At 40.0% G+C, this 288,358-nt stretch overlaps 3 protein-coding genes and 2 long non-coding RNA genes across 5 annotated transcripts; 2 read left to right on the top strand and 3 right to left on the bottom strand.

The window, feature by feature from the left end:
- Positions 1-32,245: 32,245 nt before the first annotated feature.
- tmem163a (transmembrane protein 163a) lies at positions 32,246-235,286 on the bottom strand. Its single transcript, XM_030125558.1, has 8 exons — positions 234,683-235,286; positions 220,399-220,518; positions 76,866-76,909; positions 75,406-75,497; positions 60,347-60,443; positions 37,177-37,288; positions 35,423-35,564; positions 32,246-33,543 (listed from the first exon to the last, which is right to left on the bottom strand). Exons 1-8 carry the CDS (start codon positions 234,885-234,887, stop codon positions 33,483-33,485), a joined length of 873 nt encoding a protein of 290 aa, XP_029981418.1. The 5' UTR covers positions 234,888-235,286; the 3' UTR covers positions 32,246-33,482.
- Positions 45,648-46,957, bottom strand: LOC115412889 (uncharacterized). Its single transcript, XR_003934397.1, has 3 exons — positions 46,885-46,957; positions 46,670-46,774; positions 45,648-45,822 (listed from the first exon to the last, which is right to left on the bottom strand). It is a non-coding gene; the product is annotated as an uncharacterized LOC115412889 (long non-coding RNA).
- On the top strand, positions 72,568-91,555 carry LOC115412888 (uncharacterized). The gene is made up of 3 exons (XR_003934396.1): positions 72,568-72,896; positions 86,163-86,315; positions 90,609-91,555. It is a non-coding gene; the product is annotated as an uncharacterized LOC115412888 (long non-coding RNA).
- A 17,782-nt stretch (positions 235,287-253,068) lies between the features above and the next one.
- Positions 253,069-253,913, bottom strand: LOC115412061 (neuromodulin-like). The gene has a single exon (XM_030124358.1). It carries the CDS (start codon positions 253,911-253,913, stop codon positions 253,161-253,163), a length of 753 nt encoding a protein of 250 aa, XP_029980218.1. The 3' UTR covers positions 253,069-253,160.
- A 14,008-nt stretch (positions 253,914-267,921) lies between these two features.
- On the top strand, positions 267,922-283,497 carry acmsd (aminocarboxymuconate semialdehyde decarboxylase). The gene is made up of 10 exons (XM_030125090.1): positions 267,922-267,978; positions 270,606-270,650; positions 273,613-273,709; positions 273,812-273,861; positions 278,863-279,099; positions 279,211-279,304; positions 279,732-279,827; positions 279,980-280,152; positions 282,858-282,956; positions 283,241-283,497. Exons 1-10 carry the CDS (start codon positions 267,922-267,924, stop codon positions 283,301-283,303), a joined length of 1,011 nt encoding a protein of 336 aa, XP_029980950.1. The 3' UTR covers positions 283,304-283,497.
- The last annotated feature ends 4,861 nt before the right edge of the window (positions 283,498-288,358 follow it).

The raw sequence follows: 288,358 nt of genomic DNA on the forward strand, positions 1-288,358 counted from the left end.
TATGGATACAAGGTATGCAAAATGCATGTCTTTTTTCTGATTACGATTATGATTACAATTTCACAGTCAATCAGACTGAAAATGAAAGATTTGATGTATATGAAAACGTATTTTCCTTTTTGTCCCCCCAGAAAACTAGCAAATCCAAAAAGCTGGAGGATGTTGACAAGGAACCTTCATTACAGGTTCTTAAAAACATGCTGAAAAAGATCATTACTGATGACCAAATATCCAAATGATTTGTGCTTGTACTTCATCAATATTTGAATTCTGAACTGTTTCTTTTCAAGAAGGAAGCAGACACATCTGCTTCTCCTCTGCTGCCCCAAGATGGTGACATTGTTGCTAAGGACCAGGGCTAAAGAGCTGGAGAACAAGTTAGTTGTCACACAGCGTATGTTAAAAGTTGATTTTTTTTGTGGACCCTAAATGTGGTGTGTCTGAATTGTTTGGTTTTTTTATTTGCTAGAAGGAAGCAGACACATCTGCCTCTCCTATGCTGCCCCAAGATGGTGACATTGTTACTACAGACCATGACCAGAATACATCAGACCAAGTGTGTAATAAATAACTGTTGTTTGTTTGTGTAATGAACATCGGCCACTTAGCCTAATTTTTGTTAGGTATTCTATGGAGGTTCAATTATGAAATACAAATAATTTTTTATTTATCCATTAGTTAATGACCTATTAAAGGGTCATCAAACACAACCACCCTAATTCAGCCTGCGATGAGACACCATCCTACCTTCTGCACTTGATTTTCTTCAAAACAGCTTCTGCTCCAGAGTTCCCCTTTAACATAATTTCCATATGTACTATACCATTTAATTATTATCATTATTTTCTTTACAATTATTGTACATCGGTAAGATATGGTTCATAATTTTTGTTATAATTAAGTACAGGAAGCCCGTGCAAGCGGTATATATCCAATTTTTTTTCCCAATATTTGTAAATGTATAACAATTGAGTAATATTCATTTTTTATTTTTATAGGACATCACGACTGACACACCAGATGAAGGTGGCTTTGTCAAAATCAAACTTCCTGTCAAGCCAACTTTTTTTTTTTTATTGATCGAAAAGACTGGGAGCATATTAAAATAAAAAGAAACGAGAACATTTAAGGGCCTGCAGTGGACCAACGTTATCGCAAAAGGCTTAAGGGACCTTCATCCCTATTGCTCCTTTGCGTTTAAATGGCACCGACTTAGGGTTGAGGGATCGCAAAGTGAATGTCCAGTTTTTTCTTGTTTGGGGTACTGTCGTTTTGATGACTGCCCAGTATCTGTGTCTGTCTCTGTTAAAGATGAAAATATTCTGAAAGCTGATGTAGATTTTCATGGTGTGGAATGCATTCACAATAGAACCAAAATTAAGAGACGTCCAGTGAGAGCCGATGAAAGAGAACAGCTAGGCAAAGAGTTGAAGTCAGTGCTCCCCAGAACACTTTTCCTAGAGAGACTCAATTCCATAAAAGAGGACATCTTAGAATCTGGCTGCCGGGATGAGGCTCCTACGCCACAAGTGATGCGCAGCATATCAAAGGAAGCAAAGCAAAAAAGTAGAGAGCACAATAATGAAATTATCAGCCTTCAAATAATGCTGAAAAAGAAAAAAAAAAAAAACACTACAGACGAAATACTGCAAAAAGTGTTTTTGCACCAAAAAGCTGCTGTGGTCTGTCAGGAGCATCCAAATATATCGGGAGTGCTGCCAGGAGGACATGGTCTACTTGGATGCAACTGGAAGCATTAAAAAAATCGAAGAAGGTTCACCTCCTTTTTACATATATGAACTGGTCATACGAAATCCACGACAGGGACGCTCTCCATTGCCAGTTGCCACATATCTAACATGTGATCACACAACAGCATCAGTCATCTATCTTCTTGAAGCATTTCAATCTGACGTTTCAAGATTTTATGGAAAGAAAGGCATGCAGGGACCCATTTTGCTCATGTGTGATGGTTCAATGGTTCTTATGCAGGCCATTTGTCTGTCATTTGTACGGAAAAATCTGAATGACACAATTAATCTGTATTACAAAATTGCCACTGGAAAAGCAAACAGGGCTGACTTTGATGTCCCAGTTCTCCACCGCTGCCTGAACCATATTATGAAGAACGCTAAGGACATGTGCACAAAATAGTAAGAATTATCCTTTGTTACTGTAGTGTCTGTACTGTACTGTTTTCCTTATGCAAGTAAAACTACGTAATTTATTGAAGTAAGAATGGATGTACATAAATAATAACTACACATAAAAATATACTTCAGAAGTGCATATTAAACATTTCCTTCATTTTTACGCCCACAGTGCTCCCAGACACTACAGCCTTGCGATGCATGCAATTGGACTGATGACAACAGCAAGCTCATTGACACAACTGGATGACATGGTCATCAGTGCTGCAGTTGTTTTTTCAAGTCCAGCCATGGGAGCAAATGTGGAAAAGCATTTCCAGAACGTTCAGATATGGCTCCAACAGCAAAAAAAGGATGCTGATGACAACATCCATTCTGGACATTTGGAGGACATGACATTAAATATGTTTTTTTTAACTACAATAAAATGTAGTTTGTGACTTACACATTTTGTGGGCAAGGCAAAATACTGTGCTACTTATTTGAAAAATATGGATAAAAGCTCTGCAAAGAAAATATTTATTTGTCCTTGATTACACTAATCAAATTTCATTCTCAGTAATGCTTCATGTAAAGAACATGCATCTCTCAAAAGTGACATTTCTCATATTTTAGTAGCATTTCAGTCATAAAAAAATGCAATTGCAATGCAGATTCAAAGTGTACCAGTGATTGTGATTCCTTGTATTGTCATTCATTTATTTGTAGGAAATTGGAGGTAAAAACAAATTTTGGAGAAGGTACAAAGATGTGGTCGGAAAAGTTCCTCTCGACAAAGATGGAGAGCCAAACAAATATTACAGCAAAGGGCTTTTGGAACATCTCGTGAAGTACCTTCTCCCATTTGCTGGATTATGGAGTGAAATCATGCTAGGTTGATAATTTGAATTACTACAAGCGTTTTTTGTGTGTGTGTGAATTTCATGTTCTGTGTCCAATGCAAAATTTTGAAAAAATGACCATTATTCCGCCCCAATAGGTGACCTTGGCAAAATTTTGAAAAAATGACCATTATTCCACCCCAATAGGTGACCTTGGCAAGGGCAAAGTGTACGAGGACTACACCAAAAAATACAATCTCCTGCGAAAACTACCGAGACAAGTAGGTGAAATTAGCATTCATCACACATTTGCGGAAATTAGCATTTTCCAAATGTACTTAATAATTGATTATCTTTTTTTTTTTAAATGTTTGATTGTTTTCAGAACATCACAGAGGACAACAAAACGCAGGGAGTCATGGAGAAGAGTCAGTGGGATTTAAAACACATTCGTTTCAATTCAAGCAAATTGAAACGACTTGATGATTTTGTTGTCCAGTATCAACACACCCACTGTGCTCTTCTCAAAGAGTATGAAGACTACAAAAGAACTGCCCCCAAAAAGGTTAGCATTTTTGGACAACAAACTTCAGGAGCAAACTGATCAACTCTAAATTGTCACTTGTTTTTCAGCATGTACAAATGATTGTTCTATCTTGTTGCCCTTACCAACAAGATAGATTATGATTGATGAACTTAATGAATATAAAGCTTGTGTCATACAAATTTACAATCAGATATTTTTCTGATCATCTGTATGTAGTTCAGAATTGAGTTGGAAAGGTGGAAGGAACGCTGGCAGCGGAAGAGGGGGAGATATGTATTAAGAGTGAATCGGCCATTTGCCTTCAAAGGATCCACCGTGAAGGTAAACCCTAAATGAAATATTGTAAGTAGTCATTTTTGTACACATTGAACAACTTTGTCGGACAGAAACCAAAAATTTGACATGAAGAAAAGATAAATGTTTTGGCTTTTTGAAGCTTTTTTTCTCCTGTGAGCTTTATTTGGCTTCACGATTTAGGGGAAAAAAATCCATATAATACTATGACATGATAATATGATTCAAACTGCAAGCAGTATTAGACTGGACCTCACACAAGTTGGACCAAATCTGGAACATGAGCTGCCCTGTGATCTGATGCTGCAAAGTGGTCTTGTTCTGTCATCTCATGTGGAGCTGAATAATGAGTGTCAGACCCATGTGACCTTCTCATTGTTTGATGAATTTTCATTGTAAATTCTGTGTCAAAAGTTCTTGAGAATTTGTATATGTTCAGAGGGCATAATTGAGCTTCAAAGCGGGGAAGGAGAGAGAATAACAGAACAGTGGACATACCGCCTCTTTGAGCTGTATGGTTTCTACAAAAGGAATAATATTTCTGTTTGTATCCACACTGTCAACAGGCTGATTCATCTTTGAGTGAGTCACAGACAGAGCCACAGATCCTGCGTGAGGACTCCGAAGGAACCAAACAACAGCAAGCACAAAAGAGGTTGTCCGTCAGCTTTATTAACAATATTGAAGTGTCTGTATGGAGGGCCGACCTGACTAATTTTGCGGTAGATGCAGTTGTTAATGCTGCAAATGGCCTCCTTCAGCACTCAGGTGGTCTTGCGCTGCACTGTGTAAAGCTGGAGGACCAGAAATCCAGGAAGAGAGCAACGATTACATTCAAAAGTTTGGTCGTCGTAAAACTGGTTAGGCCACCATCACAACTGCAGGTGGACTCCCATGTAAAAAAGTTATCCACGCAGTGGGTCCAAGCCTTAAAAAAACCCCGACCCAAAAAACAATAAACACAGCAAAGGGCCAACTTCAGAAAGTCATACAAAACGTTTTAACCGCTGCAGTAAACAACAAATTCCAGTCTCTTGCCATCCCTGCAATAAGTTCTGGAATTTTTAACTTCCCACCGAGTTCCTGCTGTGAAACAATTGTCAAAACAATCAAAGACTTCTGCAGTCATCAGCCATCACAAAGGGTAATAAAGCAAATCCACCTGGTTTCCATGGATGAAGCAACAGTGACAGAAATGCGGATAACAACTGCAAGGATTTTGGGCAAGGGCAAGACAGAGTCCTCATTATCAAAGACAACACCTGAAGCAGAAGAAGAACAGGTATGTCTGGGACTCATTTCCCATCACCAACAACACACAAGTCTCGAATATCTAAACATTTCTTGTGGATACAATTTTAAATCTACAGGTCACGTCCATGTGGAAAAGGACAGACTCAGAGGTTATTGTGTCTGCGATCCCTACTCAAAGTGCGGGAAATCCAATCCATGTCCATCACTCAGAGTTGAATATGCTGAAACCTCACCGGTGGCTTGTAGGCGAGGTAAATATATAGTCTAATTATATATAGTGCACTTTGTGATTTTTCATAGAAGAGTTAGTTTGTGTTTTTAATTTTTTTTTTTTCTAAATGTGTTGAAGGTCATTGAAGGCCTGTTTCACATCTTCTACAAAGAGCTAGGCAAGAAAAGCATCTACATCATGAACCACTACACTGCAGGTGTCATTCTCTATGGAGAAAGATCACAGGTTGCCTGATCTTGTCTGTCTAAGGTAAGCTGACTACTGTGTGATTATTGTCATTGCTTTGGACATGTAACAATATGCAATAATTTCAATCCAAGCACATTTCTAAATAATTAATCATTTTGAATATTTTGCAGGTGAACTTTGAAAAGTACCAGGCCATAATCTCATTTGTTAACCTGAACAATGTCCACTGGAAGTTTATGATTAGTATGTGAATTTGTAGGGTCTGATCATCCTGAATATTGGTTTAACATTGGTTTTAATTAACATATTTTTATTATATCAAAATTTCCAGTACATTAATGCTGTGAACAACACGGTATATCTAATGGATCCAGCACCAAGTTCTTCCGAAAAAACGGACTCTGAACTTGCAGCGAAAAAAATCAGGTATAAATTATTTTTAAATACATTTGAATTGCATGACTGTTCATTTATATAATACTGATTTTTTTTTTTTTTTTTTTTTGGTCACAACCATTTTCATGAGGTCGTCACCGAAAATGGTTTCCACTTCACAGCTGTGCCTTGTCAAGGTTACTGAGTGGAATTTCTTGCCTTATTAATGTGGTTGGGACCATTAGTTGTGTTGCAGAAGTCAGGTTGACAACAGCTGACAGCTCTATTAGACAACAGTTCATATTATGGCAAGAACCAACCAGCTAAGTAAAGAGAAACAAGTGGCCATCATTATTTTAAGAAATGAAGGTCAGTCAGTGAGGAAAAGTTCAAAACCATAAAAAAACCATGAAGTGGAAACCATTTCAGCTGACGACCACATGAAGATCACTGATAGAACAGCAAAAGTCTAAGAAGCAAAGGGTGGCTACTTTGAGGAATCTAAAATATAAGGAATATTTAGAGTAATTTACCCTTTTTTGTTAAGTACATAATTTCACACGTGTTCGTTCATTGTTATGAAGCCTTCAGTTAGAATCCACTATGTAAATAGTCATGAAAATAAAGAAAATGCACTGAATGAGGTGTATCCAAACTTTTGGGAGTGTATTGTGTATATGTAATATCGATTGTAACTCATTGTATATTTTTTAAATGTGTAGTGAATGTTATTTCTAAAAATTTCATACATTTTGTACATTTTAAAATTCTGGATATGAATTATCATAAAGCGACTACTGGAAAATAAGAAGAACGTGCCATGGGAAAACAGACTGGATTGAGAAAAAATGGAAAGGAGGAGTTCTGGACCATCCCACTCAGCAAGATGGCAGTAGCTGTGGTGTCATTGTCACCATGGTAAGTAAAAGTGATGAATAAAGAATGCATCAAATGCAATGCAACAATGATCATACTCTATAGCTCATACAGAAACACTCCCTGCTATGATCATTTTGTTAATTGTTCAGATGGCAAGAGCGGTGATTGAAGCCTTTCCAAATCTACCTGCCTTTAACTTTGGGATATCAAAAAAAGAAATGTCAAGTGAGAGGAGAAAGATGGCTGTCCAAATACTGCAAGCATCAGGTCTGTATCGAAAAGTGGTGTTGCGTAATATCTGACCACATACATTTCTAGAATCATCATTGGAATTAAACAGATAGAAGAAAGTTGTTGAAGCAAAGCCATGTCATAGAAGACACCCTCACAAAGACTAATACTTCAGAAAGATATTTATTACTTTTAAAATATAACAAAAACAACCACATGTTCATGTTGTGATATATATAAAATTTAAATGTATTACGGAAATGTTGTAAAACGTTCAGAATAAAAAAAGTTGATTAAAAAAAAGGATATTTAAGGGTTAATAGTAATTGAATCGTTTTATGTGAACATCAAGTAATATGTACATATTTGTCTTTTAAATATCATAACATTCAGCATTTGTGTATTGCCATTCAGCATTTTTATATTAATCATTACATGATTACAATAAAGTAATAATGGTCTAAAGACTCTGCATATTATAAGTTTCGATTATTTTATTGGATATTTTTAATGTCTTTTTTTTTTTTTTTTTAATTCAGTTCTGGATATAGCCAACAACTGTGCAATGTGCTCTTTGGTGAAGCCTCCAGGAGCTGGGCCCCCAGTAACTAATTGGGTGCATTTTCCTCAGAAATACATTTTGAATGTATGATTTCACTATTTGACATGACAAGCAGTAACTGAGATGTAAAAAAAGACACATAATGCAACAAAGTGCTATAACCATAATATTTAATTAATGAATAGACTAGTATGGAAGTGACTATCATCAGGTCATTGTAGAACCTCATGCATTTTTAAGTGAAAAGGAGATGATATATGATCTAATTTCATTTACTAACCTTATTTCATAGATCCAGTGTGACGCATGTGAAAGGTGGTTCCATGAACAATGCTTGAGCATGGACATGGAGAGTCTGCAACAGGCCAGAGTAGGCAACTGGATGTGTGCCTTGTGCTGTTAATCATGTCATCAAGTCTCTGTATCTTTTTAATGTGAACTGTATTAATATTTCATTATAGATGCACATCCTAATTTATGGAAGTGTTTTACATTTTACGTTGTATTTATTGTAATTACATTTTATTAACATTTTAATTATTTATGTTAATCATCATTGAAAAGAATAAGACTCTAAGAAGTCACTGGAAACCGACTGAAGATAGCACATTGAAGATATTGAAGATTTTATTTATTTTTGATGAAAGGACTAAGCAAGAAATAGAACCAGTAAAAGTTATGGCTATTATTATAGTATTATTATTGAAGTATTTCATTATGGATGCACATCCTAATGTATGTAAGTATTTCACATTTTATTTACATTGTTATTGTTTTTGTTAATCATTATTGAAAAGAATAAGACTCTAATAAGTCACTGGAAACCGACTGAACATAGCACATTGAAGATATTGAAGATTTTATTTATTTTTGATGAAAGGACTAAGCAAGAAATAGAACCAGTAAAAGTTATGGCTATTATAGTATTATCATTGTAGTATTTCATTATGGATGCACATCCTAATTTATGAGTGTTTTACACTTTATTTACATTGTAATTATTTTTGTTAATCATTATTGAAAAGAATAAGACTCTAAGAAGTCACTGGAAACTGGCTGAACATAGCACATTGAAGATATTGAAGATTTTATTTATTTATGATGTAAGGACTGAGCAAAAAATAAAACTAGTAAAAGTTATGGCTTAATGGTTTATTTGACTTAGAAATGATTCTTCAACAAATCTGAAATCCAACTGACCCCAAATTGAGTTGGGGTCTTCCTGGGGTGGTCTACTACAAGACTGAGGTGGTATGAGTCTGTGTAAACTAGCAGATTTACTGTAATATTACTCATAATTTTGAAACAATATTATCTAAAAATAAAGATTTGAGAGGCCTTTTATTTTTGAAATACAACATCAGAATGACCCCAAATTGAGTGGGGGTCTCCTGAAGTGGTCTTCTACGAGACTGAGGTGGAATGAGTCTGTGGAAACTAGCATATGTCCTGAAATATTAATCATAATTATGCTATAATATACTATAGATATGAAGATTTTAGAGGGGTTTTATTTTGAAATCTCACATCAGATTGACCCCAAATTGAGTGGGGGTCTTCCTGGGGTGGCCTAGCATAAGAATGAAGTGGAATGAGTCTGTGGAAACTAGCAGTTTTCCTGTAATATTACTCATAATTTTGCTATAATATACTATAGATATGAAGATTTTAGAGGGGTTTTATTTTGAAATGCTACTTCAAATTGACCCCAAATTGGGTGGGGGTCTTCCTTGGGTGGTCTAGTACAAGACTGATGTGGAATGAGTCTGTGGAAACTAGCAGATATCCTGTAATATGAATCATTATTTTGCCATAATAAACTCCATATATGAGGATTTTATAGGCCTTTTATTTTGAAATGCCACATCAGATTGACCCAAAATTGGGTGGGGGTCTTCCTGGAGTGGTCTTCTACAAGACTGAGGTGGAATGAGTCTGTGGAAACTAGCAGATTTCCTGTAATACTCATAATTATGCTATAATATACTATAGATATGAAGATTTTAGAGGGGTTTTATTTTGAAATGCCACATCAGATTGACCCCAAATTGAGTGGGGGTCTTCCTGGGGTGGTCTAGCATAAGACTGACATGGAATGAGTCTGTGGAAACTTGCAGATTTCCTGAAATATTACTCAAAATTTTGTTATAATATACTATAGATATGAAGATTTAAGAAGGGTTTATTTTGAAATGCTACATCATATTGACCCCAAACTGAGTGGGGGTCTTCCTTGGGTGGTCTAGTACAAGACTGAAGTGGAATGAGTCTGTGGAAACAAGCAGATATCCTGTAATATGAATCATTATTTTGCCATAATAAACTCCATATATGAGGATTTTATAGGCCTTTTATTTTGAAATGTTACATCAGATTGACCCCAAATTGAGTGGGGGTGTTCCTGGAGTGGTCTAGTACAAGAATGAAGTGGAATGAGTCTGTGGAAACTAGTAGATATCCTGTAATATGAATCATTATTTTGCCATAATAAACTCCATATATGAGGATTTTATAGGCCTTTTATTTTGAAATGTTACATCAGATTGACCCCAAATTGGGTGGGGGTCTTCCTGGGGTGGTCTTCTACAAGACTGAGGTGGAATGAGTCTGTGGAAACTCGCAGATTTCCTGAAATTTTACTCATAACTATGCTATAATATACTATAGATTTGAAGATTTTAGAGGGGTTTTATTTTGAAATGCCACATCAGATTGACCCCAAATTGGGTGGGGGTCTTCCTGGGGTGGTCTAGCATAAGACTGAGGTGGAATGAGTCTGTGGAAACCAGCAGATTTCCTGAAATAGTACTCATAATTTTGCTATAATATACTATAGATATGAAGATTTTAGAGGGGTTTTATTTTGAAATGCCACATCAGATTGACCCCAAATTGGGTGGGGGTCTTCCTGGGGTGGTCTTCTACAAGACTGAGGTGGAATGAGTCTGTGGAAACTCGCAGATTTCCTGAAATATTACTCATAATTATGCTATAATATACTATAGATTTGAAGATTTTAGAGGGGTTTTATTTTGAAATGCCACATCAGATTGACCCCAAATTGAGTGGGGGTCTTCCTGGGGTGGTCTAGCATAAGACTGAGGTGGAATGAGTCTGTGGAAACTCGAGTTTTCCTTCAGTTCTATATTACCGTAATGTCAAGTATACACAGGCTCCCCTAAATACGAGCGCTTGCTCACTTCACACCTTTCTCCACAGTGCTGGATTGCTTCACACCAGTGTTCCTTTTAAGAAAATGCTCAGTGACCTATCGAACCAAGTAGGCGTCTTTTCCAGGGACTGGACCAGTGTCTCTCAATGTCCAGCAGAGCTAGGCTGCTTAGATTGCCTTGGCCCATTGTGTTGTGGGTGTAAGACTTCAGCCTTTTTAAACAAGAGATGCTACTTTCACTCCGACCTAGCCGACAGTTTGATTGATTTAACTATCTACAAAAACGATATTAAACTCGAACAAGAAATGATTAAATTACGTAACTGAAACAAGAAAACGTTGAAATTATGTTAAATTGAAACAAGGAAGTCCAATGAGTGTGTTTTATTTACAGTGCAAGAAATGAACAAGTAATTTCATAGTGGTTTCTCTGATTTCACAGCAGAATGTGCGACGGTATTAAACTGAACTGTGTCAGTGAAGGAGTAGATCTCAAAACAGCTGTCAATCAAATGGGATTCAGCCTTTCCACTGATCCTCCAATCAACACGTGGGATTCTGGCGTCCAGCCCGGCCGAGCTCCGCCCACAGCTCCATTCACCCCCAGAGACTCCCGGCGTTCAGGGGCAGGACAACATCGTGGCATTTATCCAATTACCGTCCAGTTTTGAGGCAATGAAAAAAACTGTTCCACTCAGTCCCATCGAAGCCCATAGACGCCCGCAGTCTACGGGCAAATGCACTGAGCAGAGATCGAATGAGAAAACAGCGCAACGGGAATGTATGAGAAGTGAACAACATCGCGTTTGTTGATTTGTGATAAAGCCGATTCTGAACAAACTCATCTTTGAGATGAACGTGTTCTAACACATTTGTAGTCAATAAAATGTCAACACAACCGTACATATTTAACCATTTAATTTTCGTAATTTTAGGGGAAGCCAGGCTTCCCTTGCAGCCTATGAGAAATCGCCACTGCTACTGTCATAGTGAGATCAAACCTCATGCATCACTCAGACAACTCTGAGATGTGCATCAACCTGAGTTGAGCCAATGCCCAAACTCCACATGCACCGATATTTTACTCACACAACAAGAACACCAAAGCCACAAAACATGTAATACAAACATTTATCACAGCCATGGCACAACAACAACAATAGAGCTCTTAAACGACTACAATAACATATATGTATCAGTTAAAAAATGTTTTTTTTATCACAATTAGACCTTTTTAACTCCGTCTCTGATTTGGAGTTTCAACAAGCCACCAATTTTTCGGTGAATCAACTACTTCACTCAATGTACTAGTACCATACTTATACAGCCAAGATACTAGAGTCACAAAGCCAGGCAACAGGCAAAATAAATCTGAAATACCAGCCGGGTATTACCTAGAAGGTTTTTGTTTTATTTTTAACACCACTTCTAGATCTATAACTTCACTTCTGTTTTTTTTTTTTTTTTTCCACACACACACACACACACACACACTCAGCGATCGCTGGCGCCTGCACACAGACACTCATTCACACAGGCAAAGAAGCAGAGAATACTGGCTTCAACCATATAGTACAATATAGTACCATTCACCTAGGTCCCCTCTTTAACGTGCTGCACAGAGTTATTCTTTTTCCTGTAGTCTTCTCACATCGACTATGGACTGAACCAGGCTGCTGGAATATCCTTCACAGAACCCCTAAATTTACCCCTAATAAATTTGAAAGAAGACTAAGATGAAATTGTCTAAGATGTCATTTCTGAGCGTTTCACACGAAAAGAAGCTTTTTTGGTCACTTTTAGACAAGGATGTTTTTTTTACTGCAGAACTTCATGAATTGATAAGACTTTGACAAAAGAGTGAAAAACCTCTTGTTTTTTGAGTTGTTTCTTGTGTTTTCTTACTTTTCTGACTAGATTGGTAAAAATGTCCTTTTTGAGCGGTCACAAGAGAAGAAGCTGTTTTTGTCACTTTGAGACTAGAATGTTTTTTTCTCAAGCAGAACTTCATGATCTGATACAATTTTGACAAAACAGCCATAAATCACATTTTTCTGACTTGTTTTTAGTATTTTCTTACTTTTCTTACTAGATTGGTAAAGATGTCCTTTTTGAACGGTCATAAGAGAAGAAGCTGTTTTGGTCACTTTGAGACAAGGATGTTTTTTCTACTGCAGAACTTCTTGAATTTATAAGACTTTGACAAAAGAGTGAAGAACGTCTTATTTTTGACTTGTTTCTTGTGTTTTCTTGCTTTTCTGACTAGATTTTTAAAAATGTCATTTTTGAGTGCTTCACACGAAAAGACGTTGTTTTGGTCACTTTGACACAAGGACGTTTTTTCTCAAGCAGAACTTCATGATATTCATATTCATGTTACATACTTCATATTACAACTTTGACAAAACAGCCATAAACCACATATTTCTGACTTGTTTTTAATATTTTTCTGCTTTTCTGAGTAGAGCCGGTAAAAAAGTCATTTTTGAGCATTTCACTTCAGGAGATGATGTGGGACTTTTCCATTTTTCCAGCCTGTGTTTGCCTTTGTTATTTTTTTCAAAGACATAACCCCAGTAAGCCTAACCCCTTTTTTTAAACTCCGGTGTTTTTCCTCATCTGGAACCAGAAACCTAACCTCCTGGCCTGGTCTGACTCTTTTTTTTCCTGACTCTCTCCCCTTCTCTTCTTTCCAGCATCCTTAAAGCTGTGCAAGGAGTTCTGGCATTTTTCAAACTGCCCCAGTGGAGATGGAATCCTGCCCCACATTGCAGCAACACACCGTAGGAAGAACTCTGTCCATGGTTCTGATTCTCTCTCTCTCTCTCTCTCTCTCTCTCTCTCTCCTCCATCCCCCTTGAAGATGCACACTGGTGTGCGCTGAGGAGGAGAAAAGCTGGGAAATATTGCTTTGGGTTAGGGCTCAGTTCCTAGGTTAGGGTTAGGGCTGAGGCCAGGGTAAGGGCTCCGGGCTGGGTCTCAGCTCCAAGGCGAGGGTAAGGGCTCTGGATTCAGGCTCAGTTCCAGGGTTAGGGTTAGGGCTCAGTTCCAGGGCAAGGGTTAGGGCTACGGGCTCGGGCTCAGTTCCAGGTTTAGAGTTAGGACTGATGCCAGGGCCAGGGTTTGGGGTCCGGGCTCGGGCTGAGTTCCAGGACAAGGGTAAAGGCTCGGGCTCAGATCCAGGGTTAGGGCTTAGGCTAGGGCCAGGGTTAGGGCTCCGGGCTCCGGGCTCCGGGCTTGGGCTCAGTTCCAGGGTTAGGGTTAGGGCTGAGGCCAGGGCCAGGGTTAGGGCTCTGGGCTGGGGCTCAGTACCAGGGCAAGGATTAGTGCTCCAGGCTCAGGCTCAGTTCCCGGGTTAGGGTTGAGGCCAGGGTTAGGACTCCAGGCTTGTGCTCAGTTCCAGGGCCAAGGTTAGGGCTTCCGGCTTGGGCTCAGTTCTAGGGCAGGGTTAGGGCCCAGGTAAGAGCCCCAGTAAGGGTTAGGGCCCAGGCCAGTGCCCCAGTTTGGGTTAGGGCGCAGGCCAGAACCCCGGTTAGTGTTAGGGCCCAGGCATGAGCCCCGGTTAGGGTTAGGGCGCTGGTCAGAACCCCGGTAAGGGTTAGGGTGTAGGCCAGAACCCCGGTTAGGGTTAGGTCCCAGGCCAGGTCCCGGTTAGGGTTTGAGCCAAGGCAATAACCCGAGCCCGGGGTCTGGGCTCGGGTTATTGTTAGGGCTCCAGGCTCCGGTTAGGGTTAAGGCTCCAGGCTCTTGGGTCCTGGCTTGTGTTAGCGTTAGGGTTGGGGCTCCAAGCTACTTGCTCCTTTTAGGGTTTGGGATGTTTTTTGGGCTCCAGGCTCTGGGCTCCGGTTAGGGTTAGGGCTCCATACTCCGGGCTCTGGTTAGGGTTAGGATTATTGTTAGTGTAAGGGTTTGGGCTTCAGGCTCCATGTTCCAGGCTCAGTTCCCGGGTTAGGGTTAGGGCTTTGGCCAGGGTATGGGCTCCGGGCTCGGGCTATGTTCCAGGGCCAAGGTTAGGGCTCCATGCTTGGGCTTTGTTCTAGGGTTAGGGTCAGGGTTAGGGCTCAATTCCAGGGCCAGGGTTCGGGCTCAGTTCAAAGGCCAGGGTTAGGGATCCGATCTCAGGCTTTGTACCAGGGTAATGGTTAGGGCTCAGTTCCAGGGCCAGGGTTTGTGCACTGGATTTGGGCTCAGTTCCTCGGTTAGAGTTAGGATTTAGGCCACTGTTAGGGATCCAGGCTTGGGCTCAGTTCCATGGCCAGGGTTAGGGCTCCATCCTCGGGCTAGGTTCCAGGGTTAGGGTTAATGTTATAGGGCTCCGGGCTCTAGGGTCAGGATCAGTTCCAGGGTTAGGGTTATTTTCCAGTGCCAGGGTTAGGGCTCTGGGCTCAGGTTCAGTTCTAGGGTTAGGGTTAGGTCTCAGTTCTAGGGCCAGGGTTTGTGCTCCGGGCTTGGGCTCGGTTCCAGTGTTAGGGTTAGGACTGAGGCCAGGGCAAGCGTTAGGGCTCCAGGCTCGGGCTCAGTTCCGGGGTTAGGGTTGGGGCTCAGTTCCAGGGCTAGGGTTAGGGCTCCGGGCTCCGGGCTCAGTTCCAGGGTTTAGGGTTAGGGCTGAGGCCAGGGCAAGCGTTAGGGCTCCAGGCTCGGGCTCAGTTCCGGGGTTAGGGTTGGGGCTCAGTTCCAGGGCTAGGGTTAGGGCTTGGGCTCAGTTCCGGGGCTAGGGTTAGGGCTCCGGGCTTGGGCTCAGTTCCAGGGTTTAGGGTTAGGGCTGAGGCCAGGGCAAGCGTTAGGGCTCCAGGCTCGGGCTCAGTTCCAGGGTTAGGGTTGGGGCTCAGTTCCATGGCCAGGGTTAGAGCTCCATCCTCGGGCTAGGTTCCAGGGTTAGGGTTAATGTTATAGGGCTCCGGGCTCTAGGGTCGGGATCAGTTCCAGGGTTAGGGTTAGGGCTATTTTCCAGTGCCAGGGTTAGGGCTCTGGGCTCGGGTTCAGTTCTAGGGTTAGGGTTAGGTCTCAGTTCTAGGGCCAGGGTTTGTGCTCCGGGCTTGGGCTCGGTTCCAGTGTTAGGGTTAGGGCTGAGGCCAGGGTTAGGGCTTGGGCTCGGGCTCAGTTCCGGGGCTAGGGTTAGGGCTCCGGGCTTGGGCTCAGTTCCAGGGTTTAGGGTTAGGGCTGAGGCCAGGGCAAGCGTTAGGGCTCCAGGCTCGGGCTCAGTTCCGGGGTTAGGGTTGGGGCTCAGTTCCAGGGCTAGGGTTAGGGCTCCGGGCTCCGGGCTCAGTTCCAGGTTTAGGTTTAGGGCTGAGGCCAGGGCAAGGGTTAGGCCTCTGGGCTTGGGCTCAGTTCCATGGCCAGGGATAGTTCTCCGGGCTCCGGGCTCAGGCTGAGTTCCAGGGCAAGGGTCAGGGCTCTGGGCTCAGATCCATGTCCAGGGTTAGAGTTTAGGCCAGAGCCAGGGTCAGGGTTAGGGCTCGGGCTCAGTTCCCGAGTTAGGGTTAGGGCTCAGTTCCAGAGCCAGGGTTAGGGCTCCGGGCTTGGGCTCAGTTCCAGGGTTAGGAATAGATCTGAGGCCAGGTTAGGCCTCCGGGCTCTGGCTAAGTTCCAGGGCTAGGGTCGGCCCTGGAACTGAGCCCTACTCAGTTCCAGGAAAAGGGTTTGGACTACGGGCACGGGCTCAGTTCCCGGGTTAGAGTTAGGGCTGAGGCCAGGACCTGGGTCAGGGTTAGTGCTGAGGCCAGGGCCAGGGTTAGGGCTCTGGGCTCGGGCTCAGTTACAGGGTTAGGGTTAGGTCTGAGGCCAGATCCAGGGTTAGGGCTGAGGCCAGGGCCCCGGTTATGGTTAGGGCCCAGGCCAGGGCCCCGGTTAGGGTTAGGGCCCAGGCCAGGGCCCCGTTTTACTTTAGGGCTGAGGCCAGGGCACTGGTTTGGGTTAGGGCCCAGGCCAGGGCCCCGGTTAGTGTTAGGGCTGAGGCCAGGGATCTGGTTAGGGTTAGGGCTCCAGGCTCCGGCCTCAGTTCCAGGCTCCAGGCTCTGGGCTCGGGCTCAGTTTCCAGGTCAGGGCTCTGTGCTCGTGGTCACTTCCAGGCTCCAGGCTCCAGGCTTCGGGCTCCGGCCTCAGTTCTAGGAACCGGGCTCTGTGCTCCTGGCTCCGGGGACACCTGAATGCCTGGACCGCCCAGCGAACCCGGGGACCCCACACTTAAAAGTACTGCTTGCGGGGGAACCGAGGACGGTGAAATCCCCGCCACTGGAAGAACTGCGACCTTGGTATAAGCATGGGAAAAAATAAATAAATTTTAAAAAAGACTAAGATAAAATCGACTAAGCATTTCACATTAAAATAAGCTGTTTTGGTCACTTTGAGACAAGGATGTTTTTTTCTCAAGCAGAACTTCATGACCTGATAAGACTTTGACAAAAATGCCATAAACCACTTATTTCTGATTTCTTTATACTGTACTTACTTTTCTAACTAGATTGGTAAATATGTCATTTTTGAGCGTTTCACACGAAAAGAAGCTGTTTTGGTCACTTTGAAACAAGGATTTTTTTTCTCAAGCAGAACTTCATGACTTGATAAGACTTTGACAAAGAGTCATAAACCTCTTATTTCTGACTTGCTTTTAGTATTTTCTTGAGCCTTTCACGCGAAAAGAAGCTTTCGTCAATTTAAGCCCAGGATGTTTTTCTCGAACAGAACTTCACAAACTGATAAGAGTTGGACGAAACAGCCATAAAACACTTTCTTCTGACTTGTTCTCAGTTTTTTTCTGCTTTTCACAGTAGCGCAGGTAAAAATGTCATTTTTCAGCATTTCACACCAAGAGAAGCTATTTTTTTCACTTCAGCCCTTTTGCAGGCAGCAAAGACCCCCCTCGGTTCTGTATATTACCGCACTGTAGCTCTGTCTTTGTGGGGTCAGTCAGACCCCTCCTCTGGTTCCCCCACTTTTTTTTTGTGTATAAACCTCTTCGTCTGGTCGAATGGACCCTTTCGAGCCTAAGTTTTAGTATAAAAAAAAAAAAGCTCTCCCACTGCCCCTTGTCGGGGTTGGTCCTACCCCTTAGAATCCCAACTTTGTGTATGAACTGCAATCCCACTTCCATCGTTGGGATGAAAGGGACCTCTCAGGATCCCAACGTTGAGTATAAAAACCACATCTCCCCGCTGACCTTAGTGTTTTTTTGGTCAGACCCCTCAGGATCCCAACATTGCATGTAAACCACTCTTTTGCTGTCTTCATCTGGTCAGTCGGACAGACCCTATCAAAGCCTAACTTTGAGTTATAACAAGTCTTGTGGAGTCCTGTCCTGAAATACCACACACACACACACACCAATGAAAATCGGCCCTTTCATTTAACACCACTCTTGTTTTTGCTCAACAGTCAAGGGTGGCCTGCTTGTGTGTGCGCTCAAGCTGGAGTCCTGTCCATGTCCTTGACATTGTCCAAAGTCCACATCCTTGACATTTGTCTACAGTCATGTCTGGCTGGTTGGTCAAGTTCTGTACATGACAGCCCTAAGCCACCCCTTCGCTGTGCTGTGTTAGCCCTACTAGCTTGATAGATTAACAAGAACAACAGACTGCAGTAGCGGCAGTGGCAGCGGCGGTAGTGGCAGCGGCAGTGGCAGCAGCGAAAGCAGCGACCACAATCTCACGACACAGGAGCACGAGGTAGAGATGAACACAACAAGTCAGGAGCGGTGAAGCCAAAGGAAAGGCACCCCCCACCACCACCACCAAGCTGCCTAAGCCGCCTACATCAGGACCTGGACCAGAAGAAAAAAAGAATAATGTACAAATCAGCTGGCTGGGCTGGCTGAGCTGGCTGGCTCACAAAATTTTCAACAAACCCAACGTTGCATACAAAGCATTCCCCCACCACCACCCAAGCTGTCTTTAGTGTGAGTCAAAGAGGCCCTATCAAGCCCAAACTTGACGTATAAACTAGAGATGTCCGATATTGGCTTTTTTGCCAAAAACCGATATGCCGATATTGTCCAACGCTTAATTTCCGATTCCGATATCTACTGATATCGCTGCCAATATATGTGGGATATTAAACTAATTTTAGGTAACATCACATATCTCCTGTCATGGAATTAACACATCATGCCTAATTTTATTGTGATGCCCCATTGGATGCATTCTCAAATGCAACAAGGCTTTTAAAATGTAAACACTGTCTGCGCAAAGAATACATACTTCAACTTAACGCTTTCCCCGCCAGAGCATTTTCCAGCGAGTTGGTAGCCAGCGCCAGCCTTTTTGGTCATTTTCACTAATCTTTGGAGGATGATTGAAAATGTGTTAGGAGTATGTGAACACTGAATACATCAAAAGAAAGAACAGAACTTCCAACTTTTAAACACAAGAAAAGATTTTATTCTATTTTCATTCGTTCGTGAGATATGAACATTTGAATATTGGTCATTTTCAGGAAAAACTGAATTTTGAGCAAAAAACTGAGAAAACTGAATTTTTTTCCAAAGATATTGATTTTCAAGATAAAATTGATTTCCTATTTACATTTTTGACTCTTTCTCATTTACCAACAGTAACACTGTATTCCAAATCACAAAATAAAATAATAATAACAACAATAATAATAACAGCTCTAAGATATCCCATCATTCCACAAAATATTAGAGGAATCTACACCAAACTTTAGACCAAACATCTTCTAAAGCACCAGGTTCCTTCTAAACTTATCACATTTACATACATCAGTTATAAGTCTTCCACATAGTAGTTTAGTTTTTTGATATAAACACTTCAATATTCCTCATTTTCAAGAAAAAAAGAAACAAATGCACTAAATACTGTAGATTTCTGGCCTTTCCTTGGCTGTACCACATCTTCCTGTTGGACCAGCTGCTGTGTTTGATCTGTAAATAATTATATGGATAGTTATATGGAATTATATGGATAGTTATTTATCTATGTATGAATTTATGTATTTATTTATTTATTTCATACAAAAGCCAAATCAAACGTGTCTTACCTGTGTCCCAGCTGACATTATACAGCTGAATCTGTTCTGTGTCCTCAGTCTGAATCTGAACTCACTCTAACAGATGAACACTAGCTGTCCTTTGTCTTGTCCCATGTCTGTGTGTCTGTCTTCTCCTTGAATGTCCATTACAAATGTCTCTTTTCTCTTCCTCCTGTCTGTCATTTTCTCCATGTCGCTCCGTGCCCCCCCCCCAAAAAACACACACACACTTCGTGTCGACCTGAGCCACTCTGTGTTTCCCGTGTTCCGTGTCCGTCTCCCTCACCTTCTATTTCTCCGTTCCTGTGTCTAAATGGTTCTTCTGTAGCTCCATCATATACTGAATTGTCGGACTCTTTCTCCATAATCATCTTTAAGGCTTTTGAAACTGCGCACGGTTCCTGCACAGTCTGCATTTCCTCATTCAGTGACTGATGCTGGATGCGTTGCCATGGGATACAGAGACTCCAGTGCGAAAACGCTGAACCCGGTCCTTCATTTTTCCGAAAAAGCTGCTTAATTGTGTTCGTTTTTTGGACTAAGGAAAGTAATTCACACGATCCGCAACAGCTTTAACTACAGTATAACAGTGAAAACACGGAGTGACGGAAAATCTGGCGAAGAAAGAGTTAAGTTTTGGAAAAAATGCCATATTTATTTATTTTCTCTCCCTCCCTCCATGAGTCTATTACAGTGTGGCAACTCCACTGTACAATTTTGAAAACTGCACATTTCTTTCAGCTACAAACAATGCTTCATTTACGCGTCGGTAAATGCCGGTGAAATCAAGGCATTATTTTATCGGTTTTAATAATAGGCAAAAAAAAAAGATACCGATATTCACTGACATTACATTTTTATGCCAATATCGGGCTGATAATATCGGTGGGCCGATATTATCGGACATCCCTATTCGTCATGTATTGTTTAACAACTTCTGAGGATTGGTCATGTCTGATATTTCCAGTGGGACTCAGCCTGTCAACTCCTGGGTCCAGAACTGTGTTGAAGTCCCCTTCGATAATCAATGTGCAATCTGAGTGATCATAGAGTGATGTGAAAAAGGAGTGAAAAGAGGAGGGGTCGTCAACATTTGGTCCATATAAGTTTGCAATACATAACTTAACATTTTGAATTGATAATTTAACTATAATAAATCTGCCCTCTGGATCTGTGATTATGCTGTCACTGTCAAAGTTTAGTCTTCTGTTGATGAGGGCTGCCACGCCTCTCTGCCTCGAATTGAAACATGCTGAGTATACATGTGGAAATTGTGCTGTATGAAGTGTGTCTATAGATGTCTGTGATAAGTGAGTTTCCTGTAGTAAGACAATATCTGCCTTTAAATCCTGAAGTTGATTGAAAATCTTGGTTCTCTTCACCCTGACACCAGCTCCATGCACATTCCAGGAGACAAACTTCAGTGTACCCATGATCTGATTTGCGTTAGTTATATTTGATGCATGCAGATGTGTTGAAATCCCACATACGATAAGTGTGTGTGTTGTGTGAGTTGTGGAGACATGAAATTGTGCATCCATCTATTTCCTAACATCAATCTACCTCTGTTCTGGTTAATACATGCATATAACGTGAGGTTGTCCTTACACATGAAAATGTGACGGAAAGAAAAAGTGAAAGGAAAGGGGAGTGAGAGTGAGAGAGATACACTACCAGTCAAAAGTTTGGACTCACCTGTTTTTTCTTGATTTTCATGACTATTTGCTTTGTAGATTCTCGCTGAAGGCATCAAAACTATGAATGAACACATATGGAATTACGTAGTTAAAAAAAGTGTGATATAACTCAAAGCATGTTTTATATTTTAGATTCTTCAAAATAGCTTCATTTTGCTTTTATTACTGATTTGCACATTCTTGGCTTTCTCTCAATGAGCTTCATGAGGTAGTCACCTGAAATGTTTTCCAAAAGTCTTAAAGGAGTTCCCAGTGATCCTGAACACTTGTTGGCCATCAGTGGTCCATCTAATGCCATTTAAATAAGAAGGTGAGTCCAAACTTTTGACTGGTAGTGTACATAAAATAAAAAGAGAAAAAAACACATCACCGTCATGCGCGTGTGACGTGGAGACAGGCAGTGCATTAGTGACATGTCATTGATTTACACTGGCATTAATGTTAGTTCAGTACCTTATTGCCTTAAGTCTGTGTATATGTGGGTAAACTTGTACTTCACCTGATTAGTAGAGCCAAGTGGTGGTGTTCTGGTCCCGGTATAACTGACCGTTTACAAATAGTTTATCCATAGCGATGACTGCTCTGCAGCCTTCCATCATGAATTTGCGGCGGATTGGAAACAAAACCCGGCATCGGTCCAAGATCTCCTTTGGAAACTGATCGTTGACGCTGAAATCTTTTCCTCTCAGCTCTTGGCCCTGAGACCTCACCTGCTCTTTCTGTTTGTAATTGACGAACTTTGCAACAATCGGTCGGGGCCGGCGAGCACCGGGTCGTTTCCCTCCTATGCGGTGAACGCGGTGAAAGGAGATGTTCTTCACGGCTTCCTCCGGTAGCTTCAGGTGGACTTTCATGAATCTTTTCACGGTGGCCTCGGGGTGTTCTTCCTCCTCTTCTGGTATTCCCGCGAACACAAGGTTATCCCTCATACTGCGTGCCTGAAGGTCGAGGACAGTCTCCCTGTTTTTTTTATTCTCCTCAGAAAGCCAGGTCATTCCCTCCGTGAGGGATTTCACTGTCTTCCTGAGCGAAGCATTCTCTTCTGCTAAGGACTGCACCTGTTGCTGGCTGAACTCCACTGACTCCCACAGTGCTTGGAACTCCTTATGCATGAGTTCCAGTAGACACAAAAAGGCGTCGAGGCTGGACAGCTTGCTGGCGATGGAAATCAGGATGTCTGCCGAATCTTTTTCAGGTGCTGAAGCTGCTTCTGGTGAGTCCTCCTTCCAAGATCTTTTCGCCGCCGCTTTGGGAGTCGTGGTGTTGGTTTTTCCCATCACGATGTTGTCTTAGCGCCAGTCAACATACTCCATCAGGCTGGCCAGGTCTTCCTCACTGTGCTCTAGAGCAGGGGTCACCAATCCTCGTCCTTGAGGGCCGGTATCCTGCATGTTTTAGATGTTTCCCTCTTCCAGCTCAGGTGACAGTCATTATCAGGTTTCTGCAGAGCTTGATGATAGGCTTAGTATTTGAATCAAGTGTGTTGGAAGAGGGATACAATGAAAACATGCAGGATTCCGGCCCTCGAGGACTAGGATTGGTGACCCCTGCTCTAGAGTGATGAGTTAGATACTCTATTTCTCTACTTTCTCTACTTTTAGGTGTGATTTAGCAAAAGAATTGGCAAAAGAAAGCGGTTAAATAGGTCAATATATTAAATATTTGTAAGTGCGCCTTTTTAATCTGCCGCCTCGCCATTTCTCAGATTCTACGTCACCACCATGTCCTACGTCACGTCCTATGTCCAAAGTGTTTTGAAATCTTAATCAGTTTGAGACAAGCAGAGTATAACACTGTTCATTTATTACATTGGTGTTGATGCTGTCGTGTGGTGACAGTGGAACAGCATGTGTTTTGTCATATATCCATGTGCTTTTTAAAATATCAGGATATTTAAATCTAGAAACTCAAGTACAGAACTTTCAAGAAAGGTTTCTGCTCTTCATACTCAAGTACAGAACTTTCAGAAAGGTTTCTACTCTTCATTCCACTGTACAACCTGATAGTTGTCTATAGCTTTCAGATCAGTATTGAATTTTATTTCCTGTGTATAATATCACATCAGCCAACACGTACAGAACTAGATCGAATTAAACAAACCTTTGCTGGTTCTGACTCATTTTTGGGATGTTCAACAGAGCACCAGTCTGCTTTTTGTGAACATTCAAGTCGTCAGTAAAGTATAAGTCCTGTTTTTCTGCCTGTTCTGATAGCCTTTCAACCACTTCCAACTGCAACTGCAAAAATAACACGTACGTAAACTTCCTTTGATTCAAACCATTCAGTCAAACTTCCATGTACTTTTATGCCTGCTTTTATACATGGCTTTTTAAATGGCTGAGAAACCTCCCACCTTTGACTCCCACATATGGCTCTGAGCCTTCACACTCCTGAAGTGCTGTCTCTTCTGTTTAACCTGTTACTCAGAGTTAGCAGTTGTTAGCTCAATAATATTAGTTGATGTAACTATTCACTGTATTCATTGTGTTCTTTCATAACTGAAACCAAAGGTAACATGTATATTGTCTTTACTCACTGGCTTTAAATCATAAATCAGATCAGGCAGTGACAGGTGCTATGATGGAAGATGGTGTTTAATTTTTCACATCTGTCAATGAAAGAAAAACACAGTAGACAATTTATTTACTTCCCCAAAGAGTGAACAAGAGTAAAACACAGATCTGTGTCTTCAGTCTGTCTACAGAGATGAAGATAATGGTCAATATGTGCACAACTGTGGAACCTGTGTTTAAATAATCTGTTTTTATGACTTAAAACATAATTTACATGTGTACAAGAAGCCCAAACACAGTGAAAATTTTCAGTTTTAAAAATATTCCCATTAGTGTGGACACAGCATAAGTTTATCAGAGTCACAAGACAGCTATCTGACACCTTTAGCTTCAAATAGTGATGAGTGGATTGAAATTTAATGAAACTTTTCATCAAATATGCATTTATTTATGCATTTTCCTTTACCTTTCCTTGTAGACACAACAGCCGAAGAATCAAACTGATCCACTGACTAGACTCAGTCCTTTTTCTGGACATTCTACATGACACAAACAGTGGCATGATATCAAATGATACAAAAGGAAAACAAAAAAAAGATTTCTCCACATTGTTGATGAATAAGCAGGATAAAACTTTATTTATCAATAAAACAGCTCTTTGACAGAGACCTTTTTATTCTTTTCCATAAATAAATTGTGTCTTTACATCAGTATAATCACTTACACTGATCTGTTACTCCAGCAGATTTATTGGATTTTTTCCTCATGTTCGTGTGGATTTGTCTGTAACCACTGAAGCTGTGAAGATGTTGCAAGCCCATGCAAAGCCTAAAGCAGAAGTGGTTGGTTTTGCGTTCATAACTTTGTACAATCACATAGAACTGTAGGTTTCATGTCAGTTAAAAAGTACAACTCAAAGATTCATTAATTTATGTACGAAGAGCAGACAAATGGTCCAGATTTGGCACATTTTCTGGAGCAGCAGAACGTATGATATGAAGGACATGTTCAGAAGTACTAAAATGCTGCAGACGACAAATATGGAAGCAAGTACAGTAGTAGTACCATAGTATGAGAAATTTTCTTTACGAGCCGTGGCTCCTGAGAATTTTTGCCTTGAAGTACAAGTGGAAATCCGCAGTACAAGCATGTGCAGCATTTAAAATGCAGAACAAAGCAGATTTCTCTTGCCCTGGCCCATTATAAGTAAAGGCAAATGTTTAATTCAAAAATTTGTCAAAATTAAACAATCTGAATTTCTCAAAAGTAAGAACAAACTTTATAGATATTGTCCTAAGGAAGCTACATAAAAATATTTAAATGAATTCGACTAGTTTCGGATTAAGATATTTGAAGAAATTGATAACGAAGACAATGAAGATGACAACACTGGACACAACGCCTTCACAATAGCTTATGGTCTATTGGCCGGTGAGCTAAGGTAATCATGTGAAATCACATTACACATTGAAGGCCAAGTTGTGTTGATGCTGAAACCATGGTGTAGTGTGTTAATAGGCGATTATTAGATTTAAAAAATCATAAATATGGCTTTCATTTGTGAAGATTGTTTTGCTAAACCAAAATATCCAAGTGTCATGAACTGCTGTTTGCCACTGAATTTATCAAGTCAGGGGAAATATCCCATTTGTTTGTGGTGGAACCGAACTGGGTGATGTTGCATCCATGTTAACTTTGAACATCTGTCATCTCTGCAGCACTCTTCTACAGTGTAGGAAAGATCTACATATTTCAGTAGCTTCAAAAAATCCCAGTCTAGGTATATGAAATGCAGTCACAGCAGTGGTAAAGGCTGGATGTTTGTGCTTTTTTTCTATTCAGTTGTTCCAGATTTTACCATGAAATGTAAAACAGGTGGAGCCTTGGTTTTACTGAAGACTCTGTAGCATCACTGTGTCTCACAGAAATGAAAACACCATAATACAAAATGCAAAGAGGAGAGGTAGTACATATTTTGCCATAAGGAATAAAATACTCTGCACATTACCCATCACAATCATTGATAACATCAGGGCTAACTAGCAATGAGCCGAGTAAACACTTACTTAAACCAAAATAATTATTATTGTTTGTTCTGTGCTGTATTTGGTGTGTTTTTCAGCATGTAAACAGTGTGCTTTTGCCAGTAAAAGTCATTGTAGAGATTGTCTTCTATGCACCACAGAGGGAAGAAACATTACAAATCAGTGCGCTGTTGGTGAGTTGAAGAGGTGTGAGCCACTTCACACCCTCAGTTTACAGCTAGTCCCAAATATTCAACCATGGAACTCAAGATAACACCCATCACCCATTTGCACCTTGTCCAGTTTATCGCCCGTAATCGAGTAGATTGGATATACGGTGAGTTAGGATCCCTGTCCAAGGCTTTGGAGCTGATTTCAGTTGGTCCAGGACACTGAACGGTCATGAAAGAATAATTCTACAGTTGAGCCTCACTTAATGATCATTAACGTTAAGGATACATTCTACTACTATTTTCTTCAATAATATTTTTCAACAATTAAGTAAAAGTATATCACAAAACCAGACAAACATAATTCTGATTATGTCTCTAAAGTCAACACTTTTCATATCCATTTTTCAACTGATAATGATTAAATCTTTTTAAGTTAGATATGAAGATATAAATTATGTTATGAATAAAAAATTAGAATATCCACTTTAGCTGACTGTTTTGTCAATATCGTAAGATGCACAAACAAGCTAATCTTTCTTTGTCTTATATTTATATTTAGTTCATTGTGTCAAAGCAACACTTACTGTAAACTGTGTTTGATGTCGAAAAGTCTTTTTGTTTATTTTTGGTACACTGCCTCATATGCACACACCAGACGTCAGACCATACAAAATGGCAATTATAGGCAAAAAAAATTATTGTAATTTTAACCCATAAAGACCCAAACATCCACCGTTGACCAACACCTTCTACTGATAATGTTTAATACCTGTTGATCCACCAATCCTATCAATACATGCAAATAAATGGTGTAACATGCATTTTTTCATCTTTTCATGGTCATCAGATATGACCTGTTTGGATATGCAGAGGCTCTGTAGTGAATGTAGAAACACAGTCATCTTCACCAGTTGGTTTATGTTCAGTTATACGGTGCCATATATATTTTCTGAAAAAGTAACTTTTTCCTGATTTTTTTTCTGATTTGAACTAATAACCTTTGAATTAACTCTGAGCTTTCATGAACATCCCCATGATGAGTGAATTAAATATAGGAAAATACCCGATTTACATAGAAAATATGCAAATACAGAGTATATTATTTTCATAAATGGTGATAATAGTGGTGGGGGTGGACGTGGCACAGGAGGTTGAGTGAGTCGTCCAGTAACCAGAGGATTCGAATCCCACTCTGTCCTGGTCATGTGCTGTTGTGTCCTTGGACAAGCCACTTCACCCACCTTGCCTCCAGTACTGCTACTCACACTTGTGTACGAATGCATATGAATGTGTGGTGGTGGTCAGAGGGGCTGTTGGCGCAGATTGGCAGCCACGCTTCTGTCTGCCTGCCCTAGAGCAGCTGTGGCTACAAACGTAGCTTACCTCCACCAGAGACTGAATGTGTGAGTGAATGAATAATGGATCCAATGTATGTGGTTTGAGTATGCGTTAATAGATAAATATAAATAAATACAAATAAATATAAATATGGAAGCATTTAGTTCCTAAATTAAAATGGATTTGCAGAAATGCTTTTTCATTTTAAGAATATGGCTGCATTATTTGACTCATAAAATTATTAATTAACAATCCAATCTGCATTTTCTTATTCAAGACTGCTCATTCTTTCACTTATTTAAAAAGAACATGTATACATTTGACGCTGGATCTCGGAACCAGTTTCATTCAAGGATCTCGGAATCAGTTCCATTTAAGGATCATAGAACCAGCTCTGTTTAACTAGTTTTGTTTACAGAACTCAGAACCTAGCCGTGCTCTGACCTCCAAGCCCCGCTTCGCCCACCTCAAGCCCTCCAAGCCCAGGTCCTTTGGGGCTCGAAGGTGTTCTAAACCACAGTGAACCAGGAGACCAAGCCGCCACTCCACGAATTGGATCTAGTTCTGAGTAATGCTCCTCATGAGGTTTGAGGAATAAATTAATACACATTTGCACTCTTCTGCTGTTTATATTTTCTTTAATGCTGGTGAATGTAATTTTGTTTGACTTCATTAATGTCAACCTCATCTCCCACATCACTGTGTCATGCCCTGCAGGAAGCCCTGCTCCAGGCTCCAACCGTCGGCTCCTGTGGGCTTGCAGAGCATTATTCGGAACTAGATCCAAAGCCCGTGGAGGTGCAGCTTGGTCTCCCACTTTACTGCAGTTTAGAGCACCTCCAAGCCCCACAGGAGGCAGGGCTTTGAGGGCACTAAGTGGGGTTTGAAGGTCAGAGCATGGCTTGGGTCTGAGGTCTATAAACAAAACTAGTTCCATGATCTTTAAATGGAGCTGGTTCCGAGATCCTTAAACAGAACTGGTTCGGAGATCCAGCATCAAATGTACACATTACACAGCGCCCCTCCGTACCACCATACCCACCACAATCGGCACGGAGGTGAGGAGCGGCTGCTGACGTCACTTTCCTGTGCTGCTTACTTTGCAAATTCATTTTCGAATTATGGTAGCTTTTTTGCAGGGCAGACCACGAAAATGAAAAAGCAATGTCCTCTGGTTCTTTTTGATTGTGTCATAAAATGTGCAAGATGAATAAGAAAATGAAAATGCAGACTGGATTATTTATTACTCATTTAATTTATGAGTCAAATAATGCAGCCACATTCTTAAAATGAAAAAGCATTTTTGCTAATGCATTTGAATTTTCTAATTTTAGATTTCCAATTGAATTTTGGTAATTATTTGCTGGGGCAGATTTTTAAAAATAAATCTCAAATGTCTTTTTCATTTTAATTAAGTTAAAGAATGAGCAGTCTTGAAAAAGAAAATGAAAATGCAGACTGGATGATTGATTACTCATTTTATTTATGAGTCAAATAATGCAGCCATATTCTTAAAATGAAAAAGCATTTCTTCAAATGCATTTTAATTTAGATTATGGAAACTAATTGCTTCCATTTATACATTTAATTTATTGTTATTATTATCATTATCATTATTATTATATTATTATTATTATTATTATTATTATTATTATTATTATTATTATTATTATTATTAATCACTTGGAAAAGACACATTTGGAAATTGTGATAAATATAGTTTAAGGGTTAAAGGTTAAAGAGTTAGGCCTAAGTTTTGGAATGACTCCAATGCCGTACCACTTTCATTCAACAGAGGGCAGTAAACTACTGTGGATCCATAAAACCAGCCTGAAATCTGTTCATCTGGTAAGAATTACCGTACTTTCCGGACTATAAGCAGCTACTTTTTTCTCATACTTTGAACCCTTATACAACGATGCGGCTCAAGTATAGATTTTTACAGGCTAACGGCCTCCAGGGGGTGCTCTAACAGGAAGCGTAAAAGTGAGACAGTGGTGGAAGAGGTGATGCAAAGAGGAGAAGTTTTAAGCTTAACTCATTTTGCGTATCATGCACAAACCCTCATGAAAAACACACGAAGAAATGCATATGATGCAGGTTTTAAGTTAAAAGCAATGGATCTAGCTGTTCAAGAAGGAAACAGAGCTGCTGCACGTAAGTGCCATTTAGAGCAACGACGAGAGAGACTGAGAAACTGTGACGGAGGCTTTCTGAGGCTGTTCAACTCCGACACTGAAGAAGATGACTTCAGTGGTTTCAGTGTGCAGAGGGAAGATATGAAGATTGCGATCAATGACTTTTCTGGGTTTTTTAACCAGCTGGTTACTGCCATTTTACTGCCGTGTTACAGGCACTGTTTGGAAAAAAGCAGTTAAGGTATGCAAATAAATATTTAAATAATCTTTCTGTTTACCATCTTTCTGTGTAAATATGTCATGTTACAATGTAGACACCTGTGGCTTATAGTCAGGTGCGGCCTATGTATGTACAAATATTTTTTTCTTTCAAAATTTAGTGGGTGAGGCTTATATTCAGGTGCGGCTTATAGTCAGGTGCACTCTATAGCCCAGAAAATATGGTATTAGCACAGGTAAACTAAGAACGAAAGTGCTCATTCTTTGTCTGTGACTCCAACTTCAGGAGGTTTTTTTTGTTTCTTTTGATTCTTCTAACATATATTAGCATATTGACTAAAATCAGCTGAGCCTTTGGATGGCACTCACAAAGTCACACATACATCCAATCTTGCATTTCCACTTAAGTGCAAAATAATGACAGTAAGACTTTTCATTTCACTTCACCATAATCCACAGTAATACAATATGTAAAACATTTACAGTATGACCACTATAGGTTTACCATTATAATTCTATGCAACATTGATCTTCCTGTGCTTTTACTACAAGAGTTCTACTCCAAAAAGCCTGGTATGTCTGCATTAAATTACTATGACTAATTGTGACTCTTGTTTACTATTGCACCCAAACAGTGTATTCATCATATTTACATCTTGTTATTATGGTTTGTATGTACACATTGTTCATTGCAGATCTTCATCACTGATGAGAATGGGGTCATTCACAACAAATGAGTAACAAACTGGTACCAAGAAAACACCATCCCATCACCTGCCAATGACACACAGTGGAATTACATGTTCATGTTCTTTTGCTTCTGTCTTTTTTTTTACCCACTCAAAAATGCACATATTTGGCAGGATCTTCAAGTTTCTGTATTCAGCATGTGGCTAAAACAACCTAATTCACAAATAATATGGGTGCAAAATAAAGGCTGATTCTAAAATGCATCTCCAGTGACCTGGTGGATGTTTGGAGATTAATTCATCATATTGTACTAAGTTTCAAATTTAGGCGTCAATTTGGATTTTAAACTTTTACTAATGTCAGATAGGAAGATCTCAGTCAACATAAGAAGCAAAGAAAATTACAGAAATCCTACACAAATAAGAATAAATACCACAAGTACAAGTTCACCAGTCCTGAGCAAGCAATGAATAAAAGGGATTTTATCAAACATACAAAGAACCTTTCAGTACAGTGCATCTACTAATCATCCACAGGACTGCAAGAAGAATTTGTGCAAAAAAAAAAAGACAAATATCAAGGGTGTTGAATTTGTTTTAGTTCAGGGGCCTGATGTGATCTCAGGTAAAATAATATAAGAACTTATAAGTAATGACAACTCAAAATTTTCTCTTAATGTGAAAAATGTAAAATTACATTATGAAAAGATTTATATATTTCACAATAAAACGTGAATAACCTGAACAAATATGAAGAACCTGAATTTTGTAAAGAAAAGTCAATGTAGTTTTAACAATATTCTGCCTGTTAATAAATGCTTTATGCATTTGTGGCTCTATGATGATCTCTAGGTTGTGTTAATAGTAAGCTGAGACATAATATTGTTGAAATTGCACTTATTTTTTGGAATACATTTCAGGTTGTACATGGCAGTTCAGGTTATTCACATTTTCATAATGTAATTTAACTTGTTTCCACTAAAACAGTTATTATTTATTGGTTATTGTGTTATTATTTTACTGGTTCAGTCCACTTGAAATCAAATTGGGCTGTATGTGGCCCCTGAAATAAAATGAGTTTGACACCCCTGTGTTAGGGTAATTTAAATTTTTTTTTAAAAGCGACATGTTTCTGATTTATTGAAAAACAATTAGATTAAAGTTAAGCAACTAATCTATTTGTGTCATTCCTAAACCTTCTGGCCACAATTGTAGCCCTAACATTAATGCTTTTACTCAGGAGTCATGACGGTATTTTTGACAATTAAACTGATGAATAAAATGTGTTTAAAGGCAATGCTAACTTCTGCATTAACCTAGGCCCAATCCCAATTCATCCCTTAGCCCTCCACCCTTACCTCTGCCCCTTGGCCCTTGCACTTGGCACTACCCCTTGAAATGAAGCTGCAAGTGGTAGGAGTTGAAATATTCCCCTATGAAATGGGACAACCCTTTGTGACCTGTTACGTCATCAGCAGTCATCAATGCAGCTATAAACAGATGCAACAACTTTGTTACCGAAAGTATTTACCATGCCGTCAGCAGCTGTAACCATCTCTGTTGCATGGACTTTGGTCATCTTTTTGTGGCTATCAACTACAAACCGCAGATATGTGGTCTATAACACATTGAAATGGCAAATCAAATGATTAAGTTGTTTACGAAGAAAATACATACATTTATGTGTTTCTTTCATCACACTGCTGCACTTTTTTTGCTGTGTTTACCTCCATCTGGCCAATAACTTGAACAGTATTATGGGAAATTTCTCCTACCCCTCCGTTCGTAGTGTGGTCCTGAAAAATCTCCATTTCAAGGGCTATACAGCCCTCCACCTTAGCCCTTCCCCTCCGTCTAATTGAGAATTGGGAGAACACTACCCCTTCAAGTGTACGCGCAAAATGGAGGAGAAGGGGTAAGAGTGCCAAGGGGTGAATTGGGATACAGCACTCTATAGATATGACTCTAAACTCTCCACTAGAATCACCAGTGACTGAAGGAGATGTTGCTGGTTTGTCCTTGGTCACATCACATACAGTACAGGAGGTGCCTGTGATATAAACAGGTCCAATGACTTCAGCTTCATTGAAGGACAAAAATGTGCCTTTAGTATCTCCTCTCTTTAGTTAATTTGAGTTGTAGTTTTCAAACCAAAGCTGACCTGGCTGTGCTTGCTAAAGCTTTTCACCTTTGTGTTCGGCCAGTGAATGCAGCATTTGCTGATTCAGCACTGTCTACTTCCTCTGACTGAGCCTCTTTCTCCCCTTCCAGGTCTGTGCAACAAATTAGGATGAATAGTGAATGCACTGATGTAGGAGGGCTGGTGTTTAGACAAATTCTCTGTGCTTTAGGTAAAACATGTAGGTGACAACTCATACAAATTAATAATAATAGAAATATAGATGACTGGGCTGATCTGTCAGTGGGGTTTTATATTTTTCAATATGGATGGGATTAATGGGCAAACACAAAATTTTTAAAGGTCATAGCAGTAGGTGATGCATTCTGACTGCAGTTTTTTTTATATCAAGAGTCGCCAACTTTCCTCATTTTGAACCAAATTTAATCCTTTTAACATAACCTCATCTGAAAGTTTGTGTGTGTAAATACAACCTAAGCTACATCATTTAAAGCACTGCACTAGTGTGACCCAAACTCCACTTCTCCCTATGAGCCTTAAATGGATCACAGAGGGATGGGTGAATTTTTAACCAGAGGTTTCATGAACAAAAGACAAAAAGTAAAGAATACTTGTAAATGTAAGCACTTAGTTTCTGTATCCAGTCAAGTCTGACATATGTGTATAGTATGTATGCATGTAATTTATACAGTATATACAGTACACGTGTATTCATGACCATGAAAGTGTGTATTTATGTACTTGTGAATGTGCAAGTCACATATGCATGTACATGTGTATAAAACACAGAGAGAAGAAGACGAAGGGATGGAGGTGTGTGTGAGAGACAGAGTGAACTTCTCTTCAGGTTGATGAACAGGTTGTCATTCAAAGCGTTCGTAGTTCCTTGTCTGTCGAACACGCGGAACCATGTCCTTCAGAAGTCTAAAGACACAGACAGGACGGAGAAGACATTATGCAAAGGTAGAATTTATAAGATTAAGATTCAAACATTAACTCCTACTCTTAACAGAAGGAGGCAGCATTTTAGAACTAGCACTTGACTTCAGAAAATCAACATGGAACTGCAGCCGTGACGCTTTCTGCAAAGATACCAGACTGTGTTTCCAACTCCTCAGTGTGGAAAGTATTTATTGTTTGTCCTTAAAGTCACTAGAAGTTAATAAATGACATTATCACCTAATTTGCATAATTGGAAATGTGTCTGTATTGTAAGAGAAGAATGACATTGTAGGAGAGATGAAACGTGAGTGTAAAAACACCCTAAATATGTTTAAAACTACAAATGAATTATATTCTGTCAATTCTCCTCCTTTATCTGGGCTTGGGGACTGGCTAAAGTGACAAAAGAGACATTCTGGAGGAGTTATTTAGGTTAGTTATTTATAGGTTTGCTTGTATAGTTTTTAGCTTCATGTTCTTCAGTTTGCTTTGGTTTTTGGCCTTATAAGACCAACAACTACAACAAGTCACAGTAAAACGTGAACATTTTAACCAGAGCATTTTTAATTTTCAGTCTACATTAACAATCTAAATGGACCAAAAACAGACAATAGAGAAAACTGTCAATGGCTGTGGGAGTGATTTATATTCAGTGCAGTGATTTGTTTTAGATAAAGAATGATATGTGCTTTCACAGTCAGCAAAAGTCTCCAATAACATTTTTTGGGAAAAAATTGCTAGGGTAGTCAGAAAACTTGATAAATCTAGGAACTAAGGTGCTAAATTGGCATCAATGTGTACAAGTCTTTGCTGGGATGTTTTTAAGCTCTTCTGTGATTCTGTTTGATGTTTTGACATTTGACTTTGTTTCAGGTCCTATAGAAGCTGGACTGAGTTCAGATCAGGCGACATGCTAAACCACTCAGAAAGGAAGTGGTCTGATCACTACTTTTGTTTCATGCTACGCTGCCGTGTCTTCTTGTCTGACGAAATAAAGACCATCTTGTCTGGATCTGATATTACAGTTTGTCTGGGGATGATTGTGTGAAAGAAGCAGGTGTTGTGCTGAAAGTCAAACATGCGGTGGTGTGTTGTGGTTTTTGGGTTTGCATGATGCTGTCTGAATTGGACAGGTCAAATTTACTTTCATCACTGTGCACTGAAGCATTTTAAAGGCGAAGATTTTTCCTTCCTATGAAAACTTGGTCAAGGGGCCATTTTTCAGATCACTGGCTTTTTGATGGAATGACCTTAAGATGTCACATCTGAACCCAATCCAGCTTCCAGCTCCAGTGGGAGAGTTTCAGAAGTGTACAGGGTGTATGCACTTTTGAGAGCTCTGTATGCGCAGTTAATGAACTAATAACAGTGGTCAAAATGTTTCCTTGGTATGTCTGACGCTGAACCACCTGAATTTTTTTTATTGGTGCAAAATCTTTTATTCAGTGGGAGTGACACTTAAATCACTGATTCACTTTATATCACTGCTACACTTTATATCACTGTTTCACTTTATATTACTGCCCTGTAATGTGTAATTACAACCAGAAGTCTTTATTAACAATATTGTACAGGACGCTCTTTTAGAGGTAGTTGTTTAGTTCTTTAGCAAATGTCTTTTAGAGTATATATACTAACCTTAATGTCAACCTGGCTACTAACCCACTGTTGTGTTGTGTTTTGGTCTGTCTGTTTTTTGTCTTCTTGTGCGGTATGTAAAGCTGCTGAATACTTGAATTTCCCTCGGGATTAATACAGTATCTATCTATCTATCTATCTATCTATCTGAATGTTTCTGGTGTAAAACAGCTGTAATGCTGTCGCTTTCACTGCTATGACAAGGCCCATGTCTATGTCTTACTTGACCCCATATGCCAAAATGATGAGTCCAATGAGAACTCCAATGGTTCCATCCAGAAACCAGACGTCAGGATGCTGCTTGAAAACCTCGGCACTGATCAGGATGGAAAACCCCATGACAGCACCGACCAAAGAGTTAAACCCTGAAACACACGCAAAGCCTTGGATCAGTACTTTTTTTTCTGTATCTTTTCTATCTTCTGGCTTTTATAAACAATTGCAAAATTCTATAAAGTTGCTGTGTGTACTGTTATAATGTTGTATGCTCAGATTCACACATCAACAACAACATACATACATACTGGAGGTAATGATTCACTAACATTTACAATACTACCTTTACTTCAATTTAAAGCCTTAAATAAGAATAGTTGTCCATTAGACAATTTTTGAACAAACTGTTCTGTATAGATATCATTCTGCATAATAGTTGATGTATATTGTATTTTCTATATGTGCAGGCCTGCAGACAATGTTATTGTCTCACCTGCAGTAAGTACATAGTGTTGTGGGAAATAAATCCAAGGTCTGAGAACGGCAACCTCAGGTTTATTGGATTGATGCTCTGTGTGTTCTGAGACCTGTGTGTGTGTGTGTGTGTGTGTGGGGGGGGGGGGGGGGGGCAGCAACTGGGTGCAGACTGGGTGTGTGCATGGCCTTTTATCCTCTATCCTGGCGGGGACTTTGACCTGAATATAAACCATGGGGACTCCTGACTGAAGTGTCCATAGGTAAAGCCTGCTTTCTGGGGATTCTGGGTTAGAATAAGGAGTTGGGGATTGCATGATAATGAGTGTCCTCACTGCAATGATGTAATAAATGTTTGACCAGGGGTCTCAAACTTGCAGCCCGGGGACCAATTGAGGCCAGTGGGGTGATATTGCTTGGCCCCCATCTATCAAAGTTTAGTGCTAGTGCTGCCCGCTCATAGTTCTCAAATGCACCTTTTTGCACTTGAGTCTTGCCACGCTTTTATTTTATTTATTTTTATTACTTGGGCTACCGAAGATAGTCTTGTGACAGCTTTCGGTGGCGTTTTTTTTTTTTCAACAGTTGTCAAGCTGGCCAACCATTGAATAACCTGGGGAAGTATGAACGTTAGTCATTTATTCACTCATTCATTTTATGGTCCCACTTTATCCTCACTAGGATAGTGACCTACATATTGGCAAAGGTAGGGTACACCCTGGACATGTTGCCAGTTCATCGCAGGGCTGACATATAGAGACAAACCATCACTCTCACATTCACACCTATGGGCAATTTAGATTAACCGATTAACCTATTAGTGCATGTCTTTGGATGGTGGGACGAAGCTAGGGCTGAAAAGCCATTAAAAGAAGGTGAGCTCATCAAAAAGTACATATTATGAACTGCGAGTAAATTAAAGAAGCCCTTTTTTTGTGGAATACTTAATGTGGCCCAGCCTGAACCAGACTCTACCTCCAGTGGCCCCCAGGTAAGTTGAGTTTGATACCCCTGGTGTAGCTGTGTTTCCATTAACAAGCTCATATGCCTATAAGAGACCAGCCAGGCCATACTGTGGCTCATTAAAAGGAATGTTTCTCACTTTAATTTTATCAGTAACTTCCTCATAGTAACATATACATGTTAGAAATCTTTGGATTCTGCTGAATTAGATTTTTAACTATGAGTGGCATACAGCAGGTATGGCCAATGTTGGGATACATCTCAGGGAAATTAAGTAATTTCCTCTGAAGATATGGAAACACAATGTTTATGTGTGTGCCTTACCATCAGTGATGAGTGCCCGACTAGTCAGTACTCGTCCCAGCATAAACTTCAGCACAGCCAGGACAGCACATGTTAGCCCACTGACTATGGACACACTGAACAGGAAGTCATCCTAAAGTAGGACAACACAGAAAGAGCAGTGGTTTATATACATACAAATTTAGAATATTTCCAGTACTTAACTTCAGAAGGCAGATCTTCATGACAAAAGTAAAGCCTTTATACAGTGCGTCTCAAAAGAAATAAAATAAAAGTTTTCAGGGAACTATTTCCAATTTTACATATTTATCACTGGTTCTGTTCATAATTTTTATGGACAGAATTTCTAGACACAGCCAGGGGCCGGAGGGGGTCCGGTTTCGGGACCACAGGATTTCGTCTCTGCTTTTTGCAGATGACGTTGTCCTATTGGCCTCATTGAACCTGGACCTTCAGCGTGCCCTGGGGTGGTTTGCAGCCGAGTGTGAAGCAAGTGGGATGAGGATCAGCACCTCCAAATCCGAGGCCATGGTTCTCAACCGGAAAAAGGTGGTCTGCCCTCTCTGGGTCGGCAGAGAGTCTTTGCCCCAAGTGGAGGAGTTTAAGTATCTTGGAGTCTTATTCACGAGTGAAGGAAGGATGGAGCATGAGATTGACAGATGGATCGGTGTAGCGTCTGCAGTGATGCAGTTGTTGTATCGGTCGGTTGTGGTAAAGAAGGAGCTGAGCCAAGAGGCAAAGCTCTCGATTTACCGGTCAATCTACGTTCCTACCCTCATCTATGGTCATGAGCTTTGGGTCATGACTGAAAAGACAAGATCCCGGATACAAGCGGTCGAAATGAGTTTCCTCAGCAGGGTGGCTGGGCGCACCCTTAGGGATAGGGTGAGGAGCTCAGCCACCAGGGAGGAGGCTCGGGCATCTGTTTCGGATGCCTCCTGGACGCCTCCCTGGGGAGGTGTTTCGGGCATGTCCCGCCAGGAGGAGGACTCGGGGAAGACCTAGGACACGTTGGAGAGACTATAGGCCCTTTCCCACCGCAGGAACTTTTGCAGGAACTTTCTGTATTACCCTGAACTTTCAAAGTTCCTGGTGCGTTTCCACCAAAAATTACCCTGGTAACTGACCCTCCCCCAGCCCCGAATTTACCCCGAAGAAGTTCCTGGTAGAGAGGTAGTACTTTCCAAATTACCAGGAACTTTAAGGGGCAGAGCTATGTGCTGGAGAAGGCTGAGTGGTGGAATAGGCTCGCAGCATTTCCACATTCTGTTCACCGCCAATATTTAACTCATTTAATTTCCACAAGCTTTGTATTTTGATAATTCGGAAAATGGACCAAAAGAGAAGCTACAACAAGTGGATTGACGATGAGGAAATTCAGACGGACTTTGAATCGCCGACACGAAACAAGCGAGTAAAAGCTGTCAGAGCCAAATGTAAGACACAAGCCTAAAGAAATACAAGAAAAGAAGAAGAAACTTATGCAGCATTAAAAGAAACTAAAGGACCACAACGGTCGCAGTGGATTTGACTGTCGAACAAACCAATGGTATGTATATGACAGAAATATTCACTGTTTAGTTGGTTCCCATGCTGTAACGGTAGTCAGCGGAACATCAGCTTTTTAGTCAAAAGTGAAGTCCAGTTAACCTAATGCTAACTGGTCAACAGTCTGACACTAAACCTAAATCAGAGAACTGGATGTATTCGTGTTGTCGCCGTGAGCTGAACACTGATTTATTCTGTATGTTTTGTGATTTCCACCTGAAATGGACCGGACAGACTCGCCTCTTTTTCTGAACCTGCGGCTCATTTGTGTCCTGGTCCATCGTCTACTGCTGTTTACAGTGGCCCAGGTCAGACATGTCACATGTCACACCACACTGGTAGGAATCTGTCATCATGTGTTCTGTTATTCATTTTAGCATTTTTATTACTTTTCCCGTAGGAAAGCGAAAAAGGGACCAGGACCATGGAGTTCCAGACCGGCTGTCCTGGACTAGCTGGACCAGACCCTGGTCCAAAAGCCTGAACCTTTCACACGTTTATTTCCCTTTTAATCTCAAGGCACCTTTGTTTTGTTTCAATTTTTAATAAAAAAAACTAACCTAATACTGTCTGTTCATTTACAAGGCATCAAAATATGAGTACAAGTACTTTTATAAGTAATATGCAGTTGAATTAACTGCAGGCATTTGAGTAAATGTGTGTGACTTTAGGGTTGAACCTGGACTATATCTGTAAAACAATAGAAATGAAACAGAACCATCCATCACACTTAAAGTTAGATGTGATTTAGTTTAGGGAATGAGAAGTTGAAAATACATGTTCTACCATTTTTATATACAAATTAAGGACATGTAATGATGGTTAACTTCATTTAAAATGTATTCCAGATGGATTAAATGATTCAACAACCAGTAAAATGTTAAACCCAACAACCCGTCCACTTAAAGTAATGTGTCATTTTATTGAACTAGAGGTTAGTTTGTGAATGTACATGAACTGGACTACAGTTTCTATTACTGCTCCCTCATACATCATCAACCTAATTTGAATAAATTACCCTGAACTTCCGGGTGTGGTGAAAACGCAGTTACCAGGAACTCTTTTACCCCAAAAAGTTACTGGTAAATAAGTTCCTGGGCCTTTTGGTGGGAAAGGGCCTTATGTCTCTCGGCTGGCCTGGGAATGCCTCGGGGTCCCCACGGAAGAACTGGAGGAGGTGTCTGGGGAGAGGGAAGTCTGGGCATCCCTGCTTAGACTGTTGCCCCCATGACCCGGCCCCGGATAAATGGTGGATAATGAATGAATGGATGGATGGATGGATGGATGGATGGATGAATGGATGGATGGATAGCATATCCCAGAGGCCTGGGTGAACCAGTGCAGGGAGGGGTTAAGAAAGACCAATCAAGCAAAAAGTGCTGATCACATTTGTACAAATTAAAGTTTGCACTGGTGATGAGCATAACCTTTCCATGACAGAAAAGTGCTCTATCATAACCAGGGACGTGCACAGGTAGACCTGAGGTGTCCCTCAAGATCTGCCCCTCTGGCCTCGGTGCCCTTCTGGCCATGTTTTTTTTTTTTTTTAATGTAATTATTTATTTTTTTCCTCATTCAAAGAAGACAATAGAGTCCGCATCGACATGACAGTATAATCATATTTTAATATTAAGTTAAATCCAAATAATTCCCAGTGCCTCCTGTCCTTCCCTGAGTCCTCCTCCTCTCACTGCCTCTCTCTCCTGCTCCGCTCGGGTTCGACTAATGCGATCGGAGCTCCGCTGTTGCTGATCACACATCGCATGGCCTCCACTTTTTGCAAGAGACAAACTGGTAAGAACAGTGGTGCCTTTGACTTACAACTGTTTAAGCAACTCTGTGTCCCGTTCCCCACAAGTTTGGCTGGTTAGTGTAGCCAGTAGCCCAATACTAGCATGTGTCGGGTGATTAGCTGTAGCAAGCGGAGAGGTCACGGAGAGGTCACGGCCCACGGCCTGGTGATGCTAATTCAGTGCATTTGATAATGTGAGGAGGGGCGAACCAGCAAATCAACAAAAATTCTCTGCTACTTATTTGCGTGAAAAGTTGTGAGTACCTGGTATATTTCCAGAGTCACAAATCTATAATAGCCTATGAATCCAAACTGTGTCTAAAAGTGTGTGTTGCTGTGGTGTCAGGCTGAACAGAGGCAGTCGAGTTTGTAGTTTCTGGGGAGTGGACAACAGGAGCAGATCAGAGGTGAGCACCCAGACGCTAGGCTTCATGTTACATTCGCATTGATTGGAGTATCACACATAATATTAAAGTTAAATCAAATCCCCTTTTTAGGAAATTATTGGGATGTGCAGTTTCAGATTATTAAATTATTGTCAGAGTCATTGTTTGTCATTATAATAAGTTACACAAGCATGAAAAAAAATCTGTATGTCTACAATGCAGGTGTCCAACATGTGGCCCAGGGGCCAAATCTAGCCCGCCAAAGGGTTCAATCCAGCCTCTGGGATGAATTTGTGAAATGCAAAAATTACACTGAAGATATTAATAATCAAAGATTTTCAAATCATTTTAGGTCATTTCAGTCTAAAGTGGATCAGACCAGTAAAATACTATAATAATAACCTATAAATAATGAAAACTGTAAATTTGTCTCTTTGTTTTAGCATAAAAAAAGTAAAATTACACAAAAATGTTTACATCTACAGACAAGCTTTTTACAAAAATGTGAATATCTGAAATTTCTTAAGAGAAGTATGTGGAATTTTAATAATATTCTCCCTATTAATTACCTCTGCCAAGGAGGTTATGTTTTTGCCAGGGTTTGTTTGTTTGTTTGTCTGTCTGTTTGTTTGTCTGTCCGTTAGTGTGCAACATAACTCAAAAAGTTATGGACAGATTTGGATGAAATTTTCAGGGTTTGTTGGAAATGGGATAAGGAAGAAATGATTAAATTTTGGTGGTGATCGGGGGTGGGGGGGCCCACGGGGGGGGGCCACTGATCGTTAGTGTGCAACATAACTCAAAAAGTTATGGACAGATTTGGATGAAATTTTCAGGGTTTGTTGGAAATGGGATGAGGAAGAAATGATTAAATTTTGGTGGTGATCGGGGGTGGGGGGGCCCACGGGGGGGGCCACTGATCGTTAGTGTGCAACATAACTCAAAAAGTTATGGACAGATTTGGATGAAATTTTCAGGGTTTGTTGGAAATGGGATAAGGAAGAAATGATTACATTTTGGTGGTGATCGGGGGTGGGGGGGCCCACGGGGGGGGCCACTGATCAGCCTTGGCGGAGGTCTGCGCTCTCCGAGTGCTTCTAGTTATTAATGTTTTGTGTATTTGTAGATCCACTGTGATCTCTAAGTTGTGATTCACAACAAATGATAAACTGAGGTGTAATATTGTTACCTCTGCCAAGGAGGTTATGTTTTTGCCAGGGTTTGTTTGTTTGTTTGTTTGTCTGTCTGTCTGTTGTCTTAGTGTGCAACATAACTCAAAAAGTTATGGACAGATTTGGATGAAATTTTCAGGGTTTGTTGGAAATGGGATAAGGAAGAAATGATTAAATTTTGGTGGTGATCGGGGGTGGGTGGGCCCACGAGGGGGGGCACTGATCGTTAGTGTGCAACATAACTCAAAAAGTTATGGACAGATTTGGATGAAATTTTCAGGGTTTGTTGGAAATGGGATAAGGAAGAAATGATTAAATTTTGGTGGTGATCGGGGGTGGGGGGGCCCACGGGGGGGGGCCACTGATCAGCCTTGGTGGAGGTCTGCGCTCTCCGAGTGCTTCTAGTTAACATTGCACTTATTTTACTAACAAATTTTCAGGTTTTTCATATTTGTTCATGTTATGTTCAAGTACAATTTGTAGATGTAAACATTTTCAGTACAGAATTTACTTTTTTCACTCAAAAGTTCTTATCCTATTATTTATATTATTTTAGTGGTCCGGCCCACTTTAGATCATATTAAGGGTATGCGGCCCCTGAACTAAAATGAGTTTGACACCCCTGGTCTACAATGTTCATTGTAGTGCACAATTTGATGTTTCTTATTCCTCAATTGCAGCAAAATGCCAAGAAAGGAAAGAGTAAAGAAACAGAGGAAAAGAGACTTGCAGCAGGCGGCCCAGAGTACCAGCTCTCTTCTGTCCTCGATCAAGCCAAATGTCAGTCCTTATGCACAGTTGTGTCAAGTGTGCAGTCCAAGATTGGTTCTATGATACTGGTTTGTTCAGGTTGATAGAGGTTGTTCAGTAAATTAGTGATTGTCATGGTTATGTGACTCAGTTTTGGCTTTGTAGATTTTTACATGGTTGGGTGGTTCATAATCCTCCTCTAGTCATTTTTTTGCTCCTGGACTCTTAAGGCCTATGCTCATTGTACTTTGCAAGTAGAATGTTTTTTGTTTGTTTTTTTTCTAGTTATTTGGTGTGAAAAGTGTAAGGCCATTGCAGTAGCAGTATTTTGTTTTGTAGAATGCTAACATATGTGTAATACTGAATAAACAGTGATGGCAAGTTATTGCGGACCAATATTTATAAAAACACTGCAGATCAGGATTGGCAGACTCGGGAGAGTCTTTTTCATTGGCTGAGGACCTACCCCTCTAAATGTCTGTGCACGCCACTGATCATAACCCCTACCATAACACTACAATGTTAATTAGACCACTGTTTTCCAACCTTTTTGAGCCACTGCACATATTTTACATTAGAAAAATCACAATGCACACCACCAAACAAAAATTTCACAACAAATATATTTATTGAAATATAATGCAAATATAGTCTCTATTTACTTCCTCAGTATGAAACCTGGGCCTGTTTAGTTTAACACAAAGCTGATATTCTAGGAGGAATTGAAGAAAGACACACATGAGTCTTTCTCAACAGCTTTTGGGGACACACACACACACATCAAGGGTGGATGGGCAACATTGCCATGGGGTGTTTGGAACAAGAAAGCTAAGAGGGGTGCGTCAGAGACCCCTTGGATGGACCCCTGGATTGAGGGCCGTTGTATGGGAGGCATATCTCTCCTGGCCCAACCCGATTTGCGGGGTTCACGCTTAAAGGTGGGGTCTGAGATGTTAGAAAAATGGCTCGAGCAGCTACATTTTGAAAAGACACAATTCAAAAGTCCCAACCCCTTTCTTCAGACTCCCCCCCGAAGCCACGCCCCCAGATACCAGAACGCGCAATGCTTGTTCCCGAAGGTTGACATTCACAAGCGCTGCGCAGCATCAATACGCTAACCTTCACTAACTTTTTTCCATGGCTCATTCACAGGTAAGAAAATGCTTGAAAACATCATAATGAACCTAAACAATAAATATGATTATTGTTTTAAGTTATATTTATCAGTATATGACATTAGAAGTTAGACTTTACACTTGTTATGTTGATACGTGTTCCAAGTAATCTCGGGCTAGTAAGAACAGCTGATTGCCGTAAGACAGATGTCAGGCTAGCAACCCACTAAAGTTTGCTTTGAACGCTGTAATCTATGTATTTCTCTATTATGTTTGTCGGCGGAACAGCCCCAATCCATACCTAGCTGGCTGATTTTACATTATCGTGACTTATGTTTGTGACAAAACAGCTTGCCGGTGAACTTTGTGTCCTAATTAATGTTAGCATAGCTTGACGATTTATTCGAGTTTGGAATCTGTAAATGATCACTGAAAGTTTGAATCGTTTGATTTTTAGCTGGATTATATACATTGTTTATTTATGTAGAACTTCCATGATGAGAGCCTTGCTGGTTCAGATTTTGAATACACTCCGGAGCCATCCACATCTACCAGACAACCACGGCGAAAGGTGGGCGGAGCGCTGCAGGGCCGAGGAGGAAGAGGTCGGGCATGCAGAGATCCGAGTCTAGGCGAAGAAGACATTCAAAGAGTCGAACAGCTACAAGCCCAAAGGATTGCGGATGAGCAGGTATTTATTATCACATTACATTTTAAATGTATCTTGCATCTGACAAAGTACAAACTTTTTGTCTGAATAGGGTGGTCAGTGGTTTGTATGCTGACCTGGCATGTACATATGCACATAATACTTCAAGGACAGTAGAGCTGTTCTTTAGTGTTTGTTACCTATTGCTTTACAGGCTAGGATTCAGTCACTGAATTTAGAACAATGTCATCAGCTGCTGGAGCTCAGCCTGACCCGTGACCCCAGTCTGATGTTCGACCTGTTACATCTAACATTCGGTTCTCCTCCATCAAACCCCCCTGGGTTGTAGGAGCAGGGACACCAGATAGAACTCCCAGTCTTCTGGGATCCTCTGGTCTTGAGGGTTTGCGCTGCACGATCCCTCTTGAAGCAGCAAATCTTCAACGGAGGATGGTGCTCTGGAGGTCTGGGATATAACTGTAGTGTTTCTCCACCTTAAGTGTGTACAGCCACCATGTCCTGGACCTCTTGTTGTAGAGCTTCCCATACCTAGCAGTAGAAATGAGTTACACCTTGGTAACAGGTTCAAATTACTGTTTTGCACAAAATAAAGTTTTGTAAAAAGCAACAGTTTTCATTTTTATCTTACAAAAAAAAAATAAATGTAAATGCATTCACTTTTATCAGTGTGGCTGTCAAGACTCTTTCAAGTACATTTACTGAACTACATAGGGATGCTTATAATACTACATACTGAATTGAGCCATCCTCCTTTCTCATGGCTGGTCTGTAGAGGTGGTGATTGTAGTCCAGGCCAGCCGACATGGTCCGGGCTTCATAAACAGCTGGGAAGAAGCTGAAGCGCTTGCTGGCATATATCAGTACATGACTGTGGAAAGACTCCAAATCTGCGGTTGACGTGATGATGAAATGTAAACAATATTCATTATTTGTTTACATGAAACACAGAAATACTGAAACCCCCCCACCCCCACCCCCCAAATTTAGAATGCCAAGTGTCATTGGTATAGAAGAAGTCATGGCAACATTTACAGGTGTACCTGAAACGTAGATATTTGTGCACGTCCTTCAGCCAGCGTGTTTCAAGAATTATTTCTCTCAGCCTCTGATGTGCCAAAGAACCCTGTTTTATCCAGTGTCTGTCTCTGCTGTCTTCCAAAGGTCCATGGTGACAGGTACCAAGGGCCCAAGCACGTTCTCTTGTGACATGGTGCAGGAGTCCCATCCACATGTCCTGAGGAGAAATAGTTATAAAATTATTATAAAAAAACGGATCTTACAAATGCACAGTGTGCATAATAACATGTCTGACACAGGGTCCATGCTGTTGGCCAAAGTAGAGATGGTTTAAGAAATATAAAATGAAAGTTGATCCGTAGCATGCTTGTGTAACCTATGTTACTGGTCATAATACTCACCATTCCAAAACAACAGGCAAAGTACATCGACATTTACACTGCTCAATAAATTATTTATAGGATAACATCTATGAGCTGAAATATGTGCTATCAGAAACTGAATTTGAATTACATAATTTTAATTATCAATGTTTAATTTGAATCATCGCACTGAAAAACAGAATTTTAAAAGTAAAATGTGAAATGGAATTTATTAACTTTGAACTGAAGTCCAATAAACTAGAAACTGAATGTAAGATTTAGTTTCTCTGAAACTATATTTGATACTCATTGAAAATTCAACTCTATATATTATCACATTCAGTTCTCACATTTAAAATTCAATTCTCAAATTTCAATTTCCTGCAACAGACATTCGTGTAGTTAAGGAAGAGCAATTGAGCGCAGATACACAGGACTCCTCCTTGGCCAATCAGTACCTACGTTTTTGAGTAAGTAAAAAAGTAGTCCTTTGTGGGACTCACTATAAACCAAACGTTTCACCCGGAGTGGTAAATAATACAAATTCAAATTATTTAACTCAAATTCTGTTTCTCACGGCACATAGTTCAGCCCATAAACATTAATCACTGATATAATGACAAGGATTTTACCGCTATTTACCTACATTGCCTAGACAATGAAGACAGCCATTACAAAAGATAAAATTTCTCTAATATTTACCATGAAGTCTTCATAGGAGGTTGCCATCTTACAACAATACCAGAAGTGGTTGCAGACATCTTTGCTCCACGTCAAAAGTTCAGAGCATCCCTTTTGCTGCCCTGCCTGGACATTGAACAACAAAGGTTTTGATAGGATGTCAACAAGGTTCACAACAAAAGGTTGATATAGGTAATGTACAAAGCATACAATTGGAATGGACATCCAGAACATACCACAACAAGTATTTTGCTCAAATTCTTTGAGCCATGCCAGATGTCCAAAGAATGGTGTATGCCACTGTTTTTGTATGGTCCTTTAGCTAAAGGCCAAAAAACAATCATGCTAAACAAAACAATGTCCAGTCATACTGATATGGTGACACATGTAGTGTTGTTGAAATGTATTGGAGCAGTGAAGTCCTACAGAAATTATAATAAACCCACTTACTGAATAGGGCTGCTATTTGAGTGTGAGCATCTGTGCAAACTTCGGCCAGATTCAGCTCCTTACGAAGTGCCTCCAAGGTACGCACAAAGCCCTCCTTCTCCATTATTATGGCGTTTCTTTGTGTCTCTTGCTTGTCAATGCTTACCATGGATATTATTTGTTTTGATGTGTTTTCCATGGCCGTGTATGTGCAGAATTGTGCACAGAACCCTGGACAATCCATTTGAGCATCACCTTTGAATAAAAAGAAGAGAAATACTTACTCTGTATGTATTCATGCATGTGTTTATGTGTGTGTGTCTGTGTTAAACTCACCAAGAACCACAACAGGCCGTTTCGGCTGAAGCTGGGTGATCACTTTCACTCTCTTCTCATTCCAGAACACCCTCATACTATCAACACAGAAAGAATCCTGGATCCGGAAGAAACTGGACCTCACAACCATCCCCATAAATTCAAAAAGGAGCAATATTTTGGCATAATTATTGCCTGAAAGCAGTATATTGCTTGCCAGCATAAAATCTCCAACCAACATCCCATACTTAAAAATGGGCTGTGAGCACCATCTCCATACTGAGTGACCCTGAGGACACATCTAAATAACACAAAGAAAAATACAGTTTACGAAATTTCTGAAAGCAGTCACTTTACCATATGCCAGAAATAGAAAGCAGTCTTAATAAATGCCAACTTACCCATTCAGCAACAGCTGCAGTGCCTCTGGATTTGATATTAATTTCAAAAGGTGCTTGTGCATGGCACTGTTGCTTAGTCACTGGGTCTTTTTCTGTACACTTGGTCATTGGCAGGACAATGTACTCCGCAAGCTGCCTCAGGCAATCATGGTAGACAATTGATGCAGGATGGCCAATAACATCATCTTCCCCAAGAACTTTTATTGCCTCTGGCAATGGTGGCTCTTTGCTCGCCAAATCATGGGAGTGGTCAACAGCATCATGCACTGTCTCCTCCATGCTGACATTTGGCAGTGACTCCAAATGAATGTTTGTTGTCAGAGCACCACCTGTCCTGTAGTAGAAAAAAGAAATACAGAAAATAAATTGAAAAACAGAAGACAACAACAAATGTAGAGAAAGTTGAGATACAGAATACTGCATACCGCACATAAACATGGGGAACATAATCGTTGTCATCACTATCATCATAATCTGTGTCTACTTCCTTTGTTGTATCTTCTTCCAAGGATGACACAAACTCGATCTCATTGTCAGGATACCAGGTCTCATCATTCCAATCAATTCCACAGAACAATGCATATTATTTGCACAACAACTAATTTTACAGAATAATTTACCTGTAAAGCAAGGGAACTTTCTGCATCAAATTAATGTGAAAAGTTGACTTACGTAGAATTTTGAATGTTGTTGAACTCATCCTCATCAACGACATCAACATTCAGATCCAATGAAGACATACTAAATAGAGACAAAGAAAAGAAAACAAAAAAGTCATGACCTTATGTCACTAATTTACAGTAGGGACCAATTACAAACTTTATTGAATTGTGGCTAAAAACTGTTGATCAAAACATTTCTAAAAACAAATACCTTGTATCCAACTGCTCAACTGCAGCCTCCTGATTTCTGCTGTCCAACTTCTCGATCCCTTCTACTGACAAGTCATCATCTCTGTACAACAGATAGTAATCACAAAAGTACTTGTCAATATGTTTCCCAGGTATGAAAGTGTTCCTCTTACTGTCCCAGAAACCAAATCTAGATTTACATTGTTAATGTTAGTTTTTTCATGTGGACCACGAGTCTGTAATAAAGCTTGTCTCTCTGTCTGTCTGTCTGTCTGTCGTTGTGAACAGAAAGCTATTTCTGGAGACACTATGTTGTATACAACCTGGACATGGACAACGGACAGCATTTCCATATTCTACAAGATGAAAGGTTATAAACTGCCCTATAATCAGACATTGCAGTCAAAAATCTGGATGTGGTGTCTAGAGCTGGCATTGTCAGGTAGTAATTTCACTAGCAGTTGTTTCTCATGTGCAGCTGTAGCCCTGGTCTAAGAATGAATTTTAATAACAGAATGAAACAGTACACAAAACCCATATCAGCTACACTGCAACATCCTTCTTAGATGCAAGCAAGCAAACAAACATTTGAACACCTCCTACAAAGCAATCATGCATGTAATATTGGAGAAACATGAGTTTGCGAACAACGGCAAAGGGTAAAACTAGTGTTCAACAAGCCCATTTGACCAGAGTACAAGATGTAGTAATCCAAACGAAGTGATACCCGAAGCAAAACATAACCTGACCAACACATTTTTCAAATCAATGTTTGCCGACATTGCCGATCGAAGATCATGTTCACATGCTCCTGTCAACATAAAGTTCAGCTACTCACCAGTCAGAGGGGGATTCTGAGAGAATGGTAGATACAGGGGGAGGAGGGGGTCTCAGGAAACCTTGCTTCATTGGTGTGGAACTTGATTTTATGTCCTTCTTCTCATAACTAACAAAAACATAAATAAAGTTAGATTCATCGTTCATGCCACAGAAAGCTAGTAATACCGTTCAAGCAGCATTGTCAAGTCTGCCACCAGATGTTAGTCTGGTTTTGTCTGTCTTTCATGTTTGTCTGTCACTTCCTGTTTTATTTTGTTAATTTTCCCTCATGTGTTTTGTCTGTCGTCTTTACTTCCCTTCCTTGATCATGTTCACCTTTTCCCTGATTACCTGACTCCGCCCTGATTTGTGCCACCTGTGTCTCATTGTCTTCCCTCCCTTTTGTGTATTTAAGCCCTGTCTTTCCTCCAGGTCAGTCGCCAGTTCGTATTCTCTTGTAGTCTACTTACCAGCGTTCTGATCCTGTCTGTCTGTCTGTCTGCTTACCTGTTTTTGACCCGTTTTGCCTGTTTGCCTGCTCCCTGTCAGTTTTTGTCTGCCTCCATCTGTCTTCCTGGTTTTGACCTCTTCGCCTGATTTTTATGGTACGTGAGCTTTGTCTAATCCTTATGTCCTGTTGCCTGGTTGATAGCTTACCCGTGCATGACCTGTTTCCGTTACTGACCTCCCTCTGCTTCTCCCTAGTCGGGGTACCGACTCAAACCGCTGAACCATACAGAGGGTTTGCGTCCTCAGTTTGGAGGACTAAACCGAAGAGGATCTCCCCAACCACTGTCCTCAAGATTTTGTTAATTATCCTTATTCTTTACCTGTCAGTACTATCAGTGACAAATAAACTCTGTGAACTTTTATATCTGTCTCTGGGTTCTGCATTTGGGTTCAGTGTCCGTACTAACAGCATCACAGTATGAACTGGCCAAGAAATGAACCCAGCAGACCTTAACCAGGTCTGGGAAACTATCCAGTTGCAGGGGCAACGCCTGGGAGGACATGAAAAGACACTACACACCCTGGTGGATAGGATGACTCTGTTAGCCACTCAGGTCTCCCAGCTCACCCGTACCCAGGCCACCGTCTCCTCCCGGTCGGTCGAACCTGTTACACCTGTGAGGGGTTTGGACGAACCGAACATTCCACCCCCATCCATATACTCAGGTAACCCAGATACCTGTCGTAATTTTTTCACCCAGGTCCAGCTAATTTTTGAGTCCCAACCACTCCGTTTTTCCAAAGACTCAGTTAAAATAGCCTATGTGGCTAGTTTATTGGAGGGACCCTCCTTGAGCTATTTTAACGCTCTTTTTGAACAGGAATCCTCTGCAGTTAAGTCATTCAGTAGTCTTGTGGCTGAACTTAAAAGGGTCTACGACCATCCTGTTCGGGATCAGTTAGCTGGACAGGAACTGATGAGGTTGAGACAGGGAGAATGGTCTATCAGGCAGTACGTCAGTGATTTTCGGTCCCTGGCGGTTGAGTCAGGGTGGAACAATCAGGCCCTGATCACCGCGTTCCAAAATGGCCTCCGTCGCTCTGTGGGCCGTGAGATGGTGTTCCGTCAGGAGCTTCATTCCCTAGATGACGTCATCGCCGCAGCTATCCGGGTCGCTGATCAGGAGTCTGTCTGGCAGACAGATGATTCTGGGGTACGTTCATCATCAACGTCTGGTGCTTGTGCTACTCATGAGAATTTTCAGTATCCTGTGGCCGAGTCTGGCAGAGCCTTAAAGGAGGAGCCCATGCAGTTGGGACACACCCATCTCTCTGCGGAGGAACACCAACGCCACCTGACTGTGGGGCTCTGCTTGTACTGTGGACAGGGGGGTCACAGAGTCTCCAACTGTCCTCTAAAGGCTGGAAGCAGGTCTGGTGAGGAATCATTGTTAAGTAGAACTGTTTGTTTGTCTACATCCTCACATCAATTTCCTGTGGTTTTCCTCTGCTCTGAGTCTCTCTCTCTCTCCAGCACCCAGTACTAATCGATTCCGGCTCGGATGCCAATTTAATGGACATAAACCTGGCTCAGAAGCTGAACCTCGACCTGATCCCCGTCCAGTGTCCGTTGGAGGCCCGGGCCCTGGACGACCACATTCTGTCGGGTAACCCACTGTACCCAGCCTGTCACTGTTCAGTTCTCAGATGGACACACCGAGGGCCTCAGTTTCCATGTGTACAAATCAGAGTCTCAACCACTTATTTTGGGTTTCCCCTGGCTTCAATTACACGAGCCATATATCGATTGGAACACTGGGGAGGTTCAATCCTGGGGAAAAAGATGTGAGTCTCATTGTGGTCCTGTTAAAATACCTGTGTCAGTGTCTGAAGTTCCGCAGATCTCCGTGGCTCCGGTCTGTGTTCCTGAAGAGAGGGAGAAGGATTTTCCGGCCTTAGAGAAGGTTCCTCCGTGTTACCATGACCTCAAGGAGGTATTTAGTAAATCGAAGGCTACTGCCGTACATCCGCATCGTCCTTATGATTGTGCCATTGAGCTACGCCCCGGTACCTGTCCCCCTAAGGGGAGATTGTATTCTCTGTCTGGTCCTGAAACAGTGGCCATAAAAAAGTACATAGATGAGTCCCTGGCAGCCGGTCTGATTAGACCCTCCTCGTCTCCTGCGGGGGCTGGTTTCTTTTTTGTGGACAAGAAGGATAAGACCCTGAGACCATGTATTGATTACCGGGGTCTTAATGACATCACAGTCCGAAATAGATACCCATTACCACTGATGTCTTCTGCTTTTGAACTTCTGCATGGGGCTAAAGTGTTCACTAAATTGGATCTCCGCAATGCCTATCATTTAGTGAGAATTAGAGAGGGGGATGAATGGAAGACGGCATTTAACACCCCTAGTGGCCACTACGAGTATCTTGTTATGCCTTTTGGTCTGACCAGTGCTCCCGCAGTTTTTCAAGCCCTTGTGAATGACGTGCTCAGGGACATGTTAAATGTTTTTGTCTTTGTCTATCTGGACGATATTCTGATATTCTCCCCAGATGAGGGCTCTCATGTTCAGCACGTGTCAGGTACTCCAGAGGCTCCTCAGTAACCAACTGTATGTCAAAGCTGAAAAGTGTGAATTCCACCGTTTGACTGTCTCGTTTCTGGGATTCATCATCTCTGAGGGGAGTGTCCAAATGGATCCGGAGAAGGTTAGTGCTGTTAAGAATTGGCCTACGCCCTCGTCACGGAGAGGCGTTCAAAGATTTCTGGGCTTTGCCAATTTCTATAGAAAGTTCATCCGGGGGTTCAGCAGTGTGGCTGCCCCCCTGCATAGTCTCACGTCTCCTAAGTCTGTGTTCAGGTGGAGCCCAGAGGCCGACAGGGCGTTTACCCGCCTTAAAGGGGCCTTTTCTTCAGCCCCCATCCTGTCCGTTCCTGACCCGTCTCTGCAGTTTGTGGTGGAGGTCGACGCTTCTGATCTGGGGGTGGGGGCAGTTATCTCCCAGCGCTCACCAAGTGACAATAAGCTCCACCCTTGCACCTTCCTGTCCAGGAGACTGTCTCAGGTGGAGAGGAACTATGACATCGGCAATCGAGAACTGTTAGCCATTAAGGTGGCTTTGGAGGAATGGCGACACTGGTTGGAGGGGACGGAGGTTCCGTTCCTGATTTGGACTGACCACAAGAACCTCGAGTACCTACGGTCAGCGAAACGACTTAATTCCCGTCAGGCCAGGTGGGCTCTGTTTTTCACTTGATTCATCTTCACCCTGTCATACCGGCCCGGCTCTAAAAATGGTAAGCCGGATGCCCTGTCTAGGGTTTTCCTTCCTGATAAACCTGTTAATGATCCTGAACCCATTTTACTTGGCTCGTGTGTGGTGGGGGCTTTTCAATGGGACACTGAGAAGGCTGTCACTGATGGACTTATTAATTATGCTGTCCCGGATGGTGTACCACCAGACCGGTTGTTTGTTCCTCCTAGCCTCCGTTCTCAGGTGATACATTGGGCCCACACCGCTAAGATGGCATGTCATCCCGGGGTGAAGAGGACCCTTTTTCTGATTGGACAGCGGTTCTGGTGGGCGGGCATGGAGAAGGAGGTGAGGGAGTATGTGGCTGCTTGTCCTGTCTGTGCTTCCTGTAAGGTCTCGAGCAGAGCTCCGTCTGGTTTGTTACGTCCACTACCAACCCCTAGGAGACCCTGGTCGGACATCGCCCTGGATTTTGTGACGGGCCTTCCTCCATCTGATGGTAATACTACTGTGTTGACTGTGGTGGATAGATTCTCTAAGATGGCTCACTTTATCCTTATGCCCAAACTTCCGTCGGCTAAAGAAACAGCGGAGGCGCTGTTGCTACATGTGTGTCGTCTACATGGGTTCCCTAAAGACATTTTTTCTGATAGAGGCCCTCAGTTCATTGCTAGATTCTGGCGTGCTTTCTGCTCCCTCATTGGTGCTTCTGTCAGTCTCTCTTCTGGTTTCCACCCACAGACTAATGGGCAGTCGGAGAGATTGAACCAGGTCTTGGAGGAGGGACTTCGGGTGTTGGCCTCTCAGAACCCCGCCTCTTGGAGTCGTCAGCTGCTGTGGGTGGAATATGCTCACAACTCGCTGCCCTGCGCTTTGTCGGGGCTGTCGCCATTTCATGTGGTTTATGGTTATCAGCCTCCTCTGTTTCCCTCACTGGAGAGGGAGGTCTGTGTCCCTTCTGCTTTGGCTCTAATTCAGAGGTGCAAGAGGACTTGGATCCGGGCCAGACAGACCCTGCTGAAGGCTTCGGCCCGTTACAAGTCGGCTACTGACCACCATAGGACCCCGGCTCTGGTCTATCACCCTGACCAGCGGGTGTGGCTATCTACTCGGCATTTTCCCCTGAGAGTGGAGAACCGCAAGCTGGCACCCAGGTTCGTTGGTCCTTTTCCCATATCTAAAGTGATTAATCCTGTTTCTGTGCGTTTGGAATTACCAAGGTCTATGAGAATCCATCCCACTTTTCATGTGAGTCAAGTGAAGCCGGCTAAGGAAAGCCGTCTGGTCCCGCCCACCCAACCACCGCCACCGCCACGCCTCATCGATGGAGACCCGGCCTACTCTGTTCGTCACCTGATGGCGGCTCGTCGCCGTGGGAGGGCCTTCCAGTATTTAGTGGATTGGGAGGGGTACGGCCCTGAAGAACGATCCTGGGTGCCGGCCTCCTTCATCCTGGACCCGGACCTGAGCCGGGATTTCCATCAACGCCATCCTGATGTTCCTGGTCTATCTGGTGCCGTCCCTAGAGGGGGGGGTACTGTCAAGTCTGCCACCAGACGTTAGTCTGGTTTTGTCTGTCTTTCATGTTTGTCTGTCACTTCCTGTTTTATTTTGTTAATTTTCCCTCATGTGTCTTGACCGTCGTCTTTACCTCCCTTCCTTGATCGTGTTCACCTTTTCCCTGATTGCCTGACTCTGCCCTGATTTGTGCCACCTGTGTCTCATTGTCTTCCCTCCCTTTTGTGTATTTAAGCCCTGTCTTTCCTTCAGGTCAGTCGCCAGTTCGTATTCTCTTGTAGTCTACTTACCAGCGTTCTGATCCTGTCTGTCTGTCTGCTTACCTGTTTTTGACCCGTTTTGCCTGTTTGCCTGCTCCCTGTCAGTTTTTGTCTGCCTCCATCTGTCTTCCTGGTTTTGACCTCTTCGCCTGATTTTTATGGTACGTGAGCTTTGTCTAATCCTTATGTCCTGTTGCCTGGTTGATAGCTTCCCTGTGCATGACCTGTTTCTGTCACTGACCTCCCTCTGCTTCTCCCTAGTCGGGGTACCGACTCAAACCGCTGAACCATACAGAGGGTTTGCGTCCTCAGTTTGGAGGACTAAACCGAAGAGGATCTCCCCAACCACTGTCCTCAAGATTTTGTTAATTATCCTTATTCTTTACCTGTCAGTACTATCAGTGACAATTAAACTCTGTGAACTTTTATATCTGTCTCTGGGTTCTGCTTTTGGGTTCAGTGTCCGTACTAAAAGCATCACAAGCATAAAATGAATGGCATGAAAAAAAGGTCACAAATGTAATACAACTAATGTTGTTCAGTGATTGACAGCAGTAACATACTTAGTTGTTAGCTAACTTTGCAAACTTATTCAGCATTCTACCCATAACCCATGTTTTTCCAACCTTCTACCGGTGAAACTTGACTGGAATGCCAGTCAAACCCCTAACTTCCCACCCATGAACTTGTACTAGATCGATGTACTCCCAGTTCCCAGCTCTGACGTTACATAGTCCGCGAATAAACAATCGTGGCCCTCATGGATTCAGTGTTTATAAAAATAGTTTATTAAAACAAGGTATTGCTGTAACATTAATTATAAACCGATGTTATGCATAATCAGCAGGTATTATAGTGTAACATAGATTTCAGTCCATTGAGTCTGCAAGTATAAAACAAGAAAAGCACTCGGAGAGTGCGGACCTCCGCCAAGACAGATGCCCCCCCCCAACCCTAACCCCTTTATCGTTTTCATAAAAAGTGCTTGGTAAACACAGAGTCTCCTCAGGAAATATTCGCATCCCCACGACATACTGCATTAGCCCAGCACAAAATTGCTACAGCATTACTAGCATAGCAGTTCGTCCAATTCATTTTATCCTCTAACTGGTTGGATACTTGTTATAATGACAACATAATGCCAGAAAACAAAGAATAGTCTCAAAAAATCATAAAGACATAATGTTATCTTACCTATCAAGTAGAAATAGGGCCACCATGGCATCACTTTGCAGCCCTTTGTGGTCCTTCAGTTGACGCCACCACTCATACGCCACACCGATGTTCACTCTCCTCCGCTCTTCCAAAGCCTTTTTCTTGGCAGTAGCCTTCCCTAACAGTTTTGCATTTACGACCCGTTGTTGCCACCTTTGCTGCCATAATGTTCTTAATTTCCAAGTGTCTACCTATTTTAACCTTGTATGCTAGCGAATATAGCTATTCTAGCTCTGGCTCAGTTTCTAAGGTAGGAGCTCTAAGCTTATGAGGACGTGCAATACGTGCCAGAATAGGGGTACACGTGGAGGGGGAAGGGGGCAGGGACAAATGACAGTTGACTTTGATAGACATATCACTGTCCAGTCATTTCAAGTGGGCACTCAAAATGATTGGATGGTGTTTTTTCAGTCCTGTCCCTTCCACAGGTGACTAAAATTTTTCATTTTTGTGTCAGAGCTTTTAATTAGGGGCTCAGGCATCGACACGAGCACCTATTGTTCTTCCGTGCATTTATTATTAGGGGCTCGGGCATCGACACGAGCACCTCTCCCCCATTGCAAAGCAATGGGAGAGAGGTGCTCGTGGCGAAGCCACGAGCACCTATTGTTCTTCCGCGCGTTTATTATTATTTTTCTTCATCTTCCGGACAAAATTTCGTCCGTTAATGCGGCCCGAACCGCTGGAAATAGACCAACACATGTTATTACAAAAATGTGCGTCCTGCTCGTGAATCGTGTGCTATGTTATAGGCGTGCCATTCCGATGCACGGATTTCGTTAAAATGCGAAAAAACCAGTCAAATTTCTCCATCCGAAATGAATGGGGCCATTTTCAAGTGGCTACCATTCCCAAACGATTTGTCCTAAAAATATTCTGTCAACGCAGAAATGTTCGGCGTCGCCCAAAGATTATCTGTGTTGTGACGTGGTAATGATATCACTTACGGTTTTCGCACAAATATGCGAAGAAAAACCCCATTCATTTTTAATGGGAGTGACAAAAAACTTGCCTTTTTTCCAACCACTACTACTTCGCCATACTTTCACCTAGAGACTTCATTTAAACTTTAAAACGCAGGCATTTTTGTCCTCTCCACACAAATGTACTTGGTATGAGGATGGGGTTTACAGTTTTCAATAGGTGAGTCTTCAAAAACCCCTGGGTTGAGTGAAAATTGTCCAAATTTCCTGAGTTAGTGTGTGATGTAATCACGCTAGAGTGTGAGAGCAGCGAAAATTCAACTGAAAATTCTCTGAATAACTCGCTCTCCCGGACAAACGATACATCGCAGACAAATGATATTTTCCAAAAATGTAGCCATGGCTCCTGGGCTTCATATGAACCCATATTTGAAGACCTAGCTCTTTTTAAAGTGAAATGACAGGCACTAGTTTGGAGGCTCATCCCTTCTTTCTCCCATTAACTCTCCATTGTAGCGGATTCCTTCTTGTCTTGGTCAGTTGACTGTTTTTACACTGCTCTAACTCAGTCATTTTTCACAGTATGGGAAAAAAACCTGTATTTGTGTGTTCCCCACGTCTCTCTGGCGCTCATGGTCATTTCGGTTTTCACCTATCTATTACGGTTTTCCTGTAATTAGCAGTTTCTCGGGACCTGTTCTGATCCAGTCTCAGCCTATTCCTGCTGCTCTGTGTGTCAGTTTCATTCTCTGTGTGTGTCAGTGCAGCGCCGTTGCTGCGGTAACAGCCCCTCTGCTCTGTGTCCCAGGTGTGTCCAATAAACCCAATCAATCTGACATGTTTCTGCTCCCATAGCAACCCTGGAGAGTCTATAGCAACGCTGTGTGTGTGAGACAGTACTGATACTACTACTACTAATACTACTGTTACTACTACAACTACAACTACTACTACTAGTATTACTTCTACTAATAATAATATTACTAATACTATTAATACGACTACTACTTCTACTACTACTGCTCAAAATACTACTACCACTACTTCTACACACACAACCTAGCGCAAAACCTACATCTGTGTGTTCCACAGGTCCTTCTGACGCTCATGGTCATTTCGGTTTTCACCTATCTATTACGGTTTTCCTGTAATTAGCAGTTTCTTGGGACCTGTTCTGAGTGACTCACTCAGCCTATTCATGCTGCTCTGTGTGTCAGTTTCATTCTCTGTGTGTGTCAGTGCAGCGCCGTTGCTGCAGTAACGGCCCCTCTGCTCTGTGTCCCAGGTATGTCCAATAAACCCAATCAGTCTGACATGTTTCTGCTCCCATAGCAACCCTGGAGAGTCCATAGCAACGCTGGGTGTGTGAGACAGTACTACTACTATTATTAAAAATACTACTACTACTACCACTGCTAAAAATACTACTACTACTACTGCTAAAAATACTACTACTACTAAAAACACTACTACTACTACTACCACTACAAAAAATACTACTACTACTAAAAATACTACTACTACTATTAAAAATACTACTTCTACTACTACTACTATTAAGAATACTACTACTACTTCTACTACTACAATTACTACTACTACTTCTATTACTACTACTAATGTTGATGTCCGTCAGCCGCCAGACTTTGACACACAGATTGTCCATATAAAGTGACTGGGAGTTCAGAACACAGAATTCCCCTCCAACCATGAAGTCTTTGGCAACGTCGAATCCACATGCCCCCCCGACCCCTGAGCCCCTCTCACGATCCACGTGTGGAAATTGTCTAGTTAATTGTTTGCAATCAGGGTGTCAAGGGGATTTTTTAGCATTATAGTAAAAAATCCTCCAGGAAAACATCTCAGACCCCATCTTTAACCTGCTGATCCACACATCAGTAGCCAAGGGGGGGGGGGGGGGGGGGTTATCAACAGAATGCACTGCATCAGGGCAAGTTCACTTTCACTTTTATTCTGAAAAGGGAAACAGGAGACTGTTGTAGTGCCAGGTGAAATTGGATAAATTTCCATGGCACAACTGATGACTTCTCACGACACACTTATGTGCTGCAGGTTGGGAAACATACATACATACGTACATACATACACACATACATACATTGAACATAGATAGATAGATAGATAGATAGATAGATAGATAGATAGATAGATAGATAGATAGATAGATAGATAGATAGATAGATAGATAGATAGATAGATAGATAGATAGATAGATAGATAGAAAAAAGATTTTTAAAAAAAAGTTGAATAAAAGAAAGGAGGGCTGTGGCTAGCTGCTTAGCATTCTAATTGGTGTAATATACACCTTTTATGTCTGATTACTAAAGTAAATACTAGTCATGTTCTCATAACAATCAGCACCATTTGCTGGAAAGACATCACATGACAAAAGATGCATTTAAGAACAATCCTGATTAAAGCAGGAATATATATCATACAAAAACGTCTTTGAATACCTAGAAAAGTGCTATATAAAACTGATGTACTGTTGTTATTATTATTATTATTATTATTATTATTATTATTATTATTATTATTATTATTATATTAAATGGTTATTGTACACAAATAATCACCAATTATTATTGTACCTCTAGCAACACTGCTTTACAGCAACTTCACAGTGTTGGAGTTAAAAGACTGGCTGTCCTCTGTGTCTTGGGCTCAGTAGTGAGTGAAATAGGCAGATGGTGAGGGTTAAATCATTTAAAAAGCAAATCAGAGGGTTCAAAGCACAGTGTAAGTGATGGGATGTGCATACCCATGAACAGTGGAATGATGGAAGAGTTAGGTTGTGACCCAGCAACAGAAAGATGAGACTATTTTAGAAACGTATTCATCATCTTAACACCTCAAGAGAGGAGCAGGGGGATCAGGCAGGAGAGTGGTGGATGATGCTGATGCCAAAAAGAACAGGTGTGTATGTGTGTTGAAGTTGAGCAGAGTGAAAAAAAAAGGGAGTCTAAGAATCTGACGTCAGAGGATTAACAGTAGAGGGCTATAAAAAGACAGATCACCCAACAACAAGTATAGTCTCAAACTGAACTCATAAGGAACACCAAACACTATTGATGACTGTTAAAACACCTTTGGATCAGTTTACATGGATGTGTTTTCATAGACCTCAGAAACTTTCATAAACTCTTAGTAACTGTACTTAGAGTTACTTAGTTGTGAATGTCTCTGGTACCGCTCATGCATACTGGATATATGTCTTTATGTGTGGCCTTACCACTTCTGGAGGCATCCGAGTCGCCAGATCATGAATGGCTTTTCCCAGGATGCACATGGAGGAGAGAACAAACACAATGCCAAGGACCACACATGCTCTGCAGATAAATACATGAGAGAAAACATTAGGAGACTGGACAAATTCTGTTTTTTTGGAGCCTCCACAAATTTGTCACGCTAAATTACACAACAACAATATATTCTATTCTATTCTATATTGGAAATCAAGGTGGTTAAAAGATAAATATAATTTAATGTATTTGATATGTAATACAAATTTGTTGGGATGTTTTGTAAAATGTAATAAAAACTGAATGCAATAATACTGTTAAAACAAATATTTTATTCACAATAAAACATTAACAATCAAATGTTTAAGCTATAATGTGCCAATTTAAGAAAAACATACTGTCAGTTTTAATTTGATGGCAGTATAAATGAAATTAAATGAAATTAAATAAATAAAATAAATAAATAAACAAACAAACAAACAAACAAACAAACTTGATGGCAGTAACATGTTTCTAAAAAAGTTGGTATGGCAGCAACAAAAAGCTGGAAAAGTGAGTTGTGCTGAACAGAAACAGTTGGATATTGCAACTAATTAGAGGAATTTAGAACAAGTCAGTAACATAACTGGGCATAAAAAAGAGGATCTTAGGGAGGCAGAGTCTGTCAGAAGTTAAGAGATTTACTTTAAAAAAAAAATCAGCTAAGCTGTATAATGTAGAGAAGAATCCTTAAGTGAACATAATTCAGAAACGCTATTGTCGTCTCTAGGAATGAAATTTGTTAACCGTGGTCCATGTGACCCCCAGACTAAAAAGCACCTGTTATCAGCCTGTTTCTGTGATGGTATTCTGTGATGGAAAGTGCATTAATGCACTTTCAACATCTTGGCAGCTTGGTTTTGGAGCAACAAGAGCTCCCATTCAAATGAATTTTTTTCAGTGATGGCCAATAAGACAATGCTAAAACAAATACACACAATTATTAGAACTGCACTGTTATAACAGCACTCTTGTCTTAGGGTGCAATCTCCTCTGATGTCTGACATACTGCAGTAAGCTTCTTGCAATATTTCCTGTTGTGTGTTTGTTGCGGTAACAGATTGCTTCGTAGTTGTAGTAGAATCACTGCTTATATCTGGTGCCGTTCTAGATTAATTGTCTTTGAAAGTCACCAGTTATTAGAGATTTAATTAAATAGCAAAAGCTATCACACAAACGGCATCCTCTTACAATCTGTCAGTTTAGTCTCAGTTGCTAATCTACAGCATCTTAGTGGCTAATATGGCTACTCTTTCTTCCTCCCGTTCTCCTCATTCTCCCCCTTTTTTGTCTCACTCAGTGTGTCAGATGCTTAGTTTTTCACCTGCTTCCTTTAGTGAAAATTGTACATATAATAAATGTAGTATATTTGCAGCCATGGAAGTGAGGCTTAGCCAGTTGGAAGCACAGGTCCACTCCATGAATGAATCGATAGCTGCGACAGCTAGCAAGCCCCCTTTACCCCTCCCCAGCAGCTCCCGAGCAGCCGGGAGAAAAGGAACAGTGGGTGACTGTTCAAAGGAAGCATAGTGGCAGGCGAAAGCCTCAGGTACACTACCAACCACTCCACATTTCTAACAAGTTTTCCCCACTCAGTGTCACAGCCGCTGAGAACGAAACTCTTACCATTGGCAGCTCTATAGTGAAGTTAGAGACACCAGTGACCATGGTGAAATGCATTCTGGGGGCCAGAGCAGGCAACATAGAATCCTTTTTAAAACTGCTGTCTAAAGATAAACGTAAATACCATAAGACTGTAATTCACTTTGGCGGTAATGACACCTGATTACACCAATCGAAGGTGACCAAAATTAATATTGAATCAGCGTGTACCTACGCTAAAAGTATGCCGGACTCCATAATTTTCTCTGGTCCCCTGCCTGATCTGACCAGTGATGACATGTTCAGTCGCATGTTATCACTCATTTGCTGGCTGTCTAGGTGGTGTCCTGCCAACGACACAGTTTGTGGACAACTGGCGGGCATTTTGGGGAAAACCCAGTCTTATTAGGAGAGACGGCATACATCCCACTTGGAATGGCCCTGCTCTCATTAGTAAAAACCTGGCCAGGTTTATTACTGACCCCAAACCTTGACCCAGAGTTGAGACCGAGATGCAGAGTCAGAGTCTTACATACTTCTCTGCGCTTCCAGAGCAGACACAGTTTCTATAGGGTCTACAGTACCCACTGTATATATAGTTTCTATAGGGTCTACAGTGGGTACTGTAGACCCTATAGAAACTGTGTCTGTCCCCCGCATGTAAAGTTAGAGAAAAACAGCTGTACATCAAAACCTAATAACAATCAACACCAATACTTCAACAGCTCCAAAGCATAAGAAAGTAAAATGTGGCCTCCTGAATATTTGATCTCTGTCTTCCAAAGCTGTATTAATAAATTATATTATATCAGATTATCATACAGATTTATTCGGTCTGACAGAAACCTGGCTTTGAGAGGAGGAGTATGTGTCCTTAAATGAAGCTACTTCTCCTCATCACCGTAATAATCCAATTCCTCAAGACTCAGGCCGTGGAGGAGGAGTTGCAGTTATTTTTAATTAATGTCTACAATTAAATAAGAAACCTAAACCATCTTTAACTCATTTGAAAGTCTTAGTCTTAGCCTATCTGGCCCAATCCATAAACCACACCAGTCTATGATATTTACTATAGTGTATTGTCCTCCTGGTTCATACACTGAATTTAATCACACGCTTGACTTTGTCCTGATTTATGGTGGGGCTGTGCTTGCACTAGGAAAATGAAAGATACAGCCACTATGGCTACATTAGTAGAAATAAGTGTAGCCACAAAAAGCCACAGCCAGTCTGGGTCCCTGCAGCGGGGCCTGTAGCGAACTGCAGTGACAAGCATAGCTCCCCCGGGAAATTTTGGGAAAAATGAAGTCTTTTTCCTGCATTCTGGTGCATTTTGAGCTTAAAAATATGTTCAATCTGGCTTCAGTTCCATACAAAAAACAAACAAAAAAAAATCATAAAAAATTAACTTAAGTCAACGTTTTCATCTAAACTATGTTTATTTCTAATCTAATGTATAACAAAACAATAAATGATAGACTTATAAATACAATTATTCTGACCACTGATGTTCATGAGATTCAATATGAGATTCAATATAAAATAAATTTACCAGTGAGACATGATTTATCATAAAGTCATTTGGTAATTAAATATGGACAGATAAGGACTCTTGAAATTATTTTATTTAGGCTAGAAAGTACTCCTGCCCAGACTAGAATGTACATGGACTGATTACTAATTTAAACCTAGATATCTCAGATAATTGACTTCTTTTCAACTATTTGACAATGGACAGATCCATAGGTAGATCATCACAGGTGTTAATCCCATTCTAGTTCTTAGTTCCTTTTGCAAATGTGCTTTATTGTCGTTGTCATTAGTCTGACTGGAAAAAAGTGCTGCTACTGACATTAAATGTATTGGAATGAGCGTTTCTCAATTACCAGCAGGGGGCGCCGCTCTTAATTAACCATACTGAACAAATACCACGAAGAAGAGTAAAGTTTTATGAGAAGAAAGTCAGTAATAACAAACATGGAGACGACAGAGGCAACACTAATGTATTACTAATATTGCAGCGTTTTCGCTGGTAAGGTTTAAAAGCGAAGCTTCAGCAGGTAGAGAAAAGATAAATGAGCCGTAAGTTTCATTTTCACTTCCGCTGGTAGCAGTCTGAACCTTTGCTTCACCAGCTCCTTAGCTTTCAATAGATGTTGTACATGATGAAATGAACGGGCGGTAACTTCCCACAAGTAACGTGTGCAGTGTGAATTCATAAAAAATCGGAAACGTTCGGGTGAGTTCGATCGCTCTTGGCAGTACTCTTCCGTAGTGGAGACCACATTTGTTATTTTGCTTGGTTATGGCTTGGACATTTTCGATCAGAGATGTAAGTTCGTTGATTTTACTAAAAAATACCTTCGCCACTGTGGCTACATGGGTTGAAAACAACTTCGCCAACCAGGAAAATGCATCGCCAATGGCAATGTGGCGATAGGCTAGCGCATGCCTAGTGTGGAACTTGAATATTCTTTCCAATAAATCCCCTCCTCTCCGACCACTGCTTAATAACCTTTGAATTTTTGCTGCCAAAAATGTTAATACTAGATATTTATCAGATCATACCATATCTAAATTTAAGGAGGAAATCCCAACAGTGCTTAATCTAATTCCACATCTGAATTACACTGCAGATTCTTCCCCCAACTCAGTCAATTTTAATCCATCTCAACTTGATGAGATTGTTGCTAATACAGCAGACTCTTGGTGAAAAACATTAGATCTTATTGCTCCACTAAAAATAAGATTATAAAACAAGGGAAGTGTGCTCCCTGGTTAAATTCTCATACTTGGCAATTAAAGCAGCATACCTGAAAATTCAAGAGAAAGCGGTGTTCTACTAAACTAACAGAACATTATTCAGCCTGGCAGGACAGTCGAAATAAACACAGGAAGGCACTTCCTTCTTCTAGAGTAGCTTATTTTTCATCATTATAGAGGAAAATAAGAACAGTCACAGGTTTCTTTTCATTACTGTAGCCAGACTGACAAAGAACGACAGTGCATATGAATCTAGTATTCCTGCAACCCTCCATAGCAACGATTTTATGAATTTCTCAATATTAAGGTTTTGCTCATCAGAGATCAAATTAATTGCCTCTTGTCCTCCACAAATTCTAGTCCACCTTTAAATCCTTCAGACCCAGAAACAACAGGGTTGACAATTGAACCATTTTGTTTTATGGATTGCTTTTCTGTCATAGAGATCAGTCAGATAATTTTGATAGTCTCTTCATCTAAATCATCTACCTGTCTCTTAGTCCCAGTTCCAACAAAGCTCATCAGTGATACTTAATCTTAAACTTTTTCTCTCCACCTTTGTTTCTCTCCCCTTGTTCCGTATTTTTTTTTTTTTTGACACCCATTGGATTAAACTCATTTGGAATTACCCCTCCATACACCACTACTAGATTACTGCTTTTCACTCGTCACACTGGAAGAACTTGAGGATTTTATCAACTCACGCTACAACCAACTCACCACACTGCAGGAACTTGTGGACTTTACTGATCAAAACATGCTAGGATACACAAAAATGCCAAAAAGATCATGCAGGGAATGACCCGGTTCAGAATCACCACCATCCAAATCCTGTACCAAAAACAAGGAAATTCTACTCTCCATAAAAACACAACTCACCGGATTTGACGTCAGACTCTCACTACTAGAAGTAGTTCATGAAGAAATCCAAGCACTTCGCCATAGCCTTGAATTCAGCCAGGAACAAATAGACATTCTCAAATAAGAAAACAAATCACTAACCCTATCCGTGCAGTCACTCACCACACAACTGAGTTGAAGACTGTGCTCCCTAAATTCCACCAGCATGTGCGGTGTGCTACCAGAGGAGGCAACACACTGGACAGGGTCTATTCGAACATCAAAATGGGCTTCAGGGCTAAGCAGCTACCACATCTGGGCCAGTCAGACATATCATTATACCAGCATACCCCCCTCAGGAAGAGTACCCCAATCACATTCAAAACAGTTCAAACCTGGCCTGATAATGCCTCCCAATAACTACATGACTGTTTTGAATTAACCAACTGGGACGTTTTCTACCACCACGACCTGGAGCAACACACCACAGCTGTTCCTGGGATACATCAGGTTATGCACAGACCTTGTCACCATGGAGAAGCACATCCGGGTTTCTTTCAAGACGTCTTCTTCTTTCAAGGCGGAGTCCACTGCTGCTCACCCTTTATACTCAGGACTGTGCTCCCCTTCACCACAGTAACAGCATAATAAAATTTGCAGATGACACCACTGTGGTGGGGCTCATCTCTGGGGGGGATGAGACAGCATACAGAGACGAGGTGGAGCGACTGTCTGTGTGGTGTCAACAGAACAACCTTATCATCAACACAACCAAAACAAAGGAGATCGTGGTAGTTGTCGTAGAAAGAAAAAGACAGACATTCAGCCACTGTTCATCTGTGGGGACTTGGTGGAGAGAGTCTCTGATGTTCGTTTCCTGGGGGTTGTAATGGCTAAATTACTTATATCCATGTATATCCATATATATTTGAATGTATTTTATATATCATATAGGCTTCTAACTCTATTCCAGATATTTTCACATGCATACACATGTCACTGTGTATTAAAGAGCAGTTTTGACCTCTTCTGTGTTGTGTCCAGAGTAGAAGGCCAGGCCAACACCTGGGTAAGGATAGAGGTGATTTCTCACAGGGGTCTTATCTCTAAGTTCCTGGCACTAACCAAAACACTTTCGACACACCACAATTCTCTCATGGGTGACAGAAGACTACACTGTGACTTGTATTCTGTTGTGTTGTGCCATGGCTGTGATAAATGTTTATAAATGTTTGTGTTGTATGTTTGTGGCTTTAGTGTTCTTGTTGTGTGAGTATGGTACCGGTACAAGTGTTTGTGTGGATTTTGGGTGCTGGCTCAACCTGGGGTGATATTCAGAGTTGCCAGATTGATGCTTGAGGTTTTTGATCTCACTGTGAAAATAGTGTTTGTGAATGTAAAGTAACATCAACTTATCAGTTGTTTCTTTTAAGTGTACTTTATATTTGATAGAGCAACTATATACGAAAGGATACAGTATAGAAAAACGTGAATCTGACTTTTGCTGAGAAAGTGTAAAGATACCGATGGGCCTAAATGTTTATAAGGGTTAAATTTCCTTAATATTTTCTTACTTAACATTTGTGTTTTGCTACTGTGACAACTGCTTAGATGTGAATAATTGTGTTTTGGGTATAACACTACCATGACATGATGAACTTCCTCCACAGATCCCGTGTCTCTCAGAAGAGGCAAGGGCCACAAAGAACACCTGTCACTCCTCCTCTCCCTTCCTCTCAGTCTCAGTCTCATACACACACTGCTCACACACCACTCACAACCCCTCCTCTCTCAACTCTCTCTCTTGTCTCTCCAATTTTTTTTTTTCCTCCTTCTAACAGATCAGCCTGAAAAGCTGTTTGTGAAATTGACCCATGGGCGTGACCAAGTGTCAAACGGGGGATGGTTAAAGCACTAAAACCACACTGGTGCACTGTAGGGTATGTGTATGCGAACCTGTGACAGACATAGCCTCAGCCACTTTGAGATTCTGCTCCAAAGCTCCAAACCCTTTCCTGCTTCTCATTTCGAACATGATATGCTCTCTTGTGCTACTTTCTCTCCCAACCTCAAAAAGATTTGTCAACAGGTAGCTGTGGCCCTCTCCATTCCAGCCTCAGGTCCACTTCGCAGCCTTCAACCAGGTGACTTCATGCTGGTCAAAGACTTCAGAAGGCCGAACAAGCCATGTGGGTTCACACCAGGCACTGCAAAAAGGTCATTTCTGCATCAACCGCCTAAAAGGTGCATGTGTCATGCCAAGTCAACACCCAGCGAGGTAGACAAGGACGAGAAGTGGATGACATCTGTGGTAAGGCCAAAACCAACCATGAACAGATGGTGAATTAAAACGCTCTGTTCCACCTATAAAGCTGACGACATCACCCAACGCCTTCCTACGTGGGAGTGACCCCCCAGCGAGATCAAGAACGTAAACTTTTCCTCTCACTTTCTGCTTTTATACATGCAGCTAAAACAACCCTGAGTGCAAGCCTAGCGCTGCTCATGGGTCACATGGTTCACATCACACAACCACTGCACAGTACATCTTTTAGGCCTGTGTCAGACTAGGTCAAACAGAGGTGATAACACAAACCTCTGGTTCGCGGAAACCCTACGGTGTCAACTAAAGCGAACCCTAGTAAGACACAGGGGTGGTTCAAAAACTGACTCTGTTAATGAACTCTGAAAGACAGTTAAGAGACATCACTCCTTCTACATCCTCACCTGAAGAAAGGGCCTGGACCCAGCTGATGGTCACTGCACACACCAACCAACGATCTCAAGCAGCGACCCTTACTGTATTGATCATTTTCTTGTCTCTCCTTGTTGTTGTTATAATAGTTATCCTTGTATTCTGTAAGGTTCAATGTAAATATTAAGTGTAATTATGATATAGACCTAGACCACGGCACCCATTCAGGCGGCCTGGATTTAGTGACCTCAGAGCATCCTGTGTTGCCTTGCTCTCCTGTTTATTTTCGTAGTCATTCCATCTTTATTCTGCCCATACTCCCACTCCTGAAAATGCCACTACAGCAGTGAAGACAACACATAGGAAGCCACAATCAGAGAATTGGGTAAATCTTCCTCAACACAGATAATCTGTCACTAACTTGTGTTGTAAAAAGTGTGTCCACTAAAGTTTGTCTTCTCAGATTTATTTAACAAAATACAAAAAATAGAGAATAAAATACATATGAACTTAACCACACAGTCCGAGCACATTCAGAAAAACTGTGAGCTCCTCTGGGCTCTAATGTCATATACCCCCCAGGCTCGTAGCACTCCCCAGCTCACCTGAGCATCTTAAAGCTACAAGGTCTTATATTTATCCTTAGCAACTTGTCTATACATTGACATGAAGTAACTAAAATGCCATGAGTGTGCAAATTATAAAGCAAATATTATATTACAATCATGTAACACCTTTTTAAATGCAATTCAATTATGAACTTTCGAATCACTAATTAATAACAGAACTGAAATGAAAATCTGTGAAAATCTTTATATTACAACACTGTAACTCTTAAACCTTTGCTCTGAACACACCATAAGAGCTAGGAAGGAAATAAAAAAACAAAGATATTACTTTAACATTCTATCCCTTTGAAACTTAACATATTCGAATAACATTTGATCACAAAGGAATACATTTTACTATTAAGGCTTAAGTCTGAAAATGAATTAACTTTACTATTCAAATAAAGTTATGAAATGACCCTTTTTAACCATTTTTAACAGTGACAATCTCCAGTAGAGTGCTTTAATAAGAGGCCTACAACATAAATCCCACAAAAAGGTGCAAATTGTACATAAACTACAGGTTTGAAAGCTTTTGCTCACATTCACATTTACTGCAGTTATTGCAAAAGAAATCTTCCAGCTTAAACACAAATTTCCTCTTAGCTATTTTACTTGTACCTCAGTGGGTATGACAATGTTGGTAACCTACACATACAAGCCTACTCAAGACAAACTCTGAAGACTTCTAAAAGTAAATTCTAATGTGACTCAGTGTCGCACACAAATGACATACACACTGACAATCCTTGTGCTTTTTCAACTAGGTGCAATGGGTAAAAGCACAACTGGCTCTTATTTATATTTATTGCAGTGATAAAACACATTTTCTTTCCTTTAATGGGAACACTTCTTGCACAACAATTTGAATTCTTACAGTTTGTTAAACAAATATTCAATTCAGTATTCAAAATTCAAAACATATTGCAGCAGCAATGAAATCTTTTTTTTTCCCCCTTTCCTCATACAAACCCAGACAACAACCAGTGACCAAAACCATCTACTGATCTAACCTGTTTAATACCTGTTGATCCACTAATCCTATCAATAATAAAATACAGTTCTTCATCTTTTCATGGTCATCAGATATGACCATATTTGGATGTTCAGATGCTCCGTAGTTACCGTGGAAACACTATCATCTTCTCACCAGTAAAACCCATGGAGTTGGATCAGTGACAGTGGATGGACACACTGGGTTCTGGGTTTATGTTCAGTTATTTATATCTTTTTCTTCAGTTTTCTCTGTTTAGATACAATAGCCTTTGAATTTACTGTGAATATTCATGAAGATTTAAATTAAAAATAGGAAATTAAATACAGGAAAATACATGATTTATGGTGAAAATGCAAAATACAGAGGATAATATTACAGTTAATGCTGCTACATCACTTAAGAAAGGTTAAATAGCGAGAAACATTTATTTGGGAACTGGCACATTCATACTACTGGGTCTTTATGGGTTAAACAAAAGTGCATTTTGTGCTTAACAATTACAGTGTCTGACAAAGTTTAAACAAACAACTAAATACTCAAGAGTTACATAACTTTTCTTTATACAAAAGTGTATAATGTCACTAGAGACCTGTCGATAGGCAAATTAATTTTGATTATTTATGTTATTTGTCAGATAGTCATTTCAGCCCTAATTATTTTTCTTGATGTGCAGAACTTCAAGCTGCTCCTTTGAACTATATCAGACTACACTTGTCAAGATCTGTTTGTTTTTTTAATGGCGGTCACAAAGGTTTAGTTGATCTCACTGATTGCAATAATCTGGTTTCATACTCGGCTCAAAACACAAGGGATTAGTTTGAGATGAGGCTATATTTCTTCATCCAGAAGCAACACTTGTTCATATTTACCATCTTTTTACTTCCTACCGCCTTCAAAATAAAAGTGTCTTTAAAATAAAAGCACCCCTTTTAATAATTTAACCTAATGAAACAAAATCAACAGAGACCACAAGAAAACCTTAATAAATTGAACAAACGTCGTATTTCAGATCCTTTACGGTGAACCTCACCGAATCCCAACTCATATTGCACTTCGGTCCCGCTGGAGACTTAGTTTACCTTTAGGTCCCTTTTACTGTCTATATATACAATGACCCCTGTCAAATTGGGCAACACAAACACAGGAAGTGCACATAAGTGTTTGCAGGTACTGTCTGGGTTCACATATTCCTTAAACAACTTCTTTTTTTTTTTTTTTTTTTCAGGTGATGAGTCTGTTTATCATGGTACCTGGTAAACCTGTTAACATGTAAATATGAAAATCTCTCTGTTTTCTATGCCTTTACTTATTACTTAGGGGTCTGTCCTTGGGGAAAAAAAAGCATTCCTCTATGATGGTTTTTGAAGTCTCTACTTAAACCTTGACGGGGGTGTAGGGATGGATGTGTGTCATCAATCTTTCTGTTATGGTATATTCTTAGTGATCAATGACTGATCAAAAGGGGGGAGTTTGTAATGGCTAAATTACTTATATCCGTGTATATCCATATATATTTTCATGTATTTTATATATCATATAGGCTTCTAACTCTATTCCAGATGTTTTCACATGCATACACATGTCATTGTGTATTAAAGAGCAGTTTTGACCTCTTCTGTGTTGTGTCCAGAGTAGAAGGCCACGCCAATACCTGGGTAGGATAGAGATGATTTCTCACAGGGGTCTTATCTCTCAGTTCCTGGCACTAACCAAAACACTTTTGACACACCACAATTTTGTCATGGGAGACAGAAGACTACATTGTGACTTATATTTTTGGGTTCAGACAGCCTCAGCCTTTGTCTGAGGTGTATCTCTTTCTTGGAACTCCAATAAAGTGATTACTCTTGACACCGAACGCTTGAACTGACCCTTCTTTATTGAAGACGAATTAGTAGAGTATTATTTTTCCATAACAGGGTGCACATCAAGGACGACCTGAGTTGGAGCACAAACACAGCCCTCACTGTGAAGAGGGCTCAGCAGAGACTGCACCTCCTGAGGGTCTTCAGGAGGAACAACCTGCCGCAGAGACTGCTGGTGGCCATTTACCGCTGCTCCATTGAGAGCATCTTGTAATACTGTATATGTTAATTTTCTGGTAATATTTGTTCATTTTATTGCAAATTTTGTTCACTTTTCATTTAATGTTGTGAAAGCACTACATTGCATTTTTTTTTAATGAACACATTATGGTGGTGTGTGTTTCACAGCAGTGAGTCAAAATAATGTGATTTCAACTTTGTTTATCCTTTTATTTTCAGCAGCATTTTCAGGAGGAGAAAGTATGTGAAGATCCTGCATGTACTGGTGTTTTTGATCTGTGACATTATGTACTGGATAGTGTGTGTGTGTGTGTGTGTGTGTGTGTGTGTGTGTGTGCCACATCTAAAATAATGTGACCCCATTTTGTGTGTTTTTTTTTTTAAAGTCTATATTCTTATTTTATTACTTTCATTTTATTAATGTTTACATTTTACTGTGAGGTGGAATGCTTAACCTTGTCCAGTAATTGTGCTGTGAATTGTTATGACACTGGCAGTATGGATAACAAGGGTTTACAGTAGGAGTTATGAGGTAGGAACTATTCTTCTAGCCCAGTTTCCTCCGGGGTACTATAGCAAAGCACCGCCCCCCATCCTCAGATGCATTCTGGAAAGAAGAACAGCGAGTCACGTTTCCTCATTTCTCCATTTGTTTTATTCCATTCAGATCCGGTCCACATCAGGACCAAACAGTAATTATTATTGTGGCCCTCAGCCCTCTGGGACCTCTGAGACATGCGTTTACAGAGGCATGTTTTAGTTCTCTGGTGTTTGTGTGTCTGTTCCTCTTCCTATTGAATGATGAGTGGAAGTAGAATCTTTCATCACCTCTGTGACGAAGCCTGTTATTGGATGAACAGTCTGACTTAATGAAACAGATCGAGTTGCTGCAGCTGTGGAAGCTGATGGATTAACTGGGTGGTGGTTGGCGCAGACATATTCTTGCAAACAGTAAGTGACATATTGCTCAATTATGTGTCCTTCCATGTCCTCATACCCTCAAATAACCTCATATTTAGGGACCGAGCCGAAAGGTAAGGCCCTCTCACACAGTGAGAGGCCTTGCCTGCAAGCAAGGCCCTATTGTTTTTCGTTCGTTTTTATATTATTAGGGACCGAGCCGAAAGGTAAGGCCCTCTCACACAGTGAGAGGCCTTGCCTGCAAGCAAGGCCCTATTGTTATTCGTTCGTTTTTTATTATTATTATACTATCGTCACTTTAAACTGGATTTTGACCCCCTAAACATGCTCAAAAACTCACCAAATTTGGCACACATGTCAGGCCTGGCGAAAAATTTGATAAAATGAAAAAATTAACCCCATAGGTACCAAAATGGGCTCTGTAGCGCCACCTATGTGAGAAAAATGGCAAACGCCCTAGTGGCCAGTAGGAACGTTGTAGAGAAATGAAACCAGTGCCAAAATTCTTGTTGGATGAAGCACTACAAATCATCCACTGACACTTATGACCTAACTCCAACAGGAAGTTCGCAATATGCCTTTCAAATTAAAATTTCTAAAACTAACTCCGATGACACCGTTTGTCATATTGACTTCTAAATAGCATCAAAAGATAGAGTGAAACCTCCTCAAAAAAGTGATCTCTCACTTTTTCCGGAACTGTCTTAGTTTTTTTTTTTACAAGCCCGCAAAGTTGTGATGTTTGGAACTCATTTTTCACTTTGCAGTTTTTCCTGACATGTGACATATCTACACGTTCATGGGACTCAGCACAATGCTCACATGCAAAAATTTTTGAGATAGGATGTACGGTTGTTGATTTATAACAATTCTTTTATTTTCATACTTTTTCCACTTTAGACTGCCATTTGACCCCCTTAACATGCTCCAAAACTCACCAAATTTGCCATGTATGTCATGGCTGGTGAACACTTTCATACAATATCAAAAATTAACCCCTTGGGTGCCAAAATGGACTCTGTAGCGCCACCTATGTACTAAAAAAACACACAAAATCTGCCCTAGCAGCCAGTAGGAATGTCACAGAAACATGAAACAAATGGCAAAATGTTGGTCTGATTGAGCCCGACAAATCATACACTGACACTCATGAGCTAACTCCAACAGGAAGTTGGCAATCTGCCTTTGAAAGTTACTCTACGTTTCTGCAATTACTGCTTATTCATTTCAGAGTTTTGACATAAAAGTTATACCTCATTGAATTCCCACGAGTCTGCAGAATCCAAAAGTGAAAGAATTTTTCAGATACGACCTACGGTTATGGAATTATGGCGATTTTTTGAAGACTATGTTTAGTTTCACTTTTCCAAATGGCAAAATCCCTATAAAAGTCTTGGTGGTGCACATTTTCACATGTCTCTCTGTAGTGCAGTGGTTCATGTAGCTGCCTATGGAGCTGAAGGACCCCGGTTCAAGTCCCAAGTAATCCAAAATTTTTTTTTTTTTTTAATTTTATTTTAAAACAGGTTTTACTGCATTGTATTGTGGATATTGGAAATTTTGCACACATTCAAAAGTACACGGAGTACATTTTTTCAAAATAAAACCAAAATTAAGAATAATACAAAATGTCTATTACATAACTTCTTTTCATTTTTATGACCAAACACTCAACTGTTTGTACAATGTTTCTTCATTCAAAAGTACTCTTTCTCACAGACACACATCCTCACACAATAGGGTTTTTCCAAAATAAAAGCCTTAAATGTGGTAAATCATCACTTTTATACTCACTTATTCATACAATTTCAATTAATTTTTCAAACTGATTCTTTCTCTCACATTAAAAACAAATGCACATACACACAGTAGGGTTTCCAAAATAAAAGTCTCATTTTAAAGGTGATGGTGGTTTCAGCAGAGGGTCACTGGTGTTCTGTACAGATGTAAGGAGGACAGACACTAAAGGGTGGGAACTGGTATGAGGACGGAGAGGTGTGAGTGGAGCTGAGGCGTCGACAGTCACGGGTGGCGGATCGCGGGGGAGGCGGATCGCCCGGTGCGAGGTCCCGCCCAATGCTGCTTGCAGCTTTAATTTTTTTCTATGTTTGCTTTCCAGAGGTGCATACCCAGTGTGACTCAAAACATCAAAATTAAAACTAATACATCATATGACTTGTAAAATAATTGAAAGTACAGCTTAAATAAATGAAGATATTTATCTTGAGATTGTGTATTGTTATAAATATCATGTTATTAATTTGTTATGTCATGAAAGTCAAGTTTTATGCTTCTTGGCATGTGTTTGTCATGTGACAGAAGACGTTAAATTGAGTATGCATCTTTTAGATTACCTGTCAATACTCCATACAGAATATGAAAAAATAAGCAGTAAATCATGAAATCAGAGACTAATGGTGTGTTTTTGACTTACTTTGTCTTGTTGAACAAACACACAGAAAAGACAACTGAACAGCAAATGCATCACAACACATTCAAATGTAAATGACACTCATTAAATACTAGTACAGCTACTCACATATACTCTCTGTGTGCAGAATGTACAGCGGCTGCATTGCTGTAGCGCCAGAGGACAATGACTGATGACAGCACATCCAGTGTGGCATCAAACTACACCAGAGAAAGAACCGGAAGAGAAAGAAAAACAATGTGGAATATGAAATCATTGTAGTGTAGTAAATTTTTTGTGGTTTGGTTTGTTTGTTTGTTTACACTTTAGCAGCAAAACTATTGGTTCAATTTGAATTCATACCAAATTTGGTTTATAGATTGCCAGTGACCCACAATAGATTTCATTACATTTTGGGAAAGGGAGGTCAAAGTTAAAATTTCGTATGACTTTTTAAAAATCTTCCCATTTACTTATAATGGGAATAATAAATATGTGCGAGGGGCAGGGTTTGTTGTGCCTGGCACCACTTGTTTGATAAGTGTATTGGAATGGAAATGTGTTGTGCAGAAAATGTGTAGTTAATCAGGTTTAGTATTTGCAAACAAATTTCAGCAGAGGATGAGCTTCACACATTGTAATGATTTGCAATGGTTTGCATAATAATAATAATAGTAATAATAATAATTAAAATAAATTAATAAATAATAATAATAATAATAATAATAATAATAATAATAATAATAATAATGATCATAATAATAATAATAATAATAATAATAATAATAATAATAATGATAATACATTTTACATTTAATATACCAGATTAATGTGTAATAGTTTAGAGAGATCACTATTATATGAACTGTATATGAACACATTCTGCTGAAATGCTTCCAAAGATACTACAACATTCAAACATATCTGTTTAACAAACTTACTATATATATGGAATGTACTCAGTGTAATAACATATTTAATTTGGAAACAGTCACACATTACCACAGTAACAGCCTGGTGTAAATTGATTTGGATTATAATATGTAGTGATGCGCTCCGAATAATACAAATAGAATATCCTGATATTTGAACAGAAGAGGATAAAAAAGCAGTGCTGATAAGATGTTTCAGTAGTTTAAAAGATTCAGTTACTTCTCACTTACTTTATAAAATCAGTCACAGGCAGTGAACACCTGAAAATTACAACCCGGTATTTCATCAAGAGATAATAAAAAAATGCTACGTCTCCTGATTAGGGCTTATTCCACTTTAATCACATCATGATAATCTACTTTTCTCTCACCGACCGGGGCTGGATTGGATTAAATTTTTACCTTATTAAATTTGAAATAGTTATGTATTGAGAAACTCCATTTCAGTGAAGGCCACACACCTGTTTAACAAACACAATGGCCTTTGTGATATTCAACCTCAGCTCTTTTCCCACTTTCCTCCTCTCTGCCTTGTTACCGTGGTGACAGAGGGTCCAATGATGTTTTCGAACCAGGAATCATTAATAAATCACTGAGAGTGATGTTATGACTAATTGATACAATGCAAATGGAAGGAAGTAGGTAGGCGGTACTCACAGCAAATCCAAAGGCTGACGCACTGTGTCTCATGAATGAAACAGCTGTGGATACAGACAGACACATATAGACAGACATAGACAAATAGATAGAGAGACAGAGGGAGAGGTTAGTTTTAACAGTTCACTTCACACAAACAGCACATATCTAGAACAAATAATGTAAAATAAAGAGTGATAGGTAATTCTAAAAGAGGGTTATGAGGTTATTATTTTACTTTGATGCTCTTTAAGAGGGTTTGTCTGCCAACCCAGACTGCATTATAGATATCACAGCAACAACTTCAGTGTCCTAAATATGTTTAGGAAAAACTTACTACATTCTTGAAAAACATTAAAATCCATGAAAATAGCCTACTTTCTATAAAACTTCCAGTACTGCTGTCTATATTTAGTTTTATTGTTCATGATTACTACTATACTATTACTTAGGTACATTACTTATTCATTTCTGTTTCTTTTATTTCTAGTTCCTTCCTAGTTCTACCATAAATGTGTAAGATCTTGCAATGTGCAGTCTTGTGCAGTCTTGTGCAGTGTTTTGAATTGGCTAGTTTTGTCAGTCATGTCAAAGCTACATCTCATCTGTTTATACATACATATATACATACATACATACATACATACATACATACATATTACAATAAAGTATGATGATTTTGATTCTGATACATAAATACATGGGTCAAAATATAGATGTACAGGGTGGGGAAGCAAAATTTACAATATTTTATTATTGAAAGACAGTGTATGACCAATTAGTTTATTGAAAGTCATGAGAATTTATTTGCCACAAGAAAATTTACATAATAGAAAATGTTTTTATTCTATGTGTCCTCCTTCTTTCTCAGTAACTGCCTTCACACGCTTCCTGAAACTTGTGCAAGTGTTCCTCAAATATTTGGGTGACAACTGATCCCATTCTTCTTTAATAGTATCTTCCAGACTTTCTCGTAATAGTTTTGCTCATAGTCATTCTCTTCTTTACATTATAAACAGTCCTTATGGACACTCCAACTATTTTTGAAATCTCCTTTGGTGTGACGAGTGCATTCAGCAAATCACACACTCTTTGACGTTTGCTTTCCTGATTACTCATATGGGCAAAAGTTTCTGAAAAGGTATGGATAATAGTGTTAGGTATGATTATGACATCAATATATGTTTGGTTTCAAAACAATTGACGTAGTGCCTGCTGAGAAAAAACAACTAAATGTTCATTGTAAATTTTGCTTCCCCACCCTGCATATAAAGGAATTAGGTCAAGAACAAAGGTAGCATGTGTGGAAAACAAAAGAGCAAGACAGACTGTTGCAAAAAAAAAAAAAAAAAAAAAGCATAATCAGTGGTCAAAAATTATAGTTAAAAAGTGTTTGTGTGTGTGTGTGTGTGTGTGTGTGTGTGTGTGTGTGTATACACACTGAGGAAGAAAATTTGTGATTTGAGACAGACAGCATCCTTTTGTTTGAGAGCACAGAAGGCACCCTTTTGTTTCATGTTCCCTGCCGAGCTAACCTGTTTAGCATTAACCAGTGATGTTTTGATAATATGTTAAGATGCCTCCACCAGGTCTGAGAGACTTACCCTCCCTTTCCCTTGGTGTGAACCCCCTTCCTGGAGTGTGACCCCCTTCCCCTTTCCCTTGAATGTAAATTCTCTTGGCTCCTTCCTGAAGTACAACCTCCTGTTTTATTCTTTATTTCTTTGTTTGTCTTTTGTTTTTCTATTGACTGCTTTGAAGTGTAGCAAGAATAGGATACGAATTTATTGATTAATTGAGCGTTGATTTATTGATTAATTTAATTATAGATATATAACTAAATTTAAACGTAAATCAACCCAAAACAATAATTTGGAAATCTTGCAAAGGTGATAGTTCGTGGACTGCACAGATGAACCCGAGTGTGAATACAGTACACAAGCACAACTGAGGCAATGGATTTATACGGATATAAATAATTTATTAACTAAACTAAGACACACAAATAACATAAAGACAAGAGACAAATACAACAAAAGGAGCAGGAGATTATGGACAGGAGAATATGTAGATTAAGTTGGCAGATAGCTATATCCAAGATATTCTAACGTTAGTGAGGTTACGTTGAGGTACCTACTTAAATTGGAATAACACCAACTCAGATAAATCAGGAGCAAGTTTTCTTACAAGTTAGAGGCCTTCTGAAGGATGCAGGCTGGAGAGGCCTTGACGGAGAACGGATGAAGTCTTCTGACGTAGTTCGAAGCAGGAACAGGCTGTGAAGCGACGTGCTTGCGCTGGAGGCCTGAAGGTCTGGAGGTCTGAAGTTCTGCTGGTCTGAAGTTCTGGTGGCTGGAGGAGGTTCACAGCTGGCTCTGGCGGCTGGTTCTGGATAGCTCGCCAGGAGAAGTGGAGAACAGCGAAGATGGTACAGCTCTTGGAGAGTTTAGAAGGTGGAACAGCTCTTTGCTGAAGTTGAGAGCAGCGAGGGTGGAAAAAGCTCTGGAGAAAAGTTGGTTTCATTTACTTTTATAGTTCTGTCCAAAAACCGACTCGGCCCGCCTTCCTCGTGCATATTGATGAGTCATCGATGCCTTGGGGCGTTGCCTTCTTTGTCTGTTTTCGGCGGGAAACCGCCTCCTCGTGAATATTTAACGAGTCGTTTGCATATCTCAGTATCACGTTTCTCTTCCCTCTTGGGAAGACAGAGGGGGAGAGGACTGTGGGCAGCCTTGTAAGAAAACTTTGCATCCTTAAATAAGATCCTTAAATAAGATCACTCAAACTTTATACATCACCTGTAACCTCACTTAAGCATCAGTAAAATTATAGCATGATTATTCAGACATGCTATAAGCAGTGATACTCTTACTGTCACATAATTCACCGAGAACATGATCAGGACACACATATGTGAAACCACAGGTCAGGCAAATGGCTTAAGTCTTACGTGCATAAAAGAGTTAACATGCTGAGTTAATCAACATTAACACATAATGTAATACATTATTAACATGGCACATATAGTGAATTTGTCATTCAGTCCTTTGTTCATCTCTGGGTTCATCTTCACCTCTGGATAAGCAACATAATGAAACACAGATGTTGAGAGGACAAAGTCGACTAGGTGTAAACACCAAATCCATTAGGCTCATTCCTTAAGATCATCTGTCTTCGTAAATGTCATTTGCAGAGGATGTCCGTGCACTGACCTGCTAACCAACCAATCAGCATGGTTGTTCAGGAATTTGGTTTGACACGGAGAGGAAGATAATATAATTTATAATTCTGTTTTCAACTCTGTTCACTCACTCCACCGTCATGAGACTACAAAGTAACTGTATAAATACCAGCTGAAAACATAGATTCGGGGTCAGACTACTTGAAACAGACTCTGTCTGCATCTGTAATCTCACAGTGCTCCAGAACACTAAATAAAGCTACACTCATCGCAGCAAACTTTGAACCAGGTTTTGTGATTTTTCTTCAACAACACATATATACATACACACATATTCATTTGCATTTTTTCATACATCATATATTTATGATGCAATAATATTTAAAATCCAGTGCAAATTCTCAGTTTTGCAAAAGAAGAGCTCTTAAGTCTGAGTTTAATATCACTACAGATTACACTGAAATAGAATTGCAGCACTGATTCATGGTTATTACACATAAACTAGTGTTTCCATGGAACACATCTCCCCTAGGGTGGTCCTTAAGTAGGGCCAAAAGTTCACAATTTTCTGGCTCTGACCCCTAAAATTTGTTCCATTTGACATAAGATGCAGACAGACCAACTTTCATACATTTTAAATATTGTTCAGTGGTTGCTCAAGGAGTGTGAATTTTGGCCTCACAACAATTAAAATGTTATATTTCAAACAAGCTGCTTTTATTCTTCCTCATAAAGTTTTACAAGTTTGACAAATTGATAATGTTAAAACTCTTCCTCACTTCTTGTGACACTAAAAATATGTGATTATTATTATTGTATGATTTGACTGTGAAGAAACAATGATGAAGCAACAATGTAACATGATCCTGATGTGAATCAGAACTAAAGCTACTTTGTGATAGGATCAGATGATGGATTCAGAGCTGCTTGAGCAATAATAGTATGTTTTCTAAGACAATGCACATGTTCAAAAATGTCAAAGCAATAAAATCAGCAAGTGACTTCTGATGGACAGATTTGAGAACAAGTGGCCCATCTAGGGTGGTGGCTAAGGAGGTAGAGCGGGCCATCCAGTAACCGAAGGATTGCCGGTTTTAATCCCGCTCCGTCCTGGTCATGCAAGACACTTCACCCACCTTTCCTCCAGTGTCACTCACACTGGTGAATGAATGAGTGTAAATGTTTGGTGGTGGGCAGAGGGGCTGTTGGTGCACATGTAGTTTAGTGTAGTGAGAGCAAATGAAAGAATAATGAATCCACTCTATGTGTTAATAGAAAAGCACTAATCCAAATAGTAATGTTTTCAACAGATGACAAGTAACACTTTAGTGATGCTGATGTCTGTCCTTGTGTTTGTGTGTCTCTCTCACTCCCCTTGTTTTTAGGACTCAGGGGAGTCTCAGGGGACTCCGTATCGTCAGATAAATCACCACGGTAACAGGGCATTTGAGGGAAAGATGGGAGTTGGTTTGACTCACCGGGGCTTTCATCCGCTTTCCTTTGCTCTTTCTGGTTCAGTGTCTCTTGTCACATGATTGACTGGTTTTCTATAGCCTTTCTGAATATTTTATATCTGATTTATTAATTACACCATACTGTAACCAGTCAAGATAGAGTTTTCATCAGACTCATATATGTAGGGAAAGATTTTAACAAATTAAGTACTGAGTCTATCCTGTTGAAGACTAGGATCACCTGCTCATCATAGGTCTAACATACAGACGCAAACAATCATTCACTCATACATTTACCTCTACAGATAATTTAGATTTAGACCAGTTTAAGTGTACCTGTACTGGTCATGTCTGTGAAGCGAACCAAACACTCTCTCAGTTACTGTATCCACACCAAACAGTAAAGTCCTCGTGACTGTGTGATTTCTGCAGCAGTAATTCTACTGGTTTTCAAACAACACAGCTTCATGTCCCTCTACCGAGACCACAGGCACCAGGTACTTCCTGGTCTATTCAGCACTGATAACACAGCCCCCAAATAGAAATTAACCAATAGGAGAAGAGCTGACCTAAGGACACGTCTTTAAAGACCACCCCCCTCATTTGCTAATGAGGCATAAATGCACACAGAAATAAAAAAAAAAGGACTCCTGGGGCTCATTTCTGTGCTAGTTCGATAAATCATTAAGCCCAGTGCAACGCAAAATGGTCCATTTAACGCATTTTGCCCAGTTTCTGGGCTCACTCTTTGTTCATTAACAACTAATGCAATGCAAAATGCATTCGTGCACTAGTTCATTAACCCCAACACAACGCAAAATGCGCTATCCCATTTCTGGGCTAGTTGGTTAAGAGTGTGCGCTCACCCAGTTCCCTGTTCCAGGGCTGATTTTAACGTGGACCTCGGAGGTCTGCGTTAAAAGGAGGATGTATTCTTGTAGCTTCATTTCACTTCACTTCTGTCATGTATTTCCTTTGAAATACTATTTACATTTGAAAAAGAAGTTTGACACTATTTTTAATGATATCAGATTTTTCCCATGGACATTTTGCACTGATAAAAACAAATTTATGGAGTGAGCACTGGTCTGCTCACTGAATTTTATTCTCGATTGATTTATGGATAAATATAGATTAGTTCAGGACAATGTGTGTGTGGCTTTGAGAGATGAATGAATGAATGAATGAATGAATGAATGAATGAATGAGAACCGTATGGGGGCAGAGCCAGTGAACTGGTGCCACACACACCAGCGGGTGTGTGTCTGTGCGTGCGCGTAATGAGATATGAGGGTGAGGATGAGAGGAACGGAACAGCGTTCAGCTTCTCTATACAGTCTGTTTGTTGTTTGGCATGGTTAGGACCAACAGTGACTGTTTAGAGTTCTGTTAATAAAGTCACCAGTGCAGAATAACTGGGGTAATCCTTAGATGTCCAGCCAGACGCACGATATATATGAGTAAATTATTCAGTTCAATGTGTGTGTATGGGGGGGGGGGGGGGGGGGGCACATGCAGACAGCTGAGGGGGTCCATCTATAGTCAGATGAGGGTGAGGAGGTCCATACAGACAGGTGAGGGTAAGGAAGGAGGTCACAGATCTGGGGTCCCAGATATCCCATAATAATTCTTCATTCTATAATGCTGTCAGATGACTGGAAACAGCGGTAGCGGAGGCATTGTTCTGGGTTAAATAGTGAACGCACCTGTTTAGCGCAAGCTTGAATGCAAATAGTGAGCAAACGATGGCTTAGCGAACGCAACGAGTGCAGAAACTGATTTTGCATTCGTTAAGCCTCTCCATTCGCCGACCCATCGTTCGCTCACTATTTGCGCTGAAGGGTGTGCAAACGGCTGCGTTCGCTATTTAACCCAGAAACGAGTCCCTGACATGTAAAAAGGACAAGCAAAAATAAATAGGCGACGCAGAAATAAATAGGCGAAGCAGAAATAAATAGAGGAAGAAAATGCAAAAGGGGAATACTCAATAGGTAAATATGACTATGAATAAAAAAAATAATAAATTAATAAGATGTCATATGAAATAAATATTAGAAATAAATAAGGAGAGATAAAGAAAATGTAAATAGAGAGCAATGCAGAAATAAATAGCCAAAGCAGAAATAAATAGAGGAAGAAAATGCAAAAGGGGGAATATCGAAAAAAATGTAAATAGAAAGCAACACAGAAATAAATAGGTGATGCAGAAATAAATAGAGGAAGAAAATGCAAATGGGAAGAAAATGAAGAAAATGTAAATAGAAAGCAACGCAGAAATAAATAGGCGATGAAGAAAAAAATAGAGGAAGAAAATGTGAATAGAAAGCAATGAAGAAATAAATAGGCAACACAAACATAAATAGGCTTGGAGAAATAGAGGAAGAAAATGCAAAAGGGGGAATACTGAAGAGGTAAATATGACTATGAATAAAAAAACGCCAATAAATTAAAAAATGTCACATGAAAATAACATATAGAAATAAATAAGAAAAGAGATGAAGAAAATGTACATGTAAATAGAAAGCAACATAGAAATAAATAGAGGCAGAAAATGCAAAAGGGGGAATACTGAAGAAAATGTAAATAGAAAGCAACACAGAAATAAATGGAGGGATAAAAATTAAACAAGGAAAAATATAAATAAGGACAAAAAATAAATAGATAAATCGATAAATAAATGGTATGGAAATGAATTTATCAAGCCATTTTTATATGTCTGTATATATTTTTTAACATGGCAGATTCAGTCCTCCATAAATGATGGCCACATAAGAAACACTGGCCCTGTTCAGACTTCAAGCTTCAAAAGACATTTTCAGATAAGACACATCAACATTATATATTAACATGTGCACAGTATGTTCATCTGATTGTTGTTATGCCAGTCTTTAGCCAGACATCCACCAGATTATTTTCACACTGGCTTTTGTCTGACAATTTAAGCAACATCCCACCCTCAGCACTTAGATTGGCTAAATGTCAGAAGTACAAGACTGTCAATACTGAAACGGATGGGCGGACGGATGGACGGACGGGTAGGTAGGTAGGTAGGTAGGTAGGTACGTAGATAGATAGATAGATAGATAGATAGATAGATAGATAGATAGATAGATAGATAGACTCGTCAAAAGTTTTAGAACACCCCAATTTTTCCAGTTTTGTAGTGAAATTCAAGCAATTCAAGTCCAATGAACAGCTTTAGATGGTACAAAGGTAAGCGGTGAACTGCCAGAGATAAAAAAAAAAAAAAAAAAAAAGGTAAGGTTAAACAAAACTGAAAAATAATGTACAATACAGAATTATACAAAAAGGGGAACAAAAAATGGGTTAACAACTTAAAGCTGTTCTGCAGCAATGGAGGTTGATCAAGTCTCGAAAGTTGGTGCTACCAATTCCTATAGGTGTCCCGACGTTTCTTAATTACTTACAACCCCCTCTGTCTGCATAAAAGTAGTGTTGGAATACACTTTGGTACCATACTATTGTGAGCATTATTTAAACAGTATTGTACTGCAGAAAGGAGTGTATTACTATAAAAATGGAAAAGAGGAAAAGGCAATTAATAATAGAAGAGAGACAGACCATCATAACACTTAAAAATGTAGGTCTTTCCTACAGAGAAATTGCCAAGAAAGTCAAGGTGTCAGTAAGTACAGTTTCCTTCACCATCAAAAGGCACTCTCAAACTGGGGGAAATGCTGACAGGAAGAGGTCTGGCAGACCCAAAGCCACAACGGAATCAGAAGACAAGTTTCTGAGAGTCAACAGCTTGCATGATAGGCGACTCACAGGACAACAGCTTCAAGCACAGCTCAACAGTGGTCGTAGTAAGCAAGTCTCAGTTTCAACTGTGAAGAGAAGACTTTGAGTTGCAGGTTTGATGGGTCGAGTTGCAGCAAGAAAGCCATTGCTGAGACTTCAGAATAAGAAAAAGAGGCTTGCCTGGGCCATGAAACACAACCAATGGACTACTGAAGACTGGAAGAAGGTGTTATGGACTGATCATTCAGTCACTGTTCCCATTAGTGCTGGTGCATCCCAGAGCAGTTTTTACAGCGTATTGTCTCCAGTAGCGCACGCAAAACCCTCCAAGACTTTGTACCAAACCGTGGTCACACCCCACACGCAAAATTCTAGATTGCGCAAGCAAATTACTACACGCAAATTGGGATCTTAGTAGATCCAGCCCAGAGGGTGTTGATTTGGAAAGAGTGCACGAAATCAAATTCCTTGGGGTGATAATAAATGACAAGATTTGCTGGAAGTCTCACAGTAAATACATCTATATGTTAGCATTTGCTTCTTTGATTGCCCATAGATGTATCCTCCTACATTGGAAGTAAGTTTGCGCAGATGGCAGACTCTAATATATTGTGTGACAGAAGTGTAGTAGGAGTAAGCGACCGGTCATAAGAATTGAGCTTTGCACCGACGTGTCCGGCGACCGTCTGCTTTAGGTACACTTCAAGTCCGCCGGTTAGAATTGGGCACCAAAAACCGGTTCCAAATTCGTACCTATTTCAAAATTCCGATTCCAAAGGAATCGTTAAGAAAGGCAAATTTCAAAATTTTATCAGAATTGTATTAAAGAGTGATATTGCAGTCTAGGTTGTTGCATAAAAAGATTACATCATGGTGTCAAGTCATTTGAACTTGAACATGTTTTCTTTTGACATGTTTCAGGTGTGTCTGGAGTTCAGCAGGGTGGCTGGTATGAGCCTGAGACACGCATTCTACAAGGCCCTTGACCGTCACAGTCCCAGGCTCATGGAAATCTTCAAGGCAAAGAGAGGGCTCACAGGGCAGGTGTTGGCTGACCTGATGCGACAAACAAAGGTTGGTTGATTTTAAATCTATATTTATGTCTTAGAAAACAGTCTGATATTTAATTGAGCTGGAAAGAACACGCATGTGGTGTAAATAAATGTACTGGTAATGTGAGCTATCCTGTTTGTAGATGCTTTCTTTTCCTTGACATTGAGTAGCCTATGTGTAATGGAGTTGAACTGACTAAACTAACTCCTCAGTCCTCAGAGTAATTAATTACCATGCATTACATTAGTTTGCCAGGTTTTACTAGTTGATCTGTAGATGACGTATGCAAATAACTACCTGTATGCATAATCTGGAGAACACTGTGTGTGAGTTAACAGGTGGGTCCCCCTTGAACTGCCATCTTATCGTGGTGGGGAGTTTGAGTGCCCGAATGATCCCAGGAGCTATGTTGTCGGGGGCTTTATGCCCCTGGTAGGGTCTCCCAAGGCAAACAGGTCCTGGGTGACGGGCCAGACTAAGAGCAGTTCAGAAGCCCCTATGAAAAACAAACATCCAAAGAACGTGACGTCGCCCGGTATGGCGCAGCCTGGGCCCCACCCTGGAGCCAGACCTGGGGTTGGGGCTCGAATGCGAGCGCCTGGTGGTCGGGCCTATGCCCACGGGGTCCGGCCGGGCCCAGGCTGAAGGAGCGACGTGGGCCCACCCTCCGGTGGACTCACCACCCACCGAGGGAATTGTAGGGGCCGGGTGCATTGTGGATTGGGTGGCAGTCAACGGCAGGGAGCCTGACAACCCGATCCCCGGACACAGAGTCTAGCTCTTGGGACATGGAATGTCACCTTGCTGGGAGGGAAGGAGCCGGAGCTTGTGAGGGAGGTTGAGAGATACCGTCTAGATATAATTGGGCTCACCTCCACACACAGCTTGGGCTCTGGAACCCAACCCCTCGAAAGGGGCTGGACTCTCCACTTCTCTGGCATTGCCAGTGGTGAGAGGCGGGGGGCTGGTGTGGGCTTGCTCATAGCCCCTCAGCTCAGCCGCCATGTATTGGAGTTCACCCAGGTGAACGAGAGGGTCGCGTCCCTACGCCTTCGGGTCGGGGACAGGTGCCTCACTGTTGTCTCGGCCTACGGGCCGAACAGCAGTGCAGAGTACCCGGCCTTCTTGGAGACCCTGGGAGGGGTGCTGGATGGTGCTCTGACTGGGGACTCCATTGTTCTCCTGGGTGACTTCAATGCCCACGTGGGCAATGACAGTGAGACCTGGAGGGGGGTGATGGGGAGGAGCAGCCTCCCTGATCTGAACCCGAGTGGTGTTTTGTTATTGGACTTCTGTGCTAGTCACAGTTTGTCCATAACGAACACCATGTTCGAACACAGGGATATCCATAAGTGCACTTGGCACCAGGACGCCCTAGGCCGGAGGTCGATGATCGACTTCATTGTCATATCATCAGACCTCCGACTGCATGTTTTGGATGCTCGGGTGAAGAGAGGGGCAGAGCTGTCAACTGATCACCACCTGGTGGTGAGTTGGATCCACTGGTGAGGGAGGAAACCGGACCGACTCGGCAGGCCCAAACGTGTTGTGAGGGTCTATTGGGATCGTCTGGCAGAGCCCGACGTCAGTGCGGTCTTCAACTCCCACCTCCGGGAGAGCTTCTCCCAGATCCCGGGGGAGGCTGGGGACATTGAGTCCGAGTGGACCATGTTCTCCACCTCCATTGTTGAAGCGGCTGCTCGGAGCTGTGGTCACAATGTCTCCGGTGCCTGTTGTGGCGGCAATCCCCGAACCCGGTGGTGGACCCCGGAAGTAAGGGATGCCGTCAAGCTGAAGAAGGAGTCTTATCAAGCCTTGTTGGCCTGTGAGACTCCCAAGGCAGCTGATGGGTACCGGAAGGCCAAGCGTGCTGCAGCCTGAGCAGTTGTGGAGACAAAAACTCGGGTCTGGGTGGAGTTTGAGGAGACCATGGAGGAGGACTATCGGTCGGCCTCGAGGAAATTCTGGCAAACCGTCCGGCGCCTCAGAAGGGGAAAGCAGTGCACCACCAACACTGTTTACAGTGGAAGTGGGGAGCTGCTGACCTCAACTGGGGATGTTGTCGGACAGTGGAAGGAATACTTCGAGGATCTCCTCATTCCCACTGTCACGTCTTCCATGGAGGAAGCAGAGGCTGAGGTCTCAGAGGTGGACTCGTCCATCACCCAAGCTGAAGTCACCGAGGTGGTTGGCAAGCTCCTCGGTGGCAGGGCACCGGGGATGGATGAGATTCGCCCTGAGTACCTTAAGTCTCTGGATGTGCAGGGACTGTCTTGGTTGACACGTCTCTGTAACATCGCGTGGCAGTCGGGGACAGTACCTCTGGATTGGCAGACCGGGGTGGTGGTCCCCCTTTTTAAGAAGGGGGACCGGAGGATGTGCTCCAACTACAGGGGCATCACACTCCTCAGCCTCCTGGGGAAAGTCTATTCCAGGGTACTGGAGAGGAGGATCCAACCGATAGTCGAACCTCGGATCCAGGAGGAACAATGCAGTTTTCGTCCCGGTCGCGGAACACTGGACCAGCTCTATACTCTCCATCGGGTGCTCAAGGGTTCATGGGAGTTCGTCCAACCAGTCCACATGTGCTTTGTGGATCTGGAGAAGGCGTTCGACCGTGTCCCTCATGGTATCCTGTGGGGGGTGCTTCGGGAGTATGGGGTCCGGGGCCCTTTGCTAAGGACAGTTCGGTCCTTGTATGACGGAAGCAGGAGCCTGGTTTGCATTGCCGGCAGTAAGTCAGACCTGTTCCAGGTGCACGTTGGACTCCGGCAGGGCTGCCTTTTGTCACCGGTTCTGTTCATAACTTTTATGGACAGAATTTCTAGGCGCAGCCAGGGGCCGGAGGGGTTCCGGTTTGGGGACCACAGGATTTCATCTCTGCTTTTCACAGATGACGTTGTCCTGTTGGCCTCATCGAACCTGGACCTTGAACATGCCCTGGGGCGGTTTGCAGCTGAGTGTGAAGTGAGCGGGATGAGGATCAGCACCTCCAAATCCGAGGCCATGGTTCTCGACCGGAAAAAGGTGGTTTGCCCTCTCCGGGTCGGTGGGGAGTCTTTGCCCCAAGTGGAGGAATTTAAGCATCTTGGGGTCTTGTTCACGAGCGAGGGAAGGATGGAGCGTGAGATTGACAGACAGATCGGTGCAGCGTCTGCAGTGATGCAGTCGCTGTACCAGTCAGTTGTGGTGAAGAAGGAGCTGAGCCGAGAGGCAAAGCTCTCGATTTACCAGTCAATCTACGTTCCTACCCTCATCTATGATCATGAGCTTTGGGTCATGACCGAAAGGACCGAAAGATCCCGGATACAAGCGGTTGAAATGAGTTTCCTCCGCAGGGTGGCTTGGCACACCCTTAGGGATAGGGTGAGGAGCTCAGTCACCAGGGAGGAGCTCGGAGTAGAGCCGCTGCTTCTCCGCGTTGAGAGGGGCCAGCTGAGGTGGCTCGGGCATCTGTTTCAGATGCCTCCTGGACGCCTCCCTGGGGAAGTGTTCCGGGCATGTCCACCGGGAGGAGACCTCGGGGAAGACCCAGGATACGTTGGAGAGACTATGTCTCTCGGCTGGCCTGGGAACGCCTCAGGGTCCCCCCGGAAGAGCTGTAGGAGGTGTCTGGGGAAAGGGAAGTCTGGGCATCCCTGCTCAGACTGTTGCCCCTGCGACCCGGCCCCGGATAAACAGAAGAAAACGGATGGATGGATGGATGGATGGTCCAGTACGTAAATGGCTGTGCCGTGTATTATTGATTATGTGTGTGCACATCATTTTCAGGGTAGCATATGGACCCTATTTTAAGTGTGCGATGTCCTCTATGCTTTCTGAATCCACCAGGCTTTGAATGTGAAAGAAGTCAGTTGCCTTGTCTTCAGGGGGCTTCCTGTCATTCTCGGCGATGATCCATCCTCATTCTTCAAGGCCTCCTTGTTAAGCAACTTTGATTTTTCAATACCTCCTCTGCTCCTTCCCCCCTCCCTTGCTCCCCCCATTCTCTACCTCCCCTCCTCTCTCCCTACCCTACATATTATTTTAGGGTGTGCATGTGTTAAGTTTCTTTTTTTTATTGTTTTTGTTGTTTGAAAAAAAAAAAAAAAAAACTTCTCTGGAGGAGGCAAACTCCAAAATTGTGAGCTGTGTTCACTCCAGATCATTTGTGGATGCCTCTTGCACCTGTCCTGAGTTATTTTCTGTAGTGGTTGCTGCACTGGGCAGTGTTCGGACACTGGACAGGCAGACATTTGGGCTGTGTACCTATTGAGGCTGTCTGTAGCACTATGTTGTCATGGTGACATGATCATGCCCTGTTCCTTCTTTCAGGATGTTGATGATGAAGGAGGTTCGTACAATGATGTGCCAGTGGGTATCGTCTGCCATGAACAGGAAAACATCACACCACACACGCAGTCTCTTCACCACAATGCATCCTCAGTGGGAATCATCTTGGAGGGAAACATTGTGATGGATGTTGAGAGCCTACCATGTACATTGTCTTCGGACTTACCTGTGCACTTCATCTCAACTACCCAAAGTACATGAAGAACACTTTTGATTTTTTTCAACAGGTACTTCTGAACTTAGGTGAGACAGATCTGAAACCTAAACTTCAAACACTCAAGAATCAGCTTGCAATGTAAGATCCAGAATCTCATCTTCACAAGTCAAATGTGAGGGATTTTTTTGTTTGTTTTATAAATTGGCAGAAAAGAAAAAGGAAAGTAATAATTCTGGCCTTCAACATTTGTTAGTTACAACTTTGAAGGGAATGTATGGATGTGAAGAGAGAGGGTAAGGAGAGAAGGACAGATTTAAAAAATAAAAAAATGTTACGTGGGGGTTAGAGAAAGCATGGGGGGTTGTGAGGAGGGGAGAGTGTGAACTCTAGATAGGTAACTACTGTCCGTTTTATTTAGGAATCTGCTGTTATTTTTTTCACTCTCTCGTTCTCTCTTTTTTCATTCTCACACACTTTTTTGTTTTTCCACGAACATATTTGTTATTTGTAAATGTACAGATGCCAGTGTTCAGCAGGGCTGAGTTTTATCTTGCCAGTTTGTCAGCCAAATTTGAAGGGGCGATTTGAAGAGTATAATATTGTAATGATTGGAGGTAAAGAGGAAGAGAGCTTTGTATTGTACCAGTTTGTGAGGCAGATTTTTTTTTTTTACTTTTCATGCCATCACTGCGGAATCTGCAGCCTATTAGGCCATGGCTTTGTTTCTTTCTTTTGTTTTTGAAAAAAGATATGTTCAATAAAAAAAAACTTGGATCAATGTAATATTGCAGTTGTATGTATTTTACACGGCTCTATTGATTGAAAGACATATTTTGAGTTTCAGGAACTAAAAAAGTTAAGTTTGGTCAGTTAGAATATACAATTTAGTTGAACTGGTAATGGAGTAATGGTTGCTGAAAAAGCTGAGTTAAATAAATGGGTGGAGAATGATTGTTTAAACTAAGTATCTTCCGTTACTGTAACTTGGTTATTAGTACATTCAACTTAAATATTGTATTTTAATCCATTAGGAGCTTCAAGTACATTGAACGTAGTCCACTTCACTTACTCAACTAATGCTTCATTACTTAAAAAATTTAAGGCAACGAGTTACCTAGTTTTTTTTAAAGTTGAGTTTACTATCTGGGTTTACAGTGTTAAAGGAGTGATATTTGGCTTTTTTAATGGAATTATGCATTTTAAAACATTTCCCTGTGGTCTACATGAGCTGTAAATGCTGTGCTTGGGTCTGAATTCTTAATTTATTCAACTCCACAGGTCTGTCTTCAACCCTATTTCTGACTAACGACACCAGAAAGGTAGTTTTGGCCCTTTAAAAGCAAAAGAGCCACTTCAGGCCCTGCCCCCTCCAGGTTGTTGGCTGTGCTGCTCTGTCCTGTTCAACCAACAACAGAACATTTGAGGTAATCGCCTCGAAGTTTGGACATATTTTCAGTATGGACTACAACCACTGCTGCAGATAAATAATTATGGCGTACTCAGAGAAATGTTCATCAGAAGTCTGGACCTTATATGTGCAAATGTTGTGATGTAAGTAGTTATAAAACATAACAAATTAAGAAGGAATTAAAACGGGTTGTAGAAATCCACTGGATTTTTGCCAAAATGAGTATAAAGATAGCTTTGCAGAACCTGGAGGGTTCAAATTCAAACTTTTTGAACTATTAGGGTCCCCAAATACACAAATAAATATAAATAATCATACTAATAATAATAACAATATAAATAATAAATATGACTTCTTTAACATATACACTGGTCTACAATTTTTTTTTTTTTTTTTTAGAAATTATCAGCCTCAGAGATTAAATGTGCTAAATGTCATGTATTTTAATAAGATTAATTGGAAAACAAATGACAAAAGTGCTGGTTTGCTGATGTTTTGAAGGTATCGGATTAAGTGTTATTTCATATATATATATATATATATATAGGTTTATGTACATTTATACAACATTCATTCATTCATTTTCTGAACCCACTTTATCCTCACTAGGTCATGGGGGTCCCTTAGAGCCTGTCCAAACTACTTATGGGTGAAGGTGGGGTGCACCCTGGACATGTCGCCAGTTCATTGCAGGGCTGACATCTAGGGGCCGTTTACACGGCGTAGGATTCAGTCGACTCCGGGAAGATTTCAGTTCAGGCCTGGGACTTGTTTTCTGAAGAGCAATGACCCATAAACTGTCATGGGTTCAGCCCATATAAGAGAAAGCATTTGTATAACATGGTTATTTTGAAGCTGTACAGGGATGAAGGAAAAAAAGTTAAAACCCAGGATCATACTCCAACACCTGACTGGATACTGACTAATCAGCTAAGGCTAAAGCTGTTCATGGCTCAAGTAGTGAAGACAGCTGCATGTTAGGTTGATCATAAATCACACTAATCCACTATACAAGAGAGGGACTGTTATGACCTGTAGGTGAAACATATTTACAAAGGACACCAGAGTCAAAAGAGTATAATTCAAAAGAACATTTTTATTGTGTTTGATTTATTTTTGTTTCGTTCTTCGTCGATTCACTTTTGTTGAAAAACACGCTGCTTTTAACTGAGCAGAATCTAAACCCCTTTTAAACCCTGTGCCCAAAGTAACAAAAGAAAAGACCAGAGTGGACCGGCAAAATAAACATAAGGACGGTGCACTGAACAGGCCAACCCTATACAGGGCCATAGGAGCTGCCAGCGCACAGCTACCCTATCAAAAGAACAAACCACAAAATCAGTCCTAATGAAAGAAAAAGCGAAAACAGAACATCTGGATCCACCTGGCCAAACAAAAAGGATAAGCCAACAAAAGACTAACAAAAAGCCACACTGGCATGCAGCAACTTGCGTGGAGTGGAGAGGAGTGGAGTGGAGTGGAGCGGAGCGGAGCAGATGCGTGCCTCGACGTGTGCGCTCTGGACGCTGGCATTGCTGGAAGAAGAGGAGGAAAGAGAGAGAGCCACCCCATGGGTGCTCGACTATATAGCGCCAATGGCGCCAAAACCAATCAAGCTTAAGCATAAAAATGAGAAAAATATGACAAAGGACAAAAAAATTGTAAACCTAGGGAAACGCAATCAACTAGGTAAAATCTCTCCAAAATTATCACTCAAAAATAGACCAAAGTCAAAAGAAGAAAAAGACTAGAAAAACAGTGCACAGCACCTAACTACTACTACTACTACAACTACTTTGGGCACGTGTTTTTACTTATGAACAACTATTTTAGCTTAAAATGTTGTGGTTCCACATTCAGCATCTAAATAATCAAACCTCTAGCACAGGCATCACCAAATGACGTACCTCGGTCCGGACCCGGACCCAGTGATGGTTCTGTCTGGACCCATGACCAATCTCTGATAATTTCAAGAGAGTAGATCATTTTCATGGAGTACTTTTCTCCAACAGTGGCAGCTATAGACAGCGGGTGCTGCTACTCCAGTTAATACGACAATAGTGAGTCAGTCAGATGAGTCAGTCAAATTATCTGTTTACCCTGTGCGGCGCACGCACCAGAGCAGAGAGGAAAAGACAGTGATGACAGCATGGCTTCCTCCAAAACAAGGAAAGTTGATGCGGAAAACAGCTGTTTTTAGATGAATGGATGGAGAAATGTATGTTCATTCTTATGGCAAGCAGTTCAAAACCAGTGTACCTCATGTACTCCATAAACATGGTATTAATTAAAAATGGCAACATGAAGCTCCATTACGAAACAAAGCACAGCTCTTTTGAGCAAAGTTATCCAATAAAGTCCGAGCTGAGGGCACACAAAATAACTGAACTGCAAACCCAGTATGACAGATCTACCCAACTCATCACGCGTACATTTACAGCTCAGCAACGTGCAAACGAATGTTCACAAAGGTATCAAGGATTTTGGGGCAACATAAAAAAAACCTTTTAAGTGATGGGACAGTTGTGAAGGAGTGCTTTAACGCTGTTGCTGAGACTTTATTTGAGGGAAAACAAAAAGACGAGATATGTGAAAAAATCTAACAAATCCCGATGTCACCTCCAACAGCAACCAGAAAATCAGAAATATTAGCAGATAATGTACTTGCACAGCTTAATACAGCTATTCAGAGTGCACCATGCATATGTTTGGCCATTGATGAGTCTACAGATGTTACTGATAATGCCCAGCTTTGGGTGTATGTGAGATTTTTACACAAAGACCTGCATGAGAATGGCATTGACTCCATTCCAACAAAGATTTAAATGACTGGCAGGGCAGTCACATTCCCAGTTCTCTCATTAAGAAAAGTAAAAAAAAAAAAAAAATAATAATAATAATAATAAAAGAGAAAAGGGGGTGTTCAAAGCTCTGTTAACACTGTTTCATTTCCTAAAAGAGCCACTTTTTATTTACTGATTTCTGAAGATGTTGACTTGTTTACTTGAAGTGTAGGCCTTCAATTCTTCAGGCTGGGACCTCTGTAATTTAAGAGAAAAAGGGCTTATTCACCTCTGTTTGCTCTTTTTTATTTATTTTTTTTCCAAGGTTTCTGTTTTCTTTAATCTGAAATGAAGGCCTCAAATGTATTTGCCTGGGACTACTTTTACTTATGGTAAAAGAACTAGCTGTGCACTCTTAAACATTTCCTGCATTGAAAATTGACAATGAATATTATTGAAACCATATGAAAATGCAGACACGGGGGAAGGCTCAAAGGCATAAGTTGGACTTTGGTTCAGACCTTTTACTTTTAAAATTGTAATAACCGTTCAATAATTTTAATAACTGGACCTCAGTGATTTTTAATTGATACTCCTGCTCTAGCAGCACAAATAACATTCCTCATCTGAAAAAGTTTCACTTTTAATTAAGCACAAATAACTGCTGTGAATGAAAGTATACGCCACGATTAGGGTTATAACAGAAGAAGTGTAAGGTCAAAATACCCCCATAACCCTTAAATGGGTCACCACTTACCTAGTAATGTTTATTGATTTTTTTTTAACCAGTGATCATAAGAATACTAGTAAATGCTAATATTAGTGTTTTCAACATACATAACTTTCAACATATAACTGTAAACCTAAAACCTTAAATTCTGGTGGATAGTAACTGGAAATGATCCAGTTTTACTTTTAGTATAGATTTAAGGGTGTTAACCAAGAACCTGACCAGTACAGTTGCAAACAAGCCCACAGAAAAGAAAAACAGTGGCTGGGTGCATATGAATTTATTGCTGATCAACACCATTTTTACAGTATTAGTGTTTATGTACATACTATCATTCTGTTGTGGTAATTTACTCATTTTAGCCTCAACACTTGATATTGTGTAAGGCTCCATATGCATGTATCCATATATTTATTTCTGGAGTTTTTAGCTTCCAATGTAAATAAAAGAAATTAAAAAAAAAAAAATAAACTAAAAAAAAAAATAAAACTCATAAGGACAAAGAATGCTATAATAGAAATGATATGATGATCAATGCCATATTAAGCCCCATACATGTAAAAACATGACTGTAGCTGATCTGTGATCACTGGAAACCATGTGACCTTTGACCCTTTAAGGCGCACATGTCAAACATATGGCCCGAGGGCCAAAACCAGCCCACCAAAGAGTCCAGTCCAGCTGTGGGATGAATTTGCTAATTGCAAAAATTGCACTGAAGATATTAACAATCAATTAACAATCCATCATTTTAGTTCAGGTTCCACATTCAAACCAGTATGATCTAAAATGGATCACACCAATAAAATACTAGCAAAATAACCTTTAAATAATGACAAGCACACATTTTTAAAATTGTTTTGGTATAAAAAAGGGAAAATTACATGAAAATGTTTACATTTACTAACAATACTTTCACACAAAATGTGAATAACCTGAACAAATACGAACAACCCAAAATGTCATAAGAGAAATAAGTGCAATTTTACTAATATTCAATCTGTTACTAAATGTTTGTAGATTCACTGTGATCTGCAAGTTGTAATGCACATGTGAAAATGAGAAGCTGAGGCATAATATTGATTGCATTATTCACACTTTTTTAAAGGATAGTTTGTAGATGTAAAAGTTTTCACAATGTAATTTAACTTTTTTCACTCTGAAACAGAAAAGTTTGGAGTTGACATTATTTATATATTATTATGTTAACATTTTACTGGTCCAGCCCTCTTCAGATTATACTGGGAAGATGTGGCCCCTGAACTAAAATGACTTTTTATATTATAGTATATAGTATAGATCAAGGTTATTATCGTTAACGAAAACGAACGAAATGACGAAAACTAAAATTGAAAAAACATTTTCGTTAACTGAAATTAATAAAAACTCTAATTAAAAGAAAAAAACGATAACTAACTGAAACTGTATCGTGAGCTTACAAAACTAACTAAAACGTATAAAAATTATGGATACAATTCCCTTCGTTTTCGTCTTTGTCAATGTCGGATTGATATGAAATTAATTTATTTCGCTCCAGCAGTTTGAGCTGGTGACACCATACGACACTTCACAGTCTGTCATGTCTGGTCACTGGTGGTTTCCAGTCGTCTTCTGGTCCCCACTGTACCTGGAACATACAGACTAAAGCTGGGACAAAGCAGCACAGTCCTGTCTGGGGTTTACTGTAGTGATACATGGGTCGGGTTTTTTTTTTTTTTTTTTTGGCTTACCGTGTGTGTGCGCGTGAGTGACAGACAGAGCAGAGCTAAATGACAGTCAGTGTTGAACTAGCATCCAGGTTAAAACTGGAGAGTTTATCACCATGAAAAGACCTTCCAAGCCCTGAACTGCACAGTTTAGAAGAGGAGAAAAGAGGAGGAGGAAAACTAATCCAATTACAGAGGTATGGAACCTACGGAAGCGTATTGCATTCACAAAAAAAAATAATTTCGGCTCTGTTTTTCTGAATTAATGAGATAATTATCTCATAATTACGAGAAAAAATAAGTTAAAAAAAAAAAATCGGCGCTGTTTTTCTGAGTTTATGAGATACTGTTTCCTGAAAAAAAAAAAAGCTCTGTTTTTATGAGTTTATGAGATACTGTTTCCTGAAAAAAAAAAAAAGCTCTGTTTTTATGAGTTTACGAGATACTGTTTTCCGAAAAAAAAAAAAAAAAAGCTCTGTTTTTATGAGTTTACGAGATACTGTTTTCCGGAAAAAAAAAAAAAAAAGCTCTGTTTTTATGAGTTTACGAGATACTGTTTTCCGAAAAAAAAAAAAAAAAGCTCTGTTTTTATGAGTTTACGAGATACTGTTTTCCGGAAAAAAAAAAAAAAAACTCTGTTTTTATGAGTTTACGAGATACTGTTTTCCGGAAAAAAAAAGCTCTGTTTTTATGAGTTTACGAGATACTGTTTTCCGAAAAAAAAATAAAATGTGGCTGTGTTTCTCTGTCAGTGGGACAGTGGTCCCTGGTCCAGGCAGGAGTTCCTTCTATCTGTGCTGCTGAAAGCCTCTCGGGGGAGCGTGAAGTTGTTTCCGTTCTCGTAACCGGTTCCGATTACGGATCATGGAACTAGTTTCGTTCACAGAAATCAGAACCAAGCCCCGCTTCGTGCACAGATCAAGCCCTTCAAGCACACCGGCGCTCGGAGCCTGTAACCCGGCTTCCTGACAGGGCACGACCGCGGTGATGGGAGCTGGCATTAATGAAGTCAAATAAAATGACATTCACTAGCATTAAAGAAAATATACACAGCAGAAGAGTGCAAATGTGGATTCATTTATTTGTCAGACCTGATGGAAAGCATTAGTCAGAACTAGATCCATGGAGGAGCGGCTTGGTGTACCGGTTCGTCCCCCCTCCAATAACTTTCCATCAGGTCCAGGTGGACAGCTATCCGCTCCCCGGTGTGTAAGCCGGACTGGAGCGGGTGGACGGAGCAGCTCAACTCGACAGAACCCCGGCGCTCGGAGCCTGTAGCCCGGCTTCCTGACAGGACAGGACGCGGTGATGGGAGTTGGCATTAATGACTACCACTACTACTAGGACTCCTGCCATGGGGCGGGTGTCCTGTCCCGGTGCATTGGGCCGACCAGGTGAACCAGTGTTTTCCATGGCTGGTGGTCCTGTGCCAGCTGCTCTGCGTCCTCCATGGTAACTCCATGTTGTCGGAGGTCGCCTGCAATGACGTCGAGCCATCGGGTGCGGGACTTGCCTTGTGGTCGTTTCCAGTCTGCGGCCTTTGGGTGAAACTGAAGGATGGCTCTTGTTGGATGGTCAGGAGGGAGGCGGAGGACATGACCGAACCAGCGGGGGCGACGTTGCGCGGCCAGGCTGGATGCTTTGGGCTGGCGTGTGCGGGCTCCAAGCACCTGATTGGAAACCCGCCGGGTCCACCTGATGTTTTCGATGGTTCTGAGAGCCCTGCTATCAAAGCCACCTATTCTGGCAGCCAGAATCTGGTTTAAGGGCCATGTTTCCGAGCCATAGAGCAGGATGGAGAGGACGGCAGAGTTGTAGATCCGGGGCTTCGTCCTGCGTGAGATGGTCTGGTTCCGCCACAGTGGTTTCCAGAGAGACATCAGAGCTGATGCTGCCAGGGCCCTTCTGTGGGTAATCTCTGGTTTTAGGTCCCCGATGTCTGTCATCACCCCAGATACACAAAGCTCTTGACAGGTTCTACAATGTCATTACTAAGCTGCAAGGGAGGTGGATCTGGCCCATCACTGACATGCGTGAGGTTGGTTTTTGTCCAGTTCACTTGGAGGCCAAGCTTCTGTGCCTCTTCACTGTAACTGCCCAGAGCATCTGTCAGCTGACTGTAGGATGTGCTGAGCAGGATGGTGTCAGCGTACTCCAGGTCCTGGCATTAATGAAGTCAAATAAAATGACATTCACCAGCATTAAAGAAAATATACACAGCAGAAGAGTGCAAATGTGTATTCATTTATTTGTCGGACCTAATGGAACGCATTAGTCAGAACTAGATCCGTGGAGGAGCTCTTGGTGCCCCGGTTCACCCCCCACCCCCATAGCTTTCCACCTGGACCTGATGGAAAGCTGTCCGGGGGTGGGGGGTGAACCGGGACACCAAGACGCATATTTTCTTTAATCATGGTGAATGTCATTTTATTTGACTTCATTAATGCCAACTCCCATCACCGCGTCCTGTCCTGTCAGGAAGCCGGGCTACAGGCTCCAAGCGCCGCTGTTCTGACAGTTGAGCTGCTCCGTCCACCCGCTCCAGTCCTGCTTACACACCGGGGAGCGGATAGCTGTCCACCTGGACCTGATGGAAAGTTATTGGAGGGGGGACGAACCGGTACACCAAGCCGCTCCTCCATGGATCTAGTTCTGACTAATGCTTTCCATCAGGTCCGACAAATAAATGAATACACATTTGCACTCTTCTGCTGTGTATATTTTCTTTAATGCTGGTGAATGTCATTTTATTTGACTTCATTAATGCCAACTCCCATCACCGCGGTCGTGCCCTGTCAGGAAGCCGGGTTACAGGCTCCGAGCGCCGGTGTGCTTGAAGGGCTTGATCCGTGCACAAAGCGGGGCTTGGTTCTGATTTCTGTGAACGAAACTAGTTCCATGATCCGTAATCGGAACCGGTTACGAGAACGGAAACAACTTCACGCTCCCCCGAGAGGCTTTCAGCAGCACAGATAGAAGGAGCTCCTGCCTGGACCAGGGACCACTGTCCCACTGACAGAGAAACACAGCCACATTTTATTTTTTTTCAGAAAACAGTATCTCGTAAACTCATAAAAACAGAGCTTTTTTTTTTTTTTTTTCCGGAAAACAGTATCTCGTAAACTCATAAAAACAGAGCTTTTTTTTTTTTTTTCTTCGGAAAACAGTATCTCGTAAACTCATAAAAACAGAGCTTTTTTTTTTTTTTCCGGAAAACAGTATCTCGTAAACTCATAAAAACAGAGCTTTTTTTTTTTTTTTTTCGGAAAACAGTATCTCGTAAACTCATAAAAACAGAGCTTTTTTTTTTTCCGGAAAACAGTATCTCGTAAACTCATAAAAACAGAGCTTTTTTTTTTTTTTTTCCGGAAAACAGTATCTCGTAAACTCATAAAAACAGAGCTTTTTTTTTTTTTTCAGGAAACAGTATCTCATAAACTCATAAAAACAGAGCTTTTTTTTTTTTTTTTTTCAGGAAACAGTATCTCATAAACTCAGAAAAACAGCGCCGATTTTTTTTTTAACTTATTTTTTCTCGTAATTATGAGATAATTATCTCATTAATTCAGAAAAACAGAGCCGAAATTATTTTTTTTTGTGAATGCAATACGCTTCCGTAGGAACCTGTTAGAATGTTAAAAAACGTTTGATGTTACTAGCTACAGCTAGCTGAACTGAACTGAAGCAAAGTTAGCTAATAATGGAACTGGAGATGATTAAGAGATGAGATATCTGCTAAGGTGTGGTTTACTGATGAGGAACTGGGTTATATATGTTTATAAGTGGTTTATATATGTTCCTATCTGCTTTAACTGCTGGTTAGCTGGTTTATAATATGTTCCTATCTGCTTTAACTGCTGGTTAGCTGGTTTGTAATAGGTTCCTATCTGCTTTAACTGCTGGTTAGCTGGTTTATAATATGTTCCTATCTGCTTTAACTGCTGGTTAGCTGGTTTATAATATGTTCCTATCTGCTTTAACTGCTGGTTAGCTGGTTTATAATAGGTTCCTATCTGCTTTAACTGCTGGTTAGCTGGTTTATAATAGGTTCCTATCTGCTTTAACTGCTGGTTAGCTGGTTATATATGTTTCTATCTGGTTTAACTGCTGGCTGCTTTGTGCATCTCCTCTCATGCTTTGCACATCTTCGCATTGTTTCACGTCAGTGACGTTGTGTAGGGATTGCACCCCCCCTCAACCTGCTATAGGGAATTTATACATTGTACGGTACATTGTGTCTCTGCTCAGTCCATGAGCCGCCCTAACCCGACCCCCAAATAAAGTGTCCAGGGTAACCCATATCCACGCCTCACTAATTTCTTTGAATAGGATGATGAGGAAGATAAAATATATGAAATAACTAAAACTAATACTAAAACTAAACTAAACTAAACTAAAACTAAGCATTCAGAAAAAAACGATAACTAATAAAAACTAACAAACCTGCTCTAAAAACTAATTAAAACTAACTGAATAAGAGAAAAAAAAGTCAAAACTAATTAAAACTAAACTATAATTAAAAATCCAAAACTATTATAACCTTGGTATAGATATGCTTAGACTAGGAAGGTTATTATTGTTATTGATTATATAAGGAGAAGGGGTGGGAGTTTATAAGTTGTACTTCTTCTCACTCCTTTTCAAATATGTATTATATGTTTTATGTTTAAGTGTTTTGTTTATTCATTTTCTTCTGTTTCGATATTCATATTCAAAATAAATACATCAATCAATCAAACTTTGACACCTCTGCTACAAGACCATGCACAGGATTTTCTCATGCTCTACAGTGTATATAATGAAAACTTTATTTTATTTTATATTTCAGTCCAGACTCATTTATGTGACATTTCAATTTGATAAAAGTGCTGTACTACAAAGAAAAAACCTCCCTAACACTGTTGTCCAGAACAAAAACTAAGCAATGTGCATAGTTTTTGCACTTCTGAGGCACATCAGGTCACACAGGTTTTTGTAACTGTATTTCAGGTTGTTCATCTGAGCCTTTGTCAGTTGGAATATTTACGGTTTCACTGATCCACTCACAAATACACACATACACTCTCACATAGAGTGAGTCTTTCTGTCTAAAATGTATTCATCCTAGAAGAACAGGCCTGCTTTTGCTCTGTCTGTGTCATCCATCAAGAAACTCATTTGGTAAGCATTTTAGAATCAGTTCCTCAGCTTTATTGCCACTTTTGTCACGTTTCTGATTTGACCCAAGTCTACACTGATGCTTGAGTCATGTAGGACAAGTTTAATAAACATGGTCATTTGGTCATAAATGTTTCTCCTTTCACATAAGCATGTATTTTTGAAATTCAGTGGTGCCAGCTATCTGTGTGGTTACCGGCTGCCAGAGAATTGATGCCCTCTCAGGGAGAGCAGACAGTATTTTGTGTAACATCCTTTGGGCTGTTAGTTAATCAGGGAGGCAAGCATGTGTGACAAGGCCTAACAAGACTGGGGACACAGGAGTGAAAATGAGAGCAGGAGATGGATGAAGCAGAATGGGAGAGGAAGGAAAAAAGGCCTTTCAGAGTTGAAGATGAAGGGAGAAAAAAAGAAAACAATAGGAGTGGGCAGTGCAACCAAAGCCATAGAAGGGGCAAGCTGCACTCATTCAACTGAAAACCACAAATGAAGGAATTTCTTGTTTTTTTTTTGTTTGTTTGTTTGTTTTGCAAACATAGTACCCAAGCAGCATCCTCTGGATGGAAAATGAAGCCACTGCAGAACTGCCAAAACCTGCAGTTCCCTAAATGGCCACTTCAGTCTGAGTCAATTACCATTTCCATCACGGAAACAGCTGAGATACAAATATATTCTCCCAGCAAGTGGTGCCAGGCACAACAAAACCCACCCCTCGCACATATTGTAGCTCATTTTGGCATTGAAGTAGCTGATGTCATTATAAGTAAATGGGAGAAAAAAAAAGATTTAAAAATTCAGAAAAAAATTAAACTTTGACCTACTTTCTGATCTGTTCTGGGTCACTGGCAATGTTTAAACCCAATTTGACATGAATTCAACCAATAGTTTTGTTGCTAGAGTGTTAACAAACAAAGAAAAAAACAAAGTTTGTAAAAAGTCCAAAAATGTAATTCAGCTAATCAAATTGTGCTCTGCACCTCTGGTAGTGGTACAGAGCATGTGTGTCAAATTTGAAAAGAATCGGGTGCATAGTGTCCGAGAAATCAGATGGACAAAAATCTCAGATTAATGGACGAATGGAACTCCTGATATTTCTATGTACCTTCACCCTCTGGGAGGGTGGGGGTATAATAATCCACGCTGAATACACCTCGCAAGCAGCATATAGTTTTCACTTATAATAAAATTGATAAAATTGTTTTACTATGTTCACTCTTTGTATTTGTGCTTCATCTAATCATCTAAGGAACGGGCATGTGCAAATCTTCGACCTTTAAGCCTTTACTGCTAAACACATCTGCCTCTTGTTGGTGATGTTGATGAAAATGGAAAAAGTATGATACAAAATGGAAAACAATTTTACCTAAAATTAGCTAAAAGAAAATTTTCTATCAACACAATTCAGAAGTCCTAATGCTGGATCATTTAGTCTTCAGTTTAACACTCCTGCTGTTAACTGCATGACGAAAGCTCAAATTAGTAGAATTATTCTAAGCCAAATAGAAATTTAATAATGTCCACCTGTCAGTCTCTCAAAATCAAGAGTTTAATTCAGGAATATAAAATTCAATTACAACACCAGGAACGTAATGATATTTTTGGAGATTAAGGGAATATGTGGAGGAAGAGGTAGACTCAGATGGCATGGACAGACGGACACAGCGGCAGAGCGAGACAGAGGCATTGTGGGTGAGAGAACAACAGAAACAGAGTGAGTGATTAATAAAGTGAGAGGAAGGAAGATGGAGTGAGGATGGTTCATCCTGCCAATCAGTAACTCAGGGCTCCATGTTCAAACACACTCTGCCTCCCAGCAGACACATTTATTGAGGCTGAAGAAAACCACTTAATGGTCCCAGGATGAGGGAGGACGTTTAAAGTGTTAGCATGATAGTTTTGTGGCTCAGAAACAGTTCAATTTACTGCTGTGCTAGGCAGATGGGCTTAGTCTATTCTTTACACCAGGGACGTGCACAGATAGACCTGAGGTGTCCCTCAAGACCTGCCCCTCTGGCCTCGGTGCCCTTCTGGTGATTTTTTTTTTTTTTTAATTTAACTTAATTATTTATTTTTTTCCTCATACAAAGAAGACAACAGAGTCTGCATCCACATGACATTATAATCATATTTTAATATTCAGTTAAATCCAAATAATTCCCAGTGCCTCCTGTCCTTACCCCAGTCCTCCTCCCTCGCACTGCCTCTCTCTCCTGCTCCACTTCTGTTCGACTAATGCGGTTGGAGCGCTGCTGTTGCTGATCACACATCGCATGGCCTCAACTTTTTGCAAGAGACAAACTGGTAAGAATAGTGGTGCCTTTGACTTACAACTGTTCAAACAACTCTGTGTCCCGTTCCCCACAAGTTTGGCTGGTTAGTGTAGCCAGTAGCCCAATACTAGCGTGTGTCGGGTGATTAGCTGTAGCAAGCGGAGAGGTCACGGCCCATGGCCTGGTGATGCTAATTCAGTGCATTTGATAATGTGAGGAGAGATGCAGGGGCGAACAAGCAAATCGACAAAAATTCTCTGCTACTTATTTGCGTGAAAAGTTGTGAGTACCCAGTATATTTCCAGAGTCACAAATCTATAATAGCCTATGAATCCAAACTGTGTCTAAAAGTGCATGTTGTTGTGGTGTCAGGCTGAACAGAGACAGTGTAGTTTGTAGTTTCTGGGGAGTGGACGACAGGAGCAGATCAGAGGTGAGCACTCAGACGATAGGCTTCATGTTACATTCGCAATGATTGGAGTATTACACATAATATTAAAGTTACATCACATCCCCTTTTTTGTTTCAGATTATTAGATTATTGTCCAAGTTGTTGTTTGTCATTATAATAAGTTACACAAGCATGAAAAAAAAATCTGTATGTCTGCAACACAGGTGTCCAACATGTGGCCTGGGGACCGAATCTGGCCCACCAAAGGGTTCAATCCGGCCCCTGGGATGAATTTGTGAAATGCAAAAATTACACTGAAGATATTATGAATCAAGGATGTTCAAATCATTTTAGGTCATTTCAGTCTAAAGTGGATCAGACCAGTAAAATCCTATCATAATAACCTATAAATAATGAAACCTATAAATTTGTCTCTTTGTTTTAGTGTAAAAAAAGTAAAATTACACAAAAATGTTTACATTTACAGACAAGCTTTTTACAAAAAATGTGAATATCTGAAATGTCTTAAGAGAAGTATGTGGCATTTTAATAATATTCTCCCTGTTAATTAATGTTTTGTGTACTTGTGTACTTGTCCACTGTGATCTGCAAGTTGTGATTCACTTGTATAAATGATAAACTGAGGTGGAATATTGTTAATATTGCAATTATTTTACTAACAAATTTTCAGGTTGTTCATATTTGTTCATGTTATGTTCAAGTACAATTCGTAGATGTAAACATTTTCATTATGGAATTTACTTTTTTCACTCAAAAGTTCTAATCCTATTATTTATATTATTTTCCTGGTCCGGCCCACTTTAGACCATATTAAGCATATGTAGCCCCTGAACTAAAATGAGTTTGACACCCCTGGTCTACAATGTTCATTGTAGTGTGCAATTTGATGTTTCTTATTCATCAATTGCAGCAAAATTCCAAGAAAGTAAAGAAACAGAGGGAAAGAGACTTGCAGCAGGCAGCCCAGAGTATCAGCTCTCTTCTGTCCTGGATCAAGCCAAATGTCAGTCCTTATGCACAGTTGTGTCAAGTGTGCAGTCCTAGATTGCTTCTATGATATTGGTTTGTTCAGGTTGATAGAGGTTGTTCAGTAAATTAGTGATTGTTATGGTTATGTGACTCAGTTTTGGCTTTGTAGATTTTTACATGGTTGGGTGGTTCATAATCCTTCTCTAGTCATTTTTTTGCTCCTGGACTCTTAAGGCTTATGCTCATCGTACTTTGCAAGTAGAATGTTTTTTGTTTGTTTTTTCTGGTTATTTGGTGTGAAAAGTGTAAGGCCATTGCAGTAGCAGTACATATGTGTAATACTGAATAAACAGCAATGGCAAGTTATTGCAGACCAATATTTATGAAAATGCTGCAGATCAGGATTGTTGGACACGGGAGAGGGGTGCTCTTTTTCGTTGGCTGAGGACCTGCCCCTCTAAATGTCTGTGCACGCCACTGCTTTACACAGTATAATGGTGAAAGAGATGGGTAAACAGAGGCAACGGAGGAAAATTCCAGAAAGGAGAGACAGAGCAAAGCTCACCTGAGGAAGGAAGGAGAGAAAGTAAAATGTAAGAAAGGGGAGGAAGGAAAATGAGAACAGCATCTGGTGATAAGAAGTTACGCACCACTAAAGCCAGACTAAACAAGATTTTTAAGTAAATACGGAAGTCTTGGCAAAAAAATTAAGCAACAGGCTTTAAATAAACAACAGGGAGACTCAGTGTTGGTTAAAACAGGTCATTTGTGGACAATCTGAAGTATAAAAAAAAAATTCCATTCGAGAGTGAAATTTCTCATGCGCAGCATTTTCACAAGTGACTCAAACTGAGTGTGGCAACAAACTACACTGGTGATTGCAAAAAAAAAAAAAAAAATCTCAAGCCTGAAAATTTTTCTTCAGGTCTGGGCATGAGGAATGGGTCATTGGTGGGCCTACATCCAATTCGCAGGTCTGCATAGGAGCAAATTATGAAATCATCCCTGAGCAATAAGGTCTTTCTCAACCACCCAACTCACAATGAATGCACATCATGCAAAGGGGTCTTCAGGGCCCCTACCCCGAGAAAATGTTGAAAATCATAACACCTGAAGTGACTTTTTATGCAATTTCAGATGGAAAGTACTTGTTTGAGTATTGCACAAACACACTGCAATTCTGCTCATTAATTCACCTCTGGATCTGCATTAGGAAGTATGAGCTGAGCTTTCAACGGTGATGTAGTAAGGCTCAGTTTGGGCTTTCACTTCCCCATAAATAAGAGGTCGGGGCCAAAACAACATTAATACATACAATCTTACTTTCACTCTTACTCTCACCGCTGTTTAATTCACATTGGACAACTAACTCTATATATTGAATCACTATGAAAAAATTAACTCATTTTTAAAATGCACAAGACTGTTTTTGAACATGCCCACTAAAAATTGAATGTTGGATAGACATGCAGATCATGTCTATAGTGGGTTGGTCAGTCCATGACCAATTCTGGACATCTATTCAATGTCCAAACTAGGTTCACAATTTGGACATCCAAACATGACCCCACTTGGATGTCATATTGACATTCATCATTTGATCTTTGAACTGGGTACATCTTTGGATGCCAATTTGGTGTCTGTGACAGGTGCAGAAAACTCACATGATTAATAAATGTGGTCCAAATAATGCTTATTTAGACTATATTTTTCAGTTTCAAAACATGAAAATGAAAATTGGAATATTGAATTCAATTGCCTGATATTTGTATTTTTGTTCGTCATGTAAATACGAAAGTATGGTTTTTTAGTAATTTTTTTTATTTCGCCAATAGAGCTTGGCAACTGTTTACATCCAACTGACTCTGTAAAGCCCTTTGAGATAACCTTGTTGTGATATTGGGCTATACAAATAAAATTGAATTGAATTGAATTGAACTGACATCACTGTGCAGTACATTCTGGAATGTAAACAATGAGATGCCACCATTATACGGCGAGCTGAACCGAAAGCCATTCAGTCTACGGTTGAAGCGAGTCAGTATGTTGAAAAGTCAGTTAAATGAAAAAAATGTATCGTACAAAGACAAACTACGTCCGTATGTCGTACTGTGGAGACCCAGGCAATCCATCTCCACTTGGTAACATCAGAAACACAACTCCCTTGGTTCTGTTTCCAAGCGGGAAAAGTATTAAAAGAAATTCTACTGTCTCTTTTTTGCCTCATTGATCATGTGAATGGACATCTGACAACACAACATGTAGTTACCATACAAAGGTGCACTGCATATCTTGTTCAACTGGCTGCTCAGCCAAAGCTACAGGAAAATTAACTGGTACAGAAAACATGTTCTTCACCCCCCTGAAACAGTGATAGTAGTGTAAAAATGATCTCTACAATTAGTCTTAATTTGATGTGTAAAAGACGTCCATAATGACCACGTTTGGACGATAAACAGCCCTAACACAGTGGTCCCTTGAATGTCAACATTAGACGTTCGTTAGACTTCGGAAAAAGCCTGGTGTTTCAAAACAACCCCTTCAGTGGACTGAAACTGGATGTCCAAAAATGACTTAGAAAAGACATCACTGCAATGTCACATTGCACAGTGGGGGGCAGAGCCAGACTTCAGGTTATACTACAGACAAGTGATGTGGGGATCAGCAGGCTAACCTGTGGGTCGGGTTGGGGCTGGTCAAACAAAATGTCACTTTATTTGTGGGGCGGGTCATTGATTGAGCAGAGACACAAAAATATGTACAGTATCATCTATAAATTCCCTATTGCAGGTTAAAATATTTAGCAATATATCTGTATCATAATACTGGAAGATCACAGAGTGTGTGTGTGTGTGTGTGTGTGTGTGTGTGTGTGTGTGTGTGCGTGTGTGTGTGTGTGTATGTGTGTGTGACAATTCTGACAAATGTGGACATTTTTACATGTCCAAATTGGTACCTACTGTTGAGGAATAGTCCTATCTCCACGTAATATTATATATTAGTAATTTTGGAATACAATTGCCTTACAATCACAGAAGCATAGTAGCATGCTGCATGACGGGAAATCCCGACATATCGGTATCGGAGCCAGTTCTGGAGAGGGAAAGATGGGGCAATGCTCCCATAAACAACTGTCCTGCCCCCTCAAAACAAAGTTTGTGAAGTTTCAGGAGGTAGGGAAAAGGTAAATGAGCTTCACAACAGTGGGAGAACGTCTAGTAAGTTTCACTTTCACTTCTTCTACTCATTGTGAGGTACGCAGGGCGCGGTGATAAGGGATAATGAACATGGCATGGTCTCCTTATTAGGTACACTTGGAAATAGTGGGTTCAGCTTCAAAGCTACAGTTACAAGTAATTAGTCAACCTAACTTAAAATTCAAGTAACTTAAGTAACTTAATATTAGGAATATTAATCAGTTTCTGTTGGCTAATAAAATAAAAGGTGTCAAAGGAGTCATTATTGATCAGATTAACATTATATTGTGAATATAGCTCTCAAATGCATCTTGTCCTTTCTGTCTACTTCTCTCTCATATTCCACAATCATTTAACTGAAATTTGCTCTTATGAACATAAATGAATATACGTTCAAATATAATACTCCACACACTAATATATCCCACTAAACACTGAACATCTGATAGATGTGCAGATCATGTCTATATTGGGTAAGTCAGTCCATGACCAATTCTGGACATCTATTTGACATCCAAACTAGGTCCACTATTTGGACGTCCAACCATGACCCAACTTGGACGTCATTCAACATTTTACCTTAGAACTGGGTACATTTTTGGACGCCAATTTGATGTATATTGGTTGCACATCTTTCAGAGAGGGGAAGCTCATTGTCAGCTTTCATTAAAAAAAAAATTAAAAAAAATTGTCAGGTTATTTAAACATAAATTCAGCCCTCCGTTCCTTTTTAAGAAAATGGTCAGTGACCTTATCGTACCAAGTAAACAAGAACACGTTGAATTTATGTTAAATTGAAACAGGGAAGTACAATGAGTGTGTTTTATTTACAGTCCAAGAAATGAACAAGTAATTTCAAAGTGGTTTCTCTTTCAATTTCACAAGCAGAATGTGCAATGGCATTAAACTGAACTCTGTCAAGTGAAGGAGTATATCTCAAAAATAGCTGTCAATCAAATGGGATTCAGCCTTTCGACTGATCCTCCAATCAGCACGTGGAAGCCCGGTGTCCAGCCCAGCCGAGGTCCGCCCACAGCTCCATTCATCCACAGAGACGCTGAGTGTCCGGGGGCAGGAAAACATCGTGGCATTTATTCAATTACCGTCCAGTTTTGAGGCAATGAAAAAAACTGTTCCATTAAGTCCCATTGAAGTGCATGGACGCTGAGCGTCTAAGGGCAAATGCATTGACCATGGATCGTATGAGAATACCGATTTGGCTCAAATTTGACTCAGTGGTACATCTCACAGGCCTACACCCTTTCAGTGGAATTGAATTTTGGCTGCATTGCACCCCCTACAGATTTACTTACACAAAAATTACTTTAGTTCAGACATACAAACACCAATTTGCTTCAAATTTGAGTCAGTTGTCGATCTCCCATGCCTACACTCATTCATTAGAAGAAATTGAAATTTGCCACCATAGCACCCCCTCCAAATTTACCTTTACAAAAATCGGCTCAGTTCGGACATACGAACACCAATTTGCCTCAAATTTGAATCTGTTATGAATCTCCCAGGCCTACACCCATTCATCAGAAGACATTCAAGTTTGGTGCTAGAGCGCACCTGCTGAACAATGGACATATTTGTACTGGATGTGCCCATGTTGAGGGCCTTTCAATGCTTCTTGCGGCTTTAATCTTTGTTTTGTTCTTTACAGTTGTTGCCCATGGACGAGTAGGCAGATTTACAGCAGCAGCACCTGGATTTTACTTCCCTTTTGTAAAGTTTTTTAAGCATTTTTTTTAAATTATAGCTCTTTTTTTTTAATTTAAGTGTGAATAAATCCATTTGAAATGCACAAAGTTCTTCATTTTGTCTGTGTTTTCCTGTGCCTCACATAAACTTGGGTAACAATACTGCTCTCCTGACCTCACTAATTATCTGTTTACAGACTATCCATGCATTATGTTTGTATGTATGTCATATAGAAACCCACATATTTATGTTTATCACAGATGCCACAGAGTGAATATTTGTGTTTTTTGCCTGTTGATTTCAATATAGACTTGTAAACACGAGCAGAAAAAGAAGCTCTGCTTGGTTTTTATGCTGCATTCCAGAGTACTGGAAGATGAGAAGTTTCCAACGTCCAATAGGGTAAAATGCATTGGAACACCTGTCCAAGCCAGAGGTACTTGTTGCAAAGCGGGGCCAGTTCGAATTACACTGACCTCACCGCAAACTACAGTGTTTCATTGTCCTTCACATGTCTGATGCCATCCAAAAAAGATGGAAATGGAATATTGAATTGTGATTTATGTGTAACTGCAGTTCAATGCTTCCAGAGAGTGGAGGATGTGTTTTCTGTGCCAGTTAATTTTGCTGTAGCTTTGTTTGAGTCAACAGCTAGTTTGAACTATGCATTACACATTTTGTCTTCAATCTGCTGCTGAGAGAATCAAATGGAGTTTTTGGAAAATGATCAAGTCCCATTTCAGAAGATGACATCTAGAATTAGTCTAAATTTGATGTTCAAAAGACGTCCATAATGACCACATTTGGACTATAAATAGCCCTTACACGGAGGTTCCTCAGATGTCAACTTTAGATGTAGGGAAAAAGGACGTCGCTTGGCATTACAAAACAACTCCTTCAGTGGACTGAAATTGGACGTCCAAAAATGACTTAGAAAAGATGTTACTCCAGTGTCGCATTGCGCAGTGGGATAAACATTCATTAGATGTCAAAAAAAAAAAAAGACATCGCCTGGCATTACAAAACAACCCCTTCAGTGGGATGAAATTGGGCGTCCAAAAATGACTTTAAAAAGATGTCACTCCAATGTCACATTGCTCAGTGGGATGTGTATAAGATACAAAAATGCACTTTCACAGGTAGGGGTCCATGGTACAAAATGTACATTTGTGTGTGCATGTGTCCTAAACTGTTGCTTGCTTTCCACTGGGGCAGAGATTTAAAACAAAGACAGACTCAGGGGATGTTTCCTCCTCATTAATTAGTGGCTCTAAATGGGCATAGATACAAGCCCATTCAGACACACACACATGCAAATATCTAAGTGAGCAGAGACAAAGCACTGCTTCAATACAGTTTCCAAATGTAAGACCATCCACAGAAACTCATATACAAACATGTTCTGTACATCCAGAGTTGAACTCATGAGTAGAGTCCACCACACACATCATACTGATCACATCAACCAAATCACTGCCATCTCAGCAGACACATCTGACATGGCTGCAGCTATTTGCTCAGCTACAAAATATTGTGTTTAATAATTCAAGACCTACTGCTCAGCTGGGTTCAGCTCTGCACCGTGGTTGCTGAGTTCACCCTGCGGAAAACCCTACAGGGATGCTTCCTTCCTCCCTTTGCTCCATCCTTCCTCATCCTTCATGTGTCCTCCCTTTCCCTGCCTGTCTCCTTAAACACACTTCCTCCTTCCTCTCCGTGTTTCCTTTCCTCTTTGCTGCAGTTGTTTTTGGTCTCCCATCTGTCTCCGTCCTCCACTCCCCTTCCCATCATTGTCCTGATTTGCTCCTGCTCTCCAAATCTATTTCCATCCCTTTCATTTTACTCATCAATTTGTCAGCCTCCTTTCCTCCCCTCGGTCCTCTTTAGATTTCCATTTTTCTACATTTACATCAATATAATCCTACCTGCCTCTATGCCCCCTCCCCCCTCCACTGTAGCCAAGCATTATTGATTTGTATTAGGGTAGAATTGCAGTCAACGGGCACAGCATGGGAGGTGCCATCTGTGAGCAGCTTGGTACTGAGGACTTGAGAGGGTTTATGCAGAGATAAAGCTAGGACAAGCACATGGCTGTTCGACTAATGCTTCAGACATACCTGCAGCTTTTAAAGAGCTTCTCTTTAGCTTGAGAAACCTGCAGTGGAGTTCAAGTTTTTCCAAAACACATCAGAGATACATCCTAATAGCTCCCTGTGTTAAAGTGTACCTGTACTGGTCATACTTACACCATTAATTGTGCTTTCTGTATTACTTTTTTGCAAATTCAGTAAAAATCACAATAAATGCACCACACTGGACCTTTTTATGATGTGAATTATGGGTGAGGGCAGAACCTATGAGGAACAGTTATTGCCAGCCAGAAGTGACTTACCCACACTGATTCTGGGTGATGGAGTGTGAGTAAACAAGCTGCAGTCAGTGAGCGGGATTGAGTGGAAAGCACATTTTCACGCTTGTCGTTTGTGCAGCCGTAAGCTTTGTGCTTTGCCATTGTCCTTGGGATGTAGCCCAGCACTGGCCGACAATGTGCCATCTTAGACTGGTGTCTGCTGCATGGGATCAGTGACCAGTCCATCCCAGCCTAGCTAATCGGACAATACAACAAGTCTATATCCTGGTCCTGGAATAGCCCATGAAGGAGGCAACATGTTGCTGACCATGCCTAACTGATGGAGCAGTGAATAGTTAGTACTCGCGCATACACACACGCAGTGTGCTGAGGAGCTCACAGATATCCTCACCAACATCCTCAACCTCTCCCTGAGCCAAGCTGTTGATCCCATGTGCTTCAAAGCAGAAACAATATTACCAGTCCCGAAGAAGCCTCAACAATCCAGTCACAATGACTTATCGGACTGTAGCACTGCCCTCCATCATTATGAAGTGCTTCAAGTGGATGGTCTTGCAGCACATTAAGTCCACCCCCCCCACACACACACAACCCATTTCGGTTTGAATAAAGGCCAAACAGATCCATAGAGGACGCTATCTCTGCTGCTCTTCACCTAGCCCTCACCCACCTGAGACTCAAAACGTTCATTCATATGAATGCTGTGCTTAAGGGTGTTTTCACACTGCATACCCGAGTCCCTATCCGAGTAGTTGGACCCCAAACTCTGTTTAATTTTATCAATGTAAATGCAAACATTCCATGCGGGAGTACCGCACCCAAGTCCAGCTGAGAAGGTAGTTCTGAGTACGGACTGCATGGACTCCAGTATGGTATGTTGCTGTGTGAAAGCGATCCGTGTCCAAGAACGGACGTTATCTAATCACCACTCTGACAATGGAAGTGACTTAATCACCACAAGACCATAGATGGCACTCCTGTTGTCTCCTGAAAAAGCCTTGGATCCGTGCGGCACAGGTTCGCCTTACCAGCCGAACCACTGTGATATATCAGAGACAACTTCACTTTGCCTCAAACAGGCTAACAAATAGAAAAGTATTGCTGCCATTGTAGACAAATGAACAGAACCATCACTTGGTTGATTGTGTAAGGGTTTGTCTTCTTCTGACTTCCACGTTTGTTGGATAGCGCCAGAATTACTTCCACACTGCCACCTACTGTTTTGACCCTGTAACACCAACTTGTACTTGGGCTGTGGTACTTGCTTGTGAACGCAACATCTGCGGGAAAGGTGTGAGCGCATCCAGGTACGACATGTATCTGGATACCCAGTGTGAAAACTCCCTATTACTTTAGTTCAGTATTCAACACAATCATCCCCCAGCAGCTGATTAAAAAACTAAGACACTTGGTACTAAAAATATATGGGTGCTGGACTTTCTAACGAGGAGGTCACAAAATATGTGGGTTGACAGGAATACCTCGAGGACCATCACACTGAGCACAGGGGCCCCTCAGGGGTGTGTGCTCAGCCCACTGCTCTTCGCCCTGCTGACCCACGACAGGACCAACCCACAGCACCAATCACATCATCAAGTTTGTGGATGATATGACTTTGGTGGGCCTCATCACTAACAATGATGAAGCCAACTACATGAACGAGGTGGTGTAAGGACAACAATCTCTTCCTGAATGTTAGGAAAACAAAAGAGATGGTGGTCGACTTCAGGAGAAGACAAACGCAGCATCCCCCAATTACCATCGACGGTGCTGCTGTGGAGAGGGTGAGCAGCACCAAGTTCCTGGGGCTGCACATCACTGAGGATCTCTCCTGGATCAACACCACCACATCACTGACCAAGAAGGCTCAAACACACTTCTACTTCCTCTGCAAACTGAGGAGAGCACAAGTCCCACCTCCCATCATGTGCTCCTTCTATCGAGGCACCATTGAGAGTGTTATCACTGGCTGCATTACTGTGTGGTACAGAGGCTGCAGTGCCTCCTGCCGAAAAACTCTACAACGCATAGTGATTACAGCCAACAAGATAATCTGTGCCCCTCTTCCCTCCCTCAGACATTTTTCACATCCACCTCACCCAGAGTGCCATCAGCCATCAACACCTCCCACCCCTCCCGCTCCCACCTCAGCATCCTGCTGTCGGGAAAAAGGTACTGAAGCCTCCGGGCCCAATTCACAAGACTACTAAATGGCTTTGTCCATCAGGCTATCAGGATGCTGAGCTCCATCTACTACCTCCCCCCTCTGCCCCATTGCCCCAGACTCTAACTGATGCTGATGCTTTGATGTCACTGTGACAATAACACAGGCAAAGTGTTAATGATCTTTATGCAGCATTGGCTGCCAAATAAGACATTTGTAAGTGTCAACTTACATTTGCATTAGCACAATAATAATAGATATTAAACTGCCTCTAATTTGGCCTCTTTCATTACAAAATATACAGCAGCCACAGATGCATTATGGATCATGCAGTGGCCTGTATAGTCAGTCCACCTAGCTCTGTTGTATAAGGTTGAGGTTAAATACATTGAATCATATGGTGAAGTGGTAACCTAGCATACATATTTCCAAGGTTCCTTATTAATCTAAGGTTTTATGAAAATGCTGTAATTACAGTTCAGCAACACCCTACAGAGTCATCATGAATGGTTTGTGTTGGTAGAATGGGCATTTCTACTCACTATTCATTCTATCTTAATTTCCTCTCCCACAGCAGGGAGAATTACCAGAATGCAGTTAGCTAAAGGACATCTCCTACTATGTGACAGTATTATGAGGAAATTCATTAACACCACATAAAATAACTTTCATGGTCTCATCTCATGTTCAACTGTATCACTGTAAACGCAGGGCTGTAGTTTGGCTGAGCCTGGAGTATTTGTGGTTGGATTGTGTTATTTAATGATTTGTTCAATAGACAATCTAACAAAAATTACTGTGCTTTACTTTTGTCTGACTCCCACAGCAAATGATAACATGGAGCATTTAATTCACTGCAGGGAGTGAGAGGGTGGATCTGATCTATTGGTGGTAGATATATTGCTTTGCATCCATAATCCTGGGGTAAAAAGTTTCAGAAACAAAACTGTTTTAAGAATCATCCGCAGTGAGTGCTCAGTCACTCCCCATTTATTGAAATACAGCATTTTAGAAGTAGTTTAACAGAATGATGCAACATTTGGGGGAAAAAAAAACATTTACTTAGACTCAGGAATGAGCTAAAAATATGTAGGTAGCCACAGGTCAAAGGTCAAAGTCACAATGAACTTATGTCTGTTCATTCCTATGACACAACAACTCAGAAATACTTTGAAACACTTTTTTTGTTATTTGGCATTACACTTGGAGGCAAGGGTGAACTGATAAGATTTTGGCGCTAAAAGTCAGAGGTGAAGATCTCCGTGACCTCACGATACATTTTTGGCCTTTAGTTGATAGTGGATCAGAGAACCACATTAATAGATTATGTCCATGTGTCTTAAAAAGGTGTGCTGGCAATAGGAGGAGGAAGTTCAGGAGGAAGGAATGATTTGAAAGACTTTTTTTTTGTGGCCAAAGGTCAGAGGTCAAGGTTTCTATTTAAGAAAACCAAAGGCTGCAGAAGTAACAAATTTATAGGTTGCTAATTATTACAACAATTGCATGACCTTAGGATGAATCAATCTATCAGCCGGGGGGTGTCCCAAGGGGGTTTCACCCCTACAAGCAAAATTAACATTATAAATGCTTAAAATTTCTTAAAACTGTAATTTTTTGATTATCATATATTAAAATGAATACAATTTAACCTCACAAATGTGACCACTTTTGAAACCAAAGCAAAGAGGTTGCTTTAATAAGCCTGGCATCAGTTATGGCATTGAATTCCATTGCAATCCCAATAATTTTACATTAGAAAAAGTAGGATACAGCAGAGGTACTGCATTACCATTTATATTAACTACAATTATTATAATATAATATGTACTAATTATCATTTGAAATATTTAATACACTTGTAGTAAATATTACTTTAATTAAAACAAAAATACCAGCAGATTTACAGAAACTATATTATATGGATAGTTCATTTATAAATTATTTATCATTATTTACCTGTAGATAAATTTGCTATTGATATACAAGATTCTAAACCAAACCTTTCCTGTGATCATTTTATCTTCATTATTTTCAGTTTGAGTGTGTTGTGAGAAACCATTCTGAGACTGTCAGATTTGCTTCTGGCGAGAGCATAAAGAATATCCCCATTGTTTGCTTTACTAATTTATTTGCTTTGATGTGTTTCAAGTCCTCCAGCATTTGTTGGTAGAAATGCAGGGAGCAATAATTAGCAGAAACCAAGCAGCTTCATTATCCCAAAGTTGACCACTGCTGAAGTTAAACTTAGACCAGAATGGTCTACCAGGTTCAACAGGAGTAGCTTGCAACCCTGTTCAGAAAAAAGCCTGGCACCCTGTCCACCCAGTCCACCTGGTCCACACCATATGAAGTCCACAGGTGTTAAAGAACCAAATGAGCCCACGCATTCCTTTTCTTTGCTTGTTTTTTTTTTTTTTTTTTTTTTTTAAACTTATGGTAGAATGAATGCACCTGAGTCTGACTGATGACTTGTTTAACCAAGCAATGAGGACTCGATCAAACACCTGAGCTACTGCATTAACAACCCCCCCCCCCCCCCCCCCCCCCCAGACACACACACACACACACACCAAAATAAATAAATAAATGAATGAATAAAAATAAAGCAAAATTAAACAGTGATTCTACATGCACACAAATACTTGAGGTACAATTATTATTTATCAAAAGTATACACCTTCTTTTCATTCATTCAATTTGCATCCCATAATATATGATCCAGTTTTTGTGTTGTACATACTACAGTTTTTGCTGTATATATATATATATATATATATATATATATATATATATATATATATATATATATATATATATATATATGTATATATATATATATGTGTGTATATATACACTTTTTTTTTTTTTTTTTTTTTTTCTCGTCAAAATGTGATAGAAAAAGGAACACATTGTGGCCTTCCTCTTATACATTCCGTATAGTACATAGGCTTCTCTGACCTTTTGGTTGTGCTGATTCAGACATAACTCTGAGGAGGATTGTTTTTCAGCATGTAGACAAATGGAGACAGATAAAAAGGAAAGAAAGACAAAGCAGAGTGTGTTTTGCACATTAAGGGGATGGAATACATTACACTTTTGTGTAACACCAAGACATCAAGATCAACATGGTTAAGTGAGACCACAGTATTCTCAGGTCACTTTAAGGCTATGGCAGTGCAAAATAGACTCTGGTGGTGTGCCACAGCCTGTATCATTAATTGGAAATACTGCATAAACCTTCTGTACAAAAAAAAAGGGAAGGCAGTCCTTCCCTGCTGTCTCTTCATGATGGCAACATATTGACGTGCTACAAATAATCCTGAAAACCGAACATGTCACATTCTAACTGAATATGAGAGTCACAGTGAGTCATACAGTATGTCACAGGATCTGTCATTTCTGTTACCTAATTAAATCTTTCTTGATTTTCCTGAAGTGAAAATAAGAATCTCATCTCTCAGCGGAAAGCAGCGAGTTTGCAAGAACTCAGTGTTTGGAAGGAGACAGTGAGAAAACACCTTGGCAGATTATCACCTCCGCCAAGGAGGTTATGTTTTTGCTGGTGTTGGTTTGTCTGTCTGTTTGTCTGTGTGCAAGATAATGCAAAATGTTATGGACGGATTTGGATGAAAATTTCAGGAAATGTTGATACTGGCACAAGGAACAAATGATTAAATTTGGTGGTGATCGCGGGGGGGGGGCACTGATCTGCCTTGGTGGAGGTCTGCGCTCTCTGAGTGCGTCTAGTTAATGAATATAACAGTTGTTTTTTTTGTTTTGTTTTTTTTAACGCATTTAATTCATTTGATACGGAACTGCTCATTGTACTACATACAACATATCCTGCATAATGTGGTAATTCCCTGTTTAATTATCATTCAGTGTTTTGACAAGAGCACAGCAGACACTGATAGTTGTGAACAGTATGATGGACTATGAGTATGTGTGTTAGGTGATGAAACCTATTAACAGATGTATGCTGTAGTTCCAACAGCTGTATATGTTAAAAGAGAAAAAGAGCTGATTTGTAACCAAGAATCCCAACATCAGGCTGATTTAACATGTTAATGACCTAGGGCCTGGATTAGATCTGAAACAGAAGATATTCTCTTTTAAATGAATACATGCATTTTAGTCTCACATTGTGGTTATAACCTGAACACCTCTTTTGCTTGTGGTTAGAGATCCATGAAGAGGGGGTTTTGACACAGTCTCTAATCAAGTGCATTCATTCTTTGTGAATGCTCTTCAAATCAAATCACTCTAATAATTAGAAAAGCACTTGGAGAGCACAGACCTCCACCAAGGCAGATCAGTGCCCCCCCGATCACCACCAAAATTTAATCATTTGTTCCTTGTGCCAGTATCAACATTTCCTGAAAGTTTCATCCAAATCCGTCCATAACTTTTTGAGTTATCTTGCACACGGACAGACAGACAGACAGACAGACAAACAAACCAACTCCGGCAAAAACATAACCTCCTTGGCAGAGGTAATAATAGAACTGAAAATAATGACCGTCAACTTTGCTTCAGAGTGTAATTAACTTTTTAGTCTCAGCAAGAGAATGTGAAACATTCAATCTACTGTCTCTCCTAGTGGCATTGTTTTCATCTCACCACTTTTTACTTGTTCCATTTGTTTGCCTTATCTCCATGGTCTGGTCTTCATTTTCATGTCAATTCCATGGTTTTAGGTCTTCTTTTTACTTTTTACATTTTTCATCTTCTTGCCAATTCCTAAAATAATTTAATGAATGAAATTGTTTTTGAGGTGGTGAAAAGATTCTATTTCATTTTCCATCATAGTCCTGCACTGTAAACCGTGATAAGTTGAGTCTACTTGAAAAATACTAGTAAACCGGTTACCTTAAAAAAAGTAAATAATGAAAGATGAAAACTTAAGTTAATTTAACTTAAGATCATAAGTAGCTAAAATTATTATGGAAGACGATTCTACTGAATATTTTCAATTAAATAAATGCAATGCCTATTTGTTACAACTTAAAATACTAAGTTATGGTAGTCATTTTCGAAAATAATATAACTCTCCATTTTCAGTTAAGTGGATTTCATTCTGAGCCAAGTTTACTTAAAATCTTTTGTAAAGCTAATGATCCCATGAAATAATTCCACTAAATATTTTAGGTCCTTTTGTCTTTGAAGTGATTAAAGTCGCAAGCACACAAGAACCAAAATACAAATCAAAGCCATTTATTTATTTATGTATGTCATGTCTGCTCCCAGATAGTGTCTGGATTTTGTCTGTCTTTTCTGTTTTGTCTGTCATTTCCTGTTTTATTTTGTTGAGTTTCCCTCATGTGTCTTGTCTGGTGTCTTTACTTCCCCTCCTTGATTGTTTCACCTGTGCTTGATTGCCTGACTCCACCCTGATGTGTTCCACCTGTGTCTAATTGTCTTCCCACCCTCTTGTGTATTTAAACCCTGTGTCTTCCCCTGTTTCTCTGCTAGTTTGTTTGCCACACTCGGGTGCTTACTCACCAGCGTTTTTGGATCCTGTCAGTCTGTCTTGCCTGTTGTGACCTGTTTTTGTCTACCAACCACCGATTCTGCCTGTTCCTGATCTGCCTGCGCGTCTGTGACCTGGTTCGTTCATCCGACTTCCGATTCTGCCTTTTCCCCTGGATACCTCAGCCTCCAACGATTACCTGTGTGTTTTGACCCTCGCCTGGATTTTGACCTTGAGTAAGCCTGTCCCTCATGTACCGTTGCTTTCTGTTCTGCTCTCCTGTGTATGACCTGGCCTGTTTTTGACATCCCTCTGTTCTGCCCTAGTCGGGTTGCTGTCGGGATTACTCCGGCTCGGCCGTGCGGATCGCCTGCTGACCCCGCTCGCAGCCCGGACGTCAAGTCCAGATTCCCACGCCTTCATAGACATGTTAACTATTCTGTGTTGTGGTGTTTCCCCTGTGATTGTGTTTAATAAACACTCAACTTTTCATCTGTCTACTGGTCTTGCAATTGGGTTCAGCCTCTGTACACTCAAAAAAACAGAACATTGGATTTAAATAATAAGACAACGTCAACCGGTCCCACAAAACTTTTATTTAAATTTTAAAAATACTAGATGACTAAATTTCAGCAAACTGTCTTAATTAAGTGCTACATCACACAGTTAAGTTGAATTTATTAAACATGTTGAATTTACTCAATATTGTTACGATTAACTTACTATACATCATTACATTGAATCAATTAAACACATTGAATTTACTAAGCATCATGTTTAATTTACTAAATATCATTATGTTCAATTTATTAAGCACGTTGAATTTACTACAGGCTGTTATATTTAATTGCCTTAACATCATTATTGTAGCGTAGGTGGAAGTTTGACAGGAAGTTAACTCAGTGTCAGGTGTGAGCACAAGTTTTGCTTTTAATTTGACAAGCAAGGAGATCCAACTGGAATAATCATAACAGGATAGCCATTGCTCTGCCAATGGCTCTCACTCAGGGTGCAATTTTACAAATTACAAAAATACAGAAAAAATAAACAAAAAGTCCAATAAGCATTGCCATACACATATTAAGTCAAAACTAATACTAACACAACAACCCTGCTGAATTCTTGAGCATAAAAACATAGTACCCACTACCCATAATGCACTGCGGCAAACATGCCACATTATGTTGAATTTATTAAACACATTGAATTTACCAAATATCGTTATGTTTAATTTACTAAACATTATTATGTTGAATTTATTAAACATTACATTGAATTTATGGTATTAATCATCATTGTGTTGAATTTAATAAACATTGGAGGACCTCAATAAATACCACGCATGTTAGTTTACGTTACTCATGTTTTATTTATTTAAATCAAATTCAAAGAACAGGCAAGAAAGTGGCATGTGCCAAATGTGCCAAACACAGGTCCCGAGTGCTTTGGGTGTGTCTGTCTGTGTCTCTGTGTATGTCTGCATGTCTCTGAAAATCGACGAAAAATCACAGGAGCACACGCCACAACAGGCCTTGCAGACAGGTGATGATCGTGCAGAAATGGCTGCTGAGCAGTGCGCAGTGCGCATGTGTCAGGTGGACGGCAAACGCTTTGGGACAAACTTCATTTCTTAAGTGACTGCGTTGACTAAATTGTATTAAACAGTACTGAATATTCCCAAGACTTGTATTATTATTTAAATGTAATGTAACTCTCTTGTTTTTTTCACTAAAAATGAATTTATTAAATATTTTCAACATAAATACATTGCATAAGGATTACTACATGGGTTTTCCATTTCTTTGAGTGTACTAAGTCTGTTACAGTGAATGTATTTATTTTTATCAGGAATTTACAATAAAGATAACATGTTGCCTCAAGAACTTCAAGCAACTTTTAAAATTAACATTCAGAGATCTCCAACCTTAGTTTTTGTGGAACAGATATTAGTCTGTCTGATCAAAACCGCTTTGTAGATACTTAAAAGTACATTTAGTACTTTTGCAAGTCTATACCTTGTCAATGTCTATGTTTAAATATATTAATAACAAAAAAAGTCAAAGAACTGAAAGGAAAAAAAATACATAAAAAAAAAAGTATCAAGATTTACAAAGGAACAAGCAATTTTTCATAGGTCCCAAAGTTATATTGGAGACCTCTGCTTAACATTCATCGATTATAACCTTTAAACTGTGGTAAATAAATTCACATGAGACATGAAATAGGTTTAAACATTAATATTTAACAGCAAAAACATTTTGAATAAAAATTTGTAAGTTTCAACTGCTAGTATTTAGACTTGTTTTTTGTTTGAACAGCTTTTGGATTACAAGCACAAGCCTCTACATACATAAAGCTAAAATTCGTATTGACACAGTATCAAAATGGGCTCTTCTAAAAGAACAGTCCAGCAACTCTGTCCAGCAAATTTCAACATCAACACCTTTATGGTTTTAACAAAGGCACTTAAAAGATTTGGAACATGTGCCTTTTAATACAGGGAAAAGTTGCTCAAGACTGTATCAGTCTCCAACCATATCGACTTCTAACTATTTGCACATAACTCTCATTAAAAGAACACAACATACTGTTATTTAAACACCTACAAATCTAGGACTACCTGGTTCAAACTGAAAAAAAAAGGCTACATGGTTTTAAAAGTGTTTGCAGTCCTAAAATGACATGAATTGCTTTACCACTGGCTTAGTAAACATATAAACTCTAGCTTCCTTTGAATATTGAAACAGAACTTTACATGCTCTCAAGGTCAGACTCCAAAGCTCTGTATTCACACAGCAGATCACTCTGTATTCACTATTCACACAGCAGATCACTCAAGATGCCTTCCCTAACTTCTAGGATCCCTTCTGGCATAACATGTAAAACAGTGTGCATCTACTCTGATGGCTCTTAAACCAGACACCTTGGATTAGTAGTACTTTATTTAGAACCTCTTTTACATGGTAAGCTGATTTTTCAAAGTTTGAATTTTTGGTGCCAGTCTACCAACTCTCAGCTTAAGCATCACCTGCTGAATGAAGCTGAAGGTGTTTTTCATGCACTTTGGGTAGTCTAAGTGAAGGGCATAAGTTAGTCCAAAAAGGAGGCAAAAAGCTTGAGGCAGGTTGGCCAACCTATCCATTACCACTCTCCCTTCCAAGACAATCCCAACTCTGGATGGGTTGAGCTGAGAGTCTTCGTGATCAACACAGATGATTCCCACAGATGTTTGGCTGAAGGAGTCCATGTCACTTTCATCCTAACGCAAAAAAAAAAAAAAAAAAAAAATTGAGAAGAAAAGGGCATTATAATGACTGTAACACAGGGTTAGGTTGTGTGCTTGTACCAAAGATTAATATAAAATAATAAGAACAATTCCCCTCTTCAGTCAGTCATAAAACCTGTAAAATCACAGCAAAAGCACATGCATTCAAAAAGGATCAAGACAAACCAACATTCCTTAAAAACAAAACAACAAATTCGTATGTCTTTTTGTAATTTGTTTCATTGATGTTTTATGATCAGTTATATTTGTTTCCTATTCTTGTACAGTCTACTCTCGGTAAACCGCCCGCCGTTATACATTTTCGCTCACCGCCGACCAAAACCATTGCACAAAAATCCCCAATGCATTATTCCATTAGCTACCGCCATTTCCGCCTATCGCCATCCGCCAGCCCAGTTCCATGCACAAACAACACTTATACCATTGATTTCCCGACTGTTATACCGCCAGCGTGATTGCCATCGAGTACACATAAATTTTAACAATGCACTGAAACAAACGTGCCAGACACTGATTGCGACAAGCTACGAGTAGGTCTACGGAACGGCCACCGTTCATTTATCGCAGAACACTCAGTAGGTCAGGATGTCGGGAAGAGGACGTGGGATTAAGCCAAAGCCTCAAGATGATGGGGTGTCATTTCCCGACACGGTATAATAATGCTTAAAATATTTCCCCACTTTAAATGATCCCTTACAACATAACAGAATCAAGATTTATTTAGAAACGCAATTAGAACGGGTTAACGGAGGCAGCATAGACATCATATAGTAAAAACATGCACATTATGGACGCAACCCGTTGTAACGCCATTTTCGCTATACCGCCAATTTGGCCGTGAACGGAAGTTGGCGGTATAACGAGAGTAGACTGTATTTCGGATTTGCTGTTTAGACTGATTTGTCTTCATGTTCTGTTAATTTGTTGTGTTTTCTGATTTCTCATTATTAATTGTTACAATTTGTCACGGTGTACTGTTTATTGTGCTCATGTTTGGCAATTTATGGTTGTGTTTTTGTTTTTTTTGTTCTGTTTAGTGGTTTGCCTAATTGTTGTGAAACTTTTTGTTATTTTGCACCTCAACACATTTCTCATAAAAAAAAAAAATTAAAAAAAATCCAAGCACAGAGAACACTCAAAACTAATCAAATTATGGTTTTAACTATTTAGTTATCAAGAAAAAAAAAGCTTTCCAGTTACATTATTTAAAACAAATTCTGTTACTTACATAACAAAACTTGAAGAATGCCGCAGAATCGTCCCCGAAAATGACAGGTAGCCCCCGAATACACAGGCATCTCAAGTCAGTGGGTTCAGTGGTCTGCAATACAATGGACAGAGATCACAATACAGTTTGCTACCGCAGTTTTACTAGAAATGATAATAAATAACAAAAAAAAAAAAAGAGGTCAAAAAAGAGTGGTTGAGAGCAAAAAGGAGTTAACATGAGCAAAATTTACAACCTTCATCTTCCACAAAAGCTCCGCCAAGATCTGGCCAGTAAGGCCTTTATTCTTTCTAAAGAGGTCCATAAGGCATGGAGAAGAACGGTCCAGTTCGCCAAAGAAGTCCTCTTTCAGGTTTCTACCCACCACTCTTGTGAGCTCAAGGAAAACCTGAAACATAAATCATTAACAAACTGTTTAAGTTTGTTTTAGAGGCCGATCATTGACTCTTATAATCACCTGCTACTCTTTTGTAGATGGCCTTTTTATTTACCAGTTTTCCAGTGACATATAGCATCTACTAAACAGTTTTTCTCACACTATATTAAACCATGCAATGCTAATAATGAAAATAAAAAAAAGAAAAAAATTGAAAAAGCTACATCAAATCATTCTTTTGTGTGACATCAAACAGCATCAAGAACAAATATAAATTAAAGCTGCAAGCAGCATTGTGGGATCCTAAGCATTGTGGGGGCGTAATAATAATAATAAACAACAACAACAACAACAACAACAATAATAATAATAATAATAATAATAATAATAATAATAATAATAATAATAATAATAAGAAGAAGAAGAAGAAACGAAGCAATAACAATAAGGGCCTTGAGCCTAAGGCTCAGACCCTAATTATTTGTAATTTCAGTACATGTAAGTGTGTAAACACACAAGTTTTACAAACCTGGCTTTCTGTAAACAGAGCAGGCCATCGCTGCACCATCTCGATGATGGGTGGCTTGTCTTTGACAACCTCAGCTCTGCGTTGAGCAAATGTCATGTTCATCTCTTTTTTGACCAGGGATCCATTTGGCTTTGCTTTTTTCATTTCCTGAACCAGAACTTGACGAGCCTCTTCAAGGTGATGCTGATCTAATCCCTCTGGATAGTTGGGTAGGAAATTGATTTCACTTTTTCTTGGTTTCTTGGTTTCTTTGTTGTGAGGGTCATCTTCTGTTGGGAACCTTCCACTTTTACGGCTGTTCACAGTCACATCAAGGCGACCTGGGAGTCTCATTTTGCTTCGGTAATTACCCATCTTGAATTTTAGGCTATTTCTCCACCCATCCCAGTCAGTGATAGACCCTGGCTCTTTCAGACATGGATGTGTTTGTACTAAAGCTTTTGCTACAGCATTGAACTCATCTTTTGTTGGATAGGCTTTGAAGACGTACATAACCTCAGCCAACTTCTCAAGGATTTCATGCTTTAGCTCTTTTGTTACTTTGAGATAGGTTGAATCTCTCATATATATTAGGTTACCTTGACGAAGTCTGTATTCAACATCCACAGGAAATTTGGGGATTTCAAAATCTTCTGGCCACTAAAGACTTCTATCAAGGGAGGAGTGAGAGAGGAAATTGGTGTCAGCCTGACTGAATGTATCACTATCATCTTGTGGAGGAACAGGTACAAGCTCAATCGTGGGAACGATCTTGAGAGTTGGTTTACCAGGTAGCTCAGATGGATGTGTGAGGTTGCAGAGTTCATTGTTAAATTCTGGGTCTTGGTACTGTAAAGAGAAGTCATATGTTGTTTGCAGAGTGCTTCTGAGCAGGTTAATCAAATCTTGCAGTGTTTCAGGTTGAGTTGTCAGTGTAATCTTCCTAATGTCTCCCTCTGAGAAAATAAATCTCATTGTCATTTTTTGTTGCACAGCCATCTGAAAAAAATAAATAAATAAAAAAGAATTAGCAAATGATAAATCGCCTCAGTGTCACCATAAGTTTGTCTTGAACCTTGTATGCTGATAATGGCAGGACATCATTCAACTCTGAGATCTTAACCACACACATGGAGGGAACATCACTGAAGAGGAGATGGTAAGAGATTTCTGCAGAATGATATTTTTCTCTTTATTGTGGGGATAGGTTTTAGGAATAATTAAAAAATAAATAAACAAGAAAGACAGAAAAAATTTGTTTTAAGAATTTTTTTTTTTTAAAGCGTTGTGTTTTTTCTTTCTTAAATGAACACTTTGATTTGCTCCCCTGTAACCTCTCTTAACACATGCAGTTCGGCACCTACGCCTGTCACCTCTCAAAGGCAGCTTGACATAATAATACTAGGACAAATACCATAGGGTAAATCGCTGCAGAAAACAGGGGAAACAATACTACAGAGAGAATAATTTCTAATAAAAACTGTGCAATGCTGTATTTTAATAGCGAGGGACTCCAGACGTCTCCCTCACCTGCAGCAGCAGGTGCTTTGCTGCATGTACAGGCTGCAATGAGATCGTCCACTTATCACACAGTTGAGATGGTTGGAAAATATGCCACGAATACAGTAAGCGCGACTGCCCAGGTAAAGTCAATATGAGAAACACGGTTACCACTAAAAGAGATTCAAACACTTACGCAATGCTGGATCTCCTCTCTCCACTGTGCGCTGAGTAGCCGTGACCGTGCTGTCAGCTTACAGAGTGCCGTTGTCCACTTCAGAGGGAGGGAAAGCCATAGTCAATCCCAGGTGGAAGATGGCCCATTGGCTGTGTTTAATTCTATTTTTAACTGCATGAAAATACACAATCTAAAAGCAAGAAGCGCGTATTAGAAGTGAAAAAGGATGAAATCCAGTGACTGGACGTAAAACTATGCTATTGCTGCTGTGTTAACGCCGCGAAACAAGCTAACCAAGGGAGGGAAAACGTCCGATTAATACGCTTAGCTTTAACTGACCATCGCTGTCACAGTCCTTTGTGACGTTTAACACTTTTAGATTTTTCACACAGTCAACAGAATGTCGAACAAACTGTCCAAAAATGTCTTTCCTTTGAACTTACAAAAAACTTCACTGGGAGAAACACCAACTAGTCCGTGAATCCAAGATGGTAGTCACCAGTGTGTCAAGGTTTCCGTTCAGGTTCACCCATCCTACCAGCCAATCACTGAGCACCACTTTCTTTTGAATCAGAATAGGGGCGTGGTTAAGACTAAAACTACAAATTTTCAGTCATTTCAGCTTAAATGTATTATTGCATTCAAATATGCACCCAAATTAGTAAAGTGTGCTTGAATTCCTTGAGTAATGCAACAAAACTTTTAAATTTATAAGCATTGTACTTGAATTTTTAAGTGGAGATAAAATCTGGGCTTACAGTGTGAACAACTTTTTCTTTTGCATTTAAAACCTATGTTGTGTCATTAATTACCTTGACTGAAAACACACTTGCTTTGACTCATGGACTCACTCAGCAGCAACTATTACAACGCTGATGTCCGTTCAGTGTGAGCTAACCCACATTCATGCTGAACAGCTGCAGCCAAGTTTTACACATTGTAATATCACTACATGCAAAATATTGCTTAATCTTGCTTAAAAATGAATGAGGCGTGACTCCTCACTAGCAACAATTTCCATCTATTTTGACTCTGTGGCCTCACTTCTTGTTAGCCTTCATCTATACTTCTTAGGAGTGTGAACAGTAAGTCAGACACCAAATAAAATAGCTCTGGCTGCAAGCTGCTCTGATTTCATACTGCAAAAAGGTACAATAGCATTTAGAAAATCATATGCTCATTGTTTGTCTGCTGTTAGATATGATTCAACATATTTATATAAGTGAGTAGAGTATGTTCATAGCAAATCAGCAATTGGTCACTATGAGCAACGCATGATGATTATCTGTTTGCTACTGGGAATCCCAGGTTGTATGTAAAGTGACAGAGGCCTGATGCACACCTGTACCTTACATAATTATCAAATAGGTGATGCTCTGTACTTGTTACGTCCCAGTACAGAAGCAATGGCATCGTCTTCTTCCTGAGCTGAAGAGTCTTTGCTGCAATTTAAACTTGAGAGCTTACAAGTGTTTTTGTCGAACCGTCTGTATCCCCCACACAGCAGGTCACATTCATTCAATTTTGTCTGGACATGTTCACACAAATATGCACTTGAGACAGAAGACTAATTTACACTCCAGTTTCCGTCACCTCTCTACAAGACAGCTTAGGCTTCGCACAATATGACAAGGACAGGTTGTGTATGATTTTCAGTATATTACTGCGTATTTATCATACTAAGGTTAAGGATAAATCAGCCACCTTGTGGGTAGTGAAGAAATCAGACTGATCTCATGAAATCGCGTTGTATGACACGCCAGCTCTTACGGCATTTGGTGTGCTATACATACGCATTTTCGTCCTTTTGCATGTTATTCAGGGCCATTTGATCATGTGTCACTTTACACCAAGATCTCCAGTTCACCCTAACGTCACCGGTAACTCTAACCCTAACCCTAATCCTAACCCCTAACCCTAACCCCTAATCCTAACCCTCAGTGTGTGATATTTGACGCGGCATAAAAATACACGTGGAAAGCTTTGAATGCATACAGATAACATGCCAATTAAAAGTGGCATGAATATTTAAGCAATTTCATGATGTGAGTCCATGTCAGGTCCCCTAAACAAATGGAAACACAACATACATCTAAATGTTTCTAAAACACAAGTAAAATTCATAGGGCATTTGACAAGTGCAGACACAGCCAATCCCTCACAACATATTTATTGTAATGGAAGGTCCAGTGTCCTGGATCTGCCCCTGCTTAACACCTCCAAACTCGATACAGATGGTACATCTTCGCTGGTTGGCTCTGCCACCACACCTCCCACTATCCATATCCATCAAGAAGCTGCCTCTACTTCTTTTGTGGTGTTGGCTACCAGCTGCTTCCCAGCCCTTCAATCCCCACCAGCCCCAGGGTTCTCCAAAGCGACTGTCTTGTGAAGCCGCTGACAGCTGACTTCCAGCGGCAGATTCCAGGCCTTCCATTAATTCTGCTGGCTCTTAAGGATGAGGACTTGATATGTCTCTATCTTATGCTTGTAGGCCTCCTCCATCCTCTATTTCCAGGGTACCATCAGCCCTGAGAACCACCACCTTTCGACCAGAGGACAATATCTGGTCTAAGGGTAGTAGACCTCTGGAAATTTGAGCTGCTTCTTCAGGTCGGCCCGCATCTCCCAGTTGCTTGCTGTAGCCAGGATCCCTTTGCTCCTCACTTCTGTCACTGCACTTTCTACCACCCTGACAAAGTGAATGAAATGGAGTCCATGAGAAATTTGCCTTGCCTTTCTTGTGGCCTGTTCCACCCCTTCCGCCAACTGTGTCAGGATCTTGTCATGTTGCCACCAGTACTTGCCATCTGCCAAACTTAAAGGACATGATCAGATGACATGTTTAAAGTTGGCTGGCCTTCCACAGAGGGTGCAGCTTTGGCTCTCTGCCAATCTCCGTTTATAGAGGTTTGATGAGTAGGCAGAACATCATATATGGAACACAGCAGGAACTTGGTCCAGTGTCCTTCCATGTTGTTCCAGATGTCCTAACAGGTCCGGGTCCTGTCTCTCACGTTCTCCCATCTCATCCAGCTGCCCTGGTTGTTCATGGGTACAGCCTTGACATGCCGGATTTCTTCCTCTGCCTTTCAGATCTCTCTCTACACCATGCAGCATCATTCCTTTGGGTCAGCTTTCTTCCGGCTTGTTCTGGTGGAGCAATCCAGGCCAAGCCTGCCCTGAGCTACTGACCCGACAATGTCAGCATGATGTGGCCGATCTTCTGCCTCCCTCAGCGCTGTGCTGGCTGACCCCTTTGGACATGTATTGATGACAATACCTGCCTGGTGCACTCTCTCATCTTTGTTGTCATGCAGCATCATACCCTGGCATGTTTTTGTTGCCTTGTACTCTTCTACCACTGATGTGGACAGCAGCAGCTTGCTGCCTTTGCTGTACAGGCCAATGGAGCAGAGGCTTTTTGGGACACCCAGCCATCTCCTCAGGTAGGTGCTCATCTTCCTCTCTGGCCCTTCAACTGTAGAGACAGGTACCTCATAAAAAAGAGGTGGCCAGAGCAGTCTAGGGAGTACCCTAGTACCCTAAGGCTTTACATATATCACACTCTGCCCGTCATTAAGGTCTGCCTTGTATTACTCCCCTAAACTCTTCACTGGTCTCTCTCAGACAGTTGGGATGATGTTCCCCTATTGTTGTGGGCTCATGTAATCAGCAGTAGTAGTAATAGTAGATAAATGAAAACAGCAGACTCAGGTATGAACTGAACTGGTTTACTATTTAACTTCTTCTTCTTCACATACAGTAACAGCACACAGTACACACAGCATTACTGACCTACAGCGACCCCTAGGCTGTGTAGTAGCAATGGAATACACAACATATTTCCCCCTTGTTTAAGAAACTTACTAGTAAATAGGAAATACTGAATATCTTAAATTAAATTAGACTGACTGTAGAATAGTGCCAACTTGAATCCTCTCAAGATTGCTTAACAGTAACAGAAATGGTTTCTTTTCATGATAAACACATTCAATAACCATAACAACGGTATTCTGTAGAACTAAACTCTTTCACAGGAGCAACATAACTTTTATCCTGTCATTTCACTGTAACTTAAATATGCGTAAACAACTCATTTTCCACTGACATTTGTACATGTCTCTTACAGATAATAAACCAAGGTAGCTTCAACTTATAATTCACTTTATGTCAAAGTCATTTCACATTGATCAGCATATGTGTTTTCTCTTTTTTTTCACATCAGTTCCCCTTTATAATACTCCCCCCCAAAGGCCATGAGAAATGATTAATATTCATAATCTTTAAGCCAAGCAGGCTTATTTCTGATCCTAGTGGAAGTGGGCATGTTATCATCCGGTGGTTGTGTAAGCCCTGGCTCAGGGGCTGGAACAGCAGTTGTGCCTGTGATGATGTCCTTTGCACTGTCTGGGACCAGAGAGAGGTGAGAAGCATTCCAGGTACGTCCATCCTCTAGCACAAAGGAACATGTACCAGCTTTCTCCATCACCCTAACAGGTGCATGGAACTTTGACAGTCCTTTTATTAACATAGAAGGGTTTCCTCACTCTGACCAGACTTCCCTCTTTTATCCTTGGCACCTGTGCACCTCTTTTAACATCTGTGTAGGCTTTTGATGTGTTCTGTTTGGAGGTGACATGATTGCGCAGCTGCTTCTCTAGCAACGGTGTATGTTTGCTTGCTGGTCCAGTGTTCACTTCTGTGCACATCTTTCTGTTGAACATGAGCTCATGAGGTGATACCCCTGTGGTACTGTGTTGAGTTGCATGGTATGTGAGCAGGAACTCCTGTAAGAAGGGTTTCCATGATTTCCTCTCTTGCTCAATGATGAGTGTTTCTTAAAGAACGCGGTTCCGGCACTCTACAGCTCCATTTCCTTGAGGATAATACAGAGACACTTTTCTGTGCTTGATATCTCTTAATGTCCCATTATCACTAATGAGGTCTGTAGGGTTGCCAAACCTGGAGAACACTGTAGACAGGAAAGTGGTGATCACCGTGGTTGTGATGGAGGGAGTAAAGGTGACCTCTGGCCACTTCGTGTAGTAGTCGATCAGTGTCACAGCATAGTGGCAATCCCACATTGCTGACTCAAATGGCCCAACGATGTCGATTCCCACCTTTTGCTACAGGACGTTGCTACAGCTGAACTGGCTAAAGTGGTGTAGCATGTGTTTTGGTACTTTTATCATTCATCTGACATGTCACACACGACCTGATGCTGTCCTGCACACACGTCCATACTTGGCCACCAATATCAGTCCCGCAGCCTCTGCTTAGTGCGGACAACACCCTGGTGGGTTTCATGTGCCAGATTAATAAGTTGTTTTCTTAGGGCCACAGGAACTAGCCATTGCTGAGGGCCCCTGTAAATGACCATATCTTGGACTGAGAGTCCGTCTCTGACAGCAAAGTGAGGCTTCAGCACTGCAGGTAGACACTTTGTTGTTTTAGGCCATCCTTTCCTTATCTGCACTTTCAGAGCAGTAAGTTCTGGACACACCTCACACGCCACAGTGAAGTCTTTCACTGAGAGAGCTTTCAGTTCTGTATCCAGCAGAGCCACAAGCTCAGGCTCCATCACTGGCTCTGCATTCTCTTCTGATGGGATAGGCAACCTGGAAAGACAGTCAGCTGCTAAATTTTGTGCACCAGCACGATACACCACATCATATGTGAAACACAGAAGTCTGGCTGACCACCGTGCAATATGCACCCCTATGCGTCCAAGGCCTTTTGTCGCTAGCAGTGTGGTCAGGGCCTGGTAGTCTGTGCGTAGTGTGAATCTCGTCCCCCACAGAAAAGTCCTCCACTTTTCAGTAGCTCATACACAGGCCAATGCCTCCTCCACGATTGAATATTTCCGTTCTGCCGGTGTGAGTGAATATGAAACAAATGCGACTGTATGCTCTGTCTTATCAAGATGGACTTGGGTCAGTATGGCCCCCAGACCATAGTCTGAAGCATCAGTGGAAAGGCTGGGGTCAAAGACTGCCAATCCTAGACTGTGTACAATGCGAGTCTTTATTGTGTCAAAGCTCACTTGTGCGGCTGCAGTCCACCTGAAAGTGTCATTACGCAGACAGTCTCTCATGGGCTCAACCAGAGATGCATAATTTTGCACAAACTTTGCATTCCATGCTGTGAGCCCAAGGAATGAGGGTAGAGTTCTATGATAGCTTTAAGGTGATCCTCGTTTGGCTGCAAACCTTGGGCTGAAATGGCATGCCCAAGGAACTGCAGGCTTTTCTGGTTGAAGTGACACTTTTCAGTATTCACCTGGAGGCTGGCTTCCTGAAGTGCAGCTAGCACTGCCGGAAGGTTGCGGTCATGTTCTTGCTGGTCCCTGCCATACACTATGATGTCATCCAGGTAATTCTGGATCCCCTTTAGCTCTTTCAGTACTAGGGACATGAGCTTGGAGAATGCACTTGGGGCTGAACACAGACCATATGGTACTCTGTGGAACCTGAACAGTCCTTCATGCACTATGAATGCAGTTATGTCACGGTTCTCCTCTGCTAGTAAAACCTGATGATAAGCATTTGCCAGGTCAATGGTGGAGAAAACCGTGGCTCCACGCATTTCAGTGAAAATCATCCGTATGTGGAAATGGGTGACTGTCCATTGCTATTGCCTTATTTGGCTCACAGTAGTCCACACACATTCTGACTTTACCATTTTTCCTTAGTGTGTGGGGATACCCATGGAGATGCATCAATCCTCTCAATCACATCCATTTCCAGCAGCCTTTCAATTTCAGCGGAGACAGCTTGTCTGACAGAGACTGGAAGCCTTCAAAGCTTTTGCTGTAGAGGCTGAACACCCTCCCTGATTTTGACTCTGTGAATGAAACCTTTTGCAAGACCCAGTTTCTCCCCAGTCACTGGTCAGGCTACAACCTCTTCTACTGGAGCTGCAGGTGAGGTAACTGCTGGTGAGGAGGTAGCAGGTGAGAGTATAGCGTTATGACCAATTGAGAGTTTCAGTGCTCTGAATAAGTCTAATCCCAGCAAAGTCATGCCTGTCTTCACGACGTACACTCAAAAAAGTGAATTAGGTGGGTTGTTAACTGTATATAATTTTTGTGTTCAGTTTACTTAAAATATGTGTATCTGTTAAGTTTAAATATATATTTTTAATAAAGTCTATGTCTATGTCTTTCATTATGTGTACAAAAAAAATCTGCGTTGGTTAAACACAAACCATTTAATTAAGTGAATAATGATTTAAATACTCATTATACCCACAAGGTGGCAGTAAGAATTTTCAAATGTTTACGCATGCGCACACTTGACAGTCACCTTCCTTGGTGTTGGTTTTGGCGGTCCATGCAGTGAAGGCAAAGACGTTCGGTGAAGGTTTTGTCTCGAGTTGAGAGAGGTAAGATGCCATTTTATTCTATACATATTGTAGCGTTTTCATATTGAGCATGATATGATTGTGTATTTGTGATACAGCACTTTATCTGTATTTACGAAGCGTTCGAAGCAGTAACTTGTCGGTCAAAGAAGTCTGGGGGAAGGGGGACTAAGAGGTTACACATTAGCTACTAAAATGAGGCACCAGTGGCATTTTCCAAGGGTAAATTGTCACCACCAACAGGAGCCTGTAGTGTTATGTTGTGCGGAGCAGTAGAGTCCTTTTTTTGAGCTGGGAAGGAATGTTTGCAGGGTTACCTAACTGCTACCGCTAGCCGAAGTTAGCATCGAGCTAGCTCATGACAATGGCTCTCATACTCATACTCTTTTACTGTTTTCTTCATCCGACTGAATTTAGATAGATAGATGTCAGCCTGCCTACGATGTCAAAAAACCGAGGAAAGCCGAAGTAAATTTTTGTCCTCCCTATCCTGCTGGAGAGAACAAGGACAGCCTTGAAGAGGAAAGATTAGCGTTGTTGTCCGAGGTTAAGAAGAGACATAATGATAAAGTTGTCAAAGAAAAGATGGCTAAGACCTTTGCGTACAGAAGGCAGGAGGTCGTCAGAGACAAGCCCATGATCGCAGAGTTCAAAATCAGGTGGCCAGGCCTGTTCACTGTGGCAGAGGTAAGAAATGCTTCTTAAAGAAAGCAGTTTTTGTACATTTTTGTGAGAGTATTTCTGTTTAAAATGTTTTAATAGGTTCCAATAATATGCTGTTTGTGGACACTATCTTTTCAAGTGGAATCAGAATTTGTGAGAATTACAACTGGTCCCCTTGTTTCCAAGTTTCTTGCACAGCTGGATCAACACAGTGCCAAGTTAAGTAAAGTGTTCCAAAAGAAAGGAGGCTCCACAGGAAATAACATTAGCAGGATTTTGGTCCCAATGACGCAGGTATGTTTTGCTTGTGGTAATGAACATTATGGAATTATAAACTGATGTTGACTAGTATACTGACAAGTTAACAGTCAATAATATTTCAGTATTTTTTTCCTGTCTCTTTCTGTCTCTTTAGAATGAAACTGTGGACAAGAGGAGGGAATGCATCCTCAAGGCCCTTTGTGTCTATTTGAACAAAGACCCCAACCTCCTCTTTAAAGAATACCTGGTTGGTCATTTTAATAGCTTAGTATCTGTAATAAATCAATTTAATCCACAGGATCCCAAACCTGTCGGCGGCTTCAAAATTCCCCTTATTTTTAAGCAATTTCTAAAATGATACAATCAGAAAAATTCAACATCGTTTTTTCTTTTATTATTATTCTTTTTTTACACTGCATGAAGACATAATTGAGTGACATCAGCCTATAGCCATGGTTGTCCTGAATCTATAGTACTGGACTTCACTCTGCAGAACCAAATAGGCCACAATGAGCAAAAATGTCACAGAAGCAAAAAAAACAGTCAGAAACTGCTTGGGATTCTGAGGGTTAAGTTTGAACCTCTGTGAGGATCTTCCCAAGGCCACTGATGTTGATGACTTATTCTCTGGGTGTTGCTTTGTTAGTGCTCCATTCTGTTGTGAGGACAGCTAACGCTAAGCGATATATTACATGAAATAACCCAGCTGACAAATTCTTCTGTAAAATTTTATTGGAAATCACTCGGCACTGCTTTATCTTTTTACACAAGTAGCACTTTTTGAAGTATGATTTCCTAGATTGGTTGTGTCCTTTCTTTCGTCCCTATGTAAAGGATACTGATGGTGCTGCTGTACAAACGGAGCTTGAGCAACTTACTCTGGCCATCTTCATCATCAATGTCGAGGGAGGTGATGCCACCACTGCTCCAGCAGATGTCGGAATAGTGGTCGAGGGTGCTGAACTTTTACACGACCTGGGAGACATTGCCTCTGCATGTGCGGTCTTAATGGGTGTAATATATGCACTGAACCTCAATTATCCGAAGGAACTGAAGACCTTCTTTGAAGTACTTCAAAAGCTTTTCCTTCAGCTGGATACTGGCAAGCTGTCAACAAAGGTACAGATGCTCAAGAACAAACTCTATCAAATGTGAAAAAAAGAGAAAAAAACAGAACGGGGTTCCCACACTTGAAAATCCTGGAAAAGTTAGAGAAATTGATATTTGTATTTTTTTTTTTTTTTTTTGTAAAAATTAGTTTGAACCCTGGTTGTACAACTAAATGACAAGTGAATTGAGAGAACATGCAGCACCAAAATTGTTGACAACTGAATGGATATATTTTGAAAACCAGCTACACCCAAAACGGCACCTAAAACAACTGCAGAGAAGTTGAACAAAACCATCAAAAACAACACCCAAAACAACACCCAAACAACACCCAAAACAACTTAAAGCCAACACAAGGAACCTTTGTTTAGCAGTTTCAGTGGACAAAAGGCATCATACTAGACAGGTATCATTGAAAGCTTTGCCTGAGAAAATGTAAACAGAGGCTCTTCTGCTCTTGTTTTGTCTGATTTGGCCCGCCTCCAATCCACTGGCAACCAATTAGAAAGGAAAATCACAGAAATAGAAATAGCAAATCTTCGAAGCTGAAATTCTTGTTTGTTTATGTAGATATTGAAATTGTTTCATTTAATCTTTCATAACCAGTTAAACTCCTTGTAGTGGCTACAACACGAGTTGACATGCTTGTAAACATGTTATAGCAGTTTATGGTTAGATTATTTGCTGTTACAAAAAAAAAGAAAAGAGAACTGCAAGCCAGTTATATTGTTGATCTAGAATACTGGGCTGCAGTTAGCTAAAAAATGCAGTATTGATGTTCCTTCAAATCATTATGAAGAATACAAAGAATTTTTCCCCGTAGCAGTTATTGGCCAAGCAAGCTGAAATTTTTGTTCCACAATTGATTTTTTTCCCTCTTATTCTAAAAACCTGCTTGCCTATTTTAGTTTGATGACTTTTGAATCCATGGTAGTCTCACTGACAGTGATACCGAGCCCCTCTGACAATGTGCAGCTAGTAGAAAGCAGTGACTGACGCTGTTGATGCTTCATTATGTCTTACATTGTGTTGAAGATGCATTTTCACCACTGCTGTCACTACTACAGTGTAATGCAGTGTCACTGCTCAAGTGGTCTGCCGTGGTTTTATTTTGGACCAAGGGGCAACCAAATGTTCAGTGAATATTGCTAAATAAAGGAAATAACAAAAATATGTTGGGTGTACGTAATTCATTTGTGTGGAACCTGTTGACAAACTAGAATTAGGTTACATTAATTAGTATAAAATGAATTGGATGAAAACCTAATCTAATAAATTGAACTTAAATTTATTATTTTAGTTCTATGAATAAAATATATGTTTAAAGGACAAATGTAAAATATGTAGCCTGAAAATATATTATTTATGTCCATATAACATAACTGAATTTGATTGCATAAGCTTAAATTTCTTTTGTTGAACAGACGTAATTTTATCTAGTTGGGTCAATTTACGTTGTGTTTATGTAATACAAATTAATTAAGTTAGATGAACTTAACATTTTTGCTTTCAACTAACATAATACATTTACGTGGAACCTGTTGACAAAATAAATTTAATTAAAGTCAACGTTTCAGTTTTTTGAGTGTATAATGTAGCTGGAACTGTTGTATCTGCATGTTGCACTGTGGCTGGTAAGCTACCAAGCACTGGGACTTTGGACTTAGTGTATGTCAGTAACAGTGAAAGTGGCTTAGACAGTGGTACATTACTGAAGTATTCTCTATATAGGTGCTTGGGAATGATAGCTACAGCAGAGCCAGTATCCACCACTAGCTCAGCAGGGCAGGAAGATGATTTTGCATTTATGGTCACTGCACATGTAATCTTGTTTTCTAACTGTCCATCTTGTAACGTCAGCACTGTGTTCATTTCAAGAATAACCACTTCTCCAACTTTGACAGTCGATTTGGACTTGGACTTACATACCCGGGCGAAGTGTCCTGTCTTGCTGCAGCTTCAGCATGTTACTTTACATGCAGGAGAGTCTGGAGCGTCTGCAAGGTGAGTTGATGAGCCACATCTAAAACAGCATCAATCCTGTTTTGATGCTGCAACAGGTTCGACAGGGTCATAACTCCATGTTTTGTGCTTAAAATGGTGTTTTGGCTTCGCTTTCACAACGTGCGCAGAGGCTTGGGGCTCTGCCGTGACAGGTTGCAGGTGCCCAATCACTGCTTCCACCTGGCATGTCAGTTTAACTGCTAAGTCCAGTGTGAGATTTCCCTTGGTTTGCACCAACAGCTTCTTACGTATTCTTGGGCAGCTTGCATGTTCTATGAGTTGGTCCCGTATTATCTCATCAGTATTTTCAACAAACTCACATGTCGCTGCCAGCTCGTACAGCATGCCCACCTACTCAGCAACAGTCTCATGGGGTCTCTGCACTCGTCTGAACTTATGTCTCTCTACCACAATGTTTATTGCAGGCTTGAAATGTGCACACAATGCAGTCACTGCCGACTCATAACTTGTACCTCCATTTGCGAGTGTATAAATGATACATTGTCCTTCAGTGCCCAAGCAGTGCAGGAGTGGAGTATGTTTCCTCCTGTTGGGCCAGTTGTCCCCCTCTGCCCGAATAGCTAGCAGGTAGTTGGTGAACATTTTCATCCACATGTCGAACGGAATTGCAGGTCATCCGGCGGATGGTAGAAACAATGCAGGGAGAAGCACAACATTCTCCATCCTCATCGCCAGTTTGTTGTGGGCGCATGTAATTGGCAGTAGTAGTAATAGCAGATAAATGAAAACGGCAGACTCAGGTATGAACTGAACTGGTTTACTACTTAACTACTTCTTCTTCACATACAGTAACAGCACACAGTACACACAGCATTACTGACCTACAGTGACCCTTAGGCTGTGTAGTAGCAATGGAATACACAACACCTATCTTGAAGTGGAACTGGTCCTGGACATGCCACTTCTTTAGTACCAGGCTTCTGGATTTTGCAGCTTGAACTTCATCCTTGCCCAACTGGTGAGCTTGACTAAGTCCTCCAAAATCCATGTGTCTTCAGGCACTTACCTAGCTGTGATGGCGAGGTCATTCATGAAAGCACTTATTGACACCATTTGGATGCTGCTTACAAGTACTGCACCTTCTCTGATGACTTTATGAGAAGGTTCATTGCTGCAGAAAAGAGGTTTACTGAAATAGTGTACCCAGTGACGATGCCCACCTCTAGCCTCTGCCAAGTGGTGGCGAACTCTCTGTAGGTGAAACACATCTTAAGCCTGTCGAAGTAGCACTGCAAGTGACCTTGTGGGGTATAGTTCCATAGGCATTTGTTAGATCGAGCCAAAGAACTGTCAGGTGACCATTGTTCTTCTTTGCGTTCTCAATTTTCTTCAAGATTATGCTTATGTCCGCAAGACAACCAGATACCCCTGTGACTCCACCTTTTAGGACTGAAGTATCCATATACCCAGTGGTGCATCTTGCCATTAGGCAAGGCAGGCAGCTGCTTGGGGCCCCTAAGCCAGCAGGGGCCCCCAAAGGACCAACACAGTCTAAAGAATAAGTTCACTACACAGCGGCAGTGAGAAGTTGCAGTAAAAACTAGCTGTCTCAAATTCTCTGAAGGGGCCCCCTGAGTCCAGATTGCCCCTCCCTCACCTGTCTGTCTCTGTCAGAGTGAGATAATGCATGCAGGTTGTGTGCTATACAAGCCCGGATTAACCATATGGGCAACTGGGCAATTGCCCAGGGGCCCGCGATGTCTGAAGGGCCCTGGGTAGCTCGGGCAAAACGAAAATATCTGGTTATCTTTTGCTTACAAATGAAACTGTCCGCTGTCCGGAGCTATTGCACTGCACAGAAACCCTGCTCCTGCTGTCTGTGACCGTGAGCTGAGACCCTCTCCTCATTGGTCAGTCCAAAAAGCAAATCAGCTGTGACGCAAATCAACGTGCGTGCACTGAGCGGGATGTGAGACATCAAGAACTATGCGACATACGTACGCGAATCAAAACGATGTTTACATTGCACTTACTTTAACTCTCTTGTTGAATTCTGAGGTGACAAGTGGATTTCTGTTTAACTCCTTCTTCGCCAATGATGAGATTTTCCGTCAATCCGTGTTTTCACTGTTATGCTATAGTTGGAGGTGTTGTGGATCATGTGAAATACTTTCCTTAGTCCAAAAACAAACAATTAAACAGTTTTTTTTTTCGGAAAAATGAAGGACCGGGTTTAACGTTCTCGCACTGGAGTCTCCATATCCCATGGCAACACATCCAGCGGCAGTCACTGAATGAGGAAATGCAGACTGTGCAGGAACCGCGTGCCGTTTCAAAAGCCTTAAAGATGATTATGGAGACAGAGTCCGACAGTTCAATATATGATGGAGCTACAGAAGAACCATTTAGAGACAGGAACGGAGAAATAGAAGGTGAGGGAGACGGAACACGGGAAACACGGAGCGGCTCAGGTCCGACACGGAGATGGGGTGGGGGTGGGGGGGTCGGGTCACGGAGCGACACAGAAAAAATGACAGACAGGAGGAAGAGAGAAGAGACATTTCTAGGGGACATTGAAGGAGAAGACAGACAACCAGACGTGGGACAAGATAAAGGACAGCTAGTGTTCATCTGTTAGACAGAGTGAGTTCAGATTCAGACTGAGGACAAAGATGTGGTTCAGCTCCATAATGTCAGTGGGGACACAGGTAAGACACGTTTGATTTAGCTTTTGTATGAAATAAATAAATAAATAAATACATATATTCATGCAAAGATAAATAACTACATGTCCATATAATTATTTACAGATCAAACACAGCAGGTGGTCCAACAGGAGGATGTGGTGCAGCCAAGCAAAGGCCAGAAATCTACAGTATTTAGTGAATTTGTTTCTTTTTTTCTTGAAAATGAGGAATATTGAAGTGTTTATATCAAAAAGCTAAACTAATATGTTGTTACTTATAACTGATGTATGTCAAAGTGTAAAGTTTAGAAGGAACCTGGTGCTTTAGAAGATGTTTGGTCTAAAGTTTGGTGTGGATTCCACTAACATTTTGTGGAATGATGGGATATCTTAGAGCTGTTTGTTATTATTGTTGTTGTTATAATTATTTTATTTTGTGATTTTGAATACAGTGTTACTGTTGGTAAAGAAGAGTCAAAAATGTAAATAGGAAATCAGTTTTATCTTGAAAATCAATGTCTTTGAAAAAATTCAATTTTCTCAGATTTTTGCTCTAAATTCATTTTTTTGCTGAAAATGACCAATATTCAAATATTCATATCTCACGAACAAATGAAGATAGAATAAAATCGTTTTTTGTGTTTAAAAGTTGAAGTTCTGTTCTTTCTTTTGATGTATTCAGTGTTCACATACTCCTAACACAACATTTTCAGTGAGCCTCCAAAGATTAGTGAAAATGACCAAAAAGGCTTGCGCTGGCTACCAACTCACTGGAAAATGCTCTGGCGGGGAAAGAGTTAAAATTCATATCTGAGTCTATCAGATTATGTTTGTGTTTTGTCTGTGGGCTTTTTCTGACGATTCAATACATTTGTGTTGGCAAAAAGTGTTCTTAAATATATACTGGATACTTTGGAAATGGTTTCTTATTTATTTTTTGTGAAAATGGAGGACACTTCCCTCTCTTTCTAATGTAGTGGATCAATTTTAGATTAGACTGATGCTAATGTGTGTTGTTTTCATATCATCATATGCAAGTGAGTGGCCTTGACAAGAGGCTATAGTGGTGCACTTGTAGTTCTACGAGCATTTACACATTTTGTACATCAAAATGCATTTGATGATAGTTAGATATTGAAGTATGGGGTATATTTACATATATTCCTGGAACTTATTCTGTATTTTGCCAGATTATAGGGATCCTGGGGTTGTGATGATGGGGCCCTTGAATATTGTTGCCCAGGGTACAATGAAGTGTTAATCTGGCCCTGGTGCTATACATATATATATATATATATATATATATATATATATATATATATATATATATATATATACAGGGTGGGGAAGCAAAATTTACAATGAATATTTAGTTGTTTTTTTCTCAGCAGGCACTACGTCAGTTGTTTTGAAACCAAACATATATTGATGTCATAATCATACCTAACACTATTATCCATACCTTTTCAGAAACTTTTCCCTATGAGTAATCAGGAAAGCAAACATCAAAGAGTGTGTGATTTGCTGAATTCACTCGTCACAACAAAGGAGATTTCAAAAATAGTTGGAGTGTCCATAAAGACTGTTCATAATGTAAAGAAGAGAATGACTATGAGCAAAACTATTACGAGAAAGTCTGGAAGATACTTTTAAAGAAGAATGGGAGAAGTTGTCACCCGAATATTTGAGGAACACTTGCGCAAGTTTCAGGAAGTGTGTGAAGGCAGTTATTGAGAAAGAAGGAAGACACAGAGAATAAAAACATTTTCAATTATGTAAATTTTCTTGTGGCAAATAAATTCTCATGACTTTCAATAAACTAACTGGTCATACACTGTCTTTCAATCCCTGCCTCAAAATATTGTAAATTTTGCTTCCCCACCCTGTATATATATATATATATATATATATATATATATATATATATATATATATATATATATATGTATATATATAGCTTGGGGGCCCAGAGGACCCTTTCTGCGCCACTGCATGTACCCATGCATGAAGGTGGTCAACCTGTTGCCTAGAATCCCAAGGAAGATCTTAGCTTGAATGAATGAATGAATATTTTATTTCAGTTATGTACAAAACACATACATATTTAAAAAAAAACAAAAAAAAAACGTAAAATTAACATAATTATTGACTGAAAAAGGAAGAAGCTGAAGCCAAAGGCTTATTTCTGCTTCTCCTATTCCCATCCTTACTTCAACTCCACACCTGAAGTTGCAGCAGATAAAACATTAACACAAATTATTCTACATTCGGTTACTTAAGTCACTTTGAAATCATATTAATTTCATAGCCCTTGAGAATTTGACAAATTAAAGCTTTTTTGAAACTCAACAGCGAGCTACACAGTTTCACTTCATCCTTCAATTTGTTCCATAATTTGACACCAATAACAGAAACACAGTGATATTTAACTTTTGTTCTTACTTTACATGTTTCATACACAAACATCCCTCTTAAATTATAATTCCTTTCTCTTAACTTAAATTTTTTCTGAATACAAAGAAGAAGATTTTTACTTTTAGCATGAAACATAAATTCCATTGTTTTTAAATATACAATATCAAAAAATTTTTGTAAACCAGATTCTACAAAAAGTGGATTACTTGATTGGAGATAACCAGCTTTGTTTATGACTCTAATAGCTTTTTGTTGGAGTTTAATTATCGGGTCGAGATTAGTTTTATACACATTGCCCCATATTTCCACACAGGATGACATATATGGCATTACAAGTGAACAATACAATATATGCAAACATTTTTTGTTTAACCCTTTCATGCATGAATTATGAGAACCTTAGTTGAGGTTTTTGTTTTGTTTTGTTTCTTTTTTTTTTTTGCGTGTTTTTATTCCTTCTTAGGCATGAAAAAAACAATGAGATTGGGGTGTGTTTTTTTTTGTTTTGTTTTGTTTTTTAATAGATTTACAAAAATGTCCACTCAGCTACACCATGAATTTTATTCTTGAAGCAAAGAAACGTATTTAAAACCCAATATCATAAAGTGATATGAAAACAGTGAAATGAAACCATGTTTAATGCAGCTAATCTGATGTTTTCTCACATTTTAACATATTCTAATACTAGTTATTACTCACTTCATGGACATAATATACAAAAAATAACAATTAACAATTAATTTCCACTCAAGAACCAATCAAGAACAGCAAAGTTACAGTAATGGTATGAATTGCAGTTTATGAGATGATGCGTAAGTGTCCACTGTGTTGGTTGATATGGAACTAAAACAACTAAACCCATGAAAATATAAGAGAACAGCTGTAGAATAGCTGTCCACTGTAGTGACCACTATGCATGAAAGGGTTAACAAATCTCGAGTTTTATAAAGAATCGCAACAGCCTTGGACATTTTACATTTGATATATTCTATTTGTGGTTTCCAACAGAGTTTATGGTCAATAATCACTTCCAAAAATTTTGTTTCATACACTCTTTCAACTTCAATTCCATTCATTTTTAGTTTTATATCATAATTTACCCTAGCACCACCAAAAACCATAAATTTTGTTTTATCTTCATTAAGTGATAACTTATCTACGTCAAACCATTTTTTAAACTTGATCAATTCCTTTTCCACAGTTTCTAATATTTGTTTCATATTTGCTCCCGAATAAAGCTAATTAGTATCATCTGCAAATATTGTAAATTTTAACACACTAGATGCCAGAAAAATATAATTTAAATAGAGTATAAATAACTTAGGTACCAGAACTAAACCTTATGGGACCCCACATGTTACTTTTCTAAGCTGTGAATTTGTATTTCCAACTGTTACAAACTGGAACCTATTTTGTAAATAACTTTTTAACCAGTTTTGTGCCACACCTCTTATACCATACTTTTCACATTTCCAGAGTAATATTGAGTGATCAATTGTGTCAAATGCTTTCTGTAAGTCAATAAAAACACAAACAGTATGCTGTTTCTGATCCACCGCTGTTGCTATATTTTCTGCAAATTCCATGACTGCTAGAGATGTTGATCGATTTCCTCTAAACCCATACTGATGATCATTTAGTATCCCGTATTTAATGAAGAGGAGCTTCTACAATGAGAAGTGAGATGGTGGGGAATTGTTTGACCCCGATTGAGTTTTATTCCTTTGGGATGAAACATCCCTCAGCGACCAACCAATTGTCAGTAAGGAAGGGTTCCTTGTCACGAAGGATGTGCTGTGGCCTGCCAAGCCTCCACACCCCGATTCTGGTCTTTCCCAAATGTCAACAGTCTTTCCTAGCTGTCATCGTTCTTCCTCGGTCACCAACTTGTCTTTCCAAGTGGTCACTGGGTCTTCCAGAGAAGAATATGCAAAATACAATGAAGGACTTATTACAACTGACTCACCTTTACAGATACTTGTCCCCTGTGCCATTTGTGAGCCAGTGGCATTGCTCTCTTTCTCTCTCTCTGTCTTTCCTCCCTTTCCAGGCACCTGTGAGACTCTGCATGGCAGGGGTGCCCTCCTCCCAAGGCTTCAATCATGTCAACTGACATCTAACTAAAATAATTTAAAAAAAAAACACTTTATAGACACACAAACAGACAAAATATAGCTGAAGGATAGGAACCATTCACCAGCAGTAACAATAATAATTCACGGGGTTTCCTTTTCACATGATTTATTCAATGGATGACGTTTTGCTTACTTTATCTAAGCCATTTTGGCCCTTGTGGGGAAAAAAAAAAAAAAAAATTGACCACTTCTGCTGTAGGGACAGCTGAACAATGTATAGTCATCTCTGTGAAATGAAATGGTAATCATGGTTTACAAAGCTGTGAATACAGAATAAAAAGTGTTGTTGTGTAAATGTATATTTGATGTCCTGTTGCTGCTATATATTTGAAGTTGAGCAATATATGAAGTTGAGCAACAAGTGAAAGTAAAAGGTAAAAGAGTTGGCCCTCGTGGTGAGCTCAGAGCATGCCAGATATTACATGAAAATTACACGCATAAATGAAGACAAAAAAAAAACAAAACAAAAAAACAAAAGCTGACAAAATGCCACCAAAGAAACACCCAATGGAATATGAACTGGAGGGAATAAAAAAATCCCTTGACTTTATGTCAGAACAGATAAACAATGTAGCCTAACAGCAAGCTAAGCTGGTTGACTTTGTGAATGAAGTGGCTGAATTAAAAAAAAGACTTCATAGTCTTTTTTAAGAAAAGGACACCACCACCAATCGATTGGCGCGGTACACAAGGACGGAGGATCTAATTGTGAGTGGACTTGAAACAAGGCATAGTAGCTGCACTGGAGCTACAGCAGGGATTAAAGCAAAAATTTTTCATCTGACTGAAAATTTTCTTCTGGTCAAAATCATTGGCCACTATTAAAAATGATGCAATACAATACTACTATAGCGTACAAGTTTATATAGTCAAATTTGGTAATTCTGTGAAACACACTGAAGGGGAGAGTGTACAAGATTCGTAACATGGATAGAAAAAATGTCATGAGTGGTATTGGTGGGGGGTCTGGGGGTCCTCCCCCAGAAAATTTTTAAAGCTTCAGGTCAGTTTTGGTGCTCTCTGGTTAATTTTAAAGGGTATGAAAACCTTTGAAGCAAGTGAAAATAACTAGAAGAAAACCTTACTGCAAAAAATGAGTGAAAAACTTTTTATTTAACAATTTAGCTCACAGCAGCCTTATGTGAAGCTTCAGATTGATGGCGGATCAGGACTTTTTTACCATTGGAACCATACAGAATTTTCTTGTGGCAAACTACGCACATGCACGCACCAGGCTTCTTCATTTTTTTGCACCATGATCTAATTGGAGTTCCATCGTCTCCCTTCTCATCAAGCCATGCCCACCTCCATCTATTTTTCACGCATCTCTCAATAGTTACCACCTCAGCACCTTCCTCTACAAACGTGTCCATGATGTCGTATATGGTAGCCAAAATAATCTGTATGTCATCAAACCTGCATCCACAACGCCCCCCCCGCCAATATCATGTTCTCTTTTGATTGGAAGAAATTACGTCAACTGAAACAGAAATTATATTCCGTTACAGATACTCTATGAGGGTATTTAAAATACAGTGGCTTTGCAAATACCAAGGGTGTTACTCATTCATTCAATTTTATCTTCATACTGTACCACACAGATAGAAAAAAGATGCTAAACGGGTCAAAATAAAGCACTTATGCAGTCGGGCGCGTAACCGCGTAAGGCCGCGGCGCGCACAGCCGCACGCACGGGAAGGGCACATACACACAAACACAAACATACACACTAGTCATATACCGGCAAGAGGAGATAAGCTATGAACCCAAACATGAAGGTACGTGTACAGGGTGTCCCATAAGTCTCCATACATAGGAGACATACATGTAACATGTATTTCTTTATATTTCTTCTTTATAGTTCTTCAGCAGTGGAGGACACGCATTGAAATGTGTTCCCGACAAAATGGCAGTCATATAGAGCATATTATATAAATAAAAATGGTTTATGTCAAGAAACGTTTATTTTTCCTATGTATGGAGACTTATGGGACACTCTGTAGATCAGTTCTGTCTTCTTCCCTTTTCGTTGTGGTTCTTTCATAATGAAAGCTACTTGTTAGCACTAAACACTAAGTCTGGAGGCTGAACTTCGGTAAAGCTGAACTTGTCCATGTGTTTCTGAGGCACATAATGAGCAGCGTTTCCTTCCAAAGAGAAATAGTCATCAATCTCTCCTCCCGACATAAAAATAAAGAAGTCATCTTATTATCATCACTGTTAAACCTATCAGCCCCCTGTGTGTGGCGTGCCTGTGTTAAACACCTGCAGATTCAGGACAGCAGACCCAGGACAGGATCGCAGTGCCGACTGGACTCCGCGAAACACGTGGGGAAGTTACTTCAATATGACTTTTTTCCCCCCTCAATTTTTCCATTTGACGGAAATCCGTCGTGGTGACAGAGAACTTTAATCCCTGAGCTACAGCCACAAGTGCAACAATGGAGAGTGGTGATAATGCGCCAGTGGAGGAGCTACACTCTTTGGAGAGGTAAGTGGTTCATTCTTGGAGAGCAAAAGCATAAAAATAGCTTCAGAAGATATAGCTGCTTGTCACATGCTTCCAAGGAAGAATAAAGATGCAAAAGCTACCATTGTTTTGTGCTTTGCAAACAGAAGGCACAAAGTGGAGTTGCTGCATCAGGCTAAGAGGGTAAAGGGCACAGGAGTGTACTTGAATGAACATTTAACCAAAAAGAACACAGACATTGCCAGTCACGCACAAAATCTAAGGAAGAAGAATCCAAAGTTGTTACTGTAACTGAGCTCAAGGACTTGGATCAGTATAAATGAACCATTTCCAACCTAAAATGACATTAAATGTGATTCAGACTGGGACAAAAGTTCAAACGGATAACGCAGAGGAGTTTATGTTTATGATGACGAGTGAAGGAATATATTTTGAGTTGGACTAATTGCGAACAAAAGTTTGTTACCTGGAGACTTTGGAACGAGGATAGAACGAGGAAGATGTAAGATGCATTTTGCTGAGGCTCTGCAGGAATGTGACTTTCTTTTTCACTTTTTATCACACTTTTATATTCTTTCTGCTGGCATCAAGCCTTATTACTGCAGCATCTTCCTATAACTTGTAAACACTTTATGATGGTAAACCAAGGGAGAAGTGGGGCTACTAAAACAAGCTGCAGCAGGTCCCGGCTATCACCTAAGCCACAATCCCCAGATCAGCCAGTTATATAGCGCACTTTATACACCTTCATGGTGTCCAAAGCGCTTTACAAGGCCTCACATTCACCCATTCACACACACACTGGTCACTGGACAACCTGCTCTACCAACTGAGCCACAGTTGCCCAGATGAAGACATTGTAAAAATCTGTGACACAATTAAGCAGTATGACTTGTTTATAGCTTGCTACACAGGGCCCATGCTTACTCAAGAACCCAGTGTTTTAAAGACATGTTCAAATATGTGTATCCCAAAAAAGTGTTGTTAGGCGGGGATGAGAATAGGACAGAGAGGTGTGCTTATTATATTCCTGTGCTAGAAACTTTAAAGGGTACGCTGAAGTTCAGTTTTTGGCAGGACCTCATGCCAGTGGATCTTAATGGTGTTTCCAAAACAGATGTTCTCTCTGACAGTTGTGATGTAAGGTGTTAATGTCAAATACATTTTTTCAGGAAAACCCAAGTTGTATGGCAGTTAATTTTGAAGCTCAAAGACATTGCTGACCTAATTTGTGCTGGGCAAATTTCCAAGGCTCAGGTTGTATATCAGGATGCACTCATCGAAGAATATTTGGAAACCAGGGAGGCACTATTTATAGATATCAACTTGAGACCTAAACACCATTACTTGCGGCCTCGCTGTTCTTTCACTGTAATTTTCGAAGAAGGGGCCTGTGGCTGTGCACTATGGTTGCAGCGGCTCGATGTCCTAACATCGATCTTAATTTCATTTGATGTACTGTACATTGTACTGTGCTGTCAAATGACAATAAATGTATTCTGATTCTGATTCTGATTATCCAGGACTGATCCTGAAATTCGATCCGCTCATCAGGCTACGGATTATGCGTTTTGAGAGCAAACATAGTTACTTCAAAAGATGTACAAGGCATCTGAAGAATTTCAGAAATCTGTGGTTGACTCTTTCAGAGAGGCATCAGATGTTTCAGGCCTTTTTTTCCGCTGGGTCAGTGAGCCCTTCAGCCTTACAAATAAAAGGTTGTTCACCATTTTACTCAGAGCTTTTACAGTGAGCAAGTTAAAGGCACAATTCTCCATTTTGGCTTCATTGTAAGAAATACAACAATTCCTCTTGATGTGCAATGTAACAGGATCATTTCCAGGAAGGGACAATTCGTTGTCACGAAGAATGATGATTCAGTGGAGTTTGGTGAAATAATCCTCATTCTTGTGAAAGATCATTGGGCACTTCATTTTCTGATGAGAGTGCATGATGGGAAACTTCTTTCACACTACCACATGTACACTGTGAAAAAGGACACTGGAAGATTAGAATGCAGACTTGTTACGAACCTGATTGCCATGTGGCCTTTATCATATTACATAAAAAAATGGAGACCAGATTGTCCCACTGAAGCACAGTATCTTGACACACTAAATGCTTTTGGGCCAGATGTTAAGCTCTCTTGTTTCTCTAAGAGATATGACTGAATCACAGATACCAAAGAACCTCAGTGATGCTGTAGCAGCAGTGCTTCCGGATCTTTCTGATCAAGGTGTCAAGTCAGTAGAAGATACTTTGAAGGCACTTGGTACAGCAACAACACATGATTTACATTACTTTACCGAGGGAGACTTGCTGCCAGTGTTAAAGCACATACAAGCCAGAAGACTGGTTGCTGCCTTGGCCCAAACTGACTGGCATAAGTTTGATTGAGTCCTTCCTCACCAATGTGGACAAAAAGTGGGCACGTCTCTGAAAACTTCTTCAAACATGTTGATGCACATAAAACACAAACAAGTTCTGGATGCTCTTCTCAAGCAGCAAACTAAAAGATGTCAGACCACTGGTTGCTCAGAAGAAGTCATACAGATGGTGCTTCTTCAACTGGTTCATTTTGATGAGAATGAAGAGTATCTGTTCCATTTCGTTGAGAAGACAAGCCTTGCTGTCGCAGTTCAGATGGAGAACATGCCACCAACACCCTGCCTTATTGTGTGTGGTAAGTAAACTGAACCAAGCCTGACTCTCATCCTATGCTGAAATAAGTAGCATTCAGTTTTTGTTTATGGCTGATGTTGAAACCCTTGACATTAAAGTTTATGTTTTATTCATTTTACTTTTTCTTAGGGTTCTCCTGCTTTGCTGCTGAGACATTTATGTTGAGCATCGACCAAGAGGTTGTCAACGACCACATCACTTCATTCACATCTGCCATCTGCCTGATGTTTGGCAGTTACTTTTCCTTTAACATACACTACCGAGTGGAACTATGGTCAACACTGGAGTTCCTCCAACGGTAAAACTTTTTTTCTTTTATAATATTAGAAAAAAACAAGGCATTTGATATCCCACCTGAGGTTGCTTCTCCCTCTTTCTTTCTTTCTTAAAGAAAGCTATTTTGTCATTCAAGTTAAATCATCTGAAAGTTTTACAAAATGTGTAGTTTTACTAGATGAATAGTCCAGTATACTTTGTATATGTTCAGCTTTTCAATAAATCCTGAGAAAGAAACCAAAGTCGAGTCGAACAAGAAAAAATAAGTGTTCTCAGTCAATCCCAGGGTCCTCACTCTGATCTCTGACCTTGCTGACCATGAGTGAACCTACCAGTGAGGGAGCATAATAAAAGGTACACTGAATGTTACACACTGGCAGTATTTTGTTGTTCAAGTTAAATTTCTGAAAGTTTTACAAAATGTGTAGTTTTACTAGATAAATAGTCCAGTATACTTTGTCCATGTCCAGCTTTACTGCACTGGTTTTGTACTTTAAACAATTTGAGGTCAACTTGCTAGTTTCAGGAATTCATCCCAAGGGCCGGACTGGACCCTTTGGCGGGCCGGATTTGGCCACCAGGCCGCATGTTTGACACTTGTGATCTATTCAGATCAGTGATAAAACATAATGAAAGAAATGGTGTGTGTGTGTGTGTGTAGAGATATATATATATATATATATATATATATATATATATATATATATATATATATATATATATATATATATATATATATATATGTACAGGGTGGGGAAGCAAAATTTACAATATTTTGAGGCAGGGATTGAAAGACAGTGTATGACCAATTAGTTTATTGAAAGTCATGAGAATTTATTTGCCACAAGAAAATTTACATAATTGAAAATGTTTTTATTCTATTTGTCCTCCTTCTTTCTCAATAACTGCCTTCACACGCTTCCTGAAACTTGCGCAAGTGTTCCTCAAATATTCGGGTGACAACTTCTCCCATTCTTCTTTAATAGTATCTTCCAGACTTTCTCATAATAGTTTTGCTCATAGTCATTCTCTTCTTTACATTATAAACAGTCTTTATGGACACTCCAACTATTTTTGAAATCTCCTTTGGTGTGACGAGTGCATTCAGCAAATCACACATTCTTTGACGTTTGCTTTCCTGATTACTCATATGGGCAAAAAGTTTCTGAAAAGGTATGGATAATAGTGTTAGGTATGATTATGACATCAATATATGTTTGGTTTCAAAACAATTGATGTAGTGCCTGCTGAGAAAAAAACAACTAAATGTTCATTGTAAATTTTGCTTCCCCACCCTGTATGTATATATGTACATATATATATATATATATATATATATATATATATATATATATATATATATATATATATATATATATATGTATATGTATAATGACTCTTGTGGCCTCTGCCATCTTCTATGGTGTGGTCTGCTGGGGGAGCAGTATCACAGCAGCTGACAGAAAGAGGCTGGACAAACTGATGTGCACAACTGTAAATAGTACAAGGATCAACAGACCCACCACTGTAAAAAGTATATGGAGCTTTTTCGATTTGTCTTATTTTTTTGATTTTCTTTTCTTGTGTGCTTTTTGTGCTTCACTGCTGTAACCTGGAATTTTCCCTTGTGGGACAAATAGAGGCTTAACTTATCTTTTTTATATATATATATATATATATATATATATATATATATATATATATATATATATATATATATATATATATATATATATTAGGCCTGTAATGGTACACGTACTGAACCAAACCGTTTTGGTACACACCTGTTTGGTTCGGTACACCGCTGTACCGAATTGGCACAGTATGTTGAGAAAAAGAAAAAGGAACGAAAGACGTTGTTTGATGCGGAACTTTAAATCTGCGCAAGTTCCACACGGACATATTAAAGGACGCGCACATCGACCCGAAATATAAAATAGCAGCTGATATAAGATTAAAAAAAAACAACAAATATGATGTGAACCTGGAAGGAAGAGACTGGAGACCCTCCGCCATCAATACAATCCCATTTGGGATCAGTTCAGGTCCCAGTGAAAGACAATAACGGCGAAACAGACGTTAATAAGACGGACGTTGTTCTAAAAGTTCTAAAACACTTACACTAGCTCTGTCTGTCTCTCTCTCTCTCTCACACACGCTGTATAACAGAGGAATAGAACACAGAGTTGGACGTTGAAAGTATATAAAGTTTCACTTTCGTTTCACGCCAGCGTTAGTTACATTAGTTATAGACCCCTCGACCCCACCCCCACCCCCCCGGCTCCGACCAAAAAAAAAAAAACATCCCCCCGACAAATTGCACCCTGCATGCGCTCGTGTACATACACAAAGTGTCCTAAACAGTTTGTTCTCTGTCCTAAAATAAATAATTTGGTTAATTTTTTGTTGTCAAAGTTGCTCTTCAGTTTGTTTAAAGAGAATACCAGTTTGTCCTCTTGTTAATGTTGCACTTCATGTGGAATTTTTTTGGTATTTTTCTGCAGAACGTGAACTGACAGAACTGTGATTTGATTTTTGTTGTTTGTTCAAAACTACTTGTCAGGGAAAAGTGCAATACTAATGTACATACATTTAATACTATTAATAATTCATTTTATTTTCTATTTGATTTATAGCAGCAGAATTACATTCCTGGTTTTCTATATTCTATTGTGTCCAAAAATTGGGGGAAAAAGTTTCAAAAATTCATAAATGTATTAAAGACATTTTGAGGGGTTTTCTTTCTTCCCGTACAGAACCGAAAAAAAACGAACCATGGCTTTCAAAACCGAAAACGTGCCGAACCGAAAATTTTGTGTACCGTTATATATATATATATATATATATATATATATATATATATATATATATATATATATATATATGTATATGTATATGTATATATATATACACACACACACACAATACCAACAGTATACTAGAAAATTGTAATCAAATAATTTTTCTAATCAATTTGAGTCAAATAATGGATTAATGGTTTCATCTCTTGTCCCCATGGACACAGGATTGTGTCCTTAATAAACTGGTGCTTTATCACAAGACCTGGCCAGCTAGAGCAATGTGGTTACATTAGCTAATGTTAGCACTGAGATATAACAGTATTAAATGTAACAGGGGCTGATAGGCCAGCAATGGACAAAAACCTTCTGAAAATGCAAGGACGTATCTAAAAAAAAAGTTGGATCTGTCTCTCATAAGACTCCCAAGGTTGTTGTAACACAGAACTAAAGGGCAAAATTTTTTACTCTAGTACTTGTCCAAATACATTGGAACTGTATGTTGATCATCAATATTTGATCAGCCTGCACCACCTTACTTCTGTGGCTCATCAGTCAGGTATAAAAATAGTTGAGTAATGCTGCATGTTAAAGGATGATGTGATGCAGCCCACAGAGGCTGTTCTATAATTATGCTGCAAATGTAGAGTTTTTGACAGCCAAGCAATACACAAATAAAGCACTCTGAACTTCTGATTAAAAAAAAAAAATACTTTAACAGAATTTCCTGACACAAAGGATATGTTTGTTTGTGTGTGTGTGTGTGTGTGTGTGTGTGTGAAAGAAAATGTGTGCAAACTTACATTTAGAACAATAACTTCCTAAAATTCTCAACACTAGTGCTAACTTTTTAAAATGACAATGCTGGCCTACAAGTAAACACTCAAATATATTAGAAAGTGGGCAATGTGACATCAGGATGAGGATTCAACCAAAAACAGTAAATGCATTTTTGTCCAGTGTGTATAACGCCTTGTGGACTTTTTTTTTTTTTACTATGCTCTTGCCTGTTGTGTGCACTGGTATTACTAGAGCTGAGTTATCACTTCAACTTGGAAACTTGAATGACCACGACAGAGTATCTTTGGCCCATTAATAACAGTGAAATCTTGTTGGAGCATCTGTCTCCTCATCACCATCTACAGGAGGTATCAGACAGTTAATGTAGTGTAAAACCTAAATGAAAATCTATTCAGCATTAATGCAAAGCTGAGCACTGACGCCAAGGTGGCTCAAAGTACACTCACAAAAAGCTTGAATCCCATGTTGTTGCAAAAACCAAAAACAAAACTAATCTCATTATGAATCCAGAATCCTGACAGTGTTTTGGGTTGTTTGACATGAACAATATTTCAGCATGTATTTCTCATCCCCTCAAACAAATGTCCTCTTCACACAATTTGACGTACTGGGGCCCTCTATGTGCACAAATCACATGTGTTTCCATGTGTCTGTAATTCATTTAGTTCAGCCACAAGGTCTGACAACTGAAGCTGTTTAACAAACCGTGCATAACCACATGGTATCTCCTGAACATCATCATTCTGCACAACAAACAATTTTGTAAATGCATACTTGCTCATATCGACAGACACATCGACACTTTCACTTCAGATTTTTGCAGAATAAGTAAAACTAGAACAGAATCAGCAGGTTGGAGTGTCAATGATATGAGTAACTAATATTCTAATATACGTAACAGTGAATTTCTGTGATAATGATTATGAATTATTAGAAGTAAATTAGAAAGGACTACAAAGTGTGATGTAATAGTATCGATTTGATGGAAAAAAAATGTAATTTGCTTTAGCTAGCATACACATGTTAAAATACAATAAATATTAAGAATCAGTGATGTATGCCTTAACTTCATGCAAGTTAGTTGTTTACCCTTTATAGCACATATAGGAGACCATATTAATGTTTTTTTTGGTCAAGGATGTACAGAATTGTCATAAGATAAAATTAGGTTTGCGTGTTTAGAAAAGGTTTAATGGCCACACATATGCATTTCTATATCTTTAGTATCAATATACTGTTGTTTTATACCAGGTTTCATTGAACACATGTCAGACATTTCTAATTTTTTGTGCTGCTTCTGGTCATAGGTTCAGAAGTCACACTGAATAGTGACTTTAACATTTACAATACTTTAGTTCAGTTTTTTAGTTAGTTTTTTCCTGAAATTTCTGATTGTATCTGAAGAAAAGAGAAAAAAATACACAGTAAAAAAACAGTGGCAATTTAACTCTTAGAGAGTTGAATTTAACTCTGTTTCAGATAACATTTGGTCCCACTCAACAGTAAAATTTACTCTATGGCCAGTGTCAAATTTGTAATTAATTCTACTCAATTCAGTGTCAAAATTAACAATGAAATGTGTAAAAAATATTTAACTTCTGTGGTGTTTTCACATTGTTAGAGTAATATGATCACACTTTACAGAGCTATTTTTACTCCAAATTTAGTTTAAAAAGGACTCTATAATGTGTTTTTTTTTTCTCTGCAGTGTCATTTTCTTCATCAGTTTGCATCCTACACCAATATACTAATTTTAAGGGGGAAAATTGCTTCATGGGTTGCAATCACCTCAGGAAATACTTTTATTTTGAAAGAGCAAAGTCCTCTTGTTGGCAATATTATCATAGCTTCACAGCAATAATTAGGTAAGGCATTGTTCTGCCTACGGGTTTGACTAATGGTGCCACATTAATAAAAAAAATTAACAAGGCCGATAAATGTTGTAAAATAGACATATTAATCTAAATAAACATTAACACAATACCCCCCTCGAACCCCTAGTACACAATGAGTAAAATGTCTAATACCCACAATGCAATGCGACTGACTGGCACTAATCATCACTCTGTAGAGTTGAATTTTACTCTGCATCTTTGCACTGACTTTAAACTCTACTGCAGGGGTCTCAAACTCAACTTACCTGGGGGCTGCTGGAGGTAGAGTCTGGGTCAGGCTGGGCCACATAAAGTATTCCACAAAAAAGGGTTTCTTAACTTTACTTTCAGCGAGTAACATGCACTTTTTGATGAACTCGCCTTCTTTGAATGGCTTTTCGGCCCTAGAAATCATCTCACTCTCCACGTAGCTGGCTTCAACTGCTGCTTCACTTTGCTTGCTTTCTAGAATAAATCTAGTTGTCTCAATAGACATTTTTAAAGACTGGCAACTTGGTTCTTTCTCTCATCTCCCTGTTATTTTGTATACTCCTCAGCATGTCTAGTTGATGACGTCAGACGTTGTATTCCTTATACACCACAACTTTCTCTGTGCATTTGAGACACGTAGGGGTGCCCCTGTGCTTGGCAAAAAAATAGTCTGTCTCCCACTTTTCCAACAATTGCCTGTGCTCGTTGCCAACCTTTCTCTTCATAGCACGTTTTGAGAGAGACATGACTAGAACTGAGTGATACTGTAGCATATATTTTTCGTCCACTTGGTGTCACTCCAGAATATGTTTCAACCAAGTGACTAACGTTCATACTTCCCCAGGTACTTTGCAGTTGGCTAGCTTGATAACCGTTGACAGCAAATGCTGTCAGAAGCTGTCACGAGGCTATCTATGGTAGCCCATAAGTGATAAAAATAAATAAATTTAAAACTGCAAGCGGTGTTAAGGCCCTCACCCTCCTGCCCGACCGCCTGACAGTGAGAGGACACTGTATCGTGGGCTCGACCCGACATTCTGCGAGATACACACAGTTTTATACTTCTGACAATGAACACTTCATCATGAGCTCGTCACAGCCATGCCCAACATTTGATCAAAAATGTAAATGATAACTTTTGATCACACATGTGTGTAGGTGATTTTCACCAAGTTTAGTGCAATTTGGACATAAACCCTAGGAGGAGATGATGAAAGTATGACGGGTCTGATTGTATAGGTCCACACTTCCACCCAGTATGGCCGAATTCCTACTGGGTTTAGGGTGGGGCCAAAATGTAATTTTTTACTTGTGCCAACATGGGCTATGTCTGTACCAAGTTTAATTTTTCTTTGTGGAAATTTTGTTTGGGTGGGGTCCCATCCGTGTAATGTATTTTCATATTTTGAGGGGGCGTGGCAAAGTCATTTTTCAATATTATGAAAATTCTTCTTACTGGAAAAATCTGCTTTTCCATAGTGTAATTTTCAGTCTGAGTACTGTTAATACTGATTTTAATACTGACCATAAGTCTTCTATTAGTTTATAAGACACCTATGATAGCTCTTCAGTTTTCATTCTCTTTCTAACCACAGGCCTAGATAGGAATGTTTGATCTCAGTCAGTTTCTCAATTCTGCATGTTTTCTAAGCTACTTTGTCTCTAATGATACCACAAGCCACAGCATAACCCAACTCCCTAAAACTTCCCAGGACAACTCCAAGGTCTTGCATTCTTTCTGTTTGTATTTTATTTTCTTTCTTCTGCTTAGTGACAGTGTCATACATCATATTAACCAATCACATTTAAGCTTAGCACAGGCTACTAAAAGTTAGACTGACTTCCTAGACAGGTCAGGACTGACTTCTGACAGAGGGCGAAGCTTCGTTTGTCAGTTTCTCACTTGTGCACAACAAAGGAAGGCCTGATTGACAACCAATCCATTCTCCACAAATTTCTTTGTCGTTTACACCTCCACGACAGTACCATTAGTGTAACACAAAGAGTTTTTCATCAGTTGTGTCCTTCTGGCAAAACCCCATTCATTTGAATGGTACAGTTTTGGTGTTGTCATGGCAACACAATTGTAAATAGGGGTGTGACCTCATTGGCTTGTTGGTTCAGTTTCGCATGAAGGATGTGTGTGTCAAATTTCTTTTGACTATGTCAAAAAAAAAAAAAATTCACTCCCATTCAAAAACTGTAGGGGGCATCAGAGAGTCAAATTACGATCCAGCTATACCAGTTACATATCATTGTGTTCAGGTTGTCATTCCGCACAGATGCTACATTGGGTCCAACTCAATCTGACACTCTGTGTGCAAGATATACACATTTTTATACTTTTAAAAATGGCCGCTTTGTTGCATCACAGCCATGCCCAACATTTGATCAAAAATGTAGGTGACAACTTTTGATCACACATGTGTATAGGTGATTTTCACCAAGTTTGGTCCAAATTGGATGTAAACCCTAAGAGGAGCTGTTGAAAGTATCAGGGGTGTGATTTTATAGATCTACACTTCCATCCAATATGGCCAACTTCCTGTTGGGTTTAGGATGGGGCCATAATGTAATTTTTTACTTGTCCTTACCTACTTGTCCTACTTGTCCTACCTATGTCTGTACCAAGTTCCATGTTTGTACGATGAAAAAAATTTGGGGACGGCTCCCTTCCGCATAATGCATTTTGATTTTTGAGGGGGTGTGGCCAAGTCACTTTGTGAAATGTTTTTTTTTTTTGTGACTTCACAAAAAATTCAATTTTGCCGAGCTTGAAATTTTGGTCAAATAAAACTGACTTTTTGTTAACGTTCAGGGGCTCAAATTTGCATGCAAAGCGGTGAAATAATGATAATAATAATAATAAAAATAATAATAATAATAATAATAATAATAATAATAACAGAACCATGCGATTTTAATAGGCCCTCGCTGGCATGTGAGGAAGAAAATTTGTGATTTGAGAACACAGAAGGCACCCTTTTGTTTGAGAGCACAGAAGGCACCCTTTTGTTTCATGTTCCCTGCCGAGTTAACCTGTTTAGCATTAACCAGTGATCTTTTGATTATATGTTAAGATGCCTCCACCAGGTCTGACAGACTTACCCTCCTTCCCCTTGGTGTGACCCCCCCCCCTTCCTGAAGTGCAACCCCCTCCCCTTTCCTTGAATGTAAATTGCCTTGGCTCCTTCCTGAAGTACAACCCCCTTTTTCTTTATAACTTTGTTTGTCTTTTGTTTTCTGTTGACTGCTTTGAAGTAACTGTATAAATACCATCTGAAAACATAGGTTCGAGGTCAGACTACCGAAACAGACTCTGTCTGCATCTGTAATCTCACTGTGCTCCAGAACACTAAATAAAGCTACACTCATCGCAGCAAACTTTGAACCAGGTTTTGTGATTTTTCTTCAACAAATGGTGCCGTGACCCAGGTGGCAACAGACCTTCAATGGAGACTCCTCTTTCCAGACAAAAACAATGCCAGTGACCTAATGACCAAATTTCAGAGGTAAGGGTCCTTTTGAAAACCCAAAATTTTGTTGCTGTGCATTGTTGAGGGTCTGAGAGCTGGAGTCCCAAAGAAGGGTGATGCCATCCAAAATTTTAAGCAAGTTTGCTGTGTGAGTGTGGACAGAGGTTTTTGATAAGGTTTTGCTCTGTTATTGTTATCCTGTGTATGTCTAGGAATGCTTGTATTTTCATAACTGACTTATTTATAAAAGTTACTTGCATCGTCCTGCCGTAGAATCCAACTTGCTCTTCTAGTGGTTTAACGTCTCAGGTAAACATAGAGAACAGAAATTGACCAATGTGCATAGACCCTTGGGCAAGGACCTAGTGTCTGGGACACAAGAGGGATAGGTCAGCAGTGTTTGGGACACTGTTAGGAAAGTGTCTTGGAAGACACTGTTAGGAAAGTGTCTTGGAGATAATGTAAGGCAAGTGTCTGAGACACTGTCAGGTAAATAGGCCTATACAGGACTGGTAGGAAGAAGTGGGAATGATTCACTCTCCTAGGGATGATTCGCTCTCTCAATACTAAGTGGCAGATTTCTCCCTCGAGGTATAAGTGGGGATGATTCGCTCTCCCAATACTTAGTGGCAGATTTCTCACTCGAGGTGTAAGTGGGTTGGACAAAATAATGGAAATACCTTAAAAAATCAACAAAATATAATTTAATATGGTGTAGGTCCGCCTTTTGCGGCAATTACAGCCTCAATTCTCTGAGGTATTGATTCATACAACTTGTGAATTGTTTCCAAAGGAATTTTAAGCCATTCTTCAGTTAGAATACCCTCCAACTCTTTTAGAGACGATGGCGGTGGAAATCGACGTCTTACTTGAATCTCTAAAACTGACCATAAATGGTCAATAATGTTGAGGTCTGGGGACTGTGCCAGCCATACAAGATGCTCAACTTCATTAGAATGTTCCTCATGCCATTCTTTAACATTTCTAGCTGTATGGATTGGGGCATTATCATCTTGAGGTGAAGGTGTTTCCATTATTTTGTCCAACCCCTGTATCTCCTAAGTAGAATGTTGATTATCCGGATTGGTAAAGTGACTTGTGGGGTAGAGAAAGTGCAAAGAAAAGTTGTTTTGGTGTTGGGAGGGATCTTACAGAAAGGCAATGAGAAGTTATTTTAGAAGAAAGCCAGGGAAAGAGTTAACCAGTCCTGTCAAGTACATGTATGAAAACTGGTGCCAGTAGCATTAAATTTGTTGCAACATGGGTTGAATTAACTGCAAATGATGGTCTGTTGAAATCTCCCCAAAACTGGACATTTGATCGAACCAGATTTAAAAAATTTAAAGGAGAAATTAAGTTTCTGTAGAGATAAAAAACAGCACTTTAATTCCCTCAGCTTTTGGACAAATGAAAGTACGCGTCATGCAGAATCCCAAATAGCTTCACTTACTGATCAAAATAACAAGTTAATGGCCCAATTGGAAAATAAATAAATGAATAAATAAATGAATAACACAACGCAGATAAAAACTAAATTGAACAGTGTCACCACTACCAAAAAAAAAGATAAACTCAAAATGCTATATCTTGTCAAAGAGCCAAAAAAAAAAAATCCAGTGATGACATAAGTAAAGAAACCAGTAATGATGAGTGTCCAAAAATCTAAGGTGAATAATCAAAGAGAATAAAGGTGGGACACAGTTAAGAAAGATAGAAAATTAAAGAAAACAGAACAAAGGGATAGATAGATAGATAGATAGATAGATAGATAGATAGATAGATAGATAGATAGATAGATAGATAGATAGACAGACAGACAGACAGACAGACAGACAGACAGACAGACAGACAGAGAGATAGATAAAACAAGGGAAAGATGATAACCCTCTGGAGATTTATGAAAAATTCAGGATGACAGTGAGAGAGAATTGTAGTCTATCAAATATATATAAATAAATAAATATAGAAATAAATAAACAAACTAATAAATATATTAAATAAATAAATAGAGCAAAGGAAACATGATAATACTCGGGAGATTTATAAAAAACTCATGATAACGAGAGAGTTGTAGTCTATCACAATGTCAGATTAATGATCTTCCACCTAGTTCTAAAAAAATGAGTGAGTAGTCTACAACCAAAAGTTTAAAGAAAAGGTACAATTAACTGTTGGATGGACAGAAAAATTAATGCCAGAACTGTTAGAAATAACTTAACATCACTGGGACAATACTGCACAAAGAGAATATAAAATGTGTGAAATGCTAATGTTTGTCCAAGTGTCTCACTACAGGCAGAGCAACCACAGGGAAAACAATGGCAGAAGTAACGGCAGCAGGGGAAGGTGGGGACAAAAGAATTGAGCCGAAAGAATATTCACACCTGGGACAAACCAACTCTTCACCCTTCTCAAACAAAGGGCGTGATAATTGCTTCTATTGTGGTGAACCAGACCACTGGGTGAGAAACTGCCCACACCAAACATCCCAACCCCAGACAAACCCTGCCTATGGCGCCTCCAGTAAGCATTCAAATGGAAAACCATCAAAGCCCACACTCATAGAGCTGTCAGGAAAGAAACCAAAGTGAAACAGAGATAAATGTGATCCAAGCTCCTTTAATTAAATTGGCAAAACCAGATCAAGAATCTCATCTATTGGTAGATATTAATGGAAAATCTACATCATTCCTAGTAGACACAGGAGCTTCACTTTCAACCTTAAAACCAATAGAATCCACTAATTTAAAATCATCTAGAGAAATTGTAAGAGCTGTGAGGGTTGAAGGTATTCCTATGTGTCTACCTTTATCTGAGCCAACTGTACTTTCTATAGGTTCTTTCAGTGAAAGCATGTCAAGTTTAACTCCATAACTGCATGGAAGTCATCTCTTGTTCATCTAAACCTCATTTTGACATTTCTGAAACTCCTCCTTCTAACTTTGATCTTGTTTTCTATACTGATGACTCAGCATATAAAGAAAATGGAGTGCCACACACAGGGTATGTAATTTGTGATAATTTTTTAATTATTGAAAGCGCCACTCTGCCACCCTCTAACTCCGCCCAAGTAGCTGAGTTACACGCATTGATGAGAGCCTGTCACCTTGCAAGATGTAAAACTGTTACCATTCATATAGATTCCAGATATGGTTTTGAATGTTTATAAGACTTTAGTACACTGTGGGCAAACCAAGGATTCACCACATCTTCGGGGACACCCATTGAACATGGCAAACTAATCGATAAATTGTTTGATGTAAATATGTAAATAATTTATGGGTCCACGATGACGGCCGCATCATGGCTCCTGCATCCCTGTATCGGTGGCTAGCCCGCATGTCACATGTAGCAAAAGGGGGGACGTGTCAAATACTGTTGAAAGACTGGTATGCTCCAGGATTTACATCTTATTTCCAAAAACAGTGTGAACAACACCTGATCTGTCAATGGTACAACCCAAGAAAGACAGTACAGACAACTCTGTCACCACATCCTTCCCCTGGAAGACCTTTTGAAACTCTGCAAATAGACTTTATTCATATACTGAAATGTAGTGGATATGACAATGTTGTGTGTGTGTTGATATGTTTTCCAACTGACTGGAAGCCTGACCTTGCAAGAAGGCTGACTCCATTTCAATGACAATACCTAGTAGTCCAGTACTATGTATGAAGAAGATGGATCTCCATGCTATGAATGAGTCTCTGATCTCATTCTGCTGTGCCCTAACCTATACTGTTCAGTCAGTTCACAGACAGATAAACACTGTTCGGTCTCCTCCAAGTGACCAATAGTGCTACACATCCAATCAAGAAACTGGATCTGCACCTGAGAGTTCCTGCGGAAAAACGCCCTGAAACCCCGCTGGTCCAAACCACAACATGTCCTGCTGAGCACCAACACAGCATTCAAGTGTGAGGATCGTCTCACTTGAGTCCATGCATCACACTACAAGAAGACGCCTCCTCCATCATGCACCACAGACCAGCGGAATCCTTCTACATCCTGTGGGCCCTCTTCTTCATCACCTACAGTACCATAGAATGGCAGCTGCATCTCTGGAGGAATCCTCCTCACCTGAAGGACAACGCAGGCATCAGAGTCCCAGAAGAAGCTGACCAACAACTGCTACAATCAGAGGAGCAGAGGAACAACGCTGGCACCGGAGTCCCAGAAGAAGATGGACAACACCCACTGTCGTCAGATGAGCAAAGGAGCAGCGCAGGCACCGGAGACCCAGAAGTAGATGACCAACACTTTCCAAATGGACCACAAGTACAATTATGGAGGAAAAAGTCTGAGTGGATTACTGCCAAGAAAATTCCTGAATTGATTTTATAAAACACACCAGGAAATCTACAGACACCACAAACATGACCTTTTGGTGTATCAGAACAGAGTGACACCAAATGAGCATGAACCACAACCCTCAACGAACACATTTCTTCAGCTGGCAAAATTGGTGGCTGATAATAGCCCAAACCCCACGAACTGTTATGTATTCATCCCACACAGCACAAGCAAAGGACTCCCTTTGATGGCTGTGCCCATCACCCCCTGCGACACTTGCCACATACTACATTTTAACTCCACCTATGAACACTGTACTTGTCTATTCCTTTATCACAAGGGATGTGCTGGATTTGTGGCATGAAGGCATATGAATTTTCACCACAGGGGTGGTCTGGGGTATGTGGGTTGGGTCATGTGATACCAACAATGAGAGTCCTTACCATGTCACCTGAAGTTCACATGGTAAAGAGAGACTTACACACACGCACACACACACCATGGACTAGACACTTTGGTGCACCCATCCCAAATTGTGGAGTCATGGCAACCTTGGATCAAATAAGAGACATTTCTCATGCAGTTGAGGACCTTGCAAACTCCACAGCAAAAGGCATGTCCATGTTCTCACAAGAAATGACTGCTGTTTGCATAATGACTTTACAAAACTGTGCTGCATTGAATTATTCACTGGCCTCACAGGAGGAACATGCGCTGTTATCTGAGTAAAATGTTGTACTTTTATATCTGATCACAACTCCACCATACAAGAAATAACTAACCACATGCATGATATTGTCAAGACACTACGTAACCCTGACATCACTGGTTTATTTGAGTGGCTTAAACAGAAGTAAGGGGCATTGGGTTATGTCATTTTTGAATATGTTTTACTTAGTTTTGGAATCCTGACTACAATTATTCTTCTGATCAGCTGTTTCAAAACCATTTGTACATCATTTCTTTCAAAACCAATCACTACAGTTATGTATACCAGTACAACTCAACCCACTCCACCAGTAGAAGAAGAAAGCTATGATTTTTTGTTTCAGATTGAGATTGATGATGTCTAAATAGGAGATTTAAAAAAAAAAAAAAAGTGTAGATTGAGGAAGAAAATTTGTGATTTGAGAACACAGAAGGCACCCTTTTGTTTGAGAGCACAGAAGGCACCCTTTTGTTTCATGTTCCCTGCTGAGTTAACCTGTTTAGCATTAACCAGTGATCTTTTGATTATATGTTAAGATGCCTCCACCAGGTCTGACAGACTTACCCTCCTTCCCCTTGGTGTGAACCCCCCCCCCTCCCCTTCCTGAAGTGCAACCCCCTCCTCTTTCCCTTGAATGTAAATTGCCTTGGCTCCTTCCTGAAGTACAACCCCCTTTTTCTTTATTACTTTGTCTTTTGTTTTCTGTTGACTGCTTTGAAGTAACTGTATAAATACCATCTGAAAACATAGATTCAGGGTCAGACTACTGAAACAGACTCGGTCTGCATCTATAATCTCACCATGCTCCAGAACGCTAAATAAAGGGTACGTTTACACGGCAACACTAGGATCTAATTCCGCAAAGATTTCTCCTTTGCGTTATAAAATCATTCCGCGTTAAGACGAAGCCACTATGATAACGATCTGCGTTAACATAGTCCGTGAGGACGGCTGAATACGCTGTAGTGGCCATGCCAGACCAGTAGCTGGCGATCTCCTAACTATCCTCCTTCGATGGTATGTTAGGGATTGACTCAGGCACTGGCGAATATAAGAAATGCGTCTCCGCTGGTAAGAGTGTAGATGCAGTAAGTCTAACTTTTGGTGGAGAAGCGACAGCAAACTGAGCACAGTTAGCAGCATGTATGTTGTTCTGAAACCGGCCATTGTTGTTGTGGTTGTTCCTTCTTTTTCTGCAGCTTTATTGTGTCATAGAGGGTGGCAAACCAGCTTGGAGGCGCATTACCGCCACCAACTGGCCTGGAGTGGGTTAACTGGCAGTTCTTGGCTGCGCACGCATGCGGTGACGTCATATTTTACCCCGGAACGCTCCGATTCGCGTTAACACGGAGCTGAAATGCGGAGCGTATCGATAACGTTCCACCCTGGACCCTGGTATCAAAAGTTTCCGGATTCAGGCATTCTAGGCACCGTTTCCATGTTAACAGAAGGCTAATCCGCGATGAAATCTTCCTGGAGTCGACTGAATCCTACGCCGTGTAAACGGCCCCAAAGCTACAATCATCCCAGCAAACTTTGAACCAGGTTTTGTGATTTTTCTTCAACACGTGTGCCTGGGTTCGGGCCTAATACAAGTGTGGCAAGACTCAGCAAAAAGGTGCATTTAAGACCTATGTGCACTAACACTAAACTTTGATGTCAAGTAGGGGGCCACATAATATCATCCCATGGGCCTCACTTGACCCATGGGCCACATGTTTGAGACCCCTGCTCTACTGTTAGAGCTGGTTTACTCTCTATAGAGCTATAAATACTCTATCTAGGTTAAAATAGCTTGACTCTGAAATATTGACACTGCAGTGTGTTTTACTGTGTATGAATCTTCATTTCAATGCTACAAAAAACAAACCTAGAGGTGGCCTAACACCTTTGATTTTTGCTGTTTTTTACTGTATGTTTTAACAAGTTTGTGCTATGAACCTGCTTATAACAGCTGCACAAAGGGAATCCAGAGGGCCACAAATGAAGTCTGGCATTTGCCAACCTTCAATACGGGCCTTCATGGATGACCTGACAGTAACAACATCAACCCATGTTCAGGCTAGGTGGATCCTGAAGGCCCTTAATGACATGGCAACCTGAGCCCAAATGAGGTTTAAGCTGTAGAAATCAAGGAGCATGGTGATCAGGAATGGTAAAGTCCAGCTCAAAGTCCAAGGTGAACTGAATTCAGTACACAAATAGCATTTGCATAAAAACTGTTCCTGAGTCTGTTTGTTTTTGTTTTTAGCACTCTGTACCACCTGCCTGATGGCAGCAGTTCAAACAGATGATTAACCAGGGTGAGAGGGGTCTCTAATTATTTTCTGTGCCTTCCTGAGGCAACGCGAGCTGTGCAGTTCACTGAGGGAAGGCAGAGGACAGCCGATGATTTTCTGGGCCATGGTGATGACCCTCTGGAGAGCTTTCTTGTCTGCTGTTGTGCAGCTGGCAAACCAAACACATATACAGTATGACAAGATGCTCTCAATGGAGCAGCGGTAGAAGGCCACCAGCAGTCTCTGCGGCAGGTTGTTCCTCCTGAGGACCCTCAGGAAGTGCAGTCCTTGCTGAGCCTTCTTCACAGTGACGGCTGTGTTTGTGCTCCAACTCAGGTCGTCCTTGATGTGCACCCCCAGGAAGCGAACATGGGAGACTCTCTCCACCAAGTCCCCACAGATGAACAGTGGCTGAATGTCTGTCTTTTTCTTTCTATAGTCCACCACGATCTCCTTTGTTTTGGTTGTGTTGATGATGAGGTTTTTTCTGTTGACACCACACAGACAGTCGCTCCACCTCATCTCTGTATGCTGTCTCATCCCCCCCAGAGATGAGCCTCACCACAGTGCTGTTGTCCGCAAATTTTATTATGCTGTTATTGTGGTGAAGGGGAGCACAGTCCTGAGTATAAAGGGTGAACAGCAGTGGACTCAGCACGCAGCCCTGGGGGAAGCCAGTGCTGAGACTTATGGCTGTGGAAAGGTGGGGGCCTACTTTCACCCTCTGGGGGTGGTCTGTCAGGAAATCCAGAATCCAGAGGCAGGTGGAGTGAGACACTCCCAGGTCTGACATTTTAGTTACCAGTCTGCTGGGCAGGATGGTGTTAAAAGCAGAGCTTAAGTCCACAAAGAGTAGCCGGGCGTAGCTACTTTGCTGCTCCAGATGTGACAGAGCAGAGTGAAGCACTGTCGCCACAGCATCCTCCGTAGACCTATTAGCTCAGTAGGCAAACTGGTGAGGGTCAAACCTGGGGGGAAGGCAGGAACTGATGTGGGCTCGGACCAGCTTTTCAAAGCACTTCATGACTATGAATGTGAGTGCCACCGGGCGATAATCATTCAGTCCACTAATGGTGCTCCTCTTGGGGATGGGGATGATAGTGGCGGATTTCACACAGGGAGGAACTGTGGCCTGGGTCAGGGACCGGTTAAAAATAGTGGTGAGGACCCCTGCCAGCTGGTCCGCAAAGTCCTTCAGCACCTGTCCTGAGATGCTGTCAGGACCTGAGGCCTTCCTCGGGTTCACAGCCCTCAGCACCCGCCTCACCTGCTGCTCCTCCAAAGTCAGGACGCGGCTGCTATGGGCCGATGGTTGTAGAACGTCCGTCAACACTGGTGGCCACACCTCGAAATGGGCGAAGAAGGTGTTGAGCTCCTCCGCCAGTGAGGCACCCTCATGATCCGTGTTCAGGCCACTGGGTCTGTAGTTGGTGATGTGCTTGACGCCCTGCCACACCTGCCTGGAATTGTTGCTCTGGAAGCAGTCCTTGATCCTCCTTTTATACGCTGCCTTGGCCTCTACAATGCCTTTCTTCAGGTTGGCTCTGGCAGCACTGTACAGTGCCCTATCTCCAGACCTGAAGGCAGTGTTCCTTTCTCAGAGAAGGTTCTGTACCCCTTTAGTCATCCATGGCTTAGTGTTAGGATAAACCTGGATGTGCTTCTCAATAGTGACCAGGTCTGTGCAGAACCTGATGTATCACAGAACAGCTGTGGTGTGCTGCTCCAGGTCGTGGTGGTAGAAAACGTCCCAGTTAGTTGATTCAAAACAGTCCTGTAGTTATTGGGAGGCATTGTCAGGCCAGGTTTGAACTGTTTTGAATGTGATTGGGGTACTCTTCCTGAGGGGGGTATATGCTGGTATAATGAGCAGGGACATATGGGCTGACTGGCCCAGATGTGGTAGCTGCTTAGCCCTGAAGCCCATTTTGATGTTCGAATAGACCCTGTCCAGTGTGTTGCCTCCTCTGGTAGCACACCTCACATGCTGGTGGAATTTAGGGAGCACAGTCTTCAACTCAGCATGGTTAAAATCACCTGCTATTATATGCACAGCCTCAGGATGTTCACTTTGCTGAGTGCTAACGGTACCATGTAGCAGTCCAAGAGCAGAGTTAGCATTAGCATCAGGTGGAAAATACACAGCTGTGATCAGGACAGCGGTGAATTCACGGGGCAGATCCATGGGTCGGCACTTTTCAGCAGGGGAGTAGAATTGCATAGGGACGCTAGGGACACGTCCCTACCAATATCCAGCCACTACTGTTTTGTCCCTACCAATACAACCATTGTCCATAGTGTTTAGTCAATGATTATGGCACACAAAGGGTTAATAGTCAGTCTCTGCTAGAAGTCCCACCTCTAATTATCACTCTCTGATTGGCTCTGCGGTTTTGCTATCATACATGTGATTGGCCAACCCCGCTGTTACTCCATCTACTTGTAAATGCTATAGTTATCCGCTAGTTGGACAGGACAGGAAAAAAAAAGTTGGACCGTACAGGAGGCAGTTCGTATGTTCAACCATTTAGCATAAGTTGTCAGCATGTTTGCATTTGTTGTGCCTGGGTCACATCAGCTAGATGGATTTGAATATCAGAGGTGTCATTTACATTTAGATTTGTACATGTGTCTGTTTGCCTGCATGCGTGCGCTTGCGTATGTGTGTCCGTGCGTGCAGGGTCAGTTCGTGGCATAGGTTGATAACTGATAACATGATAATTTCTCATTAATTGTCTTAAAAATAAAGAAATGAGAGGAAAAAAAACAAAAAACAAAACAACAATCCCCCCGGTAATTTCTCAGGTGAGCTCTCCCAGACTGGTGCTCACTGTGTGTGTGAGTGACAGAGACAGCAGAGCTGAATGACAGTCAGATAGGTGTTGAACTAGCATCCAGGTAAAGGCTAGGGTTAGGGGGGGGGGGGGGGGGCACTGATCAGCCTTGGCGGAGGTCTGCGCTCTCTGAGTGCTTCTAGTTTATATATGTTTCTATATGGCTTACTGCTTGTTAGCTGTTTGATATATGTTTCTATGTGGTTTATATATGTTTCTATCTGATTTATTTATGTTTCTATATGGTTTACTGCTAGTTGGCTGGTTACCTCCGCCAAGGAGATTATGTTTTTGCCAGGGTTTGTTTGTTTGTTTGTCTGTCTGTCTGTCTGTTTGTCTGTCCGTTAGTGTGCAACATAACTCAAAAAGTTATGGACAGATTTGGATGAAATTTTCAGGGTTTGTTGGAAATGGGATAAGGAAGAAATGATTAAATTTTGGTGGTGATCGGGGGTGGGGGGGCCCACGGGGGGGCCCATTTCCAACAAACCCTGAAAATTTCATCAAAATCTGTCCATAACTTTTTGAGTTATGTTGCACACTAACGGACAGACAAACAGACAGACAGACAGAGAAACAAACAAACAAACCCTGGCAAAAACATAACCTCCTTGGCGTGGGGGGGCCCACGGGGGGGGCCACTGATCAGCCTTGGCGGAGGTCTGCGCTCTCCGAGTGCTTCTAGTTTATATATGTTTCTATGTGGTTTACTGCTGGCTGCTTTGTGCATCTCCTCTCATGCTTCATGTATCTCCTCTTTGTGCCCCCCCATTTGTATGTGTGTGTTTTTGTGTGCATGTATGTGTTTTTTAAAAACGGGGGGGGGGGGGGGGCGCATTATGTAATAAATTCCCATTATGTAATAAAAGTTCAAAATGTAATAAAAATGTCACGTCATCTTGTAATAAAGCCGCATTATGTAATAAACTGATGCATTTTGCAATAAACTACCTCAGTGCATTATGTAGTAAATTTTTTCGCATTTTGTAGTAAGTTATTACAATTTGAGAAATTTATTACAAAATGCACTTGACACATTTTTATTTTCAGGAAAATGTAATAACATAGTTCATTATGTAATAACTACACTCAAGTAGATTTTTTTGCCCTCTTTAATTGAAGTAGCCCTGTAGATTAGTAGCTTTAGTAGTGGTAATGATAGCCTACCTATTACCATTACATTCGCAATTAGTCCACACACTCCAACATGCACACACAAAGTAGAAAATGCTGAAGTTGAACAATAAATGATTTATTTCTAAACAGAACTTTTTTAAGGCAAATTAAAATATTTTGATCAATATAAGGTGTCTATAGCAGTTGAAAAAAAAAAACAAAACAAAACTCGGGAAAGTGTCTTTAACAATGTAAACAACATTTCTGGATATAAAAAAGAGCTAAACCGTCACACCTTTGGTGGCTAACTTGTAACTAAAATGTATTTTGCTGAATATATTTCAATCAATATAAAGTGTCCAGGGTTTTTTTTTAAACCGGGGAACAGGGGCGCTGCATCGTCACACTTTCGGCTAGCGCCACCTTACCAAAATTCAGATTTCTTTTTTTTTGTTTTTTTACCCCAAAGCTCACAGTTATGCCGTACACTTGTTAGTGATGAAAGTTTTCCGTTTTTTTGTCGGAAATCAGTTTTTTTCTGAAAACTGAGCATATGTTTCGGTAAATTAACTCTTTCTTCGCCAATGATGAGATTTTCCGTCAATCCATGTTTTCACTGTTATAGTTGTAGTTTTCAAATCACGGTATCCCACGGTACGCATACAGCACCAGTCACTCTGAATGAGGAAATGCCGACTTTGCAGGAACTGCACGCAGTTTCAAAAGCCTTAAACATGATTATAGAGACAGAGTCTGACAATTAAATATATGATGGAGCTACAGAAGAACCTTTTAGAGACAGGAACGGAGAAATAGACGGTGAGGGAGACAGACACGGAAAACACAGATCGGCTCGGATCCGACACAGAGATGAGGAAGAGGGGGAGGGGAGCAACACGGAGACAATGACAGACAGGAGGAAGAGAAAAGAGACATTTATAGTGGACATTCAAGGAGAAGACAGACAAGCAGAGGTGGGACAAACAAAGGACAGCTAGTGTTCATTTGTTTGACAGTGAGTTCAGATTCACACTGTGGACACCAAACATATTAAGCTCCATAATGTCAGCAGGGACACAGGTAAGACACTGTTTTATTTGGCTTTTGTATGAAATAAGTAAATGCATATATTCATATATAGATAAATAACTAGACGTCCATATAATTATTTACAGATCAAACACAGCACGTGGTCCAACAGGAGGACGTGGTGCAGCCAAGGAAAGGCCAGAAATCTACAGTATTTAGTGCATTTGTTTCTTTTTTTTCTTGAAAATGAGGAATATTGAAGTGTTTATATCAAAAAGCTAAACTAATATGTGGAAGACTTATAACTGATGTATGTAAATGTGTAAAGTTTATAAGGAACCTGGTGCTTTAGAAGATGTTTTGTCTAAAGTTTGGTGTGGATTCCCCTAACATTTTATAGAATATTGGGATATCTTACAGCTGTTCGTTATTATTATTGTTGTTAGTATTATTTTATTTTGTGATTTTGAATACGGTGTTACTGTTTGTAAATAAGAAAGAGTCAAAAATGTAAGTAGGAAATCAGTTTTATCTTGAAAATCAATGTCTTTGAAAAAAAAAAAAACGCAATTTTCTCAGTTTTTTGCTCAAAATTATTATTTTTTTTCCTGAAAATGACAAATATTCAAATGTGTATATCTCATGAATGAATGAATATAGAATAAAATTGTTTTTTGTGTTTAAAAGTTGAAGTTCTGTTCTTTCTTCTGATGTATTCAGTGTTCACATACTCCTAATACAACATTTTCAGTGAGCCTTCAAAGATGAGTGAATATGACCAATCAAAAATAAGTACAAGTGGTCCTGGCTCGAGGAAACTGATAGAAATGTCAATTTTCTGTGTGTCTTCTGCTATGCGCCCAAGGACTAACAACGGACTGCTGTCAGAATACGTGGATCTCAGGTATAATCCTCACACTGAAAATGGAACACCTTTGTCAAACTTTGTTGATGGAAATGACTTGGATAGATATTTGGATAGAATGGCTCAAAATGGAACGTATGGTGACCACATAACACTCTGAAGAGCTGCTGAAATGTTTAATGTTCAGTTTCTAATTGTTTCCTCACTGGGTATCAACACTTCCACCATTATATCTCCATCCAACATATATTCTGACAGCAGTCCATTGTTAGTCCTTGGGCACATAGCAGAAGGGCATGGAGAGCACTATTTGAGGCTGAAGGGTCCTGTCTCATCCTTTATTGAAAACATTTTGACCGTTCAGGCAGAGAGGATTTTTCCATTGAGTGGAAACAACCAAACAAATAAGAAAATTAACATAGTTAAGATTCAGCTTCAAAGTGTCCAGCTAGATTCATCAGAAGACCTTGAACCAAACCAGTGAAGTAATCAAGATGCGGACCACCATGATAATTATCAATAGAACTGTCACCCAGATCACCCACAATCTGTGACTATATTGCAGAACATACCTCTCCCACCTGTTTTACCTGTCTCTCCTGACCTGCACGCCCAGTCTGTCCAGCCTCATCAAATCAATCAACCTGTTGTGCCAACAGAAATTTTGACGACAATAATCCAAATGACCCTTGAAGATGACATGTCAATGTTTGGCACCTTCAACAGAGTGTCTGATCTTTTCAAGCACCTTGTGGCTCAATTCCATCCATACATCTATCTAAGGGAAACGTTAAATCAAAGCATTGAATTGGAATACATTGGAGACCACACAATTAGTGTACAAAAACTGTACAAAGCAGCAGGAAGCTCCAGTGGTGTGGCAATAAGACATAAGGGGCTGCTTAGCAAGAATTCCAAGTGGATTATGGCATGCTATTAATCAAGCATACTACTCATAGACAATTTAAAATTAAAGACGTCTTTTGGAAATAGTAATTTAGACACGTGTTTGACACTGATTAGTGTGTGTTTACCGGCAAAATACATTTTAGTTACAAGTTAGCCACCAAAGGTGTGATGGTTTAGCTCTTTTTTATATCCAGAAATGTTGTTTACATTGTTAAAGACACTTTCCTGAGTTTTTTTTTTTTTTTTTCAACTGGCATATACACCTTATATTGATCAAAATATTTTAATTTGCCTGAAAAAAGTTCTGTTTAGAAATAAATCCATTTATTGTTCATCATCAGCATTTTCTACTTTGTGTGTGCATGTTGGAGTGTGTGGACTAATTGCGAATGTAATGGTAATAGGTAGGCTATCATTACCACTACTAAAGCTACTAATCTGCAGGGCTACTTCAATTAAAGAGGGCAAAAAAATCTACTTGAGTGTCGTTATTACATAATGAACCACGTTATTACATTTTCCTGAAAATAAAAATGTGTCAAGTGCATTTTGTAATACATTTCTCAAATTGTAATAACTTACTACAAAATGCGAAAAAATTTACTACATAATGCACTGACGTAGTTTATTACTAAATGCATCAGTTTATTACATAATGCGGCTTTATTACAAGATGACGTGACATTTTTATTACATTTTGAACTTTTATTACATAATGGGAATTTATTACATAATGCGGCTCAACAGGGCACCAAATTCATATCTTGCCGAGGGTGCCAAAATGGCTAGAACTGACTGACTATGATTGTTTGCTTGTTTGATCAGCTCTACATGACGTGAAATTATGATCGCAAATGCAAAAAAACATCAACTTTAAGGAGTGCTGCCTTGGAGCACTTTTGTGTCCCCACCAATGTCAGAATCAAACCTACTCCCTTGCTTTTCAGCCACATACTCCAGGTCAGGGGAGCAGTGGCTACTCACAGTCTTAGAGTTAGTGCACCAGCTGTGGTTTATATAGATGCTCAACCCCCCTCCTCTGTTCTTACCAGAGGCTCTCGTCCCGTCTTGTCGGTGAGCTGTGTGGCCTGCTAGCTCCATAGCTGTGTCTAGGATGAATGGATGGAGCCAGGTCTCCGTGAAGAGGAAGATGCAACAGTCCTTCACCAAGTTGTTCGTGGCAACTTGCAGTCTCAGCTCATCCATCTTGTTCATGATGGATCTGACGTTAGCCAGAAAAATGCTAGAGAGCGACAGCTTCCGTAGCCTTGCTAGCACGCCGGCTCTGCCACCCCACTTCTGCTTTCTTTCCCTTCGCCGCCTGCACCACCTCACTGGGGGGATGGTAATCTACACAGAATCTGACAGTCTCATGATGTCCGCTGGGATGTTATGGAAGCGGGGAAACTCAGCTGAAACAGTCCGCTGGCCTTGTAGTCCTATGTCTAGGAGTTTCTGTCGGCTGTAGAACTTGTTGGCACAACCGGATACTTTTGCACTATACACTACCTCACACACACACAACACACAGCCAAACAATGCACAGCAAGGGAGAGCACTGAGCCACTGCGTCTCTACGTGCCGCCATAATACCTAGATCAAACACGTGTATGCACAGTATTTTGTGAGTGGATCTCTTAAGAAGAAGGAATTCCAAATAGTTAAAATAAAGTTTATTCTTATTTACTACTGATACTATTGTATATTTGGATATTCCATTGTATTAAGTCATAAAAGACAGCTTTTGACAACAGCATTAGAACATGTACACTGTTTAATCACAGGTCCAGGCCTGAGCTGATCCACTAAAGGGTGTAAGCAAACGCCCAAGCCTAATAGAGAAGAAGAAAAATGACTGTTCCAGTTAAAGGGGAAGCATTAAGACAGTGATTTATAGCTGTGACATCAAGCTCTGCCTTATAAAAATTTCATTACAAGACCCAGAGAACATGGGGCTGATTCCAAATGCTTTCACATGCCCAGTGGTATCGGCTGAGATATATACACACACCAAAGCAATACTGGACCAAGTCAGTCATGATTCAGATTAGACTGGGCCTCTTGGAGGGGAGTCGATTACACCAGGTACAGGTAAAAAAAAAAAAAAAAAAAAAAATTACACTTGTATTTGGTATTATCTATGTAATTCAGGAGGAACAATTCCATGACTGTAGCTCAGATTGTGATACTTAATAAAATGTGTTCAAATATTCCATCATCATTCTCTGGCTCTTCCACAGTATGTCTATGTATGTGAATATATGTTTGTGCATCTTGTGAAGAAGATGGAGAAACAGACCCCAGTGAGGATAAAGTGGGCTCAGAAAATGAATGAATGAATGAAGGACAGAGCCAACATCATCAAATGACAGACTCCTACACAAATTTTAAAGAAGTACAACACAGATATTACATATTAAATATTTGGAGAAACAGCAAAAATTTAATCCTTAAAAATGGTATAATTTCTTACTTTTTACATAGGTACTGTGGATTTGTTGATGTTAGTTAATTCTCTCAATACTAATGGTTTCTGTTGCCTCCATACACTAACAGCTTGTACACTGATTATATCTCAGCAAAGTGAGTCATATTTTGCACAAAAATATTCCCACTTTAATCATTCAGTGTCTCTTTTCAACTCTAACACTAGATACTGATAGAATAGAATAGAATAGAATAGAATAGAATAGAATAGAATAGAATAGAATAGAATAGATCTTGCACTGTTGCAGGAACAATGAAACACAGTTTACCAGCTCTGTGTCTTATTTAGCAGCAAAACACTTAAAGTGCAAACAGACAGTATACAAATATCACACAAAATGATACTGAAAATATATACCAATATAGCTGACAATTTACAAAAAATTACAAAGAAATACTTAAATATACAAAAAGCTAGCATTATACTACAGATGAAAGAAATACATATAAAGCAGTATGGGATATGTACAAGGTAAGATTAAGAGACAAGATGAATGGGTAAATGGAACCATCATAAATGGAACTGCACAACAGGGAAATACTAGTGTTTTATCTTCTAAGTATCATTATGGTAAATACAGTGTTCTGCTTGTGGAATTGTGCATGAATGAGTATGCAACATTTGGCCACAGAAACTATTTTCAAGTTAGCAATATTTACGCCTCAGTAGTCTTTACTTAGTGTAGTTTCCATATCTTCATGTTGATGTATGTACAGTGGCTTGCAAAAGTGTTCATACCCCTTGAACTTTCCCACATTTTGTCACGGTACGACCACAAACATAAATATGGTTTATTGAAATTTTATGTGAAAGACCAACACAAAGTGGTATACAATTGTGAAGTGGAAAGAAAATGACACGATTAATTTTTTTTTTTTTTTTTTTTTTTTTCACAAATAAAAAAACTGAAAAATGTTTGACAGTGGGGATGGTGTGTTCAGAGTGATGTGCAGTGTTAGTTTTCTGCCACACATAGTGTTTTGCATTTAGGCAAAAAGTTCTATTTTGGTCTCATCTGACCAGAGCACCTTCTTCCACATGTTTGCTGTGTCCCCCACATGGCTTCTGGCAAACTGCAAACTGGACTTCTTGTGGTTTTCTTTTAACAATGGCTTTCTTCTTGCCACTCTTCCATAAAGGCCAGATTTGTGCAGTGCACAACTAATAGCTGTCCTGTGAACAGATACCCCACCTGAGCTGTGGATCTCTGCAGTTCGTCCAGAGTCACCATGGGCCTCTTGGCTGCATCTCTGATCAGTGCTCTCCTTGTTTGGGCTGTAAGTTTAGGTGGATGGCCGTGTCATGGCAGATTTGCAGTTGTGCCATACTCTTTCCATTTCTGGATGATGGATCTGTGCTCCATAAGATGTTCAAAGCTTGGGAAATCTGTTTATAGCCCAACCCTGCTTTAAACTTCACAACTTTATCCCTGACCTGTCTGGTGTGTTCCTTGGACCTCATGATGCTATTTACTTCCTAATATTCTCTTAACAAACATCTGAGCTCATCACAGAACAGCTGTATTTGTACTGAGATTAGATTACACACAGGTGGACTCTATTTAGTCATTTGGTCAACATTTGATCATTCATCAATCATCAGGCAACTTCTGAAGGCAACTGGTTGCACTCAGAGAAAAGGGGGCTGAATACTTTTGCACACCGCACTGTTCAGTCTATTTGTAAAACAATATTAAAATCATGTATCATTGTCTTTCTACTTCAAAATTGTATACCACTTTGTGTTGGTCTTTCACATAAAATTTCAATAAAATATATTTATATTTGTGGTCATAGTGTAACCCTAAAATATTGCTTATCTCACCAGGGCTGTGGGTAATGCAGGTTACAATGGTATTCTTGGTGTTGATATGTTTTGTTGTCTTCCGTGCTAATAATCACCAAACGGCAGGACAGGTTCAGCCAACTTTATTATCAGCAGTTCAGCACAACATCCTCTGCTCGCGCTCATTCACGGACTTAACTCTCGTGTTACGCCAAAACAGGTCGTACTACAACCAATAGGGAGGAACCAAAATATTAAGAAAAGGCAAGAAGAAACATAATAAAAGAATATATAATATAAACTAACTAAATAATTAATGAAATAATATGTAAATTACAACATAAACAAATGTCAAAATAATAAACAAAAATTAATGATTTGGAAATAAAATAATATTCAAATTAAACGTTACAGTCATCCTCTGCCATAGATGAAATGTCCACATTTCAATAAAGAACTCCAAGGTGTGTAAAAAGGCAAAAATAAATAAATAAATAAATAAATCTGTGGAAACCTGCATAACGCAAAAACAGTTACAGACATCTTAAGTGAATGTTTGTCTGTCACACAGCCAAATGCAATATATATATATACTTTTTTTTTTTTTTTGTGTCCAACATTGAGTATGTAAAATATGCCAGAAAAATGTACAAAACAGTACAATACATGTGCAATACAACAGGCAACGAGCACAGAGAACCAAAATACAAAATGATCAGGCTGAACTCATGTAACAAATTCCCTGTATCTTTGCGGGCGACAAATCCTGCGTCCAGAGCGGGACACAACAGGATGGGCACCGGGGGACACACTGTGATGGGAAACAGCGGGAGAAGGGGGAGGAGAGGGTGGAGCACTCTGAGGAGCTGCCACAGCTACAGGTGCTGAAGGGAATTCCCCAGGCCTTGCAGGCACATATGGAAGAGTAGGCGGGCGAAAAGGCAAAGCCCCTGACAAAGCAGTAACAGGAGGGGCTGCTGAGGGGGTATTGTCCAGTCCAGTAGAAAGTGTCAGGCCCGGTATATTTTGCAAAGTCCCCTTGTAAGACTTGAGTCTATTATGGTGTACAATCCATGTCCGTGAATGTGCTTGCCTTGGATCTGTAATCTCATAGGTAACACCAGGATGTCCATCTTTTGTCATTTCAAAATGACAAACGGCCCTTTCCATCTTGGAGCCAGTTTGTTCATTTTCTGAGCTGGGTCGTCCAGGAGGACAAGGTCCCCTGGCTTGTGTGGGTGAAACACAACCTTTTTGTCATATTGTGACTTTTGACGCAACTTACTGAGTGTTGAGTTGCGAGTTGCATCTGCAAATGCATGCGTCAAACGTGAAGTAAGGTAAGTGGCATAAGCTGCAGGTGTACCTGGTGTAGGTGAGGTCCCTGATGGGCTACAGTTCAATATAACGTCCAGTGGTAAGTTTGGTTCCCTGCCGTACACTAAGAAAAATGGGGAAAATCCTGTGCTTGAATGTACACTAGAGTTATATGCCAGCTCTACTTGAGGAAGGAACTGATCCCATTCACCACCAGTTTATGCTATGTACTTAGCCAGTTGGTCTTTCAGTGTCCTGTTCAGTCTCTCTACCATGCCGTCCGACTGTGCATGATATGGGGTAGTGCGTGTTTTGGCTATCCCCAGTAACTGGCACAGGTGTTTGACAAGGTCTGATTCAAACTGTCTACCCTGGTCTGTGTGAATTGACTCGGGGATGCCATGCTGTCTGACATAGTCCTCAAAAATGACTTTCGCCACTGTGATGGCCCGTTGATCTTTCATTGGAAACATATTGGCATAGCGTGTGAAATAGTCCATAATGACCAAAACATACCTATTGCCCTGAGATGTAACAGGTAACTCAGTGATATCAGCAGCAACTTTCTGAAAAAGTCTATCTGCATGAATGGGCTGAAGTGGTGGATGTTCATGTGGTATCGGAGAACCTCGTTTTTGACAAGGGAGGCACTCAGTAAAAAAAGTATGCACATCACGAGTCATGTAAGGCTAGTAACAGATGCGTCTAGCTCTACAAAGTGTGCGTTCTGCATTCAAATGTCCACTTAACTGATGTCCATGTAAAGCTCCTAAGGCTGTGGGGACGAGTACTTTTGGCAAAACAACTTGAAAATTCACGGGTGAGTGGGGACTCTGTTTAGTCTTTCTACAGAGAATACCCTGTCTAATGGTAAGGTTGGGATACTCATGCCACAGTTTTCGCAAGGAAGGGGAAGAGTTCCTTAGTTTACCAATAGGGGGCCTCGTTGCACTATCTTTTACCCAGGAAATAACTGTACTGAGACACTCATCATTCTGTTGCTGTTGTTTTATGTGTTCAGAGTCAACAGACAGTGTACTGCCAATGTCCTGAGTCAGATTGTCACTTGTGTCAGTGTGCGCAGCAGAATGTGTATCAGTAATAGCTACAGTAACACACTGCTCAGTTTTGTCAAGGTTGTCTGTATTGGGACGCCTGGACAGGGCATCAGCGTTGGCATGCTGTTTACCTTGCCTATGTGTGATGATGTAGTCATAGACGTCCAGTTCAAGGATCCACCTACTGCGTCTGCCTGTGGGGTCGCTGTCCACTGCGGTTTTCTTCAGACTCAGTAGGGGCTTATGATCTGTGATCACAATGAAAGAACTGCCTGAAAGAAAGTGTTTAAAATGTCTCACAGACCAAACAACTGCAAACAGTTCACGATCAAAAGTTGACCATTTCCTTTCCGAGGGATTTAGGGTGTGGCTTGCATAGGCAATAACATGTTCTTTATTGTTCTGTCTCTGAGCTAACACAGACCCAATGCCCTCTAATGACGCATCAGTGTATAGTAAGAAAGGTTGGGCAAAGATAGGATGTGCCACAACTGGTGGATTAGTAAGAGCATGTTTTAGTGACTGAAAAGCATCCTCACACTCAACTGTCCATCTAAAAGTAGCACCTTTGTGAGTGAGTGAGTGAGTGAGTGAGTGAGTGAGTGAGTGGAGTGGAGCAGCAATGATAGAAAAGTTTTTCACAAACCTACAGTAGTAGGAGCACAGTCCAACAAATGCTCTCACTTCTGTGACTGTCCTGGGAGTTGGCCACTTACGAACCTTTTCCAAGTTCTTCAGGTCGGCCTAGAGTCCCTGGCTGGAAACAACATGTCCGAGAAAAGTCACTTCGGTTTGGGCCAGGTGACATTTCCTTGCTTTCAGTTTAAGACCAGCAGATCTGAACCGGTCAAAAACTTCACCAAGGGTCTGTAGGTGGTCACTGAAGGTTCGGCTAAACACTAGCACATCATCTAAATAAATTAGGCAGTCTTTCCAGTGCAAGCCGTGAAGAACTAACTCCATTAGTCTCTGGAATGTTGGCGGAGTGTTTGTCAGTCCCATGGGCATAACTTTGAACTCATAAAGGCCGCTCCCAGTGTTGAACGCTGTCTTATCTCAATCCTGTGGCTCAAGCTCAACCTGCCAATATCCACTGGACAAGTCCATGGTGCTGAACCAGCAGGAACCTGACAGACTGTCAAGAGCCTCTGCTGGGCGTGGCAGGGGGTATGAATCCTTGATTGTGGCTGCGTTTAATTTTCTATAATCAGTGCAGAATCGGTAGGTACCGTCCTTCTTACGTACCAAAACAACTGGGGAGGACCAAGGGCTGTAGCTCTCCTCAATGATGTCCTGTTGCAGAAGCTGTTGGACTTGCCTGTCAATCTCCGCTCGGATGTTTGGGGAGGCCCAGTACGCTCTCTGCTTGATTGGAGGAGTGTTACCAGTTCTAATACTGTGCTTAACCAGGTCTGTTCGTTCATAGTCCTGGTCATGTGCACTAAATACGTCACAGTAAGATAGAAGTAAAGTCTGTAGCTTTTGTTTCTGGTCAGGCGTTAAGGCAGAGTCATTTAGGTTAACGTCTGGTAACAACTGATGTGTTGAGGACTCCATCTGTGTAGTAACTGCATCAACATTTGTCTCAACTATGCAGTACTCATTGTCACTGTCCTGGCCAAGGGGATAAACATCACCTAGTTTAGTGTCACTGGGTACATGTAAGTCAGAGGTAGTTGGATTCATAACTCTAACATACGTAAAACCTGCCTGAACTGGAACAACAGTATGTGCAGCCAGTAAACTTTGGAAACTGGGTGGTCCTGGTTCTATGATACCAGTATAGTCCATGTTAAAGTCAGGCACACCAATGGTGAGCTGTACTTGAGCTAAAACAGTCATTTGGGACATGGCAGGCACTAAGAGTGGGGTCACAGTTATGGCATTGCAACTTAAAGGGCCTGTCTCTGTAGCGCACAAAAGTGGAACACTAGCACGGTTACCCACTTTGAGGACACCTTCTTTCAGATCTAAGACAGCAAAATGTGCAAGTAAGAAATCCCAGCCTAATATGACAGGCTGTGTAATGTTCCTGACTACTTGGACGTTGTGTGGAAACATTTCACTGCCTAGCCTCACATTCATGGAGAGTGTGCCTAGGTTGTCTAAGTAGTCACCAGTCACTGATCTAGGGACAACTTGAGGTCGCTGTAGTATTTTTGTTCTCAGAGATGGTATTGACAATCTAAAGGCTTCACTAATGAGAGAGATGTCTGAGCCAGAATCAATGTAAACTTTAGTAGCAACATTTTCAATAATAGCCAGTACATTACGTGTGAAAGACCTATGTGGGGATTTCTGTACTGATTGGGTTGGGGCCTCTTCACTAAAAGCAGACACTTGGCCCTCAGTGCCTGCTACCATTCTTTTCCCTGTTGGTAGTGGTCTTCACTGAAGGTTACATGCTGGTCTCTGTCATATTGTCTTTGTCTATCCCTGCCTGAGCGTGTGGAGGGGGATCTGTGTCTACCTGCCATCTCTCTGGGCTGCGGGGTCTGGAGTGCTTCTCGAAGCTGTAGGGATGGTCCTGACGGCGGGGTGAAGATGATGGTTCACGAGGGTGTCGACTGTAGCGGTGGTCTGGTGAACGCCGGGTGAAGCTGTAGTCACTGTGGGACCTGCTGAATCGGTGGTAGGTGGGTGTAGAGGAGCGAGAGTCTCGAACAGGAGACACAGATGGGGTGCGTCGATACCTCTCCCTGCCGTGGTCACCTCTGGAGTAGTCGGAGCGGTTGTCACGTTTGGAATGGCTCACATTATGTTCTTGTGAAGCAACATGCAGTTTCAGAGCCTGAACATCTTTAGAAAGCTGCCTTATTACATCAAACAGTTCATCAGTGCGGTCAGCCTGGCTCTTTTCATTTTTGGTGGACACCATGGCAGACAGCGGCTCTTCTCTGGGCGCAGTAGGTGCAACATGCAGTGTGATACTCACTTACTCACTGGGGAAGGAGGTGGAAGCAGTTTCAAAGCCTCTTGAGCACGTTCACACTTACATGCCACAGCCAAAGCCTCTTCCAGTGTAGCTGCACCATGCTCATGACATTTTGATTGAAGAATGGGGTCGAGTCTGGCAACAAACCTTCTGAAACGTTCCATGGAAATGGCTGCCTCTCCATAGTTGGGAAAAGCTTCCAGCACAAGCCTTGTTATTTCTGCAGCAAAAACCTCTAATGGTTCTTTGGGTAGGCGTTGTCTTGCATTGACAAAAGTTTGAAAATGAAGCAAAAATTCTTTCCTGCCAAAAACATCATTAAGTTTCGCCACACACTGGTCATAGTTCTGTTGTACTTCAGGTGAAAATGATAGCCAGTATGCTAACGCATCTCCACTACGGCATGTGGGAAGTATTGTAGCAATATCTAGCTGTTGTCCATCTGCGCAGGCTTTAACTGCGAGCTCCAATCTGGTTTTCCATAAAGCAAAACTCTCTTTGTCCTTACCGTCGCCGTGGAAACATGCCGGTAAATCCACTCGGTAGTGAACTATAGTCTTTGACGTGTCCTGCGGGGCAGCTGCGCCCGCCGCAGCATCGCCATAAGCGCGAGAATTGTTGTCCCCAACTCCGTCCGGAGCCCGCTGTTGATCCTCCGACATGCCGAAAACACTGTCCAACTAATACGGTGAAGTAGAAACTCTGGGTCTGCACAAAAATATCCGTCGACCACGATGTTGTATTGCCCAAGCAAGTTTTCCACCCACGTAGCTAGTTGACTGCCTGGCTAGTTAGCATCGACAAAGGCTAACAAAAAAAAAAAAAAAAAAACACTGCTGCCACCAGTCTGTAACCCTAAAATATTGCTTGTCTCACCAGGGCTGTGGGTAATGCGGGTTACAATGGTATTCTTGGTGTTGATATGTTTTGTTGTCTTCCGTGCTAATAATCACCAAACGGCAGACAGGTTCAGCCAACTTTATTATCAGCAGCTCAGCACAACATCCTCTGCTCGCGCTCCATCATGGACTTAACTCTCGTGTTACGCCAAAACAGGTCGTACTACAACCAATAGGGAGGAACCAAAATATTAAGAAAAGGCAAGAAGAAACATAATAAAAGAATATATAACATAAACTGACTAAATAATTAATGAAATAATATGTAAATTACAACATAAACCAATGTCAAAATAATAAACAAAAATTAATGATTTGGAAATAAAATAATATTCAAATTAAATGTTACAATAGCATGACAAAATGTGGAAAAGTTGAATACTTTTGCAAGCCACCGTAGCTCACCCATGTCAGTTTAAGTTATGCTTCTGGTTAATGTCATCAGAAAACAGGTGGAAAATTCACTTTAGTTTGTTGAAGAAAAAGGCTTTTAATATTCATTCCTATGAGCTTTCTCAACCTGTCAATGGGCAGAGTAGTACATAATGATACTGATTCTACAAACCCTACACAAACTAACTGTCATTTATTATGTAATAGCTTGTAATTGGCATTTAGTATGATATCAGCACATACCATCAAATCATGGGTTGTAAAAGACTGCATTATCCTTCTCACTACAAAATAGTCAAATACAATAAGGACGGTACCTAACTGAATGTTAAACATCCCAGTTATCAAGCAGTCTGTAGCTCCATTCTGTCTCAATATTATGCTATTGTTGAAGGAATGCAAGGAATGAACGCAGTAACCTGGTAACTGGTAGAAGCTTCAGCGTAAACTCTCATGTTCGTAATATCTACAATGTGTTTGTTAATGTTTATAAAGCGAGGATTCAAGAGTCAGTTATCCACTTAAACACCCTGGGTCATCTGATAATAGCAATCCAGTCTGAATGCACTTGTGTAATAGTTGGGTTTTGTGTTGAGCAGCTGCCAGGTAAGTACTAGCTGAGCTCATGACATTTACATTTGGACTTGAAAGCAGTAATTGTGGAAAATTTCAACAGCTCTTCAGACTGTTCTGTGTCATATATAAATAACATATATGAGCAGAGTTGGCAGTGGCCTCAGGCGTTGTAAGGGTTTGTAATTACAGAAACAATATTATCAACAAAAACATGGTTTTAATTACAATAAACATAAGTGCAGCATGTTGACTGTCTGTAGCCAGTTGACAGCGTGGTTGTTCTCAGGATGTGATACATTCAACCAAAGATATTACACACTATCGTCAAGGCTCAGCATCGAGGTTTGTCTATGAGTCACAGCAGCGAAATGAGCCAGAGCAACATATTAGATGAAAAACACAGGATGCAGCATGAAGAAGACGACCACAACACCGTCGAACGAAGTGATGCTTGTGAGCTCCCTCACAATTACACTAAAGTTTTCTAGGAGTCATTCTGGTGTCATTCATGTAATTTAGACCCCCTAAAAACTGTTGTAGCTCATATTTAAATAAGATCTTAAGTCAAATATAAGGTTCTGACATCTGCTGTGTCAAACCTTGACATATTTTGTTTATTTTCAGTAGAGCAAGTCTTTTGACCTGAACATAAAAGCCCGATGGTTAACCTGCTAACATCAGTGGATGAAAACCTGCTTTCAGTCAAATCAGACTTGGAGGCACTCGAAAGATTTTATCCTTTACATTTTTGTAATGGGTGCCTCTGTTGCGAGCACAAACTTCACAAACAATATAGCTAACTAAGCATGACTTAATTAACAAGCTGTTTTTAGTTTATTGTCCCTGTGCATGTCTAAATGGCTACACAGTGCACAGTTTGATAAGAATACATGCCAAGGCTGTTATTCATATTGCATGGAGACACCACATGCATTACAATGTGTGATGCATGTATAATCCACACATTCATGACCTCCGCCAAGGAGGTTATCTTTTTGCCAGGGTTTGTTTGTTTGTTTGTTTGTCTGTTTGCTTGTTTGTCTGTCCGTTAGTGTGCAACATAACTCAAAAAGTTATGGACAGATTTGGATGAAATTTTCAGGGTTTGTTGGAAATGGGATAAGGAAGAAATGATTAAATTTTGGTGGTGATCGGGGGTGGGGGGGCCCACGGGGGGGGGGCACTGATCGTTAGTGTGCAACATAACTCAAAAAGTTATGGACAGATTTGGATGAAATTTTCAGGGTTTGTTGGAAATGGGATAAGGAAGAAATGATTACATTTTGGTGGTGATCGAGGGTGGGGGGGCCCACGGGGGGGGCCACTGATCAGCCTTGGCGGAGGTCTGCGCTCTCCGAGGGCTTCTAGTTGCATATTTAATCCTTTGGATTATTAGCATTAGGTGAATATTTGCATTTGTGTTTGTGTTGGTGTGTCTGTGTATATTTTATTTGTATCATTCATTTAGAATCTGTCACAATACTCCTACAGTTCTTTGTAAATACTAATGAGGAATTTATAATTTATGAGAAATTCCAGATTATTCTTAATCAGCTCCCGGTGAATAAGGTCAAAAGTTTATTGTGGCCTTTATTATGATTTAGAATTAAAGCCAGTGGGCATTTTTTGGCACCAAGGCTCAGAAATTCCATTCCAGAGTAAATTGCCTTCCACACCTCTTAGTGGCTTGCCAATCAATCAATCAATCAATCAATCAATCAATCAATCAATCAATCAATCAATCAATCAATCAGACTAATGAAATGGAAAAAATAACAGAAACTTTGGCTTTGATTTGAGTTTGTGGAGCTGAAACACTCATCTATCTTCCTCTATCTTTTATTGTTTCTTATCTTAAACCCATGACCAGGTGTACATATAAATCGAATAAATGTAGTTTTGTTACCAGTTTTGTGCTACACAAACAGTCTCATTTTCAGATAAAAAAGCATAGATGGTTTTCATCAAGGGGGTGGTCAAATAAGGAGCTGGGGCCTCATGTACAAAGGTTGCGTTCGCATAAAAATGAGGCGTACCCCCTTTTCCACATTCACTTTCAGATGTACAAAGAGTGAAATGACTGTGGAAATGTGCCCGTTGGCTGTGTTTAATTCAATTTTTAACTGCACAAAAATACACTGTCTAAAAGCAAGAGGCGTGTATTAGAAGTAAAAAAGGATGAAATCCAGTGGTTAGACGTAAAACTATGCTGTTGCTGCTGCGTTAAACACTGCGAAACAAGCTAACCAAGGGAGGGAAAACGTCCGATTAATACGCTCAGCTTTAACTGACCATTGTTGTCACAGTCCTTTGTGACTTTTAACACTTTTAGATTTTTCACACAGTCAACAGAATGTTGAACAAACTGTCCAAAAATTTCTTTCCTTCAAACTTACAAAAAAGAAACACCAACTAGTCCGGGAATCCAAGATGGTAGTCACCAATGTGTCAAGGTTTCGGTTTGGGTTCACCCATCCTACCAGCCAACCACTGAGCCCCACTTTTGTTTTGAATCAGAATAGGGGCGTGGTTAAGACTAAAACTACAAACTTTCAGTCATTTCAGCATAAATTAATTATTGCATTCAAATATGCACCCAGATTAGTAAAGTGTGTTTGAATTCCTTGAGTAATGCAACAAAACTTGTAAATTTATAAGCACTGTACTTGGATTTTTAATTGGAGATAAAATCTGGGCTTACAGTGTAGAGTGCCTGGTCATTACCAGGACTTATACATAGCCCTTATCTGACCGTCACACGCTCTCTCTCTCTCTCTCTCTCTCTCTCTCTCTCTCTCTCTCTCTCTCTCGCTCTCTCTCTTGTGCGCACACACACACACACACACACACACACACACACACACTCCTCCAAAACATGTTATTAATTCTTACATTTCTTATAAATGCATCCCCACACATACCGTTTAATACCCAATACAGATTTGACAGTGAAAGAAAGAAGTGTTCATTCATAATCTCAATTAGGAGACGCTTAATGTATTACACATTTTATGTTCACATGAAAAATTACTCACACACTCCATTGTACGTGCTTGGCATACACAAATACTTTCTATACATCTTTGTCAGTTAAAACTAGGCCAAATGTTCATTATACAACATGAGACAGACAAGAACACCAAGACAACTCAGAACAAGTGGCTATAAACCACAGTTGCATCGGTTTAGGTAAACTGGCACACTGTCCTGTCCAACCGCAAAAAACTTTAGTGGATAGACCAATGTGACTTAATCCAGGCAACCAAGATACAATTAGCAATATAACCACACAAAAAATGACACACTCCATGGGCAGTTCAGGGAACAGTAAAGCTGCACCAAGAGAAGGTGTGTATTTTACTCATCCTGCCTGGGAAAGGTTGGCAAGGTCAATGAATCTTTTACATACCCAGGGATAGTTCAGTTCAAAACAGAACAAACAGGAATCCTTGTCAAAAAGAAAACAAGATGATCAAAATAGCTGCTGAAGTTTGGCGCTACCAGCTAGCTACTCAGTATGGACACAATTTTCTTCACTGAAAGTCTGAAGAACTTGATTGGTGTGAAGCCAAGGGATGGGTGGCTTCCCTTGGCACCCTCCTCACTAATCACAGGTGGGCAGTGTCATGACTGTAGCCTCACCTGATTGGTTAATTATTTTTGTTTTTCACCAAGGGATGCCACCTTGGCCTGGCCTCCTCGCAGACATACAGTGTGCAATATCATGTTTCTGTTGTTGATAATACAGCAGACGCTTTGCGAAAAATATTAGATGTAATTTCTCCACTAAAAAATAAGATTATAAAACAAGGGAAGCATGCTCCCTGGTTCAGTTCTCATACTCGCCAATTAAAGTAGCATACCCAAAAACATGAGAGAAAGTGCCGTTCTACTAAATTAACAGAACACCTTTCAGCCTGGTGGGACACTCTAAATAAACACAGTAAAGCACTTCGTTCTGCTTGAGCAGCCTATTATTCATCATTAATAGAGGAAAACAAGAGCAATCACAGGTTTTTGTTCAGTACTGTAGCCAGACTGACAAAGAACCACAGTGCATATGAGCCTAGTATTCCTGCTACCCTCCATAGCAATGATTTTATGAACTTCTTCAATAATAAGATCTTGCTCATCAGAGATCAAATTAATGGCCTCTTATCCTCTACAAGTTATAGTCCACCCTTAAATCCTTCAGACCCCGAAACCACAGTCGACTTTTGAGCCATCTGGTTTTATGGATTGCTTTTCTCCCATAGAGATCAGTCAGCTAACTTCGATAGTCTCTACATCTAAATCGTCTACCTGTCTCTTAGACCCAGTTCCAACAAAGCTCATCCAAGATGCTTTACCTTTACTTAGCAGCCTCCTCCTTGATATGATTAACCTGTCATTATCAACAGGATATATACCACAGTCCTTTAACCTTCATCCTACCATGACAGTTTACATACAAAACTTACCAAGTGGGGTCTTTTATGACCCCAGTCTTATTTTGGATGGAATTCAGTATGAATTGAAAAAAATTGTCATGATATGTCACTTAGTCAAATAGTTAGTATGCAGCAATGTAACCAAAGTATAAAAATACATTTTGTAGTGATGTTTATTGTGAAATGGTCAATAGAACAATCAACAAACAACTAATCTGACAAATGCTTGTGCAGCAGTGTATCGAGCAGGTCTACCTCTCAAAGCCATATTTCACTGTAAAGGAAAAGAATATCATGTTACAGATAGATTATTACAGGTAAGTATGTTAGAAAACATATGTGTCATCAGACACATACTGCCAATTTGGGAAAGAAATGTTGGGGTCATCCATGACCCCGGACACTCAGTCCATCATAACAAGTTCAGTTGATGTGATGATCCAAAACTTTTTACAATACAAACACCGGATGACACCAAGGAACAAACTCCTGAAACCATGAATAAATGTTTCAGTTTAACACACAATGACACACATGAAACAACGTCTGGGATCATAAATGACCCCGCTTGGTAGGATGAAGGTTAAAGTAGCTGGAATCAAACCTCTTCTTAAAAAACCCAGCCACGACCCTGCAGTTTTAGCTAACTATAGACCCATATCGAACCTTCGATTCATATCTAAGATTCTGGAGAAAATAGTAGCCGATCAGTTATGTGATTTCCTTCAAGCAAACAGTTTATTTGAGAACTTCCAGTCAGGTTTTAGGGAACATCATAGTACAGAAATGGCACTGGTCAAAGTTACCAATGACCTTCTCACTGCTTCAGATAAGGGTCTGCTTACTATACTGGTTTTATTAGACCTTAGTGTGGCTTTTGACACTGTTGACCATCACATCCTTCTGCAATATTTGGAACAATCAATTGGTATCAAAGGATCGGCATTAATGTGGTTCAAATCCTATCTAACAGATTGTTCTCACTTTGTTAACATTAATAATGAATCCTCTCAGTGCACTAAAGTTAGTTATGGAGTACTTCAAGGCTCGGTTCTTGGACCAATACTGTTTATCTTATACATGCTTCCTTTAGGTAACTTAATAAAAAAACATTCCATCAACTTTCATTGCTACGCTGATGATACCCAATTATATTTATCCATTAAACCTGATGAAGCCAAGCAGCTAGCCAAACTACAGGAGTGCATTGAAGATATTAAAGATTGGATGACCAACAACTTTCTGCTGTTAAACTTCAACAAAACTGAAGTCATTGTGTTTGGCCCAAAAACTGCTAGGGATGCAGTGTCCAGCGAAGTAGTCACGGTGGATGGTATTACCATGGATCCCAAAACCACTGTGAGGAATCTAGGCATTATTTTCGATCAGGATCTATTGTTTAACTCTCACATAAAACAAATTTCTAGAACTGCTGTCTTTCATCTGCATAATATTAGTAAAATTAGACATATTTTAACACAGAATGATGTAGAAAAATTAGTCCATGCTTTTATTACATCCAGACGAGATTACTGTAAGTCACTTCTCTCAGGCTGTCCCAAAAAGTCCTTAAAGACCCTTCAGCTAATCCAAAATGCTGCTGCCCGTGTACTGACTAGAACCATTATCAGAGACCATATTTCTCCTGTGTTGGCTTTTCTACACTTGCTCCCTGTAAAAGCTAGGATAGACTTTAAAATACTCCTCCTCACTTACAAAGCCCTTCATGGCCAGGCACCTACTTATCTGAAAGAGCTTTTAGTTCCATACAATCCATCTAGAGCACAACGCTCTCAACATGCAGGCTTACTGGTGGTCCCTAGAATCTCCAACAGTAGGACAGGGGCCAGAGCCTTCAGCTATCAAGCTCCACGATTGTGGAACCACCTCCCTGCCTCGGTCCGGGAGGCAGACACCCTCTCTATGTTTTAGAGTAGGTTAAAAACATTCCTTTTTGATGAATCCTACAGTTAGGGCAGCTCAGGCTGCTCTTACTTATGCTGCTATAGGCTTAGATTGCTGGGAGACTCATCTGGATACACTGAGCTCCTCTCTGCTCCTCCTCCTCGCTGACCTCCTCTCTGCTCCTCTTTCTCCCTGACCTTTTCTCTCCTAATTTTCTCTTCCATTTACGCCCCAGTGAATACATGTTAATGACTTGACTTCTTCCCTGGAGTATTTGTGCTTTATCGCCTCACAGGTTTTCCCAGGATCATCACAGGTTTTCGCAGGATCCTCTCTGGACCTGCTGCTGTGGTCCTGCCTCTCTCCCGCCTTCATCGTCATCACTCACTTATCCATGTAGTTATGATATTCTTATTATATAGTTCCATAGATGTTCTAGTTCCGTTATCTGTGCATCAATTGCATCCATGTGTCTCCCCCTACTTGCCCCCTTCTCCCCCTCTCCCCTAGTCTCTTTCTATTTCTATCGCTCTCTCTTTTTCTCCACCTTTACTCTCTCCCTTTAACCCAGACTGGTCAAGGCAGATGGCCATCTGCCAGGGGTCAGGGTCTGCTTGAGGTTTCTGCCTGTTAAAGGGAAGTTGTTCCTCGCCACTGTCACCAGTCACAAGTGTTTGCTCCTAGAGGATTCTGTTGGGTTTCTGTAAACTGGCTTAGAGTCTGGTTTTGACCAAATCTATATGTAAAGTGTCATGAGATAACTTCTGTTATGATTTGGCGCTATATAAATAAAATTTAATTTGATTAATCTTTTTTACAATCTTTTCTACAGACAGTCCCATCCCAGCCTCGTGCCACAGACCTGGGGGATTCATCCAGCCTCCCTGGCATCAGCTGATCCTCCGGTCCACTGTAACAGCCAGTTGCTGATGCCCTTATAAATGTTCTCACAGACATTAATACTACATTAAATGCATTTATCAACAAGCGCATATTCTGTCCTTTTGTCTTTATATGGTTGAGATTACATGTTGCCGGGCCAAATGGCATCCTGGGCAGAATCGGTCCAGCATCTGGTTCATCTGCTGGGGGCAGTGCTCTGGCAGTAGGATGCTGGTGTGTTAATTGTTCATCTGTGTATCTCTGATGTGCACATCACTCTGGGGCATTACCTTTTTCAAATTATTAACAGTTTCCCAGCATCACCTCTAAGTGTCACCAATGGTTCAGAAGCACTAGAAACATGCATACTCTAGCCATGAAGTTGATGTTGGGTATCACACAGTTCTGTGGTCATTTCCCTCCTGATACATCTGAACGTGAATGTGGAAACGTGTGTACGCCATGTTTTTGGGCGTACGCACCCTTTGTACATGAGGCCCCTGGTCATTATCATGATTCATTTACAATCACTAGAGGTGCATCTATAACACTCGCTGCTTCCTGTACCTCATCTGTTAAATGTGAAACAACCACGGAAAAACAAATGATGAATCACAGAAGCCCGAGTGAACACAGTAGAGTTGTTTGGATTCAGCTGCACACCGGTATCTGCAGGCCATTCATCATCTCTCGGCAGTCACTGCAGAAACACAGTCATATAACGTCCCCCCCCCATGCTCCAGTTTCAGTTTTACCTCAGTCCCACCCATTTCTCCACCTTTCTTTCTTCCTTGCTTCAACCTGCTCCTTCTTTAGCTTCCACTTTACATTCTCATCATGGCCCCACCGTTTCAAAGAAAACACAATAATTTATTCATTTGTTTTGTCCTCCCTGTGCCATCTATTTTTACAATCTGTACCAAGACGCCAAAAAAAGGAAGTGCTCTACGCCCTGTGTTGTCATTTTCCTCAATTCTGGCCTTTTGTGATGATCATTAATAAACACAATGTAGGCATGTTTATCAGTGCAGGCTTTTTCTTTGCACTGGAAGCTGTGGTGTGTGTTATTTTGTTGGTTGTGAAGATCTGCAGATAAAACTGTTTCTCACATTGTATTAACCTTTGCTGCGTTCAGCAGTTTTTATATGTCACTCTGTTGATCAGTCCCAAAAATGCAGTTGAAAGGTGCATACTAATTAGGGTGACCAGGTGCTTACGAGCCACATGTGGGACAAGGAGTGTGTTTGTGTGGGACAATGTGGGACCGTAACCGTAATGCTGGAACAAAGTCTAGATTTTTAAACAATGCCAATCTTATTGTCCAGCTTATAAATATGAATAACAACTAGAAAAGCACTCAGAGAGCACAGACCTCCGCCAAGGCAGATCACCCCCCCCCCCCCCCCCCAATCACCACCAAAATTTAATAATTTGTTCCCTGTGTCAGTATCAACATTTCCTGAAAATTTCATCAAAATCTCTCCTTAACTTTTAGAGTTATCTTGCTAACAGACAAACAAAAAAACAAAACAAAACAAAAGTCAACAGAGGGTAACGGAAGAGAAATGGAGCGGAATGATATTTCGTACAAAGTAGAAGCTTGGTACCAGTCATATGTATGTCAAATTATAACAATTTGATATGGCTGCACACAGTATGCATGTTTTTGCACTGGGCATTTGTTTTTTTGCACAGGTTTCTGCCCCCCCCCGATCACCACCAAAATTTAATCATTTGTTTCTTGTGCCAGTATCATTTCCTGAAAATTTCATGAAAATCTGTCCATAACTTTTTGAGTTATCTTGCTAACAAACAAACAAACAAACAAACAAACAAACAAACATGCAAGCACACAAAGCCAAGCGATCACAAAAGCTCCTGGCGGAGGTCAAAATCTGCTTGTAAAAACTCAAAAAAGAAACCTCAAGTTTCAAATATTGTAACTGAATACTTTAAGCGAATCTGCTTTTTTTTTTCTTTTTTAATTTGAGTGCATGTTCTCAACCCTCAAAGGTAAACTAATCTATGTGCAATAAACCAAAAAGGCATAACTGACAACATTATAACAGCTGTTTCCACTTCCAGTCAACCTAAAATTACTTTGACCAAAAACCTTTGTGCATCCATACAAACAGTCAAAACAGTCAAACATTTTGCATTCTTACACAGTAATAAAAATAGAATAAGATAAAGTAAATATCCTGTGGACTTGTGTCAAACAATAAATATCCACATACTTAACAAAAGCCTATTATGTCACCTCAAGTCTCTCAGTTCAAACTCCAAACTTAAAAATAGACAAAAGGGAATAGGCATCAAACCTAACCAAACTTCATATGCATACACTGTGTGGCTTAAAGTCATACTCGCCTCCATGCGCGATGGGGAAATATTTTCGACATAGTTCACAGAATACCCTTTGTGAATCATCCCCCACCGCTTTCACCCATGTATAAAGCATTTTCCCATTCTTTTCTGTAGCTGCATCTTCTTTTTTTGCGGGGAAATTCTATGTTTTCTGCCAATATTTACATGCCGGTGTCTGCGGCTTATGTGTGTCAGTGGGCGGAGGTCAGGAGGACACTGGTGGGAGGTTGATTGACTCCTGATCCCATGTGCATGTTGGCTGATTGACAGTGGACATAGCCAATGGTGATAGCGCTGTCTGCTATAAAATGAAAGGTATGTTTGGAGAAAGTTGGACATCAAATGTTGGACATCATCTCAGTTTGCGGGATGTGGAGAAAATGGTCATAATGCTGTGCAGTCCTGCACAAAGCGGGACAACTGGTCACCATAATAATAATAAGAAAAGTAAAAATCAAAATATCTTGTTAACATTTCTAGTCCTTGTGCTAAAACTGTGGTTCTCAACCTTTTTTGACCAAACACCCCCTCAGCTCATTGTGACCAACAAAAAAAAAAAAAAAAAAAAAATGGGGCAATGCCTAATGGCGAAAATGGTAATATTGATTATTATTGGAATAATAAAAATAGTAACAAGTGGTGCCAGGCACAACAAACCTTGCCCCTCCCATATATTGTTGCTTATTTTGGCATTGATCCAGCTGTCATCATGTCTATGCATGTGCAGATGTCAGCATATCAGTTGCCTCTATATATCTGCCAGGTTCGAAGTAAACTGAAAGAAAATTCATGTTTTTATAGACATTTGAAATTTCCCCCATTATACTGTATGTAAATGTGAGAAGAAAAAAGATTTTTTAAAATCATGAAGTATTTTAACTTTGACCTACTGTTCCCAAGATGTAATCAGATCTTTTCTGGATCACAGGCAATCTATAAACCCAATTTGGTATGAATTGAAGCAATAGTTTTGCTGCTACAAACATGTGAAATTCTGCCCATTATAAGTAAATGAGGGAAGAAAAAAAGATTTTAAAAATTCATTTAAACAAAAAAATTGAACTTTGACCAACTTTTCCCAAAATGTAATCAGATCTATTCTGGGTCACTAGCAATCTATAAACCCAATTTGGTCTGAACTGAAGCAATTGTTTTGCTGCTAGAGAGTTAAAGAAACAAAGAAACAAAGCAAACCAAAAGCCTGCCCTTCTCGGAGCGGGGTAATAATAATGACTGTTTAAGTGTTGGAAATCTTTATGAGTATCTTAATGTAGGCTGTGTCTGAGGAAAGACCTCCAGTGGGTATTGTAGGCTATTGTGCTAAAATGCTACAAGGTCTATGGAACATTATCCATGATCAAATTCAAATGTAAATTGATTTTTTTATGTGTAGCATTCCCATTTCAGTTAAGCAACAATTAAAAGCAATGAGGGAAAAAAATCAGTTGTTACAACACTTGGAAATGGTTTGAAACTGTTTGTATGTATTGTAGGGCTGCATAATTCTGGCAAAAATGTAAATCTTTTTTTTTTTTTTGCTTAGAATTGAGATTAGAGCCAATATGGAATTTTTGGGGCCAATACCAATATTGGGGGCTAAATAAAGCTGATATCCGATATATTGGCCAATATATAAAATCAGAACATTGATATACACAGAATATAATAGTCTTATAACAGACAATGGTGGACATGTGAATTGACAGTTGCATCATTGTTTATCTCACAAAGATAATTTGTACACCTTTAAAATGCTGTATAATAACCTTATATTAGACTAGTATGTGACCCATGGGGAACCACGAGTTGTAGATGTGGTAGTTTTTATGCTGGGGAGAGCAGACTTTTGGGAAAAGATGTGTCTATATTTTATAAGTAGTGACATAAAAATTGTTTTGTAAATCATTCTTTAAAATGTAAGTGATAATTAATATCCAGTATTAATACCCAGGCCTACATAATGAAATTGTGAGGTACACAGCAAGTGCACGGGGGTGAGGGGTGAATAGTTCGTAAGACAGGGGGCGGATAGTGGTCCATGATTTTCTGAAGGGGGGGTACTAGCAGCCCATGATTTTCAGAGAAGGGTGGGAGTTGCGGTTCATGATTTTCAGAGCGGGGGGTAGCAGGTAGCGGTCTGTGATTGCATGTATGTGTGTGTGTGTGTGTGTGTGTGTGTGTGTGTGTCTGTGGAGGAAGGGGGGGCCAGAACATCCGCAATGCAAAAAAGTTCATACATTGGTTACATATTGACAGATGTTGATTAATCGGTGATACACTACAATCGGCTCGATTAATCAGGCTCTAATTGAGATCAAGATTCTCTGGCACAATTTTACTCACAAAATATTTATTGCACTGAAGAAGCTTAAAAAAACAAAAAAAAAACATTCAAATGATCATTCAAGTAGAGTATCAAACAGTGAAATTTACTTAGAATCATCAACTATTATGAGCCTTATTATTATTAGTAGTAGTAGTAATAGTAGTAATAGTAGTAGTAGTAGTAGTAGTAGTATTACCATAATTGTTGTTGTGATAAGAATACAATGCATTTCATTATTGTTTTTGTTGTGACTTTGTAAAAGACCTCACCTTTAGATGGGGTCTATGTCCAAAACACTGCAGCCCATTGAGGGAGATGGCCTTTACAATGTTTTGACTATTGTCTGTTGTGATGCAGGTCAGTGTATCCTCTTTAAGACTCCAAGAGCAGAGGGCATCCTTTAATCCCTGTGCTAGGGCCTCACCTGTATGGTCTTCAGGGAAAAAGCTGTGTGTAAGCACCGGCTTTTGATGGTGAAATCAAGAGCTATAAAATGAACCATCAGGATCAAATACAGCTCCTGCTGCTATTCTGCCTTGACCACTGCCCGCTGCTTATTGAACATATCAGGGAGCGCAACGTTTGAGAAGTAGTTGTGGGAGGGGATTGAGGCCCATTTGTTGAGAGTTTATCATCTTCAAAAATCCATCATGTTGTACAGTGTTTATTGGAGCCATATCTTTGGCTGGGTGATATGTGATAGCTGCTGTGATCTCCTTGTGTCTAGTGGAGTTTGGTGCAAGGTTATAATAGTTTTGGATTTTTAATTATAGTTTAGTTTTAATTAGTTTTGACTTTTTTTTCTCTTATTCAGTTAATTTTAATTAATTTTTAGAGCAGGTTTGTTAGTTTTTATTAGTTATCGTTTTTTTCTGAATGCTTAGTTTTAGTTTAGTTTAGTTTAGTTTAGTTTAGTTTTAGTATTAGTTTTAGTTATTTCATATATTTTATCTTCCTCATCATCCTATTCAAAGAAATTAGTGAGGCGTGGATATGGGTTACCCTGGACACTTTATTTGGGGGTCGGGTTAGGGCGGCTCATGGACTGAGCAGAGACACAATGTACCGTACAATGTATAAATTCCCTATAGCAGGTTGAGGGGGGGTGCAATCCCTACACAACATCACTTACGTGAAACAATGCGAAGATGTGCAAAGCATGAAAGGAGATGCACAAAGCAGCCAGCAGTTAAACCAGATAGAAACATATATAACCAGCTAACCAGCAGTTAAAGCAGATAGAAACATATATAACCAGCTAACCAGCAGTTAAACCAGATAGAAACATATATAACCAGCTAACCAGCAGTTAAAGCAGATAGGAACCTATTATAAACCAGCTAACCAGCAGTTAAAGCAGATAGGAACATATTATAAACCAGCTAACCAGCAATTAAAGCAGATAGGAACCTATTACAAACCAGCTAACCAGCAGTTAAAGCAGAACCTATTATAAACCAGCTAACCAGCAGTTAAAGCAGACAGAAACATATATAAACCACTTATAAACATATATAACCCAGTTCCTCATCAGTAAACCACACCTTAGCAGATATCTCATCTCTTAATCATCTCCAGTTCCATTATTAGCTAACTTTGCTTCAGTTCAGTTCAGCTAGCTGTAGCTAGTAACATCAAACGTTTTTTAACATTCTAACAGGTTCCATACCTCTGTAATTGGATTAGTTTTCCTCCTCCTCTTTTCTCCTCTTCTAAACTGTGCAGTTCAGGGCTTGGAAGGCCTTTTCATGGTGATAAACTCTCCAGTTTTAACCTGGATGCTAGTTCAACACTGACTCTGTCCTTTAGCTCTGCTCTGTCTCTGTCACTCATGCGCACACACACGGTACGCCAAAAAAAAAAAAAAAAAAAAAAAAAACCCGACCCATGTATCACTACAGTAAACCCCAGACAGGACTGTGCTGCTTTGTCCCAGCTTTAGTCTGTATGTTCCAGGTAGAGTGGGGACCAGAAGACAACTGGAAACCACCTGTGACCAGACATGACAGACTGTGAAGTGTCGTATGGTGTCACCAGCTCAAACTGCTGGAGCGAAATAAATTAATTTCATTTCAATTCGACATTGACAAAGACGAAAACGAAGGGAATTGTATCCATAATTTTTATACGTTTTAGTTAGTTTTGTAAGCTCACAATACAGTTTCAGTTAGTTATCGTTTTTTTCTTTTAATTAGAGTTTTTATTAATTTCAGTTAACGAAAATGTTTTTTCAATTTTAGTTTTCGTCATTTCGTTCGTTTTCGTTAACGATAATAACCTTGGTTTGGTGGGTATGGTGTTGTATTGTACAAAGTTCCCGTTATTGACGTCTGTGTTTGTTTGCCTTGTACGGCTTCATCATACTGTACTTTGTGGTGACATTTGAGGTCATTGTAGAGATTTGTGGTGTTGATTTGTGGTGCTGCAACGAGGGCAGAACACACTTTACAATGCATGTCAGACTGTTTATCATCATCTGGCTTAAATCCAAAATACTTCCACACCAGTGAATGCAAATGTTTTTTAGGTATGAGTTTGGTTCAGATGGGTGGGTGACTCTCACCACTACCACTTGGGTTTTCTTCATCATCCATTTAACTCTCCTTATCACAGACTTTTCTCAGTTTTACCTCTCACACTCACTGTTTCCAAACCCTCAACTGCAAGTGAGTGTCCTCCACTGAATCAAGTGTTGTAAAGATGCTTTACCATAGGTTGAGGGAGGAGGCAGTTGCAGTGCTGTGTTTGGTGGCGCTTGAAAAATCTGGGAGGAAAATAGGATAATTTTTTGTGATGCATTTTGTGAAATAAAATGCTTAAGAATCATTGTGTTTAGAAGTTAGATTAAATGTACGTTTGAATCGAAGTCGTGATTTTTTAACGATTTATCATGCAGCCCTAATGTATTTGCACATTGAAACAAATTAAGACGCACATTTTTAACATCAGCCAATCACATGAACATGCCTTAATTGGCCAATAGCAACATGCGTTCAATCATGCACTCAATTAAGCACACCTAGGCCTAAATTAATCACTATTTAACTGAAGGCAGAGGAACAAGATGGCAGCAGCAGCCTGTCTGCAATTTAAAATAGGCCAACAAATTTGCAACTTCAAGTGAAGAACTTCTACAGATAAAAACTGGACATTTAGCCATGGAAGCTGACCTATGTAGAAGAGGCTCAAGTTTGTGTGAGCCCTGTGTTTGATGGCTTACTGACAGCTTTATAACTGCAGGACAAAGAGATTTTTTTCAGTGTGAGTGCACTGGAGTCCATCACAATGGTTAAGGTACTTCGCCTGTAGATGTGGGAAAAGTGAGAAGCAGAAGACGAGTCTTCTCTCACAACAACTGAAAACCTGCTTGCAAAGTAGGCACGTTGGAAGATGAACATTAGTAGGGGTGGGAATTAAGCTAAAGTTAATGTAATCGACACTATCCTGCCTACACTTTTTCTTTCTTTCTGCCATGTTGTTTAAGTTTCAATATTAAATTTTTATACGTTATTGTACTTGTGTTAAAGAGAATACGAGTTTGCCCACTTAATTTTTGTGTTATTTTTATGCAGAATGTGAACTGACAGAACTGTGATTTGATTTTTGTTGTTTGTTCAAAACTACCTTTCAGGGAAATGTGCAATACTAATGTTTAAAATACATTTAGTAATATTTTATTTTATTTTATTTTCTATTTTATTTATTGCAGCAGAATTCTATTACTCCTGTTTTTCTATATTCTATTGTCTCCAACAATTGGGGGGAAAATGTTCAAAAATTCATAATAAATGCAATGAAGACATTTTGAGGGGTTTTCTTTCTTCCTGTACTGAACCGGAAAAAAAAAAAAAAAATGAACCGTGGCTTTCAAAAACGAAAACATACCGAACCGAAAATTTTGTGTACCGTTACAGGCCTAATATTTTTCACTTATTTATTAATTTATTTCGGCCAAGCAGTGAAATAATAATCAATATTCTGTAGTAATTCAATATGCCCCTGTAACAACCACCCTTCGCCCGACCTAGTGATGGGTAGATGAGGCGTCATGAAGCGCTTCGACACATTGCCAAACTGTATTCATACTGTGTTGATACTGTGTCACTGAATACTGACAACTGCTGGACCTTCAAAATCCCTACAGGCAACCTAGTTAACAGACTCAACTGACACTGATTTGATGACCTAATATATACAATAATATAATTTAAATCATTGTATTTTATATTGTGTTATTTCATATCTCATTTAAATGTAAAATATCTTTGATATTTTTAGATACAGTCAATAAAGAATGTGAACATGGATCATAACGTGAAAATCTAAGTGAATGTGTTGTGAATGAGGATGCTTGCGGACTGGGATTTTTTTTTTTTTTTTTTTTTACACATTTTTATTAAAAAAAAAAAAAAAGTTTTTCCAACGTTTTGAGCTTGATGATTAAAAATAAAGTAAAGAATAAATTAATAGGAATTAATTATCAATAAAGCAACTGTGAGTCAGTTGTAGAATGGCTGTATAGCTGAGTTTGTCCTGGTGGATCTGGACTTCATTCTCATGCCTGGCCCTAGAATGCATCAGCACTGAGGAGGTGCTTTTGTTTAAATAGGAAAGTTCTGTCCAATAAATGCCACATTTAACCAACAGAAAATAATATGAATAGTAAACTAAGAGTCACTTTGAAATGAATTTGAATTCAGATAGATCAAGTGGAAACTCTGAGAGGAACAGGATGAAACAACAAGGAAATTCAAATAAATACCTTATTTTCTGATATGAGATCAACATGGTCCCACACGGTGGAAACCTTTCTTTTGGCTTGAGGCTGCTCTATAATTCTTGATGAATTTGACGATGAACCGCAAAAGATCAGAGATTCTTTTGGCAGATGTGACCCATTGACAGATGCGCTTCCTTATAAACACTGTTTGGCGCCTCAGTGTCAGTTCCAAAACAGGTCCTGTATCGGTCACGTGACTTTCTTGAAGAGATACGCGCACTGACATGGGGTTTTGCTCTATGAGCTCAACGCATGCGCCGATGCATCGGTGTTGCCAGACCCATCACTAGCCCGACCACGTCTGTCTGTCTCAGCCCTGGATGTTCGACCCACCTTCAGTCACCAGACCACGTCTCAGCCTGCGCCCTCCTGGTTCCGTTTGGTTTCCCCGGCTCACAACCTCTGCCTGCCTTAGACCAACCTGCTGCCTGTCCCCTGTCTGTTGCAACTTTGCTTGTTAATAAAACTGTTAAAAGACTTAACTCTGTGGTGCTGCTTCTGGGTCCTCCGTTGTGCTTGTGTCAAACTCATTTTAGTTCAGAGGCCACATTCAGCCCAATATGATTTTAAGTGGGTCGGACTAGGAAAGTAACAGTGAAAAAAGTGCATTTACATGAAATGTTTTGCATCTACAAAGCATCCTTTAAAAGTAACATGAACAACCTGAAATTTCTTAAGAAAAGTACGTGCAATTTTTACAATGTCCTCCTGACACCCAGCAATGCATTTTTGTCCTCTGTAGGGGACAACAGTTTGACAAAAAAAAATGCTGTTCACTGCAAAGGAAATTCCATAAATAAATAAATAAATAAATAAATGCAAATCATTTTAAAATGTATGTGAAAAAAACTATTGCATCATGCAGTTTCCAATCAAGATAGTTGAATGTAAAAAAGCTAAAAGTTTTACTTTCCTTGGTCTCAGGAGGATATTATGTCTCAGTTACACCAGTTCATTACAACTTTATAATTGTAATGAACTGTACTGTAGATCACAGTAGATCTACAAAAGCACAAAACATTTAGTAAGAGGCAGAATATTGGTAAAATTGCACTTCACTGAAGACATTTCAGGCTGTTCATATTTGATCAGGTTATTTACATTTTTTCACGGTTTTGGCCCACGGGCCCATGACACCCCTGGTCCATATGGATAATTTTACTCATCTTAGAAATAGAATAAGCAAATATCAACAAATAGTGCTCCAAGCACAACACAGACTTCAACATAAACTCCAACTTTAATTTAGTATTGGATTAAATATCAGTCAGTCTGCTAGTGAGGCCAAAGAGCAAGTAGCTCAAATGATCAGTTATTTACTGCTATCATAATCCTACCAGTATGGTCAATTTTGACAATTAGCTTTTCAACACAGATTTAGCATTAGGGAGTCAGAAAACTAAATGTTGACATGGTTAAAAAGTTTCATGAACATTGCCTTTAGAATATCTATCCTGTCAATGCAGCTCCAAAATGAAGATAGACTGATTGCACTAACATGAAGTTACATAATGTTTGATCAAGTGAACAGTTTTCCCCAGTTGATGATCTAGTGTTTGGCAGTAGCTCAGCTCATACCCTTTTGCCAAAGTCTGGTCATTTTTCAGCTCCAAGAACCAACAAATGGCTTTAAAACAACTGCACAAAAACCAAAGAACAACATATTGGTTTCTCCATCCAGTGATAATGTACAGTCAGCTGTGATCAAGTCCAACTGTGTGTGTTCACATTGATCAGGCAGCTGAAATGACACATGGCTTTTAACACAACAGTGTCAGCAGTATGGTTGTGTTTTCAGTAAATTAGCAGAAGCTCTGGGTGTTTCAGGCTTCAGCTCTGCCCCCTTTTCCAAACATGGTCACTTCTGTCACCAAAAGAAGTTGTCAACATCCACAAAGCTAACCTACAGGCAAAATCAACGGTCCATAAACCAATAACTAAGGTATACAAGAAAAGTCCAATTCTGTAATACAGTGTATAATTCTAACCTGTACACCAGGTGAAAATTTAACATTCACTTGACAACAAATCAGTAGCTTCAAAGAATCAAATAAACCCACACAGAATACATTGAACCTCCTCAGCTACATGGAGCAGAAAACAACAGGAGCAAAGCATGAGGAACAGGGCAAATGGGATAGGTAAAAACTGTAGGAGGGTGAAGAAACAAGCTGACGACATGTATCAGATGAAAGATGGTGGAGGATGGTGAGCGGAAGGCAGAAAGTAGGGCACGGGCGAGAGGAAACAGAACACTGGTGTTCTTTAAAGTGGAGCCATCACAACCACTAAATCCCCAAAGACAGCCCAGAGATGGCTGCCAATGTTGGTTCTGCCCCTCCCTTAGCACTGGGCCACACCTCCATATCCATCATATCCATCTCTGTTCCACCTTCCTTCATTTTCCCGCCTGTCTCTTTCCTCTCCATGTAGCATGAAGGCAAAAGAGGTAGCGAAAGTGTCATGTTCATTTATTCATTTGTTAACCCAGTGCCCCAGACCCCCCGACCTCCCTTCCCGACCTGTCTACAGCTCAGCCCTCCATTCACTCGTTCTTGCCTTTTTCCTCCCAGAACCTAGCCTGGCACTGCCGTCCTGGTTTTCAGTAGTTCATATTTTATGGGTCATCATGTTCTCCCGCTTAAGTTTGTGTCACTGTCAAACATTGCCCATCACACAGGGAAAAAAAGGCTGTTTCTACGCTTCCTTGCAGTGGTTCATTTTAGAGCATTGGTGTCAGACCCATTTTAGTTCAGGGGCCACATACAGCCTAAATTGATATCAAGTGGGCCAGACCAGTAAGATAACAGCATAATAACTCCAAATTTTTCTTTTTTTGTGCAAAAAAGTAAAACTGCAATTTTAACAATGTTATACTTCAGCTACTCATTTGTACATTTTGTACACATGTACATTACAACTCACAGATCACAGTGGATCACAAAATGTTTTGTAACGGATTATATCAATAAAAATCCAATTCTTAAGAAACTTCAGGTTTTTTAGCCTTGGTATAGACCAGTTTTTATCCTGTACAAACCCGATTTATGGTTGTTTAGATTCCATTATCATTTACAAGATCACATTTTTTGTGAAAGGATAGTTTGTAAATGTAAACATTTTCATCAAATAATTTAACTTTTTTTTTTTACACTAAAATAAAAAGAAACATTTGAAGTTGTCATCATTTATAGGTTATTAGGCTATTATTTTACTGACCCAACCCACTTGAGATCACATTGGTTCCCAGAACTAAAATATTTTAAACCCAATGGCAGCTGGTGAAATTATTTTTTGGTAGGGCAGTTTCCAAGTCAGTTTACAGCACTATAATCCAGAGATGTTCACAAGTCATTTTTTTCCAAGTCCAAGTCAAGTGTCACATCTTTGTACTCAAGTCCAAGCCAAGTCTCAAGTCTTTGCGGGCCAATACCAAGTCAAGTCTCGAGTCTTTTGTCTCAAGCCTCAAATGACTGAAATGAATGTTCTCTCATTGGACGCATACCATCTGGCCTAGGTAACGCTGCATTGGTATAGATTATGGATTGAAAACATTTACTGTACAGTCATATTATACATTACAGTATCAAATTTGAGCAGACCATGGTCACTTAAGAGGGCTATTTCAATCAAATGTGAAGAAACACCATGAGAGCTGTGTTTGAAGTTGATAAATATATTTTGAAATATGTGTGTGCTTGCTCTGCACTACAGGATACACTAGCAAACATATTGTTAGCTGGCTATAGAGCCTGACCTTCTTATGCATAACATTTTTCAGTGCTTGAAGTAAAACGTCTGTTTTGACAGTGTACTCACACCACTCATGGTGCAAAAAAGCGAACTGACAATTTTCTTATTGTCATTTAACAACCGCAAAATAAAACAACATCTGGAGAGCTTGCCGTAAGGTAACCAACACATCTACACCAAACATTTATGGCAACAAACATTTACACGTGATCTATGTCATGGAAAAGGTTTAGACAGCTGAATAGTTACATTTCAAAAGCATTAATGTTGACAGTGTCTTTGCACTAAGTCTAGCTCGGTGAGGGTGCATGATGATGCCTCCATGGCTAAACACCCTTTCCACAGGTGTACTGGTGGCAGGCACAGCCAGCACCCTCATAGCCACCAGATAGAGCCTCGGGAAGGCCTTTTGATACCTTTGCCAGAAGTCCAGACATCCTAACTCCTCGTCATCACCTGACATCTGAGTATAGCAGATCAGCTCTGCCTTCGCAGATGAGCCATGGTCAATGCCCTTCTTACTTTTTTTCTATATCCAAAGAAGAGACGTGGAATTGTAGCCGGTGGTGATGGCTCCTGGTCATTGTCACCACTACTGCTGTCTGGTACGGCGACTTTGCGTGCCCCAACCAAGACGAGTTCTGAAAAAGTCAATAAATCCACATTTAGTTATAATATAATGACAGTTAGGTATACTGGGTTTATTAATATTAAAAAAAAAAATTAATCATTTTGTTTTGTGTTGTATAATGTGATATTGATGGGGCTGGTAAGCGTGTGTATACCTACCTATAATCATCTCCTTCAGGTCAGTCTTAACTTCATCTGGCCCTTGGATGTCTTGCTCTTGCCAAAAGAGGCAGAATGATGGGTCTAGCAATGCAGACAGCATGTAGATGGTATCTCCAAATGGAAGATCCACTGCCAGTTCACTGGAGTCAGCCATTCTCACATTGACAAAAATCCCCTCAAACCGGATCTGGAGGGACTTCTGTAGTGTTTTCACTAAACCCACCAGGTGACATGTTGTATTCAGCATCCTGATGGGGTGGCTGTTCAGTGACAGTACAAAAGGGAGAGCTGCAGTAAGGGTCACCACTTTCTCCCCTTGAGTAAGGTCCATGGCTTGATGAAACGGAGCCAACACTTCCACAAGCTCTTTCAGCTGACCCCATTCTCTGACTGACAGGCAAAGGCCTTTATGACCTTGAGCATCCAGGAGTGCATTGAGACTTTAGAGATCCAAGTCAGTGACTGCCTCCACAAGGCGGAGAGTGCTGTTCCATTGTGTTGGTACAGCTGAGGGGATGCTATGGTTGGCTCCATACTCGGTCTCAAATGCTTCTTTTAGCCCACAAGTGAAATGTGGTAAACTGCAAAATTTTTTCACCTTTGCCATGACACCTTTCAGAACTTTTGTCTCTTTCAGTCCATCTCGCACAATAAGCTGCAGTCGTTGTTGTATGCAAGCGGTCTGGATGGAATTCACATCATCCTGGTACTCCTCACTCAGGTCCTCTCAAAGATAGCTGTTTTCCAGAACTTCATCATCATCTTCACTACTTGTAGCAGAGGGACAACAAACAGTGAAGGCTTTCTTCATGTTTGATGCATTGTCACAGATGATGTAGTCTAATTTGTGCTTGATGTTGAAGTCATCATATATTTCTTCAAATTTTTCACTGATTCTCTGGCCACTGTGTGACCCTGGGAATCTTTCACAACTTAAAAGAACTGACTGGAGTCTTGGGCTACTTCTGTCTAGCTCCATGAAGTGGGCTGTTACCCCTAAAAAACCACGCATGGTTCTGTCAGTCCAAATGTCCACAGTCACAGATACAGTGTCTATCTTTTCTAGTTTTGATTTGATAGAGGCCTGTTTCTCTGCTGTTAGATCACTCAGATGTCTTGTAATTGTGATTCGACGTATTGGACTGTATCTTTCCTCTACCACTGACAAAAACTTCCTGAAGTTAGGCTTCTCAATCAAAGACAGAGGCAAATTGCATGCAATGATGAGGTCATTAACTATTGATTCAGTGATGATCTTCTGTCCAGGATGACCCTGGTGGTACACTTGCACACCTCTCATCTGAACAAAGAAAGACTCAATGCTTCTCTGTCCCTCTTCACTGGCCCCTTTCTTTGCTTTGCTGAATTCTGCAAACCTGTAGATAGATGCACATGTAAATTATTTCACTGGCTAACTATAACTGAGGTAAAATCTCAAGTTGATCACAATAAACAAATCCATCTGATATTATGTATATTAGAACTTGCAATAAACAATTGGGCCTGGCCAAGCGAAAGTAAACATCAGGGCCAATTTCTTTTGTCTCTAGAACAACATTTGTGATTACTCAGCAAGAAAGACATCTCTCTAGTTTCTAAAACTGTGTTCACTTAATTTGTACCTGAATTACAACTGGATATATAAGAAAATGTATGAAAATACAGTGTTAATTAAGAACAGTAAAGGTTATAAATAAATGTATACAGCATAATTTCAGAATCTAAATAGCAACATGTAAATAAATATGTTCAAAATAGATGCCTGTGTCTAATCTTATATTTCAGAATAATGAAATACTATAATGATTTTGAATGTTATTTAAAATTAAAAAAAAAAAAAAAACACAGCAGAAAGATGTCGATCAAATATACTAATGAAACATATGTGGCCAAACACTGATAATTTGATCAGTATCTTCATAAAATATTTGATTATTATTATGGTGCAACACACTGAACAAACACCTCACTGTTTCTGGATTCTCACTCCGTTACCATAAATTAATGTCTTTCAAAACTAATATAAAAATTGTATCAGTTTCATTTTTGGATATAATGTACTCACATATATTAAGAAAAGTGTGGTGTACTAAATATTTGCACTTTCCTCGAGGAACAACACTTTTAGGCATCTTTTCCAAACCTTGAATTACTGCTGTATATTTTTCCTCACTCTGTTATTTTGTCAATGATGATAAATTCATGTTTTTATCAAATATTTGGTTATTATTCCGTAATGGCATGTTAAAGTACTAGTTGCTAGCGGTACCGGTTCATAATGTTATGCGCTAGGTTTCCCTTTCACATCACCAAGAGACTGACCTATCCTTGTGTGTTTTGAGGTGCCTGATGAAGTTGGACATAGTGGAGCCGGCATCATTTATCCTGATGCCACAATCAATGCAATTGCTTGTTTGCTGTCTGCATGAAGGCTTTACAACCAAATGTTATAACAAATGGCACAGTTCCAGGTAAACTTGCGGATGCCATGGTCAGAGTGCTTTTGATACCAGTGGATACACGCATGTGTTATATTGTGTGTGATATCAAAGGGAGGGAAGTGCATTATATCAAGGAAGGAGATTCAGCCTGCCATCAACTTTCTATGTCCCGAATTAGAAAAAATTAAATGACTGAAATAACAAAAACAATAATTTCATGAAATGAACGAATGTACGAGTCCCAAACCTCAAGTCCAAGTCAAGTCTTGAGTCTACTGAGGGCGAGTCTGAAGTCAAGTCTGGAGTCTTTGTTTGTGCGACTTGAGTCCAAGTCTGAGACTCGAGTCCCCATCTCTACTACAACCACGTCACCACTAGTATACACAAAACTACATGCACCACTATTTTAAAATATTAATTCAAATAAAAATACACAGTAGTGGTTTCAGTCGTGTATTTTTTAAATGTAAATTTCACCTGTCTATTCTTCAAACATGCAAATTTTCCTATGACTATTGTTAAAGTCAGGCATGTCCCTGAAAAGTGTATTTTCCCCTGATAGTATAGCCTATGCATTTAGACCAGTGGGGAAGGTAGTGAGGGTAAATCACATGGCATTAAAAAAATACATAATCAAAGTAAGGGCTAAAACATAATCAATGATACTACTTATGCTGGGAATCGATACCCTGCCTCCAGCATCAAAGCCAGTTGAGTTAACCACTGAGCTATTCAGCCGCTTAGTCATAGCTCAGTAGTATTACTTACGAACCTATTCCATTTCTGAGGAAGGTCTTGATTCTTTTCAGGATGTGACACTTACTCCTGTGGGTGGTGCTTAGGTGCAATTTTTGTGCCTGGGGCTCTCCTATCTCTTGTATTGGATGAGGTCTATTGTGCACATGCCATTTATAATGAGAGTGTATTACGGTAAACTGAGAGCCCTGATCGCTGATTTTTGCACCCCAAACAGGAAACACATGACTTGACTGCTCACTAAATGACTGAGAACATTTTTAAACTACACTTGAATGCAGATTATACACAGTACTCACGGTCTGTATCACGTATAGCTCATTTATTTAAATATTAATGTTTTTGTAAATTAATTTTAGGTGATTCCTATCCTCTTCATCATGTGAGGCAGGTGGGGCACAGGAGGATTAAGGTGGTCATGGGCTCCTAGGCTACTCTTTGTGTGTCTTCCCCCCCCTTACTCATCATGCTTAATGATGAGTAAGGGGGGAGGGGGGGTGCTTAATTAATTTATTGGACCACATACAGTAAGTCAGACCTGTTCAAGGTGCATGTTGGACTCCGGCAGGGCTGCCCTTTGTCACCAGTTCTGTTCATAAGTTTTACGGACAGAATTTCTGGGCACACCCAGGGACCGGAGGGGGTCCGGTTTGGGGACCACAGGATTTCATCTCTGCTTTTTGCGGATGATGTTGTCCTGTTGGCCTCATCGAGCCTGGACCTCCAGCGTGCCCTGGGGCGGTTTGCAGCCGAGTGGGAAGTGAGCGGGATGAGGATCAGCACCTCCAAATCTGAGGCCATGGTTCTCAACTGGAAAAAGGTGGTTTCCCATCTCCGGGTCGGTGGGGAGCCCTTGCCCCAAGTGGAGGAGTTCAAGTATCTCGGGGTCTTGTTCACGAGTGAGGGAAGGATGGAGTGTGAGATTGACAGACGGATCTGTGCAGCGTCAGCAGCGATGTGGTCATTGTACCGGTCTGTTGTGGTGAAGAAGGAGCTGAGCCGAGAGGCGAAGCTCTCGTTTTAACGGTCAATCTACGTTCCTACCCTCACCCATGGTCATGAGCTTTGTGTCATGACCGAAAGGACAAGATTCCAGATACAAGTGGTCGAAATGAGCTTCCTTCGTAGGGTGGCTGGGTGCACCCTTAGGGATAGGGTGAAGAGCTCAGTCACCAGGGAGGAGCTCGGAGTAGAGCCGCTGCTCCTCCACATCAAGAGGGGCCAGCTGAGGGCATCTGTTTCAGATGCCTCCTGGACGCCTCCCTGTGGAGGTGTTCCGGGCATGTCCCGCCAGGAGGAGACCTTGGGGAAGACCCAGGACACGCTGGAGAGACTATGTCTCTCAGCTGGCCTGGGAACGCCATGGGGTCCCCCCGGAAGAGCTGTAGGAGGTGTCTGGGAAGAGGGAAGTCTGGGCATCCCTGCTTAGACTGTTACCCCCGTGACCCGGCCCTGGATAAAGCGGAGGATAATGAATGAATGAATGAATGAATGAATGACCACATACAAATACTAAGGTGTACTGGCATACACAAACATAGAAACAGCTAAAACGGTTTCCTCTATATTCATTCATTTTGTTGGAAAAATTCAACATTACAAACAAAACACAAATACAAACCAAGCAGAGGACCCCGTGCATAGAAGTAGCTCTTTAAGTCATGATAAAAAAAAATATACAGTACTAACATCTGGCCTGTTCCACCACAGCCAGAAAGCCATTAGCAGTAAAGCAACTTCCCTACTTTCACAGTTCAACTGCAAGCTACCATTTTTCTAAACCAACAGTTAGGCTACAACATCTGTATCAGTACAGAACACCCACTACACAAAATCACAACATCCTTACTAAAACAAAAACCACTGTGCAACACATCAAACTCTGTATGAAACAAAGCCATAAGAGACACAGCAGCAGCTGCTGCAACAGTAGCATATAATTACAAAAATAATGAAACTGCAACAGAACGATAAATTAGGGCTGAGTGATAAAACAATGACAATGTATATTGTGAAATAACTTTTCCTCAATAGAAATATTAGACATGCTCGATACAATTTCGATAGAATTCATTCGTTCATGTTTTGACAGACATAAGAACAGCCAATCATAATTAAGCAGTGTCGCACCGAACCAATAACGCTAGAGTCACGTCAAGTTAGATTGACGCACACAGCGCAGGTGTAAGAGTCAACCGCAGCACACGTGATTAGACGGCAACACACATCCAACATACACTCGTACCCCAACATCTATCAAAAATAAATGACATGTCACATGAAGTGACCAATGCAATGGATTGGATAGATTTGACGTGTGGATCACATCTATCAAGTCAATATTTTATTTGTTTTATGGGCCAATAGAGGTCATTTTTGTCATTTCTGTTTAGGAAAATTTTAAATAGTCTGGCCAAATCGGGGCCCCTGCACATGTGGGGCTCCTAGGCTGCAGCCTAGGTCAGCCTGTGCATTAACCTGCATCTTGGGGCGGTGCTGTAGCACCCTCTATTGACGAGTCACCACTGCCTAGACTGTTAATAACTTCAGTGCAATTTTTGCACTCTGCAAATTCATCCCATGGGCCGGACTGGACCCTTAGGTGGGTTAGGGTGGTTTTGGCCCGCGGGCCGCATGTTTAGCACCCCTGTTTTACAGAGAATGCAAAATATGAACAGCAGATATTCCATTGATGTAAAGTAAAAGCAGCCATGCATGGGTTTATGGCAGCAGTACTGCAAGAGTCACACTGCAAAGCCTAAAACATTTATAGTCACCTCCATTGACATTATTTATATAAAATTGTCACAAATCACCTTTAAAGTCTTTGCTGACAATGTAACCTGTTGAAATTGTGTGGTTAAGAAAACAATCAACTCTTATCATTGTATTTTGCAAGTAGTGATGTCTCCATCTACATCTACTGCATTTTAACCAGATTATCTGGATCCATTGCACTTAATTACATTAACCTTTTAACTTTTCCACCTCCTCCAAGAAAAATGTTTTTTGTTATATTTGATGTTTTATCCTGAGTTTATGTAAAAATGCCACGCAAACTAAGATACAAAAAGTTCATGGGACCAGACCACTATATATAAACAATGAATGAATAATAAATAAATAAAATAACAATAAATTCTACAATTTTGACTCACACACATATAACCAGTAGTTGATGTTCTAGCACTGAATCAGGTTGTTAGTGTATTTAAAATAAATAAATAAATAAATTAGAAAAAAAAAATAAAATAATAATAATAATAATAATAATGATGATAATAATAATAATAATAATAATAATAATAATAATAATAATAATAATAATAACAATAATAATAATAATAATAATAATAATAACTCTCATCTCAGGTTTGGTTGAATTCATTTGGTGGTAAAAATTTCAGTTGGATGGACTTTTAAGAGTGAACAATATGGTGGATAGTTTTGTTTTTAACAGTGCGTGAAGTCTATTTGAAATGTTACAGTGAATGTGGTGCATCCCAGAGCAGATAAATGTTCATATCTGTAGATGTTGAGCATCAGTTCATCAAAATATAATGTGAGATGATAATAAAGATTTGTGTTAGAACAGTGGAAATACAGGTACATATTTCAGTGAAGCAGCTCATGAACCAGTTAATGTTCTACACAGTAAATGTTCTGGTCTGTAAAATCAGCAAAGATGTTACTGACACTGAAAAGAGTTCAGTTCAGTTTCAAGGCCTGAAGTTGATGCACAGTGAGACGCAGCCACTTTTACTGTTAGCAATAACTGATTGCATCTGTTATTCCCTGTGTATTGCAGTACAATACACTCAATTTTAGAGTTTTGTAAATGTTTTCATTAAAATCAGAATAGCTTTTATTGTCATTTGACAGCACAGTACAATGTACAGTACATCAAACAAAATTAAGATTGATGTTAGGGGCATCGAGCCGCTGCAAACTTAGTGCGCCGCCACAGACCCCCTTATTCGAAAATTACAGTGAAAGAACAGAGAGGATAATGCAAGCACATACATAAGACATCATACATTATAAACACAGTACACGTGGTCACATGGTGGAACTTTTTCAATGGATTTGGTGGGAGTGTGGGGGACAGGAGGAAAGAAAGAGGATGAGGGTAGACAGGATGTGAGGGGGGAGGGGAGAGGGGGGAGCACGCATGTGTGTTATGTGAGTCCTTGGGAAATTCTTGTGAGGATAAGTCACAGAGAGGCCTTCTGTCCTTCAGTTGTTGTTAGTCCTTATCAGTTCACTCCCTCTGTGTCTTGACCATGGACCATAAAAGTAAATGTTTTCTTAAAAAGATCAATTAAATGTGGACTGTTCTATTTAATTCAGCTCAGACTATTTTATGGACATGGTTTCGAAATATATTTCTTCAGATTTGATGATGGTTTTGACCAGTTTGTGTCAAATGCTTTGCAAACATCTGGGGAAATTTGAGAGATGAACTCCTGTTCTTTTCCTTTATTTAGCCTCTGAGCTGAATTCATCTGTAAACGGACATTTTTGCTTAGTCAGGCAAAACCGAAGGGCATGAGTGGATTAGGGAACATCACAGATTGAAAATGATTCTTAGGAAGGATGATGAAGCAGGATTCCACTGTCCTCAGACCAGCACAGTCTGTCACAGACATCCTCTGAGTCATAAGACGCTAAAAATGTGTGTCCACACATCGAAACAGGAAAAATACATCATTCTGTCTTAATCTTACTTGTGACATTCAAATAATGATAAAGGTCTTTCTAGCTCTAACCCCTCAGTGACAGTGAGTCTGAGATGAGTTCAGGTTTCTATAATGATGCATTTATTAGAAAATTATATGTATTTGCGTGATATTATACCAAACATGCATGCAAATTTACTTGGAAACATATAATTGCCCCACAATCATCCATATCAGAGCATGAGAAATGGCTTTAAACTTGGATTTTTGATGCTCAGACAGTAGAAGAAACTGGGGAAGCGTCTCAAAATATATAACTATTAATTAACTGTGACTAAATGGATAAGCTCTGGGCAGCATGTGGCAGGAATGCACTGTTGGTTTTTGCTTTTACATTCAATTAATGTGCTAGAAACCAAAAATCACTAACAGGTCAAATTTACCCACATACAAAAATGTCCTCTGTCATTGTTTCAAGTAATTCTCCTCACAATGGAAAGTTACAAGACATGACATGAATCTGCTTAAAAGATCAAATTTGACTTAGCTCAACTGGTTCCGTGCTTAAAGTATCATTAATAACACCAATCACTTTACATGGCTGTCAGTATAAATAAGTTTAAAGTGACACCAGAAATGTCAATTACAAGACAGTTTTTGGTTCATAAATATCTATCTCTGTTTAGTATAAACTGTAAATGACTTTATGTGTTATTCACACATTAATGCTGCTGTGTGGACAAATATCAATGCCTTTCTATACAAGTCAATTTTATTTGTTTAACATAGGTATAAATACCATATAAAAATATATATAAAAATATAATATTTCAGTCTTGATTGATGTCAACTAGATTTAACAGGGAGTGTACCATAAATTTAGGTCAAGTCAAACACACAAAGTTAAAATGATGTGGTCAATATTTTATGAAAACAAAGCAATGCACAAGTGAAAAACTGCCATGAGAGATTTTTATCTGTTGGCAGTAGGGATGCACCAATACCACTTTTTTCCAGACCAAGTACAAGTATAAGTACTTACATTTGAGTACTTGCCAATACCGAGTACCGATATGAGTACTTAATAATACCATTACAGTTTTTAGTTACTTTTGAAAATGTGCTTTACTGTCATTGCCATACGTCTGACTGTAACAAAGTGCTGCTACTGACATTTAATACATTGGAATGAGCCTTTCTCAATCAATCCACCAGGGGGCACCGCCCTTAATTAGCCATACTGGCTGAATACCATGAAGAAGAGTAAATTTTTTTTGAGAAGATGAAAGTCACTAATAACAAACATGGAGACGAGAGAGGTAACACTAATGTGGATACTAATGTTGCAGCATTGGTAAGGTTTAAAAGCAAAGCTTCAGGAGGTAGGGAAAAGATAAATGAGCGATAAGTTTCAGTTTCACTTCTGGTGGCAGCACGGTCTGCACCGCTCCTTACCCCCATAGTATTATAAGTAGGACAGAAACCAGCCAAGCCCTGTGTAGCTGTCATAAATATGTCAGTAATATTGAATTAACTCACAATTGCTCTTTGAAAAGATTCACTACCTCCACAGTTCCCGGTGGTATTCTCCATCTGGGTACACATCCGCAAGCACCTGTAAATGGACAGGAATGCATACGCAGAGGGTGGACAGAACGCTCCATCCGTATCTGTTTGTGTCTTTAACGTTACTTGCAGTCAGCATTACTTTTGTCACCGTCATTTATTTTGAAAAATCTCCACACTGCTGACATTACTCCTCCACTGCGTACCTGCTGCACTTAACTGCGAATGTCACACTGTCGTAAGTGGTATCAGTGCAATTGTATTGGAGTACTTTTACAAGTACGAGTGCAAGTACACACGCTGAGTACACACGCTGGTATCGGTATCAGTGCATCCCTAGTTGTCAGTTTTAATATGAAATAATGAAAAAATAATAATAATACATTTGTTGTTCCAATGAGGATTTGGGGCTTTATTAGTATATCCTGTTTAAGTTCATTTGAATTTTCTAAGCAAACACTACTTCTGCATCACAAATTCAAACAGAATTTTCTGAGAATATGAAAAAATTACATTGTATTATTTATCTGTTTGTTCACATTTCTATCCATCCAATGCTACCATGAGAATATGAAGTTTTCATCATTATCATAACCATGGTTGTTCTAGTTTCGTTACTGATGGAGGATTTTGGCTTCAACTGGATCATATCACATTTCAAACTCTACCATTTACTATGGTTTGTCAAAGTTTTCTTTCTGTTCTTTATGTGTTGGTGATTGGCCTCTGCTTGTTTCTTCTTCACACTGGTCGACACAGGCAGACATTCAGTTATCCTCAGAATTATTTACCTTAATTTCTCCAAAGGGTAAAAGTATTAAGAGAGCAAGAGGTCTTAAATTGAATTCTCTGAACAAAAACTTCAGTCTCTGTGGATAAATGAAAGAAGACTTTCTTTTCCTCAAGTGCTGTGATTTATTTCTCTCTCTCAAGAGCCAACCTTGATGACGCAACATCACATCAGCACATGCTCATTCTCTTCTCCTCCTATGTGATATGTTAACATCAAATAAGTGTCATGTTATGATTGTCCTCCACTTTGCTTAGTTTTCATAAATGACCAAAAATGTTCACGTAACGCAGATAATAAAGGCTTTTTTCCACCACACTTCTGAGAATCCATTGGAGACACATCCCTAAACTATTCTTGGCAAAAACTGATTGTAACAGTGTTTTTTTCAGTGTTTTGTATTTGTTATCTAACGTCTTAAAATGTTCTGCTTTTATGTTTTGTACTGGTACGTTGAACCATGGGGAACCACGGGTTCTAGATGTGGTAGTTTTTTTTTTTGCTGGGGAGAGCTGACTTTTTGGAAAAGATGTCTGTCTATATTTTACTATATATTACTAATATTTACTGACATAAAAATGAGTTGGAAAATCATGATATTTATTATTTTACATATGATCGGTGACATATTTTGATTACAACTGTTTGAATTGTGACAGTTATTATTTTACATATTTAGTTGATGTAATAGATTACAACTAGTACTGATGATATCTTGGACTTCGTCATTGTCAATACCGAGGGTGGGATGTGAAAAGGGGATGTGTTTTTAACATCCACATCCCAACCCTGAGGGGCAGTGTCCTGGGGACCACATCTCGACCCTGAGGGACAGCATCCTGGTCCCCCAGCATGGATATTTGTTGTGTATTCATGCATGCTATGCCACATTTGTCCAGCAGTCTCCACCAAAGCATTCAATGTGATTGTAAAGCTACTGTATTCCAAAATTACTAATATCTCCCAAAATATCGGTCCTATCAACTTGCTGTTTTTGCTAGTTTCTTCCAAAAACACACAGGTATGCCAAACTGCAGCAGTCAGCTCTTTCTGGATTTTGTGTGATGCCCAACACACACACTTCCCTTTTATAATAGGCATGTCTCAAAGATGTTCCCTTTGAATTTAGTTTAAGGAGGTTTAGTTAAAACACTTACAAAAGTTTCAGTGTTTTTGCAATTTTACTTAACTTTATTCATGCATATTTAGATGTAAAACATTTTTATCATGACTTTATTGAACATTCTACCTCTAGATCTGTGAAATGTTTTGCTGCAGTCAGTGTTTGTCATGTTCTAATCTTTAAAACTACAAATAATTGCCGTTTAGCCAGTACCAAGCTTGTGTTGGAAAAGGTGTAGGGTTAGGCTGTGGCTCTAGCAACTCCACCTCGATAAAAATGCCTCACTTGCTACTGAAGCAGTGACAAGAAGCCATTCTGATACACTATGGTGACACAGAAAAGGAGGCATCTCTGATAAAACCCAATCCCAGATACCCCCATTCTTCAACACCACAGCAGGCCCATGAAACATACCAACCCTATTCTGGTTTGGTCAAATGGACCAGATGCAGAGGACAATGAGTGACTATACCAGGTGTTAGGGACATTAGATTGATGGGGCAGTGGCAGCTTGGTGAGGGCTTTGACATCTAGCCTAGTGTCAGACAGGGCTGCCTCCTGTCACCCCTGCTTTTCCTTATCACTGATTTTGTGATGGGGAGGACCCTTGCAACAACAAGCCTCAGGATCAAGTGGGGGCAGGGCAGGTTAACTGACATGGACTTGACCTGCCTCTAATTAGCCACACCCACTCCAGGACATGACTAAAAACCTCCTGGAACACAAAGAAAAGGTTGGTCTACAGACCATGACAAGACCAAGGCCATGATTATCAAGCAGGACCAACACCTCCCTCCACTGTCTCTAAGCGAGCATGACATCGAGGATGTTGAGAACTTAACATACCTCTGCAACAAGATCTCAAACTCAGGACGAATGGAGAAAGATATGCAGATTTTTGTCACCAAATAGGCAGATACAACAAACGTAAAAATAGAGCTCTTTACTGTGATATTAACTCAAACTTTCTCAATGTTTTCACACTCCATGATGTAAGAGACAGTTTGTTGTTTGCTGCAGTACTAGAACAGGTGTTAACATGAACATGTCTTGTTAGTCAATAAGGATGTGAGAAATCAACACCACAGCCACTACAGGGAAGTTCCAACAGGTTACTCTACAGTACAGATTCATGCTTAGAATGAAAACACTTACTGAAAGCTGCCACAGCAAGTATGAGCGTGACCACGATGGAGATCCAGGAGACCCAGAGAGCCTTCTTCCTGTAGCTCTGAGCCTCATGCGGCTTCAGACGCATGCTGCTCTCCAGTAGACCTGCAAGGAAACACAGGAACAGTTTTAGCACAGCCATTTCTTTCCTCTTTAGCCGTATGTTTTTTTTTTTTTTGTAATGTATAATCAAGCAATTATATCAGGCAGATTGAGTTCCTGATATTTTTCTTCGTATGTGATATTAGTTATCATTTGACTTTCATTTTTTCAGCACAAAAAACCTGCAGCATAAACAGCCAGTAGCTTTGCTAACAAACAGCATTCTGAATCAGTACTACAACTGTCTTTAAGTTCCTCAGTCAGAGTTCTGTATTTGGTGTCAATCCTCCAAAGCCACACTCCCAGAGTTCACTCCCAGCTGAATCCATCAGTATCTCTTATCATTTACACACTGACTGAGAATAATGGATATTGCATGAAAACAGATCATTAGAGCCAGCTGGTAAAAGGACAAATATTGTAATGTTGAATTTTATGATACTGCAATATCATTTTTATACTAAATTGTGCTCATTTTCACTGTAGATCAATCGTTATAATAATCACATCATTTTATTTCACTATAATTAGCACGATCCTTATGTCTTTATCATGTCAGGTTCTGCTGCTATGTTACAGTCCTGTGGTCTTGATGCAGGTGATCAATCTCCCAATAGAAGTGGGTGGTACTTTCACTGGTGGATAACTCAACAAATTAAATGAAAGTCCATATATGACTTCCTATCAGTGCTCAGTAGTAGCTATATTGATATCTCTAACCATCTCCATAATGAGTAAAGGCAAATTGTTAATATTTAAAAAATTCATCAAAAATTTAAAAATCTACATTTCTCAAAACTGTGAACAAACTTTGCAGACATTGCAAGGGAGCTACAAAAAAAAAAAAGAAAGAAAGAAATAATTCTGACCAGTAGTTTCATCAGAGAAGATGTTTGAAGAAATTGCTAACAAAGATGACAATGAAGACTACGGACACAGCACCTTCACAATGGCTCCCGACCTATCAGCCAGTAACCAAGACAGAACAAGGATCAACCCTTCCTACAAAATGAAACACATGCATTCTGGCAAAAATCTATCATACATCACTTGTGAAGACTAGCACTTCTTCCACCTTTTTCCCCCTTTCATCCTAAATAACTTTTGAAGGCACAGATCACAGTTTAAATACGGATCGTCATATGCATTTTCCTAATGGTGTCCTTTGGTATGAAGTGTTTCCCTGTAGTCAGACTAAACAGCCCAGATTCAGAACTGCCTGGAGCTGCTTTATTGTCTTGAAATGTGAGTCTGGCTCTGCAGATTCATGTAATATTTATGAGTCTGAACATTAACATCCAAAGGAGATATTAATGCTCTCCATTGACAAGAAACTTTTCTGTCATAAATGTGTGAAGGTACCTCTAACTCAGTCACAAAAATTTCTCTACAAACACTTTGAAAGTACTTCCATAAATATATAATGTATGTGTAAAGATAAGATCTGAAAGTCAGATTTTCTGGGTGAGTACTGATGCCAGTATTCTGATTACCATTACAGATCAAGGCTAATTACAGGCGTCAATATAAAATGGTAATTTTCCCACCTAATTTTCATATAACGGCAGCATCAAATGACAAATACATCAAAAACATTTACAATCATTTCAGTGTCTATACAGTGAATGACTGTGTTGTACATGACAATATGAAACACTGTTATGTAACTCAGAAAGTCAAAATTATTCAATGGAAACAAAACTCTGCAGCTTAAGAAAATTTGTAGAAATGTAAATCATATGAGAAGAATAAACATCTGACTCAGAGTTAACATAGTAATGTAATCTCCCAGCCTTTGTAGAATTTTTGGAATTGTTTCTCCTCACGTTTTCCATCATTTTCTTCTTTAAGAAACTCTCCTGCCTTCTCCTGCTCTTGTCAGTCGTTCACCTTCAGAGCTCTGAAGGGTTAAGATGCTTTGCAAATGACTTTCATGCACACGCGTCTGAAAACCCAGGGGTAATTCTTAGAGGACGTCATAATCCAACGAACTTTCAAAGACCTTTGTCACAAGGAGAATCTCTTTCTACTAGAAACTGTCATGAAACTCCCAGTGAAGACTAATGCTCACCCTAACTTTTGCCTTGACAAAACTGAAAAAAAGTTTTGTCATGATTGTGTTGTTGCCGAGGAAATATGTGCTCCCCTGGGGCCTCATGTATGAAGGATGCGTATGCCCAAAAACATGGCGTACGCCCTTTTCCACGCTTACATTCAGATGTATAAAGAGTGAAATGACTGTGGAATGGTGCAGTGCTCCACACGAACTTCATGGCTGGCTTACACATATTTCTAGTGCTTTTGAACCATTGGCAACACTTAAAGGTGATCCTGGGAAACTGTTAATAATGTGAAAAAGGTAATTCCTCAGAGTGATGTGCACAACAGAGATACACAGATGAACAATTAACACACCGGCACGCCATCCTACTGCCAGAGCAGCCCACCCCCACCCCCACCAAATGAACCAGACCCTGGACCCATCAATGCCAATCTTGCCCAGGAGGCCATTTGGGCCCGGTTACATGTGATTTCAACCATATAAAGAGACAAGGACACAAAATTCACTTGTTGATAAATGCATTTCATGTTGTATTAATGTCTGTGAGAACATTTATAAGTCCGTCCAGGCGCTCATTGATGCCACCGATTGCCCTCAAGGTGTCCTCTTGTCGGACGGGCATCAGCAGCTGGCTGTTGCGGTGGACCGAAGGATCAGCTGACACTGGGGCGGCTGGATGAATCCAGTCTAAAACATTTAGTGTATAAAAAAAAAAAAAAAAAAAAAAACTCTTAACGTAGCTTAATGCCCAAAAACTGTGATTAATCGTCAGCCATCTCATGGGTTTTTTTGGAGAGGTGAAAGTTGACATGATTACAGATGTCCATGTATAAATTTGGTGATGGCTGATCACTGTTTTCAGACATAAAGCTACGTTAAGCTTTTTTACATGAAGCGTTTAAGACTTGTCTTGTTTGACTGTGAGCAGACTATTGTATGACGCGTATAATGAACAAATGTGAGTTACACAAATAGAAAAAATATATTTATCTAGGGGATGATCTGAGTCACCCACATGTGCTCCCACCACCTCTATGAGAGCAGTGTCACCCACAATAGCGGCGACTCTCTGCTCAAAAGGGCTGAGTTCATCCACTTGTCTACCCCCACCTGTTTTGGCCTACGCTTCATGTCCACCTTGACATCATCTGATCATGCAGAGAGGGGTATCCTGGAGAGAATCCCACCTGCAGGCCCTGTTTATACTAATTTGCATATTTAAATGGGGCTTGGAGAGGGAGGAGTCTGGTACTCAAACATATGCGGTCAATTCCACGTTGATTGGGATGTATAAAGGAAATGTGCTTAGATTCAGGCATATGCTCAGTTTTATTCATCTGGATTTTTTTTACAGAGTTTTCTGGATGTAAGCATATGCCAGGTTTCAGTATGAAATCCACGCAAGTCTTTATACACGGGGCTCCCGGTGTGAGTGCATTTTCGTAGTTCTTCGCTCAGATCCCTCTGATATGGCTGAGAACACAAGGAGTGAGTGCAAATAAAGCTTCCAGCTGTTCATCAGGTTACAGTCCTATAGAGTGTTGTGATGGTGGTGGGTCTGATTGGATCTCAAACAGTGGATTATTTTAACTAGCAGAATTGATCCAAACTTTCCATTAAAGGCACAGCATGTAACATTAATTGGTTTGAGAGTGAATGAACAGAGGGAGGGACAGCTAATGAGAACACAACATTATGCTATGATCAGTCTCATTGGTCTGTCTGTCAGCAGGGTTACATAAAAACTATTGTACTGATTTTCATGAATGGGCAAAGAATGTTCCCCTTATGTTTTGGAGCAGATCCATAAAAATAGCTGGTATTGTTAGTAATATTGTCACATTTTTTTTAACACTGGAGAACATCAGGCTAATTTACGTCCACACTAATACAACACATTACTCAACATTACTATTTACTCAACCACATACCTGAAATGGAAACTAAAGGAAATTATTCAAACCAAACAATTATTATTTACAGCATATTTACACCACCACTGTGTTTGTCGTATATGTTTGGAGCAGGTACTTCTCCCTTAAACTCTAAGCAACATAATGAAGTAAAATCACTTAATCTGGTTGTAACGGATTTCTTTGAAGACAGATAATCAAAGAAAATCACATGTCCTGTGTTTAAGTCATCTTGAACTCATCTGGAAGGCCTTAGTCAAGGCCAAGAACAAAATCAATTTCCCATATTATTGGCATATGTAGTCAACTGATAAACTGGAACTGTGTGTGTCTCTGTGTGAGCATGCATTCATGTACTTTCATGGTTTCTATTGTGATTGTGTAAATAATCTAAAAAAACATTTCAGTGTCTGAGCAGGGTGTAATTTGTCCAAGAAACAGAGGGAGGGGATAATTTGTTCTTTTTTTTTTAGTCTGGGTGGGGGAGGCACAGCAGTTATCTATGAGGGGGTGTGCAGTCCATACGGAATCAAATGGATCCCCCCCCCCCCCCCCCCCCCCCCGCTTACAGCACCCCAGTGCATGGGGACATTCGCGAATTCTGAGACTGTCCACAGTTTGGTTCAGGTGAATCTTAGTGCTAGTAATCTAGGCTATAGGTGTAAGAAAACTCAGTCACAACCTGCCTGATATTTCAATTGGTTGGTTGTCCCCCCAGAGGATGAAATTAACTGGGCAGAAGTAGGAATGTAAAAACCAGAGGGGGGGTTGAACCCCCCCATCCCCCCCCAACAAATTGCACCCTGTGTCTAAGTACGGTACTGTAAGTTAGGTCAGTGTTTTAATTTGGTCATTTAAAATCTGTCCTGATATACTTTAGCATGTAGAGCTATCCCACCCCGTGCCATATCTGTGCAAATGAATACATGTGAGAAAGTGTTTAAAAAACCGTAACAAAAATCAGGGCACCAGCCAACACAGCAGGGCCGAAACCCAGAGGTTCCTAAAATGACCACATGAGGTTCACTCCAAAAACTCACTCCTCGTTGACCATTGCTTTAACTCTGATATTGTGCTACAGCAGGGAAGATCAGACTCCTTTAGCAAGGGTTTGATGTTGCTTTGCTGTAATCACAACTTTAAGATGTGAACTCCAATGCTGTCATTTCTATGCCACTGCGTAAACTACAATGATATTTGTACAACCTTTTTTTTCTTTGTCTCTTCTATCTATATTTAATACTTTAAAATCAAGAGACAAAGTTGTAAATTGCTTTTACAACATGAGCACAACAATACATCTATCCTATAGCTGACTGCATTTGGGGAAATGGCCCTGGTTACGGTGTATTTACCTCTTTTAAAATGACTGTAAGTAAAAACAGCTATAGTATACAGATCATTTTCCCATTCATTCAAGTATAGAGTTGAATTCACACAGCTGTATCATGTTAGTAGCCACATTGTAAAGCAGTGAATAATAGCATACAACTGGATACATGAGGCACACTTCATTACACTGTACAGACCAAAATCAAAAACTTGTACTTGGCCTAAACATATGATTGTGTGTGTGTGTGTGTGTGTGTGTGTGTGTGTGTGTGTGTAAGGGGAAGTGAGACAGCATGGTTTAATCACTTTGCTCACATGATCCGTAGCTGCAGAATCAGACAGCAGGCATGTGTTCAGCATCTCTCTCAGACATAGGCAGTTTTGTGTGAGTGTGTGTGTGTGTGTGTGTTTGCATGTTTCTCAGAATAACTGGCATTCAGCTCAAAAGAATAAGGATAAGGTAAAAGAAATTGTCTAAAAAGTATGATTCATCTGTATGGAGTTCTATCCATGAAGAAATAAATAAATAAACCCAGTGTAATCAAAATTACAACACATTGGGTATAAAGCATTGCATGCTTTGTAAATTAATTTGTCTGTATTCAATATGCTGCTGTACTATGTCCTTGAGTTCATTAAACACAACCAGTTGTTATTCTACCACTATCATATGCGTGACAAAGTGGCTGATGATGGTTATTTACACTTCTTCAATGAAAAAAAGAAATTTGGCTGTTCTTAGCTTAGCCTTAGCCATTAACATTAGCCATTAACGTTAGTTCCTCTGCATCTACCTGGACTACTGTAAAGGAACACAGAGCAACAATAACAATAATGATAACAATAATTCAGACTCTATAGAACATTGCACAAATCATTGTATTTGAGTTAAATGAAATAATGTATCCTCCTCTGACCCTAACTAGTTTATCACTGATAACCAGTAAACATAAGTTCTACTAACAGAAGCTCCAAAAGTCTGAATCGAAGGTGACTGACCTGTCAATCACACCTGTCAGTCAAAGCCTAATACAGCAGGCATCAATAGCCCGTTTTCCAGCGCAGTAACTTGAAAAGGAGTTTGAAAAACCTTGGTGTATTTGTTATGGTCTGGCTCAGTGACCACAACAAAACAATCAAATGGAGGACGGAGGATCAGTGCTAAACGTGTGATTTTATTTACAAAGTAAGGAATGAGTGCAAACAAAACCATAATCAGAACACAAAGTACAATAAAAAAAAAACCAAAGGTGGCTCAGGCTGAGCATCCAGCCGGTGGCAGAGAGAGCGAGAGCGGTCTGGACAGCCATCCTTTATAGACCTGGAACCAACGGCTGCAGGTGTTCCCGATTCCCAGGCTCCGCCTCACGCACACTGACGCAGCTACTACAGGGGGAGGGAACACACCCACAAACACACAGACAGGCAGCCCGGAGGACCTGGGGCCGTCACATATTTCAACCGAAATTACCCAGGTAAAGTACGTTCTCTCAACTCCAAAATCTCCCTGACAAAAGTTCCTAGTAGGGAGGTAGGAATTCCCCAGAATTCTTGGGGATGGGGCTGTGTGTTGAAGAACACTGATTGGAGGAGCACACCTGCAGCGCTCTGCATATAAATTTGCCCACTATAGTCAATATGCTGCTGCAAACTGGTTTATTAAATTTCCACAAAATTCATTCTGTTTGTTTTGATCATTTGGAAATAAAGCAAAAGACATCCATCGCACGACGTCCATTCCACGTATACGCTCTTTTGAATTTTTAAGCGTATTTGTCTCGCTCCTGCAAGTGCATTGTAAATGCATTCTATATCAGTGGTTCCCAACTTTTAAACTCATGACCCCTAAATTAACAGAGACTGGCAACCGCCACTAAGTGACTGAAACATAAAAAAAACGTGTGCACAGGACTCACACACTAAAAGGTGTATCCAAACATCGGCATAACACAAAAGAACAGAACAGCCTGACAACCATGATACGGTTTTCTATATGACAATTTTCTATAAGCCAATTTTCTATAAAAGTAACCTCCATGTAACGTATGACTGAACATTATTGCTGTCATACTGATGAGCTGTTCAGAAGAAATCTACTGATGCACATGGAAGTGATGTTTATTGTGGCGCTGTAAAGTGATGTGTCACCTGTAAATGATACTGTGCTGCATTGTATTGCGGGTACTGGACATTTTGCTCATTGTATTCTGTCCCAGGGCTCACGTCGTAGAGCGGGTCGTCCAATAACTGAAGGGTTGGCGGTTCGAATCCCGCTCTGTCCTAGTCAGTCCGTTGTGTCCTTGGGCAAGACACTTCACCCCCCCTGCCTCCAGTTCCACCCACACTGGTGTATGACTGGTGGTGGTCAGAGGGGCCGTAGGCGCAAATTGGCAGCCACGCTTCAGTCAGTCTGCCCCAGGGCAGTTGTGGCTACATATGTAGTTTACCACCACCAGAGTGTGAATGTGAGAGCGAATGAATAATGGGTCAATAATGTAAAGTGCTTTGGGTGTCTAGAAAAGCGCTATATAAATCCAATCCATTATTATTATTGTTTTATGTTAAGGGGTTAAAGGGGGGGTTTGTGTTCATGTTTATTTAGGTTAATGTGTCTGTTTTACAACATTTATTGGCCTTTTTTAATGTTTATTTTTATTAATGTGACACCATCAGTCAAACCTGTGGGCCAAACAATGCATTACCTGTTTGTCAGCATAATGGTGCTAGACATGTGGCATTGGTCTAAGTTAAATTATTATAAAGTAAAATCATGTACTGTTCTCCTTAAGTCTCAGAGAAATCTCTCTACCTTCAAACTACAAGTGCCACAATGCAAATGTTAACCTCTTATAATCACCTCAGGGTCACATGAAGAGGATTTAGAGAACCATCCAACAACCCCCCATTTGTGACCTCCACTTTGGGAAACCCTGCTCTACATAATAAGCCTCATCAAACATATTTGCTGAATAGTCTCAAAAGAAAGACAGTGGGACTTTGAGTCAACAACTCAAAGTGACCAAATAAATTTGGATAAATTTCCAAGAACTTTTTTTTTTTTTTTACCAGGAATACTTTTAACCAGGTAACCAAATTCCTGGTAATCAAAATTCCTTAGAATGCAGAGATGGGGACTTGCACTTGCGACTTGGACTCGTGTTGCACTTAAGTCGCACGCACAGTGATTTCAGACTTGACTCGAGTCTCAACCTCAAAAGACTTCAGACTTGACTCTGACTCAAGGTTCAGCACTCCTGAACAATCTTTTTTTTCTTTTATGCAGAAACTAAGCATGACAGGTCTGCCTAGCTGAATCTTATTTCATTCTTAAAGTGCACGTGCCATTACCCATGTGCGGTGTGCTGCCACAGACCTGAATGTAAACGAACTAATGCAATACTGCAGCATGGTAAGCATGTTTACAGGAACTGTGTACCATTTGTTGTATCCTTTGGACATGACAACTTCACACAGACTCATAGCAAACAAATTGCTACATGCAAAGTTTGTGGAATGAAAATAAAGGATGCAGGATCAACGACCTAAAACTTTATACGACATCTTAAAATGCACTGATAGGTCAGTCACTAATAGTTAGCAAGCATGTTTAATGTTAGCTCACTCATTTCATGGTTCCAGTCAGCTGTCAAACATTAATATGTTGCTGGCTTTACAGCTATGGAGGGATAGTCCCATTATTTTTGTGGTGTTTTGAAAAGATGAGTGGTCATAATGTCGCTAATCATCTGTGTCCCAGTGCCATCTACAGGCTAATGTCAAAGTGAGGCAACCACATTCATTATGAATGGTGACTAACATTACAGCCAGGGCACAGGTTTTTGCTTACCACCTAACGGTAGGTTTATAGGTTAACCTTATACTGGGACTGGGAGGCTCTGAGGTGATAGTTGGAGACATTAATAATATTGTTGTAATCTGTTATTGATATTATTTGCATGCTTTTAGCAATGCATTCCTGTGACCCTCAGTAAGGTTAATCTAAATCATTTTTTAAAATTATCTTAGAACTAGCTCTTCTCTCAGAACCCTGTGGTTCCAGATGGGTTTTTGTTACACATGAATAAAAAAGATATACCATCCCAGTATTAGTTCAAGAAAAAAAAAAGTTTCAGTGCAGAGGGACAGTGAAGGATTGATACTTTTCATGACTAAGGCAAGAGAAGATCAAGTATACAGCCATCCCAGGATTCTGCATTCTACTTTTGTCGCACCATTGTTGGGGTTGGTTTATGAAGATTATCTTGTGTTTTTATTATGCAAGCAAAGGGAATAAAAAGGCAAACAAAAAATACAGTTTTGAAAAAAAATCAAGATTTGAAAAAAAATGAAGGCTTCAAAATCTTTAAACTTAACAAATTCGATTGTGTTCTCATTGTCTTTCATTTCAAATCTGAAACTTCTGCTTGCAGGCCAAAATGTTTTTTTCATTTTAAAAGTTTTGTTTTCAAGTCCAAAGGTTTTGCAACTCTAAATCTTTTGCAAATCAAAAAAGTTTTCTTGCAAATTCAAGTGGTACTTGTTTCCGGGTCAAACTCGTTTGCGAGTAGAAAAGTTTTGCGTGTCCAAATCTTTTGCGAAGCAAACACTTTTGCTTGTAAATTCAACTGAATCTGGTGGGCGGGATCTACACGAGAAGAACGGGTGGATTTCTATTGGTAGCTTGCTTGGATTGACAGTTAGCTGGTTCCTGGTCCTTCTGCTCACTTGAACACAGTGGGAACTGCTGGGAACTGGCTCCGCACCACACCCCGGTTGTGCACCGTACGCAGAGCCTGGCTATGAGCCGAGGTTCTGCCCGACTGTGCCCTCTCGGAGCAGATCCCTGGTGCGGGCCACATTGGAGCAGAGCCCCGGGGCTCACTTTTTCTCCAGTTTTCTGTGTTTTTGGTATGATGACCCTCAAATGGAATCTCAGTTTGATGATTAAAGTCCATGATCACTAAAATAAATATAGGAAAACACCTGATTTTCATTGAAAACATACAAAATGGAGGGTATTATATTCTAATAAATGGTCCGGGGGCTCTGAGCCACACAGTCAGGCAGAACCCCAGCTCACCCCAGGCTCTGCTTCCAGTGCTCAGCTGGGGTGCAACGAGGTCAGCTCGAGCCCCAGGGAGCTGTGTTCCCACAGCAGTTGCCACCGTGTTCAAGTACGTGGGAGGACCAGGCACCAATCCTGCTTCAATCCGAAGCAAGCTACCAATAGGAAATCCACCCCTTCTGCTTGTGTAGATCCCACCTGTGACATTCAGTTGAACTTATGAGCAAAAGTTTTTGTTTCGCAAAAGATTTTGACATGCAAAACTTTTCTACTCGCAAACAAGTTTGACCCAGAAGTACCACTTGAACTTGCAAGAAAACTTTTTTGATTTGCAAAAGATTTAGAGTTGCAAAACCTTTGGACTTGAAAACAAAACTTTTAAAATGACAAAACATTTTGGCCTGCAAGCAGAAGTTTCAGATTTGAAATGAAAGAAAATGACAACACAATCAATTTTGTCAAGCTTAAAAATTTTGAAACCCTCATTTTTGTTTTCAAATCTTGATTTTTTTTATTTTATTTTTTTCCAAAACTGTATTTTTTGTTTGCCTTTTTTCCCTTTGCTTGCACAATAAAAACACAAAATAATCTTCATATCAGTTCAGTTTAGAATTTTTCATCAAAATGTAAACACTAAAAAATATTTAACAGAAATTGTTTTGCTATCCAGCCAATCAGTAAACTGAAAGTGTGAAATATTACAGTTAATGTTACTACAAGGAAAAATGCATGTTTTTTTTCTTTTTTTTTTAAAGAAAAGCTTTTATTGTGGTCTTTCTCATATTGCATTAATGTTGCTATTTAATGAAGGAGGGATGATAATACATTACAGCTTTGTATTCCTGAGATATCGCTATGCTGTGATCAAAGCAGAATGACTGGCATGCAGTTCTCATTAACCCCATTAGAGACTTAAGACTTTACTTGGACTTGAGCTTAAAGACTTGTGAGCATCTGTGTTGGAATGTTGGTGGAAAAGGGACTAATGCCTCCTGTTCACCCTGAAAACTTATTGAGGAAGTAACAATTTAAAGATGGAACAGAACACTTACTTAAAGGTCCAATAAAATGAATGAGATTAGAGTGACTTCCAGAAACAATTATGTCAAAAGCTGATATCAGGTTTTAAACCAACAATAAATAAATAAATAAACTACAAAAAACAGCATTTTTCATGGTCAGTTTGATAGAAGCATAAAGATTGGACTGTGTCTAATGGATAAAGGTCATGGGGTCTGACAAATCCAGATTGACCCTGTTGCCTATACAGTGCAAGTCTGTGGGGTCAGTGTTATGATCTAGGTTTGGTTCAGTTAGTTAAGGTCTGGGTTCAGTAACATTATGTGTCCATAAAATGACAGACATAAATGTTGTGACATTGCATAAGATCACTGAAACAACTTAAAAGTAACAACACAATTTGTGGAATCAATGTTATCTTCCACGCGATACATAATGTCAGCGACCCCGTCAAGTCAATTTGACACTAATGTCATGGTTTCAGTTTCATATTTATAATGAAGATAGCATATACAACACATAGTCTATGCATGATTTGGACTTAAAGGTGCATCAGACTTTCGTCACCAATTTTTCATCAAATCTGTAAAACCCCAGTCATACCCTACGTATAACGAATCTGTAAGTCTTTCTGTGATAACTCACCTGGATCTCTTCCCTCATGGTGACCAATTTCGAAGTGCCATCCACTATAGACAAACCATTTGTTTACAAACAGAGCCGGGAAGTCACTCAGGCATCTTCGGAATTTTGTAGTGACATGCATTGTGGGAAGTGGAGTGAAGCGGCGCCTGACAGCGGCATTGGCAGTACAACCATATGATATTATATGGATGAAACAAACACAATGCTGAAACGGCTGGAACGCGGAAGTGAAGCAGTGGAGCTCTGCCTGGCAGCGGCAGCTGCAACAAACACGACACAGAAACGGCTGGAGCTCCACTCCTCTCCAGCCGTTTCCACATTCCAGCCATTTCCGCGTTGTGTTTGTTTCATCCATATATCATATGGCAGCTGCGCGAACCTCCACTTCCCACAATGCACATTGTGACAAAATTCCAAAGATGCCCGAGGCTATGACTGAGGATTTACAGATTTGATGAAAAATTAGTGACGAAAGTCTCCCACAGCTTTGAGAGTTTACTACAGTTTTCTTTATGCATATCTACAGATTCACTTGCACACATTTTTAATGTGTGCACAACTTTTATTTATTTATATTTATGCATATATTGTGTATTTTATTCATAAAATGTGTATTGTTAGCTAAGTTTTGGCACAAAATTGACTTTGTCTGTTGATATCATAGGCAAATTCTATGGCATTTTTTTACTTCCATCTTTACTGTAATGAACAACTCGCGCATCCCAAGTAGAGATGGGAATCGAGAAGCGATTCTTTTTGAGAACCGGATCCCAGTAGCTCGATTTCTTGGAATCGTTTGCCTGCCTGCTTAACAATTCTGCTTATTGATTCCACCTCTGTTGCGCATACGCAATGATATCATGCGTACGCTGCATTGTTTTGGTCAGAACGTAGCCAACATGGCGTTGAGGCAGAAACGGTCTAAAAAGATGACACCAGGTCCACCTGGAACACTGTCAAAGCTTCCATTTCTTCAAAAGGGTGGAATCCCTCCAGTATGCTCAAACATTTGTCCACAGCATGTGATTCATTTGATTCGCTACTTAGCGGCACTTGTGAATCTACCAGCAGAGTGAACAACAGGCTGTCATCTGGACCCAGTTCCGGTGCGGGTAACAAACATCGTACTCCCTCAAATACAAGTTTACGAAGGTAGGGGAAAGGAAATGAGCTGCACAACAATGGGAGACGGGCAGAGTCGAACCGATTCCACGTAAAATGCGGCAATAGAGGAATTAGTAAAGTGTCTTTAGTTTCACTTTCACTGTACCCCCCTCCACCCCCAAACCGGGCGGGCATCACCTCTTATTATTGTTTGTGCATACTGTATATGGTATATTTTCTGTGCAGAGATGGAAATATAAGACAGTTAATGCAAACACACCTATTTGTACTCTTTTATTCCCTCATCCAATGAGAATCAATAAGTGAATCGATAAGGAATCAGATCGATAAGCAAAATCCATAATGGAATCGGAATCGTTAAATTCTTATCGATTCCCATCCCTAATCCCAAGTGACTGACTTGAGTAGCCCTACAAATTAATGTATGAATTAAGTAATAGGCTTAGAGTTTATTGGATAAGAGAGGCCCAGCACCTATTATCCACTATGGAATGTTTTCTCTTTCAGGAACTACAGATGAATGGGATTATATCAGTATAAAATCTACACACAAACACACACAGACGTGTCCATGTTCTTCAGTAAAGCGAGTGAACATGTCAGGGTTTCTTAAGCATGCATGTGTCATGTGATCTGCAGAAGAGTGTGTCCACAGCAGACCACAGCAGAGTCAGTGCTGCCTTTATTTAACGACCATTTCCCACAGGTAACCGCACACCCTAAGGCCATTTGTCAGCAGCACAGTCACTCACAATGAATGAATGAAGAGGAGGTGGAATCCACTCCGTTTGGAACTTATAAAACAGACTGACTTTTAGATGAATCCTGCTGATGTAGGACTCATAAATTATACAAATGAAGGCGTCTATAAATACCATCGGGGGTTAAAGGAAAATAAACATGAGTCTCTCCGCAAACACACATCCTAGTAAGTTCACTAAACCTGGACCACATGACCGGACCGAGCCGGGCTGTGTGTTCGTGGGGGGGTGGGGATTTCGTTACCTTCTCCCTCTACGCTGTCCGTAATTTTCATTTCCTGGCCGGTGCTCAGGGGCTCCGGCTGCTGCTGATTCTGGTTCTGGTGATGGTTGGTAAAACCATCCGCCGGGGGGGCGCACTGGCCGTTCCGCAAGGGGGTCGCGAACGGATCCACCACTGTCGGGTCCGGGACGGGGAGGGACTCTTGTTGGGTCGCCAGGTCTGTCATCGTTGTTGTTTTTAGTTGTTTGTGTTTAGTTTTCTCGGGGGATCTAGATGATAAAAGAACATACAGGAGGGAAAAGCTTCAGAGCAGTTGGAGAAGTGGAGCATCCATCCAGCGAGTCCGATCCGCCACCCGGTGTCGACAGAAGCGCAGAGGGGGTGGGAGGCACGGCGACAAGAAGATGGGAGATAACGGGTTTATCTCCACGACATCAGTAGCCAAATAACTGTGTGTGAAGTCCCCAGTACCTGGAAGACAAGCAGCAGCGGGTGGACGCAGACTCCAAGCGGACGCAGAGTCTTACGCACAGTTTAGGGTTAGATGCGCTGATGCGATAAATTGCTGAGATGTGCTGTGAATATGGCAGGCGGTGCCAGCAAGTTTTTCTCCCTCCTCCCCTTTTTCCTGCTTCTCTCCTCCTCTTAGAGCACTGCACCCATCTCCCATCCACACGGTCCGCTTCAGCACAGAACGCAGGGCACGAATAAGCGCAGATCAGCATCATCTCATAGGAGAATAACTCTGAGCAGATTTACAGATGTAAACAGTCACCATACATTTTAAGAATAGTCATAAGTTTGATCATATGCGTCCACTATACACTACAGTAACTGCGTTACACGACAAAAATGCAAAATGAGATTAAACTCACGGACAAAAACACACCAACCATTTTAAGTGTACTTTATAAATGGAAACAAACGTCAGTTTTATTACGTGCATCACAATAAGTAATTAAAGCCGCAAGCGGGATTGAAAGGCCCTCGCCACGGGCACCTCCAGTAAAAGTATGTCCATCGTTTAGCAGGTAGTGCTCTACTGTAGCACCAAATTTTAATGTCTTCTGATGAATGGATGTAGGCCTGGGAGATTGACAACTGATTCAAATTTGAGGTAAATCGGTGTTCCTATGTACGAACTAAAGAAATTTTTTGTATAAGTAAATCTTTAGGGGGCGCTATGCAGCCAAAATTCAATTTCTTCCATAGAATGGGTGTAGGCCTGTGAAATGTACCACTGAGTCAAATTCGAGCCAAATCGGTGTTTCTATGTCCGAACTGATGCAATTTTCGTAAAGGTAAATTGTAGGGGGCACTATTGTGGGAATTTTCAATGTCTTCTGACAAATGGGTGTAGGCCTGGGAGATTGGCAACTGATTCAAATTTGAGCCAAATAGGTGATCGTATGTCGAAACTGAGCCACTTTTAGTAAAATTAAATTTGTAGGGGGCGCTATGTAGCCAAATTTCAAATTTTTCAGATTAATGCGTGTTGGCCTCGGAGATAGACAACTAACTCAAATTTGAGCCAAATTGGTGTTCGAATGTCCGAGCTGAAGCAATTTTTGTAAAGGTAACTTTGTAGGGGGTGCTATAGCGCAAAATTAAAATTTCTTCCAATAAATGGGTGTAGGACTGGGAGATTGACAACTGACTCAAATTTGAGCCAAATCGGTGTTTGTATGTCCGAGCTGAAGCTATTTTTGTAAAGCTAACTTTGTAGGGGGCTCTATAGTGCAAAATTTTAATTTCTTCCAGTTAGGGCTGCACGATTTTGGCAAAAAAAAAAAATCCAGATTTTTTCCTCTAAAAACTCGATTTTCGATTTTGATTTTGATTTTTGGGTAAAATTACAAAAGACAACAGAAGTCAGCATGTCGTTTTTGTGAGCAGCCAACAATGCAAGGCACTGCTCTGACCTCAGATCTGTGATGGGATCACGTGATGAACCCACAGAAGTTTTTTTCTTAATTAAATCTTTATTGAATGAAGTAGAGTATACAAACAATGTATACAACAAGAAAATAACAGAAGTTTGCCAGGGGCAATACACTATAATACAATGTCCAAATCAGAGCAAATACTTATGTTTTTTACAGCCTCTTTGTTTCCAGATTTATCTAACAGCTTTAAATAAAGTTCAACATCTTTCAAAAAATAAATAATATTTGGTTTTGTGTTACAGAACTTACATTTGTGAATGAAAAATTTAGCAAGAGGACTAAATTAATTATATATATATATATATATATATATATATATTTTTTTTTTTTTTTTTTTTTTTTTTTTTTTTTTTTTCCTGGGTATCTGGGCCCACACAGAAGTGATACAAATGTAAGTCAGTGACAGGCATCAGTCGTGCGTGGACCACGTTAATATGAGTGATCCACATGCGGTTCTATTTAAACTGGGGGATCCGTGCGTGGAACAGACCGACCCAGGACACGCTGGAGGGATTCTATCTGTGGAGCTGGTGGATGTGTGTGGGCACAGGGCTGTGTGGGCTCCTCTGCTGAGGCCGATGACCCCGAGACCCCGACCCGGTCCCGGTTCGGAAGAAGACAGTACGGTACGGATCCGGGACAACGTAAGATGAGTGATCCGCATGCAGTTCTATTTCAGTTGCGGGATCCATGCGTGAAGCCACGGCTTACATTGCTATAAGTACTGTGGGCTCATTAACACATTTAAAGTCCGGTCATTACACGGACTTCTGTGACAGACAGCTGTCACTGAGAGGAGGAGGAGCCTACGGGGGCCCGCAAGCGCGCGGCCCGGAGGCACGAGAGAGATGAAATCGATTTTACGATTTCCCTATTTTAAAAATCGTCCTAATTAAAAAATCCAATTTCGATTTAAAATCGATTAATCGTGCAGCCCTACTTCCAGTAAATGGCTGTAGGCCTGGGAGATAGACGTCTGATTCAAATTTGAGCCAAATCGGTGATTCTGTGACCGAACTAAAGCAAGTTATATAAAGGCAAATTTCTGAAAAAACTTAAGAAACTGTGCGACCTCCTTGCACTAAAACGGTAAAACTGATCCCAAAAATTCGGCTAACTTTTGATGCCCCATTTCTCTAGATACTGTACACCAATTCGGCCAAACACCCAAGGAGGAGATAGTTAAAATACGACGTCAGCAAAAATGCTGACTCAGCATTTTGGAAATTTCAATCCAATATGGCCGACTTCCGGTTGGTTTAGGGGTGTGGCCATAATAATATTTTTTGTCTGTCTCCTCATGATGAATCTGTGTACTGATTTTCGTGGCTCTATGACAAACTTTACGTTGGACGTGCTCCCATTGGCGTAATGCATTTCCACTTTTCAAGGGGGGCCTGCACAGCATTTCTTTACCGACATCTACGAAACCTATATTTAAATTCAATTTCTCGCACTTCTGAATTTTGGGCAAAATTTGGTGAGTTTTCGTAAATGTTAAGGGGGTCAAATTTGAGCTCAAAGAGCAAAAGAAGAAAAAATAAGAATAAAAAAAAAAAAATGAATCTGCAAGCCGCATTGAAAGGCCACGGGCACATCCAGTAAAAGTATGTCCATTGTTCAGCAGGTGGCACTCTAGCACACAATTTTGTGTCTTCTGATGAATGGGTGTAGACCTGGGAGATTGACAGTTGACTCAAATTTGAGGCAAATCAGTGTTCGTATGTCCGAACTGAAGAAAGTTTTGTATAGGTAAATTTGTAGGGGGCGCTATGCAGCTAAAATTTAATTTGTTCCATTGAATGGGTGTAGGCCTGCGAGATGTACCACTGAGTCAAATTTGAGCCAAATCGGTGTTCGTATGTCCGAACTGATGCAATTTTCGTGAAGGAAAATTTGTAGGGGGCGCTATTTAGCGAAATGGCATTTTCTTTTGATAAATGAGTATAGACCTGGGAGATTGAAAACTGATTCAAATTTGAGTCAAATCGGTGTTCGTATGTCCAAACTGAAGCAATTATTGTAAAGGTAAAGTTGTAGCGGGCGCTATAGCACCAGATTTCAAATTTTTCTGATAAATGGATGTAGGTCTGGGAGATAGACGTCTGAGTCAAATTTGAGCCAAATCAGTGTTCGTATGTCCAAACTGATACAATTTTTGTGAAGGTAAATTTGCAGGGGGCGCTATTGAGTGAAATGGCAATTTCTTTTGATAAATGGGTGTAGGCCTGGGAGATTGACAACTGATTCAAATTTGAGTCAAATCGGTGTTCGTATGTCCAAACTGAAGCAAATATCGTAAAGGTAAAGTTGTAGGGGGTGCTTTTGCGCCAAATTTAATTTTTTTCTGATAAATGGGTGTAGGCCTGGGAGATAGACGTCTGAGTCAAATTTGAGCCAAATCGGTGTTTGTATGTCCTAACTGAAGCAATTTTAATAAAAAAAAAAGTTGTAGGGGGCACTGTAGTGTGAAATTTCAATTTCTTTTGACAAATAGGTGTAGGCCTGACAGACAGGTGTCTGAGTCAAATTTGAGCGAAATCGGTGTTCGTATGTCCGAACTGATGTCATTTTTGTAAATCTACATTTGTAGGGGGCGCTATAGTGTGAAATTTCAATTTCTTTAAATAAATGGGTGTAGACCTGGGAGATAGACGTCTGACTCAAATTTGAGTCAAATCGGTGTTTGTATGTCTGAGCTGAAGCAATTTTTGTAATGGTAAATTTCCGAATAAACTTTGCAAAGTTTGCGACGTCGTCACACAAAAACGATGACACCGATCCATAAAATTCGGCTATCTTTTGATGCCCCACTTCTCTAGATACTGTACACCGATTTTCAGCTCATTTGGCCAAACACACAAGGAGGAGATAGTTATAAAATACGTCAGCGAAAACGGTGACTCAGCATTTTGGAAATTTCAATCCAATATGGCCGACTAAGGGTTGGTTTAGGGTCGTGGCCCTAATAATATTTAGGCCTGAGCCGAGTAAAGCCGTGTGTATGACATGTGCACAAACCGCATATTTACACCTGCTTAGAATGAATGGGAGTCAATGGGCCACGCCCAGTCAGGGTCAGTCGTGTGTTCAAGTGCACAACACTGACCCCACAGACATGTGGGGGACCTCGAGAGCTTTCAAATAAGGCCAAATATGTGGTTGCCAGAGAAACGGCTATATTGTTCTTGCTCAGATTATTATTATTATTTTTTATTTATTTATTAGGCCTCGAGCCGAGTAAAGCTGGTGCAGGGCCAATTGAGTCTGCAGTGGGAGCTTTCAAATAAGGCCAAATTACATGGTTGCCACGGAAACGGCTATATTGTTCTTGCTGAGATTATTATTAGGCCCGAGCCGAATAAAGATGGCGCAGGGCCTATTGAGTCTGCAGTGGGCGCATGGGGACGAATTCGCCAGTGACGCAGTCGCCTTTCGCCACTGTCGCCACTCTCATACATATTCACATTCACGGCACTGAGACCTTTCCGAGGATGTACATGACATATGCACAAACCGCATATTTACACCTGCTCAGAATGAATGGGAGTCAATGGGCCACTCCCACTCGGGGTCAGTTATGTGTGTGTAAGTGCACGACACGTGACATCTGACCCCACAGACATGTGGGGGAGCTCGAGAGCTTTCAAATAAGGCCAAATATGTGGTTGCCATAGAAACGGCTATACTGTCCTTGCTCAGATTATTATTCTGTTTTGGTTATTTATTAGGGACCGAGCCGAAAGGTAAGGCCCTCTCACGCAGTGAGAGGCCTTGCCTGCAAGCAAGGCCCTATTGTTTTTCGTTCGTTTTTATATTATTATTATTCACACACCACTTTGACCTGGATTTTGACCCCCTGAACATGCACGAAAACTCACCAAATTTGGCACACATGTCAGGCCTGGCGAAAAATTTGATAAAATGAAAAAATTAACCCCATAGGTGCCAAAATGGGCTCTCTAGCGCCACCTATGTGAAAAAAACGGCAACTGCCCTAGTGGCCAGTAGGAATGTCGTACAGACATGAAACCAGTGCCAAAATTTTTGTTGGATCATGCTCTACAAATCATCCACTGACACTCATGACCTATCTGCAACAGGGACTTCGCAATATGCCTTTCAAAATAAAATTTCTAAAACTAACTCCGATGACACCGTTTGTGGTATTGACTTCTAAATAGCGCCAAAAGATAGAGTGAACCCTCCTTAATACAACGATTTCACACCTTTTCCATAACTGTCTTAGTTTCTTTTTTACAAGCCTGCAAAGTTGCGATGTTTGGAACTCATTTTTCACTTTGGAGTTTTTCCCCACATGTGACATATCTACGCGTTCACGGGACTCAGCACAACTCTCACATCCAAAACTTTTTGAGATAGGAGGTACGGTTATTGATTTATAACAATTTGTTTCTTTTCATACTTTTTCCACTTTAGACTGCCATTTGACCCCCTTAACATGCTCCAAAACTCACCAAATTTGCCATGTATGTCATGACTGGTGAACACTTTCATACAATATCAAAATTAACCCCTTGCATGCTAAAATGGACTCTGTAGCGCCACCTATGTACTAAAAAACACACAAAATCGGCCCTAGCGGCCAGTAGGAATGTCACAGAAACATGAAACAAATGCCAAAATGTTGGTCTGATTGAGCCCGACAAATCATACACTGACACTCATGAGCTAACTCCAACAGGAAGTTGGCAATCTGCCTTTGAAAGTTACTCTACGTTTCTGCAATTAGTACTCAGTCATTCCAGACTTTTGAATAAAAAGATATACCTCAATCAATTCCCACAAGTCTGCAGAATCCAAAAGTGAAAGAATTTTTCAGATACGACCTACGGTTATGGAATTATGGTGATTTTTTGAAGACTATGTTTACTTTCACTTTTAACAATGACAAAGTCCCTATAAAATTCTTCTTGGTGGGCAGCTGTCTATGGCTGTCCCTAGTGTAGTGGTTCATGTAGCTGCCTATGGAGCAAGAGGATCTTGGTTCAAGTCCCAGACAATCCAAACTTTTTTTTTTTTTTCTCCATCTTAAAACAGGTTTTACTGCATTGTATTTTGGATACTGGAAATTTTGCACACATTCAAAAGTACACGGAGTACATTTTTTCAAAATAAAACCCCAAATACCAATAATACAAAATTTCTATTACATAACTTCTTTTCATTTTTATGATCAAACGCTCAACTCTTTGTACAATGTTTCTTCATTCAAAAGTACTCTTTCTCACAGACACACATGCTCACACAATAGGGTTTTTCCAAAATAAAAGCCTTAAATGTGAGACATCATCACTTTTATGCTCAATTATTCATACAATTTCAATTCATTTTTCAAACTGATTCTTTCTCTCACATACAAAACAAATGCACATACACACAGTAGGTTTTCCAAAATAAAAGTGTCATTTTAAAGGTGATGGTGGTTTCAGCAGAGGGTCGCTGGTGTTCTGTACAGATGTAAGGAGGACGGACACTAAAGGGTGGGAACTGGTATGGGGACGGAGAGGTGTGAGTGGAGCTGAGGTGTGGACGGTCACGGGAGGCGGATCGCGGGGGAGGCGGAACGCCCGGTGCGAGGTCCCGCCCAATGCTGCTTGCAGCTTTAATTAGGGACCGAGCTGAAAGGTAAGGCCCTCTCACGCAGTGAGAGGCCTTGCCTGCAAGCAAGGCCCTATTGTTTTTCGTTCGTTTTTATATTATTATTCACACACCACTTTGACCTGGATTTTGACCCCCTGAACATGCACGAAAACTCACCAAATTTGGCACACATGTCAGGCCTGGCGAAAAATTTGATAAAATGAAAAAATTAACCCCATAGGTGCCAAAATGGGCTCTCTAGCGCCACCTATGTGAAAAAAAACGGCAATTGCCCTAGTGGCCAGTAGGAATGTCGTACAGACATGAAACCAGTGCTAAAATTTTTGATGAATCATGCTCTACAAATCATCCACTGACACTCATGACCTATCTGCAACAGGAACTTCGCAATATGCCTTTCAAAATAAAATTTCTAAAACTAACTCCGATGACACGGTTTGTGGTATTGACTTCTAAATAGTGCCAAAAGATACAGTGAACTCTCCTTAATACAACGATTTCACACCTTTTCCATAACTGTCTTAGTTTTTTTTTTACAAGCCCGCAAAGTTGCCATGTTTGGAACTCATTTTTCATTTTGGAGTTTTTCCCCACATGTGACATATCTACGCGTTCACGGGACTCAGCACAACTCTCACATCCAAAACTTTTTGAGATAGGAGGTACGGTTATTGATTTATAACAGTTTGTTTATTTTCATACTTTTTCGGCTTTAGACTGCCATTTGACCCCCTTAACATGCTCCAAAACTCACCAAATTTGCCATGTATGTCATGGCTGGTGAACACTTTCATTCAATATCAAAATTAACCCCTTGTGTGCCAAAATGGACTCTGTAGCGCCACCTATGTACTAAAAAACACACAAAATCTGCCCTAGCGGCCAGTAGGAATGTCACAGAAACATGAAACAAATGCCAAAATGTTGGTCTGATTGAGCCCGACAAATCATACACTGACACTCATGAGCTAACTCCAACAGGAAGTTGGCAATCTGCCTTTGAAAGTTACTATACGTTTCTGCAATTACTGCTTAGTCATTTCAGACCTTTGAATAAAAAGTTATACCTCATTAAATTCCCACAAGTCTGCAGAATCCAAAAGTGAAAGAATTTTTCAGATCCGACCTACGGTTACGGAATAATGGCGATTTTTTGAAGACTATGTTTACTTTCACTTTTAACAATGACAAAGTCCCTATAAAGCTCTTCCTGGTGCACAGCTGTATGTGTCTGTCCTTAGTGCAGTGGTTCATGTAGCTGCCTATGAAACAAGAGGACCCAGGTTCAAATCCCAGACAATCCACTTTTTTTTTTTTTTTTTTTTTTTCTTCTTTCTCCATTTTAAAACAGGTTTTACTGGATTGTATTTTGGATATTGGAAATTTTGCACACATTCAAAAGTACACTGAGTACATTTTTTCTAAATAAAACCCTAATTACCAATAATACAAAATTTCTATTACATAACTTCTTTTCATTTTTATGACCAAACACTCAACTGTTTGTGCAATGTTTCTTCATTCAAAAGTACTCTTTCTCACAGACACACATGCTCACACAATAGGGTTTTTTCAAAATAAAAGCCTTAAATGTGAGAAATCATCACTTTAATGCTCAATTATTTATACAATTTCAATTCATTTTTCAAACTGATTCTTTCTCTCACATACAAAACAAATGCACATGCACACAGTAGGGTTTCCAAAATAAAAGTGTCATTTTAAAGGTGATGGTGGTTTCAGCAGAGGGTCGCTGGTGTTCTGTACAGATGTAAGGAGGACAGACACTAAAGGGTGGGAACTGGTATGGGGACGGAGAGGTGTGAGTGGAGCTGAGGTGTGGACATTCCCGGGACGCAGATCGCGGGGGAGGCGGAACGCCCGGTGCGAGGTCCCGCCCAATGCTGCTTGCAGCTTTAATTTATTGTTTATTTTTCTTTCTCCTGCAATTTGAGCTCAAATTTCACCCCCTAAACATTTACAAAAACTCATCAAAATTTGCCCAAAATTCAGAAATGTGCAAAATTGAATTTACATATAGGTTTCGTAGATGTCAGTAAAGAAATGTTGCTGCAGCGCCCCCTTGAAAAGTGGAAATGCATTACGTCAAAGGGAGCATGTCCAACATAAAGTTTGTCATAGAGCCACAAAAACTGATACACAGATCCATCATGAGGAGACAAACAAAAAATATTGTTGTGGCCACACCCCTAAACCAACTGGAAGTCGGCCATATTGGATTGAAATTTCCAAAATGCTGAGTCAGCCTTTTTGCTGACGTCGTATTTTAACTATCTCCTCCTTGGCCGTTTGGCCAAATGAGCTCAAAATCGGTGTACAGTATCTAGAGAAGGGGGGCATTAAAAGTTTCCTGAATTTTTGGGATCGGTGTCACGGTTCTTATGTGACGAGGTCGCAAACTTTGCAAAGTTTCTTCGTGAATTTACCATTACAAAAATTGCTTCAGTTCAGACATACGAACACCGATTTGGCTCAAATTTGACTCAGTGGTACATCTCACAGGCCTACACCCATTCAATGGAACAAATTGAATTTCGGCTTATAGCGCCCCCTACAGATTTATTTATACAAAATTTTGTTCAGTTCGGACATACGAACACTGATTTGTCTCAACTCAATTGTCAATGTCCCAGGCCTACACCCATTCATCAGAAGACACAAAATTTGGGGCTAGAGCGCCACCTGCTGAACGATGAGCATACTTCCACTGGACGTGCCCTTGGCGAGGGCCTTTAGATGCCGCTTGCGGCTTTAATTATTATTATTATTTTATTTTATTTTTTTTTTGTCTTATTTTTCTTTCTCCTGCGCTTTGAGCTCAATTTTGACCCTCTGAACATTTACGAAAACTCACCAAATTTTGCCTAAAATTCAGAAGTGTGAGAAATTGAATTTACATATAGGTTTCGTAGATGTCGGTAAAGAAATGTTGCGGCAGCGCCCCCTTGAAAAGTGGAAATGCATTGCGCCAATGGGAGCGTGTCCAACATAAAGTTTGTCATAGAGCCACGAAAATCGGTAGACAGATTCATCATGAGGAGACAAACAAAAAATATTATTATGGCCACGCCCCTAAACCAACCCTTTGTCGGCCATATTGGATTGAAATTTCCAAAATGCTGAGTCAGCGTTTTCGCTGAAGTTGTATTTTAACTATCTCCTACTAAGCCGTTTGGCCGAATGAGCTCAAAATCGGTGTACAGTATCTAGAGAAGTGGGGCATCAAAAGTTAGCCAAATTTTTTGAATCGGCATCACCGTTTTTGTGTGACGAGGTTGCAAACTTTGCAAAGTTTTTTCGAAAATTTACCATCACAAAAATTGCTTCAGCTCAGACATACGAACACCGATTTGGCTGAAATTTGACTCAGACATCTATCTCCCAGGCCTACACCCATTTATTAAAAGAAATTGACATTTCGCACTATAGCGCCCCCTACAAATGTACATTTACAAAAATGACATCAGTTCGGACATATGAACACCGATTTGGCTCAAATTTGACTCAGACATCTGTCTCAAAGGCCTACACCTATTTATCAAAAGAAACTGAAATTTTGCACTACAGCGCCCCCTACAAAAATTTTCAATATTTTTTATTAAAATAGCTTCAGTTCGGACATACGAACACCAATTTGGCTCAAATTTGACTCAGACGTCTATATCCTAGGCCTACACCCATTTATCAGAAAAATTTTAAATTCGGCGCCATAGCGCCCCCTACAATGTTACCTTTACGAAAATTACTTCACGTTAGACATGCGAACACCAATTTGGCTCAAATTTGAATCAGTTGTCAATCTCCCAGGCCTACACCCATTTATCAAAAGAAATTGCCACTTCGCTCAGTAGCGCCCCCTACAAATTTACCTTCACGAAAATTGCATCAGTTCAGACATACGAACACCGATTTGGCTCAAATTTGACTCAGTGGTACATCTCGTAGGTCTACACCCATTCAATGGAACAAATTTAATTTTGGCTCATAGCGCCCCCTACAGATTTATTTATACAAAATTTTGTTCAGTTCGGACATACGAACACTGATTTGTCTCAAATCAATTGTCAATGTCCCAGGCCTAAACCCATTCATTAGAAGACACAAAATTTGGGGCTAGAGCGCCACCTGCTGAACGATGAGCATACTTCCACTGGACGTACCCTTGGCGAGGGCCTTTAGATGCCGCTTGCGGCTTTAATTCTAGTTTTAAAATGCTTTACAGCAGGGGTGTCAAACTCATTGTAGTTCAGGGGCCACATTCAGCCCAATTTAACCTCAAGTGGGGCAAAAAAAATAATAGCATAATAACTTATAAATAATGATGACTCCTATTTTTTTCTCTTTGTTTTAGTGCAAAAGAAACAAAACAAAAAAATCAAAACATTAAATTATGAAAATATTTACATTTACAAACTATCCAAACAAAAAAGATGTGAATTACCTGAAAAACTGAAATTTCTTAAGAAAATTAAGTGCAATTTTAACAATATTGTGCCTCAACTTATACACGTGCATTATGGATCAGTTCTACAAAGGAACAAAACAATAACAGCCAGAATATTGTTAAATTTGCACTTAATTTTCTAGAGTCATTTCAGGTTATTGTCATTTTATTGTTAAAGGATAATTTGTTCATGTAAAGATTTTCATAATTAAATGGGGGTTTTTTTATTTTTATTTCCTGCACTGTACAAGGAGAAAATTTTGAAGTTGTCATTATTCATTGGCATAACATGATATTTTTTCCACATTAAACTAAGAAGAAAATTTGGAGTCAATATTTATAGGTTATTATGTTATTATTTTCCTTGAGATCACAATGATCTGTATGTGGAACCTGAACTAAAACTAGTTCAACACCCTTGGTTGATTATATCTTCAGTGTAATTTTTACACTATCCAAGTTCATTCTGCGGGCCGGATTGGACCCTTTGGCGGGCCAGAGTTGGCCGCATGTTTAACACCCCTGCTTTACAGCGAAAAGCTTTAAAGTTTGACGCTTTTCATGTATATGTGAGTATATGCCAGATATAGTCAGATGACAAAAAAGAAATATTCCTTCAACACAGCTAATCAGCATAATAATGGTCTAATTAACTAGGTCATGTTAGCTATAGCAGCTAACAGTACAACAACTAATCACAGAAAAGCGTCCCTCCCACTGATCCATTCAAGCCTCAACATACGTACCTAAACACTATGTCTTTGACGTATCTAAAGCCTACAACAGACAGCTGAATGATCTTTATCGTCTGGTATGATGTGTGACAGGCTGAACAGGTGATGTTTATATGTGCATGTGATTTCTGGTAATGTACAGGAGGTTTAAAATTACTTCCTCCAAACGTAGGGCTTTGAAAATGAAACTGCTCCTTCATGCTTTTTCATGTGGAGTTTTTTTTTTTTTAAGAATGTACAATATTCTATAAATTGATTGTATCTTTACCTCTGCTGAGGATCTGAACACTCATGTTTGTCTGTTTTTCATTCCTTCTCTGTCTGTCTTTCAGTCTGTTAGTAGAATAATGCAAAAACTACCAACATAATTTATGCAATGGAATAAGTCAGTGTAAATAACAAAGCCAAGGTAAGTGGCTATGACAGTGTTTTTCAGCCTTGGTGTCGGGACCGCCTGGAATTCAAATGGGGTCACCTGAAATTTCTAGTAACTGATTTCAAAAAAAAAAAAAAAAAAAAAAAAAGAACTTACTAATAAAAATGTACGGTGAGTTGACAGAGACAATCCCAATACATAAAAGACAGGACAAACTGTGAAGCTGAAACTTAATCACTGTGGTACTGTTTATCTTTCGAATGTTCATTGTGGTCAGTTTCAGATGCTGCATCTCTTTCATAATTCATAGTTTGAGTTATTGTTTGTTCAGTATTAATTGTCAGCCTTGTAAATCCAAGCTGGACTGACTGTACATACCCTGACCAAGGAAAATCAAATTCTCACTTTGTGCAGTAATCTGCACCTGGCTTTTCTGCCTCTGTCCATAATAATATACATTATATAGACTAAATGTCATTTGAAATTAATGTTTATTTGCAACATAGTATAGCAAACTATTACATGATCAAAAATAAATTAATTTTAGCAAAAAAAAAAAAAAAAGTCTCGGTTTTGAATGTCTGGCTGGGGTCGCCAGAAATTTGTGATGTTAAAATGGGGTCACGAACCAAAAAAAGGTGGGGAACCACTGGGCTATGAACTTCAGAGACAAACAAATGTTTCCTTACAGTCAGAAATCTGGGCAAAGCAGCCTTGAGTTAACAGATGAATCCAGTGTAGTAGAGGGAGAACACGAAGACGATCACAACGCTGAATACAGTAATCAAAACAGCAGAAACTGCACCTGCATTAAAAATAACTGAACACACAATACATCTATCAGTGTTATACATTGAATAACTTAGTTCCTGGTGACAGACTTTTTGAGACTGTCTGCTTCACTAACTAATGCATAAAATAAAAATATTTAGACTCTGTTAAAATACAAGTACCAGTACTGTCCTATAAATAAACAGAACAATAAAAGTACCAACATGGCTGCTTAAAAATACTGGTACAGTCTAAGTATGTATGTACTATGCTGCAAAAATACTTTCATATGTGTAAAACCTGCAACATAAGGTAATATAAGTAAATAATCTGTTTAAGTATATTTATGTCAGGAAACAATATCCGTAAGTTCGCTAGATAATGGTCACATAATCAGACTCTTTTTTTATCCCCAGAAATCCAAGGATCATCAGTTCACTACCAACAACAACAAAACATGAAAGCAAAATGATAAAATTACAGTGAGTAAATCATCCATTATCAATAAATTTGGCACATACAGATACGGAAAAAAATTATTAGACCATAAAGTCATCAAAAACAATGGTTATGCAATTAAGTACTAACTCCTGTGTGTATCATGTGACTAAAACAGAAAGAAAAAAAAACATGGAATGCCTAAAAGCACTGTTTTTGTCAGTACAATGCCATAACTATTGATGTAAGAACTGAAGTGATTTTGGTTATTATCAAGAAAACCATAAAAATGGCTAGATATCAGCTCTTAAATTAAACTCTTATGAGCTATTTTTGTTGTTATCATTATATTTGTCCAAACAAATGTACCTTTAGTTGTACTAGAAACAAGGGGTAGTCTAGTCATTTTTTCCACGACTGTATTATGTCTACCTCTATTGGAAAGTATCTGGATCATTCAGGTGAAGTTTAGGTTAACATATTGCAAACTACTCTTTAGAACAGGGGTCTCAAAGTCATTTTCTTTCAGGGGCCACATTCAGCCCAATTTGATCTCAAGTGGGCTGGACCAGTAAGATAATAGTCTAATAACCTATAAATAATGACAACTCCAAATTTTTGTCTTTGTTTTAGTGCAAAAAAAACCCCATTAAATTATGAAAATACTTACTTTTATAAACTATCCAAACAAAAAAGATGTAAATAACCTGAAAAAACTGAAATTTCTGAAGAAAAATAAGTGCAATTTTAACAATATTATTCCTCAACTTATCATTTATACATGTGCATTATGGATCAGATCTACATAGAGACTGTTGTTCATCCATCAGTCTCAATGACAACCTTGAGTTCAGTTTTTGTGGGTCCTGGAGTGGGTTGTCAGCCCTACTTTTGCCCTGAAGTATCTGCCACAAAGACACTAAACACTTAGTAACAGGCAGAAAATAGTAAAAATTGTGCCTAATTTTCTTTAGACATTTCAGGTTGTTCACATTTGTTCAGGTTATTCACATTTTATTGTTTCAGGATAGTTTGTACAGTAAATGTAAGTATTTTCAGAATTTAATGTTATTTTTTTCATCGAAACAAAGACAAAAATTTGAAGTTGTCATTATTTATAGACATAGTGTAATATTTTTTTCACATCAAACTGCGAAAAAAATATGGAGTCATTATTTTTTGTAGGTTTTTATGTTATTATTTGACTGTAGATCATATTGGTCTGTATGTGGAACCTGAACTAAAATAAATTCGACAGCCTTGACTGTGGAATTTTTACACTTTGCAAATTCATCCCACGGGCCGCATTGGAACCTTTAGTGGGCCGCATTTGGCCCCTGGGCCGCATGTTTGAGACCCCTGCTTTAGAATCATACTTATACTAGTCCATTGTGGGTATTGAGCGGCTTTGAATAACTCATTACAGTATTTTGTTGACATATTGATCATCAAATCTTTATCAGCTAGCTTACAGTTTTGCAGCGTCTACTGGTGTATTTCTATTCAACACTAAATATGAGTTTTAATTTTACCTCTAGGTGGCTCCAACATGCTCGTGTCGATGCAGCTCCAGTTCGACGGAATGACATTCTCGTTTAGATATGTCTCCAGCGTCACTTGTATGCAGTACTTTGTGCCAGGTGCTAAGTTGTCAAGAGTGAAATTCTTGTTTGGTGTTTTGATGCTGATCTGCGGGTCAAATACGGAGAAATTATTATCACTATGGCCTCATCTGAAACCTGTCTTTTTGTTTATCATTCTGTTTTTCCATCACAGTACTTTATTTTGTCTGCAAAATTTGACGCAAACTGCTGCAAAAAGGATTATTTCTTTTCCTTTCAATTACATTAGCCTTATTCAGTAAACAACTGAAAAGTTTTGTGTACGTAGCAATAATGGATAGCAACATATGGATTTCATTATAGGGCATCATACATTAATACAACATACTGCAATGGTGCTAAGTGTTACAGTCTAGATTTGATTATAGTATTTGTAAATGGGACATATCTTGCTATTTTTGGCTTCTAATAAATATTACACCTTATTATCTACTGAAACTCACTTAATATTAACCCTTTCATGCATAGTGGTCACTACAGTGGACAGCTGTTCAAAGGTGTTCTCTTGTATATTCATGGATTTTGTGGTTTTAGTTCCATATACAATGGACACTTATGCATCATCCTATATGCTGCATTTCATACCATTACTGGAACTTTGCTGTTCTACATAAAGCTAATCTGCAGTAACATGTTTGAGTGTAAAAAAAAAAAAAAAAAAAGGTAATTGTTATTAGACTGTAATTAACAAGACTTTTTTTTTTTTTTTTGCTTTTTTTAACCAATTTTTTTTTTTTTTTTTTTGCATATTATCTCCATGAAATGAGTAATAACTAGTATTAGAGTATGATAAAATGTGAGAAAACATCATATTAACTACATTAAACATGTTTTTATTTCATAGTTTTCACACCTTATATCAGTAAATACATGTAGTAAATACACGTTTCGTTGTTGCTAAAATTAAACACATGGTGTCCAGCTGAGTGGGCATTTTTGTAACTCCATGATTGAATAGATTCATAAAAAATCCATCATATTGTTTTGTTTTGTTTTGTTTTGGGTTTTTTTCATGCCTAAAGAGGAATAAAAACACTCAGGAAAAAAATCTTGATGAGGGTTCTCATAATTCATGCATGAAAGGGTTAATCTGTTCTGTATAATCCTAATATGTATCATTGTTCATATCCCTTTGTATTCATACACATTATTCTGCCAATGTTAATAACTGATCATGAACCAACAAATGATGTGTTGCATTTTGGACAGAGTAAAAAAAAGTAATAAAAAACATATCGTAAGGAATTAGTATCTAGGTTATACAGAATACTGTGCAAAAAAATAGGTTCATAAAAAAATTCAATCTCATTGTTTTTTTTTGTTTCTCATGGCCAAAGAGGAACAAAAATTACTTGGGGAAAAACATCTTGATTAAGGTTCTCATAATTCATGCATGAAAGGGTTAATAAAACTGTCAGTCTCTAACCTTCTAAAATTAACAGTATGAAAATTAAATTCAATGAAAAAAAAACAGAAAAATGGAAAGCATACTTAATACAAGAGAGCAGCAAATGTTTTCTCCAGTAATCTGGTAATCTCTACTAATTCTCCGTTATAAAAATGCAGAAAAATTCAAACATTCTTGAATCCTGAAACTGAGTATTTCCATTTTGGTTTTTTTGTTCAGATAAAGAAAAAAAATAAACAAAACATAATCAACCTGTGAATATGGAGTTTCTTGTCACTGCCTGCATACTGCACAGGGGATGAAGACGACAACTTTAAACTATTTTGTAAACTTAATAGTAACATTTGTCAGTGACAACAGACAATTCTCTTGTGGTGATGATGCTTCATGGTTCTAATGTAGGATGTTGGCCAGTTTACATGGTACTTTCAGAGCTGACTTTCCATGTCCTTATTCAGACAGTAGGCAAATCAGACTTGTTTGTCAAATGAGATCTTTGTCATAGACTCCTCACTCTGCAAGGGGATAGATCATATTTGCATCGCAGTTTGGAAAGGTTTAACCCATAAAGACCCAATGTTACTTTTATGTCAGTTCCAAAATTAAATTTTCTCTATATCTAACGTTTCTTAAGTGATTTATCATGATTTATTTATAATATCGTCCTCTGTAATTTGTATTTTATCATTATAAATCAGATATTTTCCTCTATTTTATTTACTGATCGTGTAGATCACAGGTGTCAAGCATGCAGCCCGGGGACCAAAACTGGCCTGCTGAGGGTTCCAATCTGGCCTGCGGGATGAATTTGCAAAGTGCAAGTTAGGGCATCGAACTCAAAAATAATATCATAATAACCTATAAATAGTGACAACACCCATTTTTTGTCTTTGATTTAGTGCAAAAAAACATTAAATTATGAAAATATTTACATTAACAAACTATCCTATACTGTTTGCAAGGTTCTAATCCAGAGAATCTTAAAGAAAATTGTTTTGGACCACCCTAGTAAATGTTTTTTTGCTGTTATTGTTTCTTCTTTAACTTGCCATTTCGGCAAAATAAGAAAATCTTTGGTCAGGAGCAGCTCTAATAAACATATATCATCTATGACTCATGTATCCTGAGAACTCCTCCTCCTCCTCCTCCTCCTCCTCTCTTTGTGTCTGACAGTTTTGGAGGCTGTACGTCCGTGTGTCCATTTGCCCTCATATCCAGTTTCATTAAAGTCTGATGCTTTCAGATCATCAGACTGAGTCTCAGTTTGTGAGTCTATGAGGCCTTGAGTATGTTTAGTGTCTCTGGGAAGTAAAGACTCCAAATCAGATTTTAAGAAGTCTCTTGCACCCTCCTCCTCCTCCTCCTCCTCCTCCTCCTCTTCTTCTTTGTGTCCATCTAGTGCAGCAAGAGTGACTGAGAACAGGTTTACGCTCCCAGAGTTTTCCCACACCTCCTCTGTCTCCACCTCCTCCAGTTCATTTGTGTCTCCTGTTTGGCTCCTCCCAGATATAAACGAGTCCTCTGCTCCTTCACCTTGGGCATCACACTCTTCTTCTGCCTCCACCTCAGCTGACATCCTGTCGCTCAGATTCCCAGAGTCCGCTGATGCCACTGGTTTGCTGCTCCCCGACACGTCGCAGGATTCCTGGCAGGAGCCAATTCCCGACAATAGCCCATTGTCTCGGTTCACGTAGGCCTGGTCTTCATCCTCTTCCTGCTCTTCATCCTCTTCATCTGAGTGAGCGCCCCCGGTGGCAGGCTGTGGTATCACGGACCGGTTTTTCTGTCTGTCTGTCTCTGAGTTGATGAAGATCTGGTCTGGGATGGTCCTCTCTGGTGTCAGGGTGTAGTCCTGGATCAGAACCATCTTAAGTAGAAGAAAATACAGCAAGAAGTAGTGAAGACGAAGAGGCAGAACATTTATTATTTTATATTAGAGCTGAAACGATTAATGCCAAATTCGGCCCACCAAAGGGTCCAATCCGGCCCCTGGGATGAATTTGTGAAATGCAAAAATTACACTGAATATTAACAATCATTTTAGTTCAGGTTCCACATACTGACATATACAGACGCGCCAATCAGATTTCAAGTGGGTCAGATCAGTAAAATATTATCATATTAAACCAATAAATAATGAAAACTGCAAAAATTCTCTTTGTTTTAGTGTAAAAAACTAAAATTACATGACAATACTCACATTAACAAGAAAAAAATGTGAATTACCTGAACAAATATGAACAACTGGAAATGTCTTAAGAGAAGTAAATGCAATTGTACCAACATTTTGCCTGTTATTAAATGTTTTGTATATTTGTGATTGCAATGTGAGTTGTAACGCACATGTGTAAATGATAAACTGAAAATCTGAGGCGGAATATTGTTAAAATTTCACTTGCTTTTCTTATGTTTCCAGTTGTTCATGTTAATCAGATTTCAAAGAAAATTTTACAGATGTCAACTTTATCACAACTGAAGTAGAGCTGCAACCGATTAATCGATTAGGTGCTTGAAGCGAATGTAAAAATTCACGATTCGATTAATCGACTCGAATTGGTTGAAGGGAAACATTCTATTGCAGTTTTCCTGAAATGAAGCTTCTTTTTGCATCACAATAAGTGTCTGTGTGAAACACAACAGTGGAACCAATGTTTAAAGGCAGAGAAATCAGGGAAACAAAGCTTTGATTCAGGTGAAATGTGGTTGACTGATTTTTTTTTGGATCACTTTGAGTCCATTAATCGTTTCACCTCTAAACTGAAGAAACTTTTTTCACTGTTATTATTTCACTGGTCCTGCCCATCTGAGATCATATTAGGCTGAATGTGGCCCCTGAACTAAAATGAGTTTGACACCCCTGGATTAATGGATTAATTGACTCAAATCAATAAAAATATTATTTGATTCCAATTTTCCTTAATTGAAGCTTTTTTCCTTAATTTCACTGCTGCTAAACATTGGTTCCATTGTTGAGTTTCACATGGATGCTTATGGATGCCAGGATCACCACAAAGTCGTGTGTCAGTTACATCTTAAATTGTTAGTAAGTTTGTTGAAGACTACAGTGCACATACTGTTTGTAGATGTCAGCTGGCTGTTATTTTTTATATAGAGATAATTTTATATATACTTTAATGTTATTGTTGTTATTTCTATATGTCTACAGATATTTTTATATGTAATTTTACACTGTTGTTATTGTTGTTATTTCTATTTAGATATTTTTACCCCGCCCCCTGAAGGGGAAGCAAGGGGTATTGTTTTTGGTTCAACTTATTTGTTTGTTGGTTTGTTGTTAAGACTGTAGCAGCAAAACTATTGGTTGAATTCATACCAAATTGGGTTTATATATTACCAGTGACTCAGAATAGATGTGGTTACATTTTGGGAAAAGCAAGTCAAAGTTCAAATTTTTTATGAATTTTTAAAATATTTTTTCTTCTCCCTTTTACTTATAATGGGTGAAATTTCAAATGTCTATAAAACATCAATTTTGTTTCAATTTACTTCAAACTTGGCACATACAGGGGTTGGACAAAATAATGGAAACACCTTCTATGATGCCACAATGTTAGGTGTTTCCATTATTTTGTCCAACCCCTGTATATAAAGGCAATTGATATTTTGACATTGGCACAAACATAGACATGATGACGTCAGCGGGATTGATGCCAAAATAAGCTACAATACATGTGAGGGGTGGGGTTTGTTGTGCCTGGCACCACTTGTTTATATATTATTTTCCTATTGTGGTTGTTATTTCAGCTGGTTCTGGAATAAAGGACAAGTTGCTATTTTCAGACATGTCTTTTGCACATTTTTACTATTTTTTTCACTTATTCAAATAATCATTTAATTGAACCGAATTGTAGAGAATAATCGACAGGTTAATTCATTACTAATTGATGGCTGCAGCTCTATTTTACACAAAGCAAAAAAACAAAGCAAATGATCAGTGTGAAACAAATGTTATGCTATAGAATTGTGAAAACACATGAAACAGTGCAAAAATGCACATTCACTGGCAGGTTATTAGGCCCGAGCTGAGTAAAGTCGGCGCAGGGCCTATTGAGTCTGCAGTGGGCGCATGGGGACGAAATCGCCAGTGACGCGGTCGCCTGTCGCCACTGTCGCCACTCTCACACATATTCACATTCACGGCACTGAGACCTTTCCGACGATGTATATGACATGTGCACAAATCGCATATTTACACCTGCTCAGAATGAATGGGAGTCAATGGGACACGTTCAGTCGGGGTCAGTCACGTGTGTGTAAGTGCACGACACGTGACATCTGACCCCACAGACATGTGGGGGAGCTCGAGAGCTTTCAAATCAGGCTAAATACGTGGTTGCCATAGAAACGGCTATATTGTTCTTGCTCAGATTATTATTATTATTATTTTTTTTTTGTCTTATTTTTCTTTCTCCTGCGCTTTGAGCTCAATTTTGACCCTCTGAACATTTACGAAAACTCACCAAATTTTGCCTAAAATTCAGAAGTGCGAGAAATTTAATTTACATATAGATTTCGTAGATGTCGGTAAAGAAATGTTGCGGCAGTGCCCCCGTGAAAAGCGGAAATGCATTGCGCCAATGGGAGCGCATCCAACATAAAGTTTTTCGTAGAGCCACGAAAATCGGTACACAGATTCATCATGATGAGACAAACAAAAAATATTATTATGGCCACGCCCCTAAACGAACCCTTTGTCGGCCATATTGGATTGAATTTTCCAAAATGCTGAGTCAGCGTTTTCGCTAACGTATTTTAACTATCTCCTACTAAACCGTTTGGCCAAATGAGCTCAAAATCGGTGTACAGTATCTAGAGAAGTGGGGCATCAAAAGTTAGCCGAATTTTTGGAATTGGCATCACCGCTTTTGTGTGACGAGGTTTCAAAGTTTGCGAAGTTTTTTCGAAAATTTGACTCAAAATGACTCAAACATCTGTCTCCCAGGCCAACACCTATTTATCAAAAGAAACTGAAATTTTGCACTACAGCGCCCCCTACAAAAATTTTTAATATTTTTTATTAAAATTGCTTCAGTTCGGACATACGAACACCAATTTGGCTCAAATTTGACTCAGACGTCTATATCCCAGGCCTACACCCATTTATCAGAAAAATTTTAAATTCGGCGCCATAGCGCCCCCTACAATGCTACTTTTACGAAAATTACTTCACGTTAGACATGCGAAAACCAATTTGGCTCAAATTTCAATCAGTTGTCAATCTCCCAGGCCTACACCCATTTATCAAAAGAAATTGCCACTTCGCTCAGTAGCGCCCCCTACAAATTTACCTTCACAAAAATTGCATCAGTTCAGACATACGAACACCGATTTGGCTCAAATTTGACTCAGTGGTACATCTCACAGACCTACACCCATTCAATGGAACACATTGAATTTTGGCTAATAGCGCCCCCTACAGATTTATTTATACAAAATTTTGTTCAGTTCGGACATACGAACACTGATTTGTCTCAAATCAATTGTCAATGTCCCAGGCCTAAACCCATTCATTAGAAGACACAAAATTTGGGGCTAGAGCGCCACCTGCTGAACGATGAGCATACTTCCACTGGATGTGCCCTTGGCGAGGGCCTTTAGATGCCGCTTGCGGCTTTAATTATTTTTATTTTTTTTTTGTCCTATTTTTCTTTCTCCTGCGCTTTGAGCTCAATTTTGACCCTCTGAACATTTACGAAAACTCACCAAATTTTGCCTAGAATTCAGAAGTGTGAGAAATTGAATTTACATATACGTTTCGTAGATGTCGGTAAAGAAATGTTTCGGCAGCGCCCCCTTGAAAAGTGGAAATGCATTGCGCCAATGGGAGCTCGTCCAACATAAAGTTAGTCGTAGAGCCACGAACATCGGTAGACAGATTCATCATGATGAGACAAACAAAAAATATTATTATGGCCACGCCCCTAAACGAACCCTTAGTCGGCCATATTGGATTGAAATTTCCAAAATGCTGAGTCAGCGTTTTCACTGAAGTTGTATTTTAACTATCTCCTACTAAGCCGTTTGGCCGAATGAGCTCAAAATCGGTGTACCATATCTAGAGAAGTGGGGCATCAAAAGTTAGCCAAATTTTTTGAATCGGCATCACCGTTTTTGTGTGACAAGGTTGCAAACTTTGCGAAGTTTTTTCGAAAATTTACCATCATAAAAATTGCTTCAGCTCAGACATACGAACAGCAATTTGGCTGAAATTTGACTCAGACGTCCATCTCCCAGGCCTACACCCATTTATTAAAAGAAATTGAAATTTCGCACTATAGCGCCCCCTACAAATGTACATTTACAAAAATGACATCAGTTCGGACATACGAACACCGATTTGGCTCAAATTTGACTCAGACATCTGTCTCAAAGGTCTACACCTATTTATCAAAAGAAACTGAAATTTTGCACTATAGCGCCCCCTACAAAAATTTTTAATATTTTTTATTAAAATTGCTTCAGTTCGGACATACGAACACCAATTTGGCTCAAATTTGACTCAGACGTCTGTATCCCAGGCCTACTACCATTTATCAGAAAAATTTTAAATTCGGCGCCATAGCGCCCCCTACAATGTTACCTTTACGAAAATTACTTCATGTTAAACATGCAAACACCAATTTGGCTCAAATTTGAATCAGTTGTCAATCTCCCAGGCCTACACCCATTTATCAAAAGAAATATCCACTTCACTCAGTAGCGCCCCCTACAAATTTACCTTCACGAAAATTGTATCAGTTCAGACATACGAACACCGATTTGGCTCAAATTTGACTCAGTGGTACATCTCACAGGCCTACACCCATTCAATGGAACAAATTGAATTTTGGCTCATAGCGCCCCCTACAGATTTATATATACAAAATTTTGTTCAGTTCGGACATACAAACACTGATTTGTCTCAAATCAATTGTCAATCTCCTAGGCCTAAACCCATTCATTAGAAGACACAAAATTTGGGGCTAGAGCGCCACCTGCTGAACGATGAGCATAGTTCCACTGGACGTGCCCTTGTCGAGGGCCTTTAGATGCCGCTTGCGGCTTTAATTTCTTTCTCCTGCGCTTTGAGCTCAATTTTGACCCTCTGAACATTTACGAAAACTCACCAAATTTTGCCTAAAATTCAGAAGTGCGAGAAATTGAATTTACATAAAGGTTTTGTAGATGTTGGTAAAGAAATGTTGTGGCAGCGCCCCCTTGAAAAGTGGAAATGCATTGCGCCAATGGGAGCGCGTCCAACATAAAGTTTGTTGTAGAGCCACGAAAATCGGTAGACAGATTCATCATGAGGAGACAAACAAAAAATATGATCATGGCCACGCCCCTAAACCAACCCTTAGTCGGCCATATTGGATTGAAATTTCCAAAATGCTGAGTCAGCGTTTTCGCTGAAGTTGTATTTTAACTATCTCCTACTAAGCCGTTTGGCCGAATGAGCTCAAAATCGGTGTACAGTATCTAGACAAGTGGGGCATCAAAAATTAGCCGAAGTTTTTGAATCGGCACCACCGTTTTTTTGTGACGAGGTTGCAAACTTTGCGACGTTTTTTCGAAAATTTACCATCATAAAAATTACTTCAGCTCAGACATACGAACACTGATTTGGCTGAAATTTGACTCAGACGTCCATCTCTCAGGCCTACACCCATTTATTAAAAGAAATTGAAATTTTGCACTATAGCGCCCCCTACAAATGTACATTTACAAAAATGACATCAGTTCGGACATACAAACACCGATTTGGCTCAAATTTGACTCAGACATCTGTCTCCAAGGCCTACACCTATTTATCAAAAGAAACTGAAATTTTGCACTACAGCGCCCCCTACAAAAATTTTCAATATTTTTGATTAAAATTGCTTCAGTTCGGACATATGAACACCAATTTGGCTCAAATTTGACTCAGACGTCTATATCCCAGGCCTACACCCATTTATCAAAAAAATTTTCAATTCGGCACCATAGCACCCCCTACAATGTTACCTTTACGAAAATTACTTCACGTTAGACATGCGACCACCAATTTGGCTCAAATTTGAATCAGTTTTCAATCTCCCAGGCCTACACCCATTTATCAAAAGAAATTGCCACTTCGCTCAGTAGCGCCCCCTACAAATTTACCTTCCTGAAAATTGCATCAGTTCAGACATACGAACACCGATTTGGCTCAAATTTGACTCAGTGGTACATCTCACAGGCCTACACCCATTCAATGGAACAAGTTGAATTTTGGCTCATAGCGCCCCCTACAGATTTATATATACAAAATTTTGTTCAGTTCGGACATACAAACTCTGATTTGTCTCAAATCAATTGTCAATCTCCTAGGCCTAAACCCATTCATTAGAAGACACAAAATTTGGGGCTAGAGCGCCACCTGCTGAACGATGAGCATACTTCCACTGGACGTGCCCTTGGCGAGGGCCTTTAGATGCCGCTTGCGGCTTTAATTTTTCTTTCTCCTGCGCTTTGAGCTCAATTTTGACCCTCTGAACATTTACGAAAACTCACCAAATTTTGCCTAAAATTCAGAAGTGCGAGAAATTGAATTTACATAAAGGTTTTGTAGATGTCGGTAAAGAAATGTTGCGGCAGCGCCCCCTTGAAAAGTGGAAATGCATTGCGCCAATGGGAGCGTGTCCAACATAAAGTTTGTTGTAGAGCCACGAAAATCGGTAGACAGATTCATCATGAGGAGACAAACAAAAAATATTATTATGGCCACGCCCCTAAACCAACCCTTAGTCGGCCATATTGGATTGAAATTTCCAAAATGCTGAGTCAGCATTTTCGCTGAAGTTGTATTTTAACTATCTCCTACTAAGCCGTTTGGCCGAATGAGCTCAAAATCGGTGTACAGTATCTAGACAAGTGGGGCATCAAAAGTTAGCCAAATTTTTTGAATCGGCACCACCGTTTTTGTTTGACGAGGTTGCAAACTTTGCAACGTTTTTTCGAAAATTTACCATCATAAAAATTACTTCAGCTCAGACATACGAACACTGATTTGGCTGAAATTTGACTCAGACGTCCATCTCTCAGGCCTACACCCATTTATTAAAAGAAATTGAAATTTTGCACTATAGCGCCCCCTACAAATGTACATTTACAAAAATGACATCAGTTCGGACATACGAACACCGATTTGGCTCAAATTTGACTCAGACATCTGTCTCCAAGGCCTACACCTATTTATCAAAAGAAACTGAAATTTTGCACTACAGCGCCCCCTACAAAAATTTTCAATATTTTTTATTAAAATTGCTTCAGTTCGGACATATGAACACCAATTTGGCTCAAATTTGTCTCAGACGTCTATATCCCAGGCCTACACCCATTTATCAAAAAAATTTTCAATTCGGCACCATAGCACCCCCTACAATGTTACCTTTACGAAAATTACTTCACGTTAGACATGCGACCACCAATTTGGCTCAAATTTGAATCAGTTTTCAATCTCCCAGGCCTACACCCATTTATCAAAAGAAATTGCCACTTCGCTCACTAGCGCCCCCTACAAATTTACCTTCCTGAAAATTGCATCAGTTCAGACATACGAACACCGATTTGGCTCAAATTTGACTCAGTGGTACATCTCACAGGCCTACACCCATTCAATGGAACAAATTGAATTTTTGCTCATAGCGCCCCCTACAGATTTATTTATACAAAATTTTGTTCAGTTCGGACATACGAACACTGATTTGTCTCAAATCAATTGTCAATGTCCCAGGCCTAAACCCATTCATTAGAAGACACAAAATTTGGGGCTAGAGCGCCACCTGCTGAACGATGAGCATACTTCCACTGGACGTGCCCTTGGCGAGGGCCTTTAGATGCCGCTTGCGGCTTTAATTTTTTTTATTTTTATTTTTCCTGCGCTTTGAGCTCAATTTTGACCCCCTGAACATTTATGAAAACTCACCAAATTTTGTACAAAATTCAGAAATGTGCAAAATTGAATTTACATATAGGTTTCGGAGATGTCGGTAAAGAAATGTTGCTGCAGCGCCCCCTTGAAAAGTGGAAATGCATTACGTCAATGTAAGCATGTCCAAATTTGTCCATGCCCAAAAATTTGGGGCTACAGCGCCACCTGTTGAACGATGAGCATACTTCCACTGGACATGCCCTTGGCGAGGGTCTTTAGATGCCGCTTGCGGCTTTAATTATTTTTTTTTTGTCTTGTTTTTCTTTCTCCTGCGCTTTGAGCTCAATTTTGACCCTCTGAACATTTACGAAAACTCACCAAATTTTGCCTAAAATTCAGAAGTGTGAGAAATTTAATTTACATATAGGTTTCGTAGATGTTGGTAAAGAAATGTTACGGCAGCGCCCCCTTGAAAAGTGGAAATGCATTGCGCCAATGGGAGCGCGTCCAACATAAAGTTTGTCGTAGAACCACGAAAATCGGTAGACAGATTCATCATGAGGAGACAAACAAAAAATATTATTATGGCCACGCCCCTAAACCAACCCTTAGTCGGCCATATTGGATTGAAATTTGTATTCATTCATTCACAATTGCTTCAGCTCAGACATACAAACACCGATTTGGCTGAAATTTGACTCAGACGTCCATCTCCAAGGCCTACATCCATTTATTGAAAGAAATGGAAATTTCGCACAATAGCGCCCCCTACAAATGTACATTTACAAAAATGACATCAGTTTGGACATACGAACACCGATTTGGCTCAAATTTGACTCAGACATCTGTCTCCCAGGCCTACACCTATTTGTCAAAAGAAACTGAAATTTTGTACTACAGCATTCCCTATAAAAATTTTTAATATTTTTTTTATATAAAATTGCTTCAGTTCGGACATACGAACACCGATTTGGCTCAAATTTGACTCAGACGTCTATCTCTCAGGCCTACACCCATTTATCAGAAAAATTTTAAATTTGATGCCATAGCACCCCCTACAATTTTACCTTTATGAAAATGACTTCACGTTAGACATACGAACACCAATTTGGCTCAAATTTGAATCAGTTGTCAATCTCCCAGGCCTACACCCATTTATCCAAAGAAATTGCCACTTCGCTCAGTAGCACCCCCTACAAATTTACCTTCACGAAAATTGCATCAATTTGGACATACGAACACCGATTTGGCTCAAATTTGACTCAGTGGTAAATCTCACAGGCCTACACCCATTCAATGGAAGAAATTTAATTTTAGCTACATAGCGCCCCCTACAGATTTACTTATACAAAAATTTCTTTAGTTTGAACATACAAACAAAGATTTGCCTCAAATTTGAATCAGTTGTCAATCTCCCAGGCTACACCCATTCATCAGAAGACATTGAAATTTTGTGCAAGAGCGCCACCTGCTGAACGATGGACATACTTCTACTGGACGTGCCCGTGGCGAGGAGCTTTTAGATGCCGCTTGCGGCTTTAATTTTGTCTTTTTTTTCCTTCTCCTGTGCTTTGAGCTCAATTTTGACCCCCTGAACATTTACGAAAACTCACCAAATTTTGCCCAAAATTCAGAAATGTGAGAAATTGAATTTACACATAGGTTTCGTAGATGTCGGTAAAGAAATTTTGTGACAGCGCCCCCTTCAAAAGTGGAAACACATTATATCAATGGAACCACGTCCAACGTAAAGTTTGTCATAGAGCAACGAAAATCGGTACACAGATTCATCATGAGGAGACAAACAAAAAATATTATTATGGCCATGCCCCTAAACCAACCCTTAGTTGGCCATATTGGATTGAATTTTCCAAAATGCTGAGTCAGCATTTTTGCTTACGTCGTATTTTAACTATCTCCTCCTTGGGTGTTTGGCCAAATGAGGTCACAATTTGTATACAGTATCTAGAGGAGTGGGGCATCAAATGTTAGCTGAATTTTTTGGGATCAGTCTTACCGTTTTTGTGCAAGGAGGTCACAAAATTTGCAAAGTTTTTTCAGAAATTTGCCTTTACAAATCTTGCTTCAGTGCGGTCATACAATCACCAATTTGGCTCAAATTTGAATCACTGGTCAATCTCCCAGGCCTAAGGCCATTTTATTGGAAGAAATTTAAATTTTCCACTATAGTGCCCCCTACAAATGTACATTTACAAAAATGATATCAGTTCGGACATGTGATCACCGATTTGGCTCAAATTTGACTCAGACGTCTGTCTCCTAGGCCTACAACTATTTGTCTAAAGAAATTTAAATTTCGCACTACAGCACCCCCTACAAGTTTTTTTCTATTTTTTTTATTAAAATTGCTTCAGTTCAGACATATGAACACAGATTTTGTTCAAATTGGACTCAGACGTCTATCTCCCAAACCTACACCCATTTATCAGAAAAATTGGAAATTTGGTGCTATAGCGGCTCCTACAACTTTACCTTTACGATAATTGCTTCAGTTTGGACATACGAACACCAGTTTGATTCAAATTCGAATCAGTTGTCAATCTCCCAGGCCTGTACTCATTTATCAAAAGAAATTGCCATTTCGCTCAGTAGTGCCCCCTACAAATTTACCTTCATGAAAATTGCATCAGTTCGGACATACGAACACCGATTTGGCTCAAATTTGACTCAGTGGTACATCTCGCAGGCCTACACCAATTCAATGGAACAAATTGAATATAGGCTCCATAGCGCCCCCTACAGATTTATTTATACAAAATTTTTTTCAGTTTGGGCATACGAACACTGATATGTCTCAAATTTGAGTCAATTGTCAATCTCCCAGGCCTGCACCCATTCATCAGAAGACATAAAATTTGGTGCTAGAGCACCACCTTCTTAACAATGGACATACTTGTACTGGACGTGCCCGTCGCGAGGGCCTTTAGATTCCGCTTGTGGCTTTAATTAGGCCCCAGCCAAGTGAAGCTAGCGCAGGGCCTGTTGAGTCTGCAGTGGGCGCATGGGGACAAAATTGCCAGTGATGCGGTCGCCTTTTGCCACTGTCGCCACTCTCATACATATTCACATTCACGGCACTGAGACCTTTCCGAAGATGTATATGACATGTGCACAAATCGCATATTTACACCTGCTCAGAATGAATGGGAGTCAATGGGCCACGCCCACTTGGGGTCAGTCACGTGTGTGTAAGTGCACGACACATGACATCTGACCCCACAGACACGTGGGGGACCTCGAGAGCTTTCTGATAAGGCCAAATATGTGGTTGTCACAGAAACGGCTATATGGTTCTTGCTCAGATTATTATTATAATTTTTTTTTTTTGTCTTATTTTTCCTTCTCCTGCACTTTGAGCTCAATTTTGACCCCTTGAACTTTTATGAAAACTCACCAAATTTTGTCTAAAATTCAGAAGTGCGTAAAATTGAATTTACATATAGGTTGCGTAGATGTCGGTAAAAAAATGTTGCGGCAGCGCCACCTTGAAAAGTAGAAATGCATTATGCCAATGGGAGCACGTCTAACGTAAAGTTTGTCGTAGAGCCACGAAAATCAGTGCACCGATTCATCATGAGGAGACAAACAAAAAATATTAATACGGCCACGCCCCTAAACCAACCGGAAGTCGGCCATATTGGATTGAAATTTCCAAAATTCTGTAACTTGTTGAATGTGTGTTCTGCTCTGTACAGCACATCAGCAACAGCTGTTGAAAGCAGCAATGTGGAGGATGTGGTACCTTTCAGCATCTTCTATTACAAAATAATGAAATAAATTTATTCGTTATCACGAGATAACAAACTTTGTTATCTCGATATAACAAGATAACAAACATCAAGTCGGTATCTCGAGAAAAGAAACTTTGTTATCTTGAGATAACGACTAATTAATTCGTTATCATGACATAACAAACTTTGGTATCTTGAGATAACAAATTAATTAGTTTGTTATCTTGAGATAATGACCATATAATATGTTAAACCTTGACTGTTCTTAGCTTCCATAGAAATTACCCAACTTTCAACTACAAAAAATTGGGAAGGGAACAGAACATAATGAATTAAAAAACTGTGTGAACTAATTCGTTTGTTTACTGATACTCCAACTGTCTTGCCTTGAGTTGGTGAAAGGTCTGACCCACAGGCAGATCATTTCCATCGGACTCTACAGTAGACACTAGTGCAACCTCATACCATCACAGATGCAGTCTTTAAAAATAATAATTAGGGATGCACCAATACCATTTTTTTCCAGACCGAGTTCATGTACAAGTACTCACATTTGATTACTTGCTGATACCGAGTACCAATATGAGTACTTAATAATACCATTACAGTTCTTAGTTACTTATTGTCATTGTCGTTAGTCTAACTGTAATAAACTGCTATTACTGACATTTAATGCATCAAAATGAGCATTTTTCAATCAGTCCACCAGAGGGCACCACTCTTAATTAAGCATACTTGCCAAATACGAAGAAGAGTAACATTTTTTGAGAAGAAGAAGACAGTCAGTAATGACAAACATGGCGAAGACAGAGGAGGTAATACTAATGTGGTCCAACGACATGTCATTGTCTTTTATGGCAATGACAATAAACTAAAACTGAACTGAAATTGATACTAATGTTGATGAGGGTAGTGGTCATGAATTTGTCAGTAGTTTTTCACGAACTTATACAGGCACTCTTGGAAAAGACCCGCTACATTCCATGGTTCCCAGTGGTACTGCCTCTCCATCTGTGTACGCACAGAGCCTTATGTATAAGATAATATGATGATCTTTATATGGCTCTGGGTACACATCTGCTGGCTAAAATGGACAGAATTACGTACGGAATGTACGCAGAGGATGGACAGAACACTCTATCCGTATCCGTCTGTGTCTTTAACATAACTTGCAGTCAGCATTGCTTTTGTCACAGTCATTCATTTTGAAAAACCTCCACACATGACTCCTACGCCACATCCCTGCTGACTGTGAATGTCACGCTGCTGTAAAATGGTAATCGGTGTGGTTGCATTGGAGCACTTTTATGAGTAGACTTACGCACGCTCAGTATTAGACCAATACCCGATATTGGTATTGGTATCGTGCATCCCTAATGGATTTGATTTCTATAGCGCTTTTCAAGGCACCCAAAGTGCTTTACATTATTAATTATTGATCATTGACTCTCACATTCTGGTGGTGGTGAACTATGTTTGTAGCCACAGCTGCCTTGGGGCAGGCTGATGGAAGTGTGGCTGCCAAGTTGCCCTCTGACCAAACATTCATACGCATTCATACATCAGTGTGAATGACATTGGAGGCAAGGTGGGTGAGATATCTTTCCCAGTTTAGTCCCACAGACTAGTTTTTCACTTTGAGCATTAGTCCAGATAAGGTAGTGGCATGTCTGGGTCATCTTCACCTTCAGCCTCATCTTTGTATGATAGAGCTTTAACCTGCATTTGTGGATGGCATGGTGTTCACAGACAATGATTTCTGAGAGTGCAAACTCAATAAAAAGCTTACCATTACAGTCTTATTACTTTATCACAACTACAGTAGAGTTGTCTCTCAGGACAGTCTTATTATAATATAAACAACTGAGTGATATAAAACCTCACCTCTCTGCAGTTGTGGTGACTACAGACTCTCACACAAACTCCACATGTGCACATGAGCCGGTGTACGTCTTATATTTGAACTGATATATAGAACTTTCACATTCTGAATTGCATGAAATGCCATGTATTCAGTCATTTATAAAGAAACACATCTGAAACCAAACCCTCCCAACGCTGACTGTGCATTAGGTAATAAATGACAAGTGTGTCCCAACAGCTGCTGACCGGTCGGTCATTGGTTCCAGACTGAGGGAGAACTGCAAAGGAATACACTGTATTTGTGCTCACTGCTGCAAGAAATTAGACAACTAGAGGAACTCGGGGTTTCCTACAGGGTAATCAGAAGAATGAAGGTGGATATTCATAGTCACATTTTACCAAAGGAGTGGCCTGATTTAAAGCAGGTAGGCACGGAGACACAAACTGCTCATTTAAAATATCAGGTTATTACATTCTGGAACATTAGTGTAATTAAATCCACACAAACTGTGAGTCATTCAGTGGATTCTTTCTTTCTTTCTGAATTGAATGGTATGAAGTATTTTGTCGTTGTATATATTCCCTAAGGAGTGTCAGCATGGAATTGAGCAGCTGACCCCATAAACGTGTCCTTGATGGTTAAACTTTAATCAGTAGGTGGTACTTTGCTTTGCTCTTCCCTGTCATATCTTAACCTGCTACAACATCTGTAATAAGCTGTTATTAATAATCACCTGCTTATGGTGCAAGAACCTGCATTTAGCATCCTCGTCCTCCATGAAAAGTATAAAATTACAGTTACATACTATCATGTGTTTTCCTCATCATTTTCCACTTACTCATGTATATAGTCAAATGTAGGACAGATACTCTAAAAGTCTTTTTATTGTGTGAGTTATGTGAGTAATTTCATGAAATATATAATGGTTATAAACTTGACTGAAATGCCCAGTGTACAGGACAGTTCTATTATACTTAATTTATACTTGTAATATACCTTTACTAAGCCATTTCTGCGTCGTGTTTCTTGCAGCTGCCGCTGCCAGGCACAGTTCCACTTACTCCGCTTCCTTTCAGCCATTTCCGTGTTTCAGCCATTTCCGCATTGTGTTTGTTTCATCCATATAATATCATATGGATGCTCTGCTGCTGCCACTGACAGGCAGCGGCGTGAGCCTTCGCTTCCCACAATGCACGTTGCGACAAAATTCCGATGATGCCTGAGTTACCTCCCGGCTCTGTTTGTAAACAAATGGTTTATTTATGGTGGATGGCACTTCGAAATTGTTCACCATGAGGGAAGAGATTCAGGTGAGTAATCACAGAAAGACTTTCGGATTCGTGATGCTTAGGCTATGACTGAGGTTTTACAGATTTCATGAAAAATCGGTGACGAAAGTCTCCCGCACCTTTAACTGTTAATCCACCAATCCTGTCAATGCACATGTAAATAATTGGTGTAAAATGCAGTTTGTCATGCTTTCATGGTCATCAAATATGACCCATTTGGACATTCAGAGGCTCCATAGTGAATGTGGAAACATTATCATCTCCTACAACATTGATTCAGCAGTAAAACCCATTGATTTGATAAATGACAGTGGATGGAGACATTTGTTTTATGTTAAATGATATACTTGACTGAAAAAGTCACTTTTTCTTCAGTTTTTCTGTTTCTCATATAATAACTTTGAATTTACTCTGAGCTTTATAATAATAATAATGGGATAGATTTCTATAGTGCTTTTCAAAGCACTCAAAGCACTGTATGTTCCATTTTCATCCATTTTTCATTCGCTCTGGTGGTGGTAAACTCCCTTTGTAGCCACAGCTGCCCTGGGGCAGGCTGATGGAAGCGTGGCTGCCAATTCGTGCCAAACAGCCCCTCTGACCACCACTGAACATTCATACACCAGTGTGAGTGACACTGGAGGCAAGGTGGGTGAAGTGTCTTGCCCAAGGACACAACAGCAAATGACTAGGACAGAGCGGGATTCGAACTGGCAACCCTTAGGTTGGTCAATATGCTGTACCTTCTGAGCCATGGCCACCCCTTCAATGAACATCTACATGATAAGTGAATTAAATATAGGAAAATCACTTAAGAAAGGTTAAAGACAGAGAACAAAAAATCATTCGGGAACTGCGACAAAAGTAGCACTGGGTCTTTATGGATGTTGCTTTGTTCACTGGTGTCAGTCATGTTGAACAGGAAGGGGATCAGTCTGCTGTGTAGGTGATTGAGTTTATTCACATGGAAGTGACCAGAACACTTTTATTCAATGATTAGGAGAGGTGTCCCAATACTTTTGGCAATACAGTGTATGTAAATATTATAGTACTTTTTAATTCTGATAAGCTGTAACCCATGTTTCCATGTGTTTTCAGGTCATTTTTGACCTTTCCAGTATAATGTCTACATGTACTACAGTCCCCAGCCAAAAAGAAATGCTGATGCTAACTGTTATCTTTTATGACATACATTTGCAGTGGCATGATTTTGATCAACTTAACCCATGTCACAACAACTTTTTCTGTCATTTTTTGAACATATAACGTTACTGAACCCAGACCTTATCAACTGAACCAACCAAAAATCATAACCCCACAGGAATGATGGGTAATCACTCTGGAATAGGATCAGTCTGGATTTGACACTGTCCAATCTTTATGCTTCTATCAAATTCATGGCTGTTTAGGAAACGGGGAAACTACTGAATCAGTTAAATGGTTAAAGAACTGAAACATATGAATCAGTGCAGTAATTATGCAATGGAAGGATCTGAACTATTGGCTGCATTGAATCCAGGAGGGTATGGGCTACATTTATGTCAGTATGGCATCAGGGTTTCATTTCCTCTTTAGAAACGATTGTCTGGACAGGGTAAAGCATCTAACAAACACCTAAAACTAATCCTGACCAACCTGACCAACTCTTAATTCCTTCTGCTGGTATCAGAAGTTTTTGAATATTAATGTTACAAATCACACCTTAAAATCAACTGCATGGTGTTTCTGTGTTGTTAATCATACTCACTGTTATTTGTTACAGAGGTATGGATATGGTGGATTTGTCCAGCTTCACCATCACTGTAAGGTGAGTGTTTTTGGGGGCTGTATGTACAGACATAGTTGTGGTACAGATGCACTTATTCTTGTGCTCTGGATGGAACAGCTGCAGAACTCAGTGTGGTTCCACTGAATTTACCTCCAACACAGGTGACTTACATTTGCAAAGACACCTTCGGTATCACTTGGGGATCTACATTCAGCTACTGGCATCTGCAAGTTATAAATAAAAATAACAGTGCCTAAGAATGACACATTGAGAAATTTTATGAGATGTACAGGGTGGGGAAGCAAAATTTACAATGAACATTTAGTTGTTTTTTCTCAGCAGGCACTACGTCAATTGTTTTGAAACCAAACATATATTGATGTCATAATCATACCTAACACTATTATTCACACCTTTTCAGAAACTTTTGCCCATATGAGTAATCAGGAAAGCAAACGTCAAAGTGTGTGATTTGCTGAATGCACTCGTCACACCAAAGGGGATTTCAAAAATAGTTGGAGTGTCCATAAAGACTGTTTATAATGTAAAGAAGAGAATGACTATGAGCAAAACTATTACGAGAAAGTCTGGAAGATACTATTAAAGAAGAATGGGAGAAGTTGTCACCCGAATATTTGAGGAACACTTGCGCAAGTTTCAGGAAGCGTGTGAAGGCAGTTATTGAGAAAGAAGGAGGACACATAGAATAAAAACATTTTCTATTATGTCAATTTTCTTGTGGCAAATAAATTCTCATGACTTTCAGTAAACTAATTGGTCATACATTGTCTTTCAATCCCTGCCTAAAAATATTGTAAATTTTGCTTCCCCACCCTGTAAATGCCAGGCATGAATGAAAGGGCACATCTCTACCAAATGTTCAGCTGTCTGCTGTCATCTTGTGGCTACATATGGAATAAACAGCAAAGGCTCTGCCCAGGGCTTAGTTACTATAAATGTTAAATATGGAGTAGAATGAAATTAAGAAATTATATGATTTCTTATCCAAGAATAGAGACCATTAGAATTTATAATTTTGCAATTACATTGCATACTACATGAATGACACAGTTTCTTATTTTAATGTGTATAGAGCTGCTGGTAAAATTAATTACACAATATAGCACAGCAAAGCTTCACATATTTCCCTCACCTCCTTCCATCTAACCCCAAATAAAGAAATAGAAAGTACTTTTGTCTAGTTCACCTCCAATGATTGTGTTGTTGCTAGCTCTTTAGGTTTGGGTCATTTATATTCTTTTTATAATCATGGGCCTTACCATGTCTCACATTTAACTTTTCAGGTTAGATCCACATGGTTGTTTTAGTGTGATTTGTTTGCTTTTATAACACTGAAAGCTGTGTCATCTGTGTGCTCCATGTCTAGCTTTGTATTATTTAGTATATCTATTAGGCCTGTAACAGTACCCAAAGTTTTGGTTTGGTATGTTTTCATTTTTGAAAGCCACGTTTTGTTTTTTTTTGTTTTTTTTTTTTGTTTTTTTTTCAGTTCGGTACGGGTTGAAAGAAAACCCCTCAAAATGTCTTTAATGCATTTATTATGAATTTTTGAACATTTTTCCCCCAATTTTTGGAGACAATAGAATATAGAAAAACAGGAGTAATATAATTCTGCTGCTATAAATCAAATAGAAAATAAAATAAATAAAATATTATTAAATGTATTTTAAACATTAGTATTGCACTTTTCCCTGAAAGATAGTTTTGAACAAACAGCAAAAATCCAATCACTGTTCTGTCAGTTCACATTCTGTATAAAAAAAAAAAAAAAAAAAATTCCACATTAAGTGCAACATTAAGAAGAAGGCAAACTTGTTTTCTGTTTCAACAAACTTAAGAGCAACATTGACAACAAAATTGACGAAGTTATTCATTTTAGGACAGCTAACAAACTGTTTAGTCGACTTTGTATATTTCTGTGTGTGTGTGTGTGTGTGTGTGTGTGTGTGCAGGATGCGATTTGTCTAAAACACAGAGGGGGGGTGTTTTTTTTTTTTGTTTTTTTTTGTCGGAGTGAGGGGGGGGGTGCGGGGGGTGTCATTTACGTGGGAGTGCAGTCCATAACTAACATAACTAACGCTGGTGTGAAACGAAAGTGAAACTTTACATACTTTCAACGTCCAACTCCCAGCTTCTATTCCTGTATCATACAGTGTGGGTGTGTGAGACACAGACAGACAGAGCTAGTGTAAGTGTTTGAGAACTACTGTACATAGGCGGCAAACGTTTGTCTTATCAACATCTCTTTCCTCATTGTTGTCTTTCACCGGGAACCTGAAGTGATCCCAAACGGCACCATAATGATGACAGAGGGTCTTCAATCTCTTCCTTCCAAGTTGACATCATATTTGTTGTTTTTTTTTAACCTTATGGCAGCTGCTGTTTCATATTTCGGGTCAATGTGCGCTCCTTCAACATGTCCGTGTGGAACTTGCACAGATTTAAAGTTCCGCATTGAACAATGTCTTTCGTTCCTTTTTCTTTTTCTCAACCTACTGTGTGGTTTTGATATGGCTGTGTACCGAACCAAACTGCTGCGTACCAAAACAGTTTGGTTCGGTATGTGTACCATTACAGGCCTAATATCTATAAATGGGTCGGATGTTGGTGTGATATAATTTTCACAAATTATGGTTCAGTTTAATCCAGATCAAAAGCATTTCATCTGGCCTAAACTTACTGTGGTCTAAAACAAGATTGCTATGAAAGTGCCTCAAGTCTGGATTACATGATGTTATCTCCATTCAGCTCCCTTTAGTTTTTCTTTAAACAACATATTGTCAAGATTTGGTCAAATCTTATCAGTCAGTTTATTCCTGACCAACTGGGCCATGGTGCTTCAGTACAGCCTATGACAAGACAAAGAACATGTTTCCACAGTAGATCAAGTCTAAGGTTTCTGTACTGTACAATCAACGGTCAAGAGTCATTTTAAACATATTCAGTAATAGATGATGCTGACTCTTGTGTTACGTCCCAGGATGAAGCAAAGATGATGAAGGATGGAAAGCTATTCCGAGTGATTCAAGAAAACTGCTGGGATGCATGTGCACGTATTCGAGACATGGACCAATACGGTAAAAGCAGAGACATGAAACTAAATACCTACATGTATAAGCCTTGAAAGCCCATGTGTTATCTCAGGTTCAAAACATAATGTTTCCATTTCTAACTCACAGGTGTGTCGGTTCAGGCTCTGTCTACTGTCCCTGTCATGTTCAGTTATTGGGTAAGTGCAGATGACATAATCCTGTTTACAGAGAACTGGCTGAGTCTTCTCTGCAGTTACCATCTTTTACATAAAGGATGCATATTCAGTTCAAACTAGGATGACCAGGTGCTTAGTAGCCACATGTGTCCATCTTATTGTCCAGCTTATAAATATGAATAACAACAATTTGATTTGGTTGCACACAGTATGCATATTTTTGCACTAAGCATTTGTTTTTTGCTTTTTTGCACAGGTTTCAACAACTTTTTTTGCTTGCAAAAACAAAACCAAAAATCTACTTGTAAAAACTCAAAAAAGAAACCTCAGGTTTCAAATATTGTAATTGAATACTTTTAGAGAACCAGCTTTTTTTTTTTTTTTTTTTTTTTTTAATTTGAGTGCATGTTCTCAACCCTCGAAGGTAAACTAATCTATGTGCAATAAACCAAAAAGACATAACTGACAACATTATAACAGCTGTTTCCGCTGGTTCCAGTCAACCTAAAATTACTTGGACCAAAAACCTTTGTGCATCCATACACAGAACAGTCAAACATTTTGCATTCTTACACAGTAATAAAAATAGAATAAGATAACGTAAATGTCCTGTGGACTTTTGTCAAAAAATAAATATCCACATACTTACACATCAGTGGCGATTTCTCATAGGCTGCAAGGGAAGCCCGGCTTCCCCTAAAATTATGAAAATTAAATGGTTAAATATGTTCGGTTGTGTTGACATTTTATTGACTACAAATGCGTTAGAACACGTTCATCTCAAAGATGAGTTCGTTCAGAATCAGCTTTATCACAAACCAACAGATGCGATGCTGTTCACTTCTCATACATTCCCGCACATACATTTCTCATTCAATCTCTGCTCAGTGCATTTGTCCGTAGACTGCAGGCGTCTATGGGCTTCAATGGGACTGAGTGGAACAGTTTTTTTCATTGCGTCAAAACTGGACGGTAATTGGATAAATGCCACGATGTTGTCCCGCCCCTGGACGCCGGGCGTCTCTGGGGGTGAATGGAGCTGTGGGCGGAGCTCGGCCAGGCTGGACGCCAGAATCCCACGTGCTGATTGGAGGATCGGTCGAAAGGCTGAATCCTGTTTGATTGACAGCTAGTTTCAGATCTCCTCCTTCACTGACACAGTTCAGTTTATTACCGTCACACATTCTGCTGTGAAAGAGAGAGAGAAACCACTACGAAATTACTTGTTCATTTCTTGCACTGCAACTAAAACCCACTCATTGTACTTCCTTGTTTCAGTTTAACATAGTTTCAGCGTTTTCTTGTTTCAGTTACATAATTTAATCATTTCTTGTTTTGAGTTTATTATCGTTTTGTAGATAGTTAAATCAATCATACTGTCGGCTAGGTCGCAGTGAAAGGAGCATCTCTAGTTTAAAAAGGTTGAAGTCTTACACCCACAACACAATGGGCCAAGGCAATCTAAGCAGCCTAGCTCTGATGGATATTGAGAGGACACTGGTCCAGTCCCTGGAAAAGACGCCTACTGTGTACGATAAGGTCACTGAGCATTTTCTTAATTCTTTCTTTTTTTTTTTTTTTTTTTTTTTTTTTTTTTTTTTTTTATGTAAGCCGACAATGAGCTTCCCCTGTCTGAAAGACGAGCAGCCGCCACTGTTACACATACTCACACATATGTCTGAGGCTTTTGCATTTGTTTTTTGTGTGTCAGTGGGTGGAGGTCAGGAGGTCACTGGTGAGAGGTTGATGGACTCCTGACCCCACATGCATGTTGGTTGATTGACAGCAGACATAGCCAATGGTGATAAAAAATGAAAATCAGGATTGGAGAAAGGCCACTGCCCTGCACTTTGGAGAGCCAGAGTTAATCATATGTGGGACATTATCTCAATTTGTGGGACATGGAAAAAATAGTCATAATGCTGTGCTGTCAGGCACAAAGCAAGACAACTGGTCAACCTAGTTGAGACTGTGTGACGCAACAGTTTAGCTGCACAGTGAGGTCTGCATGTGCCTTTCCTTCCCTCAGTATGTGTGGCTAGGACCTGTGTTAAATGGGCTGCTAAATGGCAGAGGAAAATGTATAAGAATAGCATCTGTGGATCAATTTCCCAGTTAAATCAGAAGAAGAGTGTTCTGTTTGTGTTACTCTAATCTGTTTAATTTTAAAACAGAAAATTAATTATTTTTCCTGAATGTTTGCATTTCAGTTGTTTGCTTAATGTGTGTTAGTCATTGATTTGTGTGTTGCTGGATAGCCAACATTACTTGCTGCCTCTTGGTATGTGTTGTCATTCCAACACTGTGTACATGAGCCATTGTCCCTTGCATAGAAAACCTAGGGGAACTGCTCAGTGGACCACTGCTTCCTGCTGGGCCAAGATCATACTCACCAGGTCACGTACCATAAAGAAAACAGTTTTCATTTTCATTTTGTTTTCTTTTTTTGTGCGGAAGTTTGAAATTACAATGGAATTACATTAAATATCTGTTTAAATACTTCAATTTAAAAAATAATTTTCATTACATTGCATTACTATACATTCATGTTTGCATAAAATTGCTCTGCTTATTAAAGGTTCAGCATGTTATATTTACTAACATCTAGAGAGGAAGTTGCAGTTTGCAACTGACTGAATATCCTTTCACAATCCCCAACAATGACTCTCATAAACCCAAAAGTTCCTCTCCATGGCCCGTGTTTGTTTGTCCATTCTGGGCCTTTTGGTTAAGTGGATATTAACTCCAGACATTAGGTTTAAAGCTGCATGGAAACACAACGTGGCAGGGCTGGGCTGAGACTCATTTTCAGCCCTGGAGTTTCGTACCTCAGACCGGCCCACTTTAGATCACGACCAATTATTATTAAAATCATGGAATTATAGCCTTACATGTTAGGTCTACACATTGTTCTGCAAAGCCTTGTAATTCAGTGTATTTCCTAAAATATTTCCAATTCAGCGCAAGTAAAGGTTGCTTCAAAATGTGGATTTATTTCAACAGTGACACAACATCGACATCTCCAACATTATTATTCCTCACAACACAACAATAACAGAATCTATATTTTTGTCCTTATAAGTGTTAACATTTTTCAAACCTTTAAAATGTTTGAAATAAAATAAAAGAATATGTAAAAATATTAAATAAAAAAAAAAAAATAAAAAAAAAAAAATAAAGCTTGCTGCACTTTCTATCATTTTTGTATCCTCTGCAACAAAAGATTTCCATCACAACTTACTTGCGGTTTCTTCCATCTTTGCTATTGAAAACTTTTGATATAGTGATATTAGGGGTTTGACGAGGATGTTAAGAAAAAAATGTATGCATATCCTGTGACTGAGGGCGAGCAAAGCAATCAAAGCTAACAACAGACTCATCTTCATTTGTCTCATTTCTGACTAGTGGTTCAGGGTTGTGCTGCTGAGCTGCTCCTCTGTCATCAGTCCCTGAGTAGACTCTGCTCTCCCTTTCACACTTCCTCCAGTTTCCCTAGACTCGCCTGCACCTGTATCATAATAAACAATAATATCTACAGACATTTTGACTCACTCAACCAATTAAGATATTTACATTGGCAAAATATGCAGGCTTATTTGATATTACTTTATGCTATTGCCTTTCAGTTGTTGGCGTTGTGTATTTACTGTCTCACTTTTAATAATAAAAAATAAAATAGGTCAGTACTATCGTTTGGGTATAGAAAGTGGTTTTACTGGAACTAATGCTTGCTTGTTCACACAATCTGTTACAACAGCTCACCTTTTCCTTCCATCCTGACAGGAGTAATCCCCTCATCACTACTGGCTCCGGGCTCTGCTTCTGACACTAAATCACATTTTAAAAATGGTCATAATTCTCAGCACAAATCTTCTATTTTGCAAAGCCTTGGTGTCAGTTTCATTAATGTAGTGCTGAATCATCTAGTATCTCAGAGCACCTTTCATATTGAACAGGCCTACACCATACTCTTCATTGTAGCCTATTTATTCTAATAATATTAACTCTATGAGCAGTCCTACCTGCCCACTCTGGACTTGTGGGCTCATGGCTGGTGTCTGGTGCTGGATCTGCTTTCTGACTCTGAGGAGCTACAAGACAAACTTCCCCAGTCATGTGGTGTCGCTTCATACTATTATTTAAATTGCGTAACATTATGTTACACGCCAAAGTGCCACACAATTCATTGACTCGATAATTAACTAACTTGAAAGGTGGTTTACCTGTTTCATCATCCTCATTAGTTTTTTCCAACCGGGAGGTCGTTTTTGTGAAAAAGTTGCAGATTTTGGCACATTTGGCTGCGTTTGCTTCAAGAGCTTTCCTCTTTAATTCTTGTCTTCTCCGCGCCACCCTTGCTCTTTCTATTATCCATGTTTCAAACAGCAAACAGAGCTGACCATCGGCATAGCCTACAGTGCAGAGATGGTATATGCTACACAGCTACAGTATAGAGCTACTAACCGTATGCAAGGACATGTTACGTCACGGTGCATCTGCTTGCTAGTAGAGGGGGTGGCGGCCCAGGAACAGCAGTTGCAGTTTACATGATCAACCCAGTGCTATGACTGACCCCCCCGCCCAAAAAATTTGTATACATATATATATATATATATATATATATATATATATATATATATATATATATATATATATATATATATATATATATATATATATATATATATATATATATATATATATATATATATATATATATATGTATGTATATGTATATGTATATATGTATATACATGGTGATCTCCGTGAACAGCAATCTGCTTTTTCTGTGCACAGAAGTGGCTCATTCTAAGATAACAAATACACAGCAATTCTTATTGCCTATAGGTAAAACATAGATAGGAATAATATACTCCATTTCTACATTTCAATTCTCCTGATTTCCTCTAAGTGTTCTGTGCTGATTAGAGCGTCTTGTTTGTCTTTCCTCACCTCAGTTGCAACACAAACAAACCTTAAGAATATGTGTCTAAAAAACAACAACCTATTGTATAATTACAGGCCAAACCTCATGACACCCTGGATCTCTGTGGCCTTTTAAATGACGGTCTGGCCCAGACAGTTCGTGCCCACCCAAAGAGGTTTGTAGGTTTGGGAACACTGCCAATGCAGGCCCCTGATTTGGCTGTGGTGGAGATGACCCGCTGTGTCAATGAACTGGGCTTCCCTGGGGTCCAGATCGGCTCTCACATCAATGACCTGGACCTCAATGCTGTAGAGCTCCATCCCTTCTATGCTGTAAGATGTCACCTGTTCAGTCACCTGACTGATTATTTACTGATGTCTTGGCTGTTATGTCATCTGTCATTTATTTACCAGTAAGAATACTCATATGTATTTATCCTGCAGGCAGCTGAAGAGCTGGGCTGCTCCATATTCGTCCATCCATGGGACATGCAGACAGATGGGAGGATGGCCAAGTATTGGCTGCCCTGGCTAGTGGGTGAGGAAAATAAAGAAACAATCAGGAGGATTTATCATGTTGCAGAATTTTCTGTCTATCTCATATGTCGAAAAAACATTTTTATTGTGCGCCACATGTCACTTTATTTATAAAAAAAAAAATGCTTACAGTTTACTAGTTGTCTTGTTAAAAATGTAAAGTACTTTTAGTATTTTAATTACTTAATACACTGATAACTTTCTGATTACTACCTACTGTTTGAACTTGGGAAATAAAGCTGAAAAGTTACACCATGTGACATAAACATCACAACAAATGCATTGCTAATGAATGACAAACTTTATCAAAAGGTGTTCACTATAACTAGAGTTAAGACTAAAAGACCTAAAGATCAGTCTCCAGCCAAGGCGTCTGATCAAACAACAGAGTGAAACTACTGTGATTTGCTGTGTTTTGTGTTTCAAAGGCATGCCCTCAGAGACAACCATGGCCATTTGCTCAATGATATTTGGAGGTATCTTCGAGAGATTCCCTAAACTGAAAGTCTGTTTTGCTCATGGAGGTACTGAAAAGACCAGACATTTCCAATCCACTTCAAATATTGTCCTTCAAAGTTACAGTAACGTGACATGAGTGCAGCGGTGTCAACCACATACACTTTGTATTTGTGCATACTTAAAATGCCTTCACTGCGCTTTGTTGTTCTGGTTACAGGTGGCTCATTCCCATTTACTGTTGGTAGGATTGAACATGGACACAAAGTCCGTCCTGACCTGTGTGCCGTGGACAATAAATTCAATCCACGCAAATACCTTGGTTCTTTCTACACTGATTCTCTTGTTCATGATCCCATTTCCTTGAAGCTTCTCATTGATATTATTGGAAAGGTGAGCCACTAATCATTTCCCATGTGCTTCTGGTGGTCACAAAGAGGATTTGCCATATAAAACAGTTCAGAGAACATTGCAAATTGGGAGTTTTAACAGATAAGAGGTTAACACACTAAATAAACCTGGGATAGAAGCAGATTATAGACCTTACAGAGTACTGCAGGGATGAATGGGATTCAGCCTCATAAAAAGCCAGTGGGATTGTAAAACTGGGCTCATGACTACATAGACGGCTTTTTCACGGTCAGTTTGGCACCATTAAATGTCCCAAACAACTGTTGTCATGTGTTGTCGTGTAACTACTTCTTAGCAAACACCTCTTTTTAGACTCCTGAAATATCAATAAGTGGTGGATTAACATGAGGAAAAGTACTGAGAAAAGGAAACTAGAAAGTTTAATATTCTAACGTTCATGTTTTAAGACCAAGGGACAATGGCTGCGGCTCGTCATATATGTATATATATATATATATATATATATATATATATATATATATATATATATATTTATATTTATATATATATATTAGGGATGTCCGATAATATCGGCCCACCGATATTATCGGCCCGATATTGGCATAAAAATGTAATATCGGTACACTAAAGGTCGGTATTGGTTTTTTTGCCTATCATTAAAACTGATAAAATAATGCTTTGATTTCACCGCATTTACCAACGCATAAATGAAGCATTGTTTGTAGCTGAAAGAAATGTGCAGTTTTCAAAATTGTACAGTAGAGTTGCCACACTGTAATAGACTCATGGAGGGAGGGAGAGAAAACAAATAAATATGGCATTTTTTCCACAACTTAACTCTTTCTCCGCCAATGACAAGATTTTCCGTCACTCCGTGTTTTCACTGTTATACTGTAGTTGAAGCTGTTGCGGATCGTGTGAATTACTTTCCTTAGTCCAAAAACAAACAGTTAAGCAGCTTTTTCGGAAAAATGACGGTTTAACGTTTTCGCACTGGAGTCTCCATATCCCATGGCAACGCATCCAGCGGCAGTCACTGTGAATGAGGAAATGCAGACTGTGCAGGAACCGCGCGCAGTTTCAAAAGCCTTAAAGATGATTATGGAGACAGAGTCTGACAATTTAGTATATGATGGAGCTACAGAAGAACGATTTAGAGACAGGAATGGAGAAATAGAAGGTGAGGGAGACGGACACGGAACACGGGAAACACGGAGCGGCTCAGGTCCGACACGAAGTGTGTGTGTGTGTGTGGGGTGTGTGTGTGTGTGGGGTGGGGGAGGGGGGAGGGGGGGAGGGGGGGGACGGAGCGACACGGAGAAAATGACAGACAGGAGGAAGAGAAAAGAGACAGTGGACATTCAAGGAGAAGACAGACAGACAGACATGGGACAAGACAAAGGACAGCTAGTGTTCATCTGTTAAAGTGAGTTCAGATTCAGACTGAGGACATGGAACAGAATCAGCTGTATAATGTCAGCAGGGACACAGGTAAGACACTGTTTGATTTGGCTTTAGTATGAAATAAATACGTACATATATTCATACAGAGATAAATAACTAGATGTCCATATAATTATTTCCAGATCAAACACAGCAGGTGGTCCAACAGAAAATGTGGTACAGCCAAGGAAAGGCCAGAAATCTACAGTATTTAGTGCATTTGTTTCTTTTTTTCTTGAAAATGAAATGTTTATAGAAAAAAACTAAACTACTATGTGGAAGACTTATAACTGATGTATGTAAATGTGATAAGTTTAGAAGGAACCTGGTGCTTTAGAAGATGTTTGGTTTAAAGTTTGGTGTAGATTCCTCTAATATTTTGTGGAATGATGGGATATCTTAGCGCTGTTTGATATTATTATTGTTGTTATTATTATTTTATTTTGTGATTTGGAATACAGTGTTACTGTTGGTAAATGAGAAAGAGTCAAAAATGTAAATAGGAAATCAATTTTATCTTGAAAATCAATATCTTTGGAAAAAAATGCAGTTTTCTCAGTTTTTTGCTCAAAATTCATTTTTTTCCTGAAAATTACCAATATTCAAACGTTCCTATCTCATGAACGAATGAAGATAGAATAAAATTGTTTCTTGTGTTTAAAAGTTGAAGTTCTGTTCTTTCGTTTGATGTATTCAGTGTTCACATACTCTTAACACAACATTTTCAGTCAGCCTCCAAAGATTAGTGAAAATGACCAAAAAGGCTGGCGCTGGCTACCAACTCACTGGAAAATGCTCTGGCAGGGAAAGAGTTAAGTTGAAGTATGTATTCTTTGCACAGACAGTGTTTACATTTTAAAAGCCTTGTTGCATTTGAGAATGCATCCAATGGGGCATCACAATAAAATTAGGCATGATGTGTTAATTCCATGACAGGAGATATGTGATGTTACCTAAAATTAGTTTAATATCCCACATATATCGGCAGCGATATCAGTAGATATCGGAATCGGAAATTAAGCGTTGGACAATATCGGCATATCGGTTTTTGGCAAAAAAGCCAATATCGGACATCCCTAACATATATATATATATATATATATATATATATATATATATATATATATATATATATATACACACACACACACACACACACACACACACACACACACATATATATATATATATATATATATATATATATATATATATATAAAATTGTGAGATATATTTATATCTGCACCTTCTCTGCATGTTCTTACAGTCTATTCTCCTTTCAGGACAAAGTGATGCTAGGAACAGACTATCCATTTCCACTGGGTGAACTGCAGCCTGGATCACTGATTGAGTCAATGGATGAATTTGATGATACACTAAAGGTAGTTTTAGTGTAGTTGTTTACATAATTTTTTAATCTTTTATTTTGATAGTGAGAACACTGTATATGATGGTATATAGCATGTAATTATTTTTTGTGCCTCATTAAAGGCATTAGAAAGAATAGAAAACAGTTTATCAGCTGTGGCAGAGTTAGCCCAAAGAGCTTCTAATTTAGTAATTGTTTTGTAATGTAGTGTTATTTGGTACATTTAGTAATTTAATTTATTTGCAATTAAGAAATTTTATAATGTAATTTTACAATACATGCCTTTTTTTCTTTCAGGATAAACTGCTTGCTGTGAATGCACTGGAGTTTTTAGGCCTGAAACGAGAACAGTTTGAGTAGCAGGAAAATCCAAGAAACAAATGCTTCACAAAGTGGAATCATGCACACTTAATTAGAGAAGCTCACTGTTTTTTGGCTTATGGTAACTAGTCTGTTATCATGTTATGAAGCAGGAAATTCAAGGCATTTAAAAACTGTATATGTGAGTGAGTGTAATTATTTTCAAGTAAAAGCCTTGACACAGAAAGCATGTAGAGGCTAACCAATGCTACATACAACACCTTTGAGTGTTATACTTCAAATTGTGAATATATCCAAAAATAGTATAAAACTATAACAATAAAATGTGAACCTGATTTTTTTGTATTCATTCATTCATTTTCCATATCTGCATTATCCTTGGGAGTGTTGTGGAGTTTCTGGAGTCTATCCCAGCTTCCATTGGAAATAATAAATAGAGGTGATCAAAATAAAATAGCAATTGCCATGTACACTTGTAATAACAAAATAAATTCAGTATGTATTGCTCAAAAAGGAGTGGGAAGAAGAAAACTTATTAAATCCCACCCCCTCCTCTCATTTATACAACATAATACATTACTTTTGCTTCCTTAATGAAAAGGTTACAGTTTGGGACACTGTGTTTCACTGTGGGGATGGTGTTCTTTGGGTTATATGCCTCTCCCTTTTTCTTCCAAACATAAGCAGTGTCTCTATGGCCAAAGAGCTCTAGTTTAGTCTCATCAGACCATAGGACAAACTTCCAGTATGCATAATCTTTCTCCAGGTTGGACTGAACATACTTAAGTCTGGCTTAAAGGTGTCTCTTCTTCAAAAGTGGAGTTTTTCTTGGTCTGCAAACTTGCAGTTCATTCCTGTGCAGAGCTCTAGTGACTGTCTTTTTAGAGACTATGATTCCTGATGTGGCCAAGTCCTTCACCAGTGTCTTGGCAGTTGTTCTGGGTTCTTTAGACGCATTTCTCACTAGTTTTCTTTCCAGGGTCTTTAAACTCTTTCGCTTCCTACCTCTGCAAGGCTTGTTCTGGACTGTGTGGCTGTCTTGGAAACACTTTGAAATGCTTGAATAGCTTTGTATATCCTTCTGCTTTGTGTGCAGCAATAATTATTTTTCTCAAGTCCAAACTGATTTATTTAGTTTTTGACGTGGTGCTTTCTCAACTGACAGCTCAATGACCCATACTGAGGCTTTTATACCATGTTTTAACTTAAATGTTGAGAGAAATCACCTGATTCACCTGAGCACTTTTAAGCACATCACCTGTGAGGTTAAAGCACATCACTGCACAAAAGTGGTTTGTGCAATAGTAATGTCCCTGGTTATTACCTCCGCCAGGAGGTATTGTGATCGCTTTCCTTCGTGTGTTTGCATGAGTGAGTGCGTGCGTACGTGTTTGTTTGTTAACAAGATAACTCCAAAAGTAATGGACGGATTTTCATAAATTTTCAGGAAATGTTGATACTGGCACAAGGAAGAAATGATTAAATTTTGGTGGTGATCGGGTGTGTGTGTGTGTGTCGGGGGGGGGCAGCACAGGGGCCCACTGATCTGCCTTGGCGGAGGTCTTTGCTCTCCGAGTGCTTTTCTTGTTAGGCCCGAGCCGAGTAAAGCCGGTGCAGGGCCTATTGAGTCTGCAGTGGGCGCATGGGGACAAAATCGCCAGTGACGCGGTCGCCTTTCGCCACTGTCGCCACTCTCACACATATTCACATTCACGGCACTGAGACATTTCCGAAGATGTATATGACATGTGCACAAATCGCATATTTACACCTGCTCAGAATGAATGGGAGTCAATGGGACACGCCCACTCGGGGTCAGTCATGTGGGTGTAAGTGCACGACACGTGACCTCTGACCCCACAGACATGTGGGGGAGCTCGAGAGCTTTCACATAAGGCCAAATATGTGGTTGCCATAGAAACGGCTATATTGTTCTTGCTCAGATTATTATTATTTTTCTTTATTTATTTTTTTTATTAGGCCCGAGCCGAGTAAAGCTGGCGCAGGGCCTATTGAGTCTGCAGTGGGCGCATGGGGACGAAATCGCCAGTGACGCGGTCGCCTTTCGCCACTGTCGCCACTCTCACACATATTCACATTCACGGCACTGAGACCTTTCCGACGATGTATATGACATGTGCACAAATCGCATATTTACACCTGCTCAGAATGAATGGGAGTCAATGGGACACGCCCACTCGGGGTCAGTCACATGTGTGTAAGTGCACGACAGGTGACATCTGACCCCACAGACATGTGGGGGACCTCGAGAACTTTCAAAAAAGGGCAAATACGTGGTTGCCATAGAAACGGCTATATTGTTCTTGCTCAGATTATTATTATTTTTATTTTTTTTATTTTATTTTTTTTGTCTTATTTTTCTTTCTCCTGCGCTTTGAGCTCAATTTTGACCCTCTGAACATTTACGAAAACTCACCAAATTTCGCCTAAAATTCAGAAGTGTGAGAAATTGAATTTACATATAGGTTTCGTAGATGTCGGTAAAGAAACGTTGCGGCAGCGCCCCCTTGAAAAGTGGAAATGCATTGCGCCAATGGGAGCGCGTCCAACATAAAGTTTGTCATAGAGCCACGAAAATCGGTAGACAGATTCATCATGAGCAGACAAACAAAAAATATTATTATGGCCACGCCCCTAAACCAACCCTTAGTCGGCCATATTGGATTGAAATTTCCAAAATGCTGAGTCAGCGTTTTCGCTGAAGTTGTATTTTAACTATCTCCAACTAAGCCGTTTGGCTGAATGAGCTCAAAATCGGTGTACAGTATCTAGAGAAGTGGGGCATCAAAAGTTAGCCGAATCTTTTGAATCGGCATCACCGTTTTTGTGTGACGAGGTTGAAAACTTTGCGAAGTTTTTTCGAAAATTTACCATCACAAAAATTGCTTCAGCTAAGACATACGAACACCGATTTGGCTGAAATTTGACTCAGACGTCCATCTCCCAGGCCTACACCCATTTATTAAAAGAAATTGAAATTTCGCACTATAGCGCCCCCTACAAATGTACATTTACAAAAATGACATCAGTTCGGACATACGAACACCGATTTGGCTCAAATTTGACTCAGACATCTGTCTCCAAGGCCTACACCTATTTATCAAAAGAAACTGAAATTTTGCAATACGGCGCCCCCTACAAAAAATTTTAATATTTTTTATTAAAATTGCTTCAGTTCGGACATACGAACACCAATTTGGCTCAAATTTGACTCAGACGTCTATATCCAAGGCCTACACGCATTTATCAGAAAAATTTGAAATTCGGCGCCATAGCGCCCCCTACAATGTTACCTTTACGAAAATTACTTCACGTTAGACATGCGAACACCAATTTGGCTCAAATTTGAATCAGTTGTCAATCTCCCAGGCCTACACCCATTTATCAAAACAAATTGCGACTTCACTCAGTAGGGCCCCCTACAAATTTACCTTCACGAAAATTGCATCAGTTCAGACATGTGAACACCGATTTGGCTCAAATTTGACTCAGTGGTACATCTCGCAGGCCTACACCCATTCAATGGAACAAATTGAATTTTTGCTCATAGCATCCCCTACAGATTTATATATACAAAATTTTGTTCAGTTCGGACATACGAACACTGATTTGTCTCAAATCAATTGTCAATGTCCCAGGCCTAAACCCATTCATTAGAAGACACAAAATTTGGGGCTACAGCGCCACCTGCTGAACGATGAGCATACTTCCACTGGACGTGCCCTTGGCGAGGGCCTTTAGATGCCGCTTGCGGCTTTAATTTTTCTTTCTCCTGCGCTTTGAGCTCAATTTTGACCCTCTGAACATTTACGAAAACTCACCAAATTTTGCCTAAAATTCAGAAGTGCGAGAAATTGAATTTACATATAGGTTTCATAGATGTCGGTAAAGAAATGTTGCGGCAGCGCCCCCTTGAAAAGTGGAAATGCATTGCGCCGATGGGAGCGCGTCCAACATAAAGTTTGTCATAGAGCCACGAAAATCGGTAGACAGATTCATCATGAGGAGACAAACAAAAAATATTATTATGGCCACGCCCCAAAACCAACCCTTTGTCGGTCATATTGGATTGAAATTTCCAAAATGCTGAGTCAGCGTTTTCGCTGAAGTTGTATTTTAACTATCTCCTACTAAGCCGTTTGGCCGAATGAGCTCAAAATCGGTGTACAGTATCTAGAGAAGTGGGGCATCAAAAGTTAGCCGACTTTTTTGAATCGGCTTCACCGTTTTTGTGTGACGAGGTTGCAAACTTTGTGAAGTTTTTTCGAAAATTTACCATCACAAAAATTGCTTCAGCTCAGACATACGAACACCGATTTCGCTGAAATTTGACTCAGACATCTATCTCCCAGGCCTACACCCATTTATTAAAATAAATTGAAATTTCGCACTATAGCGCCCCCTACAAATGTATATTTAAAAAAATGACATTAGTTCGGACATACGAACACCGATTTGGCTCAAATTTGACTCAGACATCTGTCTCCCTGGCCTACACCTTCTTGTCAAAAGAAACTGAAATTTCACACTACAGCGCCCCCTACAAGTTTTTTAAATAATTTTTTATTAAAATTGCTTCAGTTCGGACATACGAACACCAATTTGGCTCAAATTTGACTCAGACGTCTATCTCTCAGGCCTACACCTATTTATCGAAAAAATTTGAAATTTGGAGCTGTAGCGCCCCCTACAATTTTACCTTTACGAAAATTACTTCAGTTCAGACATACGAACACCAATTTGGCTCAAATTTGAATCAGTTGTCAATATCCCAGGCCTACACCCATTTATCAAAAGAAATTGCCATTTCGCTCACTTGCGCCCCCTACAAATTCACCTTCACGAAAATTGCATCACCTCGGGCATATGAACACCGATTTGGCTCAAATTTGACTCAGTGGTACATCTTGCAGGCCTACACCCATTCAATTGAAGAAATTTTATTTTAGCTGCATAGCGCCCCCTACAGATTTACTTATACAAAAATGTCCTTAGTTCGGACATACGAGCAATGATTTCCCTCAAATTTGAATCAGTTGTCAATCTCCCAGGCCTACACCCCTTCATCAGAAG

The sequence above is a fragment of the Sphaeramia orbicularis genome, chromosome 21 (assembly GCF_902148855.1).
Source record: "Sphaeramia orbicularis chromosome 21, fSphaOr1.1, whole genome shotgun sequence".
Classification (NCBI taxonomy): Eukaryota; Metazoa; Chordata; class Actinopteri; order Kurtiformes; family Apogonidae; genus Sphaeramia; species Sphaeramia orbicularis.

What these genes read in the sequence shown, in the direction of transcription:
- tmem163a (XM_030125558.1), bottom strand. Translation starts at nt 234,887, where the DNA reads ATGACAGACCTGGCGACCCAACAAGAGTCCCTCCCCGTCCCGGACCCG. An exon ending in TCTGCACACAGAGAGTATAT is followed by an intron (nt 60,444 to 75,405) that starts GTGAGTAGCTGT and finishes ATTTATCTGCAG; the next exon opens with AGCATGTGTGGTCCTTGGCA. An exon ending in TCGGGCACTCATCACTGATG is followed by an intron (nt 35,565 to 37,176) that starts GTAAGGCACACA and finishes CGTGTGTTTCAG; the next exon opens with GGTTTAACTCTTTGGTCGGT.
- LOC115412061 (XM_030124358.1), bottom strand. Translation starts at nt 253,913, where the DNA reads ATGGTTCTGATCCAGGACTACACCCTGACACCAGAGAGGACCATCCCA.
- acmsd (XM_030125090.1), top strand. Translation starts at nt 267,922, where the DNA reads ATGAAGGTGGATATTCATAGTCACATTTTACCAAAGGAGTGGCCTGAT. An exon ending in CTGTCATGTTCAGTTATTGG is followed by an intron (nt 273,862 to 278,862) that starts GTAAGTGCAGAT and finishes GTATAATTACAG; the next exon opens with GCCAAACCTCATGACACCCT. An exon ending in TTGGCTGCCCTGGCTAGTGG is followed by an intron (nt 279,305 to 279,731) that starts GTGAGGAAAATA and finishes TGTGTTTCAAAG; the next exon opens with GCATGCCCTCAGAGACAACC.